The 263,816-nt window shown below is 53.3% G+C and overlaps 2 protein-coding genes and 1 non-coding gene across 9 annotated transcripts; 2 read left to right on the forward strand and 1 right to left on the reverse strand.

The window, feature by feature from the left end:
* Window positions 1-60,141: 60,141 nt before the first annotated feature.
* On the forward strand, window positions 60,142-73,021 carry CHGA (chromogranin A). Of its 2 annotated transcripts, none has more exons than XM_032617522.1 (8): window positions 60,142-60,389; window positions 61,206-61,252; window positions 63,545-63,638; window positions 64,488-64,556; window positions 66,999-67,097; window positions 68,645-69,064; window positions 69,808-70,280; window positions 72,520-72,997. In XM_032617522.1, exons 1-8 carry the CDS (start codon window positions 60,344-60,346, stop codon window positions 72,601-72,603), a joined length of 1,332 nt encoding a protein of 443 aa, XP_032473413.1. In that variant the 5' UTR covers window positions 60,142-60,343; the 3' UTR covers window positions 72,604-72,997. The 2 variants fall into 2 exon arrangements, with proteins under 2 accessions (XP_032473413.1, XP_032473408.1); XM_032617517.1 differs by having other exon boundaries at window positions 60,149-60,389; window positions 68,645-69,070; window positions 72,520-73,021.
* A 3,389-nt stretch (window positions 73,022-76,410) lies between these two features.
* Window positions 76,411-240,654, reverse strand: ITPK1 (inositol-tetrakisphosphate 1-kinase). Of its 6 annotated transcripts, none has more exons than XM_032622607.1 (11): window positions 240,538-240,635; window positions 200,900-200,924; window positions 180,016-180,263; window positions 145,862-145,987; window positions 122,366-122,483; window positions 97,812-97,910; window positions 97,446-97,486; window positions 93,603-93,768; window positions 87,852-87,919; window positions 83,129-83,291; window positions 76,411-78,815 (listed from the first exon to the last, which is right to left on the reverse strand). In XM_032622607.1, the coding sequence occupies exons 3-11, from the start codon at window positions 180,199-180,201 to the stop codon at window positions 78,457-78,459; spliced, it is 1,326 nt and encodes a 441-aa protein (XP_032478498.1). In that variant the 5' UTR covers window positions 180,202-180,263; window positions 200,900-200,924; window positions 240,538-240,635; the 3' UTR covers window positions 76,411-78,456. The 6 variants fall into 6 exon arrangements, with proteins under 6 accessions (XP_032478498.1, XP_032478497.1, XP_032478502.1 ...); XM_032622606.1 differs by lacking the exon at window positions 240,538-240,635 and adding an exon at window positions 239,834-239,921; XM_032622608.1 differs by lacking the exon at window positions 180,016-180,263 and adding an exon at window positions 239,834-240,065 and having other exon boundaries at window positions 76,674-78,815; window positions 240,538-240,654.
* A 16,197-nt stretch (window positions 240,655-256,851) lies between these two features.
* Window positions 256,852-256,957, forward strand: LOC116750087. The gene has a single exon (XR_004348819.1). It is a non-coding gene; the product is annotated as a U6 spliceosomal RNA (small nuclear RNA).
* The last annotated feature ends 6,859 nt before the right edge of the window (window positions 256,958-263,816 follow it).

Genomic DNA, 263,816 nt, shown 5'->3' on the forward strand with positions numbered 1-263,816 from the left:
TATGGGCATCTTGGGCTAGATGGAAGTAGAAGGACAAAACTGGCAAAGCTAAAGGGACTAATAGCCTAAAGCCCTTCAGGCTGTGATTGGTCAGAAGAAAGAAATGACAGAAAAATGTCTTGTGGTTATTCTGAACATGTTGAGGCTAGTATTCTTAGGAACTCTTTCCTGAGTGAGAAGGCTGTGGATTGAATGTTTCTGAACTTCTACAGTTCTAACATGTGGTCTGCTCTTCAGACACAGATTCCAACACAAACACCTCCAAGTAAAGAAAACTTTTTTTTGTATGAACAGTTGAGTCATCAAGCGTGTTACACACAGAAACCTCATTTACAGATGTCTCGAAGAAAAAAAGTGGTGGTAATATCTTAAGCCATCACAGGACTATATGATAGTTCAAATTACATACCCTTGTGCTGGCCCCTTCTAGGAACTGGGAATAGAGTGGCGAACAAAAGTCCCTGCCCTCTTGGAGCTTACCTTAGAATGGGGAAGGCAGACTACAAACATACGCATAATGTGTCACTAAGAGTTAAATGCTGGGAATAAAAATAAAACGAGGCAAAGGTGTAGAGAGACGTGGGGGAGGAGAGAGGGCAGTCCTCCCTGCAGAGGTGACACTGGTGCAGAGCCTGAATAAGGTGACAGGCCATGCAAAGTGGAGTGGCAGTGGGTTAAAATGCAAAGCCCCTGAAAGGTGCTAAATTTGCTGAGGTGAGGACAGGCTGAACCCAAGGAGGTGATTTTCCTATGTAGTTGCGAAGAATACCAGGTCAATGAATTGGTACTTTCCCCCATAACTTCTTGGTTTCCGCATTCATAGTTAATGCCTCATCTTTGTTCAAGTCAAGGACAAAGAGAAAAATGAAATCCAAGAGCAGAGCCCTTCATATCTGAAGGCAATATCTCTCATCCTTTGATCAACCAGCCTAAGCATGGCTCACTGTCCGGCACCACCGCTCTTGTGCTATCAGAGCTCGTAAACTCAAAACGACATTTCTGATCCCGTGAGGACAAAGATACTACCTTTTTTATCCACTATTATATCCTTAACACCTAGAACACTGCCTGACACATAACCGGCCTTCAGTTGTTCACTGAACTTCATTGACTGAATCAGGCAAAACACTAAATTCAGCATGACTCCTCGAGAGCTCCTCCGACCTTCACTCAGCATCTGTCCCGTCCGCGCAACACCTCTGGTTTCCAAAGCCAGAGCAAAGAACTGTAACTGGCCAGGCACATTGCTAGTAGCGAGGACTTTGATTGGGCAGCTTGTCAGGGTTTTCCCAAAGAGGGAAAAGCCATAATAATTTAAAATATAAAAGCAAAAGGTGACCTGAGGATTTCGCTGGTCCTAGATGTTCATAGTGAAGACCTTTAATCATCAGGGAGAGTTCAGTCTTGCTTAATGACTCTCCCAAAAGACAGGCAAGGCTGCCTTACAGTGGAGAAGCCTTCTGAAAGCAGTACGATATTTAGATTCACTTTTTGAAAGTTCTGCAAAGCAGCATGTAGGTACAATCAGGTTCTTTTCTAATGGCAAATTAAGTTCCTCTCTACTCCACTGGACCTCTCCTCTTTAGCCGATTAGCTTCTTGTGGTGCTAGTTAAACTGAGTTTACACAAAGTATATAATAAGGTTTATGCATGTTAACTTATCAGCTATTAACAATTTGCTTTCACTCACAAATGTGGCTTAAGTCAACTGAACTCAAGAATTAGTTAAAACAAATGTAACTGGGGCTAGAACATGCATTCTCAACGTGGGCTGATATCACCTTCAAGGGGGTGAAAATTGATTTTTAGATGGGGAAAAGTATCTTACTGTTTATATTTATAAAGCCCAAATATACATGCAGTACATAACAGTATATCTGTGACATTAAGATTTTACTGGGGTAGGGAGTAATAATGAAAAAAAAAAAAGATTGAGAAATACTGGGCTAGAAAGATCAAGCAGCCTGGATCCTGCCCTGGTGGAGCCTACATTCTTTTTTTTTTTTTAATTTTATTTTTTTATACAGCAGGTTCTTATTAGTTATCCATTTTATACATATTAGTGTATACATGCCAAACCCAATCTCCCAATTCATCCCACCAGCACCACTACCACCCTCCCTGCCGCTTTCCCCACTTGGTGTCCATATCTACATCTGTGTCTCCATTTCTGCCTTGTTTCTGCCGGTTCATCTGTACCATTTTTCTAGATTCCACATATATGCGTCAATATACAATATTTGTTTTTCTCTTTCTAACTTCCCTCTGTATGACAGTCTCTAAGTCCATCCACATCTCTACAAATGACCCAATTTCATTCCTTTTTATGGCTGACTGATATTCCATTGTATACATGTACCACATAATCTTTATCCATTCATTTGTCAATGGGTATTTAGGTTGCTTCCATGACCTGGCTATTGTAAATAGTGCTGCAGTGAACATTGGGGTGCATGTGTCTTTTGAATTATGGTTTTCTCTGGGTATATGCCCAGTAGTGGGATTGCTGGGTCATATGGTAATTCTGTTTTTAGTTTTTCAAGGAACCTCCATACTGTTTTCCATAGTGTCTGTATCAGTTTACATTCCCACCAACAGTGCAAGAGAGTTCTCTTTTCTCCACACCCTCTCCAGTATTTGTTGTTTGTAGATTTTCTGATGATGCCTATTTCTAACTGGTGTGAGGTGATACCTCACTGTAGTTTTGATTTGCATTTCTCTAATTAGTGATGCTGGGCAGCTTTTCATGTGCTTCTTGGCCATCTGTATTTCTTCTTTGGAGAAATGTCTATTTAGGTCTTCTGCCCATTTTTTGATTGGGTTGTTTGTTTTTTTTAATATTGAGCTGCATGAGCTGTTTATATATTTTGGAGATTAATCCTTTGTCTGTTGACTCATTTGCAAATATTTTCTCCCATTCTGAGGGTTGTCTTTTCGTCTTGTTTATAGTTTCCTTTGCTGTGCAAAAGCTTTTAAGTTTCATTAGGTCCCATTTGCTTATTTTTGTTTTTATTTCCATTACTCTAGGAGGTGGGTCAAAAAAGATCTTGCTGTGATTTATGTCAAACAGTGTTCTTCCTATGTCTTCCTCTAAGAGTTGTATATTTTTCTTTTATAAATTTATTTTTTATTTTTATTTTTGGCTGCATTGGGTCTTTGTTGCTGTGCGTGAGCTTCCTCTGGTTGCAGCGAGCTTGGGCTACTCTTCGTTGCAGTGCGCTGGCTTCTCATTGCAGCGGCTTCTCTTGTTGCGGAGCACGGGCTCTAGGTGCACGGGCTTCAGTAGTTGTGGCACGTGAGCTCTAGAGCGCAGGCTCAGTAGTTGTGGTGCACGGGCTTAGTTGCTCCGCGGCACGTGGGATCTTCCTGGGCCAGGGCTCGAACCCATGCCCCCTGCATTGGCAGGCGGATTCTGAACCACTGCACCACCAGGGAAGCCCCTCCTCTAAGAGTTTTATAGTGTCCAGTCTTACATTTAGGGCTTTAATCCATTTTGAGTTTATTTCTGTGTATGGTGTTAGGGAGTGTTCTAATTTCATTCCTTTATGTGTAGCTGTCCGGTTTTCTCAGCACCACTTACTGAAGAGACTGTCTTTTCTCCATTGTATATCCTTGCCTCCTTTGTCATAGATTAGTTGACCATAGGTGCGTGGCTTTATCTCTGTGGAGCCTACATTCTAAGGAAACTGGTTTTTAAAGTCATGCATGATCTGCCCTCACTCGTGAGCTTGAAGCCACCCCCACATCTACTACACTCCAGCCTTTTGTACTGTCCTAGTCTGTTGCTGTTCCAACTATTCACTGCCTGTTCTTATGGGAAGATTTTACTTCCTGTCCCGCTGATGTCAGCCTTGGCCATATGACCTGACTTGCTTTGGCTGATGAAATGTGAGTGGAAGGGGCATGAGCCATTCCCAAGCAGAAGTTTTAAGCATCATCTTATGGTTTTGCCCCCTAACTTGTTCCTCCACCATGAGCCCAACATGTTCTAGACAGGGGCTGCTCCTGGAATGAAGAGGACGTAGAGCAGAGCCAAAACATGGCGCATGTCAACAATGGACATGTAGCTTGAACAAAAAGTAGAACTTGGCTTTTGTGAGCCCCTGAGATTTGGGAGTTTGGTTGTTACTGCCTCACGACCCAGCGATAGATGACTAATGGACCCACCAATGCCCCCTGCTTTCTCTCCACCTCCAGACTTCCCCTCTGCTTAAAGACACTTCCGTTCTTGGTTCCTGGCCCCTCCTGCTGTCAGGTTAGATGCTTCTTTCTCTATTAAGTCAGAATTCTCCCTTCCCCTCCCCACCAAAAAAATACCAGGCTAGGTGTCTCTAGTAGGCAGAATAATGTCCACCCCCCAAATGTGTCCATGTCCTAATCCCTGAAACATATAAATATGTTATGTCAAAACATTGCAGATGTGATTAAGGATTGTAACAAAAGATTATCCTCAATTAACCAGCTGTGCCCGATGTAATCATAAGGGTCCTTAAAAGATGGAAGAAGAAAGCAGCAGAGTCAGAGATGTCATGACAGCAGAAGTCAGAATGATTGAATAGCTGGCTTTGAAGATGGAGGAGGGGCCATGAGCCAAGGAATGCAGGCAGCCTCTAGAAGCTGGAAAAGGCCAGGAAGCAGATTCTCCCCTAGAGCCTCCGCAAAGGATTACAGCCCTACCAGGACTTTGATTTGAACCCAGTGAGACCCACTTCAGACTTCTGACCTCCACGACTGTAAGAGAATAAATTTGTGTTGTTTTTAGGCACTTAGTTTGTGGTAATTTGTTACAGCAGCAATAGACTCTGATACGGTGTCCTTCCCTGGTTATGAACCCCAATCACACAGTAGTTCCCTAAACATAATACTGACGCTGAATTGAATTGCCTCTTAACTTTCCATCACGCCATCATTCTGGAATGAAGAAACAACTTTCTAAACCAGGACTAATGAGGAACAGTGATGGGTGACAAAGTAGTATAAACCTAAGGCTGGATGCTACAACTTTCTGGCTTGCTTAAGCCAGCTGTGGTGCTGGGCAAGTCACTAAAATGTCTCTGACCCTCGATTTCCTAATCTTTAAGAATGGAGAAGCTGGAAAGAATCACAAAGGATTTCCCCAGGTAAAAAGAGCATTTTCTAAGTTGAAAGTGTATCCGAGTGTTAGTTTTTCATCGGGTGCTATGTTTATTTTAAAGCTGGATGGGAGTGAGAAAGTAGAAAACGGCCCTACTGACAAACAGTCAGCCATGTTCCCAGCTGGACATGAACAATACTCAGAACAAGACATTGAAAAGGCCACTCTTGTGAGCCCCCAAAAATTACTAACCCCCCCCGACAAGCATTCCTCCTTTCTGAGCAATTGCTGCTGTTTCACCAATGACAACTCAAGCCCCATTTTAACTCTCCTTCTAGGTGACAGTCACTGAAGTACTCAATCACCCAGTTGCCCCTGCTTCTTGACAGCATCCAACCCAGAACAGGCCCTTGGTTCTTTAATGCCCCCCACAATCATCCAACACAAACACAAACCCTAGAAGAAGCCCCTCTCATCTCCCCTGCTGGCATGCTCCTGAGGACACCTTCTCCTTGGCTGCAGCAAGCTCGGTAAACCTAACTTTGAAAGTTTGTGTTTTGTTTATTTGTTTTGACTACAGGTGTGGTCTTTGGTCCTCATATTTAATTCTAAATTCACAGACGTGCAAACAGGTTCGGAGACCCATCAGGGTCCTCTAATTAACTATAAAAATGAGATCAAACATGTCTTTAGTTTGTTTTCATGTAGCCATGGGCTTGGACTATTTGGTTACTGAACGTGTCAGCTTACCAGATCTGTCTGGCACCAGGTCTTCTGTGTACCTTCTTGGCGAGAACTTTCCAGTAGCTTTTAGTCACTGGAGAAAACCTGCCATATTTTTTCAAATAATGCTTGTCCTGTGGCAAAGCCAGATGCATTCTGATGAGAGTTTATCAGTGTGAGAGGAAGCAGGTGTGTGTTCCCCGCTGCCATCTGATTTCTTTCTTTGAGTTCTAGAAGCAGATACTCCATCAGCCACCCAGGCAGGAGATTGCCTTTCTACAGAAGGTAAACAAGAGGGTTTGCTTTATTTTCAGCCATAATATTGGACCTAAAAAACATTTCAAATCACTTAAAAATCTGATAATATTAGAGTAATATTCCTATTGTGAAAAATACAGAAAAGTGTAAAAAAGAAAGTATCATTCATCCATAGACCCATCACTCTAATAAGTCTTCACATCTGGGCCTGTTTCCTTGCAGTCTTTTCCCATTGTGTATGTGTATGTACATAGGAAGGTCCAGAAGTGGAGAAAAAACAGCTTATAGTGGAAATCACACTGTATATTCAATTTTCTATTTTAATTGTATTTCTAAATTACATACTACATGCTCATTATAAAAATTCTAAGCAATACCATATGCCATACCATACCAAAGTTCGGGCGCCCTTTTAGTGCCTCCCCATCCAGCCACTTCCCAGTGATAACTCGTCTTAAATTAGGAAGAAACGAGCTTTAGTGCTCAATTGTAAATACTCAATAAATAAGAATTTAGTGGTGGGTAGGGGTGGGTGTGGCAGTTGTAGAGTAGATTCTTCCCATCCCTTTTGTGGCAGACAGACCCTAAGTTGACCCCCAAGGATCTCCTGTCCATGCCTTTGTGTAATTCCCTCCTAATGAGTGCAGATGGGATCTGTGACTTGCATCTAACCTGTAGAATATGGCAAATGTAATAGGATATCAATGTCTTGATTTGGTTACATTATAAGGCAAAGGTGGTAGGATGTCAGCTTCCTGATTACATTACATTATGTAAGATTCCATCTTAGCAGACTGGATTCTTCTTGTTGGCTTGATGAAGTGAGTGGCTGTGTTGAGGAAGCCCATGGGTCAAGGGATGGTGTGTAACGTTTAGGACCTGATGGCAGCCTCCAGCTGACAGGCAGCAAAAAGCTAGGCCCTCAGTAATACAACTGCCAGGAAATGAATTCTGCTGAAAACTTGCACAAACTTGGAAGGAGATTCTTCCCCAGTCAAGCCTCCAGATGAGACCTGGCCAGCATCCTGATTATAGCCTTGTAAGACCCAGAACAGAGAACCCAGCTAAACTGTGTCCAGACTCCTGACCCACAGAAGTTTCAAGATAATAAATGGGTATTGTTTGAAGGTGCTAGAATTGTGGTAATTTGTTACACAGTGATAGGAAACAAATACACCTTTTCTATGCATTTCCGTGCTGTAGGGCTAGGTAGGACTCCTTGGGTGCAAGCAACAGGTACCAGCTCAAACTGGTATAAGCAAAAAGGAAATCTATAGGTTCACCTAACTTCAGGCACGTTTAAATCCAGGTGCTCAAACAGTGTCAACTGGTATCTTTCTCTTTCCTTCTTAGTTCTCCTGTGTCAGCTTGACTCACAGGTAGCTACTCCCCAAAGATGACCACACTGCTTCAGTTCACATCCTCTCAACCTGACAACCTCAGTGAAAAAAAGTACCACCTCTTCCCCACGGGTCCAGCAAGAGCCCTGGGGTAGATGTCCATCGGCTCTGGTTGGACTAACTGAAGACATATGCCCACCAATCCCTGGAGACAGATGGATGTAGATGGCCCCCACATCCAAACCCCATGAACCAAAAGAGGGAGGGTAGGTGCCAAAAGAAAATAAGGGTGCTGCTAGTTATGCATGTTACAATCAGTGCAAATGCAGTGATTACAAACAACAGCTGTCTACCATGGGTACACGCATATTTGTACATCCAGATGTATACACAACTTCATATCCTACTTTGATGACATAATAGTATCTGACAGTATTGTAGTAAATACCGCCCACATTATTTTTTGCCTATGTTTTTCAAAATAAACATGAAAAACTTCATACTCACAGAAAAGTTGAAAAGACAACACAGTGAATATCCATATGCCCTTCACCTAGATTCCCCCATTGTTAACATTTTGCACCATCTGTTCTCTCTCTCTTTTTTTTTTTTTTTTCTCTCTGAATGACCTAAAATTAAATTGCAGACCTCATGGCACTTCATCCCAGGATAGATCCCAGCTTGGATCTGAGAAGAGAGGCAGTCTCCTATATACCAAGAGTACCATTGACACAGCCAATAAATTTAACATTGTGCAAGGATATTACCTAATATCCAGTCCATATACACATTTTTCTAATAGTCCAAAAAATGTTCTTTGTAAGCTGTTTAAAACTGTTTTCTGGTCCAGGATCCAATCCAAGCTTACACTGGATTATCCCATTCCGCCCCCCCGCCCTGCCCCGGTCCCTTTCATCTAGAACAGCCCTTTCTCCCCCTGCCCCTTTTTTAGTCCTTCTTGTTTTGATATTTTAAAAAAATTTTTTTTACTGGAGGAGAGTTGATTTACAATGTTGTGCTGGTTTCAGGTGTACAGCAAAGTGAACCCGTTATACATATACACATATCCACTCTCTTTTTTAGATTCTTTTCCATGTAGGTCATTACAGAGTAGTAATGTAGTAATTGAGCAGAGTTCCCTGTGCTGTACAGTAGGTCCTTATTTGTTATCGATTTTATACATAGTAGTGTGTATGTGTCAATCCCAATCTCCCAGTTTATCCCTCCCCACCCCAATATTTTGAAGAGTGTGGGCCAGTTATCCTGTAGAAAGACAAACAACATGGATGTCTGTTTCCTCACAATTCGATTCAGGTCTCACATTATGGGGAGGAATTCCCGTACAAGTGATGTCAGGTCAGCACATCAATCCCGGAGCCACAGAATGTCAACGATGCTAAGTTGACCACTTAGTTAAAATGGCTCCTGCCGGGTCTCCATCATAAAAGCATATTTTTCCTTTTTTTTTTTTTTTTTTTTTTTTTTGGTAATAAGTATTTTGTGGAGTGATACCATGAGACCATGCAAATACCCTTTTCCCCAACAAATTTTCAGTGGTTTTAGAATGCACTGTCAAAAAGAAAAAACAAGAAAGCACTGGTGATCCTTGCCTGAATTATTATATTGGTGGTTACAAAATGATGATTTTATAAATATATCATTTTTTCTACCGTTGTTAGCTAGCCTTTTTCTTTCCCACCACTTTTTTTTTTAATACTATCACTGTGTACTTATGAATTTTTTTTTTTTTTTTGCGGTACGCGGGCCTCTCACTGTTGCGGCCTCTCCCGTTGCGGAGGACAGGCTCCGGACGCGCAGGTTCAGCGGCCATGGCTCACGGGCCCAGCCGCTCCGCGGCATGTGGGATCCTCCCGGACCGGGGCACGAACCCGCGTCCCCTGCATCGGCAGGTGGACTCTCAACCACTGCGCCAGGGAAGCCCCTTGAATTATTTTTTAAAAAATTATTTGTGGGCTTCCCTGGTGGCGCAGTGGTTGAGAGTCCACCTGCCGGAGCCTGTCCTCCGCAACGGGAGAGGCCGCAACAGTGAGAGGCCCGCGTACCGCAAAAAAAAAAAACTTATTTGTGTTGAAATTCAACGTGGTCATTATCCTTGTTGATAATTAAACTGTCCCAGGTTTGGCCAGGGGGAGCCCCTTCAAGCCAGCTCTGGCGTCCTTTCCACCTGTCCCCCTTTGGAGCACATGTTTGCTTTCCAGCATACCAAGATGTTCCAGTCTAATCTGGAACATTCCTTTCCTGGACCTGGAATCAGCCATTTCTGCAAAAAAGTTTCCTGTTCATGGAGAAAGATAGAAAGCAAGGTCTCGACATTAGGACCTTCCAGACAATTTTTCAAGTTGCTAACCACATAATATTTCCAGTAACTGGTTGGAGCACCACTTAACTATTCCATTAATACTGGGTACTTTGGAGGGAAGGAATCTTTCACTATTCAAAATAACACTGTGATGAAATGCCTTGTGCGTAAATACATTTTTTGAACTGAGTGCCTGAGGACACATTCCAGAGGGGAGTCATTGGGTTAAAGGTAGAGGCACTTTTCTGACACGCTGTGCAAGTCACCCAGCTGCCCTCCAGGGAGACAGTAGCCAGCTTGCCACCCACCAGGAGTAGACCAATTTCTTAGTGCCTTTTCACCTGCAGCAAGTATTAGAATAGAAACGAGAGAGCAGTTCTTAAAATCCAATGGAGAGCACGGTATCTCATTGGTTTAATATTCATTTGACTACTGGTTAGGTTGAATATAATCAGGTAGGACATTTTTCATGTTTATTATTTGAATATGTTTTATAAAATCAAGTCATTTTAATGGGAAGACTCAGTAAAAGAGGAACTGCGTGAGTACTGTCTAGGTTCTCCTAATTTCTAGATAGTGTATGTGTTTGGTATGATCCCCAAGTGGGAGGGGGACAGACTCTGCTGGGGTCACCAGCAAATGAGGCTCAAAGACCAGAGGCCCCCAGCCTCTGGTCAGTACCTGCTGCAGCACCCAGGGCACCCCCAGGTGACCGGTGCAGCACCCTTCCCTGCGTGCAAAGCCAAGTGGGGAATCACAGCCACAAAGGAGCCCTTAGTTCCTGCCAAACAGCTCTATAAGCCCCAAGTGGTGGCCTTCACCCCAAGGATTTTATTCTTAGAGGTCAGGGCGGCTATCAGGAGGAAGCAGCATGCCACCTGGGGTTTGACTCACTTCCTTCGATGTACTGATCAACAGTCAACGTTAGGGAATGCTGGAAAGCAAAGGAGAGAGCTTGTCACCAACATGAGAGCATGCAATGCCGCCATTTGTGGCTGAACGATTAAGTACATAGTCAGCCAGCAATAGGCCATCTGCTTCCAACCAAGCATGTATAGACAGAAGAGCTTTGATCCCATGCCAGCTAGTCATAGGTTTAATACCACCACTGTTTCAAAGTAGTGAATGAGTGTAAACAATATTTCAAGATATCTGCAGCAGCTGTAATGGGATATCAAAATATCTGTGACTTCCACTGGAAACATATTCACAGGTATAAAATTGTGGTTGGTTGTCTATATTCATAATAAAAGGAAAATGCTAAATTTTATTCAATAATAAAGAAAATAATGATATAACTTTCCCCATTTAAGTTCATGGGTCCCCTGAATTCTATCCATAGACCGCTCAAGGGTCCAGCAGTGGTTAACAACCCCTGCATAGATGGAAGGACCCTGGGTCCCTGGGCCCCTGCTAAGAAGGTCACCTGATGACCACCTACTTGCTCTGAGTGAACAATGATAAATGAACTCTTTTTCTACTAGGCCACCGAGATTTGGAAGTTGTTTGTTACAGCGGCTAGCATTACTTGTTCTAACCAACACAGAAATCAAGCCTTAGATTCAAGAAGTCCAACGAAGCCCAGACAGATGTGCCAGGATGAGAACCAGGCAGTCTGACAGCAGGGCCAGTCTTTTACCCCCATCCCCACACCCACCCCGCTGTCTTCCTGGGTGTGTGACTGGGTGTACGTCACAATCTCTCTGGGCTTCAGATACGTCAGCCTTTTGTTTTCTTAGTGAACAAATATGAGACAAAGACAAAACAAGACCTGGGAATGCTTTGGAGAAAGAAAAAAACACAGGTTCAAGGTCAGAGTGAAAAACAATACCATTAAGATACCATTCCTCAGCAACAAGTAGTGGGAATTACGCACCTGCAGCTCAGACAGACCTGGCTCTGCCAATTGCTTGGAGAGTCACTAGGCCTCTCTGAGCCTCTGTTTCCTTATCTGTAAAATGGAGACCTAGCCCCTGCAGTGATTGCAAAGATTAGATGAGCTAGGGTATGCAACCGTGTCTGATTCTGCCTGGCATACATCAGGCGCTGGATAAATGCAGGCTCCCTTCTCCAGTGTCTCCTGTTCACTGGGAAAACCCGGGGGCTTGGAAGGGAGACTTGGAGCAGTTTTGCCAGGCCACCTGATGAAAAGAGGGTGTCTTCGCAAGCTCCATTTCCTTGCTCAGCCTATGCGGATTGCCGTTTCCTGCCAAGGCTTAATTAAATCCTGGAGCAGTGAGCACAGATAATTAACGGTGAGGCTCATTAGGTGTGACTTTGGTTAATGTCTATGACTGTGGAAGATCCTGGTCACGGGCAATTAGTATTTATCATGTAATTAGGATGCTCAGTTGGCAGGAAGGGGGTGAGCAGCTTGGCTGTGTGGGGCGGCAGGTGGAGGGCTGGGCCTCGCCTGGGCATAGCAGGCTGGATGTGAGCCCGACAGGGACAGGCGTCCTGGGAGGGGTTGTGGCCGAGCTTCCCTCTGTGCGTGGAGGCCACACGGACAGCTTGAACCCTGAGCAGCTCTGCCTTCAGCCAGACGCTTTCAGCTCAGGGATTCAACAAGCAGAAGCCCGGCAGGGGCGTACGTGAACTTTGAGTTACAATAAAATGGGAAAAGAAACTATTGAAAATTTTACACTGTATTTATTTGCATTCTGAATAGGTAATATATTCACATAGCATCAAAATGTATAAAAAGACAAACTGTGGAAAACTTCTTCCCGCCCTGACCCCCATCTGCCCAGTTCCCACCCATCTGCACCCTTGGGTGAGACTGATAACTACGAACCCTGGGTTTCTGTGGATCCTTTTCAGATGTGGTGCTTTGCATGTACAAGCAAATCCAAATATGTACCCTCTCCCCACTTGAAAAAAAAGTATTAGCACAGAAATATACTGTTTTGATTCTTGTTTTTTTTTTTTCTTTTTAACAATAAAGCTTTTCTTTAGGGCAGTGAAACGGCTCTGTGTGATACTATAACGGTGGATACATGTCGTCATAAACACGTCCAAACCATGGACAAGAGTGAACCCCAGTGTGAGCCATGGAGTTTGGGTGATGATGATGTGTCAGTGTGAGTTCATCAACTGTGGTAAATGCACCTCTCCGTGTGGGTGTTGGTGGAGGATGGGAAACATCTGTACCTTTGGTTCAATTTTGCTATGAATCTAAAACTGCTCGAAAAAATAGTCTATTAAATTTTTTAACTTCATTTTTTAAAGAGCCGCAGGGAATTCCACTGGACGGATGTCTCCGTTTTTTTAACTGTTGACCCCTAGTGGACATTTAGGCCATTTCCAGTCTTCTGCTCTGACAAACAGCACCCCAGTGAATAACACTGAAAGGACAATGGCCACTGTGATCTTTACGTGGGGGTGTGTCCCTGCAGGCCAAATGCTGTGACAAAGAGACCTTGGCTGGCAGGACAGGGTGGGCCACCATCCCTTGGGCCACTGTCCTGTGCTCTGTTTGCAGGAAGGAGAGAGAGAAACCCCAGGTAAACGAGCCCTTTAAACAGTTAGTTGTGTGGATCACTTCTGTCCCCATTCCACGGGTGAGGACATAGCGGCACGGCCGCAGCTGGCTGCTGGGAAGTGTGTCCAGCTGGAAGCATGCCTGGAAGAAGGGGGCACAGAACTGGCAGCACAGATAGCCAGCAATCAGTCCCAAAGGAAATCCCCAGACCTGCACATACTGGACCAATGGATAGAGACTGGAAGATAACGAGTTCTTGGTAAAATGTGTTTGATAGACAAACATCTCTTGAACTGTGAGCTCAAAAGAAAGACATGAAATTTGGGAACCACTGACCAGATGATCCCTTCTGGCTCTTTAAAAGAAATCTCAAAAAAAAAACAAAACAAAACCTAAAATCCAGAAAACAGCAAGTGTTGGCAAGGATGTAGAGAAATTAGAACCCTTTGTGCACTGCTGGTAGGATTGTAAAATAGTCTTACAGTTATGGAAAAATATATGGAGGTTCCTCAAAAAATTAAAAATAGATGACCATATGATGTATCAATCCCACTTCTAGATATGTATCTGAAAGAACTAAAAGCAGTGACTCAAACAAATATTGTTTGTATGTTTTTTGCTATATATTCATAGCATTATTCACAATAGCTAAGAGGTGGAAGCAACCCAGATGTCCATCAACACATGAATGGATAAACAAAATATGGTATAAAAATACAAAGGAATATTATTCAGCCTCGAAAAAGAAAAGTCGGACACATGCCACAACTTGGATGAATCTTGAGGACATTACTCTAAGTGAAATAAGCCAGTCGTGAAAAGATAAATACTGTATGATTCTACTTATATGTGGTATCTTAAATGATCAAATTCTTAGAAACAGAAAGTAGAATGGTGGTTGCCAGGGGCTGGGGTAAGGGCAGGGGGGACGAGAGAGGAACGGTGAGCTGATGTTCAATGGATACAGACTCTGACTTGCAAGATGTAAAAGCTCTGGCGCTCTAGTTCATAACAACGTAAATATACTTAACACTGCTGAACTGTGCACTTAGAAACGGTTAAGACGGTAAAATTTACGTGTTTTTTGCCACAATAAAAAATCTATGAATGCACAACCGAAACTAATACAACATCGTAAATCAGCTCTACTTCAAGAAAAAGTTGTTTGTTTTGAAAAAAAATTTTTAATGCATTCAAAAAGAAAGAAATCTCTGGGATATCTCTAAAATGTTCATGCTCTCTGACTCAGCTACTCCACTTCTTAGCAAGTGGGGGGGGGAACCTATACAATTATTTAAGCATCAACAGTTCAAGGTGGACTTATTTATATTTATATTAGCATAAAATTGAAAACAACCCCAGTGTCTCGAAATGGAAGTGTAGTTAAAGAACTATGGCATCCCCAGTCATAGAAAAATACTGAAGACATTTAAAAACTGCACAAGAAAAAATGCTTACAGAGAATTTATGAACACGGAGAAAGCAAAGTTATAATTAATGAGAAAAGGGGAATCAAAATGGTATGTACCGGGCTTCCCTGGTGGCGCAGTGGTTGAGAGTCCGCCTGCCGATGCAGGGGATGCTGGTTTGTGCCCCGGTCTGTGAAGATCCCACATGCTGCAGAGCGGCTGGGCCTGTGAGCCATGGCCACTGAGCCTGCACGTCCGGAGCCTGTGCTCCGCAACGGGAGAGGCCACGGCATTGAGAGGCCCGTGTACCGCAAAAAAAAAAAAAAAAAAAAAAATGTATGTACCATGCTACATCAAACCAAAAAAGATCTTCGTGTACACACACACACACACACACACACACACACACACACACACACACATACATGAAGGAAATGACAGCAAAGTGCTCACAGCATAATCTTCAGGCATAAGATTACAGGGGATTGTTTTTCTTCCTTTCTTCTTGGTTTCTCTCAGTTTCCAAAAGTTAGCATACAATTTTTTATCATGAAAAACCCCCCACTTGTGGATAAACAAACTATGGTGCCTCCAGACAGTGGAATATTATTCAGCTCTACCCGTTATGCCTTCAAATGACAGGGAGGATTCTGAAAGGTGTATGCTGAGTGAAAGAACCCAGACTGAAAAGGTCACACTTTTTTAGTTGTATGATTCCAACTACAGGACATTCTGGAAAAGGCAAAAAAATGATGGAGACAGTAAAACGATGAGCAGTTGCCAGAGGTTAGGAGGGAAGGGGAGAATGAATAGGTGGGATGTTTAGGGCAGTGAAACTACTCTGTATGACCCTGTGATGGAGGCTACATGTCAATGCGTTTGTCCAAACCCACAGAATGTGCAGCTCCTGTGAGCTCTGTGGGGAGTCGCTGTTTAACGGGTACCGAGTTTCTGTCTGAGAGACGGCTAGTGGAGATGGTTGCAGAAGAGCGTGAAAGCACTTTATGTCACTGAGCTGTACACTTGAAAATGGTTAGAACGGTAAATTCTGTGTTATGTGTATTTTACTACAACTAAAAAAAAAATCGTGAACCCTGTAAACTCTGGACTTTAGGAATAATAATTCACTGATTGTGACAAACGTGCCACATGAATGCAAGGGGTTTGTAGGGGAAACTGAGGGGTGGGGAGGCAGAGGCTCTACGGGAACTCTGCACTTCCTGCTAAATTTTTCTGTAAACTTAAAATTGTTCTAAAAAAAATAAAGTCTATTCATTAAAAAAAAAATCCTCACTTTGCTTTTCATTAAAACCACAGCCTGGATTTTGTCAACAACTATCTTGCAGGCTGTATGTCTTCCCGGTGGATCTGGACGGGCTCTTGTGCCTGGAGAGAAGGGTCAGCTATGAATCACTCCTTGGATTGGAGAGGTGACCAGTCTCAGCCTGACCTTGAGAGCAGCCATTTGACATCCTGGTGGGACACTGCTCTCTCCAGGGACGCTCATGGCACGGGGGACACTTGTGAGTGTCGCCTCTCCTGGGGAGGTCAGTTCTCAGGCAGTGTCAGAGCGAGGGAGGGTGAGGGTGAGGGGACGTGCCTGGCCATCAGGTACAGGGGTGGAGGGACAGAGACCATGAAGCCACCCTTCCCCCTGCACTGGGGTTCCAATTCCAGCCTCCAGACCTCAGTCACCTCGTCTGCAAATGGGACAATAACCTTCCTTTGCTCCCCACTCCTGCCAAATCTCCTGGATCTCTGGGGCACCTAGAGGGGTTACAGCCCTGTGCTGGATGCTACATACATCCTTGCCCCAATCCACAGGGGAGAAGGCAGAGCCCATGGAGAGGGCCAGTGACCTGCTGCAGGGCACAGCCTCCATCCGCTTTGGTGGGACTGAGCTTTGGGCATACTGACGTACTCTGACAATTGCCTGGAGTGATTCCTGGGGGCTTAAGGTAACCTTGAACTTTTTTCCAGAAGGATCCTGTACCCAAGGGCCCTGAGGTAAAGGCTGGTCTTTCCCTGCTTTGTATTGATTGTTTTTAAATAATTTACCATTGTTTTTAAGTAATTGCATTTGTTGTAAATAATTTACCAGATAAACGAATCAATGTTCTGTGTGGAACATTTAGACCATACAGATAGAAAGAAGAAAATTAAGATTACCTCTAGTCACACCACCCAGAAATACGGCTCTGGACATCATGAAGGACACCCTTTTGGTCCCTTTTCCTAGGGCTCTTTACTCATTCATTATACAAACTCTTATTACCACTTCCTGGTTGTCAGGCACTGTCCTAGGCCCTGGGAACACAGTATGGCAAATAAGATTTGGTCTCTGACCTCAAGGAGATTTAAATGGAGACACACACACGCACACGCCCTCTCTCTCTCTCTCTCTCTCTCTCTCTCTCTCTCTCTCTCTCGCTCTCTCGCTCTCTCGCTCTCTCGCTCTCTCAGTGGGTTTGGCTTCGGTACTCAGAATAATGATCACCAGGAAGAGGACGTCTTGGGACCATTTTCCCCACTTAATGTATTAGGAACACTCTCCCAAGGGATTAAATATGGCTTCACAGAATCACCTAAATGGCTACATAGTGTTCCATTCTGTGGACGTGCCATCCTTTATTTAACCAGTCTATTGTTGAACATTTAATGCTTCAGTGAAAAGCTTTTATAGCTGCATCTTTGTGCACAGCAATGGTTCTTTCTTTAGGCTAACTACCTAGAAGAGGAATTGCTGGGTCAAGTCATGTTGCTATTTATTGCCTACCTCTCCTCCAGAACACGGAACTGGCTTTCTCTCCCTTTGGCAAGACAAGAGTTCTCATGTCTTCCTGCCAGCACTGAGCATTGTCAAGCGTTCTAAGCTTTTGTTTTTCACTTTTTGATATAATTTCAGATTTTCAGAAAGATTGTAAGAATAGTGCAAAGAACTTCCTCCTGACCAAGATTTACCAAGTGCTAACATTTCCCCCATTTGCTCGTCTTCTCCCTTTTTTCTGAACAATTTGAGACTACGTTGCAGGTATCATGACTCTTTACCCCAAGTATTTCACTGTGTTTCCTAACAACCTCTTATGTAACCACTGGACAATGATAAAAATAATCAGTAATTTAGCCTTGATACAATACTACTATTTTCTAATCCATAGTCCATATTCAAAATTTACCAATTATTCTAATAATGTCCCTCCTGTCCAGGATCCAAATGCAGGATTGATTATACACTGGGTTTAGCTGTCACTTCTCTACGGTCACCTATAACCTGGAGCATTATACATTTTTAATACCTTGGCCAACATGACAGGTCCAAAGAGTATCCTGTTGTAATGTTCATGTCCTTGATTTCTGGTGAATTGTTCATTTGTCTATCTCCTTTTAGGCACTGCCTGCTGGTGTCTCTGTGTACCCCCGGAGAGGGAGATGTCCTCTTTCTCTCATGTATTTATACCAGTACGTTAGGAATCAGACGTGGTTCCTGGAAAAAGGGCTGACCAGTCATCGCCCCCCCGCCCCGCCCCGGATCCTCCCGGTGTCCTGTCTCCAGATCGGCCTTTGGCCAGGGTTTTGAAAGAGCGCAGTTGTCTGATCGGAGCAGGGACACCCCATCCTTCCTTCTAAACTCTGGGGAGGATGAATGTGATTCCTGTTGGGTTTGACATTTCCTGTGGGATCTGACCCTCTGCCAAGCTGGGCTCTGTTTCCGAGAGGCCACCTGCTGAGTGTCAGCGGCCCCCAAGGTTGCTACTGATCAATGGTTCCTGGCAACCAAGGCCGGTCTGTGTCCTGGGAGGAGGGACTGTGCGCAATGGAAAGCCCCCCAGGGTGCACCACAGGACTGCACCTGGGCCAGCACGGGCCTGCACCTGCCTAAGATGGACAAACGCTTAACCCATCTGAGCCCTTTCATCTTCCAGGAAGACGGAAAATGCCAAGGTTCACAGACTCTGAGACACCAGCCAGGATACAACTGTCAATGCCGGCACCACTCCAAATTATCTTATCACTTAAGTGTTATTTTGTATATAGATTTTATTAAATCAGTTGTCACTCTTTTTGTGCAGTCATAAAAAGCAAGCTATAAAAAAAAGCAACGTCAGTAGTCACAATCTGACTGTCCTGAATCACATTTTTTTCCTTCTCTCATGTCTTAATTTTTTTCTAATAAGGGAAAATTTAAATACACAAAAGTTAGTAGAAATAGGGTAATGAATTCCCAGGTAATTGTCATTATCATCTCTGGTCTCATCCACACACCCCCTCCTGGATCAGTATACAGTAGACTTCAAGACATCATATAATTTCCCCTGTGAACAGTTCAGGTTTTGTTTGCAAAATATAAGGTCCTTTTGTTTTCAACATCATCCTAATATCACATCACACCTAAAAAATAACATGGGCTTCCCTGGTGGCGCAGTGGTTAAGAATCCGCCTGCCAATGCAGGGAACACGGGTTCGAGCCCTGATCTGGGAAGATCCCACATGCTGTGGAGCAACTAAGCCCGTGTGCCACAACTACTGAGCCCATGTGCCACAACTACTGAGCCTGTGCTCTACAGCCCGTGCTCCGTAACAAGAGAAGCCACCACAATGAGACGGCCGCACACTACAACCAAGAGTTGCCCCTGCTGGCCACAACTAGAGAAAGCCCGCGTGCAGCAACGAAGCCCCAACGCAGAAAGAGAGAGAGAAAGGGAGAAAAAAAGAAAGAAAGGAAGAAAGAGAGAAAAAGGTAGATGTTTAAAAAAAGAAATCACGTTATTATTATTTTTTTATTTATGTTATTTATTTATTCTTGGCTGTGTTGGGTCTCTGTTGCTGTGCGTGGGCTTTTTCTCTAGTTGCGGCGAGCGGGGGCTACTCCTCGTTACGGTGCGCGGCCTTCTCTTTGCTGTGGCTTCTCTTGTTGCAGAGCATGGGATCTAGGCACACAGGCTTCAGTAGCTGTAGCATACGGGCTCAGTAGTTGTGGCTCACGGGCTCTAAAGCACAGACTCAGTAATTGTGGCGCACAGGCTTAGTTGCTCCGTGGCTTGTGGGATCTTCCCGGACCAGGGCTCGAACCTATGTTCCCTGCATTGGAAGGCAGATTCTTAACCACTGCGCCACCAGGGAAGTCCCTATAATGTAATTTCTTAATGAAAATATCAAGTCCATGTTAAATGTTCTTATTTTTCTATAGTTGGTTTGTAATGGCCTTCGTGTAAGTCTCTATTTTGTTGATACACCTCTTAAGTCTCTCTGTTATCCCTCCCTCATTTTTCTCCCCTTACAATCTGTGGAAGAAACCGGGTCATTTGTTCTGCAGAGGTTTTCCATTTTGGCTTTTTCTGATTGCATTTTACAGCGTCATTTAGCATTCCTCTGTCCCCTGTATTTCCTGCTAACTGGCAGTTAGAGGGTTTTTTAGACAACCAAGAGGAGAAAGTATCCCAGGTGCCTCTCTTGGTCAATGTGAATTTCCCTTAAAAGGGGTTTGGAAAAGCGTTAGAAATGACTGAAGATATTGGGACGGTGGGATTGGGACCCGCTGGGTAAGCAGTTTGGGGTGGGACACGTCCCCCTCTGTGTCTCATCTCAGCCGAAGAGCTGAGCGTTGCCTCACTGCACCTCCCTGGTGCTGAATTTCTGGAATCATTTGGGTAAGAAGGCCTCCGGGGTGCATCACTGATTGGCAGTAATGAACTTGGCCCCGGCTTCTCCAGCCTGAGAACTGAAGGCAGCTGATTCACCTGGTACCAGGCGACCTCAGCTTCCTGTGCAGACACCGTCAGACCCTTGAACGTGGTGCCCAGGAGTGGGGGCTGGGAAGCCGGCCTGTTTGCAGACGTCCCAGTGGTGTCTTGAGACACGTTCCTCCTGGTCACATTTACTGGAACATTTATTTCCAAGGACCCCTGAGTGCTGCGCCTTCCTTAAATAACCCGGAGAGGGCACCAGTGGGTCTCCTCGCGCACAAGTCACAGTTCCTAGAAACAGTTCCAAAGGTTTCTTCCCTTCCGTTTTCTTTTCTTTTTTTTTTTCCTTTTCTTCCTTCCTTCTCTCCCCCTACCTCCTTCCTACTCTCTCTTGTTTTTTCCCTCCTCTTTTTTTTTTTTAAATGAATTGTTATTGGACTATAGTTGATTTACAATGTTGTGTTAGTTTCTGCTGTACAGCAAAGTGAATCAGTTATACACGTATACACATTCTTTTTTAGATTCTATTCCCATATAAGCCATTACAGAGTATTGAGTAGAGTTCCCTGTGCTATACAGTAGGTTCTTATTAGTTATCTATTTTATATAGAGCAGTGTGTACATGTCAATCCCAACCTCCCCGCCTTTCCCCCTCTTTAATGACCAACTCAGTCATTTTTCAGTGCACTAAGGGGAGCTGCTATTCAACAAAACCTGCAGCAGGTGGGGGATTGCGTGAAGCTGCGTTGCATGAAGCAGGGCCAGCCCCGTGGAATTGGCCTTAGTACCCACACAACACAGATGAGGGGTCGGGAGGTCCGGGTTCAAGTCCTGCTTCTGCCGTCAGCTGTGGAAGACCTCCCTTCCCTCCTCCTCCAGTGGTCCTACATCCTGACCCTGCCACTTAGCCGCTGTGTGAACTTGGGCAAGTTGCCTGACCTCTCTGAGCTTTCCTCACAAGTAATATAAGGCAGGTAGTGGACCCCTACATCACGGGATTAAATAAGGTGACGGTCTGAACACAGAGCCTGGTGCACGGTCAGCGCTCCATAGCATTATTACTTAGAAAGACAAGGTTGGGCTCAGGAACTGCTTTCCCTCTCGGGTCTGAGAAATGCTAGTCTATTAATGATTACAACCTGTGAGCCTACATGGTGGGGGGATGTCTTTTCATTGTGGGTTGAAGCTTTACTTTCCCCCATAAAGTGGCCTCCTCCCCCCCAGGTGATGCAGACCCAACTGGCCCCTGCGAGGTGGCTCTGATCTTCTGCTGGGGCGGGATTATCCCCTCCGTGGGCCACACTGGGTCCCTGGCTGGTCCTTTCAGCAGTGGAGGGAGGCAGTGAGCAGACTAAGTGATGGTCTCTAAGTCGAGGCCCGACCCCGAGTGTCTGATGGAAAGAGGGTCTGGTTTCCAGGCAGGCTCGGAGCGCCTAGATGTAGGGGTCCCTGTGGGCTCCCGTGGGTGAGGCCCTAGGCCACGAGTTTGGGGGAACAGCAGTGACAGCAAACAGGCCTGAGTGCCCAGCCCTAACTTGAGTAAACTAAGAGGAACCGGTCTGTGTGGCAGGGCCTGTGCTTCCCTCGGCATCACGCCAGTGGGTTCTGATGTTTCCATCAGTGTAGGAAGAATGGGGCTCAGGTGGCCTTTGCCACACCTCCAGAGGAACATTTTGCCTCAGTCTCCCTTGAGGCTGGGACCTTCTGAGTCCACCCCATAGGCCAGGTTTGAGGCAGCTTGGAAGAAAAGTTCTCATCTCCTGCTTCTGGAGTCTTCCCTTGAACCCAGAGCAGGATCCGGGCTTCTCAGGAGCTGCTGGCGTATCAGGGCTGGGCTTGGAGACCTCACCCTGCCTGAGGGGAGTGACTGGGGAAGGCAGTTGGTGGGCAGGGAGGTTGCTCATCTTCATACAATGAGAATATCTTCTCCATCAGGAAAAGACGATGATGGGGGAGAGGTAATAGTGGAAGAAATAACAGGCTGAGAATTTTCCATCATAGATGAAAGCTATAAATCCTTAAGTTGAAGAAGCACAAGGAGTCTTGAGCAGGGTTAAGATAAATGACTCCACAAATGGACACACTGCAGATAAACTTCAGGACCCTAAAGTAGAAGAAAAGATCTTGGAAGCTCAGCAAGAAAAGACAAACTGCTTACAAAGGAACAACAGACTGTTAACCACAGCAATGGAATCTAGAAGATAACGACGCGCTTTTTAAATTTTTTTTGGTATGCGGGCCTCTCACTGTTGTGGCCCCTCCCGTTGCGGAGCACAGGCTCTGGACGTGCAGGCTCAGCGGCCATGGCTCACGGGCCAGCCGCTCCGCGGCATGTGGGATCTTCCCGGACCGGGGAACGAACCCGTGTCCCCTGCATCGGCAGGCGGACTCTCAACCACTGCGCCACCAGGGAAGCCCCTTGACGTGCTATTTTAATAATAGTTTGAAGTGCTGGGGGAAATATAAGCATCAATTTAAGAATGAGGGAGATACAGAGACTGAGAGAGTTATCACTACCATGAGTTGAAGGCTCCTAAAGAAAGAATAAAACCCAGTCCCAGAGGAAGAATGCATTATAAGAAGGAAACTTGATCAAATCAGTTCGGAAACACGGGTACATTTAAACAAATATTCACTGTAGGAAACAACAATCATAAAAATGACTAATTTGAGGAAGCTAAAAATAGAAACACTGATCAATAAAGACATGCAAGACAACATGTAGGGCAGAATTGGAGAAAAATACTTGAAGTTTTTTTATTATTTGGGATAAAAGAGAGGTCCTGGCAAACCTTAGACTTTATTATATCAAGTGGGTTAAAAATTTAAGAGTAACCTCTAAAGGAAGGAAAATAGAATGTATGACTTCATACCAGTAGAAGAGCAAAGGGGCTAAAGAAAATTTCAACAATCCAATGAAAGACAACAAAGAAGGAAAAAAGATGAAATAGACAGGTAAATAGAAAACTGGAAATAAAGGGTTATATATAAGTCTAAACCCATCACTATTTGCAATAAATGTAAATGAATTAAATTGCCATTTAAAAGGTAAGGATTTTCAGACTGTGTTTCAGAAAAATCCACTGCCTGCTGGTAATAAGAACTCAGACTCTTCTTAATTTCACAGACTCAGACCCCAACTCCAAGATATTTGTCATTTGTTATGAGCACTTCTTTCTTTTCCAACATTTAAAATGCTTTTGTCATCTTCCAACAATCAGATATGATTATACCATTTATACAGATGAGGAAATCAAGGTTGTGATAAATTTCATAACATCCCTGTTTCCTCAGCTAGTATGTTGTAGGATTTCAACCCAGGTCAAGAGGACTCCAAGTTTAATGCCCTTTAAAGCCCTAAATCTGCACTTCCTTATTCTTCCCCTGTTCAAGTGTCTCCCTTGGCTCCCTTATAGCTACAGATCATCCATTACAGTCACTTGATCTGTTTGATTGATCTGTTTACTCCCATGCACTGGTACAACATTGTCTTAATTCTTGTCTTTTTATATTTTCATACTAGGTAAGGTTCATTTCTCTTTCAACTTTTTTAAAATGTGTTTTTACATTCATTTTCCTATGTTAACTTTAAAATAATTATGCCAAAATTTAAAGACACAGAACTTTACTGGTATTTCATTCAATTTGTTCAATATTCACATTTTCTTATATTTCCCTCATTCATCAATCTTAAATGACACTTACTCTCCAGAGGTTCTGCAATAATTTTCTAAGGAGGTCCTACCCTCACAGATATTCACTGAACTTGGGTTTTCTAAGTAATTAAATTATACCTTCTTCAGATAATGTTACTGTGTTTATTCCTTTCTGGGAGTTATAACTCTTATTCCTGTTTTCTGTCTTTTTGCATTGGTAGAACCTCCAAAGCACTATCAAATAATAATGGTGACTGTGGCAGACCTTGTGAATTGTCTACCCCAACCTCCATTCTCTCTTTCCTATTTAATTACAGAATCCTGATTTTTAGCTGGGTACATTGCTACTCAGCATTCTTTGCAGCTACATGGGGCTACGTGTCTAAATTCTGATCAATGAGATGTAAGTGTTAGTGTTATGTGGGACTTCTTCAAAGTCCCTGTCCCCTGCTCCCTTCTACCTCCTACTGGCTGGAAAAGTTGATATGATGGCTGGGACTTTAGCTGCCATCTTGGATCACTTGTTAGACAGAATATAGACCCTCAAAGATGTCCACGTCCTAATCCTTAGGACTTGTGAATTTGTTAGTTACTTGGCAAAAAGAACTTTTGCTTGTGTGATTAATTTAAAGATCTTGAAATGGGACGATTATCCTGGTTTAACAAGATGGACTCAATCGTAATCACCAGGGTGCTTATAAAGAAAAGAGGAAGGGTACTTCCCTGGCGGTCCAGTGGTTAAGACTCCACACTTCCACTGCAGGGGGCTCCAGTTCGATCACCGGTCAGGGAACTAAGATCCCACATGCTGCGTGGCGTGGCCAAAAAATTTAAAAAAGAAAAAGAAAAGAGGAAGGCAGGAGAGTCAGATGAGAGAAAGCAATGTGAAAAAGGCAAGTTGGAATGAAGCAGCCACAGTCCAAATGCCTCTAGAAGCTGGAAAAGGCAAGGAAATGGATTCTCCCCTAAAGCCTCCAGAGGGAACACAGCTCTGCCGACACATCGATTTGTGCCCAGTGAGACTCTTTAGGACTTCTGACCTCCAGAACCACAAGATCATAAATTTGTGTTGATTTAAGCCTCTGAGTTTGTGGCAATTTGTTAAAGCAGCACTAAGAGACTCATACAGACCTAAGGGTGGAAGGCAAGCACTAGGATGGTGGGAAAATATAGCAGAAATTTTGTTCCACAATGACAAGGGAGTTGCCCTGGATTTCCTACCTCCAGATTTCTTTTGCCTGACAGAAATTTTTTTCTTGTATAAGGCAATATTTTTTCAGGTCTTAATTCATAAGATTAATATTTGATACAGGGATAGAGGCCACCTCATTTTAATCTTGATTTTAATGAGAATTAGTCTAGTCTTCCATCATAACATGTGATACAAATACATAAGTTGAGATACTTATTCTTTATTGTGTTGGCAATCTCCTTATACTTTTAATTTTTAGTTTCTAAAATAAAGATGAATTTTTACTGAATGCTTTTGGAGAACCTACTGAGATAATTGTATGTTTTTTCTTGTACGAATTTAATACTTATACACTTTTTTTGTAGCTTTCCGTTCTTGAAATAAATCCTACTTGGTTATGTCATAGTATTCTTTTAATATATAATTGAATCCAAACTACTGAGAAATGTAAACATTTATTCCAGACATCAATGTGATCAACTAGAAATCTGTTATTAAGAGGGGAGGAAAGGGGCTCCCCTGGTGGTGCAGTGGTTGAGAGTCCGCCTGCCCATGCAGGGGACACGGGTTCGTGCCCCGGTCTGGGAGGATCCCATGTGCCGCGGAGCGGCTGGGCCGGTGGGCCATGGCCTCTGAGCCTGCACGTCCAGAGCCTGTGCTCCGCAACGGGAGAGGCCACAAACGGGAGAGGCCACAAACGGGAGAGGCCACAGCAGTGAGAGGCCCGCATACCACACAAAAAAAAAAGAGGGGAGGAAAACTGAATATAGTTTTCTCTGTATTCATGACCAGTCTATAGGGTTTGCTCTGTCTACTTCAGATATCATCTAGGGTTATGTTAGCTTTGTAAAATAAATTGGGTAGCTCTCTCTATTTTTCTATGTCTCCAACAAGTGTAAATATTCCTTGGGATTATTTGTTCCTTGAAAGTTTGAAAGAATTCATCCATAAAAACATCTGAGTTGAAAGCATTTTTTAAAAATAATAACTTGGCCAGTTTCTTTCATGGCCATTACTCCACTCAAATTTTCTATTTCTTGAGTGAAAAGTGTTGGGCTTGGAGTCCTGAATTTGGGTACGGGCTTTACCACTTACTGGCTGTCTCTGTTCATTCATTCATTCCATTACTGCCTTTTAACACTAATGCCAAGAGCTGTGCTGAGCACTGGAGATAACAGTGGTAGACAAAATAGTTGAGTCTCTGCCCTCAAGGCCCTCAAGGTCTTCAGGGGGAGACAGACCACAAATAGGCAAAGAAAAAAGAAAAGAAAATGCAAGTGCTTATAAGAAAGAAAGAAGAAAGAAAGAAAGGAAGAAAGAAAGAAAGAAAAAAGAAAGAAAGAAAGAAAGAAGAAAGAAAGGAAGAAAAGGAAGGAAGGAAGGAAGAAAAAGAAAGAAAGAAGGAGAGAGAGAGGGAGGGAGGGAGGGAGGGAGGGAGGAAGGTAGGAAAAAAAGGGGCTGAGACTATGAATAAGGGGAAAGCCTCTGAGTGGATGGGTGGTTGAAGACGACCTCTTGGGCAGACACTGTGCCCAGATGCCCTCAGATCCTATCAGCTTGTTCTGTGGCCCATCCCCCTGCATCAGCTCTGCTTCTCAGGGCTCACACCTGCTTCCTTTAGGGAACTGCTCTTGGGTTATTGGAGTGGGAAGTGCCTGAGGTTTAGGTTCCTCCCCCCAGGGACCAGTAGCCACAACTGACCGATACAGGAGTACAAAGCCCAGGCAGTCCCCTTGTCTGGAGTCAAGGAAAACTCCAAGCAGTAATTTACTCTCCAGGGCTCCCCGTGGGGTCAGGCCTGAGATCACACACTTGCTCAGTGTCTCCCCTTTGCCTGTCCTGCATCCCAGCTCCCTTCAGTCTCCCTTCCCCACTCCAGCATTGCTTAATTAATCACTCACTCACGCCTCCCCATCTCAGGGTTTGCTTTATGTGAACCTGACCTATGACAGCCTCTGTGAGGAGATGATCCTAAAGTTGAGACGTGAAGTGTGAGAAGTAGCCAGTTAGGGGAAGAGCCAGCGAGGGTCAGGGCGAGAGAGGCTGGATTTGCTGGAAAAGAGAATAACGTGCAAAGGCCCTGAGGTAGGAAGAGGCTTGCTGAATTTGAGGCTTGAAAGTGAGCGTTTTGTTCGGGAAATGGTGAGTAGGTGGGAGGGAAGACAGGGCAGCATCCCGCACCAACATCCTTAGATTTTATCCTGTAGATAGTGGGCCAAGGAAAAATTCTGAGCCAGGGAGAGGCAGGATGAGGGCTATGTGCTACGCTGTGAACCTGGGAGCTGAGTAACGCCGCAGAAACGTAGAGGACATCAAGACTGGGGACAGAGAGATCGTAGGGGCGGGTGGGGGGTGGCAGTGATTTTGGCACAAAGTTATGTGGGCCTGAACTTGGTGGCTGGGGGCGGGGGGAGGGGAGCAAACTGTGGAGAGAGATTAGGAGATAAAATGAAGAAACTCAGTAGGCTGGGTAGCATAATGGAAAAAATTTCAATTACAAAAGTAATACATGAAGATATAGTTATTAAGAAATGATTTCCATAAATAGGAAGCAAAGGCTTGGGAATAAAGCGTTCCTGGATTTGAACTCAAGTGAGGAAGTTCACCTCTCTGGGAAGCAGTTTCAGCATCTGGGAGATGAAGGTGTGCCTAGGCCCCAAGGATTGTTGGGAGGAATAGATGAGAAACATAGAATTCATCGCATTCCCCCTCTCTCATCCCTTCAAAACAAAAGGGCTGAACCAGAAAGACATTCCCAGAGCTGCCTTTCAGCTCTGACATTCTGTAGTTTTTAACATCCTACAAACCAGGAGCTGAGAGCACAAAAGCCCTGTGTTTGAAGAAGTGTGCTTTCCAAGTAAGCAGAGCATGGCTGCAGTCAAAGGCGGTTTCTGAACGGCTTCAGTGTGATTAAATTCACCACTTAACCAAATTGCTTTCTATTGCCTTGCTGGATGCAGTTGCAAGGAGGTGAAGGGGCTTAATGTGCAAAGCTCGGCTTGCCTGCCTAATTAATGAATTAACTGTTCCCTCCGCCTGCAGCCTCCTGCCTGCTGGCACCCAGCTTGCTCGCCTACCCCTAGCCGTTCCCCTGGGCAGAGGTCTCTGGTGTCACAGATCACCACGAGGATGGCCAGCATGGTGTCCTCATTGCGTGAAGTCCTGGCCCTGGCACTCCTCCCCCATTAGCATTTTCTCCCCAGAGCTGACAATGTTCACAGTAGTCTTTCAGAAAAGAGACAGCATGGTAGGGTAAGAAGACTACTTACTCAAAGTTAGGCTCTGGGACCAGCTCCCCCACTTACTAGTGTGGGACCTCCGGCAAGTTACCTAATCGTAGAGAAAGCTCCAGGTCCTAAGCACTTACATGCAACAAGAGCCTTGCTGGGTGCTTTCCCACACTATCCCTTTACACTTCCCCTTCCTCAAGGCTATCAGCAGCTCCAAGGGTGGATGTTCTGTTGATCTCTGCATCCCCAGCTCCAAGTCCAGGGTCTGGTGTACAGAAGAGTCTCAGGAAATGATCTGTGTAAAGTGATGAATATAAGAAAGAATGAATAATTGGGGAAATGATTGGATGAATGAAGGGATGGAGGATAAATGAGTGGAAAGATGGATGGATTGACAGATGGAAAGAAGAAAGGATAAATGGATAGAGAATGAAAAGATACATGGATAACGGATAGAAGGATGAATGATGGTTGGTTGGAAGGATAGATGGATGGAAGGAAGAATAAAAGAATGGTTGCATGGATGGTTGGATGGGTGGATGGAAGGATGGATGGGTGGATGGATAGAAGGATGCATGATGGTTGGTTGGAAGGATGGATGGATGGAAGGAAGAATGAAAGGACGGATGAATGGATGGAAGAATTAAAGGGTGGGTGGAAGGATGACAGGATTGAAAGATGGACGGGTGCCTGCAGACTGTTCCTCAGAGGGAGGTACCAATCTGAGAGGTCAGCCCCCAATTTTTTTGTCCAAAGCCATTCAACATGTGCCTAGAAGTGACCAGGAGTCTTGAACTTAAGTATCTCTCATCCCCACCTATAAAATAATGGGTTAGACTAGCTGATCTCTAAGGTCTTCATTTTAGTTCCTGCCCTTGGGAACTTAATTCTTAAGAGAAGAGGGAAAATGATAATATTCAACATTGACAGTTTGAAAGAACATTCACAAACGTCATTTCGTGATAATGCTTCAAACAACCTGTGAGAACAGCAGGGCGGCTATATTATAAGATTATCTTCCCCATTTGACAGACGGAGACACTGAGGTTCAGAATAGTAGCACCTGGTATTTAGAACACATGCTCTGGAGGCAGACAGCCTAGATTCAAATCTAGGACCAGAGTGACCAGGGATGACTTAATTAACCTCTCTGTGCTTCTGCTTCCTCATCCAAAACATAATGGGGAGGGCATGGCAAGGATTAACAAAATCATTCATTCATTTATACACACTTATAAGGACACACGTGCTGTGTCCTGTTCTAGGCGCTGAAGACGCAGCAGGGAACAAAAGTTCCCAACCTCTACGCTTATGGAGCTAATATGCTAACGGAGGGAGAAAACAACAAATAAACGTGAGTAAGTTATAAAGTGAGGCAGCTGTAGTAGGTGATGTGGAGAACAGTGGCACAGGGAAGGGGGAGCGAGTGTTGTCAGTGGGGCCGGGGCTGCAGTTTTAAATTGGGTGACCAGGGAAGGCCTCACTAAGAAGGTGACATTTGGGTGCAGACATAAGGAGGTGAAGGAATGAGCCAGGTGGTACCTGGGAGCCCTGCATTCCAGGCAGAAGGAGCCATACACGCAAATCCTGTGATAGGAGCGGACCTGGCATGTTTGAGGAGTAGCATGGAGGAAACAAGAGAGGACTAGTTGGGATGAGGTCAGAGAAGTCAGCGGGGAAGGTGCACAGATCCCACAGGGCCTTGAGGCCATTGTGGAGACCTCAACCCTCAGAAGCCCCTGGGATTTTCTGCACAGAGAATTGACATGATCTGAATTAAGTTTTCAACGGGTCGCTCTGGCTGCTGGGTCAAGAGTAGACAGAAGGGGATTAAGGGCGATGGTGGGAGGAATTGTTAGAGGGCAAGGGCTGGGAGGGGGGACTTGAGTCAGAGGGGAAGCTGTGGAGGAGGTGAGAAGTGGCTGGATGCTGAACACGTGTTGAAGGCAGAGCCAGCAGGGTACTGACAAGCTGGGTGTGGGTGAAAAAGGAGGCACGGGGATGGACCTAGAGAAGATTCTGCTTAGTGAAATAAGTCAGAGAGACAAATGCTGTATGACATCACATATGTGGAATCTAAAAAATAATACAAATGAGTGTATATGCAAAACAGAAACAGACTCACAGATACTGTGGTTACCAAAGGGGAGGGGGACAAATTAGGGGTATGGGATTAAGAGATACAAACTACTATGTATAAAATAGATAAGCAACAAGGAAATACGTATAGCGGAGAGAATTATAGCCATTATCTTGTAATAACCCATAATGGAGTATAATCTGCAAAAACACTGAAACGTTGCTGTTTCAGTGTTATAACTGTACAGCTGAAATTAACACAATATTGAAAATCAGCTGTACTTCAAGTAAAAAAAAAGATCTTTGGCCTGAGCACCTGGAAGGAGGTCATTGCCGTTTCTTCAGATGGGGAGGTTGCAAAAGGATCGCATGTGGTCAGGGAATTTGCCACGAAAATAATGAGATCATCAAGGGAGTTATACTAGATGGAGGGAGTCCAAGGCCTAAGGCTGGGGGGATAGAGGAGCCAGCAGTGGAGACTGGGAAGGAGAAATCAGTGGAGTAAGAGGAAAACCAGGAGAGTAAGGTCCCTGGAAGCCAAGAGAAGCACGTGTTTAAAAGAAAGAAGGGGTGTCGAACGTTGTGAAAGGTGAATAGCTGATGACTGAGAACCGACCGCTAGAGTTAGCAACGTGGAGGTCATCGGCAACTGTGTCCAACAATAGAGCAGTGAAAGCCTGCTTGAGTCGGTGCATGAGAGCATGAGAGGTGAAGAAACGGAGGATGGTGTGGTGGACAAGTCTAAAGGAACTTTGATGTAAAAGGAAGGAGGGGTGTGGGATTGAGGGAGCTTTTTGTTCTGTTCTTAAGAGGGAGAAATTACATGTTCATATATTGAAAGGAACAATCCTTCATCCATCATCCACCCCCCCATACATCCATCCACCCACTCATCCATCCATCCATCCATCCATCCAGCTTCCACCCACCCATCCATCCCACCAGCACTTCCTGAGTGCCTCCATGTGCTGGCCCTGAGCTGGGAGCTGAGATACATAAGCCATCTGCCCTTAAGAGCTCACAAGCTGAGAACTGGGGACACAGTCAAAATTGGTAACTGTGGAGTGCAACAAATGCTGTGATCAGGAATACAAAAAAGATTATGGGAGCAAAAAATTATGGAATGCCTGGAGTATTTAGAAGGCTTCACAGTGGAGATTGATCTTTGGGCTGGATCTTAAAGGAAACATAGGAGTTTGTCATGTAGACAAAGGAAGGGTAGCTTTGTAGACACACACAGAGAGAGGAACCCCGTGCAAAGAAGCGGGGAGGGCTTGGGTTGGAGCCAGGATTGAAGGGCTTTGCATGTTCTTTGCAGACACAAGGGAGGCTATGAAAAATCTCGGGCGAGGGACTGACATGTTGAAGCATAGCTTTTAGAAAGCGGGGGCAGCCTGGAGGGTGGGCTTGGGTGTGGAGAGGACGGCAAGGTCCGTGTCCAGGAGGGGGTCGAAGGCACGGGTGTGAATGAGACCACCAAGAAGGGCGTAGAGTGCACAGCTAGGAGGGCCCCGAGGCGATGCCAACCTGGAGAGAGGATGAGGGAGAGGAGTGGTTAAAGGAGGCTGGACCCTCTCCTGCCCTCGACCCTGGTCCAGCTGGGCTCAGTTTGATGTCCACACCCTGCCTGTCCCTCCCTCTCAGTGAATTGCTTCTATCTCCCCACTTCCTGGAACCCAGGAAGTATCTGGCTTACCCTCCATCACTGCAGGGACACCCCTGCCCCCAGCATCCAGCTTCAGCCTGGACCATCTCCCCCCACCCCCAAACCCCACCGGGAGACCAGAAAGGGGCCTGCGAAGGTCTCACTGCCCTGCGGGGAGTGTCGGTCTCCTTTCCCCTCCTGCTTTCCTGCTCCTCCCCAGCCTCACCCTTGCTGACCAAAGACTCTCTACCCCCTTGGGCCTTCGAGGGCCCCTGGGCCCCAGAGTCGGAATTCTCCATCTGCAAAAAGAAATGACATTCATCATTTTTGTTTTTCAGATTAAAAAAGGAACAAATGCTTGTTTTATTTTTTAAATCAGATAATCCAGAAAGATAGAAAGGAAATTTAAATTATTTACAATCCTATTTCCCAGAGAAAATCACTGTTACCATTTTGCTGTGTATCCTACCAGAATGTTTTCTTTGCTAGGCCCAAGTGGGCGTCCACACACACCTCTTTGTGAAACAATAACAGCTGAGAACTGTACACTGTTCTATGACCTGCTTGTTATTTTTCACTTACATGGTGAGACCAGTCGGCACACCTACATCTCCAACATTGTTTTTTCTTAGCTGAAGAATATTCTGTGGTGAGAAAGGGCCTTGATTGAATCCCATCCCTCTGCATTTAGAGTCACCTCCTCCAAAACACGTTTCCGGTATAAACAGTCCGCTGTGTACATCTTTGTCCGTAAAGCTTTGAGCAAGAAAACAGGGCTGTTCAAACTTGGGGGTTAATATGGCCCCTCCTACTCACATCATGGAGGAAATTGATTTTTATTTTCAAAGTCTGTGGCGATTAAATGAACAATGGTTGCCAGGCAACCCGTGAGTGGGGCCTCAGAGTGGAGGCCAGAGCAAACAGCAGCCTCCACCCGCCCTGGGACTCAGAGCATCTCAGGCTCGCTTCTAGGTAATAAGCCCCCTCCCACCCTGTCCGGAGCCCCCAGCCCCAGCCATGGTCCCCATCCCATCCTCTCCCCTCCCAAACCGACTGCAGTGGGTCACCAAACGTTTGCTGAAAACAACCCACGTGCGGTGCGGTGTTGGGTGAGGCTGCTGGGATGCACGTAATACCCCATGTCCTGGTCAGAGGTAAACCTCACGCACTCTTGAGAGGCTTAGGAATTTCGGGGTGTCATCCTACAGAGCCTACAGTGTACACCAGCCATTTTCAAGGTATTTCTTTTTTCTCGTTCTGCCTCGGGTTACCCGGTGGGTAGGACCCACTCCCATCAGTAATGAGGTATCCAAAGGGCAGGGGTGGGGTGGGAATATCCGTCTCTCAGGAACCAAGTGGAGTCTGAAAAAGGCCCCTCCGCCACGCCCACAGCTGGGGGATCTGGGGTAGCTTCTCAGGGCAGGGGGCACGCCTTTGACCAGGAGGAGCCATTGAAGGATTCTGCGCGGGGTGGCGGGGGGGGAATCAGAAAAAAATCAATAATGCTGTACTTCTCCCTCCATGAAGCAGGATTGTTGGTGGGTCTGGAGGCCCAGCCTCCATCACGAAGAGGGCCCGCAGGGCCCGCCTGGGCTCTGAGGGTGGCGTGGAAAAGAGCAGAGACAGCCAGGAGGCCACAGGATCGGCACCCAGGGAAGGGGGTGGGGTGCCGAGGGAGGAGGGAAGGACCCCCCCCCCCCCCCGCAGCCCCAGGGGACAGTGTGGGAGAGGGAAGGAAGCGAGTCAGCAGAAGCGAGTTCCAGCCCTGTCCCTCTTACTGCATCACTCCCTGCTGTGTAGGAATCCCTGCCCTTCCTCACCCAGACAGAAGCTTAACGCCGTAGGTGCAAGGAAGGCACCTTCAGTGTCAGTGTGTGCTGGGACTTTACCCACGGTTTCTTCTTCAGCACTAGCGTTGGGCACTCTGATTTCCTCCATTTCACAGATGCAGAAATTGAGCATCAGAACATTTGGTCGTCTTGGCCGAGGGAAAAGAGCCAGTATCAGAACCTGTCTGGTCCACAGCTCCCTCCTACACCACTTTCTTTAAATACGCTTTTTTAAAAACAGCTCCTGGGCCTGCACATTTGCTGTTAGAAGTCGCTTTGTGCTAGAAAGAGTAGCTTTGGCCCGTGTCCCATCACAGGTGACTCCAACCCTGCCCCTCTGGTCTAACACCTGTCATGGCTCATGACACCCATGACGGAGAAGAAAACCAAAGAATCCACCCCAGTTATCATCATACCCCCAAGTGGGCCATCACTGTGCCTTCTAAGCTCAAGGGGAAGGGAGGAGCAGATAAGCCCACCGCCGTGGTGTTACCTTAGGCCTGAGGCTGTTCTCAGGGTCCTCCTGGCCATGGTTCTGGGGCGGGGGGTGGGGGGAGCCACCTACGGGGGTGAGAGAGATGGTGCTACTTTCCTTCTGGATGTCATTCACTCACACAGGGCTTCTCTCCAGAATGGCAGGGGTGCTTAGGAAGGTGCCCTAGTCGCAGCCACTAGGTGGCGCAGTTCTGCACCCCACCGCAAAGTGGCCCCCAATAATCCCCGCCTGCATGTGCAGACCTCCCTACACTGACTAGGGCTGACCTACATGAACCACAGGACATTGCAGAAGGGACAGTGAATGGCTTCTGAGGCCAGGTCTTGATGGGAAGCCAGCTGTGTGTCATGAGCACACTCAAGCAGCCCTATGAGAAGCCCACGGAGTGAGGAACTGAGGCCTCCTACCAACAGCCAACACCAATTTTCCATTCGTGTGAAGGAGCCACCTTGGAAGCAGATCCTTCAACTCCCGTTAAGCCTTCAGATAAGACGGCTGCCCTGGTCGCCATCCTGTCTGCGACCTCACGAGACCCTGAGCCAGAACCATTCTGGGATTCCTAACCCTCAGACACTGTGGGACAATAAATGTTTATTGTTGTTTTAAGCCAGCTACATGTTGAGGTAATTAGTTACACAGTAATAGATGACTAACACTAACAGAATACCTTAGGGAAACTGGTGAAGCCTGAGGACTGTGTCTGGGGGATTCTGAAAAAATCTTTATTTATTTATTAAAGATTATTTATTTGTTTTTAATTTTTTGGCCGTGCCAGGCAGAATGTGGGATCCTAGTTCCCTGACCGGGAATCGTACCTGCACCCGTTGCACTGGAAGCGTGGAGTCTCAACCACTGGACCACCAGGGAAGTTCCTGGAAAAATCTTTGAAACAAAGTTTTCACAGCAGGATTCAAGAATGGCACCCAAGAGACATTAGCCATGGTAGATGTATTAGTGAGAATTCTTTCTGTTACAAAAGACAGAAACTTAACTCATGAACTTAAGCAAATAAAAATGTAAGGGAGGACTCATCCTATCATTAGACTGTGTAACTTGGAAGGATGGGGTGGAGTTAGCTGTAGGCATGATGGGATTTGGGTTTACAGAATTCCAGGGTCCCAAAAGTGCAAGGGCCTGAGTTGGGAGTGGACTAAGGAGAGGGCTGAGGGTCAGCAGGATTGGACTCTCCAGCATCCTCTGGGCTCTGAATAGGATGGAACGCTGATGTCAGAGGCTCATCTCCAAGGTCAGGAGAGCAGAGGGTCCCAACATACCTGTGGGCTGTTCCCCACCTGTTCCTTATATCTCAGTGTCCTCAAGCTTCTGCTCTCCACCCTCCCAGGCCTCACTCCACCCCTCCTCCTTCAGCATCAATACCTCCTGGGTCCAGTACCTCTGGACATTGCCACCTGGCCCATGGCCACTGGCCCTTACCCTCGCCACGGCCAACACTGCCCTCAGTTACCCCAGCCTTCTGGATTGCAGGAACAGGCTGCACCATCCACCTGACCACCTGAGTCTGAATCTTCACTTCATCCCCACTCCTCCCTCTCCCCCCATCCCCACCCCCACTGCCCTCTAACAAGCCCCCAGATCCGTCCACAACTGTCTGTCCCACCACCTCCATCCTGCTCCAAGCCATCACCACTTCTCCCCCGGATTACAGTAACCATCTCCCAACTGGTATCCCTGCTGCCTGTCTTACGTCCCTGCCTCTGTCCTCTCCCTGCCACCCGCCACTCTGCCGCCTCTTACTTCTACCTCGGCATGACTTGGCCAAGGCTGTGCACTCCACCTGAAGTTTAATTTCCCACTCTCATCTGCCAACTGAACTCCCCTTTATCCTTTAGATCTCTGCTCTGGTGTCCCCTCCTCCAAGAAGTCCTCCTGGATGCCTCAATGCTCATCATTCCCTCCTCGGTGATGTTGTTGAACCTGCCACACTCTGGTTTGTAGAGTGGTTATAAATATGGTGTCCTGAGTCAGAAATGGGATGTTAGCGTTGCCACTCACCAGCTGTAGGACAGCCTGGGCAGGGACAGTGTGGGACCAGCAGCCAGGGAAAGTTCTGGCAATAGGAAAAAGAAGGCGTTCCCCACTTTAGGCAACAGAGAGGGAGAGAAGTGCAGGCAGGGTGTGGGTGCAGAGTGAGGCTGGCCCGGAGTGGGGGGCTGGGGCAGGGCTCGGGCACTCGTGAGGCACCTGCCTGTGCCCCCCCGCATCACCTCGCTTCACCTTTGTAACGAGAGGTGAGTATTATCGTGCAGTTTTGCACATTTAGAAAGTGAGACTCGGGGAGCTTGGGACTCGCTCAGTGTCACGTAGCTATGAGGAACAGAGACAGAATCCGAACTCCAGGTCTGTCGGACTCCAAAGCCTTTCAGCTCTGACACAGAGTCTGTGTAGACCCGGTTGGAGAGTCCTGGGCTTCTCAAGAGGGGAGCAAAATGAGAGCTTAGTCAGCCTGGCCCGTGGTGGAATATCCCCTCCATTATGTTGGGTGATAGACTTCTAGTAATACGCTCCAAGGTGGCCCTGGCTTTGAGGTTTCCTCTTCTCATTTGTTGAATCAGTACAACCCTGCTTACCTCTAGGTCAAAACAGGACACCTTCCCTCATCCAGAGCCTACTCTCCATATCATACCTTGAAATCATCTTGTAATTGCAACGTAAGTCCCAGTTTATCCCGCCCGCCCCTCCACTTCTGCTGGTGCAACATGAGGATGGCCATGGCCAACAGCTCACAGCTCCTGGTGTTGGGTGAAGGGTGTGAAAGGGGATGGGGGTACTCTTCCCTTTCTGGGGATAATTTTGTTTCTCTACTCAGCTCATCTCAGCAGCCAGCCACCTTCAGCATCCCCAGCTAATGAATCCTTCACTTTCCATCAGCTCTGATTAGATTTTTCTGAGCCTCCAGTCTGAGCAACAGGAAGTCTAGATTGGACTCCACCTAGGAGGGGAAGTGGCCGACTCAAGGAGGTGGAGGAGGTGCAGAGCTATTGTCAGTGGGACAGGCAGAGAGAAATCAATGGACTCCCTGGAACTTTCATCCCTTGGAAGACACACAGGACAAGTTTAATCACTCAATAAATATTTAGTGAGCACCTACCGTGTACCACCTCTGTTCTCAACATGGCAGTCAACAAGACAGATGAGGTTCCCACCTGTCCTCATGGAGCTGATGTTCTAGATAAACAAATAGAAAACATTGTTTGCTGTGATAAGTGCAATGATGGAAAATAATGTCTGATCCATCTCTTTGTTAGAGTCTCACGGAGTTTTGAAGCCAGCTCTCATCCCCACTCTGAATTTCTCCTGCAGGCAAAAGCCCCCACCCTTCCCTCTTCCACTCCTCACGTGGCACATTTTTTATTATGGCCTGTCACCTGCTCAGCACAAGGCTGGCCTGGCTCTCAACTGTTTGCTATTATTCTTTTACAGAAAAGGAAGCTGAACCACATAGTGAGAGAGCGATGGAGCTGAGATTAGAGACCATGTTCTTCACCCTGCCTGTGGAGAGGGCATGAAACTGACAGCTAAAGGGGAGGCTCTGTGTTTCACTGACCCATCAGGAGCCACGTGGGGATCTGGTGGCTCACACACCCTGGACACACGGGCCATGTCCACAGAAAGTGTCCTCTTTGTACCGTTCTCACTGGAGATCTGAGGATGGCTGGGAGTCAGGAATGTGGGCCCTGGAATTTTACATTTGGACAGAGTTGGGTGGGGATAGATTAATTAAGGCACCTGCAGGTAAAATGCCCTCATCCTGAAGTCACAGATCACCCAGGCTGCATTTATCAAACTGCTATCAGTGGATCCTCTCTAATGTGAAAACCTCCAAAAGCAAAACAGACACCAGAGGAGCTGTTTTGTTTGAAGCAGGAAGACAGAGCATGGCCAGTGTCCACCAGCCCCAACCCATGACACGTCTGTGCAGCCAGGGCCTCTGCAGAGTACAGTTTCAGAACCACTGAGCTCGTCCAACCTCTTCTTTGGAGAAATGGGTGACCCGAGGCCAGATGGTGGATTAGGGACAGAACCTTTAAGGAGCTCACTTGAGATTGGCCAAGTGGAATGTAATGGAAATGGCCACCGTTTTGGCCACACTGCCCTGCTTTCAAACATAGGGAGGTGAGTAGAGGCCTCTATCAGGGACAAGAGTTACCTGGACTGAGAAGAAATGCCTGGATTCCAGGCTTCCAGCCCAGTTCTGGGCTTGGTTTGTGTATCAGTCAGGATGACTGAAGGTTATGCTGCAGTAACAAGCATCCCCCCAAATCTCTGCTTGAAACAACAAAAGTTTCTCTCTCTCTCTCTCTCTTTCTCTCTCTCTCTCATACACACACACACACACACACACACACACACACACACACACACACACAAGTTCACTGCCAGTCTGGGCACCTCCAGGGTCACCGTCCCCTGTGAGCTGACCCAGCAACCAAGCTAACCAAACCACTTTAACCTTCTGGCACTTACTTCTCAACACTCAGCTTCAGGGTTGGCCAGGGCAGGGAAGGGGACAGGGAGTATCTGGCCCATACTTCTTTCATCCAGAAGTAAAACACATCACTTCTGCTCACATTTCTCTGGCCAAAGAAAGTCACATGGTCACACAATTTAAGAAGGGGGGCTGTGATCATTGGAAGATGACAGTGCATGTCCAGAAATGGTTGGCAAGCCCTAAACCTGCCAACTACTGTTTCCAAATCAGCAAAATAGGCAAAGTAATATCTATCATCATGCCTTCACTTATTCATACATTTACGTATTCAACACACTAATTTTTACTGGGGAAGGAGCTGGCGAAACAGTGATGTAGTGTTGGAACTCGGGTCTCCTGGTCTCTAAGCCAGGGCTTCACCCTCCTCTCCTACTCACGCTCTCTGCCAGCCTGGCTCACATTTTGGTCTTAGATTGGTTTCTCCCTAAGACAGAGCCTGAGACAAGGATTTGGGGGCAGGGAGTTTACTTGGGAGGTGAGCCTGGGAGGCTACAGTGAGGGAGCGAGAAAGAGAGAGACAGGGCAGGAGGGATGCCAACCGCATGTGCATGAATGAGCTGGTCACTGACATGGGCAACCGGGGCTCCATCCCACCAGGGATCCTCTGAGGAACTGTGTAAAACACACCTCAGAACCGTCCTGAGTGAGGGGAGGCTTGGGCTTGGAGACCCACTGACCACCACTGCCCCGCTGACAGAGGGAGGGCAGTTCCTGCGGAAGTGAATCCCCCAGTTCACTGGGGACAGTGCTGCTGTTGAGGTCCAATGGGGGCTCTGGGATGAGGTGCAGGGCACCAATAGCATCCACTATAGATGCTGACGGAAAAGCCATGTCCGTCACGAAGCCATATGGAAACCCAACACAAACAGCCCTGCATTGGCCAAACAATGTGGGCGAGCATGTCTCATGGGCCAGCTGCTGAGATATTTTATTCTAACCTCCTTTCCCAATTTGGAAGGAGGTAACTCCTCCACATGACAACAACGAGGGGAAACAGCAGCACCGTGGTGCCAACTGACTCGGGCGCAGGGACAGGATGGCGGGCAGCCACAGGTGCCCCAGGGAAAGGTTTCATGCTGGGCTGGACACAGCCTGTCCAGAGGTCAGAAAAATGTGAATGGGACACAACAAGGACACACAAACAGGTCTATCAGGGCACCTCCCGCGGTCAGCATGTCCGGGAGTCGGAAGACACCACCCCTGTGTTTGGAGCCTCCAGCCTCTTCGAGAACCTTCCATGGTAAGAGGCAGCACGGTGCAGATGGAAGAGTTCCAGCCTCAGAAGCAGATGCTCTGGGTTCAAGTCTTGACACCGCCACTAACTGCACACCCACCAAGGCTGATAGATCAGAAGATTGTGTGTGAAGCACACAGTTGAGAGCAAGTGGGAGCGGTCACTGATCCTCACCGCCAGAGCAAGGCTCGGTCCCCACTGTACAGAGGAGGCAACTGAAATCAGAAAGCCTCAGATCTTGTCCTTCAGAGCATCAGAGCAGGGCCCCCCTGAGTCCCTGTGAATCCAAAGCTCCTCCAATCCCACGTTTCTGGAACGAACCCAAAACCAGCTCTCCAGGTGGGGACACCACAGGAAGACCTCTGCACGGGTGATGTGACCCCAGGACGAGGTGAGGCAGGAGGGATGACCACATGACTAGGCCATGTTCCTGGAAAAGTGCAGGAGACTCGTAGGGTCTCAGAAGGAGCCAGGGAGTGATTTGGGGCCACAAAGGGCACGAGGAATCTTGTTCTTGGGCCGGTCTTGATTTTTCCATCAAGGTGGGCTTTAGGGTCCTTTTGGAGTCAATGATCTTATTGTCAACAAGTTCTGACAGGTCAGTGGGGGCGGGAGAGTCAGGGGAGGTTCCAAGGGGAGCTGACCTGTGGGGTTGGACGGATCGGGGGGAGGGAAGGCATCCTTGTTCCCTGGGCTCTCACGAAACTAGAACAAGTGAATAGAGTCCAGGCTTATTTCAGCAGCGAGGACCCACCGGCTCCTTCTCTCACTTCCACCACATCTGGATGAGAAGTAGCGTTTCCTGGCACCCCATCCTGCTCACATCCCGTGACCAACTCAGCATCTACCTTCCATACGATGTGTAGGAGGGAAGGGGTGTGGTGGGTGATGGGACGAGGTTGGAGGGGAAAGGAGTCGCATGTCCACACTGAATGTTTCTCAGAGACCTCCTCCCGTCCTGGGGCTGCTGGGCGGTCCCACAGTCCCACGTACCTCGATCCTGAACGTTTAGTCCAGCTAGGCCTATGCCTTGGAGCCAACCTGTGAGCCCTGGGACAAGGGGCCCACGCTTGTTCTCATGGAACCTAATATAAAGCACACAAGGATGTGAACGATTGATGCCGGAGCCAGGGACCAGGGAGAGCAAGAGGTGACCTGCCCTGGGGGAGGGTCTTACCTCTCAGATCAGGTCATATTTGGATCACCCAGAGATCCAGTGATGACTGATAGCTGTCCAATACCATCTGTAGTGCACAAAATCCTCATCCTTCCTCTGTCTCCGTTTCCTCATCTTATACAGGGAACAATGACAGTACCTTCCTCACAAGGCTGTTGTGGGGTGAATGAATGAATAATGGGACGTGCTTAGAACAGGGCCTAGCACATAATAAATCCTCAGTGAATGTCAGCCGTGTTTTGGTGGTGGTTGTTATGGTGATGATTATTTATACATTCATTCAAGCCCAGAGCCTTATAAGTAAGGGTTTGTGTTGGATGAATGGTTGAAATAAATGCAAGTGGATAAAATATTGGCAGCAAATGACATCAAAGATTGAAATAGGGCTTCCCTGGTGGCGCAGTGGTTGAGAGTCCGCCTGCTGATGCAGGGGACGCGGGTTCGTGCCCCGGTCCGGGAGGATCCCACATGCCGCGGAGCGGCTGGGCCCGTGAGCCGTGGCCGCTGAGCCTGCGCGTCCGGAGCCTGTGCTCCGCAACGGGAGAGGCCACAACGGTGAGAGGCCCGCGTACCGCAAAAAAAAAAAAAAAAAAAAATTGAAATAGACACTTGATTTGCACTTGATTTGGTCTGATTAGTTATCATGATCTGGTATCCTGGGAAACTGCTGAATAGGGAGGCTCAGAATAGACAGTTTTCCTCTGTACTGAGTACACCAAGGTACACATGGGGCTTCTGCACTTTGCAACCCACAAAGTGGGCAGGTTCCCTACCCATTTTGCTCATCTCTCTCCTTACCAGACAGTAAACTCTTCCAAGGCAAGGACCATGACTTACGGGCGCTCCGAAACCAAGTGTCACCATGGCTGCGGGGACAGAGCATGTGCTTACAAATTTGTATTGAATGAATGAATGAATGAATGTTGTCTGATTGACTCAGAAAATGACAGGACTAAACCTTCGATAAAGGACCTCAGAGCCTCGGCCTGTGAGGGGCTGGGGAATCAGGGGTTAATTATTACCCCTTGAATTGGATTAGATTAGATGTTCACCATTCACTGAAATCGGATTCGGCTGTGTCCAGTTCCAAAGTGGTGAAGAGGTTGGACTTTGGGGTCCACCAAATCTGGGAGGAAATGTCTCAGGCACGCCCCAGCTTTGTAAACATAGTCAAGTTATTTAATTTCTCTGGGCCTCAGTTTCAGCATCTATAAACTATACTTGATGATATTTGCTTCTCAGGGACGCTGTGCAAACAAAATTGTCCAAGGTGTGTAAAGCCATTTGCCCCCCGGGGAGGGAGCCATATCTTTTTTTTCCCTTTAAAATTGTTTTATTCAATACAAATTATGTCAGTAGTGTAAACTGTTAAAAGAAAGAAGTTTTGAGTGAATGGACCAATTTGCCAAATTGGCTGTTTGGCAAAATGATTCTTAGCAAGTTGATTTTTGGCAAAGTAGACCTAGTGTTCTCTTACCCCCATCACCATCTCTGCCAGGGGTGGAGGCAATGAAACTTCATTATAGATTCTATGAAGTGGGGATGAGGGCAGCCCTCTCCTCTCTCAAGGGATTTGGAACCACTTATGGTAGTGTAAGTGATGGAAGAGTTCTTGGTAAACTGTAGAGTGAGGTGCACATGTGAGGATCACGAACACGGCCGGAGTAGCAGAGAGAACTTGAACCTGGAGCCCAGCTGGAGTAAACCTCTCAGCCGGGGGGATAGGACTCAGAAAACACTCAGAAACCCAGTGGCGAGCTTCATCCACAAGGCCCTGGACTCAGGAGTCAGACTGCCTGGGTTCAAGGCCTGCCTCTGCCTCTCTCTACTGTCTGCGACCCTGGGCAGTGACTTAATTTCACAAGGCCTGAATGCCCTTGCTGGTGAGGTAGCGTTACAGTAAGTACTTTGTGGCGCTGGGGGTTGGGACGAGCCTGTGAAGTGCTCAGTCCAGCTCCTGGGACACAGTGCTGCCTGTTCTCCGCAACCTCACTCTCCCACCCACTCTCCAGGGGCAGCAAGACCTCCTGCCTCAGCTGGTCCAGTCTTGGGTTTGCATAGTATGAGGAGAAAATAAACCAGAAGGACAGCAAGGGAAGGGGAAGCAGGGTGACCCATCTTACAGGGGAGGTCATTATCGTAGGAGGCAGGGACCATCGTAACCCCCATTTCACAAGGGGGGTCACTGAGGCGCTGCTGGCACCAGGCTTCACATCCAGGCCTGTTCGTGCTCAAGGCTGGTGCTCATTCAGCTCAGCCAGGATCCCTCTGTGGCGCTGACTCCAGACACCGTGTGGGTGCCCGGGGCTGGAGGAGAACACACGGACAGAAACCAAGTGGGTGCTTGGCCCAGCCCAGCACCCCATCCCCACCCCAACTCCTACTCCTTCCCCATTCCTTCCACCCCCTAACTATGACCTCGTGCCCTGGGGTGCTCTCCTGGGCTGGTGTCCCTGTCAGCCTCTCCAGGATGCTGGGACAGGGACGGGAATCACCAGCTTGGCCTGTGTCCTTCTCTGCCACAGATAACAGGTAATTGCTTTTGTCCCTTATCTCACTCTCACTCTTTATTACTTCCCTGGGGAGATGCTATAACCACGGCCTCCTCCGCAAATTAGGTCAGTCTCCTGGCTGCAAGCAGGAACCGAGGGGCCACTGTCAGGGAGGAGTGAGTTGTGGAGGGGAGATTATATCTTCGGGTGGCAGGGACACACTGTCCCTTGGCTCAGGACATGCCGACAGGCCACGGATGACTCCTGGGGGTATAGCCAGTGCCCTGCCGAGGAAGTGCTGGATCCAGAGGTAGAAGTGTGAATCTTGTCGTGGGCTCTGCCCTAGGTTTGCTGTATGACCTCAGGCCCAGCACTTAACCTCTCTGGGTTCTAGGTTTTTCTTGGGTCAGATGGGGACAGTAACTCTTTCCCCCATGATAATCAAGCCAGCTTGGAACCGGGAGACATCGATTCCATGTATTCTCAGTGTGTTCTAGATTCTTGTGGCAGCTTCTTTCTTTAAAATAGCTTTATTGACATACATTTGCACATATTTTAAATGTACAATTTGGTAAGTTTCGACATATGTGTACCCCTGGGATGCCATCACCACAATCAAGATAGTGAACACGGGGCTTCGCTGGTGGCGCAGTGCTTAAGAATCCGCCTGCCAATGCAGGGGACACGGGTACGAGCCCTGGTCCGGGAAGATCCCACATGCCGCAGAGCAACTGAGCCCGTGAGCCACAACTACTGAGCCTGCGCTCTAGAGCCCGTGCCCTACAACAAGAGAAGCCACTGCAATGAGAAGCCCGTGCACCGCAATGAAGAGTAGCCCCCTCTCTCCACAACTAGAGAAAGCCCGCATGCAGCAACAAAGACCCAATGCAGCCAAAAATAAATAAATAAAATTAATTAATTAAAAAAAAAAAAGATAGTGAACACATCCATTCCCTCCCCACATTTCCTCTTGGCCTTTTGTGATCCCTCCTTCCCCTCCCCACGTCCACACTCCAGGCAACCCACCGGCTCATCTGCCTCCTTTCACTATAGATTCATTTGCACGTCCTAGAATTTTATACAAACGGAATTATACGCTACGTATTTTTTTTTGTCTGGCTTCTATTTTGAGATTCCTCCATATTGTGTGTTGCAACATTTTTATTCATTTATCTGTTGATAGATACCTGAGGTGTTTCCAGTTTGGGGTGATTACAAATAAAGCTGCTATGAATATTCATTTACAAGTATTGAATGCTTTCATTTCTCTTGGGTAAATACCTAGGAGTGGAATGGCTAGTCGTATGGTATAGGTGTTTGTTTAATTTTTCAAGAAAGGAAAAATTGTTTTCCAAAATAGTTGTACCATTTTACGTTCCCACCAACAGTATATGAGTTCAAGTTCCTCCACATCTTCACAAACACTTGACACAATCAGCCTTTTTAATTTTAGATGTTCCAATAGGCGTGTGGTGGCATCTCATTGCAGTGCTTCTTCCAGAGAAGCACGTCGGTGTCCATGCCCCCTGCCCAAGTCCAGGTTGTCTTTCTTAATTAGGAGTTGGGGCAGAGCGTGGGGACCCCTGGAGTTCTCTGTGTGCATCTTTCATTCTTCCCTTCTGCTACTGGAGAGGCCGTTGGGGACACACAGTGACCTCCCAAGTACCTTTCCTGCCTTGGAATTCTGGGACAAACGTACCTGAGACCAAGCTCTCACCTTTGGTAAAAATTCTCTGGCCTCTCAATATCATTGTCCTATGTCCACTTGGGCGTTTAATATTTATTGGCATTCAATGCCTTGGGAATAAGATCTCTCTCCCATGGAGATCCTGGGATCCCAGGATGAGGTGGTGGTGGGGTAGCCCGAACCACCTGGCCTGGAGCTGGGAGCTGAGAGGACTGGGTCTGGGGTGGGACCCATGGCTTCTTCAGAGCACCATCGTCAATGGTATGACAGCAGCTGAAGGGCTCAGAGGCCCTCCACGCTGGGAGGCTCCCTGGTTCTGAGGCCAAGTCAGAGGGCTCTTGCCCCCCAAACTTTCTGTCCAGGCACAGATCTTCTCCGGAAGAGCTGGCACGCACGGAACAAAATTCGTTGTTTACATTTAGGACCAAATGCTTCTCACCATGTGTCTTCCATCAGAGAAAGCTGAGATATGGTTAAAGTCACCTGGAAGTAAGAATGGGTGTTTCAAATGTCTTTCTAAGATGCAGTGGGTATCACAGGCTGAGCCCTCCCATTATTCTTAGCGATCGGAAGCGAGGCCACCCACAAAAAACTGTCTTGCGTTTCATGTGGGAAATGTCCTAGATTTTTTTGTTTATCTTAAAGAGCTTGGGAGGAAGGATTCATGGAGATGTGGGAGACATGGCCAGTGACTCAGGAGGCATGATTTCAGCAAAGAAAGGGACCGCTCAGAAAATCAAGTCCAAAGCCCTCCCTCCATCATTTCAACCATTTCTAAAGGAAAAAATTGAGGTCCAGAAAGGTGAACAGACCTGCCCCATGCCATCCAGTCATTATGAGGTAGAGCTGGGACAATGCCTCTAAAATGAGGCAAGACATGGGGCTGCACTAGTTCCCATGAAGTAAGGAGGGTCCTTAACCACAAAAATAACATCGTGAGGGACTTGATGGAGGAGGCACGCGACTCCCCTACCACCCAACTTCTCAGAGGTGGAAAATGTCTAACGCTTCGGGAATAAGATGCCATGAAATAAAACAACTACATCAACTGAGAAACAAAACCACAATTCTAATTATTCTATAATTATCTAAAAATTTCAAAAGCTTGAACAAGCTTGGGGGGAAAAAAAACGATCTTAAAAACTATGGCCCCTGGGACCTGTCAGACAAAAATCATTAACCAGTGTCCTGGGTTCCCTGGAGGGAGGTGATGGTTCAGAAGCATAGACAGCGGCCCACGAAGCCACCCTTAATCTTGTTTCATCTGTGCCTCTAAGAGAGCACTGCCTTCCCCTACAGCCACAGAGTAAATCAGAGAGTTTGTGGAGCATCATTTGAACTCAACTGCCTCTACCTGAAGAGCCAGGGCGAGTATGTTCACAGGGTGACATGACATCTTTAGGGTTCTGAAAGCACCCAGGTCCCCCAGACGTCTCCCCGACCAGTATCCCACCTTGTGAGAAATTCCACCATCGTTCTTGTATTTGGGTTAAGCTATTTTCATCTCCGTGACAAAACACAGGTCATGTTCCTATGATTGTAGGGTTGAGGATGATTTGAAGCAATGTCCTTCTCCTCCAAAGGCTTGAAATCTAGTTGAGCAGATAGAATATTTACATGAGGTTAATGCCCAGCCTAATACGGTAGCTGATGATGGTCAAATAGTAAGGGCTAAAAGATCTCTGAGGATAGTGAGATCTGAGTGGTTTGGGCTGGTCAGAAACCCTTTCCGGAGTGGAAGGTGTCGAGAGGAGTTGATCTGAGCCTTGAAGTTTGAGGAAAAGAAGCAATAGCAGAAGGCGTTCTTGGCAGGGGAACGCATGAAAAAGGTATGGGGGCAGGAGTGTGTGTGACAGTACGTATGACACGGGGGGGGGGAGGGGTGAGAACAGTAATTAGTATGGTATGGCTGATGGGGGAGGGGAGTGGAATAATAAGAGAGGAGGCCAAAGAAATATGAGGGGGCCATTCTGAGGGGGCGAAGGAAGGTGAACCTGTGGCACACCCTCACACTCTAGTTCCTCTTGCCCCTGAGTAATACTTCCTCACCTCCCTGTGCTTGGTGCCCCATCACCCCACTTCCGTGGGTCCCCCACACCGCAGAGTAAACGCCTGACAGAGCCGAGACTGTGGCACCTCTGCTTGGGGGTGCAGGTGGGAGAAGAGAGCTTTGACCTCAGCAAAGAAGCACGGAAGCAGAGTCCAGTCTGAGAAGGAAGAGGGGTATCGGGGGCAGGTGGACAAAGCTGAGGACTCCAGGGTGGCACCTGGACTTAGGTCTCGGTAGGAGGGAAGGTCCATGATTAAACCCCACCCAGTCCAGGACTTTCTGCCGGCTCCTGCAGGGCGGGGACACAGGGGGAGAAGGGTAGCCCACATTGCTCGTGGTCTCTGAGCCCGGGGGCTGGGGGAGAAGGGGAGAGAACAGCCTGTTCTTCGGGGAAGAAGGCTGCCCAGCTAACTGGCTCTGAAAGCATTTGGCAGGAGAGAAGATGCTCGAGTGGCCTGCAGGCCCCAGCCGGCTAGGAGCTCCCCGTGCATCCATCCAGGCCGGTGCTCCCCAGCTGGGCTGCCTGCGGAGGGGCAGGGCCTGACACCGGAGAAATTGCTCACCACCTGCCCATCTGTGGAGAGCAGAATCAGCACCACTCGGGGCACCAGCACCCCACCCCTAACACCCCTTTTCCGGGCCCCCACTTTGCAGGGCACTAGATGCAGCTGTGAGGAGCCTGAACATCAGAGATACTCAGTCACCTGAAGGATAACCACATCCTAAAGCTACTACAATGACAGGTGCAGTGACGTGGCACTCACTGTGGGCAGGCCGTGTGTCAAAGCACCCAACTGTACAGCAACTCCTTTCTTTTTAAAATTAATTAATTAATTTTGGGGACTGTGTTGTGTCTTCGTTGCTGTGCGCGGGCTTTCTCTAGTTGTGGCGAGCGGGGACTACTCTTCGTTGCGATGCGCGGGCTTCTCCTTGCGGTGGCTTATCTTGCTGCGGAGTGCGGGCTCTAGGGGCACGGGCTCAGTAGTTGTGGCTCACAGGCTCAGTAGTTGTGGCTCACAGGCTCTAGAGTGCAGGCTCAGTAGCTGTGGCACACGGGCTTAGTTGCTCCACGGCCTGTGGGATCTTCCTGGATCAGGGCTCGAACCCGTGTCCCCTGCATTGGCAGGCAGATTCTTAACCACTGTGCCAACAGGGAAGTAGCCCCAGGAGGTAAGTAGTATCATCAACACCCCCCATTTTACAGATGAGAAAACGGAGGCACTCCCAGACATTGAGCTGCCCAGCCCTGCCGATGCTGAAGAGTGAAGGACGTGGCTCGTTAGTCAGTCCAATACAAAATGGACCACACGAACCAAGTGCTCCCCCAGGGGACAGAGCCTGAGGGAGAGAGGACAGGGAGAGAGCTACGACAGCCACCTGGGACACCCAGGAACTGTGCTGGAGCTTTCCCTCCTGTTATCAGCTCCCGAGACGCCCCAGACATAGTTGGCACTGACAGATGTTGGTGACTGAATTCTCTCGGTTCAATTCATAGAAATCATGCAAAAAATTATTTTGGCCATTTTGTAGAATAGGAACAGAGGCTCAGGAAGGTTCAGTGACTTTTGCAAGGTGACACAGTAGTACCAGGAAGAGCCAGGATTCAAACCCAGACCAGACTCTAAAGTGCAGCCCTTTTCACCATCCTAAGTGGCTTCCTCCAGCTGGTCAGGGGCTCTGGGGACCAGGATCGCCCTGAAATCACCTGAAGACTCTTCCCTGGGAGGCTCTGGAGGCCAGCCTTTTGGGGGCCTGTAGAACTGAGAGATTGGGGTCTGGGGTCCCGTCTCCCTCGGAGTCCTGGCCGCGGGGCCCCATCCCAGAAGCCCTCTGCATTGCTTTGACCCTGTTGGGAGGGCAGGGCTGCCTCCCGCCTCTCTCCCTACCACAGTGCCTCGGCCAAACAGGCCAGCTGCTCTCCTCTCCTCTGCCCTGAGCCTGCCTCTCAGCCATCCTCTCTCCCCCAGACTCCTGGTTTCCTGCGTCTGGTCTCCTCGGCATGACTTTGGGTTTGCACGCCACAAAGCAGTTCTTCCACAGCATTGTCTCTATGGAGCCTCTGCAGATCCACCTCCCAGGTGATCTCCCCCTTGGATCCAGAAGTTTCTGGCCCAGAGGTGTCTCCCTAGAAAAGACATCCTGCTTGGGAGTAAAGTGCCACTGTGGCCCCCTGTGGGAATCTGGGTGCAGGAAGGAGGAGGAGGGGTGGGTTAGGGGAAGACCTCTCGTGTCGCAGTTTGGCCCAGGCCGGGTCCTTCTTTCCAGTCTGCTGTGCCTCGAGCCCCCGTGAGCTCGCCTCTGCGTCCAGGGCTTGGCACCCATGGCAACCTCCCCCTACCTCTCCCACCACCCTCCTGGGCTGGGGCCCACTGAAGCCTGTAAACTGCTTTATTAGATTAAACCGAACATCTGCGAAAGAAGAAAAGCAAAACCTTAATTGGAGGCCCCTGGGGACGTTTGCAGAGACAGATGGTAGAGGATCTAATGAAATCACCTCATACAACCTCTGTGCAGAACTCGCAGATAAAACACCATTGCCCAGCAACAGAGCTTTGCTACCTGGAGGCCCGATAAGGGGCTTAGAGGAGCTGTGTGTTTGGAAAATGTGATTTTGCAGGCAGGGCCAAGGGTATGTTGACTCTGCCCAATGCCCTGGGCTCCCCCATCACATGAGCAGCTGCCACTTTCTCTGGCGTACAGGCAGAAAGCTGCTCTGAAGGACCCCCCTGGCAGGGACTCCTCACGTGGAGGTGTCCTGAGCCCCACAGCCAGAGGAGCAGCGGTTCACTCCCTGGGATCTGGTGCTCCCCAAAGGGGACATTTCAGGGCACCTGGGACAGTGGTGGCAACGGCTTCCTCTTCTCTCCCTGACTCCTGGTTCAGAAGCATCTCTGCAGGCCTTCTCGAATGAAGTGGGGTGTCTGGGCTGCTGGGAGCTAGCTAGGCCTGATGGGCACATCTACACAACACCTTGGGGCCTCTGGGTTCCTCCCACCTTCTGCTGTCCGTCTTCTCCCAGTGATTCCTGTTTTCTTCAAAGTAAAAGCCAAAGTCCTCACCAAGGCCCACGAGGCCCTACCTGATCTGGCCCAATATTGTCTTATCCCCGACTGATCTCTGCCTCACTCACTCTCTTCCAGCCACCTTGGCCTTTTTAATCTGCCTCAAATCTGCCAGGTGTAGTCCTGTCCCACGGCCTTTGCACTGACTGTTCATTCTGCCTGGAATGTTCTCCCAGATGTCCACGTGGCTCTCTCCCTTGACCCTTCTCAATGGGGCCCTACCCTGACCACCTGTTTGATGAGGCCACAACTTCCCACCCAGCTATTCTCAGGCCCCTTACTCTGTTCTGCTCCTTCTTTTTTCCCAACATCACCACCTTCTGACCTAATAAAAACCTATTTATTAGGTTTTATTGGGTTTTTAACCATTTTTTAAATTGAAGTATAGTTTACAGTGTGTTAGTCTCAGGTGTACAGCAAAGTGATTCAGTGATCTATCTACCTATCTATCTATCATCTATTTTTCTTTTCCATTATAGGTTATTACATTATAGGTGTTACATTATAACCATTATAGGTTATAATTTCCATTATAGGTTATTACAAGATATTGAATAGAGCTCCCTGTGCTGTCCAGTAGGGCCTTGTTGTTTATCTATTTTATACATAGTAGTGTGTATAATTTATCTCTCTCCCTGCCCTCACTACCTGCTCTGGTAACCATAAATTTGTTTCCTATGTCTGTGAGTCTATTTCTGTTTTGTAAATAAGTTCATTTGTATCATTTTCTTAGATTCCACATATAAGTGATACCATATAATATTTGTCTTTCTCTGTCTTATGTTTTATTGTTTATTGCCTGTCTCCTCAGCCTCCAAGAAGTTAGGGGTCTTTCTTCTTTTCTTCACCAGCATACTCCAAGCCTTGAGAACAAAGCCTGGAACACAATAGGTGCTCAATAAATGTTTGTTGAATGAAGGTCTCCCCTTCCCTGTCCCCTGACAGCTTTGGTAGAACTGGGGAGAAAGAGGCTGGGTCCAGGGAGGCCAGAGTGCACCTCCCGAGGTAACTGTGCACCCCTGGGGAAGGCCTGGGGCAGCACTCCCTGCATAGCCCCACCACTAGCAACCCTGGGGGGAGGGGAAGGCGATCTTGTCCAGGAAGGAAAACCCAAGGCCCGGCACCAGGAGCACTTGGTTCCCATTACAGCCCTGTGTGACTTGGGACAAGGCACTGCCCATCTCTGAGTCTCAATTTACTGTCAGATCATATTAACATTTACCTTCTTTATCTAAAAGCAGTAAACGTCCACATTCCGGCTTTCCACACGACAGCCTGAGGTCGACTCCTGCCTCTGCCGCTCACCAGGCTGTGTGGTATTAGGCAGGTTTGGGACCCCTCTGAACCTCCACCTCCTGATATTAATGATAGGGTTTCATCACAGGTGTGTGAAGCAGTTACTGTGTGCTAAGGGGTCAGGTGCTGCGGTTCAGATCTCATTTACACTCAGCACAATTGTGTGCCCTGCGTCTTCACAGCTATGTTTCAGGAGGGGACACTGAGGCAGAGAGTAGGAAACGAACCAGGGTCACCTGGAGACTCGCTGGTAGCTCCTGGGTAGGCTCTGCACCTGGCTCCAGGGCTCTCTCCACCCCCTCATCCCAGCGCTGTAGCTTGCCTGATGCAACGTCCGCTCCCCAACCCAGAGGATTCTGGCCTTGGCCCTTCCTCACCGTCGGGACCACACCTTGGTCAGAGGCATGGAAGTGGTCTAGAGCTGACAAGATACTTCCTGGGTAGGACAGGAGTCTAGTGAGCGACCCTCCAAATTAATGCGAAGAACAATCGAGCTCCAGAGCCAGGGATGGAGGGAAATCTATCAGGGGACAGAAGGGCTGGAGTCTTAGAGGCACTGAGCTCCACGTGGCTCAGGATGGAGGCCCATCAAGAGATCGAGGGATAGACGCTGTCAGACCACCCACACCCCAGACAGACCACGGGGGAGTCGGGGAAGGGGCAGTCAGCATCTTGGCGTGGGTTCTGCAAGTCGAGGGTCAAGGATTCGAGGACTCGTGGTGGAGGGGTGGGAAGGAACCGGGGGTGGAGGGTAGGGGGCGAGGAGAGGAAAGGAAATCAATAAAGAGTGTGCTAGTAATAGTGTGTGCAGGCAAGCCCGACCCCAGGGTGAGGAACCAGCTGAATTCCTCAGGGAGCCGATGAGAAGCTGTACCAAAAACCCCTCCTTGGAATAGCGCCCAGGGGTGAGGAAGGTGGGGTGCTTCTAAATGAACCTCTGACACTTGTCTTCCATTGGCTTCCCCCCAAATATTACCTTCCCATATTTTGACACCCCTGGAAGCCTAAAATCCTTTTCCTTTCTCTAGTCACTTCTCTACAAATTTATTTGTTAAGATGCTATATAAGCCCAAGTTCTAACCATCCCTTTGAGTTACTCATCACCTAGATTTCTCCTGTGTGAGGTGCACCACATGCATTAATAAACTGTTTTTTTGTTGAAAAAATAAATAAATGAACATCTGAGGGCAAGTCCCTGAGCTTTCAGCTTCCGGTGAATGCGAGCAGAGCAGACTTCTGGGTTTCTGTGAAAACCCTTTGGGCACCAAGGGGTAGATCCTGGCAGTGGGTGGTGGCCCAGGACCCTGAGAGGCCCAAGAGACATGGGCAGGGCTTGGACTGCGTCTGCTAGAGTTAAGCTCACTGGCTTGAGGGGAGCAACTGGGGCTGCAGCCAGCCCCGAGCCTGCCGCTCCCCATGGGCACAGAGAGGCTGCCTCTGGGGTCTCCCTTGGTGGTGTATTCTGGGGGAAAGCACTTCTGTGAGAAGCACCTCCGAAGTCCTGGGAGACCAGCTCTGGTGGGGGCTCTGGTGCCCCTCCCCAGTGGGTGCCCCCAGCAGGACTCCCACTCCCCCAGCTTAAAGCCTGGAGCACTCCCAGGGATGCTAGCTGGGGGGCAGCTTTTGCCCCACAGAGAGACTAGGATGCTGATTCTGTCGCCCTGCTCTCACTCCTCAGACTAGAAGGCAGCCACCTTCATGCAGCCAATATTCAAAGACAGCAGTGGCCATAGAGAGTGCTTTCAAATTTTTTATCGTGGTAAAATACACAGAACATAAAACTTACCATTTTAGCCACTTTTAGGTTTACAGCTCAGTGGCATTAAGTACCTTCACATTGTTGCACAACCATCACCATCTATCCCCCTAATTTTTTATCTTCTCCAACAGAAATGCTGTTCCCATAAGGCAAACCCCCCATCCCCCCATCCCCAGCCCTGCTCCTGGCAACCTCCATTCTATTTTCTGTCTCTGAATTTGACTAAAGAGTGAGTCCTTAAAAAGCATTTCAGTGTCGTTCTCACTGCCCAAATCTGCCTTCTGTTCTCTCGTCCTCCCCACCAACCCCAGGTTGGCCCTTGGACTCTGGAGTTAGGGGGTAGCATTTTGGCTGCCAGTCCCATACCTCTTTCATCCATTTCTTCACTCTTTTCATTCACTGAAGCAATGGAACAATTGAGGGCCAGGAGAACCAGTTCTGGCTCTTACAACTTGCTGTGTGATCTTAGGTAAGTGCCTTTCCATCTCTGAACCTCAGGAATGGGACTAGAATCTTGGCAATACCAGTGTCACTCACTGAGTTTCTTACAGACCTGGAAACTGATCGTTTTAAGGCATTAATTCAGACAACTGCCCATTAACCAGGAGACTTCTACGCCCATGATCAAACCCTGAAGTGTTGACATCCTTTATAAAGCCTGCATGGTTTGAATGAATTTGAATGGTGTTGTCTGTGATACGGAAATAAATAGTGCCTGGCATTGAGTAGTCCTTTTCCTTTGACATAGTGACAAGGGGTCTATAAACACTCCCACCATCAGCACCTATTCACCTGGACACCCTCCACCCCAGTGTTGCTGTTTGTTGTCAGAACTGTTCACTGTCCTTATTGGCTATTTCCTTGTTTCAGTTGGGGTTCAGGTGCAGAAAGCAGGATATTAAACGACTTACAGAATCACTCGGAGGACTGAAGAAGTTGACTATAGTGTGTTTCCAGAAACAGCTCACAAAGCCACACCCCAGAACTGAGCTGCCACGGGAGCTGCCCATGCCAGGATCAGGAAACTTCTTGCCAAGTCAGGACGCTACCACAGCCACTGACTCGAGAGCCACCCACCTCTGCCATGTCCACAGGAGCAACATATTGGCTCTGCACCCTGTCTCTCTCCACACAGTTCCTGAGCAAATACCTCTGATTGGTGGAACCTAAATCACATCCAAGTCTTCAGCTGCAAGGGATTCTGGGAAATGTAGTTTTTAGTTTTCCTACTTCTGCCCACCTGGAGAGGGTTGGAACGGAGGTTGAACAATCTAATCCACAGTGTCCTCCATATACCCAAAAGGTAAAGAACTCCTGACTTTGCTTTGCCCCCTGCCTCCTGCTCTCGGTGAGCTATGCTATAGCTCCCACCACCTACTCAGCTCAATGCTTCATCTAACATACAAAACCAAGGCAGTATATATACTTAGCTATAATCATAACACATTCTGTGCGTGGGTCAAAATTTGGCAGTAGATCTGGGAAACTGTCAGGGGGAGCCAGGAGCAGTGGGTAGACTGAGAAATACTGGTTCCCTAGTACTCTAACATGATCCTAAGATGGGCTGCTAAGCCCACCTTCAGAGCAGACCGTCCTTCTCTCTGATTCCTCTTACTGCATAATTGATGGAGAGTTAACCACATCTTGGCCCTAGGTTTTTGCATTTCAGCAGGAGTGATTCACAGAAAGAACATTTGTCTGGGGTGGGGGGGGGGGGAACAAACAAACAAACAAAAAAAACAAGGACCTGACCATGGGCACCAGATGAGAGGTATTTGCTTTAAGCAGAAGCGGCTCCAGAATGTCAAGACAAGAGGAGCTCAGGGGCAGCGACCTGATTAGAAATGGGGGCTAGAGAACTTGTTCAAAACTTTATATAAAGCCAGGACATGGTTTTGTATGGAGATTGCCTGTATAGACTTGGAGCAATAAATAGAGTCTTTCACCATGTTTCATCCACCTAAAGCTGGAAAAACATCAATTGTCTTTCTCAGAGATGAGAAACCTTAGAAAGCCTGAAGGCAGTAGTTTTGGATGGGCGTTGATGATGAAGATCAGTTAAACATAAGGCTGGTAGAGGGCATAAGGCATGGGAAATAGAGGGAGGTGACACAGACAGACGACTGGTCCCCACACTCCACCGTTTCCTAGCTGTGTGACCTTGGAAGAGCTCCTCCATCTCTCTGAGCTTTGGCTTCTGCATGTGAGAAACAGAGATGTTGATATCTTAGGCACAGGTTTATTGTAAAGATGAAATAAAATAACATGTATAAAGCCCTGTAGCAGATGTCAGTGTTCCACCTATGTCCCCTTGCACCACCTCAGAGGTTACCTGTAGACAGTTCCCATACATGCCAACAGCTTCCAGTGTTTCTCTGTCTGAGGGTATTCTCTGGCAGTGGGAGTTTGCTTGGCCCTTTCACAGAGCAGATAGGAAGTGCGGGGAAATCAATGTCTTCAGGTGAGACCCTCAATGAGGGAAAGGAGTCGACAGGTAAGTATCCCAGCGTCCTCACCCCAGTGGAAAAATCCCGAGGTGTGTCCTACACAGTTTCTCAGTCAGTCCCAGCTAGACTGAGTCTCCACTGCCCTGAGTGGTAACTTGCTCATCAATACACATTTCACTGGTTCTTTTCCTTGTCTCACTTTCCTACTCCCTTGCTCATGGAATAACTTCCAAATGAAGCACTCCCAAATCCTCGCTTAGGGTCTGCTTTTAGGGAAACCCAATCAAAGACAGGCATCTGGGGCTTCCCTGGTGGCGCAGTGGTTAAGAATCCGCCTGCCAATCCAGGGGACACGGGTTCGAGCCCTGGTCCAGGAAGATCCCACATGCCGCGGAGCAACTAAGCCCGTGCGCCACAACTACTGAGCCTGCGCTCTAGAGCCCGCGAGACACAACTACTGAAGTCCGCGCGCCTAGAACCCATGCTCTACAAGGGAAGCCACCGCAATGAGAAGCCCGTGCACCGCAACAAAGAGTAGCCCCTGCTCGCTGCAACTAGAGAAAGCCTGCGCACAGCAACGAAGACCCAACGCAGCTAAAAATAAATAAATAAATAAAATAAATTTATTAAAAACAAAGACAAGCATCTAACCCAATGCCTGGCTCCTTAAAAGGGACCCATCAACAGCACCATACAGGGTTCCTCATCAAAACCATAACACAGAAATTATTTGAGTGGCTATTTTTTCAGTTCTCCCAAGAATGGTGCATAATTCGTACCATTCTAGATGCATGCAAGAGACACTAATTCATGATGAATGCCTTAGGGTATTGGGCTTCATTCTCTTGTAAAACTGCATCCGTAAACAAGTATAATAATTGTGTCTACCTCATAGGACTGTATTGTAACTCTTAGAACAGTGCCTGGTTTTTAGCAAGTTTTCCACAAGGGTTAGTTGTTGGCATCACCCCCATGGGTTGTGTGGTACAGAATGTACATCGTCCTCCAGTATCCCGTCTTCCTTCAGTAATCAGAACCTCCCCGTGGCTGCCCAGTCTCCCTTACAACTAGGTGTGTCCAGTGCCTAAGTCCTAGCCAGTGGGCTGGGAGAAGTGTTGCAGGCAAGGTCTGCATCAGAACTTTACAGAGAAGCTGCTTGGTCTCCATCTACCGTTTGCCCCCTTTGAGATGGTTGAGAAATGGTGGCAACCAGAATAGCTGCCTTGATATCAAAGGTGGAAAATGTTTGTTGAGGATGACACAGCCACCCCGTGGATCCAAACTGTTCACTCTGGGACTGTTGTAGAAGAGACAAATAAGACCCCATCTTATTTCACTGTATTTTAGGATCTTTCGTTCCAGTGGCTTATCCTTACCTAACCAATCCAGCCCAAAGCCAAAGATGGGATCGATGGATGTGAGTTTTCTCCTTCTTTCAATTTTCCATTGTGCCGACCACGTGCCCAGCACTATGCCAGAAACTGAAGTCGAAAGATGAGCAGGACGCAGACCGAATCCCAAGGAGCTCAAAGTGTAATGAGATAGAAGGATCTAGAGGCAAGAAATGCCGACCACGTGTGATAAACACTCACACAAATGTTGTGGAGGCAGAGAGGAGGGAGCAATTACCTCAGGTCCTCAAAAGGATGGAAGCATTTGCCAGGCTATAGGGGAGGGAGTGGAATGATAATGAGAGGCATTCCAGGGAGTGGTAACAGCATGTGAGAAATCATGAGATGGGGGGAAACGTGGGCACTTGAGCAAAACAAGCTCTAGGTCCAACTTTACCATTCACTGGCCATGTGGCGTCTTGGAAGCTCATGTTAGCATCCTGGGTCTCAGTTTCCAAATCTGCAAAGTAGAATAAAAACAATCCTGCTCTAACTTAGGCTGAGGGTTACCGTAAGGGCTCAGTGACGAAACATTCTGAAGAGCTATACGGCATGGTGTAAGTGCTAGTTACTGGCGTCGTCACTTGTAAAACCTAGTTTGGGAGACTTTTGCCGGTTGGTTATGTGTAGCTTCACCGGGCAAACAGGATCGGGCTTCTGGAGAACTAGTGCTCCTGGGAAGGTGGCAGGCGCTCTGAAACTTCCCAGGAGAAAAATCCACTCAGCTTGGAAAGTGGTTCAACTTTCTCCACGGCAGTTGGGCAATGCACATCAAGTGTCTTAAAATGTCCATTTTCTTCGACTGAGGAGTTCACCTACTGTTATATGAAATGACATGAAAGAATTGCAAATGCTACAGAGGTTTGTGTACAGGGTTGTATGTTGCAAACCTTTGCACCACATTCAGGATGACCCACATCAGAAGGGCACTTATGTTTTCAGTGTTTGACTGAAGTTTTTCACTGGGAACTGTCTTTTACCAAGGGAGTCACCTCCACAAAGACTATAGAACATACACTTTAAAGTGATCAGTACTTCTCTCTGGGTTGTGTGAGTACAAGTGATGTTCTGTATTTCTGTGCATTTCCAAGTTTTTGAGACAGACTCCATGTTAATGTTCAGCTCTATTCTCCAGGCTGTTTTCCCTCTACCTCCTTATTATTCCTTGAACACGCCAGGCACATTCCTCCCTCTGGGTATTTGCACTTGCCGTCCCTCTGCCCGGAGCCCTCTGCCCCTGGACACATGCAACCCCCTCCCCCAGCAACTTCAGGTAACTTGCTAAAATGTCACTTCCTTGGTGAGGCCTCTTTAGATCCACCCTCTTTAAAATATAACCCAACCCCTTCCCCCAGCACACCCATCCCCCTTCCCTGCTTCATTTTTGTCCATAGCACTTGTCCCCACCTGACATACCGTGCATACCTACAGCAGCTAAGAGCTGTCCTAAGCACATAGTAGGTGATTAACAAACAGTGGTTAAATGAATGAACACCTGCATGAACAGGACCTTTTTAGTCTCTTCTGAGCTTCTGCCAGCTTTTCCTTTAGGGGCGGGAAGTGGGAAGTAGCAGCAGATGGGAGGGGACTGTTACAGGAAGAAGGGGGGGCTCTTGGACGATGCCAGCTGATGCCAAACTGTTGCCCAGATACCCGCTTCACTATGACAGTGGGGTCAGGTGGCAAAGGGTGAGAACAGTAATGTGGCCAGAGCATAAGGGCCTCAGGGCAGAGAGAAACAAACGAGGAAACCAGCCTTACACACAAACCATCCAGGTTTTGAGAACACTCAAGAGGATGTGAGAGCTGTTCTCAAACACACAAATGGGTTATCAGCCACAAGAAGGTGATCCTAAGGGGCTGAACGAGGTCTAATGAGTACAAGTTACAAAGACCTCTATTTCGGTTTGATATCAAGAACTGTCCCCTACCCCTCCCTCCCCACCCCCCATGAGCGCTGTCCAACAACAGCCAAGGCCCAGGATTCACTCATCTGTGGGTTGAACTTTCAATCAGTACATTCAACAGTTATCAGTTAAGGGCATTTACTCTGTCAGGTGCCCTGCTCAGGACTATGAAAGCAATGAAGACTAAACGTTATTCAAATAAATAAATGCATATTAGAAATCGTGAAAGCACAAAACTGGGTTGCCAGAGAGAGAGGCCTGATTCAGACAAGGGGTCGGGGACCTCTAGACGGCCTCCTAGATATTTGAGGGAGCCCCGAATGGTGAGCATGCCTCTAGCCAGTGGGATCGAGGAAGCAAGACCCCCTCAGGAGGGGGCCCTCAGGAGCAAGGAGTGGTGCGCTAGAATTGGCAGGACCTCAGCGCACTTCGGCGGCCCACGAGGTCCAGAGGCTGGAGGTGACTTGTCCACGGACACACAGCAAGTCGGTGGAGCTGTCGAGGGGTGGACGATCCGCTGAGTCCCCCGTGCCGCCTCCTGGAAGCCAGATATCCTCCTCGCTGCCTCACCCAAGAGCTGTCTGAGGCGGTGGCCATCAGCAACAGCCCGTGAGCCTGGGGGTGTTGCGAACTGCGGCCAGACCCCCGGAGGGTAGGGGCGGGTCCTATGACGTCATTTCCGGGGCCCGGGGTGTATATAAGTGGGGCGCGAGGGTGCCACTGCTGCAGTGCCCGAGCCCAGAGGGGAAAGGTGGTGGGGGGATCGACAGGCGGACGCACACGGAGACCTTGCGACCCCCATCCCCGCGCCTGTGTCGCCGAGGCCGCCCGGAGCGACCAGTCCAGCCACCCCTCGCCCCAGTGCGCGCCGCGCCCGGCCCCAGACCGCCAGCTGCTCGGCGCCCCGGGTTCGCCATGCGCTCCGCAGCGGTCCTAGCGCTTCTACTCTGCGCCGGGCAAGGTGAGCGAGCGCGGGGCCTTTGGGGAGAGGGTCCCGGGCGTCCCTGCCTGCTCTTGCCCTGCCTGCCCTGAGGTCCGGGCACCGCGCAGCGCCGCGCGCTCCTCCATGCCTTCCCTCCGGCGCGGCGAGTTTTCAGCGCCACGGACAGCGCCTCGCCTCCCACCCGACCCCGCAAAGGGGCCCGGGAGCTGATCCCGCAGGCCTGACTCTTTGACTCGGACTCCCGACCCCGCGGGGCAGGGTCCCCTGACGTCCCCACCCCGTGTCTGGGCTGCTTCAGGGCCGGCGCCGGCTCTGCGTCGTGGCCGGCCAAGGTCATCGGGGTAGGTGGGAGGATCGCTGCGGGCTCCCCACTCGCCTGCCTCCCCCTGCATCCTCCCTCTGCCCCCGTCTGTCTACCCTTGACTTCTACCTCTCCCATCCCCCGTCACAGTCCTCCTCTTCCATCTCTTCCGCTCCCCTCACCCTCTTTTCTGTCACCTCTGGGGTCTCTCTGCCTCTCCCTCATCCTCCCCCAGCCCGATCCCACTCAGCCATTGGCCTGTTTGCACAGCTCTTGCTTTCGGCTCACACACCCCGTCCAGAGCACGAGCTTTCCCAAGGGGAAGGGTTAGGGCTCTCAGTGCAGCCTCTGGGAGCCATCTCCGGGGTGGGGGGGTGGGGCAGCAGCTGGGGAAGGGAAATAAAATCAGTTCAGCATCTCATTTGGGTGGAGGTGGTCTTAAGAGGGAGCGCGCCTGATGGAACCAGTCTGGAAGGACCGCGTTCTCCCCTCGGAGCAGAGGAGTGACCCCAGCTCTCTCTTTTTCTTCCTAGTCATTGCCCTCCCTGTGAACAGCCCTATAAATAAAGGGGACACTGAGGTAAGAAGGGGTGCGGGGATGCCCCGGCATGGGGGCCAGGAGCATAAAGCCAAGAGCCAGCACTGCGGCTGCTGAGCCTGGGGACGGCTTCGCCAAAAGAAGACATCAAAGTCTGCTAGATTTCCCTGTTCTCCTCCTGTGGGGCCTTCCCCCGCCTCCTCTGAGTTGGGTGTGCAGCCCGATGGGGCCTGTGTCTTACCTGCGGGGCCCAGGTGCCAGGCCCCCTGTCTTGAACACTCCGAATCTCACAGGCCCACCACGGGCTGGCAGGGGTGACTTCTCTGAGGCTGTGGTTGTCCACCGACCTGCGGGAACAGTCTTCATCTGCCTGGCTCCGGCCTCCCGCTTTGCTCTTCCCCAGAGCCCTGCCAGCAACACACCCGCCCCGTCCCCCAGTCACTAAAGCCCTGGCTGGCTCTCCCAAAGGGCCACAGTGAAAACACTCTTGATCATGGCTCCTGCACCCAGGGTCCCAGCCAGTTGGGGCTGCTGGTGGAGGTCACCCAGGAAAGGGCCTTAGAAGACACTGGTGGGGGCTTCTGTGGCCAGCAAAAGACACTCTGTGTTGGGTGTGTACTCGAAATTCATTCATGTCTGAGTTGGGGCTGTTTTTCCAGTCTCTGATGTTCACAGATACCTCCACTTGGGAGTCAGAGAAATTTCTACTCCCTGCCTTTTCAGGAGCTGTTTTCTTCTATTCCAGAGAGGCTGTAGTTGAAACCCAAAACATCAAAGAGATTTCAACCTCAGTTTGCTCATTTCCTATTCATTAGTTACAGACAGCCCTAAATTTAAACCTATACCACTCATTGTTAGCTGTGTGATGTTGGGACGATTCCTTAACTTTTCTGAGCTTCCCCTTTTCCTGTCTATAATAATATTTCCTTTGAGGGGAGTTGTAAGGAATTGGAATCATGTGAAGTACCTGGCACATAGTTGGTCCTCGGTAAATAAGCATTTTCATTCCTAGAGCTTCCTTTCATGACCTCCCCATCACTCTTGGGACCCATAACCAATTGCTCTCTCCCAGAATCTGTCCTCATGGACTGGTGGTTACCTGATTTCCCCAGTGCAAGACTTTTGGTTGCAGGGAGATATAGGGTGCAGGCTATAAGCTCCTCCCTGCCAGGTGCCCTTATGGGACACACTTTGTATTCAGCAGCCTGGGGTCAGAGACACCGGAGCAGCTGGTGAAGACCTGCACGTTTTAACCTAGGATGCCATGACTACCGTAGAGCCTGTTTGCCATCCTGGATCTTCGGATGGGCTGCCTTGGCATCCCGTAGACACAGCCTCCCGCCCCCCCACTCCCCACCAGTGTTGCCTGTTGCGTGTCTGACACCTCCTGCTCCTCTGGCCAACTCTAGGCAGCTGAAGCAGGTTGGGAGTCGTGAATCCCTCCCTGGGTGTGTGTGTCACTTCATGCATTATAGAGTATTTTCCCATCTGTGCCTCATCACCCTGGGAGGGGAGTTGGGAAGGTCTTCTCACTCCCATTTTACAGATGAGGAAATTGAGGCTCAGAGAGGTCAAGTCGCTTGCCCAAGATCACACAGCTAGGATATCACACTACGGTTGGCACCATCTTCAGATATCATTCACTTATTGGCTGCCTGATTATCCATAGCACCTTGCTGGGCACTAGACAAGACTTTCAGAGATATGGCTGCTGTCGGCCTGGGATGGACACCCGGATGTAGCAGATAGATGTGTGCCCACATCCAGCCAGGGGATTCACCTGGTGGGTGACTGTGGAGCCAGACTGTGAGGCTGTCACTCCCTGCATGTGACAACACCATGGATATCTAGAGAGAGTTTTCCAAGTCTTGTTTCCAGACAGGGTAGAGCCAGGAAAGGTCTTTGTTCTCCACTGGGTGGTCCAGAAAGGCCTCCTGGAGATAGCTGACCTTTTGGGCATCTGCAAGACTAAAGTACTTTTGCAAGACACACCCCTAATGCCCAGGAGCAGCTTCCCCATCTTCAGAGAAACCCTTGGGATGAGAGGGTACGGGGTACCCACCCTCACCTTAGAGGGGCTCCTGCCGGCCTGGTGATTGGGGTGCCTGGCACTTGGTAAGCACTGTGTAAGGTTTTTTGGTTTTGTTTTTAATTATTACTATTGCTGTTACTATGTAGCTAAGAAAGCAGAGCTGTGCCCCTGAGCTAGGTGTCCATGGACTCCTAAAGACACAAGAGAATGTCCTTATGTCCTCCGTAGAAATTTACCCTGGAGCTTCAAGGAACTGAGCCCCATGCCCAAACCAGCCCCAACCTGCCCCAATCTCTTCCCAGGTGATGAAGTGCATCGTGGAGGTCATTTCTGACACGCTCTCCAAGCCCAGCCCCATGCCTGTCAGCCAGGAGTGTTTCGAGACACTCCGAGGAGGTATGGGCCAGGCTTGGGGTGAGGGGCTGCTGCCTGCTGGGCTGGGGGGCAAGGACATGGGGTGTGGTTTTGGATGGAATTCAGTGATTTAATTCAGTAGTCACTGACCAAGTGCCTGCCTCAGCCAGGCCTGTGCAGGGTGGTATAGAGAGATGAAGGGCTTACAGCCCCTGTGAGCCCAGAGCTTACAGACTAGCAGAAGGGACAGATATGAACACAATTAACCAGAATCCTGGGCAGAATGAAACCAGGGCTGGAACAGCGAGCCACCAGAACGTGAGGTCCCTGTGGACAAGGCTTTGCGTGCTATATCCCCAGCGCCGAGAACAACCCCTGGCACCCGGTAGATACCCTCTAGATGTACGATGAATAAAAGAACAGTGTGGGTGGGTGGGCATGAGAAGGACAAAGCTTTCCAAGCAGGCAGTCAATGTTGGATAGATCCAACATTAGCACTGGGGTTGGGCTTTAAGATAAAAGTTGAAAATCAGTAAGTAGAAAAATGAAAAAAGAGCACCCCGGGTGGCGTGGAAAACACGGGCAAAGGCATGGAGATGAAAGAACACGTTGTGCTTAGAGACACCCCTGCATCACCTCAGGGGCTGCCATCTCTTGGCGAAGGTCTGGGTGCAGGGACTGTGGCTGACCTTTCTGATATAATAGCAGATGGAGAGATACCTTGGAAGGGAGGTCATTTCAGAAGTGTTATCTCAAGACCCAATCTTGCTGCTACCACCCAGGTTTTGAGTTTCCAGAAGAAATTCCTTGTGCTCAGCTGAAAATATTGATGGCAATCTCTTTCTGGGCTGTTCTCTGGAAACCACCCGTAACGACTCTTTCTCATTGCAGATGAACGGATCCTCTCAATCCTGCGACATCAGAATTTGCTGAAAGAGCTCCAAGACCTCGCTCTCCAAGGTATTTTCCAACCGCTGCATGCCAATCTGAGTAAATTCCAGTAACTGAGAGTCAGAAAATCATGGTGGCAGGTTGAGCAAGGTCTTGTTTCTGATACCCAGTTATTGCCTTTCAATTATAGGGTGGCAAGGTGGGGTCCTCTGTGCCACCTGGTCCGGTCTATAATTAATGTAATTAAAGAGATCAAGGCCCAGAGAGGTTGAGTGACTGGTCCAAGGTCACATAGTAAGTTAAGGACATCCCAAGACCAGATGCAGCTCTTCTAATACCCCATGGTCTCTGGAGTTCAGCCATTTTAGAGGGGACACTTTCAAGACTAGGTTGCAGAGAGGATCCCTTTTCTCTGTTAACAGAAAAGAAAATTGGTCTCCAGGAGAGAGGAGGGGCCCCTTTGCCCTCGTGAGCTTCTGCTCAAGGGGGAGATGGGAGAAGCAGGGTCTTGCTTGCCCCAAAACACAGACCAGACTTTCAGTGTGCTTTCAGAGCGAGACATGGCTTTCTCCAAGAGGTTAAGAAAATCTACTGATGCTCTTGGGAATGGAGTGATTTTGTGAGGTAGTGAGCGCCTTGTCACTGAGGATGTTCAAGCAGAGCCTGGATAGGATGCTGGGAAGGAGGGTTAGGCTGATGTCATCCCACAGAGTTAGCTGCTCTGCCCAGCCCCAGGCTCCATCTTGGGTTCATGTGAGGTACAGAGGCCTCCCTGGCAAATTGGAAACAATGGGTTCTGGCCCTGCATCTGCCCCAGGCTGACTCCCTGGGGGAAGTGGCTTTTATTTGGGGCAGGGCCATAGGCACCCTTGTGCTTCTCCCTGAGAATGGCCCTCAAGCATGAATCTTGCGTCTCCCTCTAAAGAAAGTGAGGGCCCATCTTTAAGGCTGGGCTTGTGTCTTGGATGGGGTAGGGTGGAGGGCATGAAGGCTGCTGGGGCTCAGGGAAGGCCCCCACCTTGAGGCTTCTGGGGCAGACTGGGCCATGTGTGAGAATGGAGAGGGATCTGGGGAGGTGGCAAGTGAAAATAACCACAGCAGGAGGGCTCCCTGAGACCCTCCCCAAGTTAGCACGCCATTCTTTCTCTCACTCGCTCGTCCTCCTGGAAGACAACATCCACCGCATATCGTTGCTAGGAGTGCAGTATGATAATTTTTAAATTAAGTATTGAGTGACTGACTTACTGCATTTAAATAATTAAATATAATGTCAATGGAGACTACTATAGGGGATGTGTCCTGAAACATCTGTTTACACACATACACACACAGTGTGTGTGTCTAATATAAACAGTGTCCAATATACAGGTACATTATTATTTTCTATTAAAAGCGTATGGGATAGGGCTTCCCTGGTGGCGCAGTGGTTGAGAGTCCGCCTGCCGATGCAGGGGACACGGGTTCGTGCCCCGGTCCGGGAAGATCCCACGTGCCGCGGAGCGGCTGGGCCCGTGAGCCATGGCCACTGAGCCTGCGCGTCCAGAGCCTGTGCTCCGCAACGGGAGGGGCCACAACAGTGAGAGGCCTGCGTACCGCAAAAAAAAAGAGAGTATGGGATAGATCTATATGTCTCTCTGTCCATCCATCCATCCATCTACCCATACATCCACTCATCCACCCACTCCCTCTTCTGTACTCTCATGTCTTCTGCACACCTCTATCCTAGCATTTACCATGCAGCAACCCTGTTTTATAGATGAGCAACCAGGTCTTGGATCGCCCAAGTCACCCAAGGTCACAGAGCAAGGAATTAACCAAGAAGTGTGGACCCCAGTCGGCCGGGGGCCAGATCTGCACGTACCCCCGGCCCACAGCCCCCATGTCAGCCTGCTCTGGCCACCCCAGAAATTCTCACCATGGGAAAAAATCACCAGCAGCTGCAGAGTTGGCCTGGCCCGGGCCACCATCAAGAACCAGGGATGGGTGGAGACAGAGCAGACAGCATAGCCTGGTGCAGGGGCTGATGCAGGGAGAAGGGTCTCTGGTGCTGACCCTGGGCTTGGATGCAGACAAGAGCTCAGCCTGGGCTTATGGGGTCCAGGGGGAACAGGGGTTGCCCGAATCAAGAGCGCCCATGAGGGGACAAGCAGTCACTATTACCTCTTGCTGCAGGGTCCCCTAGCTACGAGCCAGGTCCTGAGGGCCCTCCACTCTCTACTTCTGCCCCTGGGACCGTCTGCTCCATCTGTGCCTTTGTTGCTCCATGAGCCAGCAGGCAGGGCTTGTTCTTATTTTCTGGGTGAGAAATGGAGTCTGGAGAGGTGATGGGGCCAGGAGGGGGCGGCCAGCCCTTACCAACCCCCACCAGCTCCTACCCCCTCGGTCTCTCACGGGGCAAGCCCAGAACATGATGTGCCCACTTTACAGATGAGGAAACAGAGGCCTTCCCTCTCACAGACAAACATGTGGAGCTCAGACCAAATGGGACCTTTTTCTCCGTTTTTCATACAGGAGCCAAGGAGAGGGCACATCAGCAGAAGAAACACAGCAGTTATGAGGATGAACTCTCAGAGGTTCTTGAGAAGCAGAATGACCAGGCCGAGCTGAAGGGTCAGTGCCGACCAGTCTGGCCAGGGACCAGGGGAGGGAGGATGAAAATAACAGTACTTATGATAGATCGAGGGTTCCTGGGAGTCAGAAGCCCCTCCTTTAGGCCCTTGTAAGGTAGCTCATATTTCCTTCTCTTTACAAATGGGGAAACTGAGTCCCAGGGAGGTTGAAGTACCTTCCCAAGGCATAATTGGAGATGTGACTCTGGGTCTGTCTCACTCCAAAGCCCTTGATCGGTCCCATCTGCCCACTTCAGGGACTGACACTCTCGGGCAGGAGGTCTCTGGCCTGGCAGATGGGCAGCTTCGACTCTTCCCAGTGGCCACCGCAACGGGGTCCCCACCCCCAGCGCCTGCCCTCCTGGGAATTAGTGGTGCCTTAGCATAGCCTAGTGGCAGCAGGATCCCAGAGGGGTAGGTTTGAAACCCTAAATGAACCTGGATCATCTTTCTTGAAACCAGAGAGCTTTTAGGGGTCACGGATCATGGCTTAGGTCAAGGGGATGCTCTGCTACTCACCTTTCTGCCTAGAAACAGCCACACAGTGGCCCCTGCAGCCCTGCTCTTTGCATGTGGAAGGTGAGTGAATAGGGCCAGTTCCTAAGAGCGGGGATCTCAGTGGTCTTCTGTCGGGGCTGAGAGGGGAAGCCTGCTGGTGTGGCCGAGGTGCCCTTGCATTGGCCAGGCCTGTCACCCTAGTGGCTGCTGGGGGCACAGCAGGGACTCCCACATTTTGGCTCCATGGAAATGAGTGTCTGGTTGACTCTAGATGTCTGCCATGGGCTGTAGGAGGGGAATAGTGGAGCATTAATGGGGGTGGCAGCCACATGTCAGTGCAAAGAGCACCCAGTACTTGGCATTTGGAAGCTTGGGTTCAAGGCTCAGCACTGCTGACTGCAAGCACAGACCACCTTACCTTTCTGAGAATTGGTTTGAGTTTCTGTCAAATGGGCATGGGAGCTTTTCCACCTGGAGTCCTGGAGTCAAATGATGGAATGTACTTGGTAGTGTCTTGTTCAACAGTGATCATTCTAGCAGTGGGAAGGATTTTTACTAGTTAGAAGGCTGTCTTCAAAGCAGCTACAAGAAAATACCTTTTAATGAAACCTGACAAACATTGAGGAATTGAGCACTTTCACAGGATGCTCAAGACAGAATACCTGCACAGAGGGGAGAATGAAGTTGCAGTAATGGTGCCTCTTACACAGAGAGGTTAAGGAACTTGCCCAAGATCACACAGCAATTCAACTGCTGTCTTAATTTTAAATTCAAGGCTCTATCTTCTGGGGTCATTTTCAAGGTCTTTTTAGAAAAAAGAAAATCACATCTTGCTTCGAGAGGTAGAATTACAGAGAAAGAAACATAATCCAGTTGCCCTCAGGTCAAACCTAGACATGGAGAGGGCAACCCTAATTCTCTCATGGGTGTCTTGGGCTGGGCTTACTGGAAGCCAAGAGATACAGTGGTTAAGATATGAAATTGGTCTCTGGGGAGATCCCACGTGCAGCCTGGTCCTCAGGGCCTGACTTTGCTCTGTTGTTTCTGTAGAGGGGACAGAAGAGGCGTCCTCCAAGGATGCTATGGAAAAAAGAGGAGATTCTAAAGAGGTGGAGAGGAATGGTGAAGATGCGGATGGACCCAGGCCTCAGGCCTCCCCGGAGCTTGGGCAGGGGTCCAAGCCTGAGGAGGACAACCAGGCCCCAGGGGAGGAGGAGGCCTCCTCCAATACCCACCCCCTAGCCAGCCTCTCCAGCCAGAAACAACCAGGCCCACAGGCCGAGGAGGACAGCGAGGGCCCCTCCCAGGGTCCAGTGGGCAGAGAGAAGGGCCTGAGTGCCGAGCAAGGGCAGCAGGCAAAGAGAGAAGAGGAGGCCGAGGCTGGAGAGGAGGCTGTCCCGGAGGAAGAAAGCGCCCCCACCGCAGCATTTAACCCCCACTCGAGCCTCGGCTACAAGGAGATGCAGAGGGGTGAGAGTATGTATGACGTCTGAGACACCAACAAATGTGTTGGGGAGAGGGCGATGGGACGGAGGGGGGGGCCTCACCCACAATCTCATTCCACCTTCACGACAACCCTGAAAGGTAGGTATTATCTCCATTTGCCTGATGGGAAACCAAGGCTCAGAGAGGTTAAGTAATTTGCCCATGGTCACACAGCTAATTTGTGTAAAAGCTGAGATTCCAACCCAGGCTCGTCTGACTCCAAAACCCTGCATCTCCCACTGTTCCACATAGCCCCTCCCCAGCACCCCCACCCCACCCCCGGAGGGGAGAGGGACTTTGCAGCGTGGGTAGGTGGGCTTTGGGAACAGAGGGACAGCATGACAGGTGGCAACAGGCTGGTCTGGGGACACTGTTAGCTTCACCCAGGGTTTAGGAAAGCCCCTGGCTCCTCGTGAGGCCCTGGTCAGGGTCTTCCCTCCCTCCCCAGGTGGGTGACCCCCGGGTCAGGGCTTCTGGGGTGAGAGGGCCGAAGGAAGAGGCAGACTCTGGCCAACCCACCCCTCAGAGCTTTAGTGGGTCTTGTAAAGCACGGTGTCAAGATGGCTTTTCCCTCCCGATGGAATCCGTTGTGAGGGGCTGAGCTGGACCCCGCCTACGGGTTCTGTGGTCCCAACCGTGGCCACAGAGAGGCCCCGGGGAGTGACAGGGACTGGGGAAAGTGACGGTGCCTCCCTCATTCCCCTGCTCTTGTCCACCGCCTGCTCCAGGTTGGCCCGAGGCTCTGGCTGTGGATGGAGCCGGGAAGACTGGGGCTGAGGAGGCGCCATCCCCCAAGGGGAAGGGGGAGCGGGACCATTGCCTGCAGGAGGAGGCGACGGCAGGGGCCCCGCAAGGCCTCTTCCGGGGCGGGAAGAGCGCGCAGCCTGAGCAGGAGGGGGAGGGGCGGCTCCCCAAGGAGTGGGAGGATGCCAAGCGACGGAGCGCGATGGACCAGCTGGCCAAGGAGCTGACCGCCGAGAGGCGGCCGCAGGGGGAGGCGGCGGAGGAGGACCCGGACCGGGCCATGAAGCTCTCCTTACGGGCCCGGGGCTACGACTTCAGCGGTCCTGGGCTGCAGCTGCCACGAGGCTGGAGGCCATCCTCCCGGGAGGACAGCGTCGAGGCGGGCCTGCCCCTACCGGTGCGTGGCTACCAGGAGGAGAAGAAAGAGGAGGAGGGCAGCGCCAACCGCAGACCAGAGGTTGGTATGGGCGGGGGGAGCCGGCCCTGGGCCAGGCCCCGGGAGCATGGGCCCAGCTGGGGGTCAGCTGCAACCAGGCATGTGGCCCCTGCACCACTGAGGGGACACTGTCCCCCCTGGAGTCTGGGACTGGAGGGGCACTCAGACAGGGGGCTCTCGGGAAGCTGGGAAGGGACAGGGGAAAGGGTGTGTCAGTCAGGGGGGCAAGTGAACCCCAGCTCATGGAGGGGGGCACCCAGGAAAGCTGGCGGACAGGAGACAGAAGCTGGAGAGCTGGTGAGTCAAGCCCGTTCCCAGAGATGCTGGGCGGGGACTTTGTCCTGAAGGCAATAGGGAGCCTCTGCAGGCTTGGGAGCAGGACAAGGGAGTGACTGACTGGTGGAGCTTGGAGCTTTGGATGGAGAGGGCTTGGAAACTAAAAAGACCTGGCAGGGACTGGCCTGGGGAGGGCTACTTGCTGCCTGGGGGATCCAGGCTCAGGGCAGCATTGGCCTTGAGAGCTGGGAGGGCACGGCAGGAGGGGACACTGGAGTCATCCTGGGAAGGCCCTACTGTTGGTCCAGCCATGTCCTCTCCTGTACCCGTGCAGCCCAACCACACCCTCCTCCCAGGTTCAGGCCCTGCCTCCCACCCCGATGGCGAAGGCAGCAGGGGCAGGGCCAGCTGGACCTCAGGGCCTGGTGGTGATGGGTGGGGAAGGCACGGACCTGTGCCAGAAGACCTGGGTCCTGCCTCCTAGCTGGGTGACCTTGGGCCAGTCACTCCCCTTCTCTGAGCCTCATCGGTGTCCCCATTTGTGAAAAGGGGGTAAGAAGTCCTTTCTGCTCACCTCATCATCATGATCAGAATGCACGCGAGCTCTGAAAACCTGGCCGTGCCCAGGGCTGCTTGGGAAGCTCAGTGGGGTGCAGGGACATGGATGGTCCCATAGGAGGGGATGGGATGGGACTTTGGGGCAGGCTGGCGACACCACCTTGGGGCTGGAGGAGGCCTTGGGGGGGTCTTCAGGTCTCAGTGCCCAGGTGGGAATCGGGGCCTTATGGGGGTGGGACATGTTCAAGGCTCTGGCCCCAGTGCTCTTCTCTGCCCACCCAGAAGAGGATGTGGTCCCTTCCTTGGGTCCCCGAGCCATTCTCTGGGCCTGGGACCAGGGTCCCAGCAGCCTGAGAGGAAGGAGCCTCCTTCTTGGGAGCTGGCGCTAAGAGAGGTCACCTGCCTATGTCTCCAAGGACTGAGGGGACGGGGCTCCAGGAAGCAGCAGCCTGCCCCCCACCCCTCCCCAAGGCTGGGCACCTTTGATCGTTGCCTTCCCCACCCACAGAAGCTGGACAGAGCCAGGTGCCTTGGGGCACCCTCCAGCTTCCCTTCTCCACAGGCAGAGGGAGGCTTGGACTGCAGGGTGGAGAAACGGAGACCCCTGAGTCCTGTGGACAGGACGGAGCAGGGCCCCATCCACTTAGCCCAAAGATCTTAGAAACAGCCCCAGAATTACAGAACTCCTGCCCGGGGGCTACTCCAAGATGGGGGCCTCTGGGGTCCCTGTTTCCATGGCAACCATCATCCATCTATTCTGACTGGGCCCCAGGTGGGTGCCCTCTGCTTGGCATCAGGCAGGGACCCCAGGAAGACCACCCCTCTCAGGTCAAAGCTGGGGCGTGGCCTTCCCTGACCCCTGCTCAGAGTCTGAGGGCATGCTCTGTGGGTGTCAGTCCCAGAGGGTCCCCTGCTGCCCTGGACCACCCTGGCAGCTGGAGCTTGGGCACCCAGTGACTGGGACTGAGGATGCAAGCCCAGCCCTAGGCAGGTCTCACGTCCTGAAACCTGGGCCACAGACTGCTGACCCCTCAGGTAGGAAGGCCCGTGGCAGACAGGAAACCCAGGCACGGCCTCACCCAGGAAGCCATCGTCACAGTCTAGGCCTTGGGGTCGGGGCACTGGAAGGTGCTCTGAAGGGCACCGGAGGCTTCGTTTTCCGTGTGCCTGCCCAGAGCCATTCAGGGGGCGGTGGGCCTGCGTCCACCAGGGCACATTTCTGCGCCCAGTGCCCCTCAGAGCAGCCCCGCAGGGCGGCATCACTGCCCCCATGGAACAGATGAGGCCCTTGAGACCCAGAAAGGCAAAGCCACCTGTCCAAGGCCACACAGCTAACCCGGGCACAACCAGTCTGTCTGCACGCCCCACGCTGCTGGCACAGGCTCCCTGGGCCAGTCCCCGTGGGACTCTTCACATTCTCTCCTAGGACCAGGAGCTGGAGAGCCTGTCGGCCATCGAGGCGGAGCTGGAGAAGGTGGCCCACGAGCTGCAGGGGCTACGGCGGGGCTGAGGCGCCGGCTGGCCCCACCAGCCAGGGCCCCGAGGCACCCTGTGGTCCTGGCTCTGTTGTCCCCTTGGCAGGTCTTGGCCAGATGGCCTGGGCGCTGCTTCCGGTAGGGAGACCGCCCCCAACCTGCCCAAGCCCAAGCCACCCTGTTGCCCCTACGCTCCTTTCCTCCTGTACTTGACCCCTGCCTCAGTGTGGCCCCCGCAGGGCGGACCCCTGACTTTAAACAATTTTCCTCTCTCTGAACACGGGCAGCTTTCTCGAAGCTTCCCTTCCACCATTAGAGCCATTGGGCACAACTGCAATAACTTCTGACTTTTGGGTGAAAGCTGAGAACTCCTGACTCTAACATACACTGTACAAAATTTATCTAAGGATAAATAAATCTGCTCTGGGCTCTTCCCTGTTTCTTTGAACCTTCCCCCGCCTTGACTCCAAGTGGGGTAGGATGGACTGGATTTCAGGCAAAAGGACAAGGGGGAGGTTCACTTCCCCTGGGGTGCCTCTGGGCCACTTTCCAGCCAGGGGATCGTGGGCAAGTGACATTGCTGCTTGAAGTATCAGTTTCCATCTGTAAAATGGTGCCGACACCCGCCCCAAAGCATGTGTGGGATTAAATAACACTCTTCCCCTATCTCCCAGCCACACATGAACTGGGCCATGCAGGGGTGGGGCCAGTTTGGGAAAACAGCCTCTGTTCTCTCTCTGCTGGGTGGAAGCCCTGACAAGCCCCGGTTTAGTGCCTGTCACCAAGGCCACAGGCCCCAGCCAGCTTTGGACTTCCTGACCTGGGCCTCTGAGCTGCAGGCCCCCCTCGGCATAAATCTGTCATCCCCTCTGACCTGATACGTGCACAGGACTCTGGGACGTCTGAAGTTCTTGAACTTAATGGTTCACTATAGCACGGCAGTCTTAGTCGCAGTTTTGAGAACGAGGAAACTGAGGCTCACAGGGTGAGATGACTCATCGAAGTCACAGGCAGGAATGATGCCCAAAACGTTTAACCACGGGGGCTGCAGGATTATGCAACCAGAACAGACAGGCTGGTGTGCTGGACCGGTGTGGACCAGCTGAATATCAGGGCCGATCATTCAGTCATTCAACAAACACCCGTGAGCAGCTGCTATGGGCCCGGCAGGCCTGGGCACACAGGAGTGGCCCGGACAAGCCCTGACTTCAAGAAACACACTGCCCAGAGAATGTGGGCCTGGAATCCCCAGCCTAGCTGTAGAGCTTGGACAAGCATTCCTGGTGCTCTTGGAGCCTCATCTATAAAATGGGGACAATACTTATGACCTCTTCACCAGATCATGGTGAGGATTCGAGGGTCTAGACAGCCTGGACCAGAAAACCACTACAATGGCGATACAAGTCACTTGAGGGTTCTTGGCAAGTCTGGGCCTCTCCTGAGTCCGGCGAGGGGGCTGCTGCTGCCTCTCATCCCCTGAAGCACGGAGGGACACCCTCCAAAGAGCTGGCGCCATGAGGTGTTTATTCACATGTTTCAAAGGGACAGGTTTACGCCCCATCCCCAACAATTACCGAAATAACAAACACAGCACTAACTGTATTTAGTCAACTATCAGGACACCCACCACCAAGACCACTTAGCAGATAAAGAGAACACAGATACCCCATCCCAGAGATGGGCCACCTGTGTTGTCATAAACACACGGGGCAGAAGTGCAACCAAGTCAAAAGAGCCAGAGGTTCTTGGTTTTTACAGAAGCCGTGATTTTACACATAGTACATATAGATTCACATAAACATTATATACACGTATGCACACAAACTCAGTACGAGCCAGCTTGGGGTTCTGGCAAACGTGGCTCGTGAACAGGATTGAAACAAACGTTTGTCACAAAGCACAGGTGTCAGCGCCGAAACTGGAACTGCCAACGTCTTGGTGAAATCACTGTGGGAGAAGCTTTTCGAAAGAGAAAGCAAGCTTCAAAGGGGTGGGGTCCACACCCAGCCCCGGCAGCCGAGGTTGGTCTGGCTGTGGGAAAGAGTCCCTCCAAGTCGCCAGGTCATGGGCAACTCTGGAAGTAGAGGGGAAATGCAACCATTTCTGGAAAAGGCCCCAGGTGGTCTGGGTGGGGCCTGGTGGTCGGAACCAGAAGGAAAAGGGCCCGGGTGCTTCCATGCCAACAGTCGGCTCTCCAGTAAACAGCATGTGGGTGGAGGGCCATTCCAAGATCACACTGGCAAGGCTGTGCAGAGAAGGGGCAGAGGCAGGGCCTTGCGCATGGAGGGCAGGACCGACAGGAGAACCGCCTGTCTGGAGGCCTCGGCCGCAGCATCTCACGCTCAGGCTCTGGCACGGGCAGGGCGGTGTGTGTGGCATCAGGGCGTGGCCAGGCTCACCGAGGAGGCCAGAACCTTCGTCAAGGGTGGATACACTCCTCTACCTCGTGGTAAGCCACGTGCAGGGGCTGTGCTCCTTCAGGACAGCCAGCACGCCGCTCAAGGTCTCTGGAGCTCAGGGGCCCTTGAGCCATGGCCCGGGAAGAGACACGAGCTGTCGGGGATCCCGCTGGGTGAAGGGTCAGTTTCTAGGGGGGGAGAGGGGAGGGCAGATGCAAACCCCAGGGACACCAGTGAAGCCATTCAATGGTTCTGTGTGGCCAGCGGCCTGCGAGTCCCTGAGCTGAGGACCAGTCTTCCAGCAAGGACAGGGCGCCGCAGTGTCCCTCGGTCCTAGAGGGGCCGCAGGGCAGACGACAGCTGCTTCCCAATTGGATTAAAGGACGGCTTCCTGCCAGGGTCCTTCAACCTTCCATACAGCGCACATGGCAGTCCTCTGGGTAAAGAGGAATCCTTTCTGCAGGTTGTTTTCTCCCTCACTGATGGCATTAACTCAGACAATGCCCCATAAAACTCCCCGGGGACTCCAGCTGCGTCCGTCTCCTGCCGGTGATGCTGCAGGATCTCTGGTCCAGCCCGACCCACCCCGCGCTGCAAACCCATGCTGCCAAGGGCAACCCCCCCGCCCCCCACGCTCTCGTGGGGAGGAGACATCCAGCTCCTATACTCGGTTGGGGCTGAGTGCTTGTGGAACCACATCATGATATAACCTGCAAGCAGAACCCGGCCCGCAGCCTCCGCTCCAGGCTGCCCAGGGCAGAGACCTTGCAAGTGACCCTCGGAACCTACCCAAGGCCTCAGGCAAAACGTGGCCCCGCCACTTGCTCCTGGAGCCCTTCGGCAGCCCCAGCCACTGACCACCACCCAGGTGCCACAGGGCACGGCCCCCAACAGGCCCACCAACTGGCAAAACAGCTTGGGGAGGAGAGTCCCAACTGCTCCCGGGATGCCAGCAGGGCCGGCTCCAGGCACCACACGTGTACACCACAGCAGGCCCTCCCCACGGGCCCTCGAAGGTGCTGAGAGTGGCCAGAGGCAGCAGCACCCAGCCCTGGGGAAGAAGAGACCGCGAAGGCTGAGGGCCTTGAGGGGGTCTGTCTTCCCCTGATGCGGAAGCCCCAGGGCCAGGGACACGGAGACCTAAGAGGAGACCGACTCCATGGCCGGTGTCCCGGGACCCGGCCAGCGTGCATCAGGTGACACTGAGGATGGGGGTCGCTTGGTGAGACCTCATTGCTGCTCACAACCCTCTCCCCGTCTACGCTCCCCGACACAGGTCCCTCCACCCCTGCAGAGACGCTGGGCCCGGGGAGAGGCCCGCACATGCCCTCGAGAGTGGCCAGTCCCTTCCCCACCACCCACCACGCAGCTCCTGGGCCTTTATGAAGCCTAACCCCGCCCCTCGGTTTCCCCACCCTGCTGGCCACCCGCATGGAGGCTGGTGGAAAGTGCCACGTCACTGCAAAACAGTTACTTGATATCTGGGCCCTGGACGCTAACGTGTGGGACCCGGAGGGGAGGCATCGATTAAACAGGACACGATGTGGCCAGGGGCCCCGCCTGGCACCGGGTCACCCTGCACTCCCGACCTGTCCTGACTCGGTTCAGGACTGGAATTTTACTCAGAAAGGTAAAGCTGTTTTATTAAAAGACTGGAGGAGGGCACAGGAGCTTAGCAACGTTTTGTAAACACGTGTGAAATGCAGTTTGATTTCAGTAGTTTATTTTGGAGACAAAGCAGTGCAAGAGGCCGGCCACGCTTTCCTGCTCCCCCGGCGCTTGGGGTTAGGCTAGGAAAGGCGACGTACAGACATTATAATCAGGGTTCAACACTCAAGTCGTGTAAACACGGTGGTCGGAGGGCCCGTGGTTTCTAGGACAGCTGGGCACTTCTGACGGCAGCCGCCCTCCCCCCAGCCCTTCCTTTCCCAAAGTGGGCGACCGCCACGTCCCTGCTGACCAGGCCTGAAGGTGTCTGAGCGCCCAGCTCAGCGGCCGCTCTCAGTCCATCCTCCCTGGACCATGCGGGATGGCCCAGAGGCCTGTTCCTCTTCCTCAAGAGGGACTGATGAGAGAAGACACAAGGCTATGCTCAGGGGGTCCTATGCATCCCGCCGGATGGTCACACGGCCCGAGGACTGACAAAGCCCCTCACTGATCCCCTTCTCTGCAAAGGGGGCTGCCGGCCTGCCTGGACCTCGGGATTGGACTGATCAGCTGGTGGTCTGTCTGCTGCCATCAGGGGCTGGGGTGACTCTAATAGGAGAAGCGGGTAATGTGCTTTCTCGCCTCTGGGGCTGCAAGCCCCCTCGCACCTAGCTGGCTTAGTGCTTGGGGCTGGCAGCGAGCATGAAAGGGGTGGATCAGGCCTTCTGGGCAGGTGTGGAGCAACGCGCAGCCTCCTCCTGCCTGGGGGGAGAGCCCCAAATCGCCTCGATGCCAAGGAGACGCTCATCTGGGTTGACGTCACGGAGACACAGGCCGCACTGTAGGGGCCAGGGCGTCAAGCCTGCCCTTGAGTTCCCTGGTCATGACTGCCCGGCGACTCTTGGAATGATTGGCCCAAAGTCACAGCACAAATCCTTGGCACAAGCAGGATCAGCCCAGAGGTTCCCAGCCAGGCAGGCTCCTCCCGGGTCCAGGGAGCAGTGGCGCTTGGTCAGGGAAGGAGGCCCCGTTGCGTGGGACACGTGCTGACGGGCCTAGTGGACTCCAGGGAGCTGCACGTGGAGAAAGGCAGCCGACCCAGGGCTGTGGCCTTCCCAGGGAAGCCTCCTCCTCCTCTGCTTTCGTGAGCGGGCAGCAGGTGGACCACAGCCCAGACTCCCCGCGTGGAATCCGCAAGGAAATGGTATCTGGGGCCTCCTGCTTCCCCTGGCTCCTCCTGCTTTCGGGAGGGGGCAGCTGCACACCGGATGGGGCTTTAAGCCAGCGGTAAGGGAAACGGGGCCAGGCCTGGTGTGGCGGCTTGGAGAGAAGAGAGACGGGCAACCGTTTGCTGGCTCTGCTCAGCCGCCGACAGCCTGACCAGGGATGGCCTGCTCCAGGGTCCCCGAGGCCTGGGCCACAGCAGCCATTGAGAAGAACAGACGTGGACGTGCTCGGGCACTCACACACGCACGGCGACCACGCACACGCACGCACACCCCCACACACGCACGCACGCACACCCCACCTCACATTCAGACCTAGTGTTGAAAACACAAGCGTGTGTAAACTCAGTGGAGAGATCTGCACAGCAGGAATCAGGCGGGATTGTCCCTCTTCCGCGAGGCTGGACCACCTGGGGTTCTCTTCCGTCCCCACCCCCACCCCTCATGTAGATCATGACATCAGAGAATCAGGTTAACAATTTAAAAAAAAAAAGGAGAAGGAGAATCAGATCCTTGGGAATTCTTAGTAGTAGCGTCACCGTCGGGAGCTGCTCGCCCAGCGTGTGTGTGTTCTGCAGCCCGCGCTGCCCCTCAGGGTCCCGGGCCCCGTGCATGGCTACTGGGAGGAGGCCTTGGTGGCCAGCGAGGCCACGCAGTGCTGCTGGAAGCTGGGCGACACGGCGGCGGTGCAGCCGAGTCTCTGGTGCGGCAGCTTGGAGGTGCTGCCCGCGCCCACGCCGCCCACGTCGGCCTCGGCCGTCCAGGGCGGCTCCTGGCCCATCATGCTGCTGCAGCAGCCGGGGCTGGCGCTGCACGTCCGCTCGGCCGCCAGGCCGCCCGCCTGCTCCGCCAGGAGCCTGCTGTGCCTCAGCGGGGCCGCGTCCCCCGTGCCAGCCGCGGCCGCACTCTGGCCCTGCAGCACGGTGGTGATGTGGTTCAGGAGGTCCGTGAAGAACTCGCTCACGCCCTCGTAGCCTGGGGGTGGGAGAGACAGACGGCACGCTGAGCCAGGTGGGGGCGGGGGGCGCGAAGGGGCTCCCGGGCCCACGAGGGCTGGTCGAGTGCACACAGCCTGGACTCCGAGCCCCGTGCGTGCGGCCCCGAGGGGCCCCGGAGGGTGAGAAGCCGCTGAAAAGCGCCCTGTCCCTGCTGAGCACAGCTTTGGCATCTCATTTAATCACCCCCCTCCCGACGTGGTCTGATGCCATCATGCGGGGGAGGTGGAGCGGCCAGAGGTGGCAGGACAGAAGGCCCGCTCCTCCAGCTCTGAATCAGAAACACCCCTCCTCCTCCACGTGGCCCAGCTCCAGCTTCCCTGTGTGTAAACTGAGGACGGGGGAAGGGGGGCTCCTGTGGGCAGGACTGGGAGGGCTGGAACGTGGGTGAGCCCTGAGTAACGGCAGCTGCTCCTGGAACTGAGTCCATTTCCCTGTCACCCCCGAAGTATCAATACCTGCAAGGAGGCCCGCCATGCTGCATACTCTGGGCACCCCCCAACAAGGCCACCACACTAACACCACTTCCCTAATGAGCGGGCCCAGATCTCCTGAAGAGAAACCGCCGGTACCCACCTGGGGCCTGCGTTTCCCATCACAGATGTAATTGCGAATGTCAGCAAACAGTCCTCAGAGCCACCCATCGAGCAAATTTCGGATCTAGCTCGAGGATTTTGCTGACTTCTGAAAGCTGCTTCGAAAGAAATTTGACACGGGGTGGGTGCCCCCGCCCCCGCCTGCCTGAACCAATTTGCAGCAATGAGAACCGGGCACACAGCTGCAAGAACAACGATCGGGACAGAAAGCAGGTCCCCAAAAAGGGACAGCGTGCCTGCATCGGGAGGGGGCCCAGGTACCACCCCCTGCCCTGGGATGTGACCCCATCGCTGACACCAGGCCTGGTGCTGAGAGGTGCCGACCCCTCGCACGTCCTCTGGGATGGTCTTCACAGCCGTTGGCACGAGCTGCGGGAGAATGAAGGTTTGGACTTGGGCAGGTGCGTTAGCTCGTACAGAAAAGGCTGCCCAGGGGCCAGGCAGATGGGGCTGCCTCACTGCGCATGCTCTTATGTGTCCAGCAAACAGTGCTGTGGTTTTGAGGGAGCCCGAGGCTGAGAGGGGCAAGCAGAGGCGCCCAGGGGAAAAACAAAACTGGGTATATGCTGGCATGCACAGCACTTGCCCTGCTCAACGCTCCCTCACTTGATCATCGCAACCCTCTGTCCCCATTTTCCAGATGAGGAAATGGAGGCACAGAGTTAAGTAACCAGCCCCAAACACCAAAAGAGCCATCAGCAGGTGGACACATGTTCACTGTGACGGTGGGTATGATGACAATGTCCAGGGCTAGCGTTCATCCAGGCTCACCGAGTGCTGGCCCCCGGCTACATGCTTCACGTTCCTTGCTCGTGGCATCCTTATAGCCCCCCGGGAGCGGGACCTGAGGGTTATCTCCATTTTACAGACAAGGACACGAAGCTCTAAGTAGCAGCACTGGGATCTGAACCAGGCCCTTTGGTGCCACCCGTGCCGTGAATACATGTGGTGCTGGGTGCCCCACTCTAGGACTGGGCGCTTCCTCGGCCCTGGGGCCGGGGGTGAAGGGCAGGGCAGTCACGGCCCATCGGCAGACGTGCTGCTGGGTTTCCAGGGCAGAGATGCGAGTAGGGGAGAAGAGCTGAGATCCGCTGACAGGCCACCAAGGAACATGAGCTGTTCCCTCAGCTACAGCTCTGCCGTCCCCAGACGAGGCCCGGCCCACGGCTCCATGCAGCCTGGGGAGGGCGGACTGAGGCGTGAAGGAGCGCTGCGGGGCAGGCACTGGGCACACGCCATCTCCTCCGCTAGGAGGGGAGAAGTGGTCCCGCTGTGCACAAGCCAACGCTGAGGCCGCCCCATCCGGAGGTTCGCCTCAGCAGATGGTGAGCGCAGCCAGGATCTGAACCCACGACTCAAGCTAAGAAGCAGGCAGCCTCAGGGCAGGGGCCCAGGGCCCAGGCCCAGCCCCACTACCGGTAGCCATGTGACCTTGGACGTGTCGCCCAGCCCCCTGGCTCCACGTGCCCGGCAGTACGTGGAGATCCTGATGGTCCCTTGCACGCTGTGTGGTTGTGAGAATGAAATGAAACCCTGGGGGTAAAGGTCCCCAGGCAGGCTGGGCACCACTGGTGGCCACTGCTGTCACCACTGCCCAGAGTCCAGCACGCAGCCTGGGTGGCGGGGCTGCTACCGGACACCCATGGCCCGAGGCACAGGGTGAGGGGGCCCAGGACCATGAGGACTCCAGAGCCAGGCCCGTGAACCCGGCAGGGAGAGGGCGGGGCCCCAGGCGGCCCGTCTCCTGGACACCGCCTCCTCTGGGCCCCAAGCCCCACACACTCCCGGGGCCTAACTCAGCACCGGGCTCCCTCACAGTCTCCTCAGGGCTCAGCTCCATCACTCAGGCTTGGCCCGCCAGGGGCCTCCTCTTGGCTTCCCCCATCCACGCTGGCTCACAGTGGCCGTCCCTTCTCTGAACACCCAGGACGCCCTCAGAATGTCCGGCCCGAGTTGCACAGGTGCTGACTGGGCAGGTCCAACTCAGGACCCAGCACAAATCCGCAGCTCAGTTGCAGAGTTCCTCCCCGCCCCCCCCCCATCCTTCTAGAACCGCCACCCCACCAGCCGGGCATTGCCCTGCCCAGTCCCCCCAATCCACTGACTCAGCCACCTTTTCGCTGTCGTTCCTTCCACGTCCTCCCTGATTTAGATCCTGACTTATTATAATTGTTCCCCTGATGCAGCCTCAATTTCCCTGTGCTCTCTCATTCCGTCACCCTCGCTCATCAAAAACCCACCTCTCCGTCCAGGCTGCACCCACGGTGACTACAGAGAAATAGGCCATTGTCCCAAAGGGTCTCAATTTCTATTCACGAACACAGACCTCAGATGGCCGCGCCACCTTGCTCAGAGTGAACGGCCACACGGTGGGCTCCCCTCTGACCTCTGACCTCCCTGCTGCACGAGGCCTCAGGCCACAGGTCCCCCTCCGCAGGCCCTGTCGGGGATCCTTAGGGGTGGCTCCCTCCCTTCTTGCCAGGCCCTGCTCCCACTCCCGCTTCACAGAGGAGCCCGTGGCACCCCCGTCCCCCGAGGGCAGGGCCCCCGCCGCCCCGCACTGTCTGGAGCAGCTGGGGAATGCAGTGGGCCTTCGACAAACTGCATGACAGAGACAGCAGGGGCCTCCCCCGAACCTGGGTTTCCTTGGCTGTGAATCGTGATGCTGGCCGGGCCTGGCCCACATGCTCTCAGCGCAGGGGACACGCGTCAAGCACCCAGCCTGGTGCTCCCCAAGCGCGGGGGCTTCCTGCTCCCTGCAGACGCCCACTGCGCAGTGCCCTCCTGCTAGCAGGGCTCTCACGTGAGATGCTAGCCTCCCCGAGGGTGGGAATCACTTCCTCTCTTCATATCCACTGAGCAGTGACGATGGCTCTACCTCCAGAGCAGGTGCTTAATAAAGGCAAGAGCCACGGCCTTGAGACAGAGATGCCCACTGAGAGGGTAAGCACCCAGGCTGCTCTGGGCCAGAGGGAGCGAAGCAGCACTGTCCCTGACCTGCCGTGAGATGGGGAGTCGCCTGGCCTCAGCACGTGTCTCTGTGAAGTAGCTCAGCCCAGGGCCACCACCACCATCACTGCTGAAGCTAACGGTCCCCTTGAGGGTTCTCGGGTGATGTCTCCCACTGAGCCCCTCCCTGAGTTGGGATCTGAGGGGTGCAGGGCAGAGCCTGGTGGGGCAGCAGGCCCGGCAGCGCTTCCCGCCTCAGGGCTGCCGCAGACAGCATGGAGCAGACGCCCCAGCCGCGGGGAGCTGGCCGGATCCGAGCGTGTCCCCAGCATGGTGGCTCAGGGTGGGGGGAGGAGCACGGCCTTGCCACTACGCTGCCGTATGACCTGGGACAACTGCTCCCTCCCTCCCTGCGTGTAAACTGGGATTTATATGCCCTCCAGTGTCCTTTCAGCTCTTTAAATCTACAAGGGCCCAAGAGGTCAGCTGAGATTTGGCCCGGAAAGGCCACTGCTGGTGGCACCGGGCCAGGAGAGGCAGGGGAAAGAACACGTGTTTAGCTGCAGGCCCACTACGCGCCCTGTAAACCCACTGGCAGGTGGGGCTGAGGCTGAGCGGGGGCTGCTGCGACCCTGGGCCCCAGACAGTGAGGGATGGAGCTGGTCAGCCTGACTCTCCGGCCCCCACCACCCGCCCAAGGCTGTCAGTCTACAGACCGGTGAAGGCGGTGCCCGGCCCCACCGCTCACCTGGGAAGGCGTTGATGTCGATGACGGCGTGCTGCCCCGTCTGGTTGTTGATGATGATGTCGATCCCAAAGAGCGATACGCCCAGTGCCTGCCGCAGGGCCCGGGACAGCTCCCGGATGACCTCGTCACTCGGTCGCTCGAAGACACCCTCGATCTTGTCCAGCTGCCAACACACACATACATACACACACGAGTCAGGCCCCGGGTGGGGAGGCTCCACGCCTCGCCACACACAGAGACCCCCCCAGGGAGGTGGCACAGGCCGGGCCTTACCCGCAGGCAAGAGACAGGACAGACCCACCAGAGTCGGCACGAGGATGGCCATTTCCAAGTCCTGCCAAGGGCTGGGCAGCTGCTAGGTATACAGCGTATGTGACCTCTAGTCCTCATAACCAGCAGGGAGGCGAGCACCGTTATCAGCATTTTATACACAGGGGAGCTGAAGCTCAGAGAGGGTCAGGGGCCGGTCCAGGGCCACACAGCTCAGGGCTGGATTTGGACCCAGGCATTTAAGCCTGTAAAACCCAAGCCTCTTAGCAAGGAGGAAGGGGAGGGAGACTCTGTTGTGAACCCAGGAAGACTGTGTGGTTCAGGAAGCCTGTGAGCTGGACCTTGAAGATGGGGAGGATTGAGGGGGGTGGGGGGAAGGGACCCAGGTGAGAGCACAGTGGAAGCAAAGGTGCAGAGGTAAGAACCCACAGGAGAGAGCTGGGAGCAGCTGGAACGGTTAGGGCAGAGGCGGGCAGTGGGGGGAGTTTCTGTCAGCATCACCGCACTGGCCCACCATTGCCGGAGCCTCAAGGCTGTGAGGTGATAGGTTCCGTGGACCGGCCTTCATTTACTGGCCGGAAGTAGGCAGGGGCGGGTGGTGGTCACAGGGCTCCTGGGTGGGGCTTACACTTCTCCCCTTCCGGATGAGCCGCTAACTCTGGTGTGGCCACACTAACTCACGCTCAGCGGGCTTTTCCCCAAAGAGTCTACTCTGCTGCTGCCGCCCAACTCCCGGGTCCAAGTTCAGCTTTTAGCGAAGCATCCACAGGGCTCGTGGGGCCGTCCCTTGGACTCCCGCTGACACCGCTCGCTTTCTGCTCTAATCACAGCTGGCCTGGGACAGGCACACAAGTCTTCGTGGGCTCAAGCGTGGCCCCTGGCCCGGGCCTCCAAGGAAGTAGAACACCGCCCTGGGAAGGACTGAAGTCCGGGGGATCCGGACTTGAATCCTGACCGTGACTTCCTAGCTCTGTGGTCTTAGGGGAAAGTACTTGGCCTCCGTGTGCCTCAGCCGGCTCATCCACAGAACAGGGCCAGTGAGGCCCCCATCCCAGCCTGCTGGGAGGAATCACAAGGTCATTGATGTGATGGGGACAGCACATGCCCGGCTGGAGGAGCCGCTCCACTTGCATTTCAGGCCACGGATGGCAGCACGTCAGCCGGAATAGGGCTCACGTGTGGTGCTCAGGGGATAGCAGAGTCCTATGGACTGTGGGCTCGGGGCCAAAGGGGAAGCCCAGGAGCTCACCCATCAGAACTAAAACAGAAGCTGGGTCAAAAAGCTAAATGGAGAATTACCACGTGACCCAGCAATTCCACCCCAGGTGTGTAACTTGTATGCCACTGTTCATAGCTGCATTATTCACAATAGGCAAAAGGTAGAAACAACCCAAATGTCCATCAACAGATGACTGGATAAACAAAATGGGTTACCCACACAATGGAATATTGCTCTCACAATGCTACCACGTGGATGAACCTTGAAAACATCAGGCTATGTGAAAAAGGCCAGACACAATAGGTCACGTACGGTACAGTTCCACTAACAGGAAAGGCCCAGAATAGGTAAAGCCGTGGAGACGAGAAGGCAGCTCAGTGGTTGCCAGGGGCTGGGGGGAGGGGGAATGAGGGGTGACACTTAACGGGTACAGGATTCTCTTTTGGGTGATGCAAATGCTCTGGAACTAGACAGACATGGCAGGTGCACGACGCTGTGAATGTACTTAACGCCACCGAACGGTTCACATTCAAACGACTAACGTTAACACGAAGTGAGGCTGGGTCAGGTGGGCTGGGGACAGAGCCCTCGGTACCCAGGGCACGTGGTGCTTACCCCCAGCTCAGGAAGCCGAATGGCTGATGGGGAACTCCCAGACACGTGCAGGGCAGGGACCCCACAACTGGGCACCGTCGTGCGCTACTGTGAAAGCCACATCCACCGGCTCTGCATAGCAGGCGGCGACCCCCAACAGCGCCCATGACCCCGCTGCCTCGGCGTCTCGTCCAGGGGAGATGCTAAGCGTCTGCGTTAGCTTCTCCGTGACAGGCGCCTGCCTGAGCCCGGGTCAGCAGCCTGGCCACTGGTCCTGCGGCCCGGGTCCCTCACCGAGTCACAGCCCTGGGAGGACGCCTGGCATTGCCCAGTCCCCGCTGCGTGCCCTGAGCCATAACGGGCCCTGCCGCGTCTTGTTTTCTCGCCCCAGGAAACGGGGTAATAAGAGCACCCCTGCCGCCACGGGACCGTGGTGAGGATCCACGAAGCTCACCCGTAAGGCCTGTGGCTCAGGCCTGGCAGCAAGGGGACCAATGGCTGCTGCTCTGTTACAAAGCCTCGTGACCCCGCTGCTTATAAAAGCACTTTCTCAGCTCAGCTAAGGAATCTCAGAAGTCCTTCTGGAGCCCTTTGATTGTCTGAAACAGGGAGGCGATGGAGGTGGTAAGAGGTGCTCAGGTGGACCCCCCGGATCCCCCGTCACCAGTCACAGCTGACACTGACCGAGCACCTACTGCACACACGGCCACGGCGCTTTTCATCTAGGGACGCCCCGAGCACCACCACCCCACAGGCTCAGAGAGGCAATGTGCCTTACCCGAGGCCACACAGCTGGAAGGTTGTGGAGCTTAGGTCTGACCCCAGGCAGTCCTGTCAGTGTCACACTCTTAACCAATACCCTGTGTCTGGGGGGGCAGCCAGTTGGGTGTGGGAGCTGCATCCACCCTTGGGAGCATCTGGCCAGGGAGGGAGGAGGGGCTTCAAGGCCAGGGCAGGGCTCCCGGCACCTGCACGAGGCCGAGATGGGGACTGGAGGGACCCCAGCGAGCAGGGCTTGTCTGGACACCCAGGTCTGGGAATGGCCTTGTCTGTGCATGTGGGCCTGACATCCCGAGTGGAAAAGGGACGGCTGCCTGCATTTCCCTCTTCTCTTTGCCACGTTGCCAGCCCTGGGGGAATCCCCACACAGCACTCATGAGCTGAGGGGAAGGGGGAGATGGCAGCGGGGCCTAAAGGTGGAGAAGGCCCCGCAGGGTCTGCAGGCTGACCTTTGCCACGTGGCAGACGGAGACGCAGGCTGAATGGCAGGTGGGTGATTAGCCAGGAAGGTGACTTTGCTTCTGGCCCTCACAGTGACCCTCAGGTAACAGCCCAGCGGTGACTAGAGCTGCTCTGTGCCAGGGAAGCGGCAGGGACAGCCTCTCGGCAAGTCCGCGGAATGCCAACCCCCTCCAAGAGTCACAGGCCGAATACGGTCTGAGAGCCTCGCAGGGAAGACGCCCTGCAGACCTGGGCCAGCCTGAAGCTTCTGCAGCTTTTACGAGACCAGAACACTTTCCTGCACAGAACACCTATTTATGTCTTATAATGTGCACAGCCAGGCACTGAGGGGTTCTGTTTAAAATCTCGGTTGTTCTCCAAGCATCCTTGACCACAAAACTTGTTCCCGGGAAACGTCTATTAACATCTTGAGGGACGCTGGTGTTCCTTCCAGGTCCCTTCCACGCCTGTGCTCTGTCGAACCCTCAGCACACAGCTGGCTCCTCAAAGGAACCAGAAACAGACAAGAAAAGCACAGGTGGCCTCGGGTGGGGGACAGGAGGCCCTAACCTGGAACGAGGGGGAGTGAGGCCTAGAGGTGGGGGTCTGCTGTGGATGGGACACTGGCAAACCCTCCGAGCATGGCCAGGAGGGGAGCGGAGAGCTGGCAGAGGGCTCATTTCAGCGGCAGTGGGGGCAGAGACCCCTGGCTCTCAGGACACACGGAGGAACGGCAGAGGGTGGCCCAGCGCTGACTTCTAACTGCTCAGCAATTGCCAGGGGGATAAGAAATCCTAAATTCCCGGAACACCCAGCTTTGGCATCAGACTAATCTGAGGTCAAATCGCGTCTCTGTCCCCGAGTGGGGAGCCCTGTGAATCTGGCTGAGCACGGCCCTCCCGCCTCAGGAAAGTGGGGATGTCTGTCCACCCCTGCAAGGCTGTTTTGGGCCGCAGGGCATCGAGGATGGAGCCTGACACGCAGCGACATTCGCTGAACAGCAACCCCGAGCCCATTGCCTACCGCGAACTACCCCAGCAGCCCCAGACGTACACGGCAGGCTCTTAACAAACGCTCCCTGGACTCACGTGGGCAAGGAAAGAAAAAGGAAAATTGAGGTGGTGCTGCTCCCTTTTCTTAAATCAGGCAAAAGGCAGATTAGAAAGCAGGACTTCAAATTCCTCACGGTTGGGGGGATTTCCTCATGGAGGAGGAGAGTTAGAAAATCATCCACTTGGAGTGGCCCAGCGACGAGTGGGTGTGGCTGTGATGACCACTGGCATGAAGGCCCGAAGCAAGCGAGGAAGAGGGGTCTCTGGAACCGCCCTGGGTCCCTGGGCTGGGGGGAAGGTCCTGCCACCCTGCCCCGCTGGACAGCCAAAAGCACCCCACACCCAGGGCTCGGCGGGAGGGACATACCGCGGTCAGCACCGATGACGATTCTGGCTTGGACACGTTGTGGCTGTTGAAGAAGATGGACTCACGGTCTGAAAAAGCAAAGACAGGAAGAAGCCGGAGTTAGAAGCTCGAGGCAGGGACGGTGATTCCAGCACCCGACACCAGGGGACAGCACCACTCCAGCCATAGGCCACAGTGGCCTTCAGGCTCAGCGTCCAGCGGCAGCCACCTGGGCCTCCCTACCCACCCCAGGAAGACATGACGCCATGGAGACCCGCACGCCCAGGCAGGGCTCCTGTTTCCATTTTCCTTCCCGTATAAAAATGAACGGCTTGATGAGTGCCCCTCTGCCTCTGCTCTCGTCTTACACAACCATACCTGGTTTTCCCCAATACCCGAGGCCCCCCGCTCCCCAAAGCGTGTCTAGAGTGTCTTACGGACAGGGCACCAGAAAGGGGGCTAAGTGAGTGGGAAATGCTGCAATGTGCATATCAAAGGCCCAGAGTCGAGAGGTCAACTGATGTCATTTAAGCCAGCTTTCCCCTCCAGGTTCTGCCCACGGAATGCCTTTTCAGGGTAGCAGCTGAGAAACGGCTAGGCTGCCACTTGGCACGTGAGTGTTTAAAATACAAAGGGTTTTGCTGTTTCCCCACTACTTCAGGAAAAAATCGGAAATCAGAGCATGGGCTTCTGCAGGACCCATCCAAGAAAGCATACAGTTTGGCTTTGGAAGTTAGCACAGCCCCATGAAATACCCTCCACATCTCCCACCCCCTCCCTCTCTGCTCCCACTGCCCCCTGGGCCCCCGCGGTCCCATGGGGGCACCCGAGAGGCAGATCAATCCCAAGATTATTGGGAGCGATGAGCAGCTGGTTTGCTCATTCACTCCCTGGAGAGTAAAGGCAGGTCAGTCGGTCAGAAACACGTTCTCCAGCAGCTGGAAGTGTGGCACACAAATGCACGAAGCACAAAACCACGAGCCTCGGGGTTGGCATCTGGTAAAGGCCGTCATCACACTGTGATCCCCCCACCCCAAGAATGGCACGGGCCACAAGCCCCAACGTGGCCCCAGCAGCCTCTGCTTTAGTCCCTCCTGGCAGGGCATTACGGCTCCCGTCCCCCAGGACACACTGCTCATCCCTGGGACCCAGGCCTCTAAGCGCAGGCCAGGAAGGGCCCTGGCTGGGCACCGCTGTGTGCCAGGGGCCAGACCGAGGAGGCACCTGCTCTGGCTGCCAACGCCCGCCCCCCACCACCTCCAGGATTACAGCGCCGCAACAATCATGCATGAGGAAGTGATTCGGGCGGAGGCTGAGCAGGCAGGCGCTGAGATGTACCTGGCATCTTTCCCGCTAGCGGGGCATGCAGGCCCCTTGCCGCCCTGGTGTGCCCGAAAGTCCTCCTACCGCTCCGACCAGAGCCAGTCCAGACGGGGGGCACGAGAGACGGTCCTGGGGAGGAGCCTGGGGAAAATAAACACCCTGCAGGACTGGTGCCAAGCAGCCCCACCGACCTCGACTCCCGGGCGCCGACAGCCAAGAAGAGTGAGCCTTCGGAGGGTGGCAAGCTCCACGGGCCAGAGCCCGGAGCAGCTGGGATGGGCGTTCCGGCCTTCTGTAGGCACTGCCCACCTTCTCAGCCTGTAGCCCAGCCTGGCCCAGTCCTACTGAGCTCAGGGCGCCTCCCACCCACCCTGGGGGACCCAAGGGCAATCGCCAGGATGGCAGAGCAGGCCTGGGGAGAGAAAGGCCACCCGGAGCAGGTGGACACAGCCAAGCTGTCACCCAACAGCTTCTTGTGGCAAGATCGAAAGTGTGGACCATTTCAAAGGAGACTCGTTTCTCCTCCTGGCTAACGCTGACCTGGGAGCCCTGGCCAGAGGACTGTTTAGCAGGGAGGGGAGAGCTGCCCTTTACTCAGATCCTCCCCATGTGCGGCCTGAGTAGGGGCCGGACAGAGTGGGAGCGGATTCCGGCCATTTGATGAACCAGGAGACTGTGGAAGCCGAGACGGGTCAGAAAGGGTCAGAGCATCCCTTGGTGCCAGTTTCCTTGGGTAGCTTCAGGACACCGAGTTCCCTGAAGATAAGCCTGGCTGGGCCCTTGCACCTTGATCACAGGTGCACCCTGGATTGGGGGGGCCCATCCCCTCTCTGTTCCTGGACTAGTCCCGAGTCACACGGAGCCCCGGGAAGAACCACCAAGAACGCCCACAGGAGAGGGGAGGCGATAAGAGGAATATGGGTATTTTTGTCCCCAATTTACAGACAAGAAAAAGAGGTTCAAAAGAAGCAGAGTAAGTGACAAGTTTAGCACCCAAATATCCCAGAGGGTCTGAGGCGCAGCTGTGAGCTGTGGCCACACCTCCTTCAGCTTCATTTGCTTAATCTTCACATCTCTGGCGGGGGGTGGGGGTAAAGCATGTCATGGCGCTGCAGACGTGGCTCAGGTCTCCTCCCAGATCCCATGCAAGCATCAGCTCCGCAGAGGGGCCGGCCCCGGCTGCCCTGCCCGAGTGGCTCCCCTCACCCAGCGGTGTCCCAGGACCCACTGTTTCCTCTGCGGTCCCTCATCTGTGCTGGCACAATTCGTCCTTTCATTTCTTCTTCCCTGGTGTGTAGTTTCTCCCGCTAGAAGATGAACACACGAGGGCAGGACCCTTGGCTGATTATCTAGTTCCCTGCTGGACCCCAGGGCTGAGCGCCTGGCAGGTGCAAGGAAACAGGGCATTTGTTACACCTGAGGGCCTCTCGATGCAAGATCACCAGATCTGGCCCGCCACCTGTGTTTGTAAATAAAGGTTTACTGGAATGCAGCCACGCCCATTTGCTTACAATGCTGTCTACAGCGGCTCTTAGGCAACAACAGCAGCATTAAATAATTATGACAGAGCAGGAAACACTTACTCTGGACTTTTGCAGAAAAAGCCTGCTGACCCTTGCTCTATGTGGTAAGCGGTGTCGTTCCTTTATATACACACCCCTAAGGAAAAAAAGGCCCACGTGCAGAGTCTAACAAAGGCGTTGTGCCCGCAGAGGAAAAGAAACAGATATAAACCCACTGCACAGAAAGGGGAGCAGAGAAACACACCCACTGCGACTCTGGAACTAGTGGTGAGAGGGGAGCAGTCTCCCCAAGACCGTGGACCAAGGGCAGAGAACATGTGTTCCTGGGGCTGGCACAGGCCAACCTCAACCCTCTCTGTAAAAATGTGTCTTCAGTTCCAGCAGAGGCAACTGCAAGAGGCCTGTGGCCGTAAGACACACCTGACTTCAGAGATGCTAACAGGTGAAAACCAAAAGTACATCTGAGAATCAAAAGAACACAGTAGTTGTGGAGGGAAAGCTGGCGTCCTCATCGCCACTGCAGGTCAAAAGAATCCCACTCAAGGAGCCTCCATCTCCCTGCATGGAGAGGGGAGGCCGGCGAGCCCGCCACGCAGGGCCATGGGAACTGGAAAGCTGGGACGGGGCTGGAAAGAAGCCAGAGCCCTAAAGCCCCCTGCTCAACTGGTCCAGCTTAAAGAGCCGCTGTCACACTGTGCTTCTCATCCAGAAAGAGAACACATGCGTGAAAAGAACAACGAGCTGGTGTGATGCCCTGAAGACAGTGGACACAGAATCAGTTTTTGGGGATGGAGGGATGGACACAGTGAAAATCACTCAGCTCGCCTGGGCCTAATAAACACTTCTCCGCTAGCTCTGTGTTTCTCCACTGATTTACTCGGCCCCAGACTGCATATTATGGTAAACTGGCAACCTGGAATGGCCATGAGAAGACACAGATGCGGAGCCCCTGTCCTCAGACACGGGACACAGAGCTCACGCCCAGCCACTAGTTGTTCCCAGGTGGAAACTGGCCCAGGCCTTTGCAACCAGGAGAAAAAGGAAAGGAAAAGAGGGACTTTTCATGTGGAAAGGAAGGAAACCACGTGGTATATTTCTTTTAGAGATGGAGTGATTTTTGGTAAAATAAATAAAAAGGCATACCTACTCTTCCCTTAATACATTTTGCGTAGACTTAAAGAACATATGTTTAAAAATCAGGAAACAATATAAACAGGCTTAAAAGAACATCAGCCTCATCCTGCCCATAATTGGTAAGAATGCCTCTTGCCAGTACGCAGTCACGTACAAAAAGACCCCTCCTGACATCGGTCCCCCCCCAGATCATTCCATCAGCCCAGTGGGTAGAGGGAAGGACAAGCGTGAGCACCGGGATGCCCCGAAAGCCCCGCCAGCACTCAGAAGGGCAGTGGAGGGAGACACACATTTCCAAAGTGTCTGCTCTCTGGGTTGCGTTAATGGGAAGAACGGCTGAGACAGGATGTGAACAGCTGGACTTCAGTCAAGAGGCGTGGCCTGAGGCTTCCCTGGTGGCGCAGTGGTTAAGAATCCGCCTGCCAATCCAGGGGACACGGGTTCGAGCCCTGGTCCAGGAAGATCCCACATGCCGCGGAGCAACTAAGCCCGTGCGCCACAACTACTGAGCCTGCGCTCTAGAGCTCGTGAGCCACAACTACTGAGCCCGCGTGACACAGCTACTGAAGCCCGTGCTCTGCTACAAGAGAAGCCCGCGCACTGCAACAAAGAGTAGCCCCTGCTTGCCGCAACTAGAGAAAGCCTGAGCGCAGCAACGAAGACCCAATACAGACATAAATAAATAAATTAATTTAAAAAAAAAAAAACAACAGAGGAGTGGCTTGAAGCCATGAGGAGCGGATGGTGACAGGCAGTCCCACAGAGGGATTTTAGGAAGACACATCTGTTTGCTCAGAGGGAAATAACGCAGCCTGGACATTTCATCTGGTGATGGCGGGTTTCCCGTCCAGAGAGAAACACACAGTGAGTGAGAGCAAAACACACCAGGGCAACCAGACATCCTCTGAGGGGTCCTCTTGGAAAACCGTGCTTATTCTAGAGACACTGCCACTGTTCCAAAGGTTTCTGGAACTTGCCTTAGAGACACCTCCAGAACCACTAGAACAGTCTTTTAAGCGGCCCCAATACCAGCAAATCCTTATCTTAGTGTCAGTTTTTGAAACGGCCAAGGGTCACCTGAAGCTGGTGAGCAGCTGAAGAAAAGCTGAGCGCGTGGAGCCCCTCAGTCTCCCTAGAGGACCCCCTCGGATGCCCCAACACTGGCAGAACCCTGCAATGCCACCACTGCGTGACATCTGAGGGACACGGAGGACCATTATCCACTGATCCAAAACACGCTCACCGATGCGCTCCTCAGCCCTGTGGGGGACCCGGCAGGCTGACTGTGGCCACCCTTGACCTGCCCGGGGTGCCACAGCCGGGAAGTCCTGCGCCCTGTGTGCTGACTCCGAAGAGAGCATGCGTCCACCTCAGCGGCTGCAGAAGCAGCAGGTAACTCAGTGTTTCCCAGTTGCAAAAAGGAGACGTGATAAAGCAGCCAGCGCTCTGGTCCTCAAAATAGGAGGGGCCCCTCCCTCCCTCCCCCTCCCTGGCTTCGCCTAAGGGACCATGATCCATTCCAGCGTGTTCCCTGTGGGCCTCATGACCGCACGGGGCCCCGGGAAGCGGCCTGGGGGCAGAGAGCTTTCAGGTTCTTCCTGCAATTTATGGTAGCTGAGACAGACGGAGCCCCTACAATGACCTGGCGTGCCCCAAGACCTCTTTACCTACTGGACACAGCTCTTCCAACCTTCAGATCACCTCTCCCCGCTCCAGAAACTGGCGGCTGGTGCCGTGCTCCAGCCACGCCCCTAAGCTCAGGGCGTCCAGAGATGGCGCGACGCTCAGTTACCTGATGTGCCCGCGGAGAAGTTCTTCAGCGAGGGCCTCTGGACCACGGTATAGGACTCGCCGACCACGAACACCTTGTACAGGACGGCGTTGTGGTTGATGAAATTCTGGACCACGCAGGGTGGCTGGATGGCGCTCAGGCCCTCCTGGTTGAACACGATGGCCATCTGGGGAGACAGGGGGCCAAGGGCTTGGTCAGAATCCACCACCTCCTCAGCCTCCGGCACGGGGTGTGTCACCTGTCCAGAGCACTGCCACCAAGGCCCACCCCTGGTCCTGTAGCACAAGGGCTCCCCAAGAAGAGTTTCAAGCCAGGGTGAGTGGAGGGGGACTTTAGAAGAACACCTGGGGATCAATCCACGCCTGCTATGAGGGTTTGGAAATCCTGTACCATCAGGCCCGCCATGGAAGGATGAGCTGGCTGTGCACTGCGTAATTCCACTACTCACACTGCACCCAGGGAATGGGACCCCCTGGGTTGTGTACTACTTAACCCTTATGACCTCCTAAAGGTTCCTCCACAAAGTATTTGGTCGGGTGGGGGGTGGTGGTGTGGGGAGGGGGCCAGGTGGCTGGGCCAGGAAGCGGAAGACAATGGATCAGGGTTTGGGAGGCCTTGGGTCCAAGCCTGCGTAATGACAAGCGCTGCCTTTTGAGCGCTCATGACACACCCGGCCCTGTTCTAACCACTTTGCATGAATCACCTGGTGTTTCCCTCACGATGTACCCCCGAGGTGGGCACCGACACCACGCCCCTTTTACAGATGAGGACACTGAGGCCCCGAGGCACTTAGTGGCTGCTGGAAAGTGACAGAGCCCAGAATGGGCTGGGGTCCAACAGCCCCCAGCCTTGCCGTCTTACACACTGAGTGAGCCACACGAGCACTTGAGGAACGGGAACATGCCGCTCCCCGTCCCTGAATCCTCTGGGGACAAAGGCCTCCACCAGGAGGGTCCGGCAGGGGACTGAGGTCGAGATGGGAAGAGGGGCGGCTGGAGAAAGCCTGCCCGCTTTGGCTGAGGCAGGGCCCACTGCAGTCAGCTGCCAGTGCCGGGGCCACGGCTAATGCTTCGTTCAAGTCCACGGGGCCCCAGGAAAGAGCCACCAGAGGCCCAGAGCTGCTGGGAGGGGTAACGGGGCTGGACAGCTGGCCACCACACTGGCTGTTGCCTCTCACAGCAACTGTCACAGAGCACCACCACGATGTGCCTGGTGCTCAGCTGGGTGGGGCAGAAGTAGAGATCCAGGCCACACGGGGAAACAAAAAGTGCGTGTGTGAGTGCACGCGCGTGCGCTTATCTCCTTAGCCCTCTGACGAAAGTAAGAGAGCCATACTCGGGTTCAAGACCCAGCCCTGGCACTCGCTGCGTAAGCCCTGTTTAAGCTCCATTCTCCTCACCTGTGAAATAGCATCAGTAACCACCATGGTGGGGCTTCCCTGGCGGTCCAGTGGTTAAGACTCCGCACTTCCACTGCAGGGGGCACGGGTTCGATCCCTGGTCAGGGAACTAAGATCCCGCATGTCGCGCAGTGTGGCCAAAAAAATTAAAAATAAATAAATAAATAAAATAACCACCGTGGGGCAGCTTCGGGGTCCTCCGAGCTTTCGGCTCAGCGGGGGGTTTTTTTGTTTTTGTTTTTAAAGGAGGGGATGCGGTATTCCACTGTGGAGCAAACGTGTGTGCTTACACGAGCTTGAAGCCAAGACAAGAGCCCAAACCATCGTGTGAACCTGAGATGAAAACAAACTAGTCCCGGTTTCAGTTGAGCGAGGGAGGGCTCGGGCAGACTGGGGTACAGGCGAGGACCCCGGTCAGAAAGCCCCCTTGCCGGTGTAAAGCTCATCACGTGCACAGAGGTGTCCTCCATCCTCGCTGCACTCAGCACCCCCGGGCACCCCTGAGGTGGGTGACGAGCCTCGGCGTCCCACCCACAGGCTCACGCCACGGAGGGCGCCCCACCAGAGGGGGCGTCCCTCTGATGCTAACAGCCTCCTAGGAGGCAGACGGCCCGCGGCACACAAGCCCCCCGGGAATCTGCAACACCCCAGATCCCACTCTCAGGGCTCTGTCCCTGACCCCCACCCAGCAGAGGAGCCCCTCCCAGAAACAGCGCATGGCGGGCTGGGGGAGGCCCAGGGGTGGGGCAGTTGTGGGGGACGTGGCACACACCTTGGAGCCAGACTTGGATAACTGGACTGAGGGGTGAAATAGCCTCCCCTGAAGGCGCTTGACCCCATGGAGTCAAGACTCCCCTGGAGGAGGGTGGCCACCTCGATCCGGAACCCCCGCCCCGTCAGCAATGACCCAGTGGGCTCCAGGGCAACTGGTTCCACGACAGCGTATCAAACATTCCCTGGGCCAGGCCCCATGGCAGCACATGCAGCAACTCCCTTATCCTTCACAACAGCCACCATATCCCCAGTTACAAGTGAGGGACGGAAACTCAGAGAGGCTGGGTAATCTGCCCAAAGTCACACAGCCGGTGGTGTTCAGAACCAGACCTGGTCCCAGGCTGGTGTGATTCCAAAGTTCTTACGTCAACAGAAGAAGCGGTTCCCTCCTGGCAGGCTGACCTATTCTGCATTAGGCCGGTCTAATCACACCAATGCCAATGACTGCAGTCGCCTTTCTGTCCTGAAAACCCCGAGGCACTGACCAACAGAGGAACCGTTTGGTGGTGAAAAGGGCCAGGTGGAAGGTTGGGGAGCTGGTGCTGGTGCCAGCGAGGGGAGTGTGGGCTCCAGGGACACGATTCTGGCTGCTCTGAAGCCTTCCTGCTCCCTCCCGGGGCTCCCTCCTGAGCCCAGGCAGGCCTGGACAGGAAAGGCTCCACGAGGGCTCCTGACCTTAGGAGACAGCTGACCTTTGCTACAGGCCAGGATTTCCTGCCCTCACGTTCCCCCCCACAAGCAAAGGGACTCCTCGGCCTTGCAGCCCCATCACGGCATGTACCACACCATAGGGACACATCTGTTTACAGACATTTCCGCCAGGGATAAAGACACTACATACATCTTCTCCAGAGCGCAACGCCGGGGTTGTCCACGTTTAGTCATAGGTCTTGGGGGAGCATTTCTGGGGCTGCCCGCGACAGACTCTCCCACAGGGCCTTCTGGGTGGGTCAAATGTCTACAGCCCAGGGTGTCCTCCCATGCACCTAATGAGGGGGTCCCCAGGCTGGGCTGGGCCCCTGAAGACAATGTCCCAGGCATGGTTCTTAAGGACGGCAACAGGCCCAGCAGAGCCCCTGCCCGGCCATTAGCTCCCAAAAGGCTTCCTCCGCTCAGTCTCCCAACCACACCCCGCTGGTGCCCTCCGCCTCCGGGACTCTGTGCTCCCCACCAGGGCAGGACTCACATCTTACGCATCCTTCCCGGGGCACCCAAGGCCGGGAAGGACTACTGGGTGAACACAGGAATGAATGAGAGGGTGGGGCAGTCATGTACACGGCAGGTAGGGTGCTCCTTCCTCCTCTCACCCCCTTCCCAAATTCAGCAGGCCTGGCATCCCTGTGGGCAGCGATGGCAACTTTTCAGTGGGGTCCAGGCCAGTGCCTGGCATGGAGCAGGAAGTGACCGACACCGACAGGCCAAAGGACTGGTCAGATGGAGGCCTGGCTCACACGGGCACAAAGGGGGCAGGCACAGCCATCGCGGCCTCGGAGACAGGACAGGCACAGGGTGTGGGTGGAGAGAGCCTACAAAGCCACAGCCTCAGGAGCGGCAGCAGGCTAGGCGGGCTCCCAGAGAGACACCGCGAGCCGAAAGGATCGGGGGCAGGGGGATGGCCGGGGCGGGGAGGCGGGGGGCAGGGCAGTCAAGTCGTCACATCTTCCACTCACCTCGTGAGAGTTGGTGCCATGAGCCACTCTGGTTTTGCAAACTGTGGGTGGGGGAGAGAAAAAGAGGGGTGAGCGAGGTTATTCACCCACAAAGCCCAGCCTTGCAGGTACAGGGAGAAACTCTCAACAACTCCCGCAGCCCCTCAGGGGAGGGGCAGGTGGGAGCTGGAGGGCGGCGCGGACTCGACCAGGGCCAGCACCTGCCCGCGGGTGAGCTGGACGGACGCCGCCAGACCAGGCCCTCACCACCCAGGAACCCAGGGACCCGGGGCCATGCACTCCCCGGCGGCCGAGGCCTGCCTGCACCCTCGGGAAGTTTAAGACCCACCCGGCCCCCATGTGGCGCGCTCAGGGCGCGATACGCACTGAACGGGAAGGCCAGGCCATTCTCCTCCAGGAGCCGCATGGTGTCGTCTCCGCCCAGGCTCGTGAGCTCCATGAAGGGTGGTGAGCAGATCCTGTCATCTGGGGGTGGAGGAGAAGCCCGAGTCAGCACTGCCCTCTCCCCAGGGCCCCCTCAGAGCCCCTGCCCACCCCATCTGATGGCCCATACACCGCCGCAGTCACCCACATGCCCCGGGAATGAGAGCGTAGACTTTCATTACATTTTCGAATAGCGTTTCTGTAATGACGGAACCAACACATGATAACGGCAAAGGCTGAAGATCAACTAAAAGTGAAAACCAGACACAGTCACAGATACGACTGCGATTACCTCCTAGCCGACACTTGGGCACGTTGACACACACACACACAGCTCCACAACGAGGTACTGTTTTGTAACTCAAATTTTCACTCAATCAACTATGAACACTGTTCTGGGGCGATAAAGACTTCACCCTCCAAAGGGTAAGCTGGGATGAAGTGAGAGAGTGGCATGGGCTTCTATACACTACCAAATGTAAAATAGATGGCTAGTGGGAAGCAGCCGCATAGCACAGGGAGATCAGCTCGGTGCTTTGTGACCACCTGGAGGGGTGGGATAGGGAGGGTGGGAGGGAGGGAGATGCAAGAGGGAAGAGATATGGGGATATATGTCTACGTATAACTGATTCACTTTGTTACACAGCAGAAACTAACACACCATTGTAAAGCAATTAAACTCCAATAAAGATGTTAAAAAAAAAAGAAAGACTTCCCCCTTCATAGGCAGTATCAGCTCAATGATAATCACGGGAACGACACCAGCCCTGCAGCTCTTATCCCAGGTCTAGCACTGCCAAGGGCTTTACGTACATCGCCTCAGAAGTCTGCAAATAATCCCGTGGGGAGGACGCTGAGGGGGGTGGGGGGATTAAAGAGCGGCTCGCGGTCACACGCGGACCCCTGGCATGCAGCCTCTTGCCACCTAACAGAGGTGGCTCCCGACCCCTCTGTCACCCCGACGGGCCACACTCGAGCACAGGCATCGCCCTCCTCCTGCCACCACACTCCAGCCCCGGCCCCACCCCCATGCCGCTGCTTTCCTGAGTCCCCGCTCTTGGAGGGGCGCTCGCTCACCCTGTGGGTTCCAGGCATATTTGGTTTTCTGAGAAGCTCTGGGAGCTGGGTGTGCTCTGTTCGTCAGGACGCTCCTGGTGCCAGACACCGAGTGAGGGCAAAGCAGATTATTCGCGGGAAAACGAAATGTTTTCTGAATCTCTCTACTGATTGTTAAATTGCATGACTGGTCTGTTATTACTACTTAGTCTACCTCTCAGGGCACCAGCTCCCAGGAGGTAAGACCACCCTGTATTTCTGGGCACAGGAGCTGGGAAAGGCTGAGCATTAGTGGGATGGGGGTGACACCCCCATCCCCGCCACAAACTTGGAAACCAAACCGAAAGCAAACAGTAAAGCAGCTTGTCTCCAACAGCTTCTAGCTACTTGGCTGGCTAGGAGGTCAGTACATTAAAACACTGAAACCAAGGTAAGATCCCGCTTCACATATCTCATAAAAGCCAGTGCCAAGAATTACACAGGGAACATTAAGTGTTTTAATCTCCCTCCCCGCCCCCCGCCAGCCAAGTCCAAACTCCAAACAGGCGCACAGTGATGGCAGGTTCTCGGGGACCCAGGGAGGGTGGAGCCCTGGCAGACGGCGAGGCAGGCCCTCTGCACGGGGCACTCGTATTCCTCAGGGACAGATGCTGAAACAGAGGCCCAAAGAGGCAGTCTTTGCCCAAGGTCATGACAGCCACATACAGGGCCAGGACAAGGAGCCAGGCTCACATGGCAGGCCAGGGGAAGAGAAGCCAGGGACATCAGAGCAGGGAGGTGGGGCTGGCGGGGGCGGGGTGGGGGGGTGTCCTGGCTCTCAGCTGCAAGCCATTATCTAAACAGGCCCTATTTCTGCACACCCTGCCCAGAGTCAGAGCCGGGTGGAAACACTGGTGAGGGGCTGGCAGGCTGTGGAAGCAGGAAGCGCTCTGCGCAAAGGCTCCTTGCTGCAGCCCCTCCAGCCCAGCCCTAACAAGGCGTGACACTCCAGGCCAAACAAACTGGAGCGTGTGGCAGCAGGCCGGTCTGTGTCAGTTGCCTACCTGGCCTGGCAGGGGGTCCACCCTGGACCCAGCCCTCCCATGGGAAGACTCGGAGATCCCTGGAGTCAAACAGACCACCTCCGGTCAGAGCTTCCGGAGTTTTCGCAGCAGGTGAATCTGCCTGGCTTTTAGATCCGCCTTCAAGGCCCTTCCCACCCCAGCCCAAAGCTTTCAAGTAATGTCACGGCTAACGGCCAACAGTCAATAAACCCCACTTGTTATGTGCCAGACACTACTCCACATAGTCTGCAAAGCCATCATCTACCCTCACAAGAACCCCACAAAGAGGTGCTGTCACCCCCATTTTACAGATAAAGAAAATGGGGCACAGAGAGGTGAAGCTCCCTGTCCAGAGTCACACAGTGAGTAAGGGGTGCAGCTGGGGGCTCATCCCCAGGCAGCTGATTCCCAAGTCCATGCTACTGACCACGGCCTCCCTAGTAGAAAAAGTGCCCACTCCATATCGACAGGATAAAGGATGAAACCCACACGATCCTATCAATAGGTGCAGAAAGGGCTTCCCTGGTGGCGCAGTGGTTGGGAATCCGCCTGCCAATGCAGGGGACACGGGTTCGAACCCTGGTCTGGGAAGATCCCACATGCCGCGGAGCAACTAGGCCCGTGAGCCACAACTACCGAGCCTGCGCGTCTGGAGCCTGTGCTCCACAACAAGAGAGGCCGCGATAGTGAGAGGCCCGCGCACCGCGATGAAGAGTGGCCCCCGCTTGCCACAACTAGAGAAAGCCCTCACACAGAAACGAAGACCCAACACAGCGATGAATATTAAAAAACAAAAACAAAACAAAAAACAGTTATTCCTTTAAAAAAATAGCTGCAGAAAAAGCTTTTGAGCTAAAACTATAAAACGCTTAGAAGAACACACAGGTATAAATCTTTATGACCTTGGATTAGACATGGTTTCTTAGACACCAAAAGCACAAGCAACCAAAGTAAAAATAGACACATTTGATGTCATCAAAATGTAAAACTTGTGTGCTTCAAAGTACACTATCAAGAAAGTGAAAAGACAACCCACAGAATGGGGGGAAATATTTGCAAATCATGTATCTGATAAGGGTCTAGTATCCAAAATATATGAAGAACTATTAACAACCAAACAATTAAAAGACCGATAACCCAATTTAAAAAATGGGCTGGGCTTCCCTGGTGGCGCAGTGCTTGAGAGTCTGCCTGCCGACGCAGGGGACATGGGTTCGTGCCCCGGTCCGGGAAGATCCCACATGCCGCGGAGCGGCTGGGCCCGTAAGCCATGGCCGCTGAGCCTGTGCATCCGGAGCCTGTGCTCCGCAACGGGAGAGGCCACAACAGTGAGAGGCCCGCGTACCACAAAAAAAAAAAAAAAAAAAAAAAGGGCAAAGGATCTGAAATGGGCAGTTCTCAAAATAGGACATATGAATAGCCAATAAGCGTGGGAAAGGATGCTCAACATCATTAGCCATCAGAGGAATGAAGATCAAAACCACACCTATTAGGTTGGCTACAACCAAAAAGACAGACAATAACAAGTGTCCTGACATTGCTGGTGAGAATGTAAAATGGTCCAGCTGCTTTGAGAAACAGTGTGGCAGTTCTTCAAACAGTTAAACACCGTTCCAGTGCGACCCAGCAGTCCACTCCCAGCTATACAACCAAGAGGACAGAAACATGTGTCCACAAAAAACCTGTCCAGGAATGTTCATAACAGCGTTATTCATCACAGCCAAAGAGTGGCAACAACCCAAATGTCAATCAACTGATGAGTGGGTAAACAAAATGTAGTATAACCATGCAATGGAATATATCCAGCCATAAAAAGCACTGATTCATGCTAAGCGAAGAAAACATTCTGCTAAGTGAAGGAAGCCAGTTAGAAAGGCCACAAAATATATGACTTCATTTATCCCAAGTGTCCAGAATAGGCCAATCCAGAGACAGGAAGGAGACTGGTGGTTGCCAGGGCCTGGGGGGCAGGTGGAATGGGGAGTGACTGCAAATGGGAACATTCCTTTTTGCGGTGATGAAAATGTTCTGGGATTAGATAATTGTGATGGCTGTACAACTCTGTGAATATATTCAAACCTACTGAACTGTATCTACACTTTAAAAAGGTGGATTTTATGGTACGTGGCTTATACCAATGGAATAAGGAAAAAACCCCAGCGGTAGCAGCTGCCATCCAGAGAGCACTCGCTCCCTGCGGGAAACTGGGCTAAATAAGTGCTTCGGGTACAGTGTCTCCTTCGATCCTCCAGAAAACCTGCAGAGACCCGTCCCCCAGCCCCGCCCCTGCCAAGGCCAGGGTGAATCAGAGAAGCATGAGGAGAGCGCTCTCCCGGAGAGATCTGGGGTCCAGATGAAATGCAGAGACGAGACACTTCCGATGAACAGGCTGCATCGGCATTAGGCCAGACACCCACACCTTTCTGAAATCTCAGGCTCTGGGGTCTGAGGTGGTAGCCGGGGTGATGGCAGGACCCAGCAGAGGAGGCCAAGGACCGAGTGTGACAAGAAAGAGGGGCCCACGCACAGCGTCGTGCTCTTCCTCCTTTATCCTAACTTGGAGCTTGTTGACCACACCCTGAGCAACAGGCACGACCAGCTGCAAACCCCATGCCCTCTCCAGGGTGGGCCCGGGACCAAGACCTCCCTGCTCATGCATCCTGAAATGCCCACAGACCAAGCTCAGTCTGTGGGGGTCAGCCTTGGGGGAAGGCAGTCCTGTGCCCGCAGGGCAGAGGCTGGAAAGGAACCTGTGTCCCTCACTGGGCTGCAGGCTGCCACACGCCTGGGGCCTGTCCCAACGCTGGACTCGGGTACAGCAGACCATGATGACTCTACTGCTTGACCCAATTTCTGGCTGCTTGTAGCCAAAATCACCCTGCCACGCCTGTGAAATCACAGTGAATTAGAAACTACTACTGTTTCTATTTTGGTTTCAACAACCGGTCACCAACAAAAAAATGTGTTGTATCCCTGGAGCTAGAGACCCAGCAATGAAGGAACACAAGCAACGCTGCCTCGTGGAGCTGACATTCCAGGTGCACGGACCGGACAATAAGCCCGATGGATGAGTAAAATGGACAGCTAGATGGTGCTGGCAGGTGACACGGGGAGCGCGAGGGGGCTGCCAGTGGAGGTGGAGGTGTGATCGGGATGTACCTCATTGAGCAAAGACACAGGAAGGCGAGCGGTCAGCCTGGGCATCTGGGGGAAACAAAACGCGCTCCTGGCAGACGGAACGGCCAGTGCAAAGGCCCTGCTTGAGGACACGCTGCCGTCTGGTCATACAAATGGACCCAGACTTTGAGATGAAGACGGTGACATCAGTGTAGCTCGTGGACACAGAGGTCTCCCGAGTGGGAGTGTCGAGGAAGCAGCCGGGCCCTGCAGCGGTGGAGCCGGCGCCTTGGTGGCAGCAGACACGCCGGCCCCGCCCCATGTGAGGGACAGCGACAGCAGAGTTCCCTCCAGCTCCGCCCTGGGAAAATCACAACAGTGCCAACAGCTCTTCTCCCCCAAATAGAATAAGACTCTTTCTATCAGTCAGCACTGGGCGCTATTTCTGGTTCCCCGAAAAAGGCTACTGCCGCTTATTTATTTGTCGTCTTTATTTCTGGATGGGAGTTGGAAAGAGGCTTTTTTTTAGTCAGATGGTGGGTTGTGTTCTGTTAAGAGCTGAAATATTAGCCCCTGGGAACCTGAAACACCCGCTCTTCCCTCTCTGCTACCCTCATCAGAGAACGTGAAGCCAGAGGTCCTCGGAGATGGCAAGTCCTATCATGTCCAGAGAGGGGAAGAGAATAGTTCAAGACCGTACACAAGTCATAGGCAGGCCCAGGGTGAGAATCCAGGTGTCCGAGTCACATCACTGCCCTGTCCTCTCTGGCAGGTGGCCACGCTCCCATGCAACTGGTGGCAGGTGATACAGAGCTAGCAAGAGGACAAAAGACAATGACAAACAGGTGCTACAAGAGGACAACTAGGGGTAGGGGAGAGGGGGAGACAGCACTTTGAAGGCGCAGCTCTGAAGCCTGACTGAACCTGGGGTAAACTAGCTGTAACCTTTGGCAAATGACTGAACAATGCTGGGCCTTGCTCTTTTCATCTGTAAAATGGAAGCGATGCCTCCCTAGAGGGCTGTTGGGAGGCCTTGGCACCTAGTAGGTATATAGCAGTGGCTGCTATTTCTATTACTACACTGGGCAAGGCCATCTGGAGAGTGGGTAGGTTCTGAATCGTGGCCACCGGTCCATGTCCAGCTACCGGGGATGTTGGGCCCCGGGCCTCACCCTCCTTGGCTCCCTGGCTGTGCCCAGCATGGTGCCAGCAGAACGGGCCCTCTGCACACAGATGTGAAGGAAGCCTTGGTGGGGCCCCGGCGATGCAGGGCCTGGGGACAGCTGTGACAAGACTCTGCTTCAGTTCTTTTCTCCCAGGCAGGTATAACTTCTTCACCCAGATGATACCCAGTGGAAATAAAACCTGGGGCAGGGACAGTCCCCAAGGACATGCAGAGTGGGAACCCTTTGCAGGGTGGGGCCCCAGAGAATGATACCCACGAGTGAGGGCTGTGCTGAGGCGAGAGGAGCTGCAGACAGGCCAGAGAAGCAGCTCCGAGGGTCTGGAGCCCGCTGCGTGCTCCTAGGCAGCGGAGAGGACTCACCTGGGACGTGCCAGGGGGAGGAGTTACTACATTCGAGGGCTCTGTCTCCCTCTCTAGAACATTGGCTCCATGAGGGCAGGGGCTGGTGGGTTTATTCACTGCTGTGGGCCCAGTGCCTAGAACACTGAGGTACACAGTAGGTGCTCAACAAGTGCTTGTTGAGTGAAGGGACTGATCTTTGACAGCGCCCTATGCACAAGGCCGGCTCCTCGGGCATCTAGGCCACATCTGGACAGACGCAGAGCCTATGGTCCGTGTGCCTGGGCGCCAATGTCCCACATTCCAGGCCGCCTGCCTGCTACCTGGGCCCTCGGGCCACCGTTGCGTCCTCACACTCCGCTCCCTCGAGGCCTGCCCACCCAGGTTTGTTCCATCTGAAAAGACGACAGCAGCTGTCACAGCTGTCCCCTCTCAGCCTGGCCACTGGCTTCTCTGGAGGACTTTCCCCCGCAGAAGCATCTTGTTTATCTACTTTGCTATGACTGTGACTGGACTTTCCTTTTAAATTGTTTTTACTGAATGCTGTTGCCACCAGTATTTTCCCGTGGTTTTGCATTTCCTGGTCACCTGACTGGCGACACTTGCCCTCAGGTCAGACATTCATGTTTGTGCCAATCTTCCTCCGTCATGGACTGAACACCTCTCATGCATGACAAGCCTCTGCGCCTGTGATGAGTCATTTCCACAGGCCGCGTTCCCAGGAGGGGGTCCGCGCTCCACCGGCATCGACGTCTCTATGTTTCTTGCCACGGGGTCATGCTGCTTCCCAAAGGGACAGCGGCAGTTTCCTGGGGCACCAGCAATGCTGGGTCTTGACCATGCCTTCCCAGCCCCAGGCAGTCCCTTTTTCAGAAATCTGGGCCGTACTTTCGTGAGGGAGGATGACGGGTGACATAGTGAATGGTCCCACCCCCGCACACACGGTCACTCAGGGTCGAGCAGGCCCCGCGGCAGAGGGGGCGAGGCCTGGAGACACCGGCTGGCGTGGGGGGCTGGGGGCGAGGCCCGTGCATGACCCAGAGAGCGAAAGCTCTGGACGGGGGCCCGGAGACGTGCATGCAAGTTCCGGCAGCTCCCCTGGGCCCAGGCGAGCCACGTGGCCTTTCAGGTCTTGGGCTCCTACCAGTAGACCGGGGGTCATAATGAATCACTCCCGTCTACTTGCTGGAGTTGAAAGGATGAGGAAAAAGTGCTGCGAAATGCCAGCTAAAGAAGCCAGCTCCCCCTTGGCGGGGATGGGGGTGCAGGGAGTGTGGTGGGCAAGGGCCTGGAGTTGCCATCTGTTCACACCCCCACCCCCAAACGACACAACAGGGGAGCCTCTGAGCTCACAGGTGCCTCCGGGAGCCGGGTGGTGGCGAAGGGCCCCTCACCCGGCTCCCAACAGGTGCACCCCAAGCCCTGCGTGCTGAAGGCAGCGCCGAGGGAGCGTGTGACTCAGGTATGAGCCAGCAGACCGACCCCCGGGAGAGCGGGGTTGCGCTAGGGATCGCGTGCAGACTTCTAACTGCATCCTGGAGAGACCAGGGAGGGCTCCTCGGGGGAAGGCGACATCCCGGTGGGCCTCGGTGAAGGCCGGAAATTTCAGTCCATGCAAACCCTCCCTCCTCAGTCAGAGAGCTGCTGCCTCGACTTGGGGCTCCACCTTTCAGGCAGGGGCCTTGTCTACCGCGTTCATGGCTGCATCCCCAACGAACAAGTGTACAAGTGAATAAGCGAAGCGCTGGCCTGGGCTCCCGCCTCTCCTGGCCGGAGGGAGGTGGCCCTTATCAAAAGGCAGGTTCGGGCTTCCCTGGTGGCGCAGTGGTTGAGAGCCCGCCTGCCGATGCAGGGGACATGGGTTCGTGCCCCGGTCCGGGAAGATCCCACATGCCGTGGAGCGGCTGGGCCCATGAGCCATGCCCGCTGAGCCTGCGCGTCCGGAGCCTGTGCTCCGCAACGGGAGAGGCCACAGCAGTGAGAGGCTCGCGTACCGCAAAAAAAAAAAAGTCAGGTTCCCTCACATCTCGGCCCAGGACCCCCCAGCTCGGGGCACCAAATGCTGCCTCTCAGAGCTGGGCTCGGCCCTGCCTCCCTGGGCCACTCCCCATTCCCCGGGGCCTGTGCTGTATGGCAGGAAAGAGCCTTATCAGGAGGGGACAGTGAGGAGATCCACCATGTCACTGAGAGCAGGCACGGGAGCGGGGAGGCGTGGGCAGGGTCCGGGCTCTCACTCAATCTTCTGAGAGTTGAGGAAACTAACCCCCTGATTTCACAGGCCCTGGAGCCTCTACACATGCTGGTCCCTCGGCCCTGCAAGCCCCTTCTTCCAGCTCCTTCCTGGCCTGGGAAGCTCCTGCTCGTGCCCCAAGCCCTGGGTCAGGCCACCTCCCTCCACTGAGCACCCTCTTCTCCCACACCTCGGAGGAGGCCTCTGCTGTGGGCTCACCAGGGCCTGGCGTGCCTGGGTTTGAATCCCGGCTCCAGCTCATATCAGCTGTGCCACGCTGGCCAAGTAACTTTATTTCAGCCTCAGCTTCCTCGCGGGAAAGAGGACAACAAAAATAGCACCGACTTCACAGGGTTGTCTCCCACTGCCCCACGTTTACAAAATATATTTTAAAATTATGAAACAGTTCCCTCCAGGAAGGGCGGCTGCACCCCAGCATCTGGGTAGCTGCAGTGGCCCCAGCCTGCCCAGCACGACCCATCCCAGGTTCAACCCTTGGATGATCTGATGGGACAGACAGAACAAGTGCGGTGGCCCAGGGCTGGGGCTTCCTCCCAGCTGCTGGCGTTTGTTAACCAAGGAACCCCCTTCTTGATACCCTCACCCCAGAACCATCTTCTCCCCACTGTGGCTGCAATACCCTCAAACCACTGGATTCCTGGCATCCTGCCCACCTCACCTACCATCCAGCCCAAACTACACACAGCGGCTGGATCCTGGATCATCTTCCTAAAACTCCGACCTATATATTGAAGCAGCTCTCAGCTCAATAACTGTCCAAGGCTGACGTGAGTGAAGAGCCTTTCCAGGCTCCTGCGACATGATTCTGTTTGCCTTCCCATTACGGGCTGCACTGTGTCCCCCCAAATTCGTATGCTGAAGGCCCAACCCTCAGGACCTCAGAATGTAGCTATTATTTGGAGATAGGGCCTTTAAAGAGGGGATTAAGTTAAAACGAGGTCACATGGGGGCCCTAATCCAACTGATTCATGTCCTAAAGAAGAGGAGACAGAGGGAAGACCATGACAAGACACGGGGAGAAGACAGCCCCCTACAAGCCAAGGAGAGAAGCCTCAGAGGAAACCAGCCCTGCCAGCACCTGGACCTTGGACTTCCAGTCTCCAGAAATGTGAGAAAATTAACTTCTGTGATTTAAGCCACCCAGTCTGTGGCGCTTTGCTGTAGCAGCCCTGGAAACCTAACTCACTTCCCAGCTCCTCCCAGATGCAGAGCCAAGATCATTCCCAGCCACCGCCTGGCTCCATGCACAGTGGTCTCCTCATCACCCCCGACACACGCCTCTGGGACGCCCCTCCTCCCACCAGTCGGCAACAACCCGCTCAGCCGGTGTCACTCAGTTTCCCCTAAGCCCCTGGGAACAAGCTGTCTCATAACAATGACACCTCCCCAGCACCTCCTACTGGCAGTCTCACCTGTTCCACTACCATCTCTCTGGTCCCCTAGTAAATTTCCACACATTTGGGTTCTGACTGTGCAACCGGGCAGTACGTTCCTTGGGGTCAGGACCTGGCCTGACCCCTAGCTCAGTGCTGCTCAGAGACGGCAGCCGTCAGTGGAAACTCTCTGACAAGTGCACGTGTGTGAGATGAACTGAGTAAGTGTGAGCTGTGAGCCCGGAAACAAAAGGAGAAAGGGGGGCATGGAGGAACACAACTGACCAGCACAGGGAAAGAAAGGAGGTGGCCTGCAACTCCTCGGCTGGCCACCACGCGGCGCTGTTTGTCTGGCACAGCCCTAGTGACTGTGGCCATGGGGCTTGAGTGCTGGCCTGGCCCGCCAACCCACAGACTCCAGTGTTCATGCCTCGTCTGGTGCCTGATTGTCCAAAGTCACCTGCCCCCTGCCGTCATCCTGTTAGGGGCAGGAGCCACGTGTTCTTGAATCCTAGACGGGGAAAGATGTCTGTGCATCCTGGGCGAGCCAAGTCTTAGCCTGACAGCCCCTCTGAAAACAACCGAGTGGCTTTTTGGCTCGTGGTAATGGTAGCCACCCAGTAATGCAGAACAGACAAGTCGGGGAGGGAAAGCAGCCGCAGGCCCGGATCAGGAGGCGGCAGCCAGGGAAGGCCCGGATGGCCGGCCCACGGACGAGAAGAGATGGAAGTGGTCTCTGAAGTGGAGCCGGGCCTGGGCGTGAGGAGGGCACTTCGTGTCCTTACCTTGACTCTCCTGCCCCCCTCCCCGGTCCACAGTATAATGTCCCGTCCACCAGCCTGGCCACGGAAGGGCTCCCCAAGGCAGTGCTCTACCCTCGCCTCCCCTCTCTCCTCAGGAGGCATCTTCCTGGGATGCCCCCAAGCCGCCCCGCCCCACCTCGATAAGTCAGAACCTCTGCTGATCCCCCCCAGCGACACTCAGGAACTGTCCCCTGCTCTGACCCCGCGCATCCCCCCGCACCTACTTCCAGTTCATTCTGCATTCCCTTTATTAAAGGTGACTCATCTCTCCCTATAGCCTGAGGCCCCCTTGAGGCACAGGGGCTGGATTCGTGGGGGGATTTGTGTCGGGCTTCAAAAGGGTGGAAACGATTGGACAACGGTGACATCATCCTGTCTCTTCAGACCCATTCACAGCCCCAGATGACATGAAGTTGAAATAACATGTTTTGTTTTGTTTAAGTCATTCAAGTTCCAGCCCCTGAAGCCGCATGCCCTGGAGATGTGGGGACTGGGGAGCCTGACTCATGGGAACCACCTGGAAATCTGCCACGGCTTTGGGCTGATCCTGGGAGAGGCAGATCCTCATCCGCGTAGCCCCTCGTAGGCCACGGGTGTATGCAGTGGTGGGCTGGGTGCCTGGGTTCCGATCCCAGGTCCACTGTTGCCCCCTGGGCTGGCCGCCCCTCTGTGCCTCTGTTTCCACATCTGCAAGATGCGGGTAACACCGGCTCCTACACCCTAGGCTCCTTGTGAGCATGTGAGGACTAGATGAGTCCCCGTGAGGGGCCGTGCAGGGGGAAGCACCACGTACGGCTTGGCTGCCTTCAGTTGGCATTGGGTCTGCTCCTCCTTGCGCGCTGAGGCCCAGTCAACAACCTGGGCATCCACTCTGAACCCACGATGGGGTGGAGGGCTCCCCAGGAGCTAGGACTCTCTCATGAGTATCAGGCTTAGGACACAGGTGGCCCTTGAGGTACCCGCTCCGGGAAAAGGGAGGAGAGAAGGCCCTGCCCGCTGCTCAGGCACCAAGGGCTCAGACGGAGCCGGAGGTTAAGCGAGGCGGAAAGTGAAGGGTGTACGGGAGCTGGGTGCTGAGGCAACCCGGGGCGAGCCTTCCCCAGGCACGACTGGGCACTCACTACTCACCGTCCAGTTCACCCACGGCGTCTGAGGGGAAGAAGGGCCTGTCATCTCAGAAGGTCACATGAGGACAGTGGATGTGAGGAGAGGCCAGGGTTCCATCCACCCAGGCCCATGGCCACACAGACCAGGCGGCGAACCTGGAGGCCTCAGGGCCCAGGAGCCAGCCTGGATGGTGCTCGTCCCCAGGACCCCCTGAGGGGAGGCAGAGAGAAGTGGCACTTCCTGAGTGCCGACAGGCTCATGCTGTGTCCCTGCCGCTCACATGGTGAGGGAGGGCTCGGCAGGTGGGCCGTGCAGAGGCCCAGCCTGGTGCTGCCTGAGGCACAGGGAGGGCCGGACAGCCTTTGCTGGCTTGAAGATGGAGGGGCCCATGAGAAGGAATATGGGGGCTGTAAGAGCAGAGGGTGGCCCCTTGCTGACAGCCAGCAGGGAAACTGGGACCTCAGTCCTACAGCCACAAGGAAGTGATTCCTGCCAACAAGCATGAGCCTGGGAGCGGGTTCTTCCTTGAGGCCTTTGGATGAGAACGCAGCCCAGCTGACACCTTGATTCCCATATGAGACACCCTGAGACCAGAAACCAGCCACGCCAGGTAGACTTCTGACCTACTGAACTGTGAGATAACGAAGGGGGGATGTTGAAAGCCACTCAGTTTGTAGTTACCTGTTATGCAGCAGGTAACTAATAGGCTTGGTTATTATGAGTTTTCAAAGAGGGACCTTGACTGTGTTATTTGGAGACACTGGGTAGGGGGATGGGTGCATTTCAGCAGTGGCTGCAGCCCGTACCCTGCTCCCTGGAGGCTTCTGAGGGGCCCCGCTAAGGCCCTGCTGCAGCTGCTACCTCCCTGCTACCAGCCTGATCCTCAGCTCCCCAGCTACAGGCGTGCTGTTGCGGAAAATACTGGAAGGTGGGGAACCAGCCTGAAATTGGGGGAGGGGGTGGCTTCTGGGCAGGGACAGAGGGGAACACAGGCCACAGGTCTGACAGTCCCCAGTCTGACATGGCCCTGGTCAGCTGGACCAGTTTCCACCCCGTCTGACTCAGCTAAGGACCTGTTTCTTCTCGAGGGGACAGAGTGCTATCTGCACCCAGTGTGCTCAAGGCCAGGAGTGTGGAAGTTAGATACTGGCCCCGGTGGAGACAGGGACATTCCTGAGTCCCATTCCAGCTGTGGAAACGGTTGCTGGAAACACGGATTAACTCTGTGGCAGCTGTTTGCACAGATTTATGGCCCCTTCTGGACCCAAAGGCTCACTGCCCCACTCGGCTCCAACTCCCAAAATTCAGCAGCCTTTGCTGTTTTCAAGACGTTTAAAAAATAATACTTGAAGTGCTCTCTCTGGCCATACATATTCTAAAAGCAGAATAGAAAATGTTAGCTTGGTCCAGTGCAAAGATGAAGCTTCCAGCAACATAACAATCCATATAGTTAAACAATGAGACAATCTCCTTAACCCCCAAAGGGGCTCTAACCAATCAATAAGAAAAAGACCAACAACCCAAGAGAAAAATGGCAACTAATATGAAAAAATTCATACACAGAAGAAATGCAAAGGGGCAACAGACACAAGAAGAAATGCGTAATCTTGTCAATCATGGAAGAAATGCAAATGAAGGTTATACAGTTATCATTTCTCCAGCAGCCACACACTATAAGGAGTAAAATTTGTTCAAACCTTCTTTTTTTGTGTGTGTGCGGTACGTGGGCCTCTCACTGTTGCGGCCTCTCCCGTTGCGGAGCACAGGCCCCAGACGCGCAGGCTCAGCGGCCATGGCGCACGGGCCCAGCCGCTCCGCGGCACGTGGGATCCTCCCGGACCGGGGCACGAACCCGCGTCCCCTGCATCGGCAGGCGGACTCTCAACCACTGCGCCACCAGGGAAGCCCTGTTCACACCTTTTGAAGAACAATCCAGCAATATCTGCAAAGTGAGAAACATTTATAACATCTTCGGGAAATTCCACTTCTAGGGATTAATTTCACAGACCTATGCAAAGATCTGTGTTTACTGCAGCTCAGTTAAAAGAAAAAATCCAAATCAAACTGGAATGACCTTATGAGCCCAGTATAACTGAGTAAATTATGGGTTTTTTCATTCACAGGCTGAAATCTTATGCTGTCATCAAAAAGGGCAGGTCAGACCTAGTCGTCCTCATCCTGGAAAGAAGCCAAGACATATGTTCAGTGGAGAAAAAGCAAGTTATAGGAGAACACAAGTAGTAGGACACTGTTTCTTTTCTTTCTTTCTTTTTTTAAGCACACATGTATTTGTACATGTATGAGAAGAGCCTGGAAGGACGGATTCCATACTTAAGAGCGGCTGCCTCTGGAAAGAGAGGTGCGGGCCAAACAGATTTGAGCCACTGGCAATCAGGGCCCTGCCTGCTGACAGAGGGACTTCAGGACCACATCTGAGCAGGGCTGGGGGTGGGTGGCCCTCAGGAGGCATCCAGTCCAGCAATTCCTGAGGTGTGCTGGGTGGACCAGGCCTCTTACCATAAGCGCAACAAAAACGAGAGGGGGGCCCATAACTGATTAAGTGGAAAAGGCTAAATATTGCTGTATTTCATCGATTCTAGGGCGTGGGTTTGATTTTCTTTTGTTTTCTTCATTTTCCATCTCTGAAGTTGAGATGTGACTCATCATTTATGGTGTGTCAGAATTTAATTAGCATTTTTTTCTCTATTTGTAAATATAAGCTATCAGCGCAACTTCCACCGGTGGTAAAATTCAGTTTGCCTGCCTCTGAGAGACTGAAGATTCATATTAGCACATAAAGGCTCTGAAAAGTCCTGCAGCAAAGAAACGTGTCTACTTCCGATTTCTCCACCATATCTGACACAACCCCCAACTTTTCCTTTTCCTTCTTAATTCTTATCTTTGCCTTTCCCTTTGTTTACAAATGAGATCATGCTGGGGCTCCATGGATGCCCTTCCCCACCATGGATGTCTGAGAAGGCAGAGAAGTCCCTGTCACTTTCCAGTGCACCTGGGGCGAAGGGAGGCACACTCACTCTTTAAAACTCTGTATAGGGACTTCCCTGGTGGCGCAGTGGTTAAGAATCCGTCTGCCAATGCAGGGGACACGGGTTCAAGCCCTGGTCTGGGAAGATCCCACATGCCGCAGAGCAACTAAGCCCGTGCGCCACAACTACTGAGCCTGAGCTCTAGAGCCTGCGAGCCACAACTACTGAAGCCTGCGCGCCTAGAGCCCGTGCTCCACAACAAGAGAAGCCACTGCATTGAGAAGCCCGCGCACTGCAACGAAGAGTAGCCCCTGCTCGCCGCAACTAGAGAAAGCCCGCGTGCAGCAACAACGACCCAATACAGCCAAAAATAAATAAATTTATTAAAAAAAACCAAAAAAACTCTATACAAAAACCATTTGGCAAAAACCGCGATAGCAACAACTGTCATCAAGAACCATCAATGGATGCTTTAAAAAAAAAAAAAGTGGGTAAAAGTCTGACAAGAAACAGGATGACTGCAAAGTGTCTCCTTATGAGATAACTGCCAACACAAAGAGAAAAACAGAAATTTGCAGAGGAGAACCATGGCAGACACAACTCTGACCAAATAGTCTATTAGCCAGAGGGAAGACACATCGATGTCATGTCCTCCTGATCGAAGGGGGGAACAGTATTGCTGGTGTGGCGCTCCTGCCCCAAATGCAGACTCCCCACCTACTCAGGGGAAAACATCAGATACCCCCAAATTGAGGGACACGCAGCAAAATAAACAGTCAAGGCTCCTCCAAAGTGTCAAGGTCATGAAAGACAAACAACCTGTGGCCCCGATCTAGGTGGACGGAGTCCACAGATGGACAACCAGACTGGATCCTGAGCCACGAACAGGGTAGCAGTGGGACAGCTGTGAAATTGTTTAATAACCGTATTGCTATTGATGTGAATTTCCTGGCTTAGAGAACTATAAACTGTCACACAAGATGTTGACACTGGATGCAGTTGTGCAAAGTTATACAGACGGGCACTTTGTGTAGCATTTTTTGCACCTTTTTTGGGTAAGTTTAAAATTACAACAATTATACTAAAAGAATTGTATACAGTCAGCCCTCTGTATCCACAGACTTCAACCAACCACGAATAGAAAATATTCAGGAAAAAAAATTCCATTAAGTTCCAAAAAGCAAAACTTGAATTTGTCATGTGCCAGCAAATATTCACACAGCACTTTATTGTATTTACATCTATTTACATATAATTTGCATTGCATTGGGTATTAGAAGTAATCTAGAGATGATTTAAAGTATATAGGATGGGACTTCCCTGGTGGCACAGTGGTTAAGAATCCACCTGCCAATGCAGGGGACACGGGTTCTAGCCCTGGTCTGGGAAGATCCCACATGCCGTGGAGCAACTAAGCCCGTGTGCCACAACTACTGAGCCTGCGCTCTAGAGCGCCCATGCCAAACTACTGAAACCCGCGCGCCTAGAGCCCGTGCTCCACAACAAGAGAAGCCACCGCAATGAGAAGCCCGCACACGGCAACAGAGAGTAGCCCCCGCTCGCTGCAACTAGAGAAAGCCCATGTGCAGCGACAAAGACCCAACGCAGCCAAAAATACATACATACACACATACATAAATTTATAAAATGCTATAAAAAAATAAAGTATACAGGAGGCTGTGCGTAGATTCTGCGCAAGCACTGCGCCGTCTTACGTAAGGGACTCCATCCTGAGTCTGGTATCCGTGGGGGTCCTGGAGCCAATCCATCACAGATACGAGGAATGCTATGTGAACTTCACAATACATCCATAAAACTGATATAATTAAAAATAAACATAAACATGGGTGTGGGTGCTCAGGAAGGATGGATGGAGAGGGGAGTGCTGTCCAAGGGGCCTGGTCACAGGGTCACAGTGGTCACGATCAAGGATGCCAGCATGGATTTGGTGCTAAAAAGAATCTCAGGAACCCAGGACTCATAGGGTCACAACACACCGCGTGTGGTCTGAAACACCACAACCCAGTGTCACCCAGGAGAATTACCATCTATTGAGTATTTATGCCTTAAATGCATAACCACGTTTAATCCTTACAACAACCCTGTGAGGAAGGGGCTGCTATCATTATTCCCATTATACAGATAGGAAAGCTGAGGCTCCGTGGTGCAGTTAAATAACTGGCCTAAGTGCACACAGCCAGGCCATCTGAGTCCAGATTCACTACAGCACTGCTTCTGTAGAAAAGACTACTGCAGAGGCGTGTGGCCCCTGGACTGAGCTGGAGGCACAGAGTGGCCAATGGTCAGTCCTCCCACCTCTCTGGGCCTCTCTCCTCATCTTTAAGATACGGAGAACAGTTTGGGGGCATCAAGAGCTCAAGATCTCTTTCGGGAGCTTCCCTGGTGGCGCAATGGTTGAGAGTCCGCCTGCCGATGCAGGGGACGTGGGTTCGTGCCCCGGTCCGGGAAGATCCCACATGCCGTGGAGCGGCTGGGCCCGTGAGCCATAGCCGCTGAGCCTGCGCATCCAGAGCCTGTGCTCTGCAACGGGAGAGGCCACTACAGTGAGAGGCCTGCGTACCACAAAAAAAAAAAAAAGAAAAAAAAAAATCTTTCGGCTGGAAAGACACTAGGTGGGTCTTACATTCACACTGAAGTATAAATGACTGGTGTCTAGTACTTTCTGATCAACCTTGACCAACAGGTGTGTTTGAGCATCCGTCTGCCCTACCATGTCCCGGGGAAGAGATGTTGAGATTTCTCACCTGGGCACTGGGAGACTGCGTGTGAAGGGGGAAGAAGGCTCTGGGGATCTCGAGTCTGCAGGGGTCAGTCAACTCAACAAGGGGAAAGGGAGCCAGAGGTCACAAAGACAGCGTCTGGCTCACCTACTGGCCCAGGTCAGCCTTGCACAGGCAGGGGCTTCAGGGACAGGCCTGGAGGAGCCATAAGGGCCTGGGTTGGTGCGGGGGGTCACTCGGGAGTGCCTCCTGAGAGGGCGGGTCTGTGGGTCAGGAGGAAACATGGTTCCCAGCAGGGTCTGTGTGAGGCGCCGGACAGGCCCGAGCATCTCCGTGTGCCAGCAGATGAGCAGGAAGCCTGGCATCTCGTCCAGAGCCTCTCTTTTCTCAACTGAAAAAGGGGATCATTACAGCCCCCTCGGGAGGGTTAGCAACAAGGGGAGGAGAAGCCGCCCACCAAGGGCCAGACCGGCCCTACGTGCTCTCCTCACGACACCCTGGGCGAGGGCGTTTACCTCCTCCGTGCAGGTGACAGATGGGAGACTCGCCAGGGCTCAGGAGTGACTCGGGCCCCGGGGCAGGGCCAGGTTCAGGACCAGCTGCCTCCTAACGTTGACACGGGGCCCACCTCGGCCTGGTCGACAGGCGGTGCTCCACTACCACCCTGCTCTGCAGACCCCGCACCTCCATCCGGACGCGGGGTCTCTGCCTGCATGGCTGGAAGTGACTGACGTGGGAACGAGGACAATGTTTCTCCCAAATGCCCCAAAGTCCTGGAGTGCAATCAGGCACCGAGTACCCACGCAAAGGCCCCGCCTCCCTGTCAGCCCACGGGGCCCGAGCCTCTTCCGTGGCCACCCGCTCTGGCAGTGTGTCCAGGCCTGGCCTGGCGCCGGTCCTCCCTCACACCAGACCCCTCGGCCCCGTGACGTGGGCAGGCTGACACCCGGGGAGCCCCAGGGCAGGTGGGTGCCACAGGGGCCAACTCCTCACAGGCCACCCGACAGGTGTGCGAAGCATCATCCTGGTGGGTTAATCCAAAACTCCAGCCTCCTGCACAAAATCGGAGCTGGAAGCTAATCCTGACTCGGGAGTAACAGTGCTCGGGGGGCTACACTCCTCTCCTCCTTGTCCTCCAAGACTCCAGGCCCTGCTACTACCAGCTTCTGCCATGTGCCTCCCACCCAAACCCCGGGCAGCCTGTGGGACCAAGGGGAGGAGCTGAGAGCACCGGGAGCCCAACTCTGGGCCACACCCGCTGCAGTGGACAGCGCCAGACCTTCCCCACACCTCCCCCGAGGGGATGATAACCACGCATCACAGATGAGCAAACGACTCTGAGAGGGCCAGCGACTGCCCAGGCCGCACCAGCGGGGCTGAGATTTCAGCCCAGGCTTGTCAGGGCCGAAGCCTGCTCTCTTCCGTTACAATGTATCGCTGTTCTCAAAAGGGACAGGACTTTTGTTTCCTCAATAACCACACGGGGCAGAGACTCCACGACTGAAGCAGGGATCTTGTCTGGACAATGCCATCGCCTGGACACCAGAGGGCACCCGGGGGCAGTGCCAGCTGGCGGAGCGAGAGCAGCAGGGCCGGAGCCCACACTGCATCCATCGTGGCCTCGACCCCTCCTCGGCAGGCCGGGAGCCGGATTCGGGAACCACTGGCTAAGAACCCACCCAGATGGCGTGGGTTCAAACCCCAGCTCTGCCCCTAGTAGCTCTGCGGCCTTAGCCAACTAGATTCAATGGATACGGCATCCTCACCGCTACGGGGTGGTGACAGTACTGCCCGTCTCACAGGGCCATCGTGAGGATGAGACCAGCTAATGCAGTGCTTGGCGTGCAGTCGGGGTGCCCCCTGAGCGCCGACAAAGCGGCCCTAGAGGAACGGTGACCTGCAGGCACCACAACACTGGGGACACAGGCGGGCCTGGGGCCCAGGCCTTGACTCCAAGGCCCCTCCCGCTCTCTCCTCTCCCACCCACGGCCCTCCGCAGCTCACCAAGGGCGGACAGCCGGCCCCCACCTCTGAGTGAGACCCCCCAACTCGACCACACACGCCCACCCCGCGGTGGCTGCTCTGTGGGGATCGGGCCTCCCAGGCTCTACGGAATGTCATTTTCTCTTTGCTTGGTGTCTAGATTACTCCATTTCAATCCAGCCTCTAAACGGCCTGCAAGATGAGCCCTGATTAAATTCCCATAAAACCACAGGCAGAGACGCTCGATCTGCGGTGTGCACCCCCCGTCCCCAGGGAGGCCCGGCGTCCGGACGGCCATCTGTCACCCCCAGAGCGCATGTGTGGGAGCTGCCGGGGCAGCCACACCTCATCGGCAGCCGTCTTGGAAGGGCCTCTGAGCCCTTTGCCCTGTGGCCTGAGACCCCCCACCACCTGCTGCCCCCAGGGCCAAGGACACAAACCCACAATCTCCAGTCACAGCCCAGCTTTCTCGCCCATCGCTCCGGCCAGTTCAGGAGTCGGCTAGAGCCTTGCCCAGGATCACTTGTCCTAGGGCGGCAGAGCCAGGCCTTGGTCTCGGGGCTTCCACCTCAGAACCCCGGCCCCATGCGGAAAGCAGGTGCACACGGGAGAAGAGGCCTGCAGGTGCGTGTCCAGCAATCTTGGCTGGTGGTGCCGCCTCCCGCTCCCCGCAAGCCGGCGGCAGGCAGCGTTCAGCTTCTGGGAGGCTCCTGTACTTGGTTTGAACTGGATCCAGGTCTAGTGCCATCTCTGCCTCTGGCTAAAGGGTGTGGGTGCAGCCCCGCCCAGAAGCAATCACCTGTTAGGGAAACCTGGGGCCCAGGCACTCGGTCAGCTGCTGACCTCATGTCGTGTGAGCTGTTATGTGGAAGGAACGTGCTGCTGAGGCCGCCCACCCTGGCCAGCTGGAAGGGGAAAGGTCATTCCAAGAGCCATTCACCCATGGATGCCGCAGGCAGGAACCCACTCCCCGGAGGGGAAGGCGGACAGCTAGCTGTGCCCCAAACTCATCCTCCCCGTTCTGCCATGGTGACGGGGCTCCCAAATGTTAGCTGGCCACATGGTTGCCCAGAATAAAGACCACTTTCCCCGATTCCCCTGCAGCTCAGTTTGTAACTCGGTTCTGACCACTGAGGTATGAAAGAACATCACTGTAGCTTCCAGAATTCTTCCTTAGAAGATACCCAGGGCTGTTTCCCTTTGCTCCCTTTTTCTTAGTCCCCTCTCCATCCTAAGGTCTAGACTGCAGATGTGGTGGTGAGAGTTTCAGCACCACCTTGGACCAGGAGGGCCACGCCAGAAGAACAACGAGCTGGGGGAAGCCTAGGTCCCCGCCGTCACTCGCCAGCACCGGCCAGCCTTCCTCTGGGCTTTTACGCGAGAGAGAAACGAAGTCCATCTCATTTAATCCACCGTCCAGGTCTCTGCTATGGTAGCAACTTTGTCAGGGTGTTTCAGACTGACACATCTGCAGCGGGAAGGACCCTGCCTCCCCTCCAGGCTCTGAATTAGGAAAAGATAAGCTCTGGGAGCGTGGAACTGAGATGGCACCAACCACACAGAGCCGCCCAGGTCCTCAGACAGGTGAGGCTGGAAGCTCCGGGCAGCAGGCCTCACCTGTCCCCCACAGCTGATGCTCTGTGCAGCGATGGATGGCCCGAGCGTGGACCCTCGGTCCAAGGGCTCTGCCTGTTAGCCCCGGGAGACCCTCCCCATGCGTCAGAGCCCACCAGCCCACCCCCAGTGCAGAGCAGGGAGCCCTGTCACCTCCCTGCAGCAGCCTCACCCACTGCCCTGTCTTCTGTGCAGCCACCAAGGCTCTCTGAGGACAGGGAGAGCCACGCTGGCACAGGGGTGGCGACAGCTCCAGGAGTTTCTGCCAAGCCCCTTCTCCCAACACAAAAGCGGTGTCATCTGGACTGCTGTACCTGAGGAGCTAAAAGGGTCATTACGGCCCTTTACAGCAGGACTAACAGGGCTGCGAGCCTCCAGTAATCGCAGGAGTGCGGCAGGGGAGCGCCAGGGATGCGCTTCCGAGAGCAGGTTCTCTGTATCTGCGCCAGGAGCAGCCTGGCCTCTGGGAGGATGGGAGGTGGGAGCCAGCAGTGCTTCCGCACGTACTGCCCCGGGTGGGCAGGAAAAGGCTCCAGGAAGTCCCAGCCTCTGCCTGCGCTCCTGGAAGAATACCAGCCCGGCTCGGCGTGCACGATAAGGAAAGCCCAGGGTGCAGCGGTCACGGCCCACCCACACAATTCCTGCTGGCCCAGGACCAAGCCGGTCTTGAGAGTTTGGTCAACAAGTTCTCACTGGGCCCCCTAGCAGGCAGCCCCTGAGCTGACCTCAGCTGGGCTGGAGCTGAGTGGGGTCTGTCTGTGTCCCCGCTGGGGGCCAGTCACCAGCCCCTCACACCTGTGGCTGGGTGGGAGGTCACCCTCACAACAGTAACGACCATCAAAATCTACCTCTAGGCCGCGTCTGCACTGCCTGTCTGAAATGTACTCTCATCTCCTCACTCACCAGCTCCCATACCTTCAAAGGCTGCTCTCGAATGGAGTTCCCAACTGCCCAAGGTGTTCGAAGTCCCCCCTCTGACCGATGGTCTGCAAGTCCACACAAGCACCCCACTTCAGCTCCCTCCCTGCTTCATTCACACCCCCGCCCTGCCTGGGAGGCTTTCGCCCCCTCAGTACTCACCCCCCAGCGACAACCCTGCTGCCTGTGCACCCTGCAGTCCAGCCCGCTGAACACACATGCTCACACTCTAGGCCTGAGCTCACCCTTGATCCCAGCCCTGATTCTCTACCCATGAAAATGGAGACAGAGTCCAAGATCCAATCCAGATGCCTCAGCGCGTTCCAGTGTAAAGCGCTGAGCAGGAACAGTGGCTCCCATTCCTGGGTGACCCCATACTGTCATCTCCTGTCCCTTCGCGGACAGTTGGCATCTAACACACACACTTCCTGGGAAAAGGTGGATTTCCTTTCCAGAACCAACGTTCAGCCAAAACATCACTATAGATCTTCCTTCTCACCTGGGGGTTCTGGTTCAACCCAGGGAAGGAATGCAAAGGGAACGGAAGTTGACACGGTCACTGACCACTCCAGACCCAAGGATGGGAGGATGCTGGCATGATGAAAAACGCTGCCTGCTTTGGGGCCCCCCAAGAATGTCATGTCCATGTCGTCTCCTGGTGACAGCCAGGCGCCCAGGGCAAAATGCCTCAAGACCTCTTCCAGGACAGCCAGGTCCACCAGCCAGCTCTTGCACAGGGCAGGTTCCTTAGAGAACCAAGCACTCACCAATTCTCCTGACCAGGGTCCATGACTGCATCCATGCCAGGTGCTTGCTAGATCCAGGGCCCTCCGACTATGGACATGAAAGTCAAGCTTAGGGGTTAGGAGCTGGGGAGCCTGAGTCAGAGAGACGTGGCTAGATTCTAGCTCTGCAGCTTACAGGCTTGGGTGATGCTGGCACACCTGTTAACCTCTCAGAGCCTCCTGTGCAAAACAGGGAGGATGGATGATCTGGCCCACCTTTATAAATAAGCACCAGAAGAGAGACTGTAAGAAGAAGGCTTAGCCCAGTGCTGGGCACACGGCACGTACCCAATAAATCCTGCGCTTATTATCCCCATGCTGGTCCTGTGAGCCAAAGCACCCACTGGTCCAACCATCACGTGAACAACACCTGGGGCCAAGTCACCATCCAGGTCAGGGTTCAAGGCAGCCCCTTTAGGTCACACACATGCGGCCTGGATGGCAGGATGCCTCTCCTGCCTGTAGGAGGATTCTCACGCAGCCCCAAGGCCCAGGCAGAGCACTTTCTCTTAAAGTGAAAGAAGAACTCTCAGCGGGAACGCCTGGACCAGGGGGCAGAGCTAGGAGGTGACTGTGGACGTGAACCTTTCCAAAAAGCCCTTCTCACATAAACAAACACCTTGGAAAGGCAGCCTGACTTCTCTGGAGCTGCCCTGCCCTGGGACGTGGGGAGGATGAGTCCTCAGGGGCAGGGGCCCGCAGCTGGCAGGAGACGCTCCCGCAGCTGAGAGGGGGGCTCCCGCCTGCGAGAACAGAGCGTACCCTGCAAGGTCCAGCCGCCACATTACATATCTCCATGTGTTTGATCAAAGGCCCTTCAATTTCTCTGTTTGTCTCTTTCGCCCGGTTACGTAACTCCACTCGCCTGCCTGCCGCTGAGCTATTCTACACGCACTTCTGCTCCCTAACCACTGTCTTATCTGGATACTTCATCACCACTCGTGGGTTTAAGACAACAAAACTTGAAGTGGTTGGAGCCAGTCTCCCAAAGAGAGCACCCTAGGACTTTTACTTCCTAACTCTGCTGGCCACAGAGGGAGAAGGAAAGGCCCTCCCCAGAACGTACAGCTGCTTCCTGTGTCAAAGTGCTTAAAAAGACCGGACCCCCGTCCCTCCTCCCACCCCACGCAATGACCACCTTGTGTCCACGAGCTGGGCCAACTGCCACGGATGCTGAGCCACTCACGTCCGTACCTTTCATGTAGGCCTCGATCTTCCGGATGAGCTCATAGGACTTGGACCGGTCAAGCAGGGTTCTGATGGCGGGAAGGGGGTCCAGGACAATGGTCTCAGGGTGGGCATCAATGTATTCCTGAGAGGAAAGAACACTCCTTCCGGTTAGAGAGGGAAGACTGATGCTGAAATGAGGGTGACAAGAAGGTTTCGTCCCACGTGCCATCCCCACATCCATCTCTCTGTTCTCCATCCCCCCACCAGCCCTGACCTCTGGTTGAGGCAACACCTGGTCTCAGGAAACTGCCTCTACCCACTCAGCCCCACTGGGGCCACGTGACTTTGGTCAGGCCAATCAGCATGTTCCACCTCCTGGGGCTGCCGGCTCAGGAGAGGACATGTGACCCAAGTCCACCCAATCAGAGGCAGGCTCAGCGCCGTTGTTGGAAATGCTGGGACAGGAGCACTGTCCCTCCCTGAGGACAAGAGGAAGCTGGGAGACCGGGCAGCTGGGAGCAGTCATCCTGGGATCTGAAGGAGAGAGAGCTGATGCAGCCCAAAGTGAGAAAACAGAGCCGGGAAAAGGAGAACAAGTCAGTTCTGGTCAGCTTGCGCAACTCCTGGATAAAGCCTCACCTGAAACCCGATCTGCTCCACGGGTGGATTATGCTCAATGAGCGGCCAGCACCCTGAGCTGATAAGGGTTCTGAGGCAGGGCTGGGGAGAGTGGGATGCCAGGGTTCAGTAGGTCTGTGGGAAGGTGATGAGACACTCGCCATGGGGCAGCCACCCGGCCCGCAGGTGCTCACTCCAGTAAGTGCTTATTAATACCCATTAGCTTCATGGTAGACCATGGAAATGCAAGCAGAACTATGATAAGGTTAGTCTTTAAGGAAGTTACAATCTTCTTGGGGAAATAACGTTAAGGCACATGAGGAACAAGAAACCATTATTTGCAATGTAATTCAACAGAAGACAGAGCAAGATGTGTCCAGGAAAAGAACTCAGGGATCTTGGGCCGCCATGAGACACCGCTGTGACTCCAAGAGCTCCAAGTCACAACAGGGGGCTAGAGCAGTTTGTCAGGAAGACAAAGTAAATGAGACCATCCCTCTGGCTCTAAGACTCCACGATTCTATGGACACAAATGGGGGATGCTGGAGTAACGGGAGAGGGGCTCAGAGACAAGGCTGGGTGTAAGGAAGGCCATTCACTAGCTGTTGTTGTTACTGTGGGTTGAATTGTGCACACCCACCCCCGGATCTGTTCAAGTTCTCACCCCCGGTCCCTGTGAACATGACCTTATTTGGAAATGCCTCTACCGATGGAATCGAGTTAACATGCGGTTATACAGGATTAGGATGGACCCTCATCCACTGACTGGTATCTTCAAGGCGAGGAAAATCCGGACACAGAGACACACAGGGAGAAGGCTGTGTGAAGATGAAGGCAGTGACCGAGCTCAGCTACAAGGCAAGGATGGCCAAGGACCACCGGCCACCAGCAGATTCCCCCTCAGTCTCCAGAAGGGAACCAATCCTGCAGACACCTTGATTTTAGACTTCCAGCCCCCTTAACCGTGAGAGAATGAACGTCTGTTGTTTTAGGCCACTTAGTTTGTGGTACTTTGTTACGGGAGCCCCAGGGAATAAATACACCAATTCACCCCTCCCCGCCCATTCCACAAGATCTGTCAGCGAGGTCAGCAGAGGCCAGGAGCAAAAGCCATAATGCTTCTCTTCTAGTAAACCTTATCAGAAAAAAGAACGCTCCATTTGGGATTTTTTTCCCCCTGGTGAACCTATTTTGGTTCCTAGCAATCATTTTTAAGAGCTCTCAACACAAAAGCCAGAGATCCATATCTACCTCTCTGAAATCTGTTCCCGCCTTATGTTTCATACCAAAGTAGCTGGTTATGAGCTTATTGGTGTCTTTTTCTCTGGATGTTTAAAAGAAGTCTCCGTCCCTGAGGGGTGGCCAGTGCACGCATCTGGGGAGGCCTTCGTCCCGTCCTCACACCTGTAAACGCCACAGGGCCTACACGCTCTCGCCGCAGAAGGTCCTCTCCCGGCACGTGCGCCTGCAGACCCAAATGCAGAACAGAAGCTGCCTTCGCGACTTCCTCCTCCTCCTGAGAGCCTGGCCCGCTGCCCTGCTCTACAGAACAAGCAGGCAGCTGATGCAGGAGGGCCCACGTCTGGCACCCCCAGGGGACGTGGGAACGAGGTGAGAGATGTCTGTAAGGAAGGTCTATCCAAGGATATAACTTGGATAGGTTCTCTCTCCTACAGCCTCACTTCAGGGTACCGAACCTCTCTGCTGTGGGCTCCCCAGAGGCAACTCTCCCCATCGGCACTGTTCCTTTACCGGAGCTTGTTCCTTTGAACCAGATCTACGCTGCCACAAGAGCATGTCGTTCGTGAGACACCAAGATCGACATATACGACCGAAATCATGTTAATGTCCTCACGTTAAAAGGTCATCCACTCAACAAACTTCACAGCATCCACAGCGCTCAGGGCATCGTGCAGGGTGCAAACAACACTGGACGAATGACAGCCTTCTAGGTTTTCCCCTACCAGATCTGGCCAATGAATTCACGTTCTGGGCTATGAACTGAAAACACTGCAATGCCCTCACCACCCACTGCCAGGAAGCAGTGCAGTACAGAGGGAAGAACAAGGCACTGAGAGTCAAGAAACCCAGTCTCAGGGCTTCCCTGGTGGCGCAGTGGTTGAGAGTCCGCCTGCCGATGCAGGGGACATGGGTTCGTGCCCCGGTCCGGGAAGATCCCACATGCTGCGGAGCGGCTGGGCCCGTGAGCCACGGCCGCTGAGCCTGTGTGTCGGGAGCCTGTGCTCCACAACGGGAGAGGCCACAACAATGAGAGGCCCGCGTACTGGAAAAAGAAAAAGAAACCCAGTCTCCCGCTGTGATCACCTTCCGCTGTCACCTTGGGCGAGCCATTTGGTTTCTCTCGTCTCGGTTTCCTTGTCTGTGAGTCGCGAGTATAAGTTGGAGAAACCTAGGAGTAGTGTTTAGGAGGCACACTTCAAGGCCACACACATGGGGCTGTTCTAGAACAGGACGGGCAGCCACTGGTAGAGGCATTACAGGTAATGGCAGGGACACACACAAGCTCACTGCTTTCCTTCAAAAGGAAGGCGACATCAGAGACGTTGCTTCGATGGGCTGGCCCAATTCTCTCCCAGCCACCGAGGTCCAGTAAACCAGGACCCGCCCTCAGATGTCCCCACCGCAGGACCGAGAAGAATGTCCACATGGTTGGCAGACAACACAAAGCTGGTTCTGGTTCCACTTTTGTGCATTAGGGCAGCGGCCTTTACTGAGAGAACTCAGACTCATGAAGACGTGAACTGAAGCCAAAGAAGCTAGAAGAAACCAAAGGAGGGAAGATGTGACCAGCAGGCACCGACAAGCTTTTGACCCGGGCTGAAAGCGTCAGAATTAACAGAGGGATTACTCCTAAACATGATCTCTTCGGGGACAAGGACGGAGAGGGCAAAGAAAGAGTTTTTCCAATCACCCCATTATCCACAAGCAAATTTTCCTCCGAGCCTTTCAGTTTATCTATGGTATCGCAGGCTTCATGTATTTTTCACAGGTCTCTTAGAATTACCAAACAAATTGCTGGAAGGGTGAGCGCCCTGTTACCATTTTTATCACCACTCGAGGAAGAAAGGCCCAAACCGTCTCCATGGCAAATGGTAAACACATGTTCTGTTAGACAGCCTGCCTCGAAACACCTAGAAAGGGATCCTGGAAGTTAACAAGGAAGAGTCTGGCTTTAAGCAGCTAAAGCAAGGGAAACGCAGAGATATATAGCTCGGGGTCAGCAGGGCCAGGAAGAAGTCTAGAGAATACTGACAAAGGAGCACAGATGGGCCAGATGCCCCCGCCCCCCCGAGGCCCATGGGGTGATGACGCCAAGAGGGGCACCGGGCCCTCTGCTGGGCTGGGGAGGAGTGGGCAGGGGTCAAGTTTTCCCCACTGAGAATCTGAGCCGAATGAGAGATGAACCCAGATGAACATGAGAGATACCATTTCCTCTGCAGTTCCATGTTTGGCCAGGAAAGGAGAAGGAGTGGGACACAAGGATTTGCTCTCAGCTAATAGAAAATGCAGATGGGAGTCCCAAGTTCAAATCCTGCCTCTGCCACCTTATATCTGTGAAGAAGAAACTGGAATTAATCTCTGACATTTCATTTCCTGTGTGTAAACGTACACTGTGAATAAAACCTATCTCAGGGAGCTGCCATGGACAACGAGATGACAGTGACAGATATGAAAAGAGTTGGTAGTGGGGGTTCCCTGGTGGTCTAATGGTGAGGACTCAGCTCTTTTTTTTTGTTAAGGTGTTGGGGGTAGGAGTTTATTAATTAATTAATTTTAATTTTTTGCTGTGTTGGGTCTTCGTTTCTGTGCGAGGGCTTTCTCTAGGTGTGGCAAGCGGAGGCCACTCTTCATCGCAGTGCGCGGGCCTCTCACCATCGTGGCCTCTCTCGTTGCAGAGCACAGGCTCCAGACGCGCAGGCTCAGCAGCTGTGGCTCACGGGCGTAGTTGCTCCGCAGCATGTGGGATCCTCCCAGACCAGGGCTCGAACCCGTGTCCCCTGCATTAGCAGGCAGACTCTCAACCACCGCGCCACCAGGGAAGCCCCAGGACTCAGCGCTTTCTCTGCCGTGGCCCCGGTTCCATCCCTGGTTGGGGAACTGAGATCCTGAAAGCTGCACGGCGCAGCCAAAATAAATTTTTAAAAAAGAAAGAAAGAAAGAAAAAAAAAAAGAAAAGAGTTGGTAGATACAAAACCAAAAAGGATTCTCATGGTTCTACAGCACACAGACCCTTAGGGCCCAACCCGACCTAAGATCTCTGAGCCCGTTGCCTGGCAGACAGGGGGTCGGGCCACCTCTGCACTTGCGGTGAGCAACCAGAGCATGACACGATCCCCGGCCCAGGGTAGCCGAGGCTGCAGCGAGCAACCCTCTGCAGACAGCTCAGGTCCTGACAGAGCCCAGCTGCAGTTGGCCAGCCCTCTCCTCACAGGGAAGCAGGAAAGGCACCCAGTATCCACCCCCCGGATCCTCAGGAGGTAACAGGGCTCTGGTCCACTCCCCCAAAACACCGCAGGTCTCTTTCTAGGAAGTGGTAGCACAGGGAACTATATTCAATATCCTGTGATAGACCATAATGGAAAAGAATACTAAAGGATGTATATATACGTGCAACTGAATCGCTTTGCTGTACAGCAGAGATCAACAAATTGTAAATCAACTTACACTTCAATTAAAAAAGAAAAGTGATGACTCATTTTTCAGAGATGTGTACTAAAACAATTTACAGGTTAAACATGATGTCTAGCATCTGCTTCACAATAACCGGGCACAGGGAAAGAAGTAGGTGAGGGGGCTTCCCTGGTGGCGCAGTGGTTGAGAGTCCGCCTGCCGATGCAGGGGACACAGGTTCGTGCCCCGGTCCGGGAAGATCCCACGTGCCGCGGAGCGGCTGGGCCCGTGAGCCATGGCCGCTGAGCCTGCGCGTCCGGAGCCTGTGCTCCGCAACGGGAGAGGCCACGACAGTGAGAGGCCCGCGTACCGCAAAAAAAAAAAAAAAAAAAAAAAAAAAAAAAAAAAAAAAAAGAAGTAGGTAAGGCACAGGTGAAGCACAGCGGCCACGAGCTGCTGACTCGTGAAGCTGGGTGACGTACGGGGAGCGCATTGCAGCATCCTCTCAAGCATTTTTAAATTTCCCAAAACAAAAAGTTTGGGGGGAAATAGAGGGAGTGGGGAAAGTAATGAGGTCCTCCCTTTCTTCAACTCCCTGCACCCACAACTGTGCCAGAAATGAGTCCGAACAGCAACACTATCTTTCAGGAAGGAGCAGGAGGCCGCCACCCAGATGGGAAACACAATGAGAGTTACTCATGGTAAAGATGATAATAAATAATCATAATTGATAATGATTTAGAATAGCAGCAGCTACCATTTACCCAGGACTGGCTACATGCACGCCACCGGGTAAAGCGGTCGGCAAGTACTATTTCTTTTAACATAAAAATCCTATGAGGTAAGAGCTAAAACTATAAATCTCTTAGAAGAACGCACTGGTGTAAATCTTTGTGACCTTGGATTAGACAATGGTTTCTTAGGCATGATACCAAAAGTACAAGCAAGAAAAAATAGGTAAACCGGCCAGCATTAACAGCAGGACCTTATGTGGGTCCAGGATGCCACCTGCCTTGGACCTGGTGCTCTGGAGTGAGGGAGTGCCCGGGCACGGCCTCACCTCATCACGCTCGGGACCCAGCAGCTGGAAGGCTGCCTGCTGGGCCGTGTGCCCCTGAGAGCCCAGCCGGGCACAGCCTAGCCTCTAACCCCGACGGCAGGACTGGGAATTCAGGTTTGGTGGACGGTTCTGGAAATCTACGCCTCTGGAGGAAGGCGAGCTAGGATGGAGGAAGGGCCACCACAGAGTGCTGGGAGCCCCGTCTCCTCTCTGGGTCTCAGCTTCCTCTTCTGCCAAGTGAAGGCCATTGCTGGGAAGAGGTCTCACACGTAGGAAGGAGCTGGAGGCCGCCAGACCCGCGTAAATTCCTGCTTTCCCCACTTGCTATGTGGGGCCTCTGTAAGCTTCAGTCCTCATCTGTCCACAACTCAGTAGGGCAGGTCTAGAATAGGAAACAGAGGACCGAAGCCTGGGGCCAGCGGTGGGAGGAGGATGGAGAGGCTGGGAGCTGCCTGGACCTCCCACGAACGAGCAGAGTCTCCTACTGGGTCTCTGGGTGGCCGGTTGTTCGAAAGATGGCTTCGTGGGTTCACGTCCGGCAGGCGCTTATGCAAGCCCCAGAGCGGGAGCGAGCCTGATGCCCTGTTCTTGGGGTGCTGTCAATCTCCGGCAGAGGCAGGGCAGGGAACAGCACGGCGAATGCTAACAAGGGGCACGTGCAGGGCTGGGTGAGCTCAGCACCGGCTCCCTGCCAAGCATTCTGCGCGTTAACCTGCAGCCTAGAGGGAGAATTTCACCAAAATCCTGCTGGCCAGGACCAGTGGCGGGGGGTGGGGACCAGGTTGGAAGCCATTCATGGAATAGGGAATTGACGGCGCCCAGTTTGTTGGAGAAAGTCCATCTCTTGGTTTGGTAACTGGCTTCCTTCCCTCCAGTGGCCCTGTTCCCCACCCCGGGAAGAGAATGTCACGGGGCAGGACAGGAGCTCTGCACTGGGAGTAGGAAGGGAGCCCACTGCCCAAGGCCGAGGAAGGACAGGAAAAGGGCAGGGCAGAGCCAGGCAGGGCTGGGCTGGGCCGGGCTCAGGGGAGCGGCACTGCTCTACTGCTTCATCGGGTGCTCGGTACACGGTGTATCTGTGTGTAGCAAAACTTCAGCAAGCTATTCACAACATGCACACTTTTCTCTGTGTATATCACGCTTCAGTTAAAAAAAAAAAAAAGGTGGGCACGGAGAGAAAGCGAGCACTGGACTAAACAGCAAGGCCCTGGGTCGCAGTCCCTGCTCTGCGGTGTGGCCTGCCTTGTGCTTACCCGGTCTGGGACTCCAGCCTCCCATGTGGAGTGCATCAAAAGTGGAAAACGGGGCCTTTCCCTGGTGGCGCAGTGGTTGAGAGTCCGCCTGCCGATGCAGGGGACACGGGTTCGTGCCCTGGTCCGGGAAGATCCCACGTGCCGCGGAGCGGCTGGGCCCGTGAGCCATGGCCGCTGGGCCTGCGCGTCCGGAGCCTGTGCTCCGCGACGGGAGAGGCCACAGCAGTGAGAGGCCCACGTACAGCAAAAGAAATAATAATAAAGTGGAAAACGGGGCCCAGTTCCACCACGACCACCTCCACGGCCCTGGGAGCCACCACCACCGATCACGGCAGCGATCACTTGGGAATTACAACCACCTTTTGTGCTAAATACCCCAATGGGACTTCAGAATCCTGATTATCACTTGGTTCTAGAAGTAGAGAAGCAGCGGCACTCAAGATGAACCCCACACGCCACGCACAGAACTCTCCAAGAAGATTCCCGGAAGCCCACGAATCAGGGTGTTTCCGTTAACACTCAGCCACCAAGCGCGTGCTGAGGAAGAACTCAAATGACTTCCTTGTAGCTGTTAAAAATTACTCGTGGGGGCTTTTACAGGAAAGGGGGTGACCTTGGGCTTACTCAGCATAATCTCACTCCTTCTGGCTCTTCCTGAGAGCATGACCGGCACCCAGAGCGTTCAGCTGATGGCACAAAGGCTGGCCTTTTAACGAGCTCCTTCCACACCAAGTGGGAGGTGAAAGCCAGGAAGCTTCTAGTTCCTCAAGTCTTGACACCATGATGGAGGCCCTGGCAAGATGCTAGGATGTGTTACTATTATCGATCATTACAACAGTAATAATGATAGCAGCTAACTTTTCCTAAACGCTCACCAAGTGCAGGACAATGTCCTACACCTTGCAGCAACTGACACTATATTCCTCATAACAACCCTACATAGGAAGTCCTAGTAGCAGCCCCATTTGATAGACAGAGAAACTCAGGCTCAGAGAAGCTCAGTACCTTGCCCAGGCTCCCCCAGCTAGGAGGTAGCCAGGATGGGACCTGAACCCACACCATCTGGCTCCAGAGCCCTCTAGTTTCTAGTCAGTGAAACAGGCATAGCAAACCTGGGTAAAAAAAAAAAGCATCTCAATTCTAGCTCTAGCCAGGATCACTCAGGTTCATTCTTTAAAAAAAAAAAATTTTTTTTTAAATTTTCCATTAGCTATTTATTTACATAAAACAAAAAAGACTGGATACTTTTACATGGGCACACGGTTACCACGTGGTGATGCTGAACCCTTCCTTAAGCACCAAGTCATGGAGGTTTAGTGGAATGAAAACTATACTGGGAATCAGAAGCCTTAGAATCTTAGAATCTTGGTGTCACTAAATAATTTTGTGACGTGAAAAAAATTTACATTTTCTCAGATCTAAAAACCTTCTTTTAAAACTTATGTTAAAAGGGAAAAAAAGTAAGCCTTTCTCACGTTCTGCCAGGCCAAGTCTTTAGCCTAGAGGCCTTAGGCCTGGTGGTTCAGCCCGTGAGGCCAGGCACACTGCGTCTGGTGGCAGCACAAGGAAAAACAAAAAAAAGGAAAGGCTGCAGGCCCATCTGCTTCTCCCATCACCCCAGGGTCTGCATCCCGCTTCACTCTTCACTCAAAGGCCCCCCCAGGGACCACCACACTGGGCCAGTCTGCATCTGTTCCCAACCTGGGATCAAGACAAACTAACACAATTGAAGACAGACACTTCTTAGGAGAGCAAACAAATGGCATGGCCGGACGCCGGAGTCCACAGCGGCCTCTGGGAGGAGGATCCGCATGGCACCAAGGGAAGGACGCGTGCCCGACGCACAGAAGGGCCGCTGTGGACACTGCTGGGTGAAGGAATGGGCCCCGTGGAGGGAGGATTAACACTGCAGCAGTGTCGCCAGCGATCCCACCTTCAGAGGCACAGTATATGCTTCTGCCGAGAGCGAGACCAGTCGCTGGGAGGGCAGCCGCAGGTGAGGATGAGGTCATGAGCCGGGCTGAGCAGAGTTTTCCGGGTGGACAACTAACAAATCCTCTGGCCAGACCACCGAAGCCTGTAATCAACTGAGGCCAGGACCCAGTGTCTCTGAGTCAAAGCCTTCCTGGCACCACTCAGAATACCTGCCTGTTCATTAGAGCTCACAGAAAACCACACACCATGGACAGTCCTGAGGAATCCACACTAGGCCCCAGAGCCTTGATGTCACAGTGCGCCAGGCAGCCACAGCCCTAGCTAAACCCTGCCACCCGTGGCTGTTCAAGAATCATAGGCTGAGGGTCTAAAGAGGCAGCCGGATCTGGCGTAGGGCTGCGCCTGGAGATTCCTGCGGCTAAACCTTGAGAGTAGGCTCCCAGGAGCCAAGAGAAGGTTGTGGCACCATCCAGTACATACTAGGGGCAGGAGCGCTGAGTCCAGCCACACAGGGAGCCATCTGCAGCCTACTGAGCTGTTCAGTGTGCAACCTGTGTAACTGTCCCTGACAGCCGGCCAGCCAAGGCTTCTGCCTTCCAATCACTGGCAGACCACCCCTTTCAGGCCAGCTGCAGCACCAGGGCAGTCCGGACCCCAGCACCAGGACCCTGAGGCACTGTGAAAGTTAAGGCAAAGGCAGAGTCTAGAAATCTGGGTTCAAGTCCTGGAATCACCATTAACTTTATGTGTGCTTCTGGAGGTCACAAGTTATCTGTATCTCAGATTTCTCGTCTATAAACAAGAGAGTCAGAATAATGTATTTTTACCATCCTTTCTGACTTTTAAGTTCTAGGATTCTTTGATTCTGTGACATGATAAACAAAGAAAGCAAGCTCTTTGGGCCTGATGGAGCCAGACTGCTACACGGGAGCCCAGGGCCTGCTGCCCTCAAGCAGGTGTACAGCACTGTGACTGCACAGGACAACTTTGGCAGCGTGGTAGGACACAGCAGAGGGAAGAAGGCCAGCAGGACGGGCGCACGAGTGACAGATAATGGCTCCATGTCGGGGACAGACACCCACTCACTAGCTCAACCAAGCCCATACACACCCTGAGACTGTCCTTTGCAGTCACCAGATGACTCTCCAGCCCTCACAGACTCAGCCTGGCATGTTAGACGGCTTGTCCTCACCTACTACCGCTTCTCTAACTCTCCTCAAATGGCTCCCAGCAGGAGCTGGGCTTCCCCACCCAGCAGATGCCTTGGTCTTAATCAACCCTCGTTTGTATTCCAGAGAGATCTCAGGTGTCTGTGCGCCCAGCCTGAGGCCTCCCAGACAGCATGAGACCAGGGAGGGTGAGAGCCCGTGATGGGTGTGTATGTGTGTTTGGGAGGGAGGGGGTCACCTCTTCAGCCTCAGAGCGGCCACATCCCACCCACCCTCACTGGGGGCTCGTAAGTGGACAGAGATGCGGGGGTGACTGGTGATAACAGAGTAGGACAGGGTTGCCACATGGGGGAGCGGGTGGGAGAGCGGGGAAGAGGAGGGGAGAGAGGGTTTCTGGAAGCCAATGACGTTGAGCCACGAAGGGTCACAGGCATGGGACGCGTGAAAAGACATTCCAAAAGCAGAGGCATGGGGTGAGGGGCCCGCGTGGCTAGGTGGACGTAGGTGAAGACAGGCGGGAGAGGCAGCTGGAGACAGACCAGCCAAGGGGCTTGGACTTGATCCTAAAGCAACAGGGTCCCGAGGCGGGGAGTGACGAGCCAGCTCTGAGCTTGGCGGTGACCTGTCTAGAGGTGTGCAAGGCTAAGGGGCCAAGCTTGGAAGGGACGAGGCCTGGGCAGCGTGTCAGGCGCAGTGCCGGCCTTGGGGGCACGTGCGCCGGGCTTCGCAGTTCAGGAAGGACAGAGATGCTGCCTGACCTTTGGCACGATACTGTCTCTGATCTGGCAGAGCTGCTGAAAGGAAAATGACGATGCAATTTGCCCCTCAGCCTATTTTGCTCTTCAGACCCGTTATTTAAACCCACGAGCTCAGGCCCGGGTCGTCAGGACCTTGCGGCACAGGCAGTACAGAGGAGAAAGGTGGGGTCTGCACGAGCACCAGACAGGAGCAAGGTGGCCCAGACACTGCCCCTCCCAGGGCCCTGAGTGCCCCACGGAAAAAAACAACAGGATGAGGATGCGATTGCTAGGGTCCCGGCACTCTCCGATTCTCTGCAACTTGGCCAAATTCAACCGATTAGAAACACCTCCCGAAGTGGTGGGACATGGGCCAGCACTTGCTTGGAGGGAGTGTTATTGGCCCAACTTCTGTGGAGAGAAATTGGGCAACAGCCAAAATTAAGACTACATAAATTCAGCGTTTCTATTTCTAGCTATTTATCCCACATAATTCCATACACGTGCACACAAAGATATAGGTACAAAGATAATCGCTGCAGCATGTTTCCGAAACATGATCAGAAATGTCCTAAGTGTCTATCAGTAGAGAAATGGTTAAGAAAAGGATTTAAGGCCATTTAACGGAATACTATGCAGCCATTAAAAAGAATAAGGCAGCCTGAAGGAAGGACTGATATGAAATCATTTCCAAGAAAGATCACACAGAATAATGGCTTTGTGTGAGGACGGGAAGACCGTCTTCGCTCATGTACATGGAACTCCCCTAAAAAGGCTCTAGGCTGCTGCAGCCATGGCCGCCCCCAAGACGGGGATGCGCTGGACGGGCAGCAGGGGTGGGAAAAGGCTCCTTTAATTTGCTGCATGTGCACGGGTTACCTACGTCAGACGGCAGAGAGCCAGACGGAGGGGACATGCGCAAGGCCATGCCTACGGAATCCACCAGAACCACAGTGCATGAATAGGCTGGTTAAACTCCCTGTCCCGGGGGCAGAAGGTGGGAGAAACACTGGAGCGTTTGGGGAGCTTCTTGGGAGCAGAACGCCAGCAATAACGCCCCCACTGTCCCTGCGGGTGAACAAAAGTCACAGAACCAGGGGTTCAGAAGAGACAAGAATAGGTTGGAGCAGCCAGGCGCCAGGCTCTAGAATGAACTGAATGCGACCTGTGCCACTGACGGAGCAGGGCGAAACCCCTTCCAGATGGGGGGTGGGGGGAGGGAAGCAGGGCACCTGTGGAGGCGGGGCTGGGCCCCAGCATCTTGGGTGTGTGACTTGCACACCCGCCCCAGTGTGCCCGGGTCACAGACACCCCCATCCCGTCTCCAGGCCGGATGCCACCCACGACTGTCCATCCGCATGAGTCATCTTCCCAGACGGTCTGCGGTGACACGCGCCTCGCTCAGCCATCTAGGAGAGAAAACCGGGGTCCCCGTGGGGACGACACACTGTGGTTGACAGAGCCACAATAAGTCCATGAAGAAAAGCAATCCCATCAAAGTGTAACCCTGAACGCTGAGGAAGAGGGGGCGGGGAGGAAACGGAACACTTTACCATCTGAGACAACAAACACCTTCTCCCCCGCTTCCAGGCCCCCGACTAGAACAATACCTCCCTTTCTGTCCCCAGACCTCAGCACCAAACTTATGTGTTCTCCACCTCCCGTCAGCGGGAGGCTGGCAAGGTGCCCGGTCAGGCTGAGCACCTGACAAATGTCACATGCCCTGTCACAGTGCCACGGCACTACTCAGGTCCTCAGGCAGACAGAGACCTCGGCCACACACCACCTCCGGGACTGGGGAGGGATCTGCAGGGCTGGGTGCCAGCCAGGAGAAGGCATCTCCTCACCGGCTGACACTAAACCAGGACAGGCTGGCCTTTCCACTCAGGGGTCACTGTCGGGACCAGAGGGGGTCCCAGTGGTTATGTGACCAGGTGTCACAGCCAACAGCTGAGCAAAGTGAGAAGTGGACAGGGGCTGCCTGGTCCCAGCAGCTCGGTTCCGCCCCGGCTCAGCAGCAGCCCCTCACTTCTTAAGCACCCGTCTTAACCATGCGCGCCTTCTCCACACACCTGTCCAGGTGAGCCTGGGGAGCGGCCCCTGCCTTCAGGCTGCTTCCCAGGACCCCGGCCACAGGCCGGCTCTGCCCGCCCAGCCGGGGCCACAGCCCTCCAGCCAGAGTCAGACTCCCAGTTCCCAAGGCAAGCGCAGGCGCCCGCTCCTGCCCTGCTGGGTGAGCAAGGCTACAGCCAGGACTTGGGGCACCCCAGCGCTGCTGGCGGGGAGAGAGGAGTCGTCTGGAGCCACAGCAGAGTTCGCAGTGTGACGCTGAACTCTGGGACGCGGGGCCACTTGGGCCGGGGGAGGCCTGGGCGCCTCACCCCTGCACGAGGCCACCCCGCCTTCCCGGCCTCCGGCCGCAGGAGAATAGAGAACAGAGACAGCTACTGCTGCCGGCCGTGACCCTGGCAATGACCCCTAGCGCTGCGACAACGGTCTCACTTCCTGCTGCACACCCTCAGCCCTCTTCGAAGCGGCAGCCAGCGCACCCTCGGTCCGCACATTCTCCCGCCACTGCTGCGCTCAGCTGCACCAGCCCATTCCAGGTCCGCAGGCCTCTCTGCGCCCGTCTTGCCAAGGGGCCTGGCAGACGTAGCCCCCTCGCCTGCTTCACTCCCTCCCCCTGCTCACTAGGCCTTTTAGGCCTGGCTCAAGTGTCACCTCCTCAGAGAGGTGATAACACCCTCCCTGTTATCACAGGTCTTGATTTTTCTTCTTCCTAGAACTTACCATAAATGGAGACTATGGTGCTTTTCCTCCATTTACTTGTGTTTCCTTAGCATCAACCCTGCCTCCCCTATAGCCACACACACACACCCACACACTCACACACACCCTCACTCTCACACACTCACACACACACCCTCACTCACACTCACACCCTCACTCACACCCACCCACCCACACACTCACACACACACACTCCGTGGGGAAAGGGGCTGCATCCACCTGACCTGTCTTATTTTTTGTATCTGCGATGTCTTTTAGGATTCCTGGCACACAGCAAGTGCTCAATTAAGACTTGTAGAATGGGGCTTCCCTTGTGGCGCAGTGGTTGAGAGTCCGCCTGCCGATGCAGGGGACACGGGTTCGTGCCCCGGTCTGGGAAGATCCCACGTGCCGCGGAGCGGCTGGGCCCGTGAGCCGTGGCCGCTGAGCCTGCGCGTCCAGAGCCTGTGCTCTGCAACGGGAGAGGCCACAACAGTGAGAGGCCCACGTACCGCAAAAAAAAAAAAAAAAAAAAAAAAAAAAAAAGACTTGTGGAATGAATGACACAGTGGTTATTTGACGAATGATCTCATGGATCAATGGAGAGACTGCGAGATACTGGCCAGGTCAGGGGCTAGAAGCCAGGGAGTGTGTGAGGCCTGAGGCAGGGGGCATGGACCCCAGCCAGCGTGGGAGGGGCTCACAGAAGGTCCTTGTGGCTCACTCTGTCCGTCTCCAGAGGACGGAGGTCAGCGGAGGCCCAGCCCATGGCCCACCAGAGCAGCTTTACTCTTGGCTGGTGAGAGACTTTGTGATTTATTACACAAAGTCAAAAGAAACCACATGGGCCTTTATCGTGGGCACACAGACCACATGGGTGGCACAGAAGCAAGTCAGGAAGTCATGGCCCCAATGAAGCCAGGAGGAGAGTGGAAGACACCTTCCTGCCGTAGATGTTCCTGAAATAAAGAACCCACGGGACTACAGACCTCTTGGTGGGAGTTCCCAATCTCCAAAACCCAGATACTGGTACTCGAGGAGCCCAACACGTCCACAGGGCCGAACTAAGGAACCCTGAAATGTGTATACACAAGTTTTCCCTATGACTTTGGGAAAATGTATTAGTAGCAAACATTAGTATTTCTAATACCCAGAAGACCTCCAACCCTGAGCTGTGAAATGGTGACTGTCCACGCACACACAGAGGGACCACGGCCAGCGCGCCGGGTGAGCTCAGGCTTCCGCGTGGCCGTCCCTCCCACCGCCCCACCCAGTGCTGTACAAAGTCCATCTCTGCTCTGGGCAGGTAACAGGCAGGGTCATAAAGCTGTGCGTCTTCCTGGGGGGCTGGCCTCCCCCGCCACAGGGAAAGGCCCTGCAGACACTCAATGGCCCTAAATGGCCCCAAGCTCCCTGGGGCAGAATGAGAGATTCACAGCCACTGCCCGCTGGCCTGGCCTGGACGCACAATGGGTGGATTGTGTGGCCACTTCCGCCATGGGAGGAGGGGCCTCGTGACCCAGGGCAGCAGTCATGGGGAGGCTGACCTCACAGCCTCCCCAGGACAGGATCTGTCCTCGGGCCAGGGCCACCAGATCTGCCCAGCTCTGCCTCCCCTGGCCTCTGCCGGCCAACATTTTATCACCGTGTGGCAGCAACGATGTCAGAGCAATGCTAGACAGTGACCGGGAACCACTGGCTCTCAACCCTCCAGGGCTCCATCCGCTGCCTGCCAAAGCCCCTCCGAAGCATATCTGAAGAGAGCACAAGCCGCCTTCTTACTGATTGGCTGTAGGCAAGTGATTTAACTTCCTTGGGCCTCAGTTTTGTCACCTAAAAAAAAGGGGAAGTAATTCCATCTTTCCCATGGATTGACATATAAGTATCAAATGAGACAGATACAAGATGTGGAGTGCCCAAGACAGAGAGGGCCACTTGGGATGTGCTCGGGAAACGGTGGCCTCTCCCGTAGCTCCATGGTGACGACCTGAATCATTCCCTGCTGATCAGGGCTCTGACCCCCGCCCAGAAGGCCCACATGCCACCAGGCACTGCCCCCAAGACAGACAGAAACTCACTTAACTTTTGATAGGTTTAGATGTCATCTTCTTAATCAGATTAGAAAGCCTCCAACAACAAAAACTGTTGTTTCTTCTACTTGCCCTCTGCGCCTACAGCACACAGTACAGAGCCCCGTGCTGGCAGCTGCTCATAAACATCTGAGGTCGACAGGGTTTGAGTCAACACAGCTGTGAAATCATTTCGGAGCCAGAGGGGTCTCGGAGTAAAACGGAGCTGTGGTCTTGGAGGTGATCGCCGCTGTTCACGGCAATGGACTTTTGGATTGGGTACCACTGCTCTCAATGCCACCGTCTTCTGCTGGCATCCTGGCGTGTTCCTGGCGTGGCGGGCGGAGAAACCGAGGCCCAGGTGGGTGAGCTGGTGAGCGGTGGAGCCAGGCACAGTATCCAAAGTCCCCCTGAAGGCCACCCGGCCCTGCCTCTACGGACAGTCCATATTTCCACCCCCCTGTCACAGAGCACAACTCTCACTTGGGGACACTTTCATAATCACTGTCTCACTGACTTCTCTAAGCACTCTCAGGTTGGCTGCAACCGACAGTCACAGATAAGGCTGCTGGACTATCGTCATGGTATGATAACAAGCCAACACAACTGAGTGGTCACTAAGTGCTCCAGCTGGGCAGAGTGTCTCACACGTGTTCTCACACGCCAGGCGCTAACAGTAAGAGTGGTGAACGCTTGCATGCACTTGGGGCCGCGGGCATCATGCATGTTAACGTGCTGAAGCGTCTTTTTTATTTTTTAGAAGAAAAGGGCCCGGTGTACTGTTTGTTCACCATGTTCGGCTCCCCGGCCTGCAGGCGGCTCCTACTTCCCTGATCCCTGCCTGGAGGAGCCGTGTGGCCACTGAAATGTTAGGAGTCCCCAGCTTGTGTCACTTTGGGGCAGAAGCTAAGAGCCAGGACGAGCTTCACTGAGGTCTCTTCCCTCGGCCACCAGGACCCATCAGCAGCTGCCCGTCATCCGGGTCCCAGACGTGCAGCAGAGCTCAGCCAGCCCTCGGAGGGTGTGCGGTACAGGGCAGAAGGAGGCCTGTGCTGGGGCCCGGGAGCTGCTCGTTACTGCGGCGCGGCCGAGCCAATCCCCACAGAACGGAGAGGGAGGGGTCTTGCGAGTCACCCCCTCCGATGTCCTCCAGCATCTCAGGAGGACACTGGAGCCTGCAGCTACACCGCCAGGGAGCGGCGGGCCACACGCGGGCCCGCTTCCTGCCCCGGGGCCGGGCCCCAGCAGATTCTCAACTCACGCCTTGAGGATCACCAGTGCTCTGAGGGCTGGACACGTGTTAACGTACTCAGTCCCTCCACAGTCCTGGGAGGTGTGGACGACAGCTGTCCACTTTTTATAGATGAGGGAACTGAGCACATGCCAAAGGCCAGCCAGCAAGCAGTGGGGAGGCCAGCTCTGAGGCCAGGCAAGGGCTCCAGTTATCAGCGCCCAACAGTCTGGAGGAGGAAAAAGGCAAATCTGAGGGCTCTAGACATTTGCACACAGAGTATAAGGAGGGCTCCAAGGAAGATATACAAGTGTTTGACAGACATGCAGAAAGATGCTTGACATTATTAGCTGCCAGGGAATTTTTAAACCAATTCAAAACTACAAGATACCATTGCACGCCCACTAGGATGGCTAAATCAAAGTCAGATAAGCGTCGGCAAGGATGTAGAGAGACTGGAAGCTTTATATGCGGTGGGGATCTAAAATGGTACAGCCACCAGGGAAAATAGTCTGGCGGTTCCTCAACCGACCACCTGCCCCAGCAATTCCACTCCTGGGTGTATACCCCAGAGAAATGAAAACACACGTATGCATAAAAACATGCGCATGAATGTTTCCGACAGTGTTCTTCATAACAGGCAAAAGATGGAAACCACCGAATGTCCACCAGCTGATGACTGGACAGACACGATGCGGTCTAGCCATACACTGGAATATTATTCAGCCGTGAAGAGGAAAGAAGCACAGATTCACGGTACAACATGGATGAACCTTAAAAACATTATGCTGTGGGAAAGAAACCAGTCACAAAAGATGGTATTGTCTTTTTTTTTTTTTTTGGCCTCTACACATGGCCTGTGAGATCTTAGTTCCCCAACCAAGGATTGAACGCGTGCCCTCGGCAGTGAAAGCGTGGAGTCCTAACCACTAGACCACCAGGGAATTCCGAAAGATGGTGTATTATATGATTCCATGCATATTAAAGTCCAGAACAGGGAAATCTATAGAGACAGAAAGTGGTGGTTGTCTATGGCTGGGGTGGGCGGGAGGTGACAGTTAAAGGGTACAGCGTTTCTTTTTGAGGTGATGCAAATGTTCTAAAACTGACTGTAGTGATGGTTGTACACATCTGTGGATACATTAAAAACCACTGGATGGTACACTTTGAAAGAGTGAATTTATGGTATGTGCATCTCAATAAACTTGTTTTTTAAAAGGATAAGGGGGGCTTCCCTGGTGGCGCAGTGGTTGGGAGTCTGCCTGCCAAGGCAGGGGACACGGGTTCAAACCCTGGTCTGGGAAGATCCCACGTGCCACGGAGCAGCTGGGCCCGTGAGCTACAAATACTGAGCTCTGCGCGTCTGGAGCCTGTGCTCCGCAGCAAGAGAGGCCGCGACAGTGAGAGGCCCGCGCACCGCGATGAAGAGTGGCCCCCGCTTGCCACAACTAGAGAAAGCCCTCGCACAGAAACGGAGACCCAACACAGCCAAAAATAAATAAATGAATAAATAAATTTATAAAAAAAAAAAAAAGGATAAGGGTAGGGGGTAGGGAGCTGGGCTACTGAAATGCTACTTCCTTTCAGGTAATGAGGACGAAGAACCAATGTGCAAAGTGTGCGTTCTCTGCCGACATCCCCGCGGCGAGGGAAGAGCACCCTCCCAGATCCACTTCATACAACCAAACAGCTGACGGGACCCGAGAGGTGAGGGGGGCGGGGCATCGTCCTGCACGGGCCCAGGAGGGCCGGGCCGGACCGCTCAGAGGCTGGCCTGTCACGGCTGAGCAAGAACGCTCAGGGCCACAGGGGCCCTGGAGTGAGGAGGGGGCACTGCTGAGCCTCCAATGGCATGAGTCCCTCTCCATCTCAGAAAACTGCCAGGTTCCTATGACCACAGTGTCCCCACTGCTCGGAGTTCATCCTGCACTGGTAATTCCCCCTCCTAAGCAGGGCCTCTCGTTCCAGTTAAATCTGATCTTATCGCTCCCACCCTGAGCCTTCAGGATAAAGTCCAAGCCCCACAGCCTGGTGTGAAAAGCACTCTCTCCAGCCTTATGGTCCTGCAGGTCCCCACATCCGAAGGGAGGTCCACAGGCACCCAAAAGGCGGCGCTGTCTGCCTCGTGAGCCCTCCCCGCCCCCGCCCAGCTACCCACTGGAGCCACTTTATCCCTCCCCTGACCCGCATGGGCGCCCTGCACCAGCCCCGCACCCACGACGCTCTTTCACCTCACAGACACGTAGACGTGTCTCCTACGTACCAGGCACTGTGTGCGGCAAAGGGGACACCCGGGGAGCTTGAAGCAGACGTGATCCCTGCTCCTGCTGAGCTATAACCTCCAAATGGCGAGACTGGCAGAAGCAACCAGTAGAGAATGACAAACTTCCAAACGGAGGGAAGGAAAGGTGCAAAGTTTTAAGGGCCTGGGACAGACAATGTGTCCTAAGTCAGGTAATCAGAGAGACATCCCTGAGGAAGGGACACCTGAGCTGAGAGCTGGGGGTGGGGACGAATTCCAATTAAGGGAACGTCCTGTGCAAAGGCACTGAGGTGGAAAAGAACTCAGAGCTTGAGCATCTGCTGCAGGAGGGCCAGCAAGGCAAGGAAGGGGCGGGTGGGACAAGATGAGGCTGGGGAGGGGGGGAGGGAGGCCGCGGCCAGACTGCAGGCCTCACAGGCCACTTCAGAGGCTACCGTCTTCACTATCATCGCGATGAAAAGGTGAGAAAGTTTTTAGTCAGGATGAGCGGGGATCAGGTCTGCGCGTCTGCTAGTGCATCACCCTGGGGTCTGCGAGTGCAGTTCCTGGTTTCCCGAGGCCTCCCCTCCGGGCTGGGGGCTCCTGTGGACGGTGGTCAGCAAGCAGTGTGCCACTTCAGAGGAAGCTGTCCCTGTGGTCACACAGGGGGTCCAGGGGCCATCTGGGGGACACTTAACATCCTTCCAGCTAATGAAGATGGGGAGAAGAGGTGACAGTTTAGACTCGAACCTCCTCCTTCCGAGTTCATTCAGGGAAACCCCAGGAAGATCCACCTAGACGGCACCACCTGACTCATGGAATACAGTCACCATAACACTTCGAACAATTCTGGGGCAGCAGCAGAAGGGCCACCCCCCTCAGCCCCCGGGCCACACCTGACAGCTGGCCCTGGATGCCACAGTGAGGAGGTTCTGGTCGCTCCCCTGAAGAAGCAGCTCTAGAGGCCACGAAACCCTCTCACCACCCCAGGGGACCTCTGTCCAGGTCTGTTCCCTGATAACTGAATCTCGGGCAGAGCCTCGGCGGCACCAGGCTGTCGGCTCCACGAGAACCTTGGCGCAGAAAAACAACTGAATCATCCTGATTATTCTCCACGCCAAGCCCTCTTGAGGCCAATATTCCTTTTGGTGGGGGGGTGGGGGGAGGTGGCAGCTTGGGAGTTGATTTCTATGGCAACCAGCTTTAGTGATCTGCATAAGCTCCAGACACACAACCCCCAACCTGTCCACAAGGGCAGCCAGAAAAAAAGCATAACCTCTCAGCTCTGAGAATTCCTGTCCATCCCTGGGTCCTGGAGGTTTAATGGAAGCATCCCATGGGCAGAATGCTCTAGGGCTGTCAGAAACATCTCAGAAGCTCATCTATCTTGACCCACACAGCCCCAAGCCACTTCCCCAGGGACCCGAGTATCGCCTTTGGTGAAGGCCCTTCGAGCTGAGCCCCTTCTGGGGCAAACCACCTTTCTCTGTTTTCTTACAACAAAATGCAGAAAGGCCAGCTTTGCAAACCCAAGCCCGGGGACCTGCTTCCCAGTCTCTGAAATCTGAACGTCCTTCTGCCTCTCCTGACCCTGGGCCCCTCCCCGCACCTAAGCCCGCGCCTCCCTGTTCATGTCCCGAGAATAAATATTAAAACAGGAATCTGAAAACAACGGCACGGTCAAGGTCAAGTGTCAGTCTATGGCCTGGCTCTGAACTTGAATCTCGTATCTCGCGCAGGGTGGGAAGACCAGGTCAGCGCCGACAGCCCGGGGCCCCGTGGCAGGAGGATGGCCTGCGTGCTGCTGAGCAGGCCTCACTTGGCACCTCTCGGTCCCTCTCTCCACTGGCCCCTGCCCCTCTCCTCTCTTCTCAGGGCCTGTGCAAAGTGCAGCCTGTCACCCTTGTCCCCAAAGGATCGTGGTCTTCTCAAAAGAGGAAACATCCCGGCCTTAGCAGATATCCGCTTCATGCTCAAGCACAGACGGCAGTGAAAATTTATCCCGGAGATACTGAGGCTGGAAGGTTATCCTGAGGTCACCTCAGGCATCTGAGGGCCGGCTGCTGTGTGTGCCCTGGGTGGGACAGACTCCTGGGACCCAGCCGACACCTCCCTGGGAAACGCAGCCGGTGGCTGAAACCCTTGAAGCTGCACGTCCCCACGTGCCGCCTGACATGCTCTCCAACCTTCTCTGCACAAGAATAGGAACACAGGGGACCAAGTTCCCCTTTAGTGCTCAGCCACCACCTGCCCTGCGCCGTGGGCTGTGGGTGTGCTTGCGGGGAGCAGGCGATGGGAGGTCCCCCAGGGGTGGTTGCTCCTCCCTAACTCCCAATCCTTTATCTAAGAAAGTAATGACACAGGCAGTAGTGGTGGGAGCAGCTGTAAGAACTCAGCAAACATTAGACACTTCTACATACTCAAAGACATTTACTTCTCACAGCCACCTGCCCACCTTAAGAAGTAGGACCTAGCAGCAACCCCATTTTACAGAAGAGGAAACTGAGGCTCGAGGGGGTCATGTGATCACACTGGTATCGACCACCAACTAAGCACTGGCTGGGGCCTGAGCACCGGGTGAAGCATTTCATACGCATCGTGTTGTTTACTCTTCCCAACACGGTATGAGGTTTTCCTGGTACTAACACCATTTTACAAATAAGAAAACTGAGGCTTGGCGAGCTCACAGAGGAGCCCAAACACGCCTTTCCCCACGGCCCCCCAGCCCCATGGAAGCGGAAGAGACTTCAGGTTGCTGGCCAGGCAAAGGCCCTGCAGGGCACCACGTGTGGACAGCGCACCTCCCCACTTGTGTGGGGGAGTGGGACAGGACACCAGCAGGGCCACAAACGGGCCACCAGGGCTCATGGGAAGCGGGAATCTGCGAGAGTTGGTCAAGAAGGGGGCGAGAGCCACAGGGAAGTGAGGGAGGCTGAGGCCACCGACCCTGGACACATGGGGGAAGAAAATGCTGTCAGCAGGAGGGCTGCTATGTGGTGATGAGAGTCCCCTTTGTCCTGATAAAGAAAGACAGGACGTCAACCCTCCGGTTATCACACACTGCAAAGCGCTGGCTCGAGCATCCCTCCCACAGGGAGGCCCTCTCTCTCGGCTGCATTTTCACTGATAACGTGACCTTGTTTTTCATGACCCCTGAGCCGCTTTCCTGAGGAATGAATCATGCTCTTGTCCACAACACAGAAAACACAGGGCAAGTCAGCAGCGGCAATGGCAGCACCTCCCAAGGTGGTGGGCGGGTTACCGTGGGGTCAGGACCCAGGCTACTGGGGAAATGGGGAAGGGAGAAGGGAAAAGCCAAGAAGACTTGGTCCCAGCTCAGAGATGGGCACTCAGGGTCAAAGACGTGAGCTCGGAGAGGGGTTCTCCACCAAGGCAGGACTCAGGGGCCAAGGGCAGCCGCTCCAGTTCAAAGGCCCTTGGGGGTCCCTTTCTTCAGGGTTGGCAAGAGGGTTCCGCCCCTGTGCCAACTCAACGCCTGTGGCTGCGGCTGTGTGTCGCTGAGGACGTAAAGGCACGTGCGGACTCTGCAGTGCTCAGATCGGTAAATCAGGTCTCTAAGCGTAGAGGGCAGAGCGGGTTCCAAATATGCCCTGGTTCAATCCCGTCTCGCCTCCGACGAGACGGAGGCCCCGGCAGGGAAGTGCCCGACCACAAGCCCATGTCTTCTTGGCAGTGGCAGAGCCGTGTGTACAAGCCGTGTGTACACAGTACACGGCAAGGCAGCTCCACGGCTTTAGAAATGCACAGAACCACTCCCGGCCTTCCGCCTCACCCCTCCACGCACCTGGAACCTGTGCACCAGCTCCAGGGACTGGCTGTCGTTCTGGTCGGCTTCGAGGATGACATCGGTCAGTTTGTGGATGATGACGTCCAGGGGGCCCTGCTCCTCGATTGGCCGGCTAAGGTTCAGCTACAAGCGGGAGACACAGAGAAAAAGAACAACTTCAGCTCCTGAGCCCGCTGCCCCGTCTATGCCGTCTCCTCTGCATGTCCGCATGGCACGGAGAGGGGGCAGGAGGAGGGCTGGCACTCGTGGGACAGGACGGGACGAATGGGATGAACTCGCTGAGGACCTGGAGCCCTTCCGGGGCAAGCCCTGTGTTTACACTTCTGTCCCCGAGCCCCAAGCGGCCCGGGACACAGAAAATACACACGTGGAATCAGGGTGACGAAGTTTTCTGTGGATCAAGGGAGAGTCACTGTGAAAGCATTTACTGGCCACACTGCAGCTGCCCTACCACCAGGTTTTTCAGGTGGGGACACCAGGGTTCCAGGGAGGTCAAGTCCAATGACTGAAGTCACACGGCCAGACCTGAACTGAGATGCAAGCGGACACTCTCTCCACAAAACTACACACAGTCTCGGCAAAGCTGTGATCTGCGCGAATCTAAGAGCTGCTGCTTTGAGAGACCAGAAGCTGGCACTTCATACTGAGATCAGGGCCTATGATGACAAAGTGAGGGGGCACCGGGCTGCCTGGGGTCCCTGAGGCACGGCTCCCCTGGGGGGGCGTGTTTATTTTTTCAAGAGCGTGGGGTTAGGAAGATCAGGCCCCGGGGGTAGCCAGAGCTGCTGGCTGACAGACAGTCGACATCACCTGACCCCCAAGACAGGAGCACCTGCCAACAGCCGGGGCCGCCTGACACCGAGCTTCCTGACTGGCCAGATGTCTGCCGCCCGGCACGCGGCCGCCACCAGCTGCGTGGCCCGCTCCCTTGGAGGGGACGGCGCCAGCCCGGCACCTGGCTGACCCCCTGGGTGGCCTCAGCAGAGGCCGGAGACGGCCACCAGCCCCATCCCTGCCCTCAGCCCCACCCCCAGGGGGGCCTCCCTCTGGGATTCCCAGCTGTTTGTTTCAAAGTCGTTCATAAAGAAATCATGGTGACAGCTCTAGGCAGACACTGTGCTAAAAACGTATGTCCGTTCATTTCTTTTCATTTTCAAACCACACAGTGAGAAGGAATCCCACAGACACAGACTTCTGAGACCTGCCTGGGACCTCACGGTGAGAGGGCAGAGGCAGAGCTGAAGCCGGGCCTGTCCCACGCCCCATGCCTGCCCTGTGCCACGGGACGCTGTCGTCTACAGCCACGACCACCCAGCTGCCTTGTCCTCTGGCTGCTGGCCGAGTCCGGCCATTTGGAGGCACCAGCAGAAGATGGGAGAGGGGCCTGGGTGTTTGCTCCCACCGTCCCCACTGCGCAGGGCAGCCCCTCTCCCAAGACCACCACTGTCCCTAAGCTCTTCCTTCCCCTAGTCCCCTGAGGCCTGGGGTGGTGACAGCCCGCCATTCTTGGGGTGCCTCACCACCTCCCGCTGGCTCCTTTGACCCTGCCCATACCTTGCCATCCTCCCTCATTTAAACTCTTTTTCCGTTAAGGCTTCGGAATGTGCCAGCTCTTTTCTGCTGATATCCTTAACTCCTCTTTTTTACTGTCTGCCAGGAAAGATGTTAAGGGATTTTACCTATTTGAAAAAATCCCATGGACTTCACCAAAAGAAAATACTGAAGGACACCGATCCTTCCCCGTGGTGACTAGCCTGTGTACAAAACAGCAAAAATGAGACCAGCTGAGAAGGCTGTCCATCTTCTGGGACTCCTGGACGGGGAAGGGAAACGGCATTTGTCCTCACAGCACAGCCAGGAGCTGGGGGTGATGGTCCCCCTTCACAGACCAGGACACCTAGAGCCCAGGAGGAAAAATGACCGGGCAAGGTCTCGCGGGTGGGAGGTGGCCCGGCTGGGGCCTGGACACACAGTGACACCAATGGGCTCGGCCCGCAGCCAAGCTGCTAGGTGTCCTGGGGCCTGTGCAAAAGCCTAGCGGCATCCCTGGGCCTCAGTTTCCCCTAGGATAAAAAACAGGAAACTCCGAGGACCTTTCTAGTTCTGTCCGCGGATTCATTATTACATTCCCATCCAACTCCACTTCCCAGAATAAAACAGAATTGGAAGGAAGGCAGAGCAGCCGGTGGGAAGTGGGAACACGGGCAAAGGACAGCTCATTCTCAGAGGTGCCACAGACACAAGCCCATTTGTGTTGTAACTGCGGCTCCACTGTGACAGGCACCAAAACAAGAAGCCAATATTTTCAGACCAAGACAGCCACGGATAGAAGAGAACTGGGTCACATGGTGATGCTGGGCAGGGCGCCCCGGGCCTCAGAAAACCCATCCCAGAGAGAACATTTCCCATGCAGCAAGAGGGGACAGAGTCAGCCCCTGAGAGGAACCCAGGGCCCCAGTGCGTTTGGGGAAGGAGGTGGGCAGGAAATGCCCTCAGCTCACGCTCGCCTGGCATCACCCAAGGCCTGTAGACCTGACAACCATGGGCTGTTTGGAAAATAAGCTCCCCACGTTCCCGGCCGCCCCACTGAAGGTAAACAGTTGAGTTTTGGAAGCCGGCCACCTTCCTTTGTGTATTTTCCAAGCATTTTCGTGCCAGTGAAACCCTTTCACGAGAACAGCAATCAGGACACACGTCAGGCCTGGATGGTCTCTGCTCAGCATCGCGGCAGCGTCCTTGCTGGGGCACAAGCAGTGCTGTCAGTGGCTCTAAAAGGCCCTCTAGGGCTTCCCTGGTGGCGCAGTGATTGAGAGTCCACCTGCCGATGCAGGGGACACGGGTTCGTGCCCCGGTCCGGGAAGATCCCACATGCCGTGGAGCAGCTGGGCCCGTGAGCCATGGCCGCTGAGCCTGCGCGTCCGGAGCCTGTGCTCCGCAACGGGAGAGGCCACAGCAGTGAGAGGCCCGCGTACCGCAAAATAAATGAATGAATGGCCCTCCAGCACCACCTTTCCTCGAGGGACCAGACAAGCCTTGGTCATCCTGAGGGGTTCTACCCCAAGGAGCCAGCGGTCTCTCCCCACTGGCTGGGAAGCGGGAGAAGGCCCTCTGGGGCTGCACCCTCAGGAGCAGTACTCAGCAGGCTGTGGGCGCACGTGGGAGAGAACCCAGGACCCTGCCGAGGAGGGCACCCTCAGAGGGGGGATGACACAGGAGGGACCCTCAGGAGGGAGATACCGCAGGAGAGGGACCCTCAGAGGGGGGATGACACAGGAGGGACCCTCAGGAGGGAGATACCGCAGGAGAGGGGACCCTCAGAGAGGGGATGACACAGGAGGGACCTCAGGAGGGAGATACCGCAGGAGAGGGGACCCTCAGAGAGGGGACGACACAGGAGGGACCCTCAGGAGAGAGATACCGCAGGAGAGGGGACCCTCAGAGGGGGGATGACACAGGAGGGACCCTCAGGAGGGAGATACCGCAGGAGAGGGGACCCTCAGAGAGGGGATGACACAGGAGGGACCCTCAGGAGGGAGATACCGCAGGAGAGGGGACCCTCAGAGGGGGGATGACACAGGAGGGACCCTCAGGAGGGAGATACCGCAGGAGAGGGGACCCTCAGAGAGGGGACGACACAGGAGGGACCCTCAGGAGGGAGATACCGCAGGAGAGGGGACCCTCAGAGAGGGGATGACACAGGAGGGACCCTCAGGAGGGAGATACCGCAGGAGAGGGGACCCTCAGGAGGGAGATACCGCAGGAGAGGGGACCCTCAGGAGGGGGGACGACACAGGAGGGACCCTCAGGAGGGAGATACCGCAGGAGAGGGGACCCTCAGGAGGGAGATACCGCAGGAGAGGGGACCCTCAGGAGGGAGATACCGCAGGAGAGGGGACCCTCAGGAGGGGGGACGACACAGGAGGGACCCTCAGGAGGGAGATACCGCAGGAGAGGGGACCCTCAGGAGGGAGATACCGCAGGAGAGGGCACCCTCAGGAGGGAGATACCGCAGGAGAGGGCACCCTCAGAGAGGGGACGACACAGGAGGGACCCTCAGGAGGGAGATACCGCAGGAGAGGGGACCCTCAGGAGGGAGATACCGCAGGAGAGGGGACCCTCAGAGAGGGGATGACACAGGAGGGACCCTCAGGAGGGAGATACCGCAGGAGAGGGGACCCTCAGGAGGGAGATACCGCAGGAGAGGGGACCCTCAGGAGGGGGGACGACACAGGAGGGACCCTCAGGAGGGAGATACCGCAGGAGAGGGGACCCTCAGGAGGGAGATACCGCAGGAGAGGGGACCCTCAGGAGGGAGGGTGTCAGAGACGAGGGACCCTCAGCTGGAGCATGCTGCACAGAAGAGAACCCTGGGACCAGGGGAGGCACCTCAGAGGCTTCGCTTCCCAGATGCAGTGGGGATGGGGGCTCGGGTGGAAGTGAACTCACTTCAGTTGTGCCATTTTGTTTTTCTGACCACACTCTGTTCGCAGAAAAGGGAACTTTCCCAGGGACCTGTTCTCTTCCTCAGAAAGGGTCCCTCTCAGCCAGTCACAAAGTGTCCCGATGAAAGGGCCGCCTGCCGTGGCCAGAGGAGGTCTGCAGGCGCCACGTTTCCAATTCACGCCATCCTGTGAGGCCAACGCTGGATGCTGTTCTGTGAGCACTCAGAACTCGGAGGGAACAAGGGCCCCTGTTTCCTCAGCGAAGAAGGCAGTGAGGCGGACTAGGGTGGGGGGAGGGCTGGAGGAGATGGGACAAAGGCCCGCGGACCCCGGTGGCCTAACAGTCACCTCTGACCTCCGAAACAAGCAACCCCATCATGCCCAGGCCCGGACCCAAGGTGAGCTGGTCTCCGCCTACCCCCGCCTTCCCCACCACCTGGTCGAGGAAGACAGGATGGGATAATGGGCACAGCAGACACCTGGAAACCCCTCCCGGCTCAGAGGCTTCTGGGCTGGAGCAGGTCACTTAACTGCTCTGTGCCTCGGTTTCCCTATTCATAAAATGAGGATGTCGTAACTACACCTCCCAGGGCTGGATGAGAACTTTCCGTTTAGAGATGTGGCACGTGAGCCCTCCAGACAAGTTCCTGCTCCTGCTTGGTCACTTGTTAATGGACAAGTATTTTCTGGACCCCACCTGTGCACCAGGCACAGACGACGACCCCTGCCCCCTCAACTCAGGGCCTCAGGCGGCCGTAGGAGCATCTCTGTTCACTTTGGATGCAGCCCCAGCTGCCCCAGACCTTGCACGGGGCGGTGCTCTGCTCCTCTGCCAGAGCGAGCCCTCCGCCTGGGATGTCCCCCACCGCGCATCCCCCTGTCCACATGTGCACTCTTACTCATCGTCCAAGTCCCAGCTCAGAAGTTCAATCCTTTTCCAGACTTCTGAACTCACCCCTCCCCAAACAGGAAGAATTAATGGCTCCCTCGTCTCACCCGTGTCCCCAGGACCCTCTTGCACATCCCTCCAGGATTGCACTGTGACTTCCAAGTATAAAGTCATTTCTTTAACCCTCTGTCTCCTCCACAAGACCGTGAGATCCCCAAAGACCAGGGCTGGGGCTTGGCATCCCCAGGACCTAGAACCGGGGCTCCAGGCAAGAGCTCGGTAAACGTTTGCTAAATGCGCTGGCAGCTTTAAAGAACAGAGTGAACAATGCAGACCAAGGAGGAGGGACCTTCCGTAGAGCAGGGTGACTCTTTTCTGCTAAGAGGGTTGAAATAGCCTCCCAGAGGAGGAGGTGTCCAGATCAAGCCATGAAGGGGAGAAGGAAGAATGGGACCTCCAGGGATGGGCAGCGGAGGGGAGGTGTAATCCAGGTAGAGGGGGCAGCTGCAAAGATGCAGGACTCACCTACATTAAACCCTCTCCTGTATCTATCAATTCCAAATGCCTCAGGTGCCCTAAGCTACCACCTCAGCCGAAAGAGCTTTTCCTACAGCACTGGCCCCTGAATGGCACCTTGGGCAAGGGGCGAGTAGGGTGAGGGGTGGCCCATAACCGCCCCTCTCTCATGTCTGATCTGCAGGCTGGAAGCCGAGGACCCAGCGGAAGACTCCAACGCCTAGGGGACCCGAATTCGGCTGTGGTATGAACAAGTAATAAATCTTCAGTGCATTAAGCCACTAAGAATTTGGGGTTGCCGGCTTTGGCAGTTAGTCTACCCTAATACAGTCCCCAGAGGGGAGAGTGTGGATGGGGGAAGGGCGGGGGGTGCCGAGATGAGATCAAAGGCAGAGGGCTTCAGCTCTCTGGAGGGTTCTCTGGGCTGTACTTCCAGCTCTCCCTTCGCTCCCAAACTCCCGCGCGTGCTTCCCTGACATGATCAATAACCAGCTAGATACAAAAGAAGCAGGTTCATCGGAGAGGCTAGGGACTCAGGGAAACTGGCTCCCACACCTGCTCCCGCTGGGGGCCATTCATCCTCTCTAGATGCAACAGGCAAGGTGTTCTACCCAGAGGCCTGGGCTGCTAAAAAAAAAAGCCTACACTTCTCCGAACACCCAGACAGGCTGCAACTGACCTCTCAACTGCAAAGGCCGCAAGTGAAGCCAGTGAGGACATCAGGCAGGTGTGGTTACCATTTCACAACCATGCTCGGCAGCCGGGTATCGTTAGGAGTGGCTATGAAGCTATGAGGCCTGACACATTATTTAAGCTCTGTGTCCCTCTCACGGGTCCCCACTCAGGCTGTTGTGAGGATTGAACGAGTCAATGTGTGTAAATTACTTAGGACGGAGCCCAACACAGAGCAAGTGTGCAAGAGCTGTGTACCGGTGCCAGGACAACGAGGCTTCTGGCCTGAAAACTCAGGTTCCGAGGGGGGTGACCACACAGGCCTGTCTTCAAATGGGGTTTTCCTGGATGACAGGAGTGTCTTTTATTCTGATGGGACTTGGTGGGCTGGATAGGGGCGGGTCACCAGAAAGATCAAGGCATGATGAGATCAAGCCAGGACTGCAACTTTCAGCCCCACTTCCTATCCTTTGGCGGAGGTGGCTGGAAAATGAAATCGTGACAAATCATGCCTTTGTGATGAAGCTTTCATAGAAAATTCCACAGGTACAGGGTTCAGGGAGCGTCCTGGCTGGTGAGTTCGTGGAGGCGCTGGGAGACTGGGTCGCTCAGAGGGCACGGAAGCCTCTTCCCACGCACCTTGCCTGACGCACCTCTTCCACCTGGATGTTCAACTGCATCCTTTCCCATAACCCTCTATAATAATCTGGTAAATAGTAAGTCCACTGTTTTCCTGAATTCCGGAAGCCACTCCAGCAAATTAATCAAACTAGAGGAGGGGGTCATGGGAACCTGTGAGGGCTCAGGAGCACAGGTAACAACCTAAACTTGCAATCAGCATCTGATAAGTCTGCAAGGATTCATCTAGTGGGACTGAGTCCTTACCCCGTGGCATCTGACACTCATCTCCAGGTGGTCAGGGTCGAAACTGAGTTAAACCGTGGGACACCCAGCTGGTGTCGCAGGATCGCGTGGTGTGGGAAAAGCCCCCCGACACCTGCTATCAGACGTGGTGAGTGTGTAAAATTGTGACAGTAAAGGAGAATTGCAGGAGGCATGCTTTTCCTATTCAGCTGTGCACTCCAAAAGATCAGCTATTCCGTTTCCCTATTCTTGGTCTTCACATTACTAATGACCAGTGGAAATTTCCCCCATGTACTGTTAACAAGAGCTCAGGTGCAGACGAGAATTTGGATTCTGCAAAGCTAGGTCACTTGTCCTAGCTCATATTAGACTCCTCAACGTGTTCACGCTGCCCCATTAAAATGGACCGTCATTGTTAATGATGATAAGTAACCCAGAGTCCTGACTTTGGGCCGCAGACTAGCTAATAAGCGCTGACCACAGGAGGTGCAGGTGAGGACACTGGGTCACAGGTTAAGTAGCCTGCCCAAGGTCATCCCATTACAGCTGCATGGGAACCTGGTCTCTCTCCTGCCAGAGCCAGACAATTAGCCACTAAGCCAAAGGGTGCCCCGGGCACCTGGGGCTTTCCTTCCATCCCTTTTCTGCCCCTCAATTCACCCCCTGCGGATGACGTGTTTTCAGCTGTGACTTCCAATGCAAGTCACTAGATGAAAAGTTTTTGACTCAGCCAAGGTCCAGACTCAATGGCCCTGATGAACGGCAAGTGGGCAGGAGTCTCATTTATTCCTCTGGACTCTCCACAGGTCTGAGGAGCGGGGACAGAAGTGCCACATGCAACATGGAAAGGCCTCGCCGGGCAGAAGCAGGGCTCTCCTGAGAGAAAAGTCAGGTCTGGTGCCTCAGGGACAGACTGCAAAAGGGTGCCTGGCCTCGGAGGATGCAGCCCCAGTCCCGTGTTGCTTGGCGGGGTTGGTTCCAGAAGATGACAGGGGAGAGCAGCCCGAAGGCCCTTCCCAGCAAGAGCGACTCTCCCTCCCAAAGGAGCTCAAAGTGGCCCTCAGAGACCTCAGGAGCTGGGGGTCACGTGGGACTGGCCACCAAGACCCGCAGGCTGGACCAAGCACAGACGCTGGTCACCCCGGCAGCCTCTGCCCCAACACCCCCTGACCCAATGCCCCAATCTCTCAGCAACTGGTCTCCAATTACTAGCATAACAAACAACAATCTGGTTAAGGCAGACGCGTGGATAACCCTTCTCCCCCGGAAGAGGAAGGGCCAACTCCTTCAGCGGCCTAATGATGAAGGTCCCTTGCGTGCAGCTCCAAAGTTCTGGGAATCTGCATGCCAACTTTATCTCAAACAGCTGGGGAAGTCATTGCCTCTAGCATTTAAGACAGTGTTGGCAAAGCCTTAGTACCGGGCTGAGCCCTCAGCAGGCCCTCCGGCAGGCACGGTGCCAAGGAGCAGTGTCAGCTCTCCCTTCCTGGAGACTTCTCTGCTCTCAGGCCCTCCAAACCCTCATCAGTCACAGTGCTTGCTGGATCCGCTTCCTCCGAGACCAACCAGTAACTGCCCTTGGGGTTCAGATCGGACTTTTCTGGGCCCCAGGCATGAAGCTTACACCACGGTGAGTTTCAGAAAAAGAGCTCTCCTTGGCCTGTGTGCCCTCGCTGAGGTCCAGGACTGTGTCCTCTTCCTTCCTGTGACCCCTGCATAGCCTGGCACAGCGCCCGGCTGTGCCAGAGACCAGCTAACATGTGCTGCAATGCTTCCCTGAGGCTAGAGACTCAGACCATCCACCCATCAACCTACCCATCCATTCACACAATGTTTATTGAGCACGTATACAGCCACCCCTCCAAGTAAATGTTATCCCCCTTGTGCACTGAGAAAATGAAGACAGAAGGACAAGGTAACTTGCCCAAGGGCACTGCCAGTGGCGGGCAGGCCCAAGGGATTTCTGACCCCAGTCTCTTACCTGCTCCTTTCCCCACAGCCATCGCCCTCATTCTGTTTTCAGCACGCTGTCCCGGCTCCCAGGGGCCAGGACCCCCAAGGTCCCCTAGCTTAGTATGCCTACACGGTGCTCAGGGAAGGGGGTTCCACAGGGCCCACTGGAACCCCAGTCGAAGTCTTCTGCAGAAGTCCAAGTGGCCCCAGGAACAGGCTGCAGACACCCCGAGCCTGGCAGGGTGAGAAAGTCGAGGGTGCCTTGGGGCCACAGAGCACACAAGGATACATGCCCAGGGGACAAGCAGGGTGATGTGGACGCCCCAGTTCCAGCAGTAGGTCGTGCACCCCGCAGAGACGAGGCCCGGCCTCCACAGGGAGCTCAAGAGGCCCAAGGCCTTACAGTAGCTGCGTTCTCAGCCAAGCTAGCAGGCCACGAACTTCTGGGGGCTAGAAAGGCCGGGCTCCAACCACAGCACAAAAGAGCAAAGGAGGAGCCACCCCTCGGTCACCCGCATGGCTTCCTGGGCTTGAGTCTTGCCCTCCCAAGCAGACCATGAGCGTCTTGAGGGCCCCTGCCTCTGTGTGCCTGTCTACAACCAAGTATAACGCAGGATCGGAGAGTCACCAGACACTGACCCTCAAGGACCCAAGAGGGTAGATGAGGAAGAGAGGCAAAGGGACAACAGTCCCCACAGAGAGGCTTCCGTTCACCTCATGTGACCATCCCAAAGCTAAAGCCTGGGCTGAGACGGGGTGAGGCTCTCCATCTGAGCTCTCAGCCAGCTCAGTTCAAATGCCACCACCCCTCTTCCAGAGCCCCCCCGACCCCAGCCCTGCACTGGCTCTCACCTTTCTCCCTGCACTTCCTACCGAGGATTTCAGATCAAGCACTGACTGACCTGGACGCCAACTTCCCTCCCAGGTGGTAGACTTGAAGTTGGTACCCAACGCATGCTGCATCCTCCACCCGAACGACACGCGCAGCCAACGAGGTGATGGAGGTGTGAGAGAACGGCACTCCGCGGGCCGTGGGGGTGAGCGTCTGCAGGGAGCAGAACGTGACAGCAGGATGTGCAAAAGCACATGGGGTGAGACATGTCTCATTTGACAAACTCTCAAAACATCAAGAACACAATCACAGCAATCCTTGCTTCTGCTCTTTAAGATTTAAATAAAAGAGAAACCGCTACTGCTTCACGAATCAGACACAGAAGACTGTTCTTCAACCTGGCCTTGTTTTCTCGGAATCTCAGCGTGTGGGGATGATGAGAGTACCTGCTTCGCAGGGCCGCTCTTTCAGCCGTTCGCTCATCCTTTCACCCACCCGTGCATCCAGCCATGCACTCGCTCACTCACTCAGCAGGTCCTGTGAGTGAACAGTCTGTGCCTGGCTTTGCTTGAGTGCTGACGATACAACAGTGGACAGGACGGCCAAGGTCCCTGTCTCAGGACCTCATGCTCTAGTGGAGGAAGATGGACAATAAACAAATAAATAAAATAATTTCAGGTGGCCATCAAGCGTCACACCATGAATAAAACCAGTGTAGAGAGCATACTGGGGTTGGCGGGGGGGGGGACGGACTCATCAGAGAAGGCCTGTTAGGAGTTGAGTTCTGTCCGCCCCCGCAAAAAGGTTAGATCGAAGTCCTAACCATCAGTACCGTAGAAGGTGACCTTATTTAGGAACTGGCGCGTTGCAGATGTAATTCGTTAAGCTGAGGTCATACTGGAGTAGGGTGGGCCCCTAACTCCATATTACTTGTGTCCTTATAAAAAGGAGAAATGTGGGTGCTGACACACATCAGGGAGAATGTCACGTGAAGATGAAGGTGCAGATCAGGGTGATGCATCTACAAGCCAAGGACACCAAAGATCACCAGTAACACCAGAAGTTAGGAGAGAAGCCTGGCACAGGTCCTCCCTCACAGCCTCAGAAGGAACCCACCCCACTGACACCCTGATCTCGACTTCCAGCCTCCGGAGCTGTGAGACGATACATTTGTAGTTTAAGCCGTACAATCCTGAATTCGTTACAGGGCAGCCCAGGGAACTAACGCGAGGCCTCCCCAAGGACCCACCATCTGAGCTGAGACCTGAACAAGGAGAAGGACCCAGGAATGATGGAGGAGGAACGGGGAAAGCCGGGTGGGGCCCCGAGCACAGGCTGCATTGCGGCGGGGGGTGGGGGGTGTCTCAGGGGGAGGGAAACAAGGACATGGGGCAGGTTGTGTAGAGCTGCCAAGGACAGGACTGGGAGTTGGGAAGGTGTCCCCAGTGGGAGGGGAAGCCCCCGGAGGGCGCTGGGCAGGGAGTTACCTCTCTGTTCTCTCTGAAGAGACCACTCTGGAAGCTAACACCTGTGAGGTGTCAGCAACCGGCCTCGAACACACTGGAAGCACTTAACATGCACAGTTGTCGATTTTATGGCCTCACAGAACAGAGGGCTTAAGAAAGAACTTCAAGAACCAGGATACTCTGAAGAGGGCAGGTCAGGAGTTTGCACTGACCGGCCGAGTAACGGGGGGCCATCACTTTCCTTGTCTGTAATATGAGGGCCCCGGGGCTGGTACCCACAGCTGGTGGGATGAGAATAGCTGACCACCCCCAGCTGGGATTCCCAAACCATGCCCCTTGCTCCCTGCCCAGCCCTGGCTCCCAGCCCAGGGTGTTTTTTTTTCCTGCTGACAACGGAAAACACATCTCAATGTTGCCTTTATCTCCACGATCTTTGCAGAACGGCAACTGGCAGCTCGCGTCACAAGCGGCTAAGAATTCTCCAGGCCAAAAATACACACTCTTTGTGCCTCCTCTTTAACAATAAGAAAGGAAAACTTTGAGTCAAACTTCTACAAAGCCTGCAAAGATTATTTTTCAAGCCCCAAAGCAGTATCCTTTCTATAATCATTTATTTCCAGTCCAAAGAGAGCATCCCTTGAGGCAGTGTCCAAACTGGTATTTGATATAATGTTAATGAAAGCATTTTTAAAAAATTAAACCCATCCCATGGAAAAGAGAAGTTCAGTGCTCTCCAAATCGCTTGAAAAGGCGCTGGGTAGTATCAAGCCAAACTGGCATCTTCAGTGCCGGGCTCAAGTATTTTAAAACGCTCGTGTGCACTGGCCACTGACACAGGGAGAAAGTTGGCGCTAGGACCCTTCCCGAACTCACTTGGGAGAATTCTAGAGAATGCCGGGTCACAGGAACGTAGAAACTTGACCAAACCACCACGGAAAATCCTAGGCAATGTATCTGCCCACCCCTGCCCTGCAATGGGAGAAAGTCCCCAAGGATCGATCACCACACACCACACGGGAGGGGGCAGCCTGACGCACTTCTGATCAGCAACTTCCCGGAGTGGCACGTGGTGACCCTGACAGGTTGCTGAGACTCGTGACGGGGAGACTGCAATGCACTCGACGGCTCTGGGCAGCTGTCTTTAAGCTCAGCTTTTAAGCTCAGGTCAACGGGTCGACAGTGGTGACAGGACAGCTCACGCACCCTGCGAGGCCAGCCCTTCTGGCCGGGGGTGGGCCTGCGTCCGGGCCTTCCGCAAAGGGCCTGGCAGTTCCATCTCACTGCGGCAACAGCTGCTCAGAGGCGCTTAGGAGGCCTCGACAAGGAGACGCCCGGAAGAGACTCAGAGTGAAAGCAGAGAGCTGAAAAAGCCCGCGAGCACGGCAAAGGCTCCACTTCCTAAAGCAGGGCGGAGGAATGAAATCTGTCGCAGGTTTTTCCCAGGGTCTACAAATTAAATCAGCAAGTCCATTCTCCAGTCTGCATCTTTATTCCTGTCCTGCCCCTAGCTTCTTCAGAACCATTTTTTTCTTTTTTAGATTCCATATGTATGTGTTAGCCTACAGTATTTGTTTTTCTCTTTCCGACTTACTTCACTCTGTATGACAGACTCTAGGTCCATCCACCTCACTGCAAATAACTCAATTTCGTTTCTCTTTATGGCTGAGTAATATTCCATTGTACACATGTGCCACCTCTTCTTTACCCATTCATCTGTCGATGGACACTTAGGTTGCTTCCATGTCCTGGCTACTGTAAATCGAGCTGCAATGAACACTGTGGTACATGACTTTTTGAATTATGGTTTTCTCGGGGTATATGCCCAGTAGTGGGATTGCTGGGTCGTATGGTAATTCTATTTTTAGTTTTGTAAGGAACCTCCATACTGTTCTCCATAGCGGCTGTATCAATTTACACTACCACCAACAGTGCAAGAAGGTTCCCTTTTCTCTACACCCTCTCCAGCATTTATTGTTTGTAGATTTTTTGATGATGGCCATTCTGACTGGTGTGAGGTGATACCTCACTGTAGTTTTGAGGACACGGGGAGGGGGAAGGGGAAGCTGGGATGAAGTGAGACAGTGGCATGGACTTATATACACTACCAAATGTAAAACAGATAGCTAGTGGGAAGCAGCCGCATAGCACAGGGAGATCAGCTCAGCACTTTGTGACCACGTAGAGGGGTGGGAATAGGGAGGGTGGGAGGGAGACGCAAGAGGGAGGAGATATGGGGATGTATATATATGCATAGCTGATTCACTTTGTTATAAAGCAGAAACTAACACACCATTGTAAGGCAATTATACTCCAATAAAGATGTTAAAAAAAATTTACATCAGCAAATGCAAAAGTGTTGTCATAGATTCTGCTCAGAGGCCTGGGACTAAGTGGAATTTGGTATTAACTGCAGTCCTACAGGTGAGAGGAAGACCCGAGGGTCACCCAAACTAAGCCTGGGGGCGGGGGGACCAGGTTCAGGAAGGTTCTGGAGGGGGTGACGTCGAGTTTAAACTTACTGCACTAGCACAGCTGCACCTCAGAGGAACTCGAAGAAACAGCCACTGTATCAACGCACAGAGTTGCCAAGCCTAGCGCGCAGTTACTTTTTCTCATCTTAGCAGGAGCCTTTATCAATGTTGCACATAGGGGACACTCTTCCCATCAAACATCCCCCAGCACCTCCTCTGGGCCTGGCCCCTTGCTAGGCACAGGCATAAGGACCAGGGCCGAAGGCAGAGAGAAAACCAACCAGGAATCAGTACACAGTGACCACAGGGGTGGCCCAGGCAGGAGTGGAGGACCATGCAAGGGGTGAGGACAGCCAGGGTCGGGGGTGAGGGGTGTAACCGAAAGAGAGCGAGCTTCGTCAGGGAAGAGGCCACACTGGAACTGATCCTGAGCAGCGGGCGATGGGGCCAGCGTGTGTGAAGGGGCTCAGGTCAGAGAAGAGGTGGGAGTCTGGGGACAGAGGAGAAGCCAGAAAGAGGGTCACACAGATCCCTCGGGGTCTCAGGAGCCAGGGAGGGTTTGTAATGGGAGAGAAAGGCCATGTATGCGTGTGTAGCAGGATAAGACCAGGGCGCAGGAGGGCTCCTGGGCAGCACGGGGGCAAAGAGAAAGGTGTAGAACCAGGGCAGTAATGGGGGTAGGGAGGGAAGAAGCAGGAATATACAGGGACCGAGTGGCTGGGGACCGAGGATGGGGTGGGGTGTGCACATAGGACAGATGCCTGTCAAGCAGTAGAGGTACGGAGTGCTGGCCACAGCCTTTCTCCAAAGCCAGGGGTGGAAGAAAAGAGTGGGCTCTCACAGCTACTGAAGCCCACGCGCCTAGAGCCTGTGCTCCGCAACAAGAGAAGCCACCGCAATGAGAAGCCCACGCACCGCAACAAAGAGTAGCCCCCACTCGCCGCAACTAGAGAAAGCCCGCGCACAGCAACGAAGACCCAACATAAAAAAAAAAAACCCAGCAGCCAAAAAAAAAAGAGTGGGCTCTGACACCGGGGTCCCAGACCCCCAAAGTGTGAGCCCCCAAAAGCGATCTAATATTTTCCCCATAGGTCCCTCCTAACCTCTGATCCAACACCCTGGTTGCGGTGCCCTCCCTCAGCATCCTGCCCCAGCCAGTCAGTCAGAGGCTGGCTGATTTAGGAGGGAGATCCCGCAGCATCCAGCAGTTCCTATGGCAACCACCCCTTCCTGTCTCTGCAGGAGGGGGAGACACTGGAAAACCCAAAGGTAAAGCAGCAGGATTTGTTGGAAGGCAAGGAGACCCTTGAGTTCCTTGATCCTGACCCAGAAAACTCTCCTTCTCTCTGGGGAGCCTACAAGCGTCCTCAGAAGGTGACTCCAGTCCCTCTGCCCGGTTATGCCTATACTCATTTATTTGTCTGCATTTCCAGAACCTTCTGCCAGGAACGGACATGGGAGGTGGGCTCTGCCATAGCACTGACCGTCCTGGGTTGAGATGATCTGTCTGCTCTGCTTCCCCTCCTCAGAGGGCGGGGCGTGTCCTAGTCACCCGTGTGAGGTGGGGACTCGGCAAATGTCCCTGCTGGCTGAATGGATGCGTGCTGACCCGCCCAGCAAGATCAAGTCAGAAACTGAGATGAGAGCCGTGGCAGTGAACTCACCGGGGGGAGAGGACAAGTCACAGCTGCAGCACATGGGGCAGCGGGCCCTTACCGCTGGGCCCAGGCTTCGGTGGGCCCCTCCGCCTGGACGTCCCCACCCTCCTGCAAACCCCTCACCTCTCAGGCCTGGTGGCTCCTCGCAGGCCTCTCCCTCCCCGCCCCACCGCAGGCAGCACTGAGGGGCTGGTTCTCTGGGCACCCATGGCCTACATGCCGGCCTGCTGCTGAGCACACGCCTCTCTCCCCTGGAATCTCCCAGGACAATGCCTTGCTCACCCCTGCGCACTGTCCCTCGTCTCATCCCCTCGCTGATGCCGGGGACCTGGCCAGGCTACTTCACAGTCATTCATTCAACACACAAGAACCAAGCTGTCACTGTGTATGCACCTGACCCCAGGCCAGGGTGGCAGGGAAGGCTCTCGGGGGCAGACGCGGGCACCACGGGGCAGTGAGGCATAAGAGAACAGCAGCTCTTCCAGAATGACCAAGAGTGCGGCAGGGGCGCAAATGAAGGTACAGTTATTCAAGCAGGCGGTCAGGAAGTCCACTCAGAGGAGGTGGCCGGTGGGCTGAGCCGTGAAGGTATGTCTGGGGGCGCACATCTGCACCCCTTTACCAGGGAGTCCCAAATCAGCAGTGCAGACCAAAGCGCCAGGGAAATCCTGCATCTGGAATCCAGGGAGAATGGGAGGTCAGCAGATGGCCAAAGAGACAGCGTTGCCTTGGACACAGGGCTTGGAGAGCAGGGCTGCTGGAAGGGGCAGCAGAAACCGGCATGGCTGAACCTGACACCAGGAATGGGAAGGAGTGGTCCACCAGGCACCACCGAGGCCGTCCAGGACAGCAATAACCATAGGCTGAGCAGTGACTAGTGCCCTGCAGCGCCGCGCCCGTCTAACCCTCCTTGGTACTAGAAGACAGCAAAGCCAGGGTTCAACCAAACCTGAGTCAGCCCGGGACCTGAAGGCCGGGACCCTGAGCGTGGCCCAGTCAGGGGTCCATAACGTTCTGGGGCCCACGGCATTGAACCGTGGGCATGGATGTCCCAGACAAAACTTGGTGGGAAGAAGTGTGTGGTGCCCGGTGGTTACCCGCTTCCCAGCCTTGGCCTGAGCGCTTTTGATAACTAGTTCATGGTTCTCTAATTCCCAAAGAGCATCCCAAGAGAGGATGGAAACAGGTAGGAGGGCGTGTTCACCAAGGCCACCCCTTCCCCAAGCCTCAATTACGAAATCAGTGAAATCTGCCCTCGTCCCAAGGAGCTCAGATCGGCAGCCTGGAGGGCCACAGGGGACAAATGAGGACACGAGACAGACACTGTCCCCTCCTGCTGGCAGCCCTGCCCCAGGATGCCTGCAGGGTGCGGAGGACTGCAATGTCCAAAGGGCATATGGTCAAGGTCACAATGAGAAAAACTGCAAACGTCTCGTGGAGGTTTAAGATAAACTCAAAGACAGGGAGAGGACACACAGAAATGGGACTTAGGCTCCTCTTATAAGCAGCTGATTACACATTCTTCTGACGTCACCAACGGTTAATAAACACGGCTTTCTCAAAGACGCTGCCAGGGGCACACAGCCCATCTGACCCTCCAGACTCGTTCCGTTGGCTGGTGGCCCCTCCCCACTGCTCCCCCCACAGGTCCCAAATCAGCAGTGCAGGTCCCTGGGGCAGAGGGCTCCCCTGTCCGGCTCCATATTTTCTCCCCCCTGCCCCCATCCCCCAAGCTCGGACCCATCGCCTGGGAACACTGACCCTATTCTCTCTGCTCTGGGATCATGACCCAGAACACGAGCTGCCTTCTCTCCCACTCATCTCAGTACCAGGGGGCAGGGAGAGGATGGCTCTCAGAGCTGGGAAATGCTAAGAAAAATCTCCCTGGAGCAGAGCCAGGAGGGGCTGGAAGAGATGGACAGCTACCAAAGCAAGGCTACCTCGAAGGGAGAAAAAGGCTGTACCTGCCAGGGGTGCAGCCCAGACCACAGTGGGGATCGCGGGGGAGTTGGGAAAACCCCAGAACAGAGCCTCCGGCTAGTGAAAACCCCGATATTCTCCCCACCCTCATCCACTCAACAATGCTCCTTTTTTCTTGGGCAGTGACCCCACATGTCAGGGCTGTTCTTGCACAAGGCTGGCCCTGAGGGCTGTCCCCTGCTCCCTGGGTGGCTCCCTGCTCTGGGGCAGAGCCTGGATGAGTCAGTCCCAATCCCTGGGGGCCGCAAAGCAACCCCCCAACCAGAGCACATCTCCCCGCCAAGCCCCTGGCCCCAGGACAAAGCCACCTCCATGTCCCTCGCATGGCCAGCAGGGCAAGAATGACAGGAAAAGAGATGGAGAGCACTTCTTCACCCAGGAGGCCAGACCCCACCTGCCTGCAAGGGTGGGGAGGGGGCATCTGCCTTTATATCAGACAGGCCCGGGGGTCAAACTCACACTGACTCTTAACAAAAATTCAAAACTTAGCAAGGATTCTTTAAGGTATTTCAAGAAGCATGAAGGTTGGGTCTCACTGCTGGAATGAAATGGCAACCACAGATGAAGGCCCAGCTCAGGCTTCGATCTAACTCCAGGATGGAGCAGCCTGACCTTCGCAGCCACCTGCGGGCTCGGTCCCTTCACACAGGGGAGCCGGGCCCAGGACTCAAGAACAGCAGCTAGAAGTGGCGGGGCGGGAACACAAACACAGCTTCCAGAAGGGTGCGGTCTGAAAGCCCAAGACAGTAATGCCACTTGGCGCCCCACAATGCCCAAATGCGACTCGGGCTCCTCTGCTTGCCAGGAGCTCAGGTTCTAGAGTGTTCCACAGCGGAGACGAAGAAAATCAGGCTGACTGGAAAGATATCAGATGTGGCTATGAAGTAATGCGACTTCCTGATCAAATTAATAGTTGTTCCTTGTAAGAGATGTTTAAATTCCAAGTTACTTATTCACACCAGATAATTCTTCCTTGATTTCAGAGGTAGCCAATACTACCTTGGTATACATCCCTCCAATTTTCAGATAAATCTCCCCAAATTGGAGTCACACTACATAAACAGATTTGGATCCTACTTTTAAAGTAAGTGCTATAATGGACATTTTCCTATGGCATTACACGTTCTTCTAAATCACTGCCATTTAAAGGCCAATAAAGCATCATTTATTTCACCAACTCCCTACCATTTAACATTTGGTTGTTTCTAATTGTACAATAACGTAAGAAAAAGGATTAAATTGTATCCCATATACTCTTTTTTTAAAAGGGAAAGAGGAGTGGGATATATGGTTAAACCTGTAAAACCACTTTTCAGAAGACAAAGACGTAAGCTCCAAGCAACTACCTAAAACAATGCATTTAGTGGGAAACCTCAGCTCTGGATCCTGCCAGAAAATAAGATGTTCGACAACTACTCCTGCTACCTGTGCCCTGTTTCTTGCTCAATTCTTCTCTGAACTGAGCCCCAAAAGATGTTTCCCAAGTTCTGCAGTAAGTTCCCTGTGCTACTGCCACTGACCGCCCCCCTCGGCTGCTAGGGCATCCTCCTGCACCCAGTTCCCGAGGGGGGCCAGCCACGACAAAAGCCCACCCATGGCTCCCCTTACGCTACCAAAGGAAGCCCAAGCCCAGAGTTCCTGAGTGCCTGCCTCCAGCTGGGGTCCGGCCCCAATCTGCCCTCCCCAGGCTCCTGTCGGCCAAGCAAGACTCCTTCCTGCTCACTGCTTCCCAGGAACACCCTGCATCCCCACCTCCTTGTTTGGAATAGGATTTCCTCAATTAATCGGCCCGTGAACTTCTGTAAGGATCCTCCTTCGCTCTGGGTCTACTTCTTTATAAACCTAAGACCCACAGACGCTGCCTGGGCGGCCACTCAACGCCCCTGTGCTTCCGCTACCACTGAAGGGGGGAAAGGAGGCACCAGCCCCGGAAAGGGTCACTTGAAGTGGCTCCTGACACCTGGTGGCCTCTCGGGATCAACACGCCCTGCCCACTCGGCACCTCCAGCAGGCCGGTAGTGCCCGGGCCGGTGTGTGGCCTCAATACCACTGGATGGGCTGACCCCAGCCCCTGGCTGGCACCGTTGCCGTCCACAAAGCCGAGGTGGGAGGGAAAGGGGCGTTTTCACTTCTCCTCCAGGACCTTCTCTGCCCTCAGCAACTCCTCCAGAGGGGGCCCTGCTCTGCAGACCCACTGCCTCTGCATCCAGCTCCCCGGACCCCCAAATGACCATTCTCTTCTGGATGGGGTGAGAGCACACACTGGGGTCCCCCCACCTCCAACACAGGCTACCCAAGGAACGCCCAGCGCATCTCCCATGGTTTCAGGAAACGTTTTGTTCCTTTTGGGTAAAACTGCCTTAATTTTAAAACCTACCTATTCAGACATCTGGCAGGCTCTTCATCCTTACCATTCCCCTGGGAGGAGAGAACAGTCAGGTGATTCCACACCCATTTTACAGACCAGAGAACTGAGCACTCTGAAGGTCTGCGTGAGGGCAGATGTTAAGCCTGGGGCCCATCCCTGGGGCTTCACGAACCAAGGTTTGCTTCCTGCTACGAACAGGGCCTGGGCCCAGGGTCCCGGGTGTGGCCCTAAGGTACAAGGACAGAGCAGGGGGAGGGGAAGAGGCAGGTCTCTGCCCACCATGCCACCTCCACCTGCACCAGCTCCCACCAAAGACAGAGTGAGGTCCAAGCCCCCGGCCACAGCACAAGGGTCCCCTGTCACACTGCCCGTGCCCGCTCCCCCCTCCCCGCCACCGACCATGAACGCAGTACATGTCAAAGGCCAGCGCTGGGTCAGGTCTCGGGGGCCCGTTCCTCCGCCTCCTCTAGCTGGTGAGCTCCCAGCCTTCCCCAGAGGGGATGTTCACACACTCCCTCCTCGGGGGGCCCGGGCAGGCCGTGGCTCTGTGGCCACTCTGGCATGCTGCCCTTGTCCCCCGCCAAGCCTGCCTCCCCCCACCCCCGGCGCGGGGGGCACATGGGGTTGTGGAAACAGCCAAGCTTGCGAGGCAGAGGGAGCCGGTGCCAGGTCCTGGCCCACCTGCTGGATGGCCCTGGGGCGGAGCGAGGCACTTAACCTCACCTCCTAGAAAGGAAGGAGGGTACCTGCTTCACAAGGTGTCGAGTGGCTGGAAGGAGAAAGGACGCGAGCCGCACAGAGCGCAGGGCAGACGCTCCGCGTGTACTTCTCCTCCCCGTCAACACACAGTCGGGGCAGCAGGCGTCGGCTGATCCTGCACAGCTGCCATGGACTAACCCTGGGCAGGAGTCTGAGGGGCACAGTGTTCTGTGCCTGCCCTGGCCTTTCTTACCACTGCCGATGGCAGGCCTGAGGTCAGGGTTATCTGCTTACCAACAGTCCTGGCTTCCAGCACGACTCACTCACTCACGAGGCACTGTCCTCGACTCTTTACTCCTCAAAGACCCCAGCAGGAGAACACTACTGTCACTTACATCTCGTTGATGAGGAAAGAGATTCTAAGAGGCTATGAGGCCAGGGCCAGGCTGTACTGGCAAGTGGCAGAGCTGGGCTTTGAATGAGGCAGGCTGACCAGAAGGAAGGGAGGAAGGGGAAGGGGAGCAGGAGGGAGGGAGGAAGGAAGGAAAGAGGAGGGAGGGAGGGAGGGAGGAAGGAACCCCCCTGCATAACTGAATTCTATGTTCTCTCCTCACAGTCACACTTGTCCAAACCTTGCCCACAACCTCCTCCCGGCAGGCCTTTTATCCCACAAAGTTCCCTCTGAATGCCCCCTCCTCCAAGAAGTCTTCCTTGACCCTTCCCCGCAGGTAGGCATGGCAATCCTTCTCCCCCTCCCTGTTCTCAGCATGTGCTACTCCGAGTCCCAGGGACCAGTGGGTTCTGGGGTGTGAGCGCAGAACTGCCCCAGGGCTGCCGTGAACAGGGCCCCACTAAAAAGGCCAGCGTGCAGCCCAGAGTCGGCAGGAAACCAGGAGAGCCACGCCCGGAAACCGGACCCCGGCAAGGGAGGCTGCACCCTGAAGCACAAGCAAAGCGGGCCCTGCAGCAGTCAGAAGAGGACGCACTGCGCGGCCCACACCCAGGCACGTGCCCTCCCCATCCGGCTGGCACCTGCCTCCACGGCCATGAATGCTCCCTGTCCCTGCTTCCTGGACAGCAGGGCCAGGAGGTGGTCTGGCATGTGCCCACACCCAGCACGTGTCCACGTCCAAGTGCAGGATGGCCTGGCCTCCGTGATCCACGGGAAGACATGTAAATTGAGAAGTTCAGATGCTGGAAACCCCCAAAATACAGCAAAGCTCTACTGTGGCCGACCCTCTCTGACCATGAGCTCCGGTAGCAAGGGCCCCATCTCACCGGGCCTGTGCCCCCCACGGTGTCTAATACTGCACACCATCTACAAAATGACAACAGCGGTGGTGGCCTACCACGCACCTGCCACGTGCGGGTACCTTCAGGCCCATCTCAACCCTCAGGACGCCCCCCGCAGTGGGGGCAGCTCAAGTCACTTAAGTTAAGGACATTAACCTTCTAGAGTACAAATACCATAAATGTCCCAGGTCTCAGAGGAACAGAGCCAGGACTGAAACACAGATCTAACACATGTGAAACATGTTTTTCCTACTGCTGCCCTGATATTCTAATAAGCGTCCACTGAATGAATGACAGCCATAAATGAACAGAAAGTATAGCTAAGAACAAAGACAGTCCCTCTCTCCTCAGCCAGGTACCTTCAATGCCAGTCCCTGGGTGGGCCTGGATGCTGGAGGTTTTAGAAAACGCCTGTTACTTTTCCAGGTCACCACCCCCCTGCAACGTGTAAAAGGATTTGTTTGAGGCTGCGATCTCACTGTTTTGAGGTTGTTGATCATACACCCTTTCCACGGACGTGGCTGGAACTGGGCCAGGTAGAGCTGGGCCCTAACAGGGCTTTGCAGAAAAGTCCCTTTTCTGCCTGCCTTGTCTTCATTTCAGGGGGAACTGGGGCTGGTGGGGTGACCCAGGTCCTGGCTTCAGGACGTTGTGGGGCTCAGGAACACGGGGAGATGCTAGTGGGCAGAGAAAGGGAAAGGAGCCTCAGACAAGGAGAAGAAAATTAAAGTTTCAGCCCTATCCCTAAAACCTTTCTCACGCAGCTACTCCCAGGATAAGAAAGCCAGGCTGCCCATCGAGGCCCACACTTTGAGTAAAGTCTTAAAAACAGCTTGGTATTGGCACAAAATACTGACCCAGGTCAGCCACCTGGGCCACGGGTGGCTTCAGGGCACACACAGCTGTAAAGCTGGGGCTCAGAGAGGTAAAATGACTTGCCCAAGATCACACAGCTAAGAGAGGCCAGGATTCAAATCCACCCCAGTGTGTGCAGAGAGGCGAGAGGAAAGGCGAGAGGTAAGGAAGGGTTCCCTGGGGGAGGCAGGTAAAAGACAGGCCAGGTGGGCTTCTGAAGGCAGGAATACCAGCGGGAAAGCACAAGTGGGGACGGAGGTGACAAAAGCCCACATGCTCTCTTGGGTCACTGCAGGAAACATTTAACACACGTGTGGGTCAACCCACTGACCATTCTTCCCTTTGGGGCTGTTACCAACAGGAAACCTGCGACCCTGTCAAGCAGGGGCAATGCCATCTTGAGGCCACACCAACAGGCAGCTCCACCTGCCCAGCCCTACGCGCCTGGAAGAGCAAAGTACAAAATACGCCCGGTGGGGACTGTGCACCCCGGCCTGGGCCGGCCCCAGCGGGCTGGGAGGAGGCTAGTTCTTATCTGTAGCCTGATTAAAGCCAGACTGGATTTCCAAGATCTTTAAGCCCTAAGGCCAGGAGCGCTATAATCAGGTGCCGCTTCCTGGAGTGTATCAGGGTTCTGGGGGCCACGTTCAAACCACAATCTCTCCATGACCTGTCAGGGGCAGGCCTGGCACCTGCCCAGCATCCTGCAGGGAGTTGCCCACGGCCATTCCCACACCACACCCCCGACCCCTGACGGCCCACCCACACCTTCCTGCAGCTCTGGTCTCAACCCTGTCCCTGATACCGCTGCTGCCTGAGAGACCAGTATGCAGACCCCATTCCCACCCTGAGTTCTGAGCCCACGGGGAACCTTCTCCCCTCCCCCAGAGCTCTCTGCTCCCATCATTCTGGAATCTGGCTTGCAAAGGACCAGCCTCTCACCGCTCTCCCCTCTGGCCCCATCACCCAGGAAGGCCAGAGCCACCAGCCGCAGGGGAATTCCATGGGGACAAGCCTATGAGCAAATGGAGGAGCACAAGAAACGAAAACAACGAGGCGGCCGGGTGCGGGGTAACAGGGAGCAGCGGGGACTGCGGGCAAGTGGCGACGAATTCAAAGAGTAAAACGTAAATGTCCTGTGGGGGCCAAGTGTGTCACTTGCAGGCCAGGTACTGTCCAAGTCCCCAGGCCCACCCCCTCTACACTGCTGGGGAGGCTGAGGCCCAGCCGCAAGGGAGGGTGGGGAACGGAACAAAGGTCAGGCAGTAATTACTGAGAGTCCAGGATAACACTGAGCTCGAAGCCTAGGCCGGTGCTAATTAACCACCTTCCCCCACCTGCTGAGCTACAGCCCTGGCGAGTGATGCTGCACGAGGCCGGCAGCAGGTGGAAACTGGGACGTGGATAACCCACAGGGCCTCCAGATAAAGGACTGAAAGCTGCCCACACAGGGCCTGGGCTTCATTATATGCGGTAACAGATCGATGCTGACCATCCCCCAACTCCATGGGGATCTCAGATTCTGGAGGAGGAAAAGTGGGGGTGTGGGGTCGGTGCTGGGGGGTGAGGGGGGGACGAGGGGCGTTGTCTCACACCAGCGGGAAGGGCCGCCTCAGGTACCCAGGCTGGTTAGGAAGGAAGGAGGAGGAAAATCCACACTGTGCCAACTGGGTCCAGCCCCAGGGACCCCAGCCAGGGGCAGGCTCTGGGGCTCCAGGGCCAGAACCAGTCCAGCTATGGAGCCAGAGAGGTGGGGGGAAGGCACATTGAAGGGCCCCATCCCTGTAAGTTGTCCCCTAAAGAGCCCTGACTTCACAGCCCAGGCCACATGGCCTTTCAGCCTGAGATGAAAGTCTGCGTCTGAAGTTCCAGGTCTGATGACGATGATTCACCAGGCACCGTGTCCTCACCACTGCACGCAGAGCATTTCAAGATCAGATCAAATCTTCAAGCCTCACCTCTGAGAAATAGGCAGATGGGCCAGGTATGTCTCCGGGCAAACCCTCAGGTTCCTCTGGCAGCCTCTGAATTCAACTCCTCTAACATGTGTGTGCATGTGCTGGGGGGCGGATTTCAGTGCAGCCTTCCGGTACGAGGGCCTCTCACTGTCGTGGCCCCTCCCGTTGCAGAGCACAGGCTCCGGACGCGCCGGCCCAGCGGCCACGGCTCACGGGCCCAGCCGCTCCGCGGTATGTGGGATCTTCCCGGACCGGGGCATGAACCCGTGTCCCCTGCATCGGCAGGCGGACTCTCAACCACTGCGCCACCAGGGAAGCCCTCAGTGCAGCCTTTGAATTCAACTCATCTAATGACCCCAGAGAGCCCTGCTGCAGAGCACAAGGCCTGAAGTACGCTGTGCCCCCTCATAACAAAGGCTCTTCAACAAATCACCAGGATGGAGGCAAAGGACAGAGGAAGGGAGACGCTGTGTCTTCTTGGAAGGTATTACAGCACTCAAGAGCCAATTAGAGGCCCTGGTTACAGGCAAATCAGGGAACTGATTAACAAGAACCAGTAATTAAAATTAAGTTATGTTTTCACTACATTTCACTGAACTCTCTAATTCAGACTTTTCACTGTTTCGGAACTAATTTCTGAGTCCAGTCTCTAGCCTGGGAGAAACCCAGTCCGCCCTGGGCCAGAACTGCCAGAGCATCCTTCCTGAACTGCTCTCCTCACCCACTCAAAAACCCTCCATGGCTCCCCAGTGCCCCTACACAAACCCACACTGCCCCCGCCTTCCTTCCCCACTCCCAGCTCACTGCCTCCCAAAGCGCCTCCCTGTTCTGGCCCCTCCCGGTCCTTGAACCTGGCCCCGTGCCCTGTGGCCTGCACATCCCCAGCTTCCCTGCCACCCCCTCCCTGACCAGGCTCTTTTCTGCCTGTGTGTGGTCTGAACACAACTCAAATCTTAACTCTCAGGCCATCTTGATCTCACCTCCCAGGCCGACCATAAACTCAACTTAAGACCGTTTTGTGGGCTGTGCTCAGGGTCCCAGACACGCACAAACTTGCTTACAGGAAGTCGCTTACAAGAAAGTCACGACCATTGAGCAAGCCTCGGGCTAGTTCCTTTCTTATTTTGTCGAGGAGGAATTGTGCTAACCCAGGGCCCCAGGGCAGGGGCACCAGGATCTGTGCTGCCTCCCACCGCCTGGCTCCCTGGCTCGAATTTCCTCCCCAGCGTGTCCCCCACCGGGTGCTCTTGATAAAAGGAAACCATGAACCATGTCCCTGTCATAAAAGAGATAAGACCTGCCTACAGGAAGTGGTGAAACGGCTGGACGCGATTTAGTGCCCAGAGGCTCCCGGGTGCTCTGCAGCTTCGGGACCCACGGGGAAGGGCCAGGTAGGGAGGGACAGCCCAAAAGACTAGGGGAAAAGAGCACAAAACAAAATACCTCCAAGTGAGTGGTCACCAGGAAAGCCAGGGGCAGAATCAGGGAATCAGTACTTTTCCATTTCTCCGTGGACGGAACACTCCAAGCACCTTCTCCTGCGCCATGACACTGCCTCTCACGGCAGCTGAGAAACTCTCGAGCAAACAAAAACGGCAAACGGATCGGTCGTTATCGTCAAAGCTCGGCTGCTGCGGAACCTACGCAGATGGGTCCCCACATCAGTAGCAGTCAACGGAACCACCCAAAGGGTGGACGGGCAAGCAGTGTACACGACCTGGCGTCCAGCCATCTGCCGCCATCGGATGCCCCCCATAAGCCTTTGTCCAGGGTGAACAGCGAGTAGGGAAATCACTACGGCCTCTGCCTTCTCTCTCCATCCTCCTCCCAACTCAACTAACCAAAGTCAGAAAATGGAAGGGCAGGGGCGGGTACTGAAGTGGGCGAGAAGACACAAACGAAAAAGCCTGGGTCCTCGAGCGAGGCAGGCTGCTGGTGAACCCCCGACTGTTTTTGCCAGCCTTGCATCCACGGCCCACCCTCCATATAGTCCCAGGGGAGAACCTTTCTCGCCTACTTTTAATTCCCAGGGGTTTACCCCTTCCTCACTGTCAGGATGGGCATGGGACTCAGGCCTGGCCAATTAGAACATCGCATCAGCCAGACCTGTGTCGGATTCAAGAACAGGTGTTACAGATTGAACTGTGTCCCTCAACAAAATAGGTTAACTTCTAACTCCCACAGCTGTGAATGTGGCCTTATTTGGAAACAGGGTCTTTGTAGAGGTAATCAAGTTGGAATGAGACCATTAGGGTGGGCCCCGATCCAATACAATGGTATTCTGATAAGAAGAGGAAAAGTGCCATGCGAAGACACAGGCACACAGGGAGAGGAAGGCCAGGTGGAGACGGAGGCAGAGGTTGGAGTGGTGCAGCCGTAGGTCAGGGGCCTCCAGAATCTGTAAGAGGCAAGGAGGAGCCAGAGGGAGTGTGGCCCTACCAACGCCTTGATTTCCAACTCCTTTCCTCCAGAACTGAGAATAAATTTCTGCTGTTTGATTTTGTTATGGTAGCCCCAGGTAACTAATATAATAGGTATGCAACCCAAGTCGGACCAATCAGAACCAGCAAGCGTCAGCCAGCCAAGGGACTTTTGCTGGAACTCAGGGCAAAAGGAAAGTCATACTTGCTTCCTATGAAGTTGTTAAACTTATGGGATGGAGTTGCTGGCAACCTTTTTCACACGACCTGGCAAAGCCTGCCCCAACGGAACCCACACAAGGAGCCTGAAAAGTGAAGAATTGCTTCCGATGACATAAATTCGAGTCCTTGATGGCCTAAAACCTAGACTTTTTCAGACATACGTGCTAATAAATTCTATTTATTCACATTTCCTTAAGTCTCCTTTCAAGTTGAAAATCTGTCACTTAACTACCTAAAGAGCTTTTAAGTTTTATCATACACGAAGTACAATTTGTTTTTTTTTAACATAACGTACGTCCAAATAAACATGAGCCCCGACAGTCAACCCCTTGGGCATCTAAACTTTCAACACTAACAGCACTGGTGTCCTTCTCCTTGGTACATGCCTTCCACCTTCAAAGTTTTGTTTCCATGATGGCCAGGACTCATCCCAAAGGTACACTCGATCTTTGTTAACAAAAACCAGCTCAGCCAAGTTCAGAATAAACAGTGAAGATGTGTTTGATTTTAAGAAATGTTGACTGAAAATGGCTTGAACCTGAGGACAGAAAGTTTAGAGGGAGGTGGGTCTCTAGAGGGTTTCAACAGCTTGAGGTCAGCAAGAGCCCAGGCTCTTTTCAGGTTTTTATTCTGCCATGCTTCCTATGATAGACTTCTGTCCTCATGCCTTTCGCCTCCTGGTCACAAAACAGCTGCCATAGCTCTAGGTACCCTGTCCCCAGAGGGTATCTGGAAGGCAAGAAAAGGGGGGCAAAGGTCAAACTGCTACCTTTATGTAACACAGGAAATATTCTTCCCCCTTACATCTTACTGGTCAGAACAGCAAGACATGGGTGTCTCTAGCTGTAAGGGAGGCTTGAGATGCAAGTCTTGGACAAAGGGAACTATGTTGTCATGACAGGCCTAAGTCAATCACCAATGCCACCTGGGGCAAAAGAGAAATGGTGGAAGATGGAGAGTGAAGATGTGCCAGGAAGGCAACTTCCCAGATGCTAAAGAAAAATGGAGTCCACGTGCCCCTTACAAATCCTAAAAAAACACTTCTGTGGCTTCTACGTGACCTTAGGGTGAAGTCAACAAATAGGAAGAATCAATTATCAAGCCCCCCCACCCCCGCACGTGCCAGGTTCTTTGCTAAGTACTTAGATGAATGCCCTCAAGGACCTCACGGGTAAGGGGGAGTGGGGGGCAGGAGCTGGTCAACCTTAAACGGCAGAGCGTCTGGAGGGAGACCAGGGATCCTGGGCCAGGCCCGCGGCAGCCCCCAGGAGTGAGCCGTCTCCTGGGGGGTGGGGGGCGCATATGGGAAGTCAGGGAAGGCTGCCACTAGGAAGCGACACCTGACCTGCATCTTTAGGATGAAAACGGTGTGCCAAGGTGGGTCACGACAGGCATGTGCAGGCACAGAGATGGGGCAGTTAGGGGTTCGCTGTGTCTGACTTGGGGAGTGGCAGAGCCCAACCTGGGAGGAGCATGGTAAGCGGTTCTCGGGGGCTAGACTTTCACCTGAAGACAAGGAAAGCAGGGGAGTGACTCAGGTAGTCTCGGTGAGAGACGATGCCACAAGGTGGAAGCTGGGCCAAGAGGCAGGGATGCCAGTCAGAGGTGTGGCCGTGCTAGGTAAGGGGTGACGGGGGACCTACGACCGAAGGGCGGAGGTAGGGATTGGCAAGGAAACATCCAAAGGGAGAACCACCAGGGCCCCAAACTGACGAGCTGTGGATGTGGAGGGACAGAGGGACGTGGGCTGGCTGCCTGGGTGGGAGATGGGAGGCACTGCTTCCTTATGACTCAAGAAAACAGGAGAGGGAGCAAGTCTGGAGAGGACGGAGGTGAGTCAAGATACAGAAAACGGTGCCTCCAGGCAGAGATGCTTCCCAGACATTCGAGGCCTGACGAGGGTAGGGGCAGACAAGTACAGCTCCACTCAGCTTCACCCGGCTGCAAAAGACCATGTGAGGATCAGACTTCCTGGGGCAAAGCAAAAGCCAGGGGAACGGCAGGCTGCAGGAGAGCTTCTCACTGCCTTAAATAGAAGCAAACTGCTCTGGCTGATCTGCAAGTTGACACAAGGAGGGCTGGGTTGCCCTGGGGGACCCCCACAAAGCACATTTTAAAGAAAGCCCAGTGGTTACGCTACTTCTCTCGTCCGTGTTGTCAGTGTGTAGAATCAGAACTGAATTGCGTTTGTAAAAGGCTTGTCTTCCAAGAGCCTCGAGTGGGCAGGATACAGCCCCTCTTATCTTGTCCGCGTCTGTGCAGTGGAGAGGTAGGTCCTTCCACTCCAGCCCGCCCTGTGATCCACCAGGTCCCTGTCCTGCACACGGAGCCCTGCACTCGTGAGCATCACTTGTTCCAAATGGTTCTCCAAGATTCCCGATTGGCTACTTCTGCCAAGTCCACCGCAAGAGAGAAGGGAGCAAAGGCTGACACCAGGAGTCAGGGGTCTCAAGGGGGCGTCTCTTGCAGCTGGTCTCTGAGAGCATCCCCTCCATCCATGCTGCTTCTTAGCTCCCGCTCCTCTCCTCGCATGACTAACGCTTCCTCCTTTTATTCCCTCACCCACTCAGGTGGCAAATCACAGGCCTGAGAGGTCTGGCAGCGTAATTCTTGAAAGATGGGGTCAGGTGGGGACAGGTTAGATAGACCTCACAGCCGAACCACTGCAGAGCCCGCCATGACCAACAGCGTCCAGTAGGTGGCGCCACCATGGTCTTGGGAGGAAGTGAGTGACGCCAAGGAGTCAGCAGACAGCAGACGTGCACAGTACCTGCGCAGGAGATTAAAATGCTACGCTCTCCAATGATGGTGGCCAGAGGGTACTGAAAGAGATTCAGAGTCTCCCCAAAGCCAGGTTCTGTCTCCCCACCGATGGGAAGCTCCTCGGAGACTGGGGCAGCTCTGCCCTCAACTATATCCCAGTGCTCGGCACAGAGCCCAGCTGGCCCGGCACACAGATGAACGAATGCCTGATGAATGGATCAAGCCAATGATGGCCAGACTCCACTCCCAGGGCTTCACCGCCCTGGCCATCCCGCTCGCCTCACTGCTCAACAGCTCTCTGCACACACAGTACCTTGAATGACTGAGGCCTGGGGGGAGTAGGCTGCCGGGGTCCGGGGCCCTGGCTCTCTTGGACCCCGACCTCCATCTTCCCGACTCTGCTCCCTGTACCACTGATTTTCAAACCTTCTCTAACCTGTGATGTCTTGCTTGAAAGGAAATCCCCCGCAAATCAAACGCAGATAAAAGAGTTGCAGCTACGGTCGGAGGGAGCCTGTTGTATGCGGGGGTCAGCAACGCCACCCTCAGAAAGCAGGTTCTGGAGGGTTCTGCTCAAACTGTGCTAGCCCCTCTTGCCAGCCCTAATCCAATGAGCTTGGGCAACCACCCGTGCCTCGCAATTCCTTAGCGTGGGAAATGGAAAACAGCACATGTAGCAGAAGTCTTTCGATCTGAAAGCTGAGTAACTTGCCCATCCCTGCCACTGTAGCACACACGGGGCGGTGGTTTCTATACCTTTTGAGTGAGGACTGTCAAGGACAACTCTGTCATGAGAAATTCCAGCACATTCCACTCCCGAGGGCACCAGTATCTTCAGTTTACCCTTTTGGTCACCAGAGCTTGCCTGGGAGGAGCCTTAATCTCTGCCTGAGGGTTCACACGGGGGTAGGGGAGAATTGCGAGAACAGAAAGCACCATGGGTTCAAATCCCAGCTCTGCCCATTAGTAGCTCTGTGACCCTAAAATTTACACATCTAAAAGACAGGGTAATTAATCATCTCTACAGCTCACAGGACTATCTTGGGGTTTACACGGGGATTTTTTTCAAGTGCTTTATAAACCACTCCCAAATGTTAGCTATATTTACACTGATTTTATTGCTGGGCTTCTAAAGGCCAAGCAGAACAGACTGGGTTTCTCCTGAAGGTCTTTTATTACAGATGCCAGGCAGATTTACGGCAGCCTGCTTCTCCCACCAGGATCCCACGATCCTGGACTCTGTACAAAGTCTACGTCTTGGTGTCAGACACTGGCTGACACCCCCCACCCAGGGAGGCTTAGTCTGGGCTGTCCTTATCCTGGGGGTCCCATCTGTCCCGGTGGGAGTACAAAAGGAAACGCCCAGAGCCTGCCTGAGAGTGATCCAGGGGCCTGGACGTCACCAGCCTCCTGGCTTGTGAGCAACCCATCCCCTGTCCTGGTCCGCTCTGCACTCACGTAATACCTGCCTGCCTCACCACCCTCCTCCCAAACCCAGGATCCCCAGGGGCCGATGACCGGAGTACATGAGCTCAGGCACAGAGGAAAGGTGCTGCATCTCCCCTCCCAGGTTCAGTCCCCCACTGTGACAGCAGGCAGTGCAGTCTAGGGAAGGGCCCCTGGGCACAATCCCCTGGATGCCCCCAAAGGACTCAGAAGGAGCTTCCATGGCCCCACCACATTCTTCACCACCACTGCTTAAAACCAGTGGTCCTCAGACGGGGGTCCTCGACCAGCAGCGTCGACACACCCAGAAGCTTATCAGAGGTGCAAATTCTCGGGCCCCTCAGACCTGCTGGTTCAGAGACTCTGGATTGCGGCTGGCCACCCGGTGGAAGACGCTCTCCTGGGGACTCTAGGGGCACTCAAGTTTGAGAACCACGGCTTTAATCCACTGAGCCTTACCCTGGCTGCCTATTAGAATCGCCTGGGGAACTTTAACATAAACCAATGCTCAGGACCCAACCCCCGAGATTGTGATTTAATTAATGCTGCCCCCAACAGTACGTGTGCGAATTTTTTTCCTCAAATACTTTAAAAAGAATACAAGGAACACAGAGGGCTCTTAGGGCAGTGAAACGACATGATACTATATGGTGTCTGATACTGTGATACGACACTATAATGGTGGACACGTGTCATTATCCTGCAGACCCCAGTGTGAACTATGGACTTTGGGAAACGATGACACGTCCGTGTAGGTTCATCAGCTGTAACAAATGCAGCACTCTGGCGGGAGATGGTAATGGGGGAGGCTGTGTGTGTGTGGACAGAGAGTACCTGGGAACTCTGTACCCTCACCTTAATTTTGCTGTGAACCTAAAACCACTCTAAATAAAAAAATCTTGGGAATTCCCTGGCAGTCCAGTGGTTAGGACTCCGTGTTCTCACTGCTGAGGGTCCAGGTTCAATCCCAGGTTGGGGAACTAAGATCCCACAAGCTGCACGGCAGAAAAAGAAAAAAAAAAAGTGCCTTCCCTGGTGGCGCAGTGGTTGAGAGTCCGCCTGCCGATGCAGGGGACACGGGTTCGTGCCCCGGTCCGGGAAGATCCCACATGCCGCGGAGCGGCTGGGCCCGTGAGCCATGGCCGCTGAGCCTGCGGGTCCGGAGCCTGTGCTCCGCAACGAGAGAGGCCACAGCAGTGAGGTCCGCATACCGAAAAAAAAAAAAAAAGTAGTCCATAAAATAAATACAATACAAAAAAGAAGAAGAAGAAGGTGATTGTGATTCAGGCGGTCTGTGGAGCCAGGGCTGATGCTCGGGAGGAGAGCAGGACAGCCAGGTTTCGGAGTCGGCAGGTCAGACCACACGGCTCTGGCGCTCGGGGAAGACACCGAAAGGAGGGAATTAACAGTCACAACTGACAGAGGGAAAGTTGGGTGGGGACAGGCGGGCTTTCTTGAAGGCACTTTCTTGTAGCCCATCCAATGGCTCATTCATCCAACTGAGCTTTCACCGTCTTCCCTCCCCACATCTGCCTTAACCCCTCCCTCTGGTGTAGTCAGTACATCAAGCGCTGGCCCGAGTCACTCCACTTGGAGTCAACCACAGTCCCCACTTTCTAGGTGGGGAACTGGAGCAAGTCACCACGTGTACCTGCTTTGACCTCCGTTTCCTCATCTGCATATGGAGGGTATTGAGAGGCTGGAGTGGGATACGGCGCAGGGCACAGGGTAAGCACACATCACAGTGAATGCAGGTTGTAATATGCAGCTGCTACAGCCTGGAGCCCACGTCCGAACACCCTTCACTCCATAAATGCTCACTAGTGTCTGCTCCGGGCCAGAGGCTGGGGGTACAGAATTTGCACCCCTTTGACTCCAGGGAGGCTCGAGTCCCTCCATGAAGGGCAAGGAGGACGTCCCTGAGGCTGCTGGCTTCCCACCAGGTGGTCTCTCCTTGGAGCCTGTCACCCGTGGCGAGGGGAGCCTCTTCCCCAGAGGGAGCCTCCGGAGGGTCGCCTGTGTCCTGACAGGCACTGCTGCTTAAGAACCCATGTTCTAGAGAGAGCCCAAGGGTTCGTGTTACAGAAAACAGCACATTTTCTGCTTCCCGTTGCTTTTTGGGTTTTTTTTTGCCTTTTATGTTTTATAAGCCTTTTACTGAAGTGTAACATACGATAACAGAAAAAGCATGTATCCCAAGTGAGCAGTGTGATGGAGATTCACAGAAGGATGCCCAAGATCAAGACTGAGAAGAGAACGTTTGCAGGACCCCAGCAAGCCCCGTCAGGTCCCCCGTGTCCCTGTCCCCAGAGGTAACCACTAGCCTGCCTTCCAGCTCCCCCTACCCCCGCCCCAGAGTAGTTTCACCTGTTCAGGAACTTTACCATCAGTGCTCTTCCAGGTCTGAGCAGCATGTCAACGGGACATCCGTGTTTTGCACGTGGTGGTCTTTGGTTCGCTGTCATCGCTGCATATGTGACTATGACACCCTGATGTACCCATTCTCCAGCAGATGGACATCTGGGCTGTTTCCACGCTGAGGCTATTATGACTACTCCTGCTTTGAACATTCTATGCCTGTCTTTTGGTAGACACAGCGCTCCTTTCTCTTGGGTAGATACCTGGGGTGGAACTGTGGGGTCAAAGGGCAGGGATAGCTCAGCTTTAATCAAAGCCATGTTCCAAAACCCCACACCAATCCCCAGTGCTTTACCCTGCTTTATTTCTCTCCCTATCGCTCTGCACCATCTCACTCACTTCAGACGTTTATCTCTTTTTAGTCTTTTGCCCTTCTAGATGTCAACGCTCCATGAGGGCAGGGATTTTTGTTCACTGCTAAGTCCCCAGAGCCTCTGGGGACACTGCCTGGCCCAGAGAAGATACTCAACAAACACCTGTAGGCCAGCCTCTGAGCTTTTCTGCATTCTCACCTGCACACAAGAGTCGGGACACCTCTCAGCTGTCCCTCTGTCCTTCCTCCCGCAGCTGCCTTTCTTTCTATTCATCCAGTCCCCAGTCCCAGATGCCGATCAGGACTCGACTGAAGGCCGAGAGCTCCCGGCAATCCATGCCATGCTGTATCCCTTCCCCAGGACGGAGCATCCAGCCTCCTGGGAAAAGCCCAGCCTCAAGTCTCGGTCCTGCGAAGGCCGGCTGACTGCACTGCATTCCTGAGTGCCGGCTGCAAGCCAAGCCCGCAGGAGTCAGGAGGGGCAGCCAGAGCACCCAGTAGTGAGGGGAGAGAGCCGGGAAAGTGGGTCAAGCAGCCCCATGGCGCTGAGGCAGGTGAGGCCTTTGGATCATAGGAGCGCTCCGGAGAAGCTGGACCTGACCCAGTCCAGGGAAAGCAGAGAGGGCTTCAAGGAGGAGGTTTCTCAGGAGCTGCCTGTTCCGAGATGCCTATAATTCCCCAGAGAGAGAAGCCTGGGGCAGCCACGGCAAGTGGAGATGGGCATGTGCAGAGCTGGAGGGGTGGAGGGATAGATGCAGCAGGGCCGAGGGGGATGGGGGAGATGGAGTTGGAAAGATCTCAGGGTAAGATGGTGGTGGGTGGAGACAAAGGACTGCCAGGCCAAGTCCCTGGGCTCTGTCCTAAGGACCAGGAGCCCCGGGGGTGTCCTGAAGAGGTCACCCGATGGCAGTGTGTCGGGCACAGGCAAGAGAGCACCTGCCATCTTGCTGAACCGCAAGATGTGAGCCGGCAAGTCTGGGGAGTGTATGCCTTTCCCCCAGGTGCCCCGCGGTACAGGCGCTGCCCGTCCCCAGACCCACTTGGAGCAGCAAGGGCTTGGAGGAGCAGAGATAGGAGGCTGGAGCAGTGCACCCCCCATGGGAAGGCGGGAGCCAGAAGGAAGGAGGTAAAGTTGGCACGGAATCCACAGTCTTGAACACCTTGCCTGACCCAAGGCTGGCCCTCCGTGCAACAGCCGTGGCTCTCTCTACCTCACACTGCCAGCCCTTCCAGAACCTTCCACGCCACCTTGGGGCAGGGCCTCCCCTCCGGAGTCTCAGACCCTGGCGTCACCAGGGCAACAGCCCACAAACACGGGAGCCCAGGCCTCAGCGCCATAAACAACCCTGACAGATTCAATAAATAGAGATGTACTACAGCAATTTGTGGGGAATTTATAAGAAATTAAAAATCCAGTGCGGACAATAAACAACCCATTGCAGAATCTGCCCCCGCTTAAAGCTGAGTAAACCACGTGCAAGCATTTTTCGAGCGTGACATTGCGAGGCTGAAAACCGGGCTTGGCCAGGAATGCTTCCTGAGCCTCTGAAGCTGGATGCTGCTGGGGAGAGGGCATCCGCACGTCTGCTCGCCTCACAGGGCGCTTTACAGTTTATACAGGGCCTGCGGTCGCCCATCTGCTCCTCCCAAAGGGGTGAGTTTGATTAACACCATTACGATGATGAACCTGAAGCACAGGGACTTGCCCAAGGTCACACAGCTGGTCAAAGTCAGAGAGGATGCAAACCCCGGTCAGCTGACTCCAAACCACTGTGCACACAGAGGCAGCCACGTGTGCATGTGCCACACCCACAGCAAGTGCACCCGGGTGGGGTCTGATGTGGGGAGCCGGCTGAATTCTCTAGGAATTTGCCCTATTTAAAGAGCATCAAAGGGGCCCGTTTCAAACGGATCAACGCATTCTCACTCACACTCCTGCACCACCCAGGAGGGCTCAGATCTCCAACTCTGCAGTGCAAGCGTGGCAACCTCACCAGGCTGTCTTCAAGATGAAAGGCTAAGAAATAAGGAGGCACAGATGGAGAGAATGACTGGGAGGTTTTCTACCCCGCTTTCTGAAGAGTCAGAGATTCACAGGAGGGGAGGGTGAGATGGAACCCCAGAGATCGCATCATTGCCAGCAGCCTGTTCCACAGAGAAGGAACCGAAGCCGGCCCGGCTGCACGAGGGCAATGAGCCCGGGGAACACAACTTGGGAACACCCGCGGGTGCCGCCTGGTCAGACTCTCCAGGTCACCGAACATTACAGGATTAGAACAACGGGAACAAACTTGGGTGGGAGAGATGAGTGCAGAACCGCCAAGCAGGGCGGGCAGGTGCGGGCCTTCTCCCAACAAGGGGTCACAGGCTAGAACAGGCGAGCATCGGTGGGGGTGGGGAGGGAGGGGACAGTGGACAGAGCTCAGGAATGGGGGTGACTCTGCTCCGCAGCAAAGGCCCATGCAAGACAACAGGGCTGGGTGTGTGGCATCCTCGGAAAAGTCTCGAAGGGCACAATAGGTTTTTATGGGAAACCAGGGAGGTCCAGTTAGCACTGGGGCAGGCGGGGAGAATGGTAAGAGTAGCAAAAGCCCAGGCCTATGGGAGTCAGGTCTCTCTGGTTCAAAGACCCCAGTGGTTGGTACTTGCTAGCTCTGTGGCCTTAGAGATGTCCTTAAGCAAGTGACATATCTGAGCCTCAGATTCCTCATCTGCACTATAGGGAGAATGATAAATAGATCCCCACCTCCCAGAACTACCAAGATAAAAGTCTAAATGTCCAAGAAAGATGGGGACCCAGGCTCAGCAATGACAAGGAACTGGTTCGAAGTCATGTGGTCAGGATTCCGTAGGATAGTGACCCATAACCACACGGGAAATTCTCCTCCAAAGTCTGGGCTGGACCCTTTCCACCACAGAAGCACTGCAGGGTTTGACTCCGGGCTGTACCCAACTCTCCCACCCTGAAGGGAACCTGACATGCAAGCTGATGTTTGACACTCTTTTTCAAAAACTAACTTTCCAGTCCTCAGTTCCCCGAAAACTAACTGGCAGCCGAAGGACAGGGGTGAATCCTGACACACCAGCACCAGCCACAGATTTCTGAACGCGGTTTTCGTGCCAGGCCTTGTAGTCGATGTCCTGACTCTATCTCAGTGAATCTTCTCAACCTCAGAGGGAGGTGCCATGAAAATCCCCTTCCACATGAGGAGGCTGGGACCAGAAGGCAAATGACTCACCCACCAGCACTTGTGAGGATAAGGCTGGTCCCTTGACGGAGATGCTCGCCACCTCTGCCGGTGGGGGCGGGGGGGGGGGGAGGCGCGGGTTGGTGTTAGGGAGACGGGAGCGCTCCACTCTCAGAAGTGGTCTGAACTTCAGCTTGGCTAGCAAACCGCGGGTATGTGCAAAGAAGAGCAAAGCACCTGGAAGCAGGAGGGGTCGCAGAGAGGGCGGGGAGGCCACGGTGCAGATGGTGGATGGCCCAGGGAAGCAGCCTGTAGCCCGGCGGTGCTGGAGACCACCCACCCAGGGGCCGACACCTCAGCATGTGTCCACACTCTCCGTCCCTTTCCCAAGGTCGGGAACACACACGGGCAACAGCCTCCAGCCATGAAGGACAGAGAGGGGGGCTCCGGGGCGTGGGTGAGAACTGAAGGAGGGGAGAGAGGACGCCTGAGAGAGAAACAGAACCTGGGTGCATTCGAAAGTCCAGCAGGACAAACTCCAAAACCAATGTCCCTTTCTACAATTCCCTATAATGTTTGGCTTTTTTTTTCCCCCCAAGGAGTACATACTACTTTTCATAAACTGTGAAAACAACAAATATGATTTATTATTCATATAGCCCACAGAAATAATCACCAACTTGCCCCAACAATATCAGAACCAGATGTTCATCACAGCACTATTTACAAGTGACAAACCAGAACCACAGCCAACATCCACCAAGAGAATTCAGTAACTTTGCCGACAGAGAGAACATTATGCAGCCATTAAGAAAACAAGGGCTTCCCTGGTGGCGCAGTGGTTGAGAGTCCGCCTGCCGATGCAGGGGACATGGGTTCGTGCCCCGGTCCGGGAAGATCCCACATGCCGTGGAGCGGCTGGGCCCGTGAGCCATGGCTGCTGAGCCTGCGCGTCCAGAGCCTGTGCTCCGCAACGGGAGAGGCCACAACAGTGAGAGGCCCGCATACCGCAAAAAAAAAAAAAAAAAAAAAGAAAACAAGTTTGTGGGACTTCCCCGGCGGTCCAGAGGCTAAGACTCCGCGCTCCCAGTGCAGGGGGGCCCAGCTTCGATCCCTGCTCAGGGATCCCGCATGCACGCCGCAACCAAGAGCCTGCATGCTGCAGTGAAGATCCCGTGTGCCGCAACTAAGACCCGGTGCAGCCAAATAAATAAATAAAATATATATTAAAAAAAAAAGAAGAAAGAAAGAAAAAGAAAACAAGCCTGAGTGGAGCCTTTAACAAAAGGGGAAACTTGATCAACAATATGTTAAGTGTGTTTGAGGGGAGCAGGTACAAACAGAAAACAATTTTGTTTAAAATATATAAACTGGGCTTCCCTGGTGGCGCAGTGGTTGACAGTCCGCCTGCCGATGTGGGGAACACGGGTTCATGCCCCAGTCCGGGAAGATCCCACATGCCGTGGAGCGGCTGGGCCCATGAGCCATGGCCGCTGAGCCTGCGCGTCTGGAGCCTGTGCTCTGCAACGGAGAGGCCTCAGCAGTGAGAGGCCCGCATACCGCAAAAAAAAAAAAAAAAAAAAATATATATATATATATATATATATATATAAACATGTTCTATTTCTACAGAGAGAGAAAAAACTCAAAGGACGTTCGTGACAGGTGGCTGCTGGTTATCTCTGGGCCACAGGTAAAGACGTTTTGCTCTTACCAGCCACAAAGGAGGCTCTCCTGGACCACTTTGAAAGACATTTTCAAACTGCTTCTGGAGGGTCAGAGGATCAAGCGGGACGGAGGTGCCACCTTGGCAGGTGGCCCGGGTCCCATGGCAGCACCACACCATTTGAGGCAGCAAACGGGTCCAGAACGACCCGGCTAGAGAGCCCCTGGGTTCTGTGGACAGACGGGCCTGGCCTCAACACACCTCGGGGTGTTCCATCTTCTCCCCATCAGGCAAATGATGGCACTGAGGCCTCAGACAGCAAAGTGAGAAGGCTGAGGCCCAAAGCTGGCTTGGGGACACCCTTGTCCTTATTGAAGTGGGAGCCGGGAATGGTCAGCATGGGATATTCACTCGGTACATACTCTTATTAAGCACTGAGCTCAGGGGAGGGCTGGGCCTCACATTTATCAAGTTCAATAAATGGGTACCCCCAGCCCCCCACTGTGTATCTCCCCCTCCTCTTGTGCCAGGCTCCCTTCCCCTCAGGCCACACTCCTAGGCCATCAGCTCAGTCCCAAAGGCATCCTTTCTCCTCCAGGCTTTTGATGCTCCTGTCAAAACACTGTAAATAACGTATTTCCACTTGGCAGGGCCTGCAGCAAAAATATTGCCCAGGCAGGGAGAAGGGAGTGAGGCAAGGGCTGCTTCCACGCCAGGAGACCCACACCCTGCCTGCCCAGGGATCCAGGGGCCCCACCTACCAGGGATGGGAGAGACTCCAAGTCGAGGCCAAATTTCTGCCCCATCAGACAAAGGGATGGGCTTCAGAAGACCCTTCAAGTGATCTCAGGAGCAAGAAAACCAGTGAGCTGCTGGAAGATCCTTACCAGCCCCCAACCTGACCTCAGGCTACTCACGGCTCTCCTTTAGGAAGGCCTTCCCACCTGCCCTGGTCTTATCACATTCATCAGTCTTGTCACTTGTCTGGTAGATGAGCCTCAGAGAGGTTTTGCCACTTGCCTAGGGTTGCACAGCGACGAAGGGGAGAAGCTGGACCAGGGGCCAGTCACTGAATTCTCGGTCCAGGGGAAGGTGGGAAGGAGCAGAGCAAGCACTGGCTTTGCCGCTGCACAGCCTGGAACCCAATCCCAGCTCTGCCGTTCACCTTCTGGGCAGCACAGGGCAAAGCCACTCCACCCGCCTGAACCTCAGTGCTCTCGCCTGGAAAGCCAGAATGTGGGCAAGGCCCAGACTATCACTGCTGCCACCTGGGCTGGTTCACAGAAGCGCAGCCCAAAGACATCACAGCACTGTGGAATCGTTACGTGGGCATTTCAGAGCTCTGAAGCGATATCACTAGGTGATCGTTGCCCAGGTGCCCAGGCTGGTCACTTTCTTTTGAGAACCGGGGAGCCCTAAATGTTCCCCCAGGACACCTGATGAAAGCCCCCCCCATTCCCATCGGACCTCTGAGCGCCTCCCAAGTGGCTTCTGTGGAAGTGATGAGTGAGCCCCGCTCCACGCCAAGTTCTTGGGACACAGCGTGAGCCGGGATCTCCTTATAGGGTATGCTCTGAGGGCACTGCAGGATGTTCAAAAAGAGAAAGACTCAGACTGCTGGTCCGTCTGGAAAACCGGCCTGCGGGGAAGGGGGAGAAGGCAGCCAGGCCGACTGGGTCCCTGAAAGGTCTGCCCCTGCCTGTCACTCATACAGGACATCAGAGAACCTGGGAGAAAGGCGGGGCGCGGGGTGGGGGGAGACTACAGGGTTCCCGGGGGGTTCTCAAGGTAGGGATGGCTGAAGGGGAGCCAAGCTGCAGCTCTGGGTTCACAAACTTTTGGAAAAGCCATGAAATCGCAGCTGTGCACATGCCTCCTGGGGCTTCCCCCAGCCAAGGGGAAGCTAGGATGCCGGGTTGGGGAGGAGGGCTTATGTGGCCAGGGTCAGGGGTCAGCACCCCTCAGAGGTGATGCCTTGGCTGGGCGCAGGGAGATCTCGAAACAGGAGGTAAATCAGCCTGCCCCCAGCCAGGGCAAACTCGGCTCCAATCCCAGAGGGCACCACAAACCAGGCTGCCCACGTCCCAGTCTAGGAGAGGCCTCGGGCTGCCACGTCCAGGAGGGCACCCCCGAGTGGGGACCCCATGGGACCACAGCAGGAACATCATCCCTGTCAGCCCTGCTCTTAGCAAACCAGACAGGTGTAACTGACACTGTAGACATTTCTGGCTTCTTTTCTTTTTCTTTACTTGTGATAATAAATGAAACAAGAGAGATCCTTTCACTTTGGCTCAGCTACCAACCCAGTCGTTCACCGGCACAACACTTTAGATTCACATGAATTTCCACGCGCCGCAAGGACGACGAGGGTAATGGCTCCAGTAAATAATAACAGCTGCTTCTGAGGACGGCTACGTACCAGGCTCCGCGCTGTTCCTTCCCTGCACTGGCTCAGTCTCATGACAACTCTGCAAGGCCGGTTCCAGTATTATTGCCTTTTTGTCAACGGCTCTTTGGGGGTAACTTGTCCAGTTCTAAGTCCAGAGCCCGAGTGTGCTGGCAGAGTTAGCTGCAGCCCAACACCCATGCCCACTCTCTTCTCCAAGTTCATGTGAGGTGACAGCATGCCCAGCAGAAAGACCGCACTTCTAGCCTGCTGGCCGCCAGGATCGAGTACCTATTAGAACACTCGTGACCAAGGCAAGATAGGCAGCAGTGTAACGTGGGACTTCTGGGGAGGCCACCTAGGGAGAACAGACTCAGGTGCGAGGCAGGGTGCCCTACTCCCTGACCACTTTCCTACGGCCTGGAATGTCAACACGATGGCTGAAGCCCCAGCAGCCGTCTTCGGCAAGGAGGTGATCTGGAGCCTAGAAGCCAGAGCGGAGGGTGGCGTGGCATAGAGAGAAAAGGGTTCTGTGCAACTTTACGGAGCACACACACCAGCTCTAAGTTCCTGAGTCCAGCTTCTTTCACACGGAGAGAAATAAACATGGCATTTCTTTTAAGCCACCGTTATTTCCAATCCCGATGGCTCCAGAGTGAGGCTGCAGGCGGACGAGAGCTGGCCAGGCAGAGGGGCTGGGGGTGGGGGTGATCCAGGAGAGCTCCCCCTCCCCCCGCCAGAAGGACAATGTCCCTGCACCACAGACTCATGGAGGATGTACTCAGGCCACCATACTTCTGCTTCTCTTGGAATTCTCCCTTTTTGTCCAGGTCAAGAGAATAATTTCCTATTTGTGACACTGACGAGGTTCTTCAACATTTGAGGAAGGAAGGTTCAATCTTCTCCATGGTTTTTACTCCCCCTCCTGGGAACTTAGACTTCTTCTCCTCCATGGCAGCTAATCTCATTTCCCTGCACGCTTTGGCTACCAAGAAGCTCAGAACTACCCTGCTGTATACCCTCACAGCAGCGGGCCTGACAGGTAATATTAATCCTCCTCTGTTCCTCAGCCTCGACTTAATCCTATCTTACTAACCTTGCCTTCAGGGAAAGAGATGAGTGTAAACAGTAGAGTTTAGAGCAGAACACTAAAAGGCAGGAATATCCCCAGACTATGAGAGTAACACAGTTTTCTCTTTCTGGAAATAGCTAAAATGACAAACTAACAAGTTAGCACTTCCTAAGTACAAGGGAAATTCTCCGGTTTACGTATACTTTCTGACCTTTCAAAGTGGTGCTACGTGACGTATCACCCTAGTGCTGGGGAAAAAAAAAAAAAAGAAATTCCAAGACCCCTCACCCGGCCTCAGCCTTCACACACCATCAAGCACAGGTTAAGAACCCTCCACAATATACAAATATGTTATTCCTCTACTTCCTCCACTCAAAGGCTCATTAGATCTTCACATACCAGTTTTGAAAGTATTAAAAGATTTTTAAATAGGTGCTAGAAAACCAAAAGAGATGGGCTTCCCTGGTGGCACAGTGGTTGAGAGTCCGCCTGCCGATGCAGGGGACGTGGGTTCGTGCCCCGGTCCGGGAAGATCCCACAGGCCGCGGAGCGGCTGGGCCCGTGAGCCATGGCCGCTGAGCCTGCGCGACCGGAGCCTGTGCTCCGCAACGGGAGAGGCCACAGCAGTGAGAGGCCTGCGAACCGCAAAAAAAAAAAAAAAAAAGGAAAACTTAGCAGTGGTTATTTCTGGAGAATAAAATGATAGGGAACTTTTCTAATGCATATATTTCTACAATATTTAATTACTTTCCACTGATTTCCAAAGATTCAGCGGTAAGATGCGCCTATAGGCCAGAAGGCACGCCCGGCTGGCACAGCCCCCAGAAGAAGACATGGTCCACAGCCTTAAGGAGCTTCCAGAGAAGAGAAGAAGCTGCCAGAATATGTGATTATGCCATGGAATGGGAGCTTCTGTGCCTAGGAGGTTGGGGGCACAGGGGGGAGGGGCCCAGATGAGGGAGAGGCTCTCTGGGCCTGGGGGACCCAGGAAGGCTTTGAGGAGCTAGTGGCAGTGAGCTTGGCCACACAGATGAATGAGTGTCCACCAGATGGAACGGGAGGAAGGCCGCGGCGGGCTGCCGGGACAGGATACACGGAGGAGCAGGCTGAGGCTCTGCAGAGGGTGCTCTGGGGTGCATGTGAGGGCGTGGCCTGGGCTGGGCTCCCCAGAGTGAGAACCAACAGCTAAAGGCTTTGTGGATCCCTCCAAGGAAGGCTCTTCACCCTGTAGGCTGGGCCCTGCAGCCACACTGTGACAAGATGGAGCTTGTCTGGGAAAGAGCACTTGGGCAGCAGATGGGCCAGTCCAGGAGAGAGGTCAAGACACCCGGGCAAAGGAACTGCAAGGAAGCACTGGTTTCAGAGATGATGCACAAGCAGTGGTGGGGTGCAGAGGTTATGAGATGGACCAGAGCCTGCATACTGGGCTCGGCTCTTCCTCACGCCAGCTCAGAGGCCGGGGCAAGCTCTCTCTGACTCAGTTTCCTCATTCGTAAAGCAGGGATAATAAAAGTTTATCCACTGGGACCTCCCTGGCGGTCCAGTGGTTAGGACTCAGCGCTCTCACTGCCGAGGGCCCAGGTTCAACCCCCGGTCAGGGAACTAAGATCCCGCAAGCCACGCGGCACAGCCAAAAACAAAAACCAAACAAACAAAAAGTTTATCCATCAAATAGAGCTAATAATTGCACTAAATAATAGTCCTTCTCTGGATTGTTGCGGGGATTAAATTAGTTAATGTACCTAAGCGCTTAGAGAAGATCCCAGAACACAGTAAGTCTGTGTCCACATTGCTTTGATCATCTCCCCAACACCGTTATAACGACCACTCCTAGGGGGGCACCGACATGAACCCAAGCAATTCACGCACATCCCGGGTTTCTAACAGCCACCGGCGTCCCTGACGTCAGCAGGAAGACAGCAGGGCCCCAAGGACCTGCCCCAGCGCCGCCTCTCATTCGCCTCCCGGGGGCCGGGAACTGCTACAGCACAGGGGCCAGACCCAGAAGCTGGGCCCATCACCCGGCAGCACCCCAACCCACCTCTGAATGGCCCACTGAGAGGTTATGAACAAGGGCTAGTCCTTACCTTACAGAGACATGTAGTGACACATTCATGGATGAACTGACAGAATGGTGAGACTGGCCTCAAACTGTCCAGTGGGGAACGAGGTCTCCAGGAAGTGATACTGGCCAGGTGGTCACGGACAGCAAGCTGAGCGATGGGCACACAGGGTGCCCTACACCGCCCTCCCTAATCTGCTATGTCATGTGAGTCCTCCATAATAGAAAGCTCTCGGCTCAGTCCGTCATTCACTCACCCAGCAAACACAGAGCACACACAGGGCCAGGTGCTGCCCTCCTCAGAGACAGGAGGGTTCACCGCAGCATTATTTTCAATAGCCAGGACATGACAGCAACCTAAAATGTCCATCGGCAGATGAATGGATAAAGAAGATGTGGCACATATATACAACGGAATATTACTCAGCCGTAAAAAGAAACGGAATTGAGTTATTTGTAGTGAGGTGGATGGACCTAGAGTCTGTCATACAGAGTGAAGTAAGTCAGAAAAAGAAAAACAAATATCATATATTAATGCATATATGTGGAATCTAGAAAAATGGTACAGATGAACCTATTTGTAGGGCAGGAATAGAGACACAGACATAGAGAACGGACGTGTGGACACGGTGGGGGGAAGGGGGATGGGATGAATTGGGAGATTGGGATTGACGTATATATACTACCATGTGTGAAATAGGTAGCTAGTGGGAACCTGCTATATAGCACAGGGAGCTCAGCTCGGTGCTCTGTGATGACCTAGATGAGTGGGATGGGCTGGAGGCGGGGCTAGGTTCAAGAGGGAGGGGATATATACATACATACAGCCGATTCACTTCGTTGTACAGCAGAAACTAACACAACATTGTAAAGAAACTATACCCAAATAAATACAACGAGATATACCATGAAAAAAAAAAGACAGAAGAGGGTTCTGGCCCAGGAGCACGAATCCACAGGCAGCTCCAGTTTGGGGGGAGGGGGTCTGCTGGGGGAGCAGGGAAGCTGTCACTGGCAAGGTGACATCTGAACAGGTCTAACAGCACAAATAGAAACATGAGAGTGGGGAGGGGGCTGGAGAGGGAGATGCCAGCTTCTTAGCCACCGAAAGATTTAAGGACGTTTCGTGATCCGCGAAACAGCAGATGGCAACGCCCGTCTCCACTCCTGCTTTCCCAGTGCCAGCTGTGCACCCGGGGTCCTCAAGTCAATTCACCATTTCACACAGAGTCTCAGCCCCAGGAGGTGCACCCTCCCCAACTCAAATGGGCACCAACTATTTGCAATGGAGCTTCTGCAGCTGGAAACGTGCTGCCGGCTCACCTGGGGACGTGGATTCGGCAGCTCTGGGCTGGCCCTCTAACCCACTCCCAGGCAATGGCTGGCGCACCACACTTTGAGTTAACACTCTAGACAACTTCACCCCACAACGACCTCAAAACAGGTGACTACTTTCAAAGCAGAACCTCTGCTGCTGGCTCTTCCTGTCCCTTTTAAGCCCTTCTTATTTCGCCACGCTCCTTCTTCCTTTTGCTTTGACGTGCTTACTTGTTGTGTCCCCCGAGGTGGCCGGTGAAATCGGAAGGCCCACCAACGGCAGAGGGACAAGGAGATGGAACCCTGACTCGGTGTGGACCAGTGTTGCAGCTGGGGTGGGGGTGGGCTGGGAGTGGGTGCCTGGCTCCCGCAGAGCCCACCCAGGTACCCGGATTCCAGCTTCCCTGGCCGGAGTGCTTTCTGTTTAAGGACTTACTCAAGTTGACTCAGCGAGTCAAAGGCCAGGAAGGAACACCTCAGAACTGGTTCTGTGAACCAGAACTGAGGTTCACAGCCCTCTGAAGCCACGCAGGACTGCACTGACGCCGGAGATGGTTGCTATTTGTAACAGCAAGTCTAAAAAGCTCCAGAATAAAAATAAAACTGGCAGAACTGAAACCATTCAGTCGACGTCGACAGCACTTACATCGTCATTTTCCCACGCTGCCCTCCAAAACATGATCCCTTATGAACAGCTACTATGAACAGCTGGTACGCTCCCCAACATATAACACTTCCCCGGCCCCATGTATCATTATTATAAAAATACTTTGATGACCATGCTTACAGATAAATGTGACTAACTCCATTAAATATACGTTAAGTAAATCAGAATAAAAACAACTTTCAAAGTTTTGAAAATGATACAAATATCTGTGTTTCAATTTTTAAAAAATGAAATCTATCTTTTAAAAAGGAATGAAGTTAAAATCCACAACAGTTAGAAACCGAAAAGTGTCACTTGGGCAGGGGGGACAGAAAGATCACATTCTTCGCGCAACAGATTTTTCTAAGCAGCACAGTTTCACCTGCAGCTGTATCCCCCGCCCTACACACATATAAACCACACCGTTCATAACCAAGGATCAGGGAAAATAAGCCCACAATCCTTGCGCTTCTATTAGGCGTCTTAGGTCCTGCGTGCTAAAGTGTCATCCCAATTTAATGATGAGGAAAGTGAGATCACACAAAGACAGAAAACAGACTAACGGAAACTCAAACCCAGACCTCTGGAATCCACGTGGAGGCTGAACTCAGCCAAGAACAATCTATATCCCAATTATGGTTCCAAACGGCCACATGGAAACATTCTGTGCGGAGCCAACTTCCCAGTCCCATGGCCACCCTCCCTGGAGGTGCTGGGGTCTGCTGCCAGAGGTCAGCATCAGGGTCATACTCAGGTGGCCTTCAGAAAGCCCCTGCCCATAAGGAAGTGGCGGCTGCCCTGGGCTGTTCCAGCTGCAAGGATGTCAGGGGCCCAAGAAACACCAAGGCAACCGATATCCCCCAAGCCCCTTACACTGGGCTCCAGAGCACCCAGCAGAGGGAGCAGATGGAAGGAAGAATGTTCAGAGGTGTCCAGCCCTACCTGGGCCCCAACTACCTGGAAATAAAATCCAGGGGGCACCAAGGTCAGCCAGCTGGGCCACCCTGGAGACAGACTGGGTGGCAGAGGGAACCCAGCTGGGGATTAATCATTTGACACCTTGAACAACGTACTTATTAAAACAATTTTGAATCGTGAAAATATTAACTAAATAACATACATTTTTTAAAGGTGAATGGAGAATCCAGCACCTATAATCCTTGGAGGAAGGCGTACCACTCACTCAGCCATGTGACTCTCCTTCCGGCTCTCAGTAAGGAAGCCGCTACTGAACTTGGCTGCCCGCCTTCAGCACACCTGGCTGACCCAGCGTGCGCCCCCCGCTGCTGCTCCTAAGCCCCCCAGTCTGAGGACTGACTCCGCACTCTCTGTTGCCACCCCCAACCCAGGCACCACACCCCGCCCTCTGTGTCCCCTGCCATCCACTACTGCATCCATTCCAGCCAGACCCAGGGTCCCCGCTAGGCTCCAGCCCCAGCCTCCAACCAGAAGACCCAGCTCTTCACCCTCCAGTCAGGCTTGTCTAATCCCCCGCCGTGTGCCCTCCCCGTGGGACCCTCCCCCATCACCTCTAACTGGCGCGCACACCTCTCCCACCGAGAAGCCCTTTGATGACCCCAGCATCCCACGGGTCAGCTCACCTGGCCCTCCTGTGGGCTGGCCCCACCTCCCTCTTGACCTGGCTGCTTCCCGACTCCCTCACGGCCGAGGCCTCGGCACTTCCAAACCATTCCACTGGCAGTCAAAAGACCCCCTTTCCCAGCCCCTGGGTCCTCGTACAGGCTGTGCTCCCTGCCCAAAATGACATTCAAATACCTCACCTCCCCACCCACACGTACGCCCCGTTTATCCCGTATCAAGAGGCATCAACGTCCCCGTAAGGCCTTCCCCTCCGCCTGCCCACTCCCCACTTTCATGCCTGCTGCCCCTGTGTCCTCGCAGGGCCCACAAAGGCACAGACAAGCCCCCCCACCCTCCAGGCTTGCCCGCGTGCTCGGGGCCCCTGTCACTGCACCCCTCCAACTCCAGATGCCCAGCACCCAGTCCTCTATCAGCCCTGGGCATGTGGCCTGCTCTCGGCGTCTTTCTGTCTGTCTCTCTTTCTTAGTCTTTCCTCTTCTGCTTTATCCTCTGCCACCCAACCTCCTGCCCTGAATGCTTTGTGCAGAAAGGGGGAGACGAACACACAAGGAACTCCAACATCTCAAGCAGGCGACAGCTCTGCAGTAACCCCCAGGAAAAGCCTGCGGCCCACCCTTCACTCTTTTGCAAACTGGGGAAATGTATTTACTTCCTCACCGGCTTGAGAAACAGTGGCTGCTCCAGAGACTGGGGTTTCGTAATGTCTGAATTCTCAAGGAATTTGTAAGGAGGACAATGAATCTCGAACCAGCAGCTGTACCTCTCACACTTACAGCTTGCTTATTTGCATTTTAAACTAAGACTCCAACCCCTCTCGGGCTAACAGTCATCTCCCTCTCCCCTGGCGCTTTGAGGAGAACTGGTGAAAGACAGCCCTGGGAACCTGGCGGGCAGGGGGTGGGATGCGATGTACGCGTTCCTGAGGATGCCAAGGCTGGAGGTGGGCAGGGCAGCAGGCACGCTGTTCTCTCCGGATCTTCTTCCACTGAATTCAGCGTTGTCCTAGAAAGGGGCGATGGGGTCCAGGGATGGAGAACCCACAGGCTTCCGTCCCAAGCCTTCCCCACAGATCAGTCAGAGTGGAAAATGCTCCCAGGGGAAGGCGCCCTGCAAGGCTGATGCAAGCCTCCTGCCCAGCCCTCAGCAGAGCCCCAGGCCACAGATGACCCAAGTGGCCAAGGAATGTTTTCTCCCAACAAAGGTTCACTGGGTGGAAGGGCCGTGATGGCTGTGCCGTGCTCAACACTTGGTCACTTTAGCGCCTAGTTGTTTCGGGAGCAGCAGGGCCTCGGGGGCAGGTCCAGCCCTGACCGGGGCTGTGGGCTTGAACCTACCTCTCAGACGGGCTCTGTCAGGTGGCCAAGGCTCATCGCCACTAGCCAGGCTCACTCTTCCCTCCTCCAGGAAGGAAGCCTTCCTGACTTACCAGGCGGGGTAAGGACCCTCCTCCGTGCCTGTGCCCATGATCCCCACCACTTTGGCTCCTGGCTGCCAACTGCAGACTTCAGAGAGCTGCAGGGATGTGGCCTGGGCCCATGTGAGTCCCCAGCACCTGCAGCCTGGTACACAGCAGGCACCCAGTAAAGGTTTGCTGAATCCTGCTGCAAGCGGGGGGGGGGGGGAGGGGGGGCGCCCAGTCTTCCCAATCGGTACCTGCCAGTGATGAGGGGCCCTCACCTCATTGGCTCAGCAAGGCCAATTGTTAATGCCTGAAATGGAGGAGTCAAGGGGCCCTGTGCGTCCAGCACCCTCATCACAACAGTACAGAAGAGACAACTGAGGCAAACAGGTACCTGCGACAGTCACTGTCATGACAGGTAGCCCCTGAGGACACAGGGGTTGAGGGCATCTTGTCCCACTCTCCCCCTGTGCTCTAGTTGAGTCCCAACGCTGATCACAGAGCAGGACTTCCATTCCTCCCAGCCCTGCTGGACTCGGGCTTACCTGGAGCTTCTCATGCTACCTGAGCAGGTAACGGCAGGTGTTTATTATTATCAAGCATCACTTGGCCCAACAGACCCACGTTAGGAGAGGTCAGCTGGCCCGCAGACGAGCCCACCGCCAAAGCCTTTCTGAGTCTCAGACACACAGGCCCCAGAGGCCAAGTGGCCCAGTCTCAGCGGGGCCTCTGATGGCCTGAGAGCCGGCCTGCTGTCCCCCGCTCCAAGGCGGTGTCTGCCTCAGAGCCTGGTTCTGGGAAGCAAACGGGGTAACGCTCTAAAGCAGTGGCCTTCAAACCAAACCTCCCAAAACAAATGTTTAAACCTATATATCGATTTGCACGTTTTCAAGCTGACATCTAAAATTTCTCATTGTAAGTTTAAATACTTGTAGAGGATGTAATTTCCAACATAGTGTAAATATTAACATTTCAGAATAAAACTGTTACTGTTTCTCTTTTAAATGGATATAGTGGAATCTAAATACCATAGCGATTTGAGATCCACCATCATCCATCTTAAAATTACAGAATCGGGCGCTTCTTAAACACGTGGAAAGATAGCAAGGCTCCTTCTGCCTCCTCAAACTCCAATTTCCAATCCACACACCTCAGAGATGTTTCCACTATCAGTGTATTTCATGTTTGAAGGCCTTTCATTGATTAGTCTATCGTAGTATGAGGCCAAAAAAAAAAAAAGAGTATAAATGTCTTAATTTTTTAATTTCATGTGACCATAAAGCTCTGAGTGTCAAAAGTTTTCTTCTGGATTGAATTATTATTACTATTAGTACATAACTGATCAATATAACAGAAATATATTATAAATTTGTATAAGTAATAATCATAAAAATTAAACCTTATTAGAAATACATCTCAGAAGAGATGAATGGTAATTTTTAAAAAATTATTTCACATATCCAGAGATGACTATTACAGATTGCTAGAATAAAGCAGTGTTTATTATCAATTCTATCTCCATTTTTCAACTTTTATAGTGCTGAAACCACCTATTCAAATAAAATTTTAAAATGGAAAGGAAAGAGATTTACCATAGCAAATTCTCTGAATTCCTTTAGAATTATATGGCAAGAATTACAGTAATTTATTATCAAAACTCATTTTTAATGTTCTATCATCAGACAACTCAATCAGACCCTCTTTCAATTCTGTTGCAAGCAAAGAACTGGAACTACCTCACCTGCCCAGGATCCTAACAACCAGTCACATGGTGCCCAAGAAGGATGTATGCCCCGGGGTCACACATCACGTTCAGATCTGCCTGTGGGTAATGAGAGTGTGTGCTTCTCCCGTAGACAACCAGCTTCCAGTATGCCAGGCACGGTGCCAACTGCTTTACCCAAATTAATGCAATTTGTCCTCACAACAATCCCAGGGGAGAGGCACCACTATTATCCCCATTTTACAGACAGGGAGCCTGAGGCACCTGGGGGTTAGAAAACTGGCCCGAGGTCAGACGGTCAGAAACATGAACCCAGGCCATCTGGCTCCCACCCCCACTACGTGCACTGCCTCTGTAGAGATGGATGGAGGGCCGATGGGAGAGTTTACAAGCTCCTTCCCAAGCAGATCAGCTGTGGGAACTAACACATGAGGAGGCTGAAGATCTGCAAGAGTTACTTTCTTAAATGTGCTCCCACCCCCTCCTTGGAGAGGTTACACACAAATGCTTCCTTCCATTAAATGGCATCATTGCCTGGTATACAGTAGTGCCCAATAGATGTTAGCACCCATAGTGTCACTACTGCCGTTCAATAGCTGGAAGAACAGCTCTCGTGACCAAGACAAACACTGCAGGTCTTACCATCATTTTACAGTCTTGGTTCCTGACCCTAGGTCCCAGCATGCTTTTTTTAAATAGTAGCCAAAGGCCAGGTAATAACAGGTATGGAAGCATGTAGTAAACCGAGCCATCTATCAACATGCAGGGGAGACCCAGTTATCAGAAAAACCATGGGCTTTACAGACAAACCAACTGAACTTAAATCCAACTCGACCGCTTACCAGCTGAGTTCCCTGAGGGAAATCACAACATTCTGAACCTGTTTCCTAATCTCTAAAATGGACGTGAAACACCACTCACATTACCAGGTGGCTGCACAAAATGGGACAATGGCCTTCAGAGCACCTGACACAGGAAATGCTGGGTGGAGGCTGGTGGTATGCTTACTCTCACCCTCTTCAGTCACTGCCACCCAGTGACTGGCAAACGCCCATCTCCAGCAGCCAGTGGCCCACCAGCCTGGGGTCTGGTGCACAGAGGCTCGGCTGATATTGAAAAAAAAAAAAGCCAAGTGGCTTGGTTTCCAATTTTTGCAAAGAGCCTTTTCTCTACGTCTTGAAATTTCAAGTTCTCCAAACACTCGGGGATGCTAGGAGGAGGTGAAGAGAGAGGTGTCGTGGTGGGTTTTATTTTTAGATGTCGGCATGGAAAGCTTCCAGCCTGCCTTCACGCTGGTCCCCAGCTACCACTTCCTCCCTCCCTCAAGGCATCACCAAAATGAACAGTAGATGCATCAAAAAAGATTTCATAACTCTTCTTCTGCCTGGTACATTCTAAAACAATGGCTTCGGTTTCTCATTCTACCCACAAAGTGGATTAAAGGTTTTCATCTTCCCAGGAAGCCATGTAAAGAGAACACACTGACCCCTCGGTTGTTCCTCACATCCTGAAGCTCCAAGGCACCCTCTCCCATCCCCCCTCCTCTCCCCTCCCATGGGAGGGGTGGCATCCCACTGTGCTATAGTCCGGGATCTGGTGTGAACAGCAATCAGATATTGGGGGTAGAGGATATCTCTTCACCTTTTAAGCAGTGGTTGTTCGTAAGCACGCGAATTCATTTCCTCTAAAAACAGCTCCCAACAGAAATTTCCTCATGGACCCTGATGGGAGGCTGTAGCTAACCTCAGGGAAGCCCTTGGCCCTTCACACAGTAACCTCCAACGACCACTCCAACTATGGGTCTAGGCCTTGGTGGTGGGTATAGGAGCATCTACAAAGGATCTGGGGGCTTCCAAGGTAACCGTCAAAAAGGACTGAGAGACAAAACTAAGCCAAAGCATCCTGGAGCAGGAAACACCTAAGCTCCAGAATGACACAAATACAACTGCACCTCCTCTGCCCACTGTTGGACCCCTAGCAGGCGTTACCAATCGATCCCTGTCCTCAGCCATTCACAGATTTTAGAATCCTCCAGGCACCCACTCCTAATCAATCAGAAATGACGCTGAAAGCATACTTTTTAGTAGGCTTCAGACCTCCCCCTTTTGATGGATGGAGAAACTGAGGTCCACAGAAAAGCTCAGTGCAGATCATGAAACTGCAGAGCCAAGATAAGGCAGGATGAAAACTACACAGCTGCTCAGAGGCTTCTAGAAACTACCTCCTCTCCCAAAACAAGCCTCAGCCTTGGGGTGACAAGTTCAACACACAAGCTATGAAGAGCGAGGCCAGGAGGAAGAGCTCAGCAACCTACCGCAGATACTGTATCAGAGGGCCAGGCTCCCCATCGGCACTGAGGTAGCCCCGCCCTGGGTTACCCTTTCTGCAGCTACAGCTGGAAGAAGCGCTGCCAGCCGAGCTGCACAGACAGGCAGACTCACCCTGGACAGGGACAGAGAGGGCGACAGCAAGCACAACCAGGCCACCCTCGGGTCTCACCAAGACCCACTGCTACCTGCTGGGGAGCAGGCAAAACCTCTGGGGCAAATGTCACAGCCTGCCCCTGACCAAGAGCTGAGGGAATCGTCATGTCGACACAGAGAGCAGTGGCCCCCTTCCCATCCCCCGTGAGTTGTCATTGCCAGGACAAATGCAGCTGGCCAGAGGGATCCCCTGGCGTGACACACCCAACCCCACCCCCCCCACCCCCCCCACCCCCCGCCTCCCCACTCTCAGGCAGATCCAACCTCCAATGCAGTCCGAGCTTGTCATCTATTTTGGGCCCACAGGGCAAGCCCCACCGTGCCCCACCGTGCCCCACCGTGCCCCACCCAACCCCACCCCCCCAGGAGAGTCTCTCCAACCATCCTCCCTTCCCCAGTGAGCTCCTGACCCAAGTCCAACCCAGGGTGAGGCAACACAGGGGTCAGGAGCCCCCACTGACTCAGTCCACACTCCAGGGCCAGGGGTACATCGGGAGGATCAGATATGGCCACTGAGAGCAGAAAAGGGGTGACAAGGGGGAGGGGGACGAACCCTGGGCAGGGGGAGGAGCATCGGTGGAGAAGACGATACCACCCTCAGCCATAATACAAGAATGGTCCAGGGTAGGAGAAGGCCTGTCCCCAGAGCTCTAACAGCCGAAGCAGAGCCCCCGGGGGCTGGAGCTCCCGCAGCGGAGCCTGAGGACAGGCGATGGCTGGGTGGCTACGCCCCTCACCCGGCCCATCCCCACCCCCACCAAGGGCGCCACAACTCCCGCACCAGCAAAGCAGAGCAGTTCCTCAACCCTGACACACCGCCAGCTCCAGCTCGGTCCCGCTGGGGCGGCAATCACATCCATTGCACGGGGAGAGAAGTTAAAAACGAGAGCACGTAAGGAGAGGCCAAGCGCCCAGACTCTGCAGGGAGGGGGGAACACTGAGCGCTGAAGGCCCCCCCAGCTGAACAACGGCGAGGGTGTGGTCTGTACTCACCTGCACGACTTCTATCCCTCGCTTCCTGTGGAGAAAAACAAAGAAAACACAGGTTACTCCAGCAGGCAGGAAGCATCCTTCCAGAAACTTCACTAGGGCCAGCTGGAGGCAGAGCAGTGACGAGACTGCAGCTGCACCTCTCAGGCCATGGTCCCCAGAATGGCCTTGTTTTCAAGGGGGAGGTTTATGAACTCCTAGCCAGCCCTCAAAGCCACCTTGCGGCTGAAAGAGAGGGCTGGGTGCCCAGAGAAAGCTGGCTGGAGGCCACTCACGGCCAGCCGTTCCGCACACCAATCCCGGGGCCAAGGCTTCGGGGGCACAGCTCCAGCCTGGACCACCCCAAGACCCTCCCACCACCGATGGCCTTAACCCAACCCCCCAACCCCACTCCCTCCCGGGTCAGGTCGGACACCTTGGCCCAGTCCCTCAGGCCGGCCTCAGCCCATCCCACCACAGCCCATCCACATTCCCACGTGCAAGAGGCCCCAGGCCCTTCAGTCCTGCCTGGCTGCTTGTCCACTGCTGGCCATCTCTGCCCCACTGACATCCTGCCCGCCCTCTGAGCCTGGTTCAACCACCACGCTCCTCGCCAATATCCTTCCAGGCCTGGACTTCGCCTTCCCCGTGTCTCCCCACACAATCCCAGGGCCGCCGTGCTCCCACACACGTGCCCTCACTCACCCAACCCCATGGAGCCTGGGTTGGGGTCCGTGTCTCCAGAGGAGCACACAAAGGCTCCCTGCCAACTCCCCCACCCACAGCCCTTACTGCAAGCGGTTCAGGACACACAGGGCTGCGTGGCATCTCCAAGCCTCGGTCTCCACCCTCCATCCCAGGCTTCAGGATTCGGCTCCAACAGACACCCTCCCAGGAAGCCTTCCCAGACTCACGGTGTCCTCTCCCGGCCCGCACACGCCGGGTCAACTTGGGGCACCGCTTCCCAGCCCATGGTTCCGGAGCACCGACCGGCTGTCCCCTGGGGGCAGAGCGCGTGTGGACCGCAGACAGCACGCCAACAGCCCGGGCCGTGTGCGCTTTCCTGAGAACAGAGGCTGAGCCCCCACAGACACTCAGAGGAGGCTGTGATCAGGCGAGGTCAAGGCCTGGGGCTCTCTCGCCCTCACTCCCTCCTTGGAGCAGGGTCTGAGGCAAGTTCGCTGTGCGCCCGCCTGGCATCCAGACGCCCCTGAACATAGATACAGGAGCCGCAGCTCGGTTCCTGTGCCTGGCTTGGCCCTTGGGGGACAATACAGATGAAACAGCCATGGTTCGGGCCCCCGAGAGCCTCACGGCCTAAGGGAGGAGGCGACACAAAGCCCCAGGGGAACCTCCAGGCCACACAGCACAGCGGGGGCGACACCCGCCAACCCTCACGTCTGTCACTGAGCTCCTCCAACAAGCATTTCCCAGCACCTTCCGAGCACCAGGGCACAGAGTGGAAACTCAGAAGGAGGCCACCACGTAAGACCGCAAGACACAGCAGGAGGTGACCAGGTCACACTGCAGGACGTGCCCGGCTGCCTGCACCTCCACACGCAACACCTCCCAGGACCCCGGGCCCCGAGGAACCCCATCTGAAAACCACAGTAGTTGATGCTTTCAGGGTCCTCGCCGTCACCCAGCTTTCTCTGCAGTTCTGGAAGGAATGGCAGCCGATATGCATCTGCTTCCACGATTTCATGAGGGGACGGGCTGGACACGACAGCACCGCCCTGGGCCACCAGAGCCCACGGCAGGGGGACAGACGGCGTCACTTAAAACCCATGTCACATCCAGGCGTCAGCTCACAACCCACACCATTCATTTCTGAGCCCTGTGGACACCCCAGAGCCCCTGCCTCATCCCCAGACCGTCCTGGCCCCAAGGGAGCATCAGTGACGGTAACCCGCCATGGTCACGTGGCCTGTGACTGCGACGGGCTAGGCTAGGCTCAGCGTGCCTCCTCACCCTGCCCGCCCCCATCCGCAGCCCTGGATGGGGATCTTCAACAGCTGAGGGGGGAGCCTCAGGGGACGAGTCTCGGGGACAGACAGACGGCCTGCAGGAGGCAGGCCCGTGTGTAGGTGACCCACACCAGGTGGAGAGGGCTTCTGCCAGGCCCCGGGCCCGGCCTGGCTTCTCCCTCCAAGTTAATTCTCTCGGCATCCAGGTTATCCCGGCGTGTGGCTCTCGTGTCCTTAGGAAGGCGGCTGCGGTCACTTCCGATCCATCCACATCAGACATCAGCCCAGACAGTTCCCACCCTCCTTACCCCTGTCCTACGAAACAAACAGGACTCTAACTTTGAAAACAGATGGAACATGTAAAATAAAAGAAACAAAAAAAGTGGTCTCGAGGACAGACTGACAACCTCAAGTGGGGCTGAGCTCCCAGGAGCCAGTGCAGTTTCTCTGCAGCTCAGAGCACCAAGAACAGGATAAACCGCATCTCTGGCAGAAAAGACGGGGCTCGGGTCCCCTTTCCACACACATCAGGCCACACGTACACCAGACGCCCTCGTGGTGAGAGGAGCTAAGGCCCACTGAGCGCTCGCAGCACGTTCCGCGGTGATCGCCCATTACTCTGACCGGCAAGCTGAGGCCCGACTGCCTCAGGAGAGCGGGTGCTGGCTCTGCAGCTGGGCTCCCCACACCACGCAGTCACGGCGCAGCTGGCTCAGGAGGTGCCAAGAGGGCAAGCCTGGTCTCCATGCCCCAGGGCCTCGGTGTAATGGGGAGCCTAGGGACACAAGCGGAAAACCACGTTCCCTAGGGTGGTGGGATGCCACGCACCCCATCACGTCGCAGTCACAGGCCACGTGACCAGGCCTGAAACCTCTGCAGAACAAAGGTACCAAGAATGTTCATTTCCCGAGCAGCGGGCTCCTGAAACCCGGGCCTAACCATAAAGTTCAGAAATTGAATCATGACACCAAAGGAGAAGCGAGAGGAGGGGGCGAAGGAGGGAGGGAGACGGGAGGGGGAGAAGGGAAGAGAAACCAAACCTGTCGTCAACTGAGTAAACTGCTCCTCCTGAAAACCCCAGCTCCCTGACCTCACCCCACAGACACACGTGAACGGGCAAAGCGTTTCAGGCTGCGGACGTTAACTGCCCCACTGCCCGAGACAGCAAAGGCCTGGCAGCGCCTAAACCCCCCAAGAGGGGCCACTAACAAACTACATGCTGTCAAAGGAATACTATGAAGCAGTTAAAAGAACAAGGAAGTGCTCCAGGCCCCACAATGCATTCGTCATCTCCAAGACACTGCTGCGGGAAAGCAACATGCAAACCCTGTGGGCCGTAGACAGTTATTTGGGTTAAGCACAACACCCAGGACAAAAAAGGCATGCTTGCATATATGCAGAACGAATCTGAAAGTACTACCAGAAAATAGTTGTGGCCTGGCCTCTAGTCAAGGGCAAGGGCAAAGGTGGCTGGGAGGTGATGTGAGGACACTTCGTTTTCACTGTGCACCCTCGTGCACTTCCTGAACTTTGCGCCAGGTGCCTCTAACACATGCCCCAAAACTAGGGAAGTTTGTATTTTTTCATTTTTTACAAAATGACAGTTGTCGGCATTCCCAGGGTCTGGCATAAAGTAGATGCCTGGTGAAGGCATGGGTCAATCGACCAGTTGATGGAGTGAAGAAGAGGAGCTCAGGGTTTATCTAGAAAAGCTCCCCTGTGCTGCTCAAAGAGGAGCCGCCATGACACCCCTTCCGGGGCCACTGGACTGTCACACATCAGAGCACCCAGTTTGGATGCTAAGCCCATTAAATACTTGGGCACCGGGGAAACAGATCGGGAGGGAACACACTGCAGTGTTAACTGTGGCTGCAGCAGTGAAGTGACGTGTGGTTCTTTTCATTTTCTGGTAGTTTCTAAGTTTTCGACAATGAGCATAGATACTACCTCTAAAATCATAGAAAAAGTAACAATAAAAGTTAAATAATTAAAGAATTTTACTTAAAACCTGCATCTCAAGAAAATGCAGGCTCTAAATTGTCATTTCCTTGATAAATATTGGATTAATAAGTTTTGGACAGAGGTGTACCTCACAACTCATAATATAAACCTGCTTTTCCAAAAGCTGGATATCCCATAAGGGAGGATCCATTTTGCAAAAGGGACCTCCCTCTCCAGACGACCAAGGAGAGCATACCCTTGGGGAATTTAAAATACTTACTTACAAAACGGAGTATCTCTTCAGGGGAGAAGACAGAGCAATCAGAGAAGGCTTCAAGGAGGAGGCGGCATTTGCCATTCGAACAAAAACTGAAGGGCAACTACAGACAGACACTGGGGAGAAGAAGTTAAAGAGGAATAACACGGGGAGTGTTCCCCCTTCCCAAAAGTCATCTGGGAGTGTGGAAGCATAAGCCCCACTGAGAGGGCAGGCGGGGGCGATGAGAAGTGGATACAAGATGCAGGCTGGGCACAGCCCAGGGGCCCAGAATGTCACCCCACAGGCCAGTGGGTTCCAAATGCCAGGAGAGATGACTAAGAATCACCCCTGGAACTTGTCAAAAATACTAAATTCAAGGTCCGGTCCCAAAGGCTCTGATTCAGGAGGCGAAGGGCAGGGTCTGAGAGGAACTCGGGGCTCGTCCAGCTCCCAGGTGTCCTCTGGAGCGGCCAGGTGTGGAACAGCTGCTCGTCCCCAAGGAGCAACTCCTGCCGCTTGAGGAGCAGTAGGACCAGATATGCCCGGGAAGGGGCGGGGGCCTGTTCGTTCAGGGGCAGCCCCTCCAGGTCTTGGGGACAGGAGTAGAGGTCACGAAAGAACCAGAGCTAGCTGTGATGCTCACAGTCTGGGTGCAGCAGGCTGAGAACACACGCCAGCACCAGGGACGGAGCGTAGCAGGAAGACGGTAACTTCTCCATTTTTTGACCGCAGTGGTGCCAGGAGGTGGTCAGAAGCCCCCACTGAGCTGAGCAAACAGTTCAGGCCTGTCTGGGAGGCAGGCAGACGTGGAAGAGGTGGGGGGCATCCCCACGAGGAGAACGCGGAACCAGACCCAACTGTACCTCGTGCCTCACTTTCCTCACCTGTCAAGCGAGGAGAATACTGGACCCCACCGCATAGGACTGCTGGGCCCACGCTGGGGCTGGGGGCCTGCTACTTCTTTTCTGCCCTGCCTTCCTGCCCTTTCAGAACTGCCCCTCCTCTATCCATGTGATTCTGATGGGCAAACAGAAAACCGAGGCACTGCAGCCCCTCCAGGGGTGGGCACGTGGCCTGGCACTTCACTTAGCTGCAGGATGAGTGCGGGACCCAAGCCAGACCAGCCCGGGGCCTTTCCAGGACGGCTCCTGGGGCAGTGTCAGCAGCACGAAGGGCACGTCCCGGAAACGTCAGGGGACACCATGGGCAGACTCTCAAGAAGGAGGCTACACCAGGAAAAAAGGCCAGCTCTCCCTTGCCAGAGGCCAAGGCCCCAATCCAGCCGGCCCAGAGCCTGCCCTCTCCAGACTTTCAGTTGTGGATTTTGAGTTTCTGTCACTGGCCACTGTCTTGCTCAATACAGCAGAGCTTAGTAAGTAAGAGCAGCACCCACTTCCTGAAGACAAAAATCACCCCAAATGACACGGTGTAGAGAGAGGGGGGACAAAACAGGACAGGAGTCCAGCGAAGAGGACCAAAAGCAAGAGGACTAGAAAAGAGCAAGGTCCCAGAAGCCAAGGAGGCACGATCACCCAGAGGCACCAGCCCAAACCACTCAGAGGCCACCATAAGGCCTGAGACTCAGCTGCCGGGTGTCGCACCAGGAAGGGTAACCAGGTACACATTGGGACACCAGCAGGCCTGCCTCACAGCAGAGCGGGGCCCGCGAAAACCAGCAGCAAGAACAGGACGTGTTGCTGAGCAGCCCCGGGTCTCAGCTTTCACATCTGTTAAATGGGTCTGACCCTTCCAGACCTTCCAGGGCAAGTATGAGAACCGAGGGCTGCGGGCAAGTGAAGCACATGCAATGGTGAGTCAGCAGGGTAGAGAGGATTAGGCCGAGACAGCGGTACCCTCTGACCAACACGGAGAGAAAAGTCCCGTGACAGCTGGGAGAATTCCAGGTGCTCTGAGAGAGCAGAGCAGCGACCAAAGAGTGAAGTCTGCCAAAAAGGGGGCCCTTGGGTTCATCAAGAATCGCTTTCTTGGGACTTCCCTAGCAGTCCAGTGGTTAAGAGTTCGCCTTCCAACGCAGGGGGTAGGGGTTCGATCCCTGGTCCGGGAAGATCCCATATGCCACGGAGCAACTAAGCCCGTGCATCACAACTACTGAGCCTGCGCTCTAGAGCCCGCGAGCCACAGCTACTGAGCCCGCATGCCACAACTACTAAAACCCGCGCGCCTAGAGCCCGTGCTCTGCAACAAGAGAAGCCACCGCAATGAGAAGCCCACGCACTGCAATGAGGAGTAGCCTCCGCTCTCCGCAACTAGGGAAAGCCCCCGCGCAGCGACGAAGACGAAATGCAGCCAAAAATAAATTAATTACTTAAATAAATTTAAAAAAAGAATTGCTTTCTCACGATATGCAAAGCCACAGCCACCTGCCTCCCACCCAGGCACAGCAGAGGGCTGGCCACAGTGCACAGCAGAGGAAGGATAATCCCGCTGGGGAGGGAGGCTGGCCAGGCTGCCTCAGAGCAATTTCACAGCAGAGGGGATCAACCCGGAAACACAGGTTTCCCCCACGCCAACAGGCAGGGAGAAAGAAGCTGCAGCTGCACCAGAGCTAAAAACCACTTAGAGACGGGAAGTGTGTAATTATATAAGTGGAAACCCAGGCACATTCACATCCCAGCCATTTGTAGCACAGCTTGGTAATCACCAGATTTCAGGAGCCCCGAATAACAGGCCCTTTAGCACCACGAGGCCTGCAGGCAAAGCCCCTGCCCCCGCCTCTCCCCAGCCTGCAGAAGGCAGGGCCTCGAAATGTCTCCCGAGGACTCAGGGTTCCCCGAATAGGCGGCTGGGCCTTCTCTTTCACCCGAGTGCGCAGAGGGACACGCTGTCCCCACCACCCCAAATGCCACACCGGCATCACCACCTAACCCACGCTCGAGGGCAGCTCCTTAGGAGCCCTCCTTGGCTCCGTCCTCCTCAGGGACCCCACACCCCAGCACAGAGCATGGATGTGAAGGACACCTGGCTCTGTGCCGCTGACCCCTGCTAGGCTAAGAGCTAGTAAAGTGGACATTAATGGTGACCACCAATATGACAGTTCTCCTCCTCCTGGGCACTCCCCTGGACAGACACACACACACACACACACACACAGGCTCACTCACTCAGCAGGCTAGGCATAGCCATGTGGCTTGCTTTGGCCAAGGAAATGTGCACAGAAGTGCCCCATGTCACTCCTGAGGAGAAGCAGTCGATGGCCAGTGGTCGGCTCTCCAGCCAGTCGTCCTGGTCGTCAGCAGCTGTGGGGGCACGGGGGGCACAGACGGCCCCCAAAGCCATCCCACACCCACTCCTGGAAAGAAACCTGGCTGGGTGGCTATGAAGCCAGGCTGGGAACCAGAAAAAACTCTATTAAGAGGACCTTCAGCTTAGCAGTGGTTCTCAACCAGGGCAATTTTGCCCCAAGGGGACATTTAGCAACATCCGAAGACATTTTTGATGGTCACACCTCGGGGAAGTGCTCCTGACATCCAGAGGGTGGAGGCCCTACAATGCACAGAACAGCCCTTAAACAGAGAATGATCTGCAACACAGTGCCGAGAATGAGAACAGCCGAGATGCAGAGGACCAGCCCTGGAGAGTAACGCAGGCCCAGAGGGGACTCTGAATGAGCTATAAAAAAAACCTCTTGTTGCAAACCTCTCAGGGATGTCTGTTATTGTAGCCTAACCGGGCCTAACCTGACTGATAAACGCTCCTTGAGGAATCGGGGCTTGTGCCCCCTGTCTACACCCCAAATTCCTAGCACAATACCCAGCACAAGGCATTTGGAGGTGCAGCACACAAGGCATCGGGGGTGGGGGGAGTAGCACAAGTCCCTCCCTTCATCAAACTCCCTCAAGAGAGACCCTATGCTACAAAAACACTCAGGCCTGACCTAAGTGTGTGCCTTTGCGCAAGCTGTTCCCTCTGCTGCAACGCCCCTCCTCCTCTGGCAAAGTCCTGCTCATCCATCAGGGGAAGCTCAGACATCATACTTGCCGAGAGGCTGTTCCCAGCCCCTTCCCTGGGCAGAAATAATGGCTCTTTAGCCACACAGCCATGGACACTTAAAAGACTGCTCTGTGCTCAGTTTTGGGCCGTGAGCCCCCGAGGTCTGAGAGTTTGTTCTTTATTCCAGTGCCCCGTGCCCACCACCGACACCCCCCACCTGGCAGGTACTCTGCAAGCACTTCCTGAATGAAAGAGGCTGACAGCCTCCAGTCCATCCCTGAGTGCCCCTGCCTGTCTGCGTCCTCGGCAGCCTGGTTCACTTGTCGATGGTTTCATAATTTGGATTTGTCTTCTCTCGGCAGTGCCAGAAATCGAAATGGCCCAATACAAAGGCAACATACAAAGAGAATTGTAAAGCCAGTGCAAACATCTGAATTGTTTGGACAGCTCCAAGAAAGAACCAGATAAACTGGAAGCTAGCATATGTCTTTTTTTCTTTGGGGGGGGGGCACGGGTGGGAGGTCAGGGGGAATGTAAAACCCTTCCCCTGACTGCACAGTCACCACCTCCGGTAACTGAAGACCTTCCCCCATACTAGGTGCCCCACCTGCAGGAGGTGGGCCAGAGGGTCCCGGCAGTGGCATGATCATGTCAGCATGTCCCTTCCGACCTAGAACGAGCCCAGGGGATGCCTGGAAGTGGCTTCTCCTCATGAACCCAGGATGTGGGCAAGAGGCAGAGCTAGTGACTCACCTTCCCGGCATCTCCAGGAAGAAAACAGAACCACCAGGGCCAAAAGGCATTTGCTATGGAGGCACAGGGGCTGAGGCACTTTAAAACCCCACCCCCTCAACTTTCAGGGTGGGGAAACTGAGGCATGGGTGGAGATTACCCAAGAATGTGTTCTGCTGCGTCCAAAGTGTCACGTTTCAGATTAGAAATCGCCCTGACTTTTCATCTGAAAATAAATGTTGAAATTCCCCTAACGCCGCCACTTTTCAATATAAAAATTCTCTACTTGAAATTCTTTTGAGGTCTTTCACTACCCTCTTGCAGGTGCTAAAATTTTTCCTTCTCATTATTAAGGATGGGCCCTAGGAGCGGGAGACCCACAGGGGCATCAGGAGGGGTTGGTTCCAGCGCTTTCCCCCACCCCCAGCCCCAGCAGTCAGTCGACCTGCCTCAGGGCTAATGACTCAGTCGGTTCTCTTCAGAGCAGTCTCCTATTCCCAGGAATGCGAAGTCTTTTTAACATCAGCCCAGTGAACAAGGTAAGCTCCGGCAGAAAGGGAGACAGGAACCCCTGTGCTGATATTTCTGCCCTTTGGACCCACTGGGGGAGGGAGAAGCCTGCCCAAGAAGTTCTGAATTGTTTTTAGCACCTATCCTCAAGGTGCCACACGCTCTCAAAATAACTGCACAAGCGTGTGTCCCAGGACTGCTTCTGGGACGCTGACACTCTTTCACAGGCTGCATTCCAGAGCAGATTAAATATCTCCATCCACCCAGATCCTGCTGCTAGCACTCCCTTACAATTGAAAGCTCCCTCCAGCCCGAGGGCTGGAATCCAAGACCAAGAGAAGGGTTCTTTGAGCCACCATGGTTGGGGCGGGGGTGGGAATCTCTGCCCTGCGCTGTGCTGGAACTCCAAACACAGGAGCACAGAGATCCCTGTCTGACTCTCTTCAGACATTTGCTGGCCACGGGGCCCTTGAACACAGCAAGCCCCTGGGCGATGGCGGTGAGCACGGGAAGGTTTCTGAAGACTGCTGCTTGAGCTGAGCCCCAGGAGTGGCCAGGAGGGGGGCTGCCAAGGCGTACCAGGAGAAGGCTGCCGCTACAGCTGGGGCAATGCCAGGGCCTCTGGGCACTGGGGTTCCCTGGGCCCCTCTGCCACGAGCACCAAGGCTGCTGTCACATCAAAGCAAAGGTGAGGTTAGCCCCATCCCCAATCTCTGAAAACTTAAACCACAAGCACCTTATTCAAATACTTCCCCAACCCCCAACTACTTTCAGGATAGGGGGTTGGGAAGACAGGCCCAGGGAGTCAAGGAACAACCTTACCCATTGGTCTGTGACTAAGAGCAGGGAGTCAGGGCCTGGCTCTGACCTTGACCTAGTCCCTCCTGACAGGTTCTGAAAAAGGCGGTGCATCAGAACAGTATATTCATTTCCTATTGCTGTTTTAACAAATTACTACAAAGTAGGGCTGAAAATAACACAAATGTATTCTCTTGCAGCTCTGGAAATCAGGAGTCTGAAATGCGTCAGCAGGGCCATGCTCCTTCTGGAGGCTCTGGGGAGAAATCATGCCTTTGCCGTTTCCAGTTCTAGAAGCTGCCTGCATTCCTTGGCTTGTGGCCACATCATTCTGACCTCTGCTTCTACTGTCACATCTCCCTCCAACCTTCCTCTTATAAGGTCCCCTGTGATGACACTGGGCCCTCCCAGATAATCCAGGATAGTCTCCCATCTCAAGATCCTTGACCTTAATCACATCTGCAAAGTCCCTTTGCTACATAAGGGACCATATTCACAGGTTCTGAGGACAACTGGGCAGAGGGGGACATTATTCTGTCTATCCCAACAACAAGGCTCTCGCAGCTCTGCCACTCCGGAATCTCAGACACTCTCTCAAAGTGCCCACGTGTGGGCTGGTGGCAGATTAAGACTTGTCCAGAGGTTCGCTGGGGGTCTCGACAGTCACCAAGGAGGAGGCTGGGGCTCAGCCCGCGCAGTGCCCGCAGGACTCCAAAGGGGCAATGGATATAACCAAACACTGACATGGGTCCCTGATGGGAAGAGGCACCCAGGGCCTGGGTGGCGAAGACCTAAGGCCCCAGGCCTGGAAGGCTTGGTTGTAAATTGGGGGAAGGGGTGATATTCCTGACCCTTGAGTCCACCTCAAGGTCTATGAGAAATGCCCAGACCACCTAGGCCTCCCCACCCTCCGCTCCAAGGCCACCTGGCTCCAGCGAAGGCCACAGCTCCAAGCTGCCAAGTGGATGCAAGAGACACTCTCCAAACTGAGGCGTTTGGAGCCTGAGCCCAGCACCTAGGCACACCGGGGCCAGAGAGGGCCTGCAGAGCCCCCTTTCACAGGCCCGGGGTATCAGGCCCTGCCCCCTGCCCACTTCAGATGCACTGAGCAGCAAACTCTAGAAACAGGCAGTGGCTTCATCTGGTGCCTCTGAGACCCTCAAATTTCAGGGAAGGTTCCAAAGGCCTGGATACAACCCAAACAAATGATTGGCAACACCTGTAATTCCTGAGCCCCTCATGCCCCACTCAAGGAAAAAGGGGATCGACGAAGAGGCAGGGGTAGGAGGCAGGGCCCAGGAGGGGCTATGAGATGGGCAACAATGGCCACTTAGCATTCATTTCAAAGGCTGCATTAGGGGGTGTGACTGTCCTATTTCTTCCAGTGAGGACGTTTAGAGAGGTTAAGGAACTCACCCAAACATTATGCTAAGTGAAAAAAGCCAGAGAGAGAAGGACAAATACTACATGGTATCACTCCTAAGTAGCATCTTAAAAAAAAAAAAAAATCAAACTCAAAGAAACAGAGAACAGAATGGTGGTTTCCAGGGGCTGGGGGTGGGGGTGGGGTCAGGAGGAAATGGGGAGAGCTTGGTAAACAGACAAACTTTCAGTTATCAGAAGAATATGGTCTGAGGATCTAATGAATAATACAGCGACTATAGTTGACAATACTGCATTATATAATGGAAAGGTGCTGAGAGTAGAACTTCACTGTTTTCACCAAGAAAAGGAAGGGGAGTAAATGTGTGAGGGGATAGATGTGTTAATTAACTCAATTAATCCTTCCACAGTGTGGAATATCGAATCATCACACTGTATACTCTAAATATATTACAATTTTGTCAACTATACCTCAATAAAGATGGAAAAAATACATATGTATTGCAAAAAGAAAAAGAAAGAAAGAAAAGAAAAGGAACTCACCCAAAGACTCACAGCAAACAAGCCACAGCAGAACCACAGTCTAAGGTCTGGTCTGTCAGCAAAGACCATCCTTGCCCAGCGATCTATGAGGGTGCGGGTCCAGCCAGGTCTGCTAGGGGTGAAGCTTCTGGGAGTTCCGGAGGAGGAACTGTTCTGGACAGACCTGCCTCTGCTTCCCCACCCAGCCCAGCCACCGCCCCAAGTCTGGGCTGAAATCCTTCCTCAGACCCCTGACCCCCAGGAGCCTGGAGGAGGGGTGTCGTGGCCCCTGGGAGGCCTGAGGAGCTGTGACTGGCCACAGGCGTCCTGAGACCACTGTGCAGTGGGGACAGGACACGCCTGGGTCATCCAAGGCCCAGAAGCAAGGGGAGCCAGCATGCCTGTCTTCCCCCCTCCAAGGGGCTGACAGCTCCTTCTGGCCACCGTGTCACCTGAAATCCTCACCTTCCAAGCAGGAGGAACCCCTCCTACAAAGCAGAGGGACAAGGAGGCAGATTTTGGCTCAACTGTAGGAGAGGCTGCCGGCTCCCCAAGGAAGGCTGTCCAGGCAGGTGGCGACTGCCCCGTGGTGGGATGGACTCAAGCCAAGGCTGGCTGCCCGTGTCACAGAGGGGAGACAGGTACATGGGGAAGGGGATGGGGCTAACGTCTTAGGAGGCCTTCCCCATCTCTAAACGTTTCTGGCCCCCAAGGAGAAGGAGCAATTGTCCCCCGAGGAGGACAGAATGAGTCCGAGGCCTCAGAGGGCCCCACCACCAAAAGCTGAAGCCCAGAGCCTCCTCCCTGCAGGCAGGCACATGCCCCACCTCTTCCTGCCTGGCCTCCCACCCTGCCAGGCTCTGCAGCTGGGAGCCATGGCAACAGGCCCCAAACAGCCCAAGAAATCCCTCCGAGAGCCCCACGCAGGGTGTCACAGCAGCCGCCAACCCGAAGCCAAGGGCCGGGGCCCTGGGCAGAAGTGAGAAACACCAAAAAGAGGAAGCCCCGAGTCCAGCCAGAGGAGAAGACCGCTTCAGTGCCAGCAAAGGACAGCCTCCCTGCCCCAAGAGACACAGGCCTCCGTCCCGAGGGCCACCAGGACCATAGGCCACCATCCTGCCGACCCCGCCCACCCCCCAGGGGTCCAGCCTGTGACCCTCTACATCTAAGACGTGACTCATCACCCCCCTGCCCCCCACTCCTTCAGCTGCCCTCGCCACACCCCCAGCATTCAAGACCTCTGCAGCAGGTGCCCACCTCCTCATGCACCCCGTCTGCTCCCAGCACACCTGACTCCGTGTCCTCTCCCACCTGCCCACGCTGGAACATCCCCACCCCTGCCCACCATCCACAGCACTGGAAGCCTCTTCCTCACACAGAGGGCAGCCCAAGAAGAAGGTGGCTGAGGAGCCCAAGGAGATAAACCCCAGCTGGAAGGGCCAGTAAAGAGTGCCTTCTCCTGACCTGGGTGTCCCCTTACGTGAGGACAATGCACTCAGCCCACTCTGTTCTAGTCCTTGTTGGGGAGTGGGGGGCCCGCTTCCCCGAGTCAGGACGTTAACCTGCTGGACAATTCTCCAGGAATGACCTTAACTGCCAGGATAAGAACTCAAGATACAGAAGAATGGGTCCAATTTGCAGGAGGTGGGGAGAGGAGGCTGTCAATTTTTTCTTTTTTTTTTTTTTTTTTTTAGGCCAAGGTTTTCTTAAACCAGATTCTTCCTGATGGCTTGCTTTCCATCCAAGGCATTCTTTTACTCATTCATTTCATGCCTATTTCTTGAGCACCTACCACATGCCCAGCATGGTGGACACACACAGTCCTCAAGGAGCTTACAGCATAGAGGGGAGGGTGAACAAGCAAACAACTGAAAGTACAACAAGCTGTGACATGTTCTGAAAGGAACACTCGAGGGACTGACAGAGAAGAGGGGACTGTGCTGAGATCAAAAGGCTGAGGAGCAGCCAGATGTGTGGTGGGGGGAAGAGCCTGCAAAGCAGCAGGAACAGCATGTGCAAACGTCCTGAGGTAGAAGGAGTTTACAGCAGCTGAAGAACTCAGAAAAGATCATGGAGGCTGAACCATGGTGAGGATCGAGAGGGGTAGGAGGTGTGTCTGGGGCCCTGAGGGGCTGCTTTTGTTCCATTTGCTTCCCTGAGCCAAAAAGTTTTCTTTCTGCTTAAGCTCATCTGAATTGGGTTTTCTGTCACTTGCATCCACAGAATCTTGCAACATCCAAACCAACACATCATATTCTATCACCTTCTCCACCAGCCTGGGCCTCAATCTTGAAAGCAAACACTCCCACCCATCCAGTCGCCCAAGCCAGAGCCTGCACCACCCTCCACTTCTCTCCCGCTGCCCCATCAGTCACCAAAGAAAGGTTTCATTTGGGCCTCTAGACAGCCAAGGGCTGGTGGTCCCTCTCCCAGGGAGGTGGCCTACTGCATGCTGGGAGGAGGGGTAGGAAGAGAAAAGCAGATGGTCTCTTGGCTGAGGGAAAAAGAGAACCCCCAATAACACTGGCCAGCTGATTGCATATAATTATGAAAGAAAAACGTTATTTAAAATTAGCTTCCCAAATGCGAATATAATTTCAAGCATCCCTTGCAGTGGGGATACAATGTCAGCCCAAGGAATGTTTTACCACCAGCACAGATCGTTCAGGCCCCTGAAGGCAAAAAATAACGAAGCCAACAGGGGCACCAGTGCTCCCCGAGAAGCACTCCCAGCTGCCCAGGGGAAGCACCAGCCCAGGAAACCCAGCCCAGAAGCAGCCCGGCTCCCCTCCACATCTGGCTCAGGGCCCTCCCCAAGAAGGCAAGAGGCATGTCTTTCTTCTTTTTTTCTCTATCTTTAGGGTCTTTGATGTTCAGGCTCAAATCCCAAGAGCAGCCAGTTAATAATAACAAGGACAGCTTCAGTCTCTGTATACCTCCTACACCCAGGTGCTCTACTCTGTGCCTCAGTCTTCCCATCTGTAAACTGGGCGTGACAATGGAGTGTAATTCACAGCGTGCTGAGGACTGAATGACGCCCGGGCAGCCAGTCAACAAGCCTCCCTCTCCCACTGAAGCCTCAGAACAGCACTGCCGGCTCTACAGACGTGGAACCTGACCCTCAGAAAGGCTACACGAGCTCTTCGGCTAGTGGCTGAGGAGCAGGGATGCAAACCCAGTTCGGCCTGAGTCCAAACTCCTCAGTGTGCCCCTCCTGGCAGAGCTGCCAGGCCAGCGTGCACTCTGACCTCAGCCCGCAGCCCGGTTCTCCCCAACCTTGGCACACTACCCTCTTCGGGACTCTGGGTTTTAAAACGCCACGGGCTCTGGCTGGGCGGCTGACTTCCACTATTCCGCTCTCTCCCCAGGGGATGCCTTTTAGCTCTGGGCCCTCTGCCTCCTAAGGTCCCCCCATTTAATACACAAGAACCAAGGCCCAGAACTGAGAGGAACTTGAGGTCACAGGGAGGTCACACCCAGGATAAGCCTGGAACTCAGGAGGTGGGGGGCACCACACTGGCATCCCCAGTCCGCTCCAGCACCCAAGGAAGGGAAAGGCTATAAGAGCCCCATTTCAAAGATAAGAAAATCGAGGTTTGGAGAAGTATAAAGGGATAGGTTCAGGGTCTCCAACAAGGGCACAGGAGAGCCATGACCCCCAGGTCAGAGAACCAGCCACACGGAGTGCCCACAAGCACACTGCCATGCGGGCCTCGACGGATGTGTGAGGGCAGTGCGCCACCAGAGCGGCCACCAGAGCAGGCCAGACCCACACCTGGTGGCTGGGTGGCAACAAAGCCAGCCTAGCAGTGGTTCTCACTGGAAGCAATTTTGTCTCAGGGGACATATGGCAATGCCTGGAGACATTTTTGGTTGTCACAATGGGGCGAAGGGGTGGCACCCAGTGGCTGGAGGCCAGGGATGCTGCTACATCCCACAATCCACAGGACAGACCCTAACAAGCAGAAGGATCCAGCCTGAAATGTCAATCGTACGAAGGCTGAGGAACCCTGAGCTACAGAAATCTGTGAACAAGGATTTGGACCTTCCTGGACATGGGGTTGGTTCAAAACAACAAGACTTTCAAATAAATAAATATGCATATGTGTGTGTGTATTTATGTAAATATGGATATAGGTATGCACACGTGTTTTGCTTGCATTTGCTAGAATATCCTGGAGGCATAAAAAACTAGGAACAATTCCAAGGGGGAAGCTAGGGGTGAAGGGGCACAGCCAGGACGAGACCCTTTGCACTCTAAGTCCTTTCTTGCCTTTCGATTTGAATCGTGTGACTATACTGTCTATTTCAATACATTTATATCCTCTGAAAATAAAAAAAAATAACACTTCCCTGCATGTAGAGTCTCTTTCAACTATCCAGCCTCTGGTTTGAAAGCCTCTGGAGCAAGATGACCTGAGATCAGCCATCCCAAATGTCTTCCTGACAACCCCGTGACTAGATCCTGGATTCAGATGCCCACAGAGGCACAAGGACAAACCCCAGAGAGTTCCACACACCCCCTGACCTGCCCCTCCGAGCCTGTCCCCACAGGGCAGGGCTCCCCACCCCCAGCTCTCTCCTCTTCACGCTTGCCACCACCTGTTGCCCCCAAAATGACGCTCATAAAAGCAGGACTCTCTTTACTTCTTTTTTTAAAAATTCATTCTTTCATTCATTTATTTATTTATGGCTGCGTTGAGTCTTCGTTGCTGTGCGTGGGCTTTCTCTAGTTGCGGCGAGCGGGGGCTACTCTGCGTTGCGGTGCGCAGGCTTCTCACTGCGGTAGCTTCTCTTGTTGCGGAGCACAGGCTCTAGGCACGCGGGCTTCAGTAGTTGTGGTATGCAGGCTCCAGTAGTTGTGGCACGCAGGCTCAGTAGTTGTGGCTCGTGGGCTCTGGAGCGCAGGCTCAGTAGCTGTGGCGCACGGGCTTAGTTGCTCCGTGGCATGTGGGATCTTCCCGGACCGGGGCTCGAACCCGTGTCCCCTGAACTGGCAGGTGGATTCTTAACCACTGCGCCACCAGGGAAGTCCCAGGACTCTCTTTACTTTCACGACCCACAGCCGTGCATCTATGGACTCAATGCCCACTTCCTGACCCGGTAGGCAGATGAACAAGCACCCAAGTCTGGGGGGCAGGCCCGACCTCATTCACAGAGGACAGGCCCCCCCGGTTCTGGAGCCCCAGAGCAGAGCTGCCCACTGCTCTCAGTCCTTCGCAGGAAGTCCTCTAGACCTTCAACCACCCCAGTGAGGAACCTGAGTGCAATGAACACCCCAAATCCTACACAACTTCCTCCCCCTGCTGCCCCTACATGGTCGGGCCTTGGCCTAACTCTCCCTCCCCTCCCCCAGCCCCACAGCCAGGGGTCAGCAGGTTTCCACACAGTGCTTCTCAGGCGTGAGTGTGTAACGTGCACAGGCACCTCCCGAGGACCCCGCCACAAAGCAGATTCTGCTCAGCGGGCCTGGGGCAAGTGGGCTCCTGCCACACCCTGAGCATGAGGTCCTCACGCGTCCCCAGCCACCAGCCCAGTTCACTGCCATCTGCCACCGCACCCTCTGGACCCCCGTCACCTCTCGCCTGGACAACCATGGGTGCCTCCCCCTCCCCACACCCAGAGCCCACCTCTGATCTGTCCTCCATGGGAGCTGGCCAGTGGCCCACCTCACATGCCTGCTGGGGCTCCCACAGCCTTCGGGACAGGCCCAGACTCCTGCAGGGATGGCTCACGGGGTCCTGTGCCACCTGACCTTGACTCAAGCCTGCCCCAAATGCCAAGGTCCAGATGGACTGGATGGCACTGGGCTCCTGGGACGCTCCCTCCAGCGTCCATGGCCTCACTCCACCCCTCCCAGCAGGGAGGCTCTGGGGGTCACCCAGCTCTAACCCTGAGGGGTCCAGTAGAGGTCACTTAGCCTCAGCAAGTGTCCAGCCTCTGTTTCCTCCCTGGTTCAGGCCTGAGGGCCTGTGGGGTCTCCTCCTCCCCGCTTCCCGGAGGCTGGGGGAGGGGGAGAGGGAGAGGGGGGCAGGGGGCGGGGTTGCCAGGCAGGGGACAGAGGCAGACAGAGGAAGGTAGCTGCTCTGCGCTGCTTCCCAATGAGAAAGAAAGGAAACAAGCAGCAGGGCTGTATCTGTCGGTCTGCTCTGGAAACTCATCTGTGCCCACAGCTCAGAGGAGGCTAAGAGGGATGTCCCCCCACCCCTGCACACCACCCCTCGCCTAAATCAACAAGAGGCTGTCAGACGGGCTCGCCCTCCAGGACCCCGTTTAAAAGCCACCATTTCATCATCAAGTGCTTGCCATGTGCTAAGTGCCATCCGTGGACCTCTTGTCCACCCACTGGCCCTGCAAGTTGGGGGACTGTCACCATCCCCAAGAGAAGCTTAGGGACTTGCACGGACCTCCCAGCAGGGCAGCCAGAATCTGCGCCGGGGGCGGGGGCGGCGGGGAACCTCCAGGCTCCTCACCACACCTGTTCACCTGCGCAGCCATACCTGCCGCTCACAGAGTGGGGATGCGCATCAGAGGTGCTCCTTCCCCTGTACCCCACCTCACTGCTCTCTAGAGGCTCATCAGCCCAGGCTTCCAGTGGCTCTCTGCAGCCCCCATCTGCCCCTGACCCGACATGTCCAGAGTCCCTGTCTGAGGACCCCTGACCTCACAGATCACACCTTCCCACGTGCCAGCTCGCTACGTGGACTTCCTTAAATCCACACTCCTCTGTCCAGTGAGCTCCTCCAGACCCTCGAAGACCCAGCGGAAGCCTTCCTGGCTCCTCCTAGACGGAGAAAACTGCCCCCGCCCCCCACCACTACCGCTGTTCCACACATGAGCACAACTAGCTAACCCTTCAAGGCTTCTATCTCCCGCAGCCAGCTGAGCCCCCGGGTGCTCCCAGCTTAGTACCGGCTCTAACCCAGACCCACAGCACCACCGATAACACCACCTCCACAACTTTAATACCATCCGCCTCCCGTTTACCAAGGAACCTGGGATGGGGTACTTCCAACATTTATAAATAAATAAACGCGGCAGGCGGTGAACGACAGGGCTTTACATTCGTTATTTCAACTGACACATCAACCGTGAATGTTAAAAAGTGCTCTGCTTATCCTACAGATGTAGGAACTGAGGCTCAAGAGAAGTTCAACAACAGAGCTAGAAAGTGGCAGAAGCGAGGTTGAAACCCAGGTCCCTCCTTCCAAAGCCGGCTCTGGGCACTTTGTTATTCAGGTGGAGGGAGGGGAGCCCAGGCTGCCCCAAGCATACAGAAGAAGTGTCCCTGTGACTGCCCAGCCAGTAGGACGGCCTGCTCCAGGACACAGTCACACACACACAGGTCCTCGTCCACCTGAAGGCTGAGCACGGCCCCAGGGGCGCAAGGAGCCAATGCTTTTCAGCTGACATTTAACATTCTCAAGAATAATTCGCACAGACAGCCTCAACATCTTGCCCTGGAGCTCTGAACACCGCCCAAAGCTTTCAAAGCGTCATCCATGTTCAAGGGCCATCTTGTGAGGTGATTTGATGGGAGTCTTTGCCGTCCCCTCTCACATAAATAGAACTCAAGCTGCACGCCACAGCGTGGGCAGCCCTGAAGAATCTGGCTCCGCCTCCCTCTCTACTGCTCCCTCCCTCACACCTCACAAGCCTGGCTCCAGCCAAGCCCTCCTCCCTGCTGCTCCACAAACACACCAAGCTCCTTGGCCCTAAGGCACCCCAGGGCCTTTGCACTTACTCCTTCCCCTGCCTGAGATGCTCCAGACTCTCCACAGCTTGCTTCTTTCTGACCAGTCAGGTCACAGAAAGAGTCTCTCCTTTAGAAAGGCCTTCGCTCACCACTCTGGGGACAGTCCCCAGATGGCTTCACATCACTGCTATCACTTCATTTCCTGTTCCCTCCTGAAATCACCCCTTTACCTCACTGGTTGACATGTCTGTTACCCACACACACCTCCCCCCATGGACCAGAGCTCCAAAGGACGAGGCCTTTTCCATCCTGGCCATCCGCACCCTTTGCAATGACTTTGCCGCTGCGACCAAGCCGACAGAGTGGCATTAGGATCACTGCCCCAATTTCACAGACGAGAAAACCGAGGTTCACACAGTTAAGCTCTTTGCCGAAGGCCACAAAGCTAATAAGTCACGGAGTGGATACTGGACCGAGCTGTGTCTCCCAAAATGTCTTCTCTAAGATGTTAACATGTCAAACGCAAAACGCTAAGTCAAAGACAATAAGGTTTCTTTCTGGCAAGATGTCTTAGGATTTCTAATATGCTATTGTGTGTTTTAAATCTCCAGGTATGCACGGCTCCCCAAACTTATGTGACCATGGAATTGCTCGTTGGTGGATTATCTTGTAGAAATCTTACAAGATAATTGTTCTAAAGAATACTTACACATCATCCTTCCTGAAAATCTAGGCCAACTGTGTCAAACAAGCAGCTTTCACCTGGGATCCATAGAACCTTTGCTTCAGAGAGCCTGTGGCATTCTCTGTGTTTTGGTATATGTGTATCATTACATGTCATTTCTTCAGAATAGGATCTATAGCTTTCATCAGAATCTCAAAGATCTCCACAACCTCTAAGAAAGGTTAAGAAGCAACTGTTCTACAGAAACAGGTGATTTATGTGACAGCCTCAATATTTCCCTGAGTAAATTCCATTTTTGTACTAAAAAAAAAGAAAAGAAAAGAAAGAGGTGAAGTTCATTTTTCTCACCCCCTGAATCCGGGTGGGCCTTGAACCTTGTTTGGCCAACAGACTGTGGTGGAGAGACCAGGCCTCCAGAGGCCTTGGAAACACCCATTGTCTTGGACCCCTGCCCCCTGGATAAGAGCACACACCCAGGCAGCCTGCTGGGCGATGAGACACCCATGGCCGGGTCACCCCCATCACCCTGGCTGAGCAGAGGTCAAGCCGCAGAAGCAGAGATCCTGACTGACCAGCCGCTGACCGCAGATACACAAGGGAGCCCAGCCCGAACCGCGGCGCCGAAGAGCAGTGAGCTCACAAGTGGTTACTGTTTAAAGGCGCTATGCTGGTGATGGTCTGTTATTCAACAATAACTGATAAAACTCTTACTTACACGTAATGGAATCAGAAAGGGAAGCAAGGCAATTATATTCACAATGATATCCAATGCAGCATTAGCCACACCAGCAAGAAAACTGGAAATAATCTAACTATTCAATCATAAGATTATAGCTCAATATATCACAGCATAGACACCCAACAGAGCTATCGCATAGCGATGGAAAAGGACCATCGTCTATTGTACTTTATTTTCAGGTGGGGTAACATCATTGGGATTATGTTTTAAGTCCTTAGCATTTTTGCCAGCAGGCGGGGGACAGGGTAGGGAGTGATGACACTTTTATTATCTTTTAAGATATTTGGTTTATGAAAAGGAAAATTAAACTATAAATACATGATCATTATTGATTATGTAAGTCCTTAGCTTTTAAGGATCATACTAAATTACATATGAACTATGGCTGAGATTTTCTTCAAAATAATACGAGGGAAATAAATAAAACAAGATGAGCCATAAGTTAATAACGGTTAATACTTGGTACAGGGGGAGGGAGTTCATTTTATTATTCTTTCTTTTATACATGTTGTAAATGTTCATAATAAAATTTCATAAAAATTTTTAAAAGATCACTCTAAAGACTGTAGTGGGACTTCCCTGGTGGCGCAGTGGTTAAGAATCCACCTGCCAATGCAGGGGACATGGGTTTGAGCCCTGGTCTGGGGAAGATCCCACATGCCGCAGAGCAACTAAGCCCGTGCGCCATAACTACTGAGCCTGCGCTCTAGAGCCCACGAGCCACAACTACTGAACCTGCGCTCTAGAGTCAGCAGACCACAACTACTGAGCCTGTGTGCCACAACTACTGAAGCCCACGCGCCTAGAGCCCGTGCTCCACAACAAGAGAAGCCACTGGAATGAGAAGCCCACGCACCGCAACGAAGAGTAGCCCCCACTCGCTGCAACTAGAGAAAGCCCGTGAGCAGCAGCGGAGAGCCAACGCAGCCAAAAATAAATAAATAAATAAATGAGTTTATTTCTTTATTTTTTTAAAAAGACTGTAGCAACATGGAATTAGTTTACACTACAAGGCTGTGTGCAGAAAGCAAAAATCAAAAAGCTACCCATACAATGTTTTCAACTCTGCAACTTTAGATACAAAAAAGGAACTAGACGTGGTGGGGTGAGGAGTAGAGGAATGATTTGTCTCTTCAAATTTTGCTTTCATGGTGTTACACTGTCTTTACAGAGGACCAAAAATGCCAGGAGAAAAGATGACGTTCTTTCATTTCCTTCAGCTGGGACTCAGCATGAGTGAGGGGCTGGCTGGTGGGGGACCCTACCCAGAAGCACGTGGGGCTGGGAAGGAGGAAGACTCTGATGGAAGCAGCTGAGGAAATCCAGACTTGGCGGAGCTAGAGAGGACCCCCTCCCCCCACCAACCAGCCCCAGCAAGAGTGCTGGGTTAGGAGGTTATCAACCAAGATTGGTCCTTCCCAATTTAAGGGGCCACACCAGCTACCCCTTCCTTTGACCAGTTTTGAGATCACAGATGATATTCAGCTCTCTAAATATTCATCTCTAGGCAGAAAAAAAAATTATTTGGGGAAGAGCGTAAATTATAATCAGATCCCCCATCATGTGTCAGAGACCACCTCCACCAATTCAGCCATCACCTCCTCTGATCCCCCGACCTTCCCAACTGGGTGCTAATGTGCCCATTTTACAGACGAGGAAAAGGAGGCCCATCACCTGCCCCAGGTCAGTCATGCCCTGGGCACTGGGGCTGGGTTCAGGAGCCAGCGGCAGGCCTGGACCGGCACACCTGTTGGCTTCCTTCCAGGCAGCACCTCCACTAAGGGCCACATGTATGTGGGGCAGGAGGTAGAGACCCACACACACTGAGGACCCCCAGCCTTAGATGGATGGCAACCCCTGTACAACCTCTGCCAGGCGAGATGCTACTGACTGTTTGTGTTACCCCAAAATTCATGTTAAAGCCCTAACCCCCAATGTGATGGTATTGGGATGGGGGGGCTTTGGGGAGGTACTTAATGTTAGATGACGTCATGAAGGCAGAGACCCCACAATGGGATTACTGCCCTTACAAGATGAAAAGACCAGAGCTCTCTCCCCGCCACGTGTGGACACAGAGAGAAGGTGGCCATCTATGAACCAGGAAGTGGACCCTCATTGGGAACCAAACTGGCAGGCACCTTGATCTCGGACTTCCCAGCCTCCAGAACTGTGACAAATAAACGCCTATTGTTTACGGTGCCCAGCCTAGGACATTTGTTACGGCCGCCCAGGCAGACTAAGGGAGAAGGTAAACCGTGAGCCCCGGGGCAAGCCTAGAACCCCCAAGAGAAACTGACAAGGGGTCTTTTTCAAGCCTGAGGTTGTACTAAAACAGAAGAGTAAAGCTATGTTCATATATTATTTCCTAGGCAATGACAGTTCAACATCTGTACAAGTATAGAATCACCCATAAGCCGTATGGAACGAAAAAAAACGGTAATTGTATGAGAGCACGGATAATGGCCATCACTGTTTCAGAAACAAAAAAGGGGGCTGTGCCTGTGTGTGTGTGCGCGTACACAAGTGTCCGAGAGGACAGGCGAGAACGTGGTAATACGGCGGCCTCCAGGGCCTGGGGTGAAGTGTAAGGGAGACCGAGTTTTCACTGCATGCTCTTAGGTGTGGTCTAAATTTTGATCACGTACATTATTCTTTTTTAACAAAAGCTTTTTAGTGCTATTCACAAGTCAGATGTAAACCTGCCCACAAGAAACTATGGAATTTTCGTGCAGACAAGTCACTGACCTGCTCCAAACTTGGTTTCTGTTTTCAAGTGCTGTTTTTAATCAGCTGATAAACTGAAATGACCCCTCCTCGCAACCTCACATAACAGACCTGATGAGCTGACAACTCGGGCCCAAACGGCAGTCCGACCAACTAGACCAGAAGTATTCGCTCCCCAGGACCTCCGAGTTGGGGGCCCTCAAGTAGGGACTCTGATTAAGGCCATACAGCTCGACAGTGAGAATGAATGAGACAGACGTGAGCTTCCTGACCCGGCTGCTTCATCATACAGCCCCAGGACGCTACCGGGGGGCTGACAGATGTCAGGCCAGGCCTGCAGTCCACGGCGGCCACAGCAAAGGGGAGGGCCCGGGACAGCCTTCCCTTCCACTGTTTTCCCACCACCACTACCTCTATCTACCTGCCACCAAAGGCCACGCCACTAACAAGAACCGCTGGCCTACGAGAATTGGGGAACACCCAAGTAGAGGCAGCCGGCAGGCAGGGCAAGGGCACTGAGCAGGGCAGCCACCGGCTTCTCAAGGGGTCCTTGCTCCCCCACTGGTTCCAGAAAGGAACCATCAGGGACCAAAACCCCTCACCAGGCCCTACCACCCTGAGCCTTCTCCCGGCCTCCAGCCCTGCCCCTTCGCCAGGGGCCCCCAGGACTGGGGTCCTGAGGTGTGCAGGGCCTGGGTGTGTGGCCACCAGTCACTTCCTCCCCTTCCAGGAGGAACCACTCCCGGCAGGCCTGCTCGGGTGCGGGACAGCAGGCAGGAGAGCCCGCGTCCCGCGCTAATGCTCCCCTCTGCGGGAGGACTGAGCCCCCAAGCCAAAGTTCACAGCTGCGAAATCCCGCAGGCTCCCGGGGAAAAGGCACCTAAACATTCCCCGGTGTGCATGGGGCAGGACCAGACGGCAACAGGGCGACGGCGTGTTTACGTAACGCAAGACTGTTTCACCCCAAACACTCGGTGTCAAAACAGCCTCTGCCCAAGGCCCCAGACCCCATCCCTCAAGGCAGGGTTACATAAGCCCTTCCTCCAGGATGCCCCTGTGTGATCACTGGGCTCAGGGCCCTCAGAATCTGCCTGCGTCCGACTGGCCGTGGGAATGAACCAGCTCGGGTTTGTTTGAGGAGAAAGAGGAAGCTAGGGGCCCAGCTTCAGGCTCTCACTCGTGGAGGTGGCCGTCACTCCCCCGCTGGGAACAGCGCCCCGGCCCCGAAGCCCAGAACCAGGGAGTATCCCCACCTCCCCTGGCTGCCCAGTGGCCAATCCCACTGTCTTCAGGGAAGTCCCCAGCTTCCCGCGTGGGGTCCACCCGGCCCACACGCAGATCACGTGGTAGGGAACGGGGCACTCCCCCGGCCCCAGCACCTGGCTGAGGGACAGCTACGTGTGGCCCAGGCTGACCTACGTCCCAGGTGGAGGTAGGCGCCGAAGCCACCAGCCCGGGTCTGTATCTCAGTCCTGCCACCAACCAGCTGTGACCCTGGGCTAGTTATTTAACCTCTCTGTGCCTTCACTCCTTCTGTTAGGAAACAGGGGTACTGAAAGCCCACACCCTCATGGGGTGTAACGCAGATCAAAGGAGATAACACACAAGGAACTCGGCACTCAGAATAAAGGTCAGTTGTGAGGACTCACCTTGTATCACATGGGCCTGAGAATGGAGCCACACGAGGAAGGCCAGGGATCCAGAGAGACTGGGTCCCGAGGACACCATGAGAGCCCCTGAATCCACCTATACCTGAAGCCAGACCTCTGCATGGAGTTACCACTTACAGGAGCCCCTTTATTACTGAACCCAGTTGGCACTGAGGCTTCTACCAAAACCGAGACACTGCTGCCACTTGCAGAAATCAGTCAGACAATCGCTCTTCTGCTCAGACCATTAACTTCAGCCCAGCAACTCTCCACGTTGGTTGATTGAGAGAGAGAAGCCTGGAGGACACGGCTGCCCCGGCTGCCCCACTGTGTCCTCCGGCAGTGAAGACAGATTTGCAGGCACCTGGCCAGTCCTCAGGTCTCACCCCCAGGGGAGTCCCCATTCCCCCCACCCCAGAACTGTCCATGTCCCATATGGCTACCCGCCCACTCCCCCGCCCTTCCCAGGGGAGCAACCCAAATCCCAAAGAGCTTACCCTTTCAGCATTCCTGGCAAGGTTGGAGGAAGGACAGGAAAGACCACCAGGCTGGGGGTCCTACCCCCAACTGCCTGGGCCCACGAACCAAAAGAACTCATCCTGGACGAGGCGGGGTCTGCCAACAATGGCTCAGAACGGAACAGAAAAGAATAGACCCTGGCCTCACATCCTACCTGCGGTTCCCCAGAAGCCAGAGGAGAAGCACCTGTGGGCTCCAGGGCTCAGAACCAGCACATCGGGCCGATCCCCTGTGTGCACGAACCATCAAGGCTGGACGCTCTGAGCTGCAAATCCTCACCTGCAAGGACCCCTTCTGGCTCCGAGGTTTTGGGAAATTCCTCCTCTCAGATGGCGGACCTCCGCATCTCACCAGCAGGGGAAGTTTACTCTCCATCACCCATGGACACAGAGGGCGTGACTACAGGTTGGGGGAGTGAAGGGCAGCCCTCCCCTGCTTCTGTCAGAGATGGCCTCTGGCCTGAACAAGAAAGGAGCAAGTTTGTGTGCTGAGCCCCTCCTGTGTGCACGCACGAGGCTGACTCTTATCAAGGAGGAAATTAAGGCCCAGAGAGGGGCCAAAACACACCCCGGTCACCCATCCAGTAAGAGGCTGGGTCAGCCTTCCCATCCCACCACTGACCAAGATACACACTGTCCCTGGGACAACACAAGGAATCCAGCACAGCCCTACCTAAGCGGCTTCCGAAACTCAGCTTGCCCATCTTCTTCCCAGATGTGAAGGCTGCTCAGACATAAGGTCCTGGTCAACAGCTCCATCACCCTTTAATGGCTGACTCTGAATAACAGAGTTACCAGTTGCCCACCAAGAGCCAGGCTCTGCGCTACAAAAGACTCAAGCTGCCTCAGCTCCCCCAATCTGCAGAGCTATTCTGCTGCAGGTTGGCAGAAAACTCCCATTTCAGGTATAGAAACGAAAGCCTCAGAGAGGTTAGGTGGCTTGGCCCAAAGTCACACAGCCAGAACCCAGCACCCCAGCCTGCAAGTTCCTGCTCCGGATCTCGAAGCTCTTTCACAAGCATCCCCCCACTTCTGAAGCCGAGGAATGGCTCCAACGAGAATGTTCCCAAGAGCCTTCCAGGCTTTTGGGGTCTTTCCAAGGTGCTTCCAAAACCCTCTACCTTCAGTAGAAAAAGCACCAAGGTTCCCCAAGGTGACCCCAAAAAGGGACATGCATGGCAATTTAAACAGAAGAGTAGGCCATGGGGCCTCATCCACATAGGCTCAGAGGATTTCAAGGGAGGCGCGTGTGAGGCGGGAATGGCAGGCTCCTGGGAATCTGAATGACGCTGTCTGGACAGAGCACGTCGCAAACTGGGCGGCCCAAACTCGGCATCCACAGGACGGACGGCAACGCTGCTGAAAGGTGACTCAGCTGATACCCAGCCTGAGTGGACACCAACGGAGCCAGCACCTAAATTTCCTGACTCCAGGCAAGCCATGCATCCAATTGAAATTGAAAACGAAAAGGAGAAAAGTTAAAAACTAAAGGGCACCGAGGACGGGTCATTAGAAAAGAGCTCAGACAAAAGGAAAGCCATCCTCTCATCCTCTGCCTTCGTTTACAAAGAAAGAAACTCTTAATGGTCAAGGGTTGGAGCTTTAGATTCACAGAAAGTGCTGTTCAAATCGCACCCCCAGGAGTGACCAGCTATGAAACCGGGGGAAGGTCCCTGACCCTGTCTGAGCCTGTTTCCGCGTGTGCACTGGGAGCCTTAAAGCACAGGGTCAGGCCCGTGGCTGGAGCTCCAGAATCGGGAGCTACTGTTATTCCCAGGGCTCAGCTGTTCTCGTAACCCTGGAAATGATGCCACGACATCCACGGCCTCAAGCCACGGACCCCACTGCCCCCCCCCCCATGCCAGGGCAGCCACAGCAGCTCCCCCAAGGGAGTAAGCACATCCCTCACCAGCAGGGACACTGAGGCCCAGAGGCTCAGGCAGCGAGGCTCCGAGCAACCCAACCTCCTTCGGCACAGGCCACGCCTTGCTGCGCCCGGTTCAAAGTGCAGGTGGGGGGCTTGGGGGCTGATTGCGCAAGAAGCTGAACTCCTTCCCCACAGGACCCTGGAGCCCCTGCCCAGACCTGCCCACAGGGAGGCGGGAACAGACCTCTGACAGAATGGCCTGAATTCCTTTGCTTTTCAAGGATCCCACAGTGAATGTTAGGACGTTTAGAATAAAATCTTGAAGAATATAAGCTTTAGCGTCAGCAAGGCCAGGTTCAAATCCAAGCTGCCCCACCTACTAGCTCTGCATCTTCCTTCTGGGCCTCTGTAACACGGGCTGGGGAACAAAGAGGAAACCCCATCCAGAGAGAAACCAGGAGACATTCCTCAGAAAGACGCCCAGGATCCCGGGAGGATGGGAAACAGCACAACAGCCCCTGGGGACTCACACATACCCCACCCCCACACACGCCCCCTTCTCTCCTCTCCAAGGCCCCCCCATCCCCCCTAGAGAACAGAAAGAGAGCCACACACAACCTGCAGCGCCCTGCTACCACCCTCCCCTCCATGGGACCCAGCCCAATGCACTGCGAGGAAGAGCCTTCCGTGGCCCCAGGCCACCCCCGGGGTGCTCACTGCTGCACGGGTCCACAGCACCCAAACTCATCCACCGGGAAGGGGGGTGCCTAGCAACCTGCACTGGGACGAGGGCCCCAGGGAGGGCTCCAGAGGTTTCCACACCCCAGCCCTCAACTGTTGGATAGATAAAGGGTGTGAGGCAGAAATGAAAGCAAAACTGCCACAGGGGCCTCCACTCTGCAGCCACCTACCACCCACAGCCCCTCCCAGGAAGCAGTGAGCTGAGAGGCTGGGGGCATGTCCTGGGCACAGGCGCTGGAGGTCCCCCACACCAGAAAAGGATAGGGGAGCCGGGCAGGGAGGCTCTCTGCCTGCCCTGGGCTGGGGGCTCCACCAGAGATGTGTCAAAGGCCCCAGACCCTGGCCTGGCCGGGTAGGAGGGCATGGGAGGTGGCCCACGGGGAGGGGGAGTCCTGTCACATCCGAAGCACCTGCCATGCTCAGCAGCCCTAGAGGTGGGTGTACTATGCCCGCTTTACAGATGGAGGAGGAGAGGCCTGGGAGGCGAATGGCTTGTCAGTCATCTACAGTCAATCAGGCAAGTCTCGTGCTCCGAGTTTACAGACATCTCACCACCCACCATCCCTCTGGGCCCCATAACTGCACACAGAGGATGCTCAGAAAAGAATGCCTTGATTTTCTTCTGAAACTGGGTATCAGTCCAATGGTACCCAGATGTCACGTTCAAGACGGAGATAAAAGCCACCTGGCAGGGTAGAAGCAGCAGGGTTCCAAGAGTCAGTGAGCCCCGAGGGTGAATCCAAGCTCTGCCACTCACAGCTGAGTGAGTAGGCAAGTCATCACACCTCTCCCCAAGCCTCGGTGTTCTCATCTAGCAAGTGGAGATATGCCATCTTGGAGAGTAGATTCCCGACCTACAATAGTGCCCGGCCCGTGGTAAGTTCTCCCTGTGCTCTGAAATCTGGTATGAGCCACTGATCCAGGAGGGAACAGGAGGGAACTTCAACACAGCCCTTCGGAAGCACGGAAGGCCTCCTGGACAAGCCCCCGGTTCCGGTTTCATGGCTCAGAGGCTCTAAGACCCGAGCAGGCCGGAGCCCGATGAGGAGCCCATGGGTTTGCAGACTAAGCTTCAGAATAAGGCACCGCAGGCTGTATGCTCCAGCCTCTGCCGCGGGCCCCGGCCCAGATGCTCAGCGTGCACCTGGCTGAGCCGGTCTCCCGTGCAAAAACTAGCTCCTCCCCAGCCTCGGGATCCATCTCTAAGGAACTTCAGTGCAAACCAGCAGCCAGAGGCGAGACATCTTTAAAAGGGGAAACAGGACTGCCCGAAAGGTAGCAACCAGCAGGCAGGGAAGCTGGGTGGGCAGTCTGGTGCCCCTGCCTTGCCCCCCTCCCGTGTGATGAGGCTCAAACGAGGCAGCAGAAGGCGAGTGCCTCACCAGAGTTTCTCAGGGTGGGCTCCGGGGAACACGAGTCCCGCACAGGGACTCCGGGAACAGACCAGCCTGGGAACCTTTACATCCCAGATGCCCTCCTAGAAAGCCCCTGTCCCAGAGAAGCCCCACAGTAAGGAAGTTGCTTTCGCCTGTTTAACTCGGCGTCAAACGTGCCTGATGGTTCGGGGGTGAGGCCTAGTAACACTGTTTGGGAAATGACAGTGTCCATTTCCCAGAAGAATCAGCAGGGCACTTGTTAAGAGGAGGCTCCCAGACCCTTTCCCTGGAGAATTTTAAGGGGGAGTGGGTGGACTCAAGGATACGTTTTTCCCTGGTGCCCTCAGTGCTTCTTTTGTTGGGCGAGTTCAGCAAACACTGGCCTGGAGGAAGGTAAATGAGTGTAAAAGAGAGCAAGCATCCTTCCCCCAACTCCCTGGGCACCTGAGGCCTAACCTGAGCTTTAGGAAAGGTCAGCTGGCCTAGAGCCTACCAGGGCCATAGGGTCCCCCACCCATCCTCGCCCCAGCCCCCCAAAGCCCAGAACTGCTCATTCCTGAACACAAAGTCTGGACTGAACGAGGCCAGAGGGGAGCATCTGTCCTCCTGTCTGGCCCCCAGAGCACAGCTGCACCCTCAGGTGGAGGAAGGTTCCAGGGCCACCCCCCTGGTCCCCTGTCACACTGTCAGGGAACCATGCTACTGCAGGACACCCTGCTGCCTCCTTTGACCACTGCCTGTCTAATGTGGAAACTGGCCTGCTCTTCCCTAGACGGCTGCCCCCGGTCCTCAGGGAACCCAGGGCCATGGCAGAGGCAGGCCAGGGCGTGTGAGCTCCGGGCAGCAGACCCCACCCGCCCTGTAGCTCTTTAGCTCCTAGAGGAACAGGCACTCGGCCCTCATTAAATGTCACCTCCTCAGAGAGGCCTTCTCTGACCACATAGTGCTGAAGTGGCTGCAGCCGCTCCTGTCATGGCTTTCCCCTCTGCAGGCTTCCCGGCTCTAGTTCTACCTTGCCGCGTTTTAAATGTATCTGTGGGCTGGTTTCCCTTCATCTCCTTACCAGGCGCAGGGGGGCAGGGACCGGCACCGGCACCAGGCAAGCCAGGGTGGATGCTCGGGCCTTGCTGAGTGAATGAAGGAATGAAGGAATGAAGCCAACGGTCTCCTCCCTGACCTGGGACCTACCACCTCCACCCTGGGTCTTCCTTCCTGGCCCAGAGCACTCCAGAGTCACAAGGAGCTTTGGCTGAGTCACAGGGACACAGAAAAGGCTTCCAAAACCCGCCAGTCAGTTCCTTCATCCACTAACAGATGCTCTCTTGAGCCCCTACTGTGTGCCCTGGTACAAGCACTGGGGCTTCAGCAGGGAACACAACTGTCAAAGTCTCGACCTTTATGGAACCAACCTTCCAAAGGAGAGACAGACAATGGGCAGAGGGAAAGAACACGGGCAGCCAGGGGGCACTAAGGGTTTAGGATCCTGAGCAAAAGGAAAGAAAAACCGGCATCTCCCAGAAGCTATCTTTGGGAGGGACTTTGGCCTGTGTGTCCTGCTTCTCCCTCCGGGGCAGCTGGCGGCTTAGCAGAGTCTACCCAGCGGGTTCTGACGGCAGGGCTGCTGGGAACACCGAGGGCAGTTAACAGGGTGGGCACCCCGCACCCACGGGCCTGGGAGGGAAGGGGACAGGAGTCCGGGGATCCTTCACGGAATGATTCTCAAATCGGCACAGCCAGTGACAGATCCACCCCCCTGAGCCCTAAAAATGAGGCACCCCCAGGAGCTGTCAGCCCGTCAGGCCGACGCAATCCTGCCCATGAGGCCCAGCTGGGGAGGCACAGGCCACAAGGGCAGCTGCTTTCTGAGGGCAGCTGGAAGCAGGCAAGACAAAGCAGCAGGCGGAATTCAAACAGCCCAATGGGAACGGCCTCATTCACGGCTCCAGAGGAAGCGCTGTTTGAAAAGAGGCTTCAGCAGGCAGCGGGGAGGGCGCGCTGGTCTTGGAGTGGGGCGAGGGCCCCCTCCCCTGACCCCTACCACATCCCGCTGTGTCGCCTTGGACAAGCTGCCGCACCCTGCCTGGGCTTCCCTGGAGAGCATGGCACTCTCCCCTAAGCAGGCCACACACCCAGGCTGGGTCCCTGAGGGCCAGCGGAGGGGGAAAGGTCGGGATGGGCCCCATTCATGCACCAAGAGGGAAGGGGTTTAAGACCTCGGCTTTGCCAGGGAGGGAGTAGGTGCTCAGTTCCTGAATGATGATTTGCTTTCTAAATGAATCTTACTTTCTATAAAGGAGGTACCAGAACATTCCCTCAAAAAGCTAGCTTACCAGCTGAATTCAAAATACAAGTAGGAACAGAAACCCCATTTACATCCAACTGTTCAGGAACTGCACTTATACGGCACTTCACTAAGCATTTACTGAATGCCCCAAACCTGCGAAATCACGAGGGGCAAATAACCCATGGAGGCAGCAGGGCCCAGGGGTTAGGATGGGAGGCCCCAGCCTGATGCACAAGTGGGCCCAGCTCACGTGTGCCCCACGCCTGCCCAAGCACAGCCAGAGCCGCCTACACGAACTCAATCTCACCGTCATAAGAGAAATGCAAACCAAAAGTGCCATTTCTCACCCGTGTGTGTGGCCAAGATCAGAAATATCTGTCCACGAGCTGTGCTGGGGAGGGTGTGCGTGACAGGCCCTCCCATGCGTTGTCATCTGTGAGCAGTGCCCTGTCCTGGTGAGTGGTTTCAGAACTGCCACGAAAAAGTAAAATGCCTCTGCCCTTTGACCCAGGGCTCACTCATCTAGCAATGAGCACTCAGGCGATGGGGCAGAGCACTCCCTGCCCCACTGTCCGCACCGGCAGAAGCCAACCACAGGGCAAGAAATACGGTCCACTGTTCTAAGATCTGGACCCCAGAGCCGTTAAAGAAACGAGGCAAGTGATACAGAACTGTCTCCAAAGAGGCAGTGATGTTCAATTTCTCTAAGACACGGTGTTCCGTGAAAGGAGCCGAGGGCAGAACGATATGGGCAGAAGAGACCCCCACACACACGCTCCCTGTGTTTTGCACAAAACACCCCGAGAGAGGGGGCAGGGGCAATATAGGAGTAGGGGATTTTTTTTAATAAAGGTTATTATGGGATTATATCAAATCATATGTGTGAAACTTGTGAAAGTTGTAAAGCACTACAGAATTTCAAGAATCTTTCATTCAATTAAAAAAAAAAAAAAAGTTAAAAAGGAAAAAAAAAAACACCTCCAGAGAAAGAGACTGCCAAGAACACATGTCCCTGAGTGACCGGAACTCAAGAACAAGAAGGAAACGGACTGACTTTTCATTGTGTATTTTGAGTCCTTTTCATTGTGTATTTTGACTCCTCTGGGTTTTATTTTAACATATGCATGTATTTAATATTCAAAAAGATAAAACAATAAATGTTAATGAATAACAGCACCATTATTGCTCATGGAGACTCGGCATTTTCAGGAAACCCAGCACAACCTCCTCTTGAATCTCAGAACTTAAAAAAAAGGGAAGTATCATCTGGCATTAATGTAATTTTCTCAGGCTCCCCATCCATAAAATAGGTGAGGACAGCAGCCCCGCCCCCCAAGGGGCTGTAAGAGTCCCACAGGCCGGGTGTGAAGGGAGATGCTGGGAGGCACCAGGCAGGGTAGCCCCTCCTTAGCCGTGCCCGCCGGACCCACACACACCTCACACCCAGGCAGGATGAGCAGTTAGCATCCCTCCCGGACTTCAGGGTCACTCAAAAACTGCCCAGGCCGGGGACACTCGACCTGCAAATGCCAAAGATCTGGGAACAAAAAGGCATTCGTGGGCGGAAGCCCACTCCCCCCTCACCAAGGACGGCAACCACCGTTCACAGAGCTCCAGGCACGGTATGCACCTGCGTACGGACATTTTTAAGGCTCATAACCCTGAGCTAACACTGTCATTATCCTCGCTTTAAAGATGAGGGCACTGAGGCACATGCCCAGGGTCACATGGGTGGCCTGTTGTAGACCCAGGCCTGGGACCCAGGCAGGCTCATCCACAGACAGCAGCGCCCAGATGGCCGTCTTCTCCCGTGGGAAGCCCAGTTTGCTCCCTCGGAAGCTGTTGGAAGGTGTTTACTTGCAAGGCTGGGTATGGACAGTCCCGATGCACAGCTGCAAAGAAAACCTAAGTCAGCACCTCTCCCCACCCCCACGCCCCCAAAACGGTGCCAGATCCAGACACGAAGACAAACAGAAAAATACCCACTCACAGACCAGCAGCACTTAACCTAGGAAAAGGTTCTCCTTCCTCCCCACTATGAATCTCCCAAAAGAATCCCGGCACAGAATAATGCTAAACCATCCCAGCAAAAACGAACCTTCTGGATTCCTTCATTTAAAGAAAGGAATGGGGACTTCCCTGGCAGTCCAATGGTTAAGACTCCGCACTTCCACTGCAGGGGGTGCAGGTTCGATCCCTGGTCGGGGAACTAAGATCCCACGTGTCGCGCAGCAAAAAATAAAAGAAAATAAAAATAAAGACAGGAATATAGGCCCTGAGGGGCCCTGAGGGGAAGGGACGGCCTGGGGGTACCCTGGAGGCCAGGGTACTGTTAACACCAAACTCCCAGCTCCCTCCTTCTGGAGCCTCCAAGAGCCCAGGCCTAAGCTGGGCAAAGAACTTCTTAATAAACAAGGCAGCCACATCCCCAGGTGTAGAGACCTGGGGTCTGGGCTCAGGGAAGCCCTCCACTCTGAATGCAATTCCCTCATATGCCCCAAGCCTCAGTTTCCCCATTCTGCCACCCTGAGCTACAGGGAGGATGACGTGAGATGAGGTTCCAGGAAGGATGATGTGAGATGAGGTTCCAGCATTAAAGTCAGGTAGGGCTTCCCTGGTGGCGCAGTGGTTGAGAGTCCTCCTGCCGATGCAGGGGACATGGGTTCGTGCCCCAGTCCGGGAAGATCCCACATGCCGCGGAGCGGCTGGGCCCGTGAGCCACGGCCGCTGAGCCTGCGTGTCCGGAGCCTGTGCTCCACAACGGGAGAGGCCACAACAGTGAGAGGCCCGCGTACCACAAAAAAAAAAAAAAAAAAAGTCAGGTAACACGACAGTAAAGACAGACAGAGGTTCACCCACGTTCTACACCAAAATGCTTTGTGATGTCCTGTGCCTTTCTACCACCTCCTGCAACACAAGTTCAGCCGCAGGAAAGAGGAGTGGGGGTGTGAGGCGTTGGAGGGCTGACACAGAAAACGCGGACAAAGGGAACCAGGTCAGCCAGCCTTTCCACACGGGGCACTGTGGAGAACTAAGAAAACTAAAAATTAAAAAATCACCCAACATGCACTTCCCTGGTGGCACAGTGGTTAAGAATCTGCCTGCCAGTGCAGGGGACACGGGTTCGAGCCATGGTCCGGGAAGATCCCATATGCCGCGGAGCAACTAAGCCTGTGCGCCACAACTGCTGAGCCCGCGGGCCTAGAGCCCGTGCTCCACAACAAGAGAAGCCACTGCAATGAGAAGCCCGCTCACCGCAACTAGAGAAAGCCCGCGCACAGCAATGAAGACCCAACGCAGCAAAAAAAAAAAAAAATTACCAGACATTTCCAACTAACAGCTTTACTTCTCTGCTCCCCACCTGAAGTTCCTTCTGGACTTCTCAAAAAGGCACAAAGGGAGATGTGAGGGAGCTGCAAGCGTGCTCCAGTGTGAGGGGAAGGGGAAGGGAGGTAGGAGGGTAAGAGAACACCAGAGCCGTCCCCGTGGAGAGGGAAGACACGCAGGAGAGGGGCGGGAACAAACAGTGCCACGAAAAACAAGCTGAGTCAAGGCCCATCTGTCGAGGAGCCAGAAAGCCCATCCCATCGAGGTGCACCAGGGTCCAAAGGGTTGGCCCTCACGCCTGCTAAGGTGTCCCAGCGGGACCTGCTCAAACGGCCCACGGATGCCTGCAGCGGGTGATGACCCTCAGAGAGCAGACATTACACCTGCTGAGGTCACATCTCAGCCTTGCAAGGAAGTGTCTCCAAGACAAAACGGCAGCAGCTGGACCCCGTGAAGATAATGAGGGGGTCCGCCCAACTGTCGGAGATGCCCAAGGAGAAAGGACTTGCTTTCCGTGTGGGTCTCAAGGTGCCCAGGTTGGATCCATTCTAGAAATTGAACAAAAGGAACAAAAGTATGGAGGCTGCTCCGTCTCATGCCATATCCCCGTCTGTAAAACAAAGGGGCTGGGGGGACTTCCCTGGCGGTCCAGTGGTTAAGACTCGGCGCTTCCATTGCAGGGGGCACGGGTTTGATCCCTGATTGGGGAACTAAGATCCCGCAAGCCGGGCGGTGTGGCCAAAAAAAACAGGGGCATGGGAGCGGTGGGGGTCAGGGTGGGGGGGCTGGTGAGATGATCTCCCACACCCCTTCCTGCTCTAAGATTTTTACAAGGCCTGACTGACATTCGACTAAACAAACAACTCATCCCGATCCACTCAGGTCATCCTCTCTGCCACTGCCACTGCCCCAAACATTCGGAGCAGAGCCTCAAGCCATTTTCAAACATCTCTGGACTTCTTAACTATGGAACTCACAGACAATTCATCACCCACCCAAATGGGAGCGCTGCACCCCCGGATTGTGAAAGTCAAACACATGACAATGTCCATCTACACCCCCTTCTCGGCCACTGAAACTGCACCAGCATTCACATCAAACACGAGAGCAGCAAAAGACTCCGGCCACTCTCTCGAGGGTGGGAGTGTTTTGCACCCAGTACAAAAACGCGGCCACCAGGGGGCGCTGCCCTGAAAGTAATAAAGGAGAGAAGAAACAGAAAAATTCTTTTTGGTGTTTTCTTTTCCTTCCCAAGCTTAAGTGACAAAATATCTAAAGCACCCCTGATGAAAACACAAAGTGGGTTTCCTGAGGTTCTAGAATGACCCAGATGTTTCCCTTCCTCTCTTTGAAGCCCATTTGGCCAGAAGAACGCAACTAGACTTTGAACACAATAACCCCTTCAGAGAAATCAACACTCCGTTCTGGATTTCCCCCAGAACGGTTGACATCACGGCTTGCCCTGAAGCCCCCTCTTTAAAGACAGGAGGGTCCACGGGGAGGGAAAGCCAATCCGCAAGTCCAGCCTGAGGACCCAGCCACAAGTCTCGGCTGGAACTGTTTTGCGAGAGCCTCCTAATTACCAAGCAAAACATACCAACCAGATGACAAGCCTCATGCTTTAAGCTGCAGACACAGGATGACACAAATACAGAGAGACCTCAGGAAAAAGGGTGCAAGGTATCAGTGGGGATTTCCCAAGTCTTAGATGACTGCAGGGGGAGCTCGGGCACCTAACACCAGCACCAGACTTCGAGAACACGTCAAAGGGGCTTCTCCACATTTCTTCAGTGTCTAGGGCACATTTTCCACAAGTGTGCGTATCTGCGGTGCAATGTTCAAGTGCCCCTTTTTGACGCTGCAAAAGTCTTCAGACCCACTTTCAAAGCTCTGGCTGCAAGTTCCTCCCGGTTTCCTTGTGAATTCCCTGGCCACTCGGCATGCCCTACTGACCATGAAAAGCTTACTTTCTCCTGGGGAAGCCAGCATGAGAGAAGGCAGCCAACTCCATCCCCAGACCAAGGGATGCAGAGCCAGGAGCTGTTTTATACAAGGTGCGCCCCTCTGGCGGTGGGGAGAAGAGCTCCTGGGCGGCTGGAACAAGGCAAAGAAGCAACAGGCCCGGGGGACAGGCATGAGGGGCACAGAGGTACTGCCAGGCCAGCCTGCGCGGGCCAGCTCAGACTGGCCACTTGCTCCGCACACCAGGAGATAAGGAAACCCAATTGTTCAATTCATCATTATGTTTGGTGACCCAACAGGGACAAAAATGCAAGTGGGACCCATTTTCGAGAATCAAACCTACCAAGTGGAGACACTGCATAACAAAAGGGTTTTCCCCCTAGAGTTTGCAAAAGGCTTGAGGAGCTTGATTCTCTCAGGCTTTCACTGAGAGCAGGATTTAACTAACAGCTTCTCAGAGGCAAAGCCACCGTGGTGGAACAAGGTGAGGCATACCTGACCCAAGACTGGATGCATCTGTAATGGACTAAGAATGCAATCTTATTAAACACCAGGAGTCTCCCCCACTGAGGACCAGCATGGGGAGGTGGGGCGGGGGGGGGTGTGGAGCCCAGAGGGAGAAAGGCCATTCTACACCGCAAGCATCTACCCAGCACCTCCTCTGCACCAGCCACTCCCTAGCTGTGGGACCCGGGGCCAGGTACCCCATCTCTCTGCAGATGGATTCCCCTTCTTAGACACGTGGCCCTGAATCACCAACCCAGCCAATTCCCAAGGCTGGTGCGAGGCTCTAATGAGACAGCAAATCACATACATGCCAAGTATTGCTAGTCGCTTCAAAGAGGCTTAATCCAGTGACATGCAATGACAGCTTCTTGCAAAGAGAGCTGCACCGGCGGGGCACATAGTAGGTGGTCCGCAAACATACAAACACTGGTGCCCTTCTCCATGAAGGGAAGCGGACGAAGGAAAAAAAACACTCCAGTCCAAAAGTAACCTCCAGCCACAGGCAGACAGCGTGGACCCCCCGATTTCCCAGGTCCCTCTGCCACCTTTAGCAGCGCTCCCACCGTGCCCTGGGGAGCCAGGGGTCTCCCCACCCGGGGTCCCAGTGCACCTGAGAGCCCTGGTCCGTGCCACACCGCCCATACTGGCCACTGCTTCTCTCGAACACAGCCGGCGGCCACCACCGCCACCTGGCTACTCGGACTCAGTGTCCCCGCGAACCGCTCCTTTCCGTTTCTCTCTAACCTCCCAAAACAGCCGCCGAGGCTGAACTGGGCTCAGGCCGGGGGTCCCCGGACGCCGGAGCCCCGTCTCTCCATACCTGCACAGCTCGGCGAAGGCCTGGAAATTCAGCTTCTTGATTTTCTTCTCGCTCAGCCAGTAGCCAACTCTCTTCCCTTTCAGAAAGGTCTGCATCTTCCTTTTCGGGCGGGGAGCTGGGGTCCGGAGGAAATCGCCCACAGGCCGAGTCTGGCGGCCCCGCGCGCGCCGCGAGCTTGCGGGCACCTCCTCCCGGCGGCGGGGACGCGGAACGGGGCTACGGGCGCGCAGTCCTGCCGGGAGGGGCGGGCCGGGGCGGGGCGGGCGCCCAGGCGGAGGGAGCGGCGCTCAGCGCGGCATTCCACTGGCTGCAGCCGCGTCGGGGCCGCCCGCGCCGCCGCCGCCCACGCCCCCGCCGCCAGCCGGGCTCCCGGCGCGCAAGTTCGCGAGCGCCAGGCCGGGCCGGGGAGGAGAGGAGGGAGGCCCTCCCTCGCCGGCGCCGCCCAGCCCACCGCCCTCCCGGCGCTCGGGACCGAGAAACACGCCCTCCAGCGGCGGCCACGGCGGATCGCCCCCGCGCTCTGGCTGCGCGCCGCCTCCGAGTTCCTCCTCGTCTCCCTCCCTCTCGCTCTCGCCCGCGGTCCCCACTCCGAGTCCCCGGCGGCGCGTTCGGCCGATCCGACCCGGGCGCGTGCCCTTCCCGGCGCGCTCGGACCCCGGCGTGGCGCACGCGGCCGCCCGCTCCCCCCGCCCAGTCGTCCTCACCCACCGCTGCCGCCACTTCCTCCTCGTCCCCGTCCTCGGCCTAGCCCGCAGCCCGCCGGCGCCGCCGTGCTGACCCGGCCGGGCGGCCCGCTGGACCCCGCCGGGGCGGAGGAAGCGCGGCCGCGCCGGCCGCTAGGGGGCAGCACCGCCCGCCGCCTCTTAAAGGCGCCGCGCCTTCCCCCGCCTAGTCCTTTGGTGCGTGTTTGTGTCGAGGCTCTGGCTGTTGAACTTGGGGACTGAGGGCGCGGGACTGAATTTAGGGCAGCCCTTCCCAAGTGCTTTTACTTTTTAAAGAAGCGAGAGGAGTCGTGGTGTGGGCATTTTCTGCTTGTCCTTTGGGAGTGATCGAGCCACTGAGTTTCATTCATCAAAAGCATCTCTGTACCCCCAGCACTATTCAGTCCCAACTGCTGCAGAGGGCGCGGGAGGATGGGGGCGCGGGGGGGGGGCGCGGCGGATGCAGGCAATAAATGAGATCATCTGTCTTCCCCGGAGGAGACAGACCCAGGCCCAGGATGGGGGCCCCTAGGGTGGGGACATGAACACCCAGGGGCCTTCTCAGGCTTAGGAAGTTAACCACCAATCACACTCTGGGCCCCCTCCAACGGAGGGGGTGAGAGGAGAGACTAGAAGTATCAGGGATCAGGGTGGGACACTCCCAGAAGACACTTTCCTTTCAGGGTGCAGGGCGGCCGCAGCCTCAGCGCTCTTGATTCATTAACCCCACCCTGCCTGCCCAAGCCCTGTGAGGCGGTAGGGAAGCATCCTGCCTTCAAAGAGCCTGAGAGAAATGGGCATCTCTCCCCAGGCCCCGGCAGAAAAAATGAATGGGGGGTGGGAGGGGTCTCAGATTTTCAGGGAAGACATTTAAGCTGACCTTGAAAAATAAGGAGGATGTTGACGGGCCTGAGAAGGGGGAATAGCTTGAATAGAGGCAGGGAGAAATGGAAAACAAAGTTGTTAGGGGTGACAGACTCTCCTTGACCAAACTGGAGCTCATTCTTTAAGGCCCAGCCCTAGGCTCCTGCCTTCTTCCCCTAATTACAGCTTCCCCCATCCTTCTTCCTGCAGGGCTTCCCAGTTGCAACCAGGTGAAGCTTGTCCACACCTGACTCGGAGTGAGCACACAGGTCCTCTGTGTCCACCTCTCAGCTAGCTCCACCCTTCCCCCATCTCCCCTCCCCTTGCACCCCTGCTGGGTGACCTTGCAGTCCACTCACCCTCTCTGGGCCTCAGGTCCTCCCTCTTACCTTAGGAGGTAAGCCCTGCCTCATGAGAGCACTTCAGGCTGCAAAAGACCAGTGGCTATGAGGTCTAAAATGTATGGTGTTATGAGGGGGTGTGGTGCAGAGTGGGGACAGAAGGAGAGGAGAGACGTCTCTCGTTGAAATGGGAAGAACAGTCTTTGGCTTTAGAAAGACCTGGCTTGAGGTGGTGGCGGGGGTGGGGTGGGGGGGTCCTAGTTCAGTTCCTCCCAGCTTGGACAAGTCACTTAAGTCCTGCCTCTGAGCTCTGGGTGGAGAAAGTAATGCTTGCCTTAAAGAATTGTGGTGAACCTGAGAAATATTTGGGGAGGATTAAGACAGGGTATTCGACTGGTCCTCAGCAGGTCATCAGACATGGGGCTTGTTACTGTCTCACCCAAGGACTCTTCTTTTTAAACTGAAGTATAATTGACTTGCAATATTATATTAGTTTCAGGTGTACAACATAATGATTCAGTAAATTCCGAATTGATCACCATGATAAGTCTAGTTACCATCTGGCACCGTACAAAGTGATTACAATATGATGGACTATATTATTGACTACATTCCCTGTGCTGTTATTTATTTTAGAGCTGGAAGTTTGTCCCTCTTAATCTCCGTCACCTATTTTGCCCATTCCCCGCCCCCTCCCTGCAACCACAACTTTGTTCTCTGCATCTATTAGTCTGTTTCCGTCTTATTATGTTTGTTCATTTGTTTTGTTCTCTTAGATTCACCATATAAATAAAATCATATGGTGTTTGCCTTTCTCTGTCTGATTTATTTCACTTACATGATAACCTCTAGGTTCATCCATGTTGTCACAAACAGTAAGATTCTTCCTTATGGCTGAGTAATATTCGTGTGTGTGTGTGTGTGTGTGTGTGTGTGTGTGTGTGTGTACCATGTCTTTATCCATTCATCTATGAATGGACACTTAAGTTGCTTCTATACAAGGATTATTTTTTTTAATTTTTATTTTATATTAGAGTATAATCGATTTATAATATTGTGTTAGTTTCAGGGGTACAGCAAAGTGATTCAGTTATACTATACGTATATCCATTCTTTTTCAGATTCTTTTCCCATATAGGTTATTATAGAATATTGAGTAGAGTTCCCTGTGTTATACAGTAGGTCCTTGCTGATTATCTATTTTTATATATAGTAGTGTGTATACGTAAGGATTCTTAACTTGAGGCTCAATTAAGTCCCCTCCTTACCCCACCCCAGGACTCCAGAACCCCTGCAGCTGCCAGAAATTATATGTATAATGACCGTAGCTTTCAACAAACTCTCAGAGTCTGAGTCACTATTTACTCCAACTTCCTGTCTTAGCAATGAAGCAATGGACCCAGAGAGGGAAAAGGATTTGCCCAATATCACAGAGCAGATAAGAGGGAAAGCTAGAACCAGCATCCCAAGGTCAAGAGGCCCCTCACCCCCATGGCTCACCATCATTCTGGAGATGGGAGGGATGTGAGAGGAGAGGGACAGGTTGTGAGGGTCAGGACCCCTGCCCAGGGTAAATAAGGATCCTCCCATGCATTGGTAAGACGAGGGACCTACCCACACTTCTCTGGAACCCTGGGCAGTTCATGGCCTCAAACCTCCTCTCCACTAAGCATGGGAAACTATACATTTTTACTTCTGTTTTAAGTTGTTGGTCATCCCTCAGGGAGCTCCAGGGCTAGAACCACCCTTCAGAGCTGTCCCACCTTAACCGAGGGAGTGGGCCTTTCTGCCTGCCCCATCCCTGCTCAATCAACCAGACTTTGAATATGGGCTGACCTAAGGAAGGGGCACAATCTCGGGCCAAATATTCCTCAGATTCACCACTTTCTCCTTTCTTTCAGTGCCACAGAGCCCATCAACCCTTCCCCAAAACCCTTGCCCACTTCTCTGTGCCCACTAGTTCAGTTAGTCTGTTCTCCACCCTTCAGCCAGAGCAGTCTTCAGAATGTAAGTCAGATTTGATCAGTCCAATCAGACTGCACCATTGCCCTCCCCGCACCCCACGCTGCTGAAGTGGCTTTCTACTGTACTTGGGGTAAAACCAAAACTCCCTGATAAGGCCAAGGCCTCCCACCCTCATCTCCCACCACCTTCCTCTCACCCTGCTGCCTCCTCTTGTGGTCCTTGCTGTCCCCAGAGCCTTTAGCTATGCAGCCCTTTTTTTTCTGGAATGTTCTTCCCTCTCTTTGCTTATTAACTCATCCACCAGCTCTGAGCCCAGGTGTCCCTTCCTGGCATCTCAACCATCTAGCTCTCTGCACCTCCAATGAGGATCGTCATCCCACTTGCCCCTTTGAGTGGTATACTTGACTAATGTTTATCTCACCACTAGACTGTAAGCCCCTTGAGGGCAGGGACTGTGCTTTTCTCTGCTCACCATTGTTCCCATAACGCAACAGCAGATAATATTTGGGACTTCCCTGGTGGCGCAGTGGTTAAGAATCCACCTGCCAATGCAGGGGACGTGGGTTCAATCCTTGCTCCAGGAAGATCCCACAGGCCGCGGAGCAACAAAGCCCGTGGGCCCCAACTACTGAGCCCGCGTGCCACAACTACTGAAGCCCATGAGCCTAGAGCCCGTGCTCTGCAACAAGAGAAGCCACCACAGTGAGAAGCCCGCACACCACAACGAAGAGTAGCCCCCGCTCACCGCAACTAGAGAAAGCCCGCGCCCAGCAAGGAAGACCCAACGCAGCCAAAAATTTTTAATTAATAATTTTTAAAACACAGTAGATAATACTGGCTGAGCGCTATCTGGATTCTAGAGGAAGCCAAACTGCCTCTAACAGTTCCCTACCTACAGAAGTGCTCATTAAAAGTGACTGATTAAATGAACCTCAGGTAAGTCCCTCCAGGTGGTCCCTGACCTCTCTGAGGTGGGAAACTCCAGAAGGGAAGTCTGGAGACATCTACATTCCCTTTGGGAGGCAGATGAACCATTAAGGGATTAAATGGGGTAGTGTGTGTCCATGGCTTAGGGCCATCTGGGAGAGGATTCTGGAGCAGGGAGAGGAACAGTAGAGAGAGGGCCTTGGGGAGGAAGGGCATCTCCTACTTGGGAAGTAGGGAAGGCCTCCTAACCCCAATCCTTCCTCTGGGGGAGGAGGCTTTGGGAGGTGAGACAATGTAGTGATGGAGAATTTAGACGTAGGGTTCAGCCGATAGACCAGAATTATAGCTGTGTGACCTTGTGTAAGCTTCTTAACCTCTCTGAGCCTTGCTTGCCTCACCTGAGAACCATAAGATGGTGTCCATTTGTAGGAGACTGGTTAAGTAAACCCATTCTTCAACAGTCTGACACAAAGTTAAATGTGCTAGCTCAAGATAGCTAAAGTGGGGCTTCCCTGGTGGCGCAGTGGTTGAGAGTCCACCTGCCGATGCTAAGGGGACGTGGGTTCGTGCCCCGGTCCAGGAGGATCCTACATGCCGTGGAGCAGCTGGGCCCGTGAGCCATGGCCGCTGAGCCTGCGCTCCGCAACGAGAGAGGCCACAACAGTGAGAGGCATGAGTATTTATTATCTGTGTGACTGGGAGCAAGTTAATACATCTGTCTAAACCTCAGTTTGATCTTTTTTTTTTTTTTTTTTTTTTTTTTGCGGTACGCGGGCCTCTCGCTGTTGTGGCCTCTCCCGTTGCAGAGCACAGGTTCCGGTCGCGCAGGCTCAGCGGCCATGGCTCACGGGCCCAGCCGCTCCGCGGCATGTGGGATCTTCCCGGACCGGGGCACGAACCCGCGTCCCCTGCATCGGCAAGCGGACTCTCAACCGCTGTGCCACCAGGGAAGCCCTGATCATCTATTATGTGGGAGTGATTATCAAATGTAGCTCACAAGGTTAGCGAGAAGTTTGAACGAGTCTAAATTCATAAAGGACTGTATCAGACACGTCTTATTGAGTGTTAGCCACCATCATCCATAAGTGGACCCCTATGGCCATTTAAATAATCAAATAGGATAATATCTGTTCATTCACTCAATCAGTAAATATTTATTAAGTATCTGCTATGTGCCAGGAACTATTCTAGGCACTAGGGCTACTGCAGTGATGAAAACACTGCAAAAATAGGAGGCAGATGGATCCCCCCCCCAACCCCCTGTCCTTGTGGAGCTTATATTCTCATAAATGACCTAGTACATTAGTAAGTGATACATGTTACAAAAAAATAATAAAGTGTACAAGGAAGATGGGAAATGGCGGATCGCCATCTTAATCCAGTAGTCAGGGTAAATCCCACTGGAAGGTGACATCTAGCCAAACTGTGACAAAGGTGAGCAAGCAAGTCATGCGGATACCTGGGGTTAGAGCTCTCAGGCAGAGGAAGAGCGACTGCTCTCAGATAGCCTTGGTGTTGACAAGGGACAGTCAGGAGGCTAGACGGGCTGCAACAGAATGAGCAACGGAGGAGGAACAGGAAGTGAGTCCACAAAGAGACCACACACGGCTCCTGGGCCACTGCAAGGATGCTGCCTTTCAGTCGGAGCAAGATGGGATTCCTTGGAGGAATACAGGACCAGGATCACTCTGCTACTGTGTGGAGGAGAGACTGGGTGGGGGGGCAAGGATGGAGGAGAGAGGGACCAGTTAGGGTTCTCTTGCAATAATCTAGATAATGAATGATGGTGGCGCAGACCCAGGCAGCAGCAAAGATGGTGAGAATTGGTCAGATATTGACTCAATGGGATTTGTTGGTGGGTGGGATATAGGGTTTGAGAGCAGGGGAAAACTCACGGATGTCTGAGGTTTAGAGTCTGAGCAATTGGAAAAATGGAGGTGAAATGGGGAAGATGGCAGGAGGTGAAGCGTTAGGGGCTTAAGTCAGGAGTTGTTTTAGACAGTTTCGGTTTGAGACATCGGTCAAACATCTGATGGAGATGGCAAGCAAGCAATTTGATAAGAAATCTGGAGTTCAAGGCATGACTCAGGCTAGAGACATAAAATCGGGCGTTGTCAGTATAGGGGTGGTATAAAGCCTGGATGAGATCACCGAGGGTGTAAGTGTAGACAGAGAAAAGTTCGAGGACAAGGCCAGGGACATGACAATATTCAGAGGTCAGGGAGGAGAGGAGGAGACAGCAAAAGAGCTGAAGAGATAGGAGGAAAAACCCAGGAGAGTACTAGCCCCGGAAGCCTCGTGCAGGATGCCTGCCTGGGGGACAGAGCCATCGGCTGGTGGCGTAAGGGGACTACTGACAGGTGGCCTTGGATCTGAACACAGGGAGATCATCGGTGGCCTTCATAAGAGCAAGTATGGAAGACTGTCTCGTATACGTTAAATCAAAACACCCAGGTGTAATACAGTGTGGATGGTAGGCTGCCACTGAGTAAAAAACGTAGGGGACCACATATCCATGTATATATTTGCGTGGACAGAGAATGTCTGTTTTCTGAAAAGATACACAAAAAACAGTGGCTGCTTTTAGGAAGAGGAACTGGGAAAAGGAGGTTCCTACAGAGAGGAATCATATTTCATCGCATATTCGTTAAGTGATTAAAATATTTTTCATCAAATTTATATTGCTTTTTCAACTAAACATAGTTATAAAAAGGAAAAACACATGGATATTATGAAATGAGAAATATATATAAGGTGCTGACCTATAACAGAAGTCCAGTAAATGTCCATTTCCTGTTGAAAGGTTTGTTTACAGAAAGGGAAACTGCCAAGGCACTCCTGTGGGTCGGCATGTCTTCACCAAGATGATAATGAATCCGGATTTTTTGCCAGTATGCATCTTTTGAAAATAACATTTTCCAATAATTAGTGTTATCATACTTTAAAACATGAAGAACAAAGAAATAAAACTAAACAAAAACAGGAAAAACAATTTCTTAATGACATCTAAAACTTGATCCATATTTAAATATCCCTATTTGCCTCTATGAGTTTTCTTTATGACTGGTTTGTCCAAACCAGGGTCCAGACCAAGGCCTTGCGTTGCCTTTGGTGGTGATGTCTCTTGAGCTCTTCTGACCTCAACCAACTCCCCTCGTGAAAGACACTGCGTTGATTGTCCTACAGAAGGACCAACTTTCTGGGATTGTTCAGCGTCTTCCTCGTGGTACCATTTAGCTTGTCCGTCTATCTCTCCATTTCTTGGAAACTAGAAGTTAGATCTAAAATCTTGATTAGATTCAAGTTAAAAGCTTTGGGCTGAAATGCATTATAGATGGTGTTATGTTTACCAGAAAATGCATAAGGTCCTCTTGTGCTGAGATGCTTACATATGTTTCCACCCACATAACCACAGCCCAAATCAAGACTGAGAACATTCCTAGCTCCCCAACGGGCTCCCTCGCATGCCCCCTCCCAGATAACAGCCCACACACAAAGGAAACCTCTATTCTGACTTTCTTCACGCAGATGAGTTGGGCCTGCTTCAGTACTCCATATAAGCAGCGTCTTATAATATGAACTCTTTCGCTCAACATTATCTGTGATATGCACACATATTTTTGTGGGTATCAAGGTTTTTCCCCCGTTACTGTCTTATTTCATTAGATGAATATGCCACAATTTTGTTGTCCATTCCCTTGCTGATAGACTTCCTAATGGTTTTAACACCAATAGATAATTTTGCCAGAATTGTTGATTTCCTTGAAGACTGCAGAACTGATCAGACTCTAAATCAGCTCTCATTGCCAGAAAAAAGCGGCATAGGAGAGATTTAAACTGACATGCAGGTCTAGTGGGAGAGAGATGATTGAATTCAAGAGATGTTCCTTTAGAGTATACACAGCTACTGGGACCATGAAACTGGTTCTCAAAGAACTCCCCAGTACATTGCTTTACGGACTTCTACAGCCACCTGCAAAGAAGGGTGTGTTCTCCCCGTCTTGATACTGAATGAGGACCCTGATGGGCAAAGTGCCCAGCTGCAGGCCACACAGCGATGGCAGAGTGGGGCCTGCTGCCTCCTGCTGGGCTCTCCCCACCATTCCCTGTTGCTGTGGGAAGAAGCAGAGAGGTCTAGGACAGGAACCCTCTTCTCAAGACCTCCGGTGGAAAGAAGGAAGGAAACACTCAGAGAAACGAGGCAGTGCAATCGAGTTTTGCAATGCGGCTGGCTGCGGCAACATGCCCTTTGTACAGGCCAATAAACCGAGGCCGAGGGAGAAGGCCAGCAGCATCCAGCTCTGCCTGTGACCTGAGCAAAGCCAAGTTCCAAGGATTGCGAGGCCAAAGCCTCCTTGGGCGATGCCAGCTCTCTGCTCACACCATCGTATTCATGCCCAAAGCCCAAGTGGTGAAAAAGCAGGGACCAGGCCTGTGCGTGGGGATTTGTCTCCGTGATGCCCCCCTTCCATGACATCTGTTCTCCTTCCAAGGCCTGGGAAACGTCCCTCTCAAAGCCATCAGTAACCTCCATGCCAAACATTAGCGACATTCCTTCAGTCCTCTGTGGCACTTAGAAAACACAGCTATTGACTAACCATATTAAGCAATGCCACCCACAGCCCACCCCTGGCAGCCCCAGGAGCCCCAGTGACATCCACCCTCTGGGGCCATGGGGAAAGAGGCCCCTGGTGGCCTCTCGGGTCCTAAATTGCTTTTCCTGGCACAGTCCTGCCCTCTGCGCTCTGTCAGAGGCCTGCAAAGGGACCTCACTTTACAAGAACCCAAGATTTAAAAGGAAAAGTATAAACAAGCTCACAACCCACGTGTCTCAGCAGTTGACGCTTTCCCAGGCCAACCTTGGGTCTAGAACATGAGTCCATCTACAGCAGCGAGTCTCAAACACCGCTTCCAAGCACACGTCAGTTGCAGAAAGGGAAGCATACACACGACCCAAGAGCTGTGTGCTTCTTCAACTCCAACGAGCACACGATCACCTGGATCTTGTTCAAGTGCATGTTCCGACTCACTGGGCCTGGGGCAGGGCCTGAGACCCTGCATTTCCAGCCAGTGATGCTGTTGCTGCTGGTCAGCATGCCACTCTGACAAGACACTAGAAACTGTAATGAAACACAGACGGCTGTACTTAGAATCGCTGAAGAGATTTTAACAACAAATACCTCTGTCTGCGCCCTACCCCAGACCAACGGATCAGAATTCTTGATGAGGGGAAGGGAACATGGAGAGAGAGTGAGACTCAAAAATAAATGAGTGGCACCTAGCATAGACCATGATGATAATGTACAGTGAAACGAAGAGTATAATTTTAAAACCCTGTTCCTCTAAGACCAACATAAAGAAATCCAAGAAATTAGAGTCTGAGAGAGAGAGAGAGAGAGAGAGAGAGAGAGAGAGAGAGGAGAGAGAGAGAGGAGTCTTCCCCAAGATATTTGGATGCACGCGGGGATTGAACACTATACCAAGATACAGAAAGAAATGAATCACAAAATTATCATCATCATTTATAATCAGGTACCCAATATTCTTTACAGTTTAAAAGAATAATAGCTACTATGCACGCATTTTATAAGTCTCCTTATATATGTATAGACGCAGTACACGTGCAGGATCACTGTCAGTCCTCGTAAGAGCCCTACGCTGGGTTCACACTTATTTCCTCCCATTTTACACCCGAGGAAGCTGAGGGGCAGGGAGATTAAGGAATTGCCCCAAGGTCGGTGTGACTGGTGAGGCTGGAGCTGAACTTGGCCTCATGCTGTAAACCCACCACTGGTTTTTGTACAGCCCATGAGCTGGGAATGGTTCTTCCATTTTTAAATGGTTGGGGAAAAAAGTCCAAAGAAGAAGAATTCATGTCATGTGAAAATTACACGAAATTCAGATTTCAGTGTGTACAAATCAAGGTTTATTGGCACGCAGCCACACCCATTCTTTTCTGTCTTGTCCATGGCTGCTTTCCTGTAGCAACAGAGTTGAATGATTGTGACAGGGACCGTATGGCCAGCAAAGCTGAAAACGTTTACATCTGGCCTTTTCCAGAAAAGCTTTGCTGACCTCTGCTCTGAATGGTTACCCCGTTTATAAATTCTCTGCTTTTCTTTTTTTATACTTAAATGAGCGCTGTTTTTATCCTAAAACTACTAAATTCGAGCATGTATAAAGTAGCTTTTATAGGGTCATATTAACAATAAACTAATTGTCTGAGATTTCTGGAGGATGAATTCAAGCCCATGAATACAAACGTATTCAGTGTTCAGATGTGTGAGGCCATAAAAACATTTACAACAAAAGGAAATCTTAACCTTTCTCATATATGGGTATGTAGCAACTGGAGGCTAGACCAGGCCTGGAAGAGGCTAGACCAGGCCTGGAAGAGGTAAGCAGCTGACTAAGAAAATCAAAATGACAAACTAAAGAGGGTGAAGTACCCACCAAGTTATTTCCATGTGTTTGTAGGATATATGAAACATTCATTTAGCAAATATCTCTTGAGGCCAATTACATACTCTGGGGAGTCAGAAGAAAGAAACACAGAATTTGGCTTCAAGAAGCTCATGATCTAGTAGGAAAATCAGGCGAGTATGTACAGAGCTGTATGAGACCATGAGAAGTGGATATCCTGGCAGGCATCCTGGAGGAGGTGAGTCTAGAGTAGTGAATTAGCAGGTACTACATAGAAGTGTGGCTGTAAGACTCTCAAGGGCAGGCTTTGTGTGTTTCTCAGCTCCGTATTCCAACTGCTCTGTTGCAGGGCTGTGCCTGGCACCTGAGAGGCATTTCTTAAATATTTTTAATTCATCAGAAGGTAGGGAAGGAAGATGAGAGAATCACAGTGTAGGCCTCTGGGAGATAACCTTGGGTAGATTCTGGATTCTGCCTGGCTACCTGGGAAGATAGGGAGGATCGTGGAAGACTTTTCAGCTTTGTTTTAATGATAAAATGAATATACATTTATTAAAGGACATTTGGAAAAAGGAAACTATGGAAGAAAAAATTACCTAACAATCAGGATTAGCATTTATTTCCTTCCAGTGTCTTTTCTCTCAACAGGTAACAAGTTTTTATTTTAATTTCGTGTCCTGCTTTTGCCTCTCTCATCGTCAGACTTTAAGCATCCTCTATGTTGTAACAGCCTTAAGAATCATTGGTTTTAACGACTGCCTAGTTGTCTGGTGACGAGACCATCAACTCACGTAACTAATCCCCTGATATTGGACCTGAGCTATTCTCTGGTTTTCAATCTTATTGTGAGGATTCAGCAATTCTCTTACGTACAGCACTGCCATGAACGTGTTAGCAATTATTATAGATAGTTCTGGATGAATGTCTTTATCCCTAAAGCTTACTTATGATTTTGTCCTTGGAAATGAGGGGAATAATGGGTTCAAACTCCTTCAGTATCAAAAAGTCAAAAGTATTTCCCAAAGGCTGCAACTGACTTCAAACTTCCTGGGCAGCTTTTAAAATGGTAATACCTACTCAGAAGCAGCCTTCTCAGTTTTTCAGCTGTTTTTTAGTGCAAAGGGGCTGAGTTTTCATACGTAAATGACATCAGGTGCTAAGTCTCTGAGTTACCTGCACGAAGTCCTTCTTTGACAGGTGCTGACTCCCTTTTAAGACACCAGTCAGACCCCAGTTGTTTACCGTATTTACGTGCAGCCCCCAAACGTTGCCGGATCAAGCAAATAAAAATATTGTAGGTCAGTTACACTGGAATCTCGGATAAACAATGAATAATTTTTTGGTATAAGTATGTCCCAAAAAAGGATTTGTTGTTGAGATTCAAATGTAACTCCTGTATTTTACCGAGGTGTATCTAACCCTACCCATGAAGAGCCCATCCAACATTTGAAGCCCTCTCATTGTGAATGTGACCTTCATCTGCCCCCTGGGGTTAGTTTCTTCTGTTCTCCTGGGAGTGGGACTATCCATGTTGATTGGATGCCAAGGATCCTCTCCCCGATGCCGGATTAAGAAAGCTGGGCATGGCCTAGAGGAGCTGGCTTTGTTTGTTTTGTTGGGTAAAGATTTTGCCTGCTTATATTAGTGGGTAAATGTTTGTTTTCTTTTGGGAGAGCCAGAAATATCCAGGCAGGCCTGGTCCCAGAAGGCTTGATGGAATAGGTCAGAGCAGCTTCTTCCTTGGTGTCCTTGAGGAAAGTCCCTTATGGATTTTCAAGGCCAGTGGAAAGAGAAAAGAGCATCTTAGCCTTAAGAAGCAGACAGTTGGGGGCTGAGGGGTGGGGGGTGTTCAAGCTTAAAGAGACATCAGGGACCATCTCCCCAGTGTTTTGGTGTGAAAGGACTCTAAAAGCCTGCTGGAAGTTGAGGTCACCCTGAGGAGTCCTTCTCTTCCAACTTCTGCAGTGTGAGCACTGACCTCCCTCCTGGACTCTGACCCCTGGTCAGGAGTACCAGGCATCGTTGGGACACCCAACAAGACTCTCTGTCCTCTGATTGCCCTTCAGGGAGGAGCAGATAGTCATCCCACCCTTACCCACTGGCTGGTCTTCTATCTCCAGGCCAGAATGGCCCCATTTCCTCCAGCTGGCTGTTCTCTTCTGAGCCTGCTCCAGGCTCACCTGAGCCCACCTAGGTCTGCCTGGCTGCCTTAAGGCAGAGTCAAAATCTCTTCCCTTGAGATAGATATGTCTGTTTACGTGGCCTCGTATCAAATTAGCTTTTTGGACTGGTTCTACCACACTGCCCTTCATAGATCAGGAGGCTGAGGCCAAGTACCCAGCCCAAAGTCACACAGCAAACGGGTGGCGGAACAACACCTTGAACCCGGGTCTCTGGCTCCTAAGCTGGACTTCTTTCTGCTGTCACACACAGTCCTGCCCAGAGTCTATCAGGAGGGGTATATAGCCTGGAGGCTCTACGTGTGGCTGGCGAGTGCCTGGTATTCAAAACCCAGGCCTTACGCCTGGTGAGACGTTGAGAACCTTTCCCAGCCTCTCTACTGAGGTGATTCTGCACACACTTTAATGTTGAGTTCTAGGGGTGGAAATTAGGGTGATCTTGGACACCGCTCATGTATCCACTCCCTCACTGAGCGCCCTCCATGTGCCAGGTGCTGTTCTGGGCACTGGAGATGTGGCATCGAAAGAAACAAAGCCCTGCCCTCCTGCAGCTCACATTCTGGTCTCAGACACAAGCAACACAAACAAAAAATGTAGACCACTGTACAAGGTCAAGGAGTGGTGTGTGCGGAGAGGAAAAATCAAAACGGGGGCCCACCTCTGGTTCTCACCCTGGACTCTCGTGCCAACTAGCGGACATTTTGACAATTTCCGGGGCTTTTTCTGCTTGTCACAATAAGGGCGGGCAGGTGCATACCAGGTGTTTAGCTGGCTGGTGCAGGCACACCAGACATCCTGCAATGTACAAGACACATGAAGCAATGAGGGGCTGAAAACTGACCTCCTCCGTGAAACTCTGGAATATCCCAGCAGACATCTATGTAGGTGAAAAATCTGCTTATAATTATATGAACCTAGAACCTAACTTGGTTTTATAAATAAGCAGCAAGTATTTTATACACAGATTTATCACTCATTGTATCTTCAGGAATTCAAGAACTATGTATACAGAAGGAAGGTTACACTATGTTTTGTTTGGGATTCCACAAAGAGTTGTTCACTGTTTTAAGAAATCACATCTCTGTGGAATCTGAGTCAACACGTTGTATCTTTGTGGCCGTCACATTTATAAGAACTCTAGGTATAAGCGCAGAGAGCTGCCAGAACATCTATTTGTTAAAATACATATTAAATATTCATTTCCTTTTATTTTTCCCTTAAATTATTGTACATTCTATTGATTTTTTTTTTTTAAGTATGTGCTTAGGACTTCCCTGGTGGCGCAGTGGTTGAGAGTCCGCCTGCCAATGCAGGGGACACGGGTTCGTGCCCCGGTCTGGGAAGATCCCACATGCCGCAGAGCGGCTGGGCCCGTGAGCCATGGCCACTGAGCCTGTGCGTCCCAAGCCTGTGCTCCGCAACAGGAGAGGCCACAACAGTGAGAGGCCCGCATACCACAAAAAAAAAAAAAAAAAAAAAAAAAAAAAAAAGTATGTGCTTAGGTAGGTTTTATTTTATGCTTATGTGAATTTCTTTTATGCTTATAAAATGTGATAAAAGGGGGCAAATGTGCTAATGAGCAGGGGCCCTACAGGGGGAAGGAAGGAGCCATGAGCATATCTGGGGAAGAGTGTTCCAGGCAGAAGCAACAGGGTCTGTGAATGGGGGCGGGGGGTTGGTGGAGAGAAGACCCATGGAAGGGAGCCTTGTCAGCCTTGGCAAAGACCATGGACTCTGTCCCTGGCCCTAGGTCAGCGCTGAGGATTCAGGGTTGAGCTGGCAGGACAAACATGTCCCAGGGGCCAGGACCAAGCAGGAAAGGGACATAATTTAACTCCTTCTTTTTTTTTTAAAGCTCACTGTGGTTGAGTGATGGACAGTGGCTAGGAGGCTACTGCAGGGGTCCAGCCTTGACAGTGGCTTGGATTAGGGGAGGAGGCCAGGGTGGTCAGATTTGTGATGTATTTTGAAGGTAAAACCCACAGAATTTGTTGATGGAAATGTGATTGAAAAAGCACACACACACAGTAGTCAAGGACTCACTCCTCAGAGAAAGGGTGACAAAAGGAGGGAGCTGGCTAATCTATAGGGGATATTCAGCTTTCCAGTTAGGAGATGAATTTGAGAGAAGTTTTGCACTTTGAAAATACAAAGGATCTCTAAAAATGTAAAAAATTAAGCCTAATTAAAAAGCACTTGTTAGCATATGTTTAAGCTGGGCGGTAGGTCTGCGGGCTGGGGATTATTTTATTACTATGTCTTATCACTTACATGTGTATGTTACATATTTTTGGGGGGGCACCTGTTAAATATCACACAGTGGTACTTTTTAAAAAGCTTGGCACTGACATCTGTTGTGCGCCCAGGACTCTATTTCCCGGACAAAGACAGAACTAGCCAGAGCATGGGTAGCGTCAGACCAACAGGTGGAGGTCAAGAGAACACTGAAGTGAGAGGTCAAGGGCTCAGAGCAGGATAATGGAGCCGGTGGAGCTGGACTTCAAGGGCTCAAGCTCTGGCCTTGATGTTTGTCACGTGACCTTGGGCAGGTTCACTCACTTCTCTAAGATTATATGGGTTTTTTGTTTATTTATTTATTTATTTTTGGCTGTGTTGGGTCTTCGTTGCTGTGCGCGGGCTTTCTCTAGTTGCAGCGAGCAGGGGCTACTCTTCGTTGCAGTGTGTGGGCTTCTCATTGCAGTGGCTTCTCTTGTCGAGGAGCACGGGCTCTAGGCACGTGGGCTTCAGTAGCTGCGGCACACGGGCTCAGCAGTTGTGGTTCACAGGCGTAGCTGCTCTGCGGCACGTGTGACCTTCCCAGACCAGGGCTCGAACCCATGTCCCCTGCATTGGCAGGTGGATTATTAACCACTGTGCCACCAGGGAAGTCCTCACTCACGTCTCCAAAACTCAGTATCCTCATCTGTAAAGTAAGGACCATCACAGCGCCTCCCCCTAATATTACCGCGAGGACTAAAAAGAGATAATACATGCAAAGCCACCAGCACAATGCCTTGCAGGGATGCCGCTTTTGTGGTTGCTGCTGTACTTGAGGATGGAATCAGAAGATGAGAAGGGTGTTAGCTGGATGCTCTTGAAGAACAGCTACCTGGGCGCCGGGCTCCCCAGTAAGTATAGGAGTCCCCACCCAGGGCTCTTGCTGGAGAAGCATCCAGTTTTCATGCTTCCAGCATCCTCCTTCAAAGGCGTCCTGCAGTCCAGGCCCTTTGACTAGCACCTTCTTTCTTCAAGCAGAAGGCAAATCCAATCTCAGCTTCCCTGTGGCCCAGAGTTAAGGGGGAAATGTTTTCTCCAGAAGGTCACTTCGTTCTGTACCTATAAGCAAGCTAAACGGGAGGCCAAATTATAATGAGGAGGCTATTTGATGAGCAGGGGGAAGTAAAGGGATTGATAATATCTTAAGATGTGCATCTGGTCTCTTCCCCCTCCCCTTGGTCAGGCTGGGGCCATGGTAGGGCCAGGCTCGAGGAGGGACCTGAGTGGTCGAGGGATTGGTACATACAGGCGGACCAAGCAAACATGGAAATAGTGTGGAGACAATGGGATCCAGTTTCTCACCATCAGAGAAGAGAGTAATGTCTGATGGAAAAGAGGGAGTGCCCGCTCGGGCAGCACATACACTAAAATTGGAACAATACAGAGATTAGCGTGGCCTCTGCGCAAGTATGGCATGCAAGTGGTCCATAGTAAAAAAAAAAAAAAAAAAGGCTGGGGGGACTCCCCTGACAGTCCAGTGGTTAAAACTCCACGCTTCCAATGCTGGAGGTAGGGGTTCAATCCCTGGTCGGGGAACTAAGATCCCATAAGCTGCATGGCGAAATAATTGAAGTATACAAAATGTAACATTTAACTCTGCAATACAATTATAAAAAAAAAAAAGAAAGAAAAAGAAAAGAAAAGAGGAGAAGACTAGAGTAAACCCTGAGTGTTAAGTTGGAATTAGAAATGTTGGTGTAAACTCATGGTTTTTAAATGGATGTATAGGTGCAGGAGTTTGTATTAGATGCATGTATTAACCGAAACACACACACATATGTATATACACATGTATTTCCTACTCCTATCTGCTGGAAAGCCTGGAAGCAGTGTCAGCTCTGTATCAATAAGCATACATAGCACACAGGTCGTGGTGTTTTTCTTTTTGTTTTTTTTTTGGCCTCACCACATGGTATGCAGGGTCTTAGTTCCCTGACCAGGGATCGAACCCTCACCCCCTGCATTGGAAGCACGGAGTCTTAACCACTGGACAGCCAGGGAAGTCCCCAGGTCACGGTTTCTAATCACCATTCTAAACCAAAACCACTAAAACTCATTATTCAAATGATTGAGTCCAAGGCTGAGGCATGGAAATTACAAGATGAGCCTGGAACATCTTGTGCCAAATGTAAGGAAATATTCAAAAAAGCAAAATGATGTGTGTATATCAAAATAACACAAGAGTCAACCAAATAGTCAAATAGATAATTGTCAAACTGACAATAGTCAAAGTCAAAACAATGTAAGCATTTGTCTGGCTCTTTTTTGGATACCATGAGCACCTTAATAGTTTATTAAGTATCTTAGTCTATTTGGCTGCTATAACAAAAATACCATAAACTGGGTGTCCTATAAACAACAGAAATTTCTCTCTTACAGTTTTGGAGGTCAGGAAGTCCAAGATCAAGATACTGGCAGATTCTGTTTCTGGCAAGAGCCTGCTTGCCGTCTTCTCCCTCCGTTCTCACGTGACGGAAGGGACAAGGGAGCTCTCTGGGGTCTGTTTTATAAGGGCACTAATCCCATTCGTGAAAGCTCTGTCCTCTTGACCTCCCAGAGCCCCCACCTCCAAATGCCATCATATGGAAGATAGGATTTAATATACAAATTTTAGCGGTATACGGTCTATAGCACGGAGTACTTGATAGAGTATAGGTTTGGCTGCTATAATAAAACCCTAAGATTGACGATGGCTGAACAAATAGAAGTTTAATTCTTTTGCCCTTAAAAGTCTGAGCTGGGGGCTTCCCTGGTGGCACAGTGATTGAGGGTCCGCCTGCCAATGCAGGGGACACGGGTTCGTGCCCCGGTCCGGGAAGATCCCACATGCTGAGGAGCGGCTAGGCCCGTGAGCCGTGGCCGCTGGTCCTGCGCGTCCGGAGCCTGCGCTCTGCAACGGGAGAGGCCACAACAGTGAGAGGCCCGCGTACCGCAAAAAAAAAAAAAAAAAAAGTCTGAGCTGGTATGGTGCCTCTCCTCCACTAAGTCATTAGGAACCTAGGTTCCTTCTGTCTTCTTTCTCCGCATCCTCAACACTCAGCTTCTACCTCATGGGTCAAAGTGGCTGCTCTATCTCCTGCCAGCACATCCCTGTTCCAGCCAGAAGGGCAGAAGAAAAGAGAGAAGAGGTGAGTGTGTGCCCTCTCTCTTTTTTTTTTTTTTTGGAAGAAACGTTAACGGGACCTGTCGCCTTTTGCCCTCTTTACGGACATGACCTAGAAGTTGTACATATCACTTCTGGTTACATCACACTCTCCAGAACATTGTTACCAGGTTGTGCCAATCTGCAAGGGAAGCTTGTAGTAGTTAGCTAAGCAACTATGTACCTAGCTAAAAATTACTTTACCATGTTAGAAAGGGATAACAGGAACTGGGGGACAGTTAGCAGTCTCTGCCACTCTTACAAATAAATTCTTTGTTTTGCTTTAGTTAAACAGAGTTGATTTCTGTTGCATGTGACCAACATGAGACGAGTACAGGACAAGGGGACACTAACTTTTATTGACCAACTCCTGTGTCCCAGGCACATCACACAGATCATCTCTTTGAATCTTAGCAGTGACTCAATAAAGTAGGGTTTGACAGGTGAGGAAACTGAGGCTCAGAGAGACAAAGTAATGTGCTCGCAGTCACAAGCCATGAGTGACAGAGTTAGAATCGGAACCTAGATCTCTGAGACCCAGAGTTCTGGCTTTTCCCATGGTACCACACTTGGGGTGCTCTTCCTTTGCCCAAGACACCCCCCAGGCCCCTAACCACGCCTCGCCCCACTGGTGCTGGGAATACACCAGCCATAGCAGTGCCTGCTTCTCACTTTCCACGTGTGTCTCAATCTATCTATGGTTGGCATCTTCTCCCTTTAGCAATGTTGACGCCAGCCTCAATGACGCACATCTGTGCTTAGACAGTAGGCTGTGTCTGTAGCTACACCCTGATCTCATGATTAGAACTTGGGTGTTAGGACACACCTCAGCCATCCCTCGGTCACTCATGTACTCTAAATAAGGCAATGATAGATGCTTCCCCAAGGAGCAGCCAGTGTGGCAAAAGACTCAAAAATAAACATAAGTTTAAGAGCACTGAAGGTGCTAAGAGAGAGGTATGTTTGGGGTAAAGCAGGGCACACAGGATGTAGGAGTCAGGAAGGACTTCAGAGAAAAGAAGTTATTTGGTCCACGAATCCCCTGAAACTATATGCAAATCTTTGTGTGTCTGTATGTGTGTTTCCTCCAGGGTGAAGGTCCATGACCTTTATCATATTCTCCGAATGACTGACAACTCATGGGGTAGAGACTCTGGGCTAGAGATGGAGAAGGCTGAGGAGGTCAGGGTGTGGCGATGGGGTGGGGATGGTGTGGGCAGGAACGAGATGCGAGGAGGGCACGGGCCCCTGCTCAGAGGAACAGCCTCTGCCGTGATAAGGAGCCTGGACTTCACTCCAAGGCCAATAGGCAATTACTGCCTAGGAGGGTTGTCTGTCTTACGCCTGGCCTATGTCATGTAGCCCTCAGAATTCTGCATTGTCTAATGGTGTCTCCTAGGTTATGTGAGTACACAGAGAATCAGCTTCCCGCAAACACCAGATGAGGCTTCTCACGGGAGATGCACTGGGTCACGAAGCATGAGTAGGAGTTTGCCCCGATGATATAGTCAGAAAAACTATTTGGGCTGTATGTTACAGAAACCCCCTGGAATTGTCTTAAAACCATCGATGTGCTTGTTAATGTTTAATAACCAGTTTTTAGTGGGGGACACTGATTTGTAGCATTTGCCAATTTCTGTGGTGTAAATACTGCAGCTGTGGCCTATGTCAAGCTCCCAACGTGACGTCATGGAGAAAGATGTACGATTAGCTTTCAGGAGCTAGTGTGAACCAGCTCCAGGACACCATTGCTTAAACCCATTTATTATAAGAATGTAAGTGAGGGGAAGGGGCAGTATAGGGGTGGGGAATTGGGAGGTACGAACTATTGGGTGTAAGACAGGCTCAAGGATATATTTACAACACGGGGACTAGAGCCAATATTTTGTAATAACTGTAAATGGAAAGTAACCTTTAAAAATTGTATAAAAATTTAAAAATACGTATACATATATGTGTATCTCATGGGGACCAAGCTGGAGCTGCAGCCAGGTTTCCGATAGGACTGGAAGCAGGAACTGAGAGCTTCTGCAACCTCAGCTACCCTTCCCCTCTCTCCTCCTTCTCACTCTTCTATTTGCACTCTTGTCTCCTGTTGAGGCAGATTGGCTTTCTCTGCTCCCCAGTCCATGGATCAAAGAACTGCTACTGCCAACAGTTTCCAGATTTTCCCTCTTGACAAGAAACCAGCCAGACTGAAGCTTGGCCTCTCTTAGTCCAATTTCAAATTCCTTGGAGTCCATTGGCCCAGCCTGGGTCAGGTGCTCGGCCCTGGTCCAATCAGCTGTGATGAGAGGGCAGGCCATCATTATACCAAGATGGCGAGCAAGCCCTCTGATGCTGCAAGTCTGGGGTGTTGGGGAAGGAGAAGTAACCAGAGGAAAAGGAAGCGAGCTCTGAGCCACCAACTCCTTAGGTATCTTGAGGCAGGAAACGGGGGAAATTAATCATATAATAGTTCATGCTGTCTCCTCTAGTCTTGAACTATCCACCTACAGAATCACTAATTCATTCGTTTATTTACTCATTTATTCATGCATTCAGCATTAATTTGAGGTTTATTGAATATATACTCTATATTAGAGGATATGTGGGGCTAAAAAGGAAGGGGAAGTTGAATAAGATTTAGTAACCATCCTCCAGGAGTTTGCCATCTGGGAGAGAGACAAAACATCCATGACACAGGCTTCACAAAAGTACATTTGAATTGCCGATCCCCTGAGGACCGCACGGGGGAGTGGTGGCCGGCAGCCTCTGAGACAGCCCCAGTGAGCCCTGCCTCCTGGGATTCACATCCCTGTGTAGTTCCCTTCCACACTGCACTAGGGTTGGTCTGTGTGGCCAATAGAATAAAGTTGAAGTCATGATAGGAAACTTCTGAGCACAGGTTATGAAAGACTGTGGCTTCCGTGTTGGGTCCCCTCTGTCTTGCTCTCTTGGATCACTCACTCTGGAGGAAGCCAGCTGCCAGGTCATGAGCAGCCCTATGGTAAAAGCTCAGGGGGCCAGGAACTGAAGCCTTCTGCCAACAGCCAGGCGAGTGAGGTGGGTAGTCAAGCCTTCAGAGGAGACCGCAGCCCTGTTAAGAGCTTGACTACAGTCTCATAAGACACCCTGAGTGAGAACCACTCAGCTAAGCCACTCTCAGATCCTTGACCCTCACAAATGATGGGAGATAATAAATATTTGTTGATTTAAGCTGCAAAGTTTTGGGGTGATTTGTTACACAGCGATAGATGACTAACGCAGGAGGCGAAATTTGAAGTGGATCTTAAAGGATGAACTCACCAAGCAGAAACAAAGAAAGGCAAACAAAGAAAGTCGTTCTAGCAATGCCATGTGCAAATCTGTAGACAAGAAAGTGCAGGACATGAATGGGGAGGAACCTCCAGGCTGAGGTCCCCAGCTATGTCTGAACCCAGTGCTTGGTAGTGGGGTTTCTGGGCCCCTGGGAAGGCTCTGGTCTGAGAGCTCTAGGGTAGACAGGACCTGATGGTGCCGTGGAGTAGAGACGGCCAGTGCCACCTTGGGCATCAGGGTTGGAGGGGCCTGAGCTTTGCTCCTGGGCCTTGACTGCAGAGCCTGTTCTGGGGACAGCCCGCTGTGGAAGTGAGCCTGGCCAGCCCCAGCTCTGGCCTCCCCAGCTGACTGCTTGGAGAGCTGGCCGCCCAGATCTCTCCTCCTCCTGTCTGTACTGGACGGGGGGAGAGGGTTCATAGATTCCCTGCCATCTGCATCTGTGTTGCTCCCCTACCCAACACCAAACCCAATTTGGCATTTCCTGGGCCTCGTCTTGCCTCTTTGCCCACATCATCACTGCTCCTGAAATCTGAAAGACAAGAATACCTGGAGATGAAGCTTGGACCTCACCCGCCCCCAGAGACTGGGTCAGAGGAAGATGTGTGACCCTACCTGGGCCGGTCAGAGACCATGAGGGTCAGCTTCCGGACTCAAGGTGAAGCCAGGAGGTAAGAAGCATTCTTTTCATGAGAGCAAGCTGGAGTTGGGGGTAGCAACCTTGCCTGCATTCAGAGAAAGCTTGAATAAGAAGAAAACTGAGGAGTTCCCTGGCAATCCAGTGGTTAGGACACTGAGCTTCCACTGCAGGAGGCACGGGTTGGATCCGTGGTTGGGGAACTAAGATCCCACAAGCAGCGCAGCATGGCAAAAAAAAAAAAAAAGACGACTAAAGTGGAGAAAAGCAGAGCCTAGCAAGAGTGGGATTTCTGGTCCATTGTTTCAGCGCTGTGCTAAGGAGAAGCCAATACACTCAATTTTTCATGTGTGCCAGCTAGAGTTAGCGACTTGGCCTGGTTCCCCAGAAAGCAGAGCCTGAGGCAAAGGCTTTTGCTACTCGTTTATAAGGGAGTGCAATTCCAGAGAGCAGAAATCCTTGTCCCTCGACAAGACAGGTGGGCGAGAAGGGGGCACTGGCAATATCAGGGTGCTTCGTCTTCCAGGACTGTCCTCTCAAAAGCTCATAAACTTCATCTCAGAACAGTCCACTGAGGGAAAAAGGTAAGAATTTATCCCCTTCGCCCACCTCCCATTGGTCAAAGGTTTGCCTAGCGGGGCATTAACGCCCCTGCTGCCCCACATCCAAGTTGTAGGGCTGCCCTTTGGGCCGGGAGCTACTGGGGCCCCTGGGAACACTGGAACTTAGAGTCTTTGTGGGGAGAGAGGCGGGGAGGCAGGAATTAAACAAGTAACTGCAAGGTGACGAGTGTTCTGAAGAAAGAGAGCAGGATATTCTGGGAGGGGTCAGGAAAGGCCGTCTGATGAAGAGGTGGTGAATCCAAATGTAGATCCAGAGGAGGAGCTGCAGTTAGCCAGGCCACGGGGATGATGGCGAGGAAGAGCCATCCTGAAGCCTGAAGTCCAGAAAGAGCTCGGTGGGTTTGGGGAACTAAAAGAAGGCCAGTATTCTGCAGCACGTAGAGCCAGGCAGGTCGGTAAGCATTTACAGAGCACTAAGTATATACGAAGACGAGGCCCCCTATAGTTTGAGCTGCCCCGCCCCTTCACACTGTTTTCAGAGAACTGTGCTTTGTTCCTTCCTGCCCCACCGGATGCCCTACCTTAGGAACAACCTGGGTCCCAGATTGAACCACACCCCTCTGCTCGCAGTTGATTGGGCTAGAGGTGAACACCTCACCGAGGCTG

This window comes from Phocoena sinus, chromosome 2 (assembly GCF_008692025.1).
Source record: "Phocoena sinus isolate mPhoSin1 chromosome 2, mPhoSin1.pri, whole genome shotgun sequence".
In the NCBI taxonomy this organism is placed as follows: domain Eukaryota; kingdom Metazoa; phylum Chordata; class Mammalia; order Artiodactyla; family Phocoenidae; genus Phocoena; species Phocoena sinus.

Excerpts from the sequence above, each read along its gene's own strand:
- ITPK1 (XM_032622607.1), bottom strand. The coding sequence starts at position 180,201 with ATGTTCAAAGCAGGAGTAGTCATAATAGCCTCAGCGTGGAAACAGCCC. Across the intron at positions 97,911-122,365 it reads GATCGAGGCCTACATGAAAG|ATGACAGGATCTGCTCACCA; the intron begins GTACGGACGTGA and ends CTCCACCCCCAG. Across the intron at positions 97,487-97,811 it reads TGGCCTGGCCTTCCCGTTCA|TTTGCAAAACCAGAGTGGCT; the intron begins GTGCGTATCGCG and ends CCCCACCCACAG.
- CHGA (XM_032617517.1), top strand. The coding sequence starts at position 60,344 with ATGCGCTCCGCAGCGGTCCTAGCGCTTCTACTCTGCGCCGGGCAAG. Across the intron at positions 63,639-64,487 it reads TTTCGAGACACTCCGAGGAG|ATGAACGGATCCTCTCAATC; the intron begins GTATGGGCCAGG and ends TTCTCATTGCAG. Across the intron at positions 70,281-72,519 it reads GCGCCAACCGCAGACCAGAG|GACCAGGAGCTGGAGAGCCT; the intron begins GTTGGTATGGGC and ends ATTCTCTCCTAG.